The sequence below is a fragment of the Lutra lutra genome, chromosome 5 (genome assembly GCF_902655055.1).
Source record: "Lutra lutra chromosome 5, mLutLut1.2, whole genome shotgun sequence".
Lineage (NCBI taxonomy): Eukaryota > Metazoa > Chordata > Mammalia > Carnivora > Mustelidae > Lutra > Lutra lutra.
The window spans coordinates 151,457,348-151,725,624 of NC_062282.1; the positions used below are offsets into that span (position 1 = coordinate 151,457,348).

The 268,277-nt window shown below is 46.4% G+C and overlaps 2 protein-coding genes across 5 annotated transcripts; both read right to left on the reverse strand.

The window, feature by feature from the left end:
- Positions 1 to 1,290: 1,290 nt before the first annotated feature.
- Positions 1,291 to 143,456, reverse strand: RNF130 (ring finger protein 130). Of its 4 annotated transcripts, none has more exons than XR_007127346.1 (9): positions 142,743 to 143,456; positions 107,776 to 107,970; positions 81,910 to 82,160; positions 58,033 to 58,104; positions 56,167 to 56,249; positions 49,500 to 49,596; positions 47,267 to 47,471; positions 5,057 to 7,121; positions 1,291 to 1,353 (listed from the first exon to the last, which is right to left on the reverse strand). XR_007127346.1 is itself a non-coding variant. In XM_047729213.1 (9 exons), the coding sequence occupies exons 1-9, from the start codon at positions 143,194 to 143,196 to the stop codon at positions 37,385 to 37,387; spliced, it is 1,467 nt and encodes a 488-aa protein (XP_047585169.1). In that variant the 5' UTR covers positions 143,197 to 143,454; the 3' UTR covers positions 37,206 to 37,384. The 4 variants fall into 4 exon arrangements, 3 of the variants coding, with proteins under 3 accessions (XP_047585170.1, XP_047585169.1, XP_047585171.1); XM_047729213.1 differs by lacking the exons at positions 1,291 to 1,353; positions 5,057 to 7,121 and adding exons at positions 37,206 to 37,400; positions 44,038 to 44,131 and having other exon boundaries at positions 142,743 to 143,454; XM_047729214.1 differs by lacking the exon at positions 1,291 to 1,353 and having other exon boundaries at positions 4,478 to 7,121.
- A 39,465-nt stretch (positions 143,457 to 182,921) lies between these two features.
- RASGEF1C (RasGEF domain family member 1C) lies at positions 182,922 to 259,159 on the reverse strand. The gene is given in 17 exon segments (XM_047731582.1): positions 182,922 to 183,535; positions 184,013 to 184,085; positions 188,937 to 189,060; positions 190,814 to 190,909; positions 195,444 to 195,539; positions 195,623 to 195,702; positions 196,182 to 196,284; positions 197,884 to 197,973; positions 205,489 to 205,563; positions 206,581 to 206,781; positions 213,261 to 213,398; positions 214,598 to 214,638; positions 214,641 to 214,719; positions 214,878 to 214,930; positions 214,933 to 214,992; positions 214,995 to 215,054; positions 259,117 to 259,159. Coding segments are annotated over 17 exon segments (1,431 nt in total). The 5' UTR covers positions 259,154 to 259,159; the 3' UTR covers positions 182,922 to 183,510.
- Between the last annotated feature and the right edge of the window lie 9,118 nt (positions 259,160 to 268,277).

The following is a 268,277-nucleotide window of genomic DNA, read 5'->3' on the forward strand; positions in this document are numbered from 1 at the left end:
ACTCCTGCTCTTGTACAGGAACAGGACTGTTCTAGTAGGTGAGGGCTGTTCCTACCCCAAATAGCATTTCCTAGCTTGGGGTCTTTTTCCTGTTTCTGTGATTGCACCGGCCAGGTTTCCTTAGACAGATTCATGGCCACCTGGGAGTGGACCTTGCTTCTCATTCTCAGTTTCAGACTTAGCTTTCCATTCTGACCCCAACACCAGCCAAGGGTGCCCCTCCTCCAGCTGGGTCAGCTGACCATGGAGACAAAGGACACAGCGCCCTTTCCAGGACGGTATGTGTCATTACAGGTGGGGCACCCAGTAAAAGTGCTAGGACCCTGACACTGGCCACAGCTAGTGACTTGGTCCACACAGCATGCTGGCAGTCAGTAGGCAGTCAATTTGCTTAGGGACAGCGTACTTGAGTGAAGGGAAAGAAATGGCCTGGGTGTTAGGAGTCTACCTATCCCCCATCCCCACCTTTTGTTTTTACAAACACCTCGCTCAGTACCTACCGGTCACTAGAATAGTCCTTTAATATCTCACAGTGTGAATCCCCATGGATTTAATTGTGGATGAAGGATAAGTCTGAAAACAAATTAGAATTCACTTTGCGTTGGGTTAAATTTGTAAAAATATAGCTCAGAACAATCATCTATAGCTTTCGACAGTTGCCAGTAGGTCTAAAGAGAGCTGGAGAGAGAGAGGGTGACAGTCCGCCTAGGGGATAGGTTGCTGATGAAGGCCAGCTGGGCTTGTCAGATGACCGACCGACATGACATGCGTCTTCCCTGCATGCCTGCTCACCCAAGTGGATGACGGTGGACTGGTGGGAAATGAGCCTGGTTTTGGGCCAGCATTCCACTGGGTGGGGGCCCCTTGAAGTTGTGTCGCAGGGGATTAAGGATCCACTGCAGCTGAGAAAAGGTCAATGACATGCTTCAGCTCTTGGCTTTTCTACCCAAGGACAATGAGTGTGGTTTATAAAGACGCTTACCCTGATTTTGATGACCACCCTTGCCTTGTGCACCAGGGTCTCTGGAAGCTGCCAGCTGCCCTTGGCCCACCAGCAACACTCCCCAGGCCTGCCGTTCCAGAGAAAGTCATTCCTTTCAGGATGCCAAGCCGGGTTAGTGCCACCTCGAACCTCTGTTTTTTGTGGTATATGCATGTAGAAAATTCAAAGGGAGGGACTATGAAAGCCCAGGACGGAGGCCTGCATGATTCCAGCAGCACTGAATCCTTCTGAAAGTTTAATACTCAAATATGCATGAAATTCCAAATAAAAAAATTCTTTGTTTTTTGTTTGTCCTGAAGTATCTTCCTTCTTCCCCAAGTCAGAGTGAAGAAAACAGCAAATGGCTTCGGCTAGAGTGAACGGCAAGAGGGAAAACCCCAGATAAGTCCCAGGTCATGGACTGGGGGCCCCCACAGGGTCTCATTAGACCACAAGAGACCAAGAGAGTCAAGTCTTGGGGAGATACATATCATCCTTTGGGCAGCTGAGGTCCCCACTACCCCCTTCCCCTCCACAGTCACAGGAGGCCAGTGGGATGTCGCTCTGGGGAATGCAGGTGACTGCTTTCCATGTCTGCTGGGGGCCCACCAGACTCTCTTCTTCAAGGCTCAGTTTGTTGAGATCTTTCAGGACACCCCTAAGAAAGACCACACACTCCTTGACCCGACTGGCACCCCAGAGGAGCCCCAGGGCCACAAGGGGGCTGGGAGCCCCAGAGTGGGGTAAAGGGGCTCAGCAGCTAGGGGAGAAAACTTTCTCCTTCTGCTATGCCAGGCTCTTCCTGCTGTTTTGCTGGACAGTAAGAAAAGCGCAGGTCCATGCACCCAATACAGGCACCTTTCCTCTGGAAGGGAAGTTTTCCAGTCCTGCTAAAATATCCATGGATGTTATGTGAACATATACACTCATTTTCTCCTTTTCCCAGTGGGCTTTGGAATGATTTACTGACAAGGTCACAAGAAAGGGCACAACTGCTCTTAGCAGGGAGGACACTTCTTTTAAGCTGAGGGTGTCACAGTGGTCCTCCTATGGTAATGATCCCTTACTCGGGTGTGGAGTTGGGAGTGAATGCTCTGTTGAATCACTCCAAACTCTGATTCTGGGAGTGAGTGAAGGCCAGTCCCTCTGCCTGTGGCAATGTGGTCAGGCCAACACCTCCTTTCTTGAAGAGGGAAGTGACACTCAGTGGTTTTTCTAAATTGGTCGCTGTCAGGAGCTTGTTCTATTCATACCTTAAATGTCAGGGTCCCCAGGGCATTTTCCCAAGCCTGGCTCTCATGGCACCGGGCAATATTAGCCCCACACTGGCCTCCACCATCACCGGAAATTAAGGTAACACCAGGCCCAGCTGGACACCCACTCTGGGGGGTTCTAACTTCTGTGAGCAAGTGTGTGTGTGTGTGTGTGTGTGTGTGTGTGTGTGTGTGCATGTGTGTGCATGTGCCTTGTGTACACATCTGTGTGTGTATGTGGGGAGAAAGGGGTAAGGGGGGAGGAGAGGGGGAGAGGGAGGGGAGAAGAGGGTGGGAGGGAGGGAAGAAGAGGGGAGACAGGGAGGGGAGATGGGGAAGACGGGGGTGGGGGTGGCGAGGGGGGAGAGGGGAGGGGAGAAGGGGAGAAACAGAGAAGGCAGGGGGGAGACTGGGGAGTGGGAGAGACAGAGAGGGAAGGGGGAGGCAGAGAGGGGAGAAGAGGGTGGGAGGGAGGGGAGAAGGGGGGAGACAGGGAGGAAGGGGGAAGAAAGGAGAAGGTTTAGGGCATCCCTGGGATTGGGGCCTATTTTGGTAGGTGCAGGTGACAAGTTCATTTAAAATACAGCTCCCAGGGATTCCGATGTGGAGGGGCCCCACCTTGACCCCCTTTTCTCTACCAAAACTCTGCCTGAGCCCGAGAGCTGGTTCTCCAGGCTTCCCTCTAGAGGCCCTGCCAGCCTGAGACGGAAAGTGTCCCCACCAGGGTGCTCTCTGGGTCCCACCGACAGCCCCCGTGTCACCGAGACTGCCAACCTGGGCTTCTGCTTCAGCCTCCTGGCACCCTCCTTTCCCGCTCTCAGTGGGACCTGGGGTCAGCCTAACTGACCAGGCCCTTGGAGGGGGCAACCTGTCTGGTCCACACCCACCCTGGCAAGTGAGATGCCCCCTCCCACCACCCTTGCCGGTCTCAGGGCCCTGAGACCAGTCACACCTCTGCATGGCTGCCCTGTGCACCTCCTTCTGCACCCAGGAAACCTCCCTCTTCCTGACTTGCCCCCCAAGGTGCCTGGCCTCCCACCGCAGCTGGCTGTTAAAGTACCAGTTTCTCTCACAGCCTGTCTTCACAGTCACTGGGGTGGCCTGAGCTCTGAGTGTGTGCATTTAGCACGAGGTGGGCACTTAATCACGGGCTCTTGGAGAGAGCGACCTCATAATCCTGCCTTTTCCCTTTCAAATTCTACTTCCTGGACATCAGTGTTTGTGTCTGATGACGTTTAGGTGCCGTGACCGCTTCACAAGGGGACGTGACGCGAGCACCACCTCCTCGCTTCCCCAGAGCAAAAACTGGGTCTAAGCGATCAAGGCCAACAGCAAGAGGACACTTTGGATTTGCCCTCAGTTAAAACCAGTTTCACTGGGGCGCCTGGGTGGCTCAGTGGGTTAAGCCGCTGCCTTCGGCTCAGGTCATGATCCCAGGTCCTGGGTTCGAGCCCCGCATCGGGCTTTCTGCTCAGCGGGGAGCCTGCTTCCTCCTCTCTCTCTGCCTGCCTCTCTGCCTACTTGTGATTTCTCTCTGTCAAATAAATAAATAAAATCTTTAAAAAAAAAAAAAACCAGTTTCACTGAACATGGAGATGGTGGGAAGAAGTGGGTGTGGGCAGTGAATAACAAACAAGGAGAGTTCATGAAGCCTGCAGGAATGCTCAGTTCCGCAGGAGCTATCAGATCCGTCAGATTCAGTCATCCTGTCTTGTCTAAACCCTTGGAGCCCACCGTGTTTTGGAAGCTGGGCTGTTGGGGGCCTTGGGGGGAGCTGGCGGTATAGGCCTGGCCCCCAAGTGCAGAGGGTGGGGGAGTTTCTCTGAGCTGGGCCTGAGGAGGAGCTGGGGGATGGAGCCTTCCTTCCTGAGCAGGGCTCCCCAGACTTGCTGAGGGGTCTGTCACCAGCGGGGAGTAGAGCCTGTCTTCCCTTGCAGTGGGGGGGTGGGGTGGGGCAGAGGCAGGCAGCCCTGGATGGACTCGCTGCCCATTGCACCCACCAACCAGCTGACTCCAGGCCTGGCCTTCTTAAGGGGAAGATGGGGGGAGGGGGATGTAGGGGGGAGGCAGAGGGGGAAGGAGGAAATGGAGGGGGAAGGGAGAGGTAGAGGGGGAGGGGGGAGGCAGAGGGGGAAGGGGGAAGGGGGAAGCAGAGGCTGGAAGCCAGGTCCAGCTCAGAGCAGACTGCCAGAGGGACAAGGGTTTGTGGTAGAAGCAGCTAGTTCCTCTGTCCCTTCTGTTCTTCAAATAGTAACCCCCACCCACCAAAAAAAAAAAACCAACAAAACCTGATCAGAAGTTATTTACACATCCTCACTGTGACTCTAAGTCTTGCTGTGGCTGAGAAGCTCATAGGTCAGGGGAGGAGTGTCTCTCCATAACCCCCACCCTGCCTGTATGGTCGATGAGCTGCTCCCCAAACCTCGAACTTCTCCAAGGCAGGAGTGCTAAGAAGGTTGTCCTCCCCAAGTGTCCCTGCCGCCCAGGGTCCCTGGAGTGGCTCCCTAGAGGGGTCTCCAGCCCCCACGCCATCAGAGAGGCTGTTATTTGGGAGGAACATTGCTGTTCCCCGGGGGGGATGTGACCTCCACGCAGAAGTTACCGTCTGTCCTGACAAAGGCAGGACATTCTGTAGCTGAGCAGGGAAGTGGCCTCGATTTTTAGGGAAAAGGTGTCGAGCTGGGACCTGGGGCACTATTCTGAGTGAATTCCCCTGTAAGAAATGCCTCCTTGGCTCTTTGACAGTGAAGGCGTGCCCTAGATATGCCAGAAACTCAACTATTGTTTAACAGGTAGATTTCTGAGGGGCTCGAATCTCTACCTCCTTCTTGTGCGATTTCATTCCTTTCCCGGAAAAGTCATGTCTCGAGTGCAATGTGACGCATATGCTTTTTCCAGACGGTACAAATCAGGAGAGAATGCTCGGAGAGGGTCTCAGCTCCGGAGCAGGAGATCAAGGTCATGGCGAGGACAGCATGGCCAGAAGTGAGCCATCTTCCCAGTCACAGGAGCCAAGCCAAACAAAGCTCGGGTGTGTGTCCCAGAGAGTCTGGCACACGGAGTTCTCATCTCCTCCAGGTCCAGTCCCTCGCTGCAAAGCCGCGGGCGCAAAGCTTGTCTTTCTGGACAGTGCCCTCTTGAAACTGTTTATTAAAAATATGTTTATAGTACAAAGACCATAAAAAGGAGGGGGGGAACCTCAAACAGAAGCCCTTGGTGGATGGTAAAAAAAGAAAAAGCTGTTGAGACCTTACAAATTCCATGCTGTTCCAGCCTCGCAAGATTAGAAACACGACGCTGCTGGTCACCGGGAGGCGACGCTCCTGATGGCTCTCTCCACCGTGGTTCTCTGAGGGGTTGTGATTGGGGGGGCACGACCGTGTTTGTGGCGTCTTACAGGGATGATGAGAACAGACACGTGAGGAAGAGAAGCCAGCGTTTGCCTTAAACTCGTGTTTCACGGAGTTGATAAAAATCGACAGGTGTATGTGTTTGTGGGGGTGGGGGTGGGGGTCCCAGGTCCACGCGGTTTGCTGCCAGATCTAAGTCCAGAATGTGGAGGCTGGAGTTTCTGTTCTCATGCCGGGGATCTGAGGACTTGGATGCATTTACATGTCTACGTGGCTCCTGTGGGTAGGAGAAATGGCCTGAACTGTGGTTGTGTCCTTGGGCAAGAAGGATGCCTCCATCTGTTTCCTAAACGTGCTCATTGTGGTTCTGGGTCAGGACTGCTCTCTGGAGACATGTTTCCCGTGACGTTAACGCCATGTCCCAGGTGTGTGGGAGGAGCATGTGTGTCCTTGAATGTCTGCCATGCCGGCCACCGTGTCCTTTTCTGGAAACTCCTGTGCCTTCTTGGTGCCAATGCTGAGGCTGGTGGGAAGGACTGGGTTGGATCGGGAAGGAGGAAGAGGGGTGCTCGTCTGGTCTCTAACAGCAAGGATGTGGTTCGAACTTCTCAAGAAAGCACTCAGAGTCATTCTGATTTTGACGTCTACTGGCCATCACGCCCAGAGGAAACTGCCAGGCCGGCCTCCGGGGGACCACCTCTGTACACACCTCAGCAGATGCCAAGCAGATGGGTCCGCAGGCCTCAGGGTCAAGGTGGTCACATAAGCACTCGGCTCTAAGTCCTGTGAAGGAGGCTGGACGACCCCCTGTACTGCGTAGCCGGCGGGTCCCCCCATCCCTGTGCTGCTCTGGGTGGCCAGTCTCAGAGGAGGGACGAAAGGCAAGACTTCCTCTCAGGAACCTTTAGGAAGAGGCTCTTTAACAGAAAGTAGAATAAGAGACAAGAAAATACGGAGCGGGCCAAGGAGCAGCAACTCGGGCCCCATGTCCGTAAGCAGCAGCGCCTGCAAGCTTTAGTACGCGTTGTGAGTGGGGAGCACAAAAGGTATTAAAAAAGAAAAAACACCCAGCTGTCACCCTGACACAGAAAAGCATGTGATTATTCAGAGACATGTTTGCTACGCAACCCTCATCTTCCCCACCGGCCCCTGCTCTTCTCTGGGAACAGCCAAGCTTGTTGGGGCCCACTTTCTCCTGCTGGCTTGGGGCGGGTTTTCAGTCCTGCGAGGCCACCTGGGCGATAACGCTGTCCTCAAAGCCTCCCCTTGGGGGGGACCTTGCAATTTAACCCTGAGCCCCAACCTGCACTCGGAAAGCCCTGCCATTCTTCCAAAAATGGACATTGACAGAAAGATACAAAATAAGAAAGGTGATTGTAAATTAAATCACAAAAGAGGTGACCCCCCGGAGCCCATTTAGAAAAAATCAGGTTTTGTTCTCGTCATACATGTCCAAGGAAGGTTCGATTGTGGAGAATTCACTTTCGTACACGAGGCTCCGAGGAGACAAGGAGTTTCGGTGGAAGAAGTGACCACCTGGAAAAGGGACAAGAAGAAACAGACTTAATCCGGGCGTCAGGCCTCCCCTTCCCGCACAGCTTGGAGGAAGCACATGGATTTCTCTTCAAAGCGGCACATTTTCTCAGATAGCTCCATTTTGGGCTCTTATCATGAGACAAATGGAAAGAATTCAGGCATTCCCTCAACTTAGGCACAATATAAACACGTAAATCCCAATGTTCAGATCCCCAAGAGATTAACACCTGGAGCTTTTCTTTTTTAAAGATTTCATTTATTTGTTTGAGAGAGAGCACAAGCAGGGGGAGCAGCAGGCAGAGGGAGAAGCAGGCTCCCCACTGAGCAGAAAGCTCGATGTGGGACTCGATCCCAGGACCCTGAGATCATGACTTGAGCCAAAGGCAGATGCCCAACCGACTGAGCCACCCAGGTGCCCCTAATTTTTTTCTCCAGTGTTAGATTCCATCTGCTGAGGCAACGCTACAGAAGATGAAGATTTCCCCCTCTCTTCCTCTACCCCTACTTTCTACTCCCCAATATAATGATATTTTGATACAAATTTCAGCATCTACATTATTTGACTATTTCTGCTAGTCAGAGTGAAGCCGTGCTCACATTTCCTTTTCCGAACAACTGATTCGTTTGCACAGGTTTCCTGACATATAACTGACATACAACAAAATGCACGTATTTCAAACCAAGACCAGATTCAAGATGGTGGACATCTCCGTCCCCCCTCAAAAGTTTCCTGGAGCCTTTGGTAATTCTTCTCTTTTTCCTGCCCTACTTCCACCCTCAGATAAACACAGATGAGGCTACGTCTTTCTAGAATTTTTTAAACGTGGATTCGTAGTTATTTATTGGCTCTTACAAATAAATTTGCTATGAACACCTGTGTCCAAGTCTGAGTGAGGATGGGGCTTTCCTTTCTCTCGGATAGATACCTAGGACCAGAGTATCTGTGTGGGTGTATGTTGACTTTTCTAAAATGCATGACCGTTCCCCAAGCAGTGTATGGGAGTCCCAGTTCCTCCACACCCTCACAAGCACTAAGATGGCCAATCTTTGATGCTCTGGCCCTTCAAGTACGAGCATAGGAATATCTCGTTGTACTTCTAATTTGTATTTCCCTGAACTTGGGGCATCCACCCATGTGCCTATTAGCCAACTGTATATCTGCTTTTGTGAAGCGTTTTGGTAAAAATCTCTTGTTCATTTAAAAAAACTGGGCTGTCTTCCTATTATTGAGCAGTAAGAGTTTTTATATATTTTATTCATTTATATATTTATATATAATTAGTAAAAATTATAATATTTATTAATTATTATATAAAAATATATTTTCTAGAAACAAGTCTTCTGTCACACATGGTTTGCAAATACTTTCGCCCAGTTGGAGGCTTGCCTTTTTACTTTCAGAACAATGTCGTTTGAAGACCAAAAGTTTAAAATTTTGATAAAAATCTAGTTTACGGATTTTCCTTTTCATAGTTTGCGCATTTTGTGTCAGAATAAAGAAATCTTTGCCAAACCCAAGGTCAGTCAGATCTCCTCCTATGCGTTTAGCCAGAAGTTTTACAGTGTTAGTGCTTACATTTAGATGTAATCTGTTCTGGTCAGAGAAAGACATGATGTTGGCTTTGTCAAGGAAGGAGAGCATGTTTTTCGATGCCTGAAAACACACCCTACTTACTGATCAAATGATGAGGACTGTTTTCGTTATTAAGCACATAATGTTATTATGTAAACTCTTAGTTGAGGCATAACCTATATAAGGTATGTGTACAAATCGTAAGTACATACAGGTAAATTTGAATGTGCACATAGAGAACACACCCCTGAAATCATCACTCAATCAAGAACTAGGCCCCGTGGCTCCGCATGAGTCCCTCTATCAACCCCAATCACCAGACCCTCCCGAAGGAAACCACAATCCAGATTTCTCACACCATGGTTTGGTTGTGTCTGTCTTTCCCGGAAACAGTGTTCTTTTGTGTCTTGATTCTTTCAGACAATCTTATGTGGTGATATTTATCCATGTCATGAAATATATCAGGAATTGGTTTGTTTTCACAGTGGTGTGACATTCTGTTGTGTGACTACCTCACCATTTACATACATCCGCTCTTCTCCTGATGCACATTGGAATGGTTTCCATTTTGGAGCTCCTATGAAATGTTGCTGTGAGAAACAGTCTTGTGTGTATCTTTTGCACATATGCACATGGAATTCTCTTGGAATTGTGGGATCTTGGGGTCTGTATATGTCCAACTGTAGCACATGCTGGCTCTATTCCAAAGTGGGTGGACCAATTTCTACCTCCACCACTAGACGAGAATTCTAATTGCTTTGTATCTGCACCAATACTTGCTATTTTCTGTATGTTTTCATTCTAGCACTTTTGGGGGGGTATATAATGGTATTTCACAATGGTTTTAATTTTCATTCCACTGATGCCAAAAAAGGATGAACTCCTTTTCACATGTTTTTAGGGTATTTGTACATCCTGTTCATCCCGAAACACCTGTATATTTCCTTCTTTTTTTTACAAGTTGTGGTATAACTGACATATAACATTATATTAGTTTTAGGTGTGCAATGTAATGGTTCGATATTTTTGTATATTGCAACATGATCACAAGAAGTCCGATGAACATTTAGTTACAAAATTCCTTTCCTTATGATGAGAACTTTTAACGTCTGTTCTCTTAGCTACTTTCAAATATACAATACAGTATTATTAATTGCAGCAACCACGTTTCACATCACATCCCTGTGACTTATTCTTTTATTTTTTGTTTTGTTTTGGTTTTATGACTTCTTTGTTTTATAACTGGACATCAGTACCTTTTGATCCCTTTTACCCATATCACCCACACCTAACCACCCCACCTCTGGCAACCACCAATCTTCTCTGTGTCTGTGAACTTGGTATTAGTTTTTGTTTTTAAATTCCACTTGTAATTGAGATCATAAGGTGTTTGTCTTTTTCTGACTTATTTCACTTTGTGTGATGCCCTCAAGGTCCATCCACATTGTTGCAAATAGCAAGATTTCCTTCTTTTTTTTATGGCTGAATAGGACACATGCACATGTGTGTACACACACACACACACACACACACACACACACACATTTTCTTCATCCATTCATCCATCGACGGACCCTTAGGTTGTTTCTTTATCTTGGCTATTGTAAATAATGTGTGACGAACATTAGGGTACATGTGTCTTTTAGAGTTCGTGTTTTGTTTTTCTCACTTAAATACCCAGGAGTGGAATTGCTAGGTCTTATGGTAGCTCTTGTTTTAACATTTTGATGCTCCATACTGTTTTCCACAGTGGTTGCACCAGTTTGCATTCCCACCAACAGTGTAAGAAGGTTCCCCTTTCAGGATGCCTGGGTGGCTCAGTTGGTTAAGCATCTGCCTTTGGCTCAGGTCATGATCTCAAGGTCCTAGGATCACCCTTGTTGGGTCCCCTGCTCAGTGGGGAGTCTGCTTCTCCCCCTCCTTCTGCCCCTCCCCCCACTTATACTCTGTCAAATAAATAAAATCTTTTTTTTTTTTTAAAGTCTTCTCTTTCTCCACATCCTCCCCAAGACCTGTTGTTTCTTGTGTTGTTAATTTTAGCCATTCTGACTGGTGTGAGGTGGTATCTCACTGTGGCTTTCATTTGCATTTCCCTCACGCCGAGTGACACTGAGCATTTTTTCATGTGTCTTTTGGCCATCTGGATGTCTTCTTTGGGAGAATGTTTTTCCACATCCTCTGCCCATTTTAAATTGGATTGTTTTCTTGATATTGAGTTGTATAAGCTATTGGTATATTTTGACTATTAACTACTTACCAGATATATGATTTACAACTATCTTCTCCCATTCAGGAGGTTGCCTTTTTGTTTTGTTGATGGTTTCCTTCACTGTGCAAAAGCTTTTCAGTTTGGTGTAGTCCCAATTGTTTATTTTTGCCTTTATTTCCCTTGCCTGGGGAGACATATTTGGAAAACTATTGCTAAAGATAAAGTCTAAGAGATTACTATGTGTTCTTTATTTTTATCGTGTCAGGTCTTAGGTTTAGGTCTTTAATCTGTTTTATTTTTGTGTATGTGTAATAAATTGGTCCAGTTTTCCCAGACCTATTTATTGAAGAGACCTTCTCTTCCCCATTGTATATTTGCCTCTTTTGTCATAAATGAATTGCCCATATAAGCATGGATTTACTTCTGGGCTCTATTCTGTTCCATTGATCTGTGTCTATTTTTATGCCAGGACCATACTGTTTTGATTAGTATATCTTTGCAGTATGTCATTTAGGCTCCACATATTTGTGTTTCTTCCAGTGTGTGTGTGCGTGTGTGTGTGTTTTGTACTTGATTTCCCATTTCACACATTTCATTCTTGATATGATTTCAATATTTTTTTTAAAAGATTTTATTTATTTATTTGACAGAGAGATCACAAGTAGGCAGAGAGGCAGGCTGAGAGAGGGGGGAAGCAGGCTCCCCACAGAGCAGAGAGCCTGATGCGGGGCGCGATCCCAGGACCCTGAGATAATGACCTGAGCCAAAGGCAGAGGCTTAAACCACTGAGCCACCCAGGCACCGCTCAATCTTTTTTTTTTTTTTTTAGGTAAATTTATTTATTCATTTGAGAGAAAGAGCAAGAGCGTGGGCAGGGGGGAAGGGCAGAGGGAAAAGGAGTAGCAGACTCCCCACAGAGCAGGGAGCCTGATGTGGAGCTTGATCTCAGAACCCTGGGATCATGGCCTGAGCTGAGGGCAGACACTTAACTGATTGGGCCACCCAGACACCCCGTGATTTCAATCTTTTAAAATTTATTGAGACTGTTTTTTGGCCTAATATGTGATCAGTTCTGGAGAATATTCCATGTGCACTTGAAAAGAATGCGTTTTCTGCTATTTTTGGATGGAATGCTCTGTACGTATCCATTTGGCACATCTGGTCTAATGTGTCCTTCAAAGCCACTGTTTCCTTATTGATTTTCTGCCTGAATGATCTATCCATTGGTGTAATTATATGTCTCTTTAGATCTAAAGTGAGTCTCTTATAGGTAGCATATAGATGAGTCTTGTTTTTTATCCATTGAGTCACCCCACATCTTTCGATTGGAGCATTTAGTCCACTTACATTTAAAGCAATTACTGATAGGTATGGACTTATTGCCATTTTGTTCATTGTTTTCTGGTTGTTTTTATAATTCTTCTCTTTTCCTTTCTTCTTCTCTGACTTTCTTCCTTTGTGAATTGATGTCTTCCCTTAATGTTATGCCAGGATTGCTTTTTCTATTTTTTGTGTATTTATTACAAGTTTTCATAATAAATTTCGTGATTATCATGGAGTTCTTATATAATATTGTATTTATATAATGGTCTTTATTGACAGTCACTTATGTTAGAACAGATTCTAGAGCCACATTTTTACCCCCAACTCCACATTTGACATACATGACATCACATTTTACATCTTTCTATTCTGTTACCTCCTTTTTTTTTTTTTTTAAGATTTTATTTATTTATTTAAGAGAGAGAAAGCACAAGTAGGGGGAGGACAGAGGGAGAAGCAGACTCCCTGCTGAGCAGGGAGCCTGATGCAGGACTTGATTCTAGGACCCTGGGAATACCACCTGAGCAGAAGGCAGATGCTTAACTAAGTCACCCAGGTGCCCCTATTCTGTGTATCTCTTAACTAATTTTTGTAGATATAATTGATTTTATTGGTTTTTATCTTTTGACTTATATACTAGCATTATAATTGATTGACCTACTTTTACTATTTTTGCTTTTTATCGGTGAATTTTTTTCCATTCATAATTGTCTTATTTCTAATTATGGCCTTTTCTTCTTAAAAAAAAAAATCCCTTTAACATTTCTTGTAAGGCTAACATAGTGGTGATAAACTCCTTTAACTTTTGTTTGTTTGGGAAACTCTATATCTCCTCCAAGTCTGAATGATAACTTTGTCAGGTACAGTATTCTTGGTTGTGGGTTTTTTTCCTTTCAGAACTTTGAATACATCATGCTGCAGGCTTCTGGCCTGCAAGGTTTCTGTTGAAAAATCAGCTGAGACCCTGACGGGTTTCTCTTGTACATAACTTCTGCTTTTCTCTTGCTGCTTTAAAAATGCTCTCTTTGAGATTTTAATTATTATGTGTCTTGCTTGGTGTGGACCTCTATTGTCTCAGCTTGTTTGGGGCTCTCTGATTTCTGGACCTGGATGTCTGTTTCTGATTTTCATAGCCAGATGTTATGGGGGCTTGTCTTCCCAGTGTAGGTCCCCAGACCCAGCAGTGTCAGATGTGGGGCTTGGTCCCCTCCCTCTTCAGGGAAACACTGTGTCTGTTATATCCCTTCTGCTTGTGGTTTGCTGTGCTGGGGGTTTGGCTCCCTACCCAGTTTCTGTCCCTCCTACACTTCTCAGTGTGATCTCTTTATGTCTTTATCTGTAAAAGAGCTGTTCTACCAGTGTCTGGATGTGTCTGTGGGAGGAGGTGAGCTTAGGACCCTCCTTTTCCACCATCTTCCTGAGATCTCTAGTAGGTAGCCTTTTCATTACGTTGATGGTTTCCTTTGTTGTGCAGAATGCCAGTTTATTTTGCTCGTTTCCACATCAGTCAGTCTTTTTCTTCTTTATTCTGAATAGAAGTCCTTTGTCAGATAAAAGCATTGCAGGTAACGTCTTCCAAATAGTGTATTCCGATTAACAGAATTTCTTAATTTTATTGTGGACCAGTTTATCTCTTATTTTATGGCTTTTTGAGTCCTATTTAAGAAAACTTTGCCTATCCCAAGGTTTTGAAGATAATTCTATTTTATCTTTTAGGAGCCTCTTTGTTTTACCTTTCACATTTGGGTATATACTCCATTTCAAATTAACTTTTGAGTGAGGTGTGAAGTAGGAATGAAGATTCATTTTTTTTCTTTATAGATATTTAGTTGACCCACACCCTTTATTGAAAAGACCATTCTTATTTCTACTACTATATAGTGCTACCTTTGACAAGAATCAAGTGTCCATAAATGCATGGTTGTTTGGGATTATATTATGTTCTACTAAGCTATTTGTCCATCCTTGTATCAATAACTCATTCTTATTTTTTTTTAATATACAGCTATAGTGTTGTTGTTTTAAGATTTAATTTATTTATTTGACAAAGAGAGAGAGAGATCACAAGCAGGCAGAGAAAGAAGGGGAAGCAGGCTCCCCACCAAGCAGAAAGCCCAATGTGGGGCTTGATCCCAGGACCCTGAGATGATGACTTGAGCTGAAGGCAGAGGCTTAACCCATTGAGCCACCCAGGTGCCCCTCAATAACTCATTCATAATTACTATACTTTTATAAAAACTTTTAATACAGTTCTAGAAATCCTCCCACTTTATCATTTTTTAAGATTGTCTTGTTATTGTTGTCTCTTTTCATTTCCACATGAATTTTATAAATCAGGTTATCAAAACACACACACACACACACACACACACACACACACACACACACACACACACACACACCCCACTACTGGGATCTCATTAAAATTGCAGTTAATCTATAGATCAATTTGGGGAGAATTAACACTGTTACAATATTGAGTCTTACAAACTATGTACCTGGTATATCCATTTATTGAGGTCATCTTTAATTTCTCTCTCTAATGTTTAATAGTTTTCTGTGTAGAAGACCTGTGTATTTACTCATCAGTACTTGATGTTTATTTGATGCCTTTGCAAATGGTATCTTTTTGAAAATTTCATTTTAGTTGCTTATTATAGAGGTACAGAAGCATAATTAACCCTGTAAATTTACTTATTTATTTTAAGAGCTTATTTGTAGGTTCTTTTGGATTTTCTATATATACCACTATGTTGTATGTAAGTAATGACAGTTTTATTTCTTCCTTTCCAATTTTTAAATCTTTTATTTCTTTTTCTTTCCTTATCACAATGGCTAAGACTGTCAATACAATGTTGAAAGACACAGTCACGACAGGTATCCTGATTTCTAATCTTAGGGAAAGTTTTTAATATTTTATCATTAAGTATGATATTTGCTGTAGTTTTGAAAATATCCATTATTAGATTAAGGAAGTGTTCTTCTTTTTTTAGTTTGCTGAATGTTCTTTCTTTCTTTCTTTTTTTAAAAAACGTTTTATATTAAGTAATCTCTACACCAAATGTGGGGCTTGAACTCACAACCCTGAGATCAAGAGTCACATGCTTTTCTGACTGAGCCTGCCAGGTGCCTCCATTTTTTTTTTTTTTTTAATCAGGAACGGATGTTGAATTTTAACAAGTGTTTATTCTGTACCTGTTAAACATGATTTTCCACTTTTATTCTGTTAATATGTTGAATCACACTGATTTTTCAACCTTGCAGTTTTTAATAAATCCAAGTGGTTGGAATTTTTTTCTATTTATATATTGTCAGATTCATTGAGCTAGTTATCTTATTTATTGTATTTGTATCTGTAATCATAAAAGAAATTAACCGCAATTTTTTTTTCTTTTTTTGGTAATACCCTTGTTGTAATGCCAAATGTAAAGTCTCATTCAAAGACTTGGGAAGTTTTCCTCTTTCTATTCTCTGAATAAATTTGTGTAAGATTGGTGTCATTTCTTCCTTAAATGTTAGATTTCACCAATGAAACCATTTAAGCCGAGAACTTTTCTCTGAGGGAAGATTTTATTTTATTTTTTTATTTTTAAAAAAGATTTACTTATTTTAGAGTGAGAGTGGGTGAGAGAGCACATGCAAGTGGGGGGAGGGGCAGAGGGAGAGAATCTTTAAGCAGACTCCCCACTGAACCCTGAGAGAAGATTTTAAGCTGTTGATTTAATTTATTGCTTAGATGTAGAATTCAGCTTTCCTATTTCTTCTTTTGTCAATTTTGATACTTTGCATTTTCCGAGGATTTGTCTATTCATTTAAATATCAGAATTTACTAACATAAATTTGTCATAATATCCTTTTATAATTTATTTTTATTGTTGTAAAAAACACAGAACATGAAATTTGCCATCTTTTTTTTTTTTTTTTAATTTTAAAAAACATATATTTTTATCCCCAGGGGTACAGGTCTGCGAATCGCCAGGTTTACACACTTCACAGCACTCACCATAGCACATACCCTCCCCAATATCCATAACCCCACCCCCCCAACCCCCCTCCCCCCATCAACACTCAGTTTGTTTTGTGAGATTAAGAGTCACTTATGGTTTGTCTCCCTCCCAATCCCATCTTGTTTCATTTACTCTTCTCCTACCCCCTCAACCCCCCATGTTGCATCTCCTCTCCCTCATATCAGGGAGATCATATGATAGTTGTCTTTCTCCGATTGACTTATTTCGCTAAGCATGATACCCTCTAGTTCCATCCACGTCGTCGCAAATGGCAAGATTTCATTTCTTTTGATGGCTGCATAGTATTCCATTGTGTATATATACCACATCTTCTTTATCCATTCGTCTGTAGATGGACATCTAGGTTCTTTCCATAGTTTGGCTATTGTAGACATTGCTGCTATAAACATTCGGGTGCACGTGCCCCTTCGGATCACTACGTTTGTATCTTTAGGGTAAATACCCAGCAGTGCAATTGCTGGGTCATAGGGTAGTTCTATTTTCAACATTTTGAGGAACCTCCATGCTGTTTTCCAGAGTGGTTGCACCAGCTTGCATTCCCACCAACAGTGTAGGAGGGTTCCCCTTTCTTCGCATCCTCGCCAGCATCTGTCATTTCCTGACTTGTTAATTTTAGCCATTCTGACTGGTGTGAGGTGATATCTCATGGTGGTTTTGATTTGTATTTCCCTGATGCCGAGTGATGTGGAGCACTTTTTCCTGTGTCTGTTGGCCATCTGGATGTCTTCTTTGCAGAAATGTCTCTTCATGTCCTCTGCCCATTTCTTGATTGGATTATTTGTTCTTTGGGTGTTGAGTTTGCTAAGTTCTTTATAGATTTTGGACACTAGCCCTTTATCTGATATGTCATTTGCAAATATCTTCTCCCATTCTGTCAGTTGTCTTTTGGTTTTGTTAACTGTTTCCTTTGCTGTGCAAAAGCTCTTGATCTTGATAAAGTCCCAATAGTTCATTTTTGCCCTTGCTTCCCTTGCCTTTGGCGATGTTCCTAGGAAGACGTTGCTGCGGCTGAGGTCGAAGAGGTTGCTGCCTGTGTTCTCCTCAAGGATTTTGATGGATTCCTTTCTCACATTGAGGTCCTTCATCCATTTTGAGTCTATTTTCATGTGTGGTGTAAGGAAATGATCCAATTTCCTTTTTCTGCATGTGGCTGTCCAATTTTCCCAACACCATTTATTGAAGAGGCTGTCTTTTTTCCATTGGACATTCTTTCCTGCTTTGTCGAAGATTAGTTGACCATAGAGTTGAGGGTCTATTTCTGGGCTCTCTATTCTGTTCCATTGATCTATGTGCCTGTTTTTGTGCCAGTACCATGCTGTCTTGATGATGACAGCTTTGTAATAGAGCTTGAAGTGCGGAATTGTGATGCCACCAACTTTGGCTTTCTTTTTCAATATTCCTTTGGCTATTCGAGGTCTTTTCTGGTTCCATATAAATTTTAGGATTATTTGTTCCATTTCTTTGAAAAAAAAAAATGGATGGTACTTTGATAGGAATTGCATTAAATGTGTAGACTGCTTTAGGTAGCATAGACATTTTCACAATATTTATTCTTCCAATCCAGGAGCATGGAACATTTTTCCATTTCTTTGTGTCTTCCTCAATTTCTTTCATGAGTACTTTATAGTTTTCTGTGTATAGATTCTTAGTTTCTTTGGTTAGGTTTATTCCTAGGTATCTTATAGTTTTGGGTGCAATTGTAAATGGGATGGACTCCTTAATTTCTCTTTCTTCTGTCTTGTTGTTGGTGTAGAGAAATGCAACTGATTTCTGTGCATTGATTTTATTTTTTTATTTTTTTTAAAGATTTTATTTATTTATTTGACAGAGAGAAATCACAAGTAAGCAAAAAAGGCAGGCAGAGAGAGAGGAGGAAACAGGCTCCCCGCTGAGCAGAGAGCCCAATGTGGGGCTCGAACCCAGGACCTGGGATCATGACCTGAGCTGAAGGCAGCGGCTTAACCCACTGAGCCACCCAGGCGCCCCTGTGCATTGATTTTATATCCTGACACTTTACTGAATTCCTGTACAAGTTCTAGCAGTTTTGGAGTGGAGTCTTTTGGGTTTTCCACATATAGTATCATATCATCTGCAAAGAGTGATAGTTTGACTTCTTCTTTGCCGATTTGGATGCCTTTAATTTCCTTTTGTTGTCTGATTGCTGAGGCTAGTACTTCTAGTACTATGTTGAATAGCAGTGGTGATAACGGACATCCCCGCCGTTCCTGACCTTAGCGGAAAAGCTTTCACAAGCCTTTCTCAAGAAACAAGAAAGGTCTCAGGTACACAACCTAACCCTACACCTAAAAGAGCTGGAGAAAGAAAAGAAAGAAAGCCTAAAACCAGCAGGAGAAGAGAAATCATAATGATCAGAACAGAAATCAATGAAATAGAAACCAAAAAAACAACAGAACAAATCAACGAAACTAGGAGCTGGTTCTTTGAAAGAATTAATAAGATCGATAAACCCCTGGCCAGACTTATCAAAAAGAAAAGAGAAAGGACCCAAATAAATAAAATCATGAATGAAAGAGAAGAGATCACAATGAACACAAAAGAAATACAGACAATTATAAGAACATACTATGAGCAACTCTACGCCAACAAATTTGACAATCTGGAAGAAATGGATGCATCCCTAGAGACATATAAACTACCACAACTGAACCAGGAAGAAATAGAAAGCCTGAACAGACCCATAACCAGTAAGGAGATTGAAACAGTCATCAAAAATCTCCAAACAAACAAAAGCCCAGGGCCAGATGGCTTCCCAGGGGAATTCTACCAAACATTTAAAGAAGAAATAATTCCTATTCTCCTGAAACTGTTCCAAAAAATAGAAATGGAAGGAAAACTTCCAAACTAATTTTATGACGCCAGCATCACCTTGATCCCAAAACCAGACAAGGATCCCATCAAAAAAGAGAACTACAGACCAATATCCTTGATGAACACAGATGCAAAAATTCTCCCCAAAATACTAGCCAATAGGATTCAACAGTACATTAAAAGGATTATTCACCACGACCAAGTGGGATTTATTCCAGGGCTGCAAGGTTGGTTCAACATCCGCAAATCAATCAGTGTGATACAACACATTAATAAAAGAAAGAACAAGAACCATATGATCCTCTCCATAGATGCTGAAAAAGCATTTGACAAAGTACAGCATCCCTTCCTGATCAAAACTCTTCAAAGTGTAGGGATTGAGGGTACATACCTCAATATTATCAAAGCCATCTATGAAAAACCCACTGCAAATATCATTCTCAATGGAGAAAAACTGAAAGTCTTTTTTATTTTTTTAAGATTTTATTTATTTATTTGACAGAGAAAGAGAGATCTCAGGTAGGCAGAGAGGCAGGCAGAAGAAGATGGGGAAGCAGTCTCCCTGCTGGCAGAGAACCTGATGCAGGGCTCGATCCCAGGACCCTGAGATCATGACCTGAGCCAAAGGCAGGGGCTCAACCCACTGAGCCATGGAGGCGCTCCAATAGTCTTTTTCAAGAAACAATTTTGTGCTTGGCTGTTTTTTTTTCCCTCTTATATATTTGGTTCCCAACTGAATTCATTTATGATCTTTATTATTTCCTTTATTTGACAGGAATGCTTAGAACACTGACTTCTAGCCATTTTTTCTGTTCTAATATATGCATTTAAGGTCACAGACTTTCCTCTAAATGGCTTTAGCTGCATCAGACAAGTTTTGATAATTTCCACTGCAATTTCTTCTCAAGCTTTCTTTTATCTTTTTTAATTAAGTAGGCTCCATGCCCAGTGTGGGGCTTGAATTCACAGCCCTGAGATCAAGAGTCAGAAGCTCTACCAACTGAACCACCCAGACGCCCCTGACTTATAAGCTTTTTAGAAATATATTACCAGAGGGGTGCCTGGCTGACTCAGTTGGAGGCACATATGACTGTTGATCTTGGAGCTGAGGGTTCAAGACCCAAGTTGTAGAGATTACTTAAGAAAAATAAAATCTTAAAACAAAAAAGAGGTATATTACTTGATTTCAAATATTTATGGATCATTTTAATTACCTTTTCACTACTGATTTCTAAATTAATTCCACTGGTCAGAAAACACACTCTGTATGACTTCAATCCTTATAAATTTGTTGAAATTTCACCCAGTATATGGTCTATTTCAGTAAATGCACTTGAAAATAATATATAATCTATAGTTGATGAGTGCTACATATATGTCAATTAGATCTTTGCTAATTGTGTTGTTCAAATCTAGATCCTTGATGAGTATTTGTGTGCTTGTTAAAAAGAGGTGTGTTTAGGGGTGCCTGGGTGGCTCAGTGGGTTAAAGCCTCTGCCTTCAGCTCAGGTCATGATCCCAGGGTCCTGGGATCGAGCCCCACATCGGGCCCTCTGCTCCGCACGGAGCCTTCTTCCCCCCTCTCTCTCTGCTTTCCTCTCTGCCTACCTGTGATCTCTGTCAAATAAATGAAATAAAAAACCTTAAAAAAAAAAAGAGGTGTGTTTAAATTTCCCACTGTGATGCTGAAATTACTGGTCCTTTGAGATCTGTCCTTTTTTGCTCCAGATGTTTTGAGGATATATTAGGTACACATAACTTAGAATTATTTTCTTCATGACGGATTAACTTTTTCATCATTATGAAGTGTCCTCTTTGTCTTAAAGCATATTTTGTCTGATATTTATATAAAAAATGATTTTCTTTTGGTTAGTGTTTACATGGTATATATTCTTCTATCATTTTACTTTCAACACTCCTGTCTTCTTATATTAAAGAAGTACCACAAATATGTAGACATATGTGTATATGTGTGTGTTTATAAATTTTAAATAGTCTATCTTTATATTTGAATATTTAATCATCATTTTATATTCATTACTGACATACTGGGATACAACTTTACGATATTAATCCTTTCTATTTGTCCCTTCTGTTCCATGTTCTTTTGTGCTTTAAAAAAAATGTTTCTTCTTCCTTTGGATAATTTTATTATTCTATTTTTTCCTCTATAAGTTTATTATATATTATTTTCCTATTCTTTTAGTGGCAATGCTAGCCTAGAGACTATTTTACTACTTTGTTAGTCATTACCCTAATTACAACATGTATCTGATTTTTTAAATTAATGTATTTTAAAAATATTTATTTATTTGAGAGAGATGTGAGCATGCACATGAGCTGGGGAGAGGGGCAGAGGGAGAGTGAGAAGCAGACTCCCCACTGAATGGGGAGCCCTATGTAGGGCTCTCTTTATCCCAGGACTCTGAGGTCATGACCTGAACCAAAGACAGATGCTTAACTGACTGAGCCACCGAGGCATCCCTATAATTTTTTTTAAAGGAAAATAGGAAGTATTGGTGAGGATGTAGAAAAACTGTAACCCATGTACACTACTGGCATGAATGTAAAATTGTTCAGCCACTGTGGGAAACATTTTGGAAGTTTCTCCAAAACTTAAACACAGAATTACCATAGGACCCAGCAATTTCACACATAGGTATGTACTTACATGAAAAGAGAGATGCAAACAGATTCTTGTACAGCAATTCCTAGCAGCATTATTCACAATAGCCAAAGTTGGAAGCAGCTCAAATGTCCATCAGCAGACGAATGGATGAACAAGCTGTGGTATACAAACACACACACATACACACACATACCTACACACACACATTGGACTATTAGCCGTAAAATGGCATGAAGTACTGATCCATGCTACGATGTGGATTATGCCTGAAAACATTATCCTAAGTGAAAGAAGACAGACCAGAAGATCACATAATTTGTATGATTCCATTTATATGAGCTATCTAGACTAGGTACAGCCACAGACAGAACACAGATAGGTATTTTCTAAAGGCTGACAGGAGGGTGGAATGAAGAACAACTACTTTATGCGTAGGGGTTTGCTTTTTGGGGCGATAAAAACTTCTTAAAACTGGATAAAGGTGATGGTCATACAACTGTGTGAATATACTAAATGCCATTTGCCACTTTAAAGTGGTTAATTTTATGTTATGTGAATTTATTCTCAATTAAAAAGATGCATCTTTTTTCTCTAACCTTTTTTTTTAAGATTTTATTTATTTGACAGACAGAGATCACAAGTAGGCAGAGAGGCAGGCAGAGAGAGAGGAGGAAGCAGGCTCCCCGCTGAGCAGAGAGCCCGACACGGGGCTCAATCCCAGGACCCTGGGATCACGACCTGAGCCGAAAGCAGAGGCTTTAACCTACTGAACCACCCAGGCATCCCTTCTCTAACTGTTTTCAAGTTTTTCTTTTCCTTTTTTTTTTTTTTTAGTTTTACTATGATGTATCTTGGTATTTTTTTTTTTTCTCAAATCTGTGGTTTGATGTCTTTTGTCAGTTTTGGAAAATTCTCAGCCATTTTCTCTTCAAATATTGCTTCTGCTTCAATCTTCTTTCCTTCTATGACCTGAACCGAATTTGCAGGTGTGTTGGGTTTTTTTCATCATGGTCTAAATTCTCTTGTGTGACCCCTCACCACCACCTTTTTGTATTTTCCTTCCCTTTTTCCTTTTGTGCTTTGGTTGAATATTATCTCCTGACCTGTATTCCAGTTCACATATCCTTTCTTTGGCAATGTTTAAGTTGATGTTAAAGGTTCTATGAGGTTCTTACTGTCAGTCCTCACATTCCATTTACTTTTTTTGGTGGGGGTGCTGTTTCTATTTATTTCTGAAATTATCCATCTTGTCTTCAGTTTCCTGAGCATACTTAGAGTTATTTTTAAAGTCTATGTTTGATATTTCTGATATTTGTATTTCTGTGGCTCTATTTCTATTCTTTGTTTTTTCTCCTTTTTGGTTGTTTTGTCTTCTAGTATGCCTGGTATTTTTTATTTATTTATTTATTTTGGACTGTACATATGAAAATTGTAGAGATCTGAGGCTGTTGGTGGTAGTATCTTCCTCTGGAGGATTTCCACATATCACCTGAGGCTATGGGCATATCCTTCCTTCCAATTAGAAATTAAGCAGATTCAAATTTAGGCTTCAGTCTTTGAAAAGGTTAGTTAAATTCTGGTTCAACCTCTACCTAGTTCAATGGTACAGCCCTTGGGGAACCCCAGTGGAAAGTCTAGGGTGTTTATCAGAGCTCATTGCTCTTTGTGGGCTCTGAACTCCAGGTTATGTCTCACAAGCCCAGTAAGACTGCCTGAGCTCTCCTCATCAGTCATTCAGCCCCCACATTCTGGTTACTTCTCAGCCATTGTTCATGAATTGGCAAATGCCTCAAAAAGAAAAGCAGTGTTGAACATCAGGTCCATATTGCTGCACTTCCCTTTCCTCTGGGCTTTTGACTTCTCAAGTCCTCACCACATTGATAGGTCTTCAATGCTTTAAAGTAGAACACTAAAAAAATGTTTTTTCCATATTCTCTGGTTGTGCTTGGTATGATGTATGAACTACAACAAGTTAGTATGACATTACCAGAAGCAGAAATGTGATCAACTTATTATCAATGGCTTAGAGCTCCCCTTCATGTGGGTTAAAGTTTTTCTAGACTTTAGAATCTTAAAACTGATTAAAGCAATTAAAAAATAAAATAGAGAAGATTTTGTAATTCTCTGAAAAATATAAGTACTTGATTATGTGTGCTGTTCTATTTGCTGTTTTCTTTCTTCCACAGTTACACCATCAATTTATGGGTACAACTCAGATATATTTTATCTTTCTCTTTTCACATTATGCCAGTAAACATTCCATAGAATTGAATTGATTAGCATGAAAACTATCCCAATCACATCACTAATTTGTATCCAGATGGTTTTCTTTTTAATATTTTATTAGTTGCACTACTTCACTAGAGGCAACACTACTGACTGAGAGAGAGAGAGAGAGAGAGAGACAGAGAGCACACAGGTAGGCAGAGTGGCAGGCAGAGGGAGAGGGAAAAGTAGGCTCCCCACTGAACAGAGAGCCCTATGTGGGGCTTGATCCCAGAACCCTGGGATCATAATCTGAGCTGAAAGCAGATGCTTAACTGACTAAGCCACCCAAGCACCCCTGTATCCAGGAATAACTTGGAATTCCCTTACCAGGAAATAAAGAGGGTTTTTGCATGAAGAAACAGACAAGAGGGGTGCCTGGCTGGCTTGGTTGGAAGAGCGTGTGACTTTTGATCTCAACTCATGAGTTTGAGCCCTACTTTGGATATATAGAGATTACAAAAAAAAAAAAAAAAAAAAAAAAAGAATAACCTTAAAATAAAGACACAGACAAGAAGCTAGAAATTAACCATCACTTGCTACTTCTGTGTATATCACTGGTTTTGGTAGTTATATAGCCTTTGTAAGGATTATAAAATGTTTAAGGCAACTGAAATGTCCATCAACTAAGAACTGATTCACTATACAATGCATTTATCAATCTTAAAGAGAATGAGGCAGACAGATCCATATGCACCGATGGGGAATAATTGCCAAATACTGGGCAGGAAGAGAATGATGGTCCACATATTCTGTTTTGGCAAACCCACTGCTTCCTATATTCTTGGTCTCAAATTGTGTTAAGTACTTATTTTCTGATTGAGTTCTAGCAAAGGTCAAATGGAAGTCTGTCTATGCTTTGAAAGTGCAAGCTTTTGTGAGAAGACATTTGAGATAAAATTAAGGGACTTTCTCATGTAGATGCAAAGAGGGACCAGAACTCTGTAGAGCAGAGCCACTTAAGGAGAAACTTGTAAGGTTAAGGTGAAGACAGGAAGGATTCACAAAAGTACAAGTTCTAACTTCTTACAAAGGTAACCATTAGAGCATCTTGTGACCGTATTTGTGAACTCCCTTCCTGAGGTTTCTGCACTTAAATGGTATAAAGTTTTCTTCACTGATGTTACATTTATTCTTAAAATACCCTGTTCTAATTTGTTGCTATGGTTAATCAGATTCCCAAGTCACCTGTGGCCCTCCTCTGTGGATATAAGGTATGGGTTCTTTTATTTGGCAGAAAGCCTGAAAAGTGTCTTTGTTTATTTGTTTTAAACTTTTGAGCTAAAGGAAATTTAATAGATTGGTGACCGATCAATACCTTGTTCTAAAACTATGTGCAGAAGAGATTTTTGGTTGGGAGAACAACGTGTATATCATGTTAACAATTATAAAAGTACATTTGAGAGAGTATGTTCATAGATGCACAAAACCTCCCTGTAAGGGCACACATGACACCAAGGCAATAGAAATTGCTGGAAGAAGCCCAGGGTCGGCACCATGGTGGGAGGGAGATATAGTACATTTTTGAACTTTTTTTTTTTTTTACTATTAGCATGTTATTCAGGAAAATAATTTTAGATGATTTCTGAGTGCAAGGAACAAGGGCTGAAAAGGAAGAAACTTATAATTTCTATATAATTTCACAACAGCCCTTCAAGATAGATGTGTTATTACAGAGAGACGAAATAACTGGCCCCAAATCATCAAGCTAGAAGTAGGATCCAGCTAAAGCTGAATTCAAAGCAAAGGTATCTTTCAGTTTTATACTCTTAACAAGCAAGTACCTTGGATTGCAGTTATGATCAAGGAGCAAAAAAATTTAACATAAGTTTAATTGATATGATTCATTTATACAATTTAATTTAAACTCCCCAGATCCAATACTATGGACTGATTTTTTAAAAAGATTTTGTCTATTTGATGGGCAGAGATCACAAGTAGGGAGAGAGGCAGGCAGAGAGAGAGAGAGAGAGAGAGAGAGAGGAGGAAGCAGGCTCCCCGCTGAGCAGAGCCCGATGCAGGGCTCGATCCCAGAACCCCAGGATCATGACCCAAGGAGAAGGCAGAGATTTTAACCCACTGAGCCACCCAGGAGCCCCACTATTGACTGATTTAAGAGTTTTTTTTATGCTGTATAATGAACGGCTATGGTAAATGAGAAGGCATACTTTTTCTAAGGTAATCAAAGTTCAATTAAAATTCAGAGACTTTCCAGGGTGCCTGGGTGACTTAGATGATTAAGCATTTAACTCCTGATTTCGACTCAGGTCATGATCTCAGGATAGTGAAATCGAGCGCTCCATTGGGCTCCATGCTGGGCGTGGAGCATGCTTGAGATTCTCTCCCTCTGTCCCTTCCTCTCTTAAAAAAAAAAAAAAAAATTCCAAGGGCTTTCTGAAGGTGTTGGTAACAATTCTGATTTTATTTTTTATAAATATTTTATTTATTTATTTGACAGAAAGAGACACAGCGAGAGAGGGAACACAAGCAGGGGGAGTGGAAGAGGGAGAAACAGGCCTCCTGCCAAACAGGGAGCCTGAATCGGGCCTCCACTGGAGGACACTGTGATCATGACCTGAGCCAAAGGCAGATGCTAAACAACTGAGCCACCCAGGAGCCCCTACAGCTCTGATTTTCATATAATCACAATGTTCCTACTGCTTTTCTTCCTTTCCCAGAAATTTAAAAAAGATTATGTAAGTGAAGACAGGTCTTCAATGCTCAGTGCTATTCTATGACCAAGAGATCCAATTAGATAACTGAAGGACCTGGCAAATTATGAGGACTACTCTCGCTATGGAAACCTCCCTGTGTTCCTATAATTAATGTAAACAGTATGATCTATAAATCTGCATCTCGTGCTTTCTTCAAGAAATTAGACAATGCTCACACCTGCTTTATCCTGAGGCAGCAAGGATTTCCTTCAGCTGAGGCTGAGGAGGAGGGGCAGTGCCTGGCTGTGGGTAGAGGCTCCAACCCCCTCCTGAGAGGCCTTTTCTCCTATTTCGCCATATAATTCCTAGCCTCACTGCAGGCTCTATCTCCAGAATCAGGCCCCTGTATGTGCTCACAAGTGGCAAAGCTTTCTTTTATCACTACGCCTTGGGCCTCGTGGTGGGGGCACCTGTTGAAAGTGATAAATGACTAGAATTTTCAAGTCAAGCTTCCCTCTTAGAAAACAGGAAATGGTGCTTGAGGCCAGATAGCCTTTCCAAGAGTCCTTTCAAAGGGCTTGAGTTCTCACCTGGAAGGGAGGTCTGCTGGAGGAGCATGGGGGAAAGGCAGTGGTGCTCAATGGACCCATACGTTGAGCAGGAGACGAGCTGCAAAACCTCAGTGGGGTGGGGACCTTCTTGGGCTGGGGGTTGCTGGGGCAAGGCTTTCCCATCATCCCCATCGGGATAGACTTTTAGGGGTCAATTCTTTTTTCTTTCTTTGTTAAAGATTTAATTTATTCATTTAAGAGAGAGAGAGAGAGAGGGCACACAAGCAGGAGGAGAAGCAGGAGAGGGAGTAGCAGACTCCCTGCTGGGCCAGCCAGGAGGCCCAAGGGGGGCTCGATCCCAGGACCTGGAGATCATGACCTGAGCCGAAGGCAGCGCTTAACCACCTGACCCACCCAGGTGCCTCCCAAGGGGAGCAACAAGTACTATGGGTCAACACCTCTCACCAGGTGGATTCACAGATGCTACTGGGACTCTTACTCCGAGGGGGAGACGCTGACGCTGGGAGAGGCTACGAGACCGACCCGGCTGGGAAGGGGCGAGCCTAGGTTCACGGCCTAGCAGCCGGACCACACATCTCAACGCGCAGCGCACAGCAATCTAAACACCGGGCAGCGGCTGCTTGGTGCATTTCAGTTCATTTAGCAGGGCCGCAGGGTAGGTCAAGTACTCAGAGGGGGTGCAAATGCAATTTGTTTTGCCCCAAGCTTAGTGGGGCCGGGACTCCGCAAGAATTCTGTGTGTGCTGTGGTTGCGAACCTCCTCATCCGCCCGGGGCTGTTCACCTGACTTCCAACTGCGGAGGACAAGGGCGGGAAGCCCAGCTCAGCCTGGGAGCCCGAGTCTCAGCGGGCACGTATACCCGCTCTGCAGTAAATGCCATTCATTCATGCGTGCATTCATTCATTTTAAGATCTTTTTTAATTTTTTAAAATTTATTTGACAGAGAGACAGTGAGAGAAGGAACACAAGCAAGGAGAACAGGAGAGGGAGAAGCAGGCTTCCTGCCGAGCAAGGAGCTGGATGTGGGGCTCGATCCCAAGACTCTGGGATCATGACCTGAGCTCAAAGCAGACACTTAACCATTGAGCCACCCAGGCACCCCAACAAATGCCATTTAAATAGTGTGGGTGACTCTGCCTGTGGCTCCGAGGCAGGAGCGCCTGCCCTGCGGTGATGGGGACACAGGCCTCTCACGTCCCCTGCGACAAGCGGCGGTCCCTGGCCCAATGAGTCGGAGCCATGTTTCAAATGTCATTTGGATTCCGCTTGGGATTTTGCCCTTTATAAACCTTCCCAACCCCTAAGATGCCCCAGCTCTCTACTGTAGTTGGGATCAAGCAGGGGAAATGCCCCTCTCAGGATCTGAACCGAAGGAAACTGTTTGTGCCTTGTGAGTTCTGCATAGCCTTCCTGGTCCAACGGTCTCGGCTGCTCGTTTCAGCCGCAGGTGGTGTGTGGTGTATGGTGTGTAGGGGTCACGGGGAAAGAAGGTTCCTGGAGGGAGGGGTCAGTCAGGCCCAACTGCAGCTGAACGCCCCACTTCTGCCTGTGCCTTGAGCTTAGGGCCCGCCTCTGGGGGGAAAGAGTGCCGTCTTGAGGCAGAGTGCAGCGACCCCTTTCCCCTTGGTTAAGCGAGACCAACCTTGTATTTTCCTCAGCTTCATGAGAAGCTTTGAGAAAAAGAAAACAAGAGTAAGGGGACTGGATAGGTTTAACGGATTTACTAAATTTCTCCTGTTTCCTGGAGCCCCATCAGTGACTGGCCTGGCTGCTGCCACCACCTGTGCACACCCAGCCTGGGCCTCTTTTCCTCACCTGGGTTTGCCTTTACCCTCCCTTAGCCTCAGTCTGAACTCGGGTTCAGTGGCCGCCCTAGCTCTTATGATTTCTGCCTGCCTTTTCGACTCCTCAGTGCTTCCCCCGTCTCTCTCTGTCTGCCCAGTGGGTCTAAATGCACTGAGGCAGCTCTCTTGTGCAGATGCTCTCCCGGGCTGGGTGAACGCCCCCTGGAGATCTCCTTGTCCAGGGGTTTCTAGAATCTTCTCATTGGCCCCATTGTTTCCGTCCTATTTCTTGCCTGCTGCCTACTGAAGGCACCTTCTCAGCTGGGATGTTCTCGAAGTCAGCACCTCTACCTACTTTCTTTAGTAAACCCATTATTTTAATTTCAGGAGACAGTCTGCACCTAATTCACACCTTCCAAAATGCACCTTGAGGCTCCCCACTGGAAAAGCCACCCATCTTGTGATAGCCCCAGGACACCTTTCTTTCCGACCCTGCTTTGTGTCCTAAACACAAGGCCATCACACTTCTCAGCCTTTCCTACCACCAAGCTTTGTGCACACGGGGCCTGTGGCCAGGACATCCTATGATCACTTTTCTATTTGGTGAGATTCTTCTCTAAGGCAAAACAGAATGGCGTTTAGAACACAGTGCTGGCAAGTTACTGGATTTCTCTAAACTTGTTTCCTTTTCTGTAAAATGGGGGTTAATAGTAGGGTGTTGTGAGGATTAAATGAGTTAACGTGTGAAATGCTTAAAAGTGTGCCTACCACATAGTAAGCTATTATTATGATAATTCCCTTTAAAGATACATATAAACACGCGTACAGAAAGAGAACGTGCATCCATACGCGAGCTCAGCCCTCAAACAGTTCCCTGCATTCATCGTCCTGGTTTTTCCCTGAACCCGTGAATTCCTTAAGGGCAAGATCCATACACACCACAGCAAATGCTGGCCCAACAGTCTCAGGGCTGAAGGGTGGCTGGGGGTCAGGGACATGGCTCCTGGGCTGCCTTGGTTTCCTTCTCACTTTGCCACTTAATAGGTGAGCGAGCTTTGCCCAGTTTCTGGACATTCTCAAAACCTTGTTTCTTCATTTGTAAAAGAGGAAAGTAACTCTCTCTTCTCTGATTTGGATATCGCCAAGATAAAAATTATAATGGATGTAAACCACTCAGCACGGTGCCTGTCACATCCCATGTGCTAGCTTCTGGCTGTCTCCTGTTCAACCTCACTGAGGAGATCTAGAATAGCAGTTTCTAGTTCCGCTGAAATCTTTGTTTTGTTTGTTGCTATCAGGTTCTATTCTTAAGTTGTCTTGATAAGGAATTTACTATTACCAAATATTTTCCTAGATAAAAAGTCAAAGAACCTCCAGGATCTTTCTCCTCAACTATTGAAAAAGTCTACAGTTACAACCCAGCCGGCCGAAGAGAAGTTAGATTTCATTCCACCAGGCTTCAGTGGCTATAAATGCCTAAAGACTGAGTATCAGGGAGGACCCACGGGCAGCTTTCCTGTGGAAGCTCTTTGAACTACACACCACTGTATTCCTACACACCACTGGTCCCTTGTAAGCACTGAGGCTGCCTTGAAATAAAACTCTTGAAAAACACTTTTTTGGGGAGGGTATGTGTTAAAACCAAAAACACAAAAACAACCCATGTCTTAAGGATTACAAAGTTTTTCCAAGAAGGGCTTAAAACTGAACTATCAATCTACTCCAGACTAACTTCTAGTCATTTTCTAATTTTTAACATCATAAACAAGAAATTACTCAATCTCTACATCGTTTCTATTCATGAAGCTTTTTAGCTGGTAGCACTGTGATTATGAAGAAATTAACAACTGGGTTTTGATGAAAATTCAAATTCTGGTTCTAAGGAACCAAAAAGCCCACTCAAAGGATAACATGTGTGCAGATACATGACACACCACTTTCATAGTTACAGAGACCATGACTAATTGAAACATAAAAATTTAATGAAGTCAATTAAATCCCAAAGCCACAAAACGGCAGATTCAAATGTCAGTGGTTGATATATCTTCCCGAAGATTGATGGAAAGCTCCATTCTCTTAATTCACTCATTTTCATTTCTTAGCTCTTGTAAAAATTCTATATTTGGCCCTGAATAGCACCTACTATTTAAAAAAATCTTACTCTCTGCTAGGGCTTGATATAATGTGAAAAGGGTGAAAGTACACTAATAGAGACGATGGCATGGTCATTAAACAGTCCTACATCTCCTGACTGCTGATGAAGGAAAATAAGAATTCACCATAAATGGGAAGGAGAGAGCAAAGACAACAAACCAAATTAATTTTCACTGGGATAAAGTGAGGTGGGGAGGAATTATCTTACTAGTTTATGAAAATCTGCTTGAAGAAAAAAAAAAATTGTAGGTATTAAGGAAGAAGTCAGCCTCAACGCTGCCCAGTCAAGAGAATAAGGTCTGAACTCTCTAGCACAGAGTTGGCTGGAAATATCATGAGAGCAACTGAACCAGTCAATCTCAAGGGATTAAGATGTACTGAATAACCTCTGTAGCTTCTAGAAATCCTTTAACCCCATATGCACCTAACAACAGAGCCCCAGAATACATAAAGCAAAACCTAATACAACTAAAGGGAGAAACATAAAATTCAGTAATAATCACTGGAGCCTTCAATATCTCATTTCTTTCTTTTCTTTTTCTCTCTCTTTCTCTTTCTTTCTTTCAGATTTATTTATTTATTTGACAGAGAATGAGAGAGGGAGAGACAGGGAGCACAAGCAGGGGGAGCTGCAGGCAGAAGGAGAGGGAAAGCAGGCTCCTTGCCAAGCAAGGAGCTCAATAAGGGGCTTGATCCCAGGACCCTGGGCTCATGACCTGAGCTAAAGGCATATGCTTAACCAACTGAACCACCCAGGCACCCCCCCCCATTTTCAATAATAGGTAGAACAAGATAGCAGACAAAAGAGGAACAAAAAGGTTTGAATAACACTATTAACCAAATAGTACTAACAGATGTTACAGAGCACTTTATTCAGTAGAATATATATTTTTTCTCAGGGTTCACATGGAATATTATCCAGGACAGACTATATGTCAGGCCATAAAACAAGCCTAAATGTATTTAAAATGATCAAAATCATACAAAGCATATTCTCCAACCATAAGGTAATGAAATTAGAAACCTGTATGAAAAGGAAGTTTTGGAAATTCATGTATTTTTTTAAGTTTTTTTTTTTTTAAAGATTTAATTTATTTGAGAGAGAGTGAGAGAGCAAGCACAAGTGGAGGGAGAATCACAGGGAGAGGGATACTAAGACTCTGCACTCAGTGTAGAGCCCAATGAGGGCCGGATCCCACAACCTCAAGATCATGACCTGAGCTGAAATATAGTTGGACACTTAACCAACTGAGCTACCCAGGCACTCACTCCAACATGTGGGGTTTAAACAACATATTTCTAAATAACCAATGAATCAAAAGAGAAATCACAGGGGAAAGTAGAAAATACTCTAGGATAAATGATACAAAAAGCACAATATACCAAAACTTATGGATGGGCAAAACTGCTTAGACGAAAATTTATAGTTGTAAACGCTTGTAAGAAAGACCCGAAATTAATAACCTAATTTTCTACTTTAAGAAAAAAGAACAAACAAAACTAGACCCAAAGCAAGCAGAGGAAGAAAATAACAAAGATCTGAGCAAAAATTAATGAAACAGAGAATAGAAAAATAGGCAAATCAATGAAACCAAAAGTTAGTTCTTTGAAAAGGTCAAAATTTACAAACCTTTAGCTAGATTGACTAGGCAAAAAAGGACTCAAGTTACTAAAATCAGGAATGAAAGAGGGGACATTACTACCAACATTGCAGGAATTTTAAAAGGTCATAAGGGAATCTTACAGGCAATTGTATCCCAATGAGTGAGACAACCTTGATGAAAGAGACCTATTACTACAGAGATAAAACTATAGAAACTGACTTAATTAGTAATAGAAAATATGAATAGATATATAAAAGGTAAAGAGAGGGAGAGTCAGTAATCAAAAAACTTCCCACAAGGAAAAGTCCACAGCCAAATGGCTTTACTATTGAATTTTACCAAATAATTATACAGAATTAACACCAATCCTTCTCAAACTTTTCAAAAAACAGCAGAGGAGGAATTACTTAATTCATTATATGCGGCCAGCACTACACTGATACTAAAGCCAGAGAAAGACATCACAAGAAAATTATAGGCCAATACCTTTTATGAATATAGATGCATATTCCTCAACATATACCAGCAACCTGAAATCTGCAACATATAAAAACATAGTCCCATTGTGACCAACTGGGATTTATCCCAGGAATGCAAGGTTGATTCAACACTATGAAAATTGATCAATATAATATATTATTATGATAAGGGACAAAACACATAATCATTATAATAGGCATAGAAAAAGCATTTAACAAAATCCAAAAGTCATGATAAAAACACTCAATAAGCTAGAACTAGAAGGGAACTTTTTTCAATCTGAAAAAGGGCATCTATGAAAATCCCACAGCTAACATCATACTCAATGGTGATAGTCTGAAATCTTTCTCCCTGAGATCAGAAACAACACATGGATATCTGTTTGCTCCACTTCTGTTCAACATTCTACTAATGGAAGGTCTAGCCAGGGTCAATTAAGCAAGAATATAAAATAAAAGCCATCCAGATTGGAAAGAAAGAAGTTAAAACTATATTTGCCAAAGAGATGACTTTTTATATAGAAAATTTTAAGGCATCCACTAAAAGACCATTAGTCCTAGTAAATGAGTTCAGCAAGAATGCAAGATCAATGTACAAAAATCAATCATATTTCTATAGAAATTAAATAAATGGAGAAAGATATCCTTTGTTCATGGATTGAAAGACCATTTTAAATTTTACTGTTTTTTAAAAGATTTTATTTATTTGAGAGACAGACAGAGGCAGAGAAAGAATGAATGGGGAAAGGGGCAGAGGGAGAGGTAGCAGCAGACTCCCTGCTGAGCAGGTAGCCTGAAGCAGGGTTCGATCTCATGATCCTGAGATCATGACCTGAGCTGAAGTCAGATGCATAACTGACTGAGGCACCCAGGTGCCCCAATATATATATATATATATTTAATTAAAAAAAATTTTTGGGGGGGCTCCTGGGTGGCTCAATGGATTAAAGCCTCTGTCTTGGGCTCAGGGCATGATCTCAGGGTCCTGGGATCAAGCCCCGCATTGGGCTCTCTGCTCAGCATCCCTGCTTCCTCCCACCCCCTCTGCCTGCCTCTCTGCCTACTTGTGATTCTATCAAATAAATAAACAAAATCTTTTAAAAAGAAAAAAGAAATTTTAAGTAGGTTCCATGCCCAGCATAGACTTGAATTTACAATCTTGAGATCAAGACCTGAGATGAGATCAAGAGAAGGATGCTTAACTTTATTGAGCCACCTAGGCACCTCAAAAGACTTAATATTGTTAAGATGACACTACTACCTAAAACAAAGCAGATTCAGCATAATCCCTATCAACATGCCAGGTGGCATTTTTGCAGAGACTGAAAAACTGATCTTAATTTATATGGAAATGCAATGGATCCTGGATAGCCAGAACAATCTTGAAGAAGAACAAGGTTGGGAGAAGTCACACTTCCCAATTTAAAAACTTACTACAGGGGCGCCTGGGTGGCTCAGTGGGTTAAAGCCTCTGCCTTCGGCTCAGGTCATGATCTCAGGGTCCTGGGATCGAGCCCCGCATCGGGCTCTCTGCTCAGTGGAGAGCCTGCTTCCTCCTCTCTCTCTCTCTCTATCTGCCTGCCTCTCTGCCTACATGTGATCTCTGTCTGTCAAATAAATAAATAAAATCTTAAAAAAAACAAACAAAAAAAAACTTACTACAAACAGGGCGCCTGAGTGGCTCAGTGGGTTAAAGCCTCTGCCTTCAGCTCAGGTCATGATCTCGGGGTCCTGGGATCGAGCCCCGCATTGGGCTCTCTGCTCAGTAGGGAGCCTGCTTCCCTTCCTCTCTCTCTACCTACTTCTCTGCCTACTTGTGGTCTCCGTCTGTCAAATAAATAAATAAAATCTTAAAAAAAAATAATAAAAAAAAACTTACTACAAAGCAACAGTAATCAATATCATATGATAATGACACAAGGACAGAAAGAGAGACCAGTGGAATAGAATTGAGAATCCAGAAATAAACTCATATATTATGGTTAACTGACTTTTGACAAGGGTACCAAGACCACTCCAAGGGGGGAAAGAATAATTTGTCCAGCAAATGGTACTGGGATAAATGGATAGCCACATGCAAGGAATGAATGTGGATCCCTACCTCACACCATATACATGTATTAACTCAAAATGGGTCAAAGACCCAAATACAAGAAAACTAAACGATAGAACTGTTGGTTTTGTCACCTTGAATTAGGCAATGGTTTCTTAGACATGATCCCTAAAACACAAACCAAAGAAAAAAAACAGAAAAAAACCCAGATAAACTGGGCTTCATCAAAATTAAAAATTTGTATCTTGAAAGATACTATCAAGAAAGCAAACAACTTAAGGAATAAGATAAAGTATTTATAAACCATATATCTGGTAAGGGCTTAGTAATCTAGAACATATAAAGAACGCAACAACAAAATACCACCCAATCAAAAAAAAAAATGGGCAAAGGATTCGAAACTGACTTTTTCTAAAGACATTCAGGGGGCCACAAGCACAGGAAAAGCTGCCCAACATCATTAGTCATTAGGGAAATGCAAATCAAAACTGTAACGAGATGGTTTTAAAAAGGAAAATAGTAAGTGCTAGTGAAGATGTGGAGACACGAACTTTTGTACACTGCTGGCGGGAACATGCAACTACAGCTGTTCTGGAGAACATTTTGACATGACCCAGCAATTCCACTCCTAGGGACAGACTTGAGAGAACTGAAAAGATAATATTCACAGAAACTTTGTCCACTGATGTTCACGGCAATATGATTCATGGTAGCCAAAAGAGGGAAACAACGAATGTCCATCACTGGAAGAGTGGATGAACAGAATGTGGAATGCGTCCATATGACGAAATATTACTCAGCCACAAAAAAGAACCAGCAGGATTCAAGCTGCAATGGGAAAACTTGAAGATGTTATCCTATGTGAAAGAAGCCAGATGAAAAGGACTACATACTATATGATTCCATTTCTATGAAAAGTCCAGAACGGGTAGATTCAGAGAGACAGACAGCAGATTTGTGGTTTCCAGGCTGGCAGGGGGACGGGAGGGCTGAGAGGTTACTGCTCTTGGGTATAGGGCTTCTTCTTTTGGGGGTGATGCAAATGTTCTGGAATTAGATAGATGGTTGCACTACCTTGTGAATATACTAAAAACCACTGAAATGGCTTATCCTTTGCAAGGGTTAATTTTTATGGTGTGTTAATCGAAAGATAAAAACCTTCACCCCCTACTGGCTGGAGAATGACTGGGGTTAGTTACCAGTGGGAGTAAGTTCTCATCTCTCAGAGATCCTGAAGTAAAAGGTGGAGAATTCATTGCTCAAAATGTTCACACATACCGATAGCCCCTCAAGCACAGAATGCAACAGAACGTAAAATATTTCAACATTTTCCTCAATAACACAGCAAAAATATTTCATTTACGCTTGTAAAATTGCTCTTTTCCAGCTTCTTAGAATTTGCTGTTTTTTTTTTTTGTTTAGTTTTGTTTTTTTAAAGAATACTGTACAAACCAAGTGGAAACCCATCTTGGACAGATGTAATTTATTATTAATCAGTGTGTGTTCTGGAAAATTTTCCTTAGGCTCATTCCTTCATCCCACCAATATTTATTGAGCACTTACTATGTGCAAAAGCACTCTACCAGGCACAAGGGATGCGGTGGCGTGCATCATGGCTGAATGTCTCTGCTGCTGTGGGGCTGATGAAGTAGTAAGAGTCTCAGAGATGACGCTGACTCTGAAGAAAGGGAGACGGAGGAACCCCACCGAGGGTCCAGGCAGGCATTACTGCGAAGGATGTGCCTATGCTCCAATCTCACTGGGGCGTGGTCAGTACCATGTGAAAATGCCAACAGTGTCACCGTTCCTTCTGCGGGGACTCGTGAACACATTCTCTCTCTGGAACACATGCACACGAAATCCGGTGTATGTGATCTCCAGGTCGGCCTTCGGGACATGAGTGGGTCAATAACACTCGACAGCATGGTCTTTTTTTATTTTATTATTTATTTATTTTAATACAAAGCTTTGGCATTAGCAATTTTATGAAAAAATAAAATGTACTAAAAATAAACGCTTGTGTGGCATGATTGGTAAATGATGCACAAAAATAGGTTCTTTTTTCCTTCAAGGCAATCAGTCAGAAAGCAGTTTTTTTTTTCTTCTTCAAAACCACTCTACCCTGTGGAATGAAAGGAAAAAAAAAAGAGGTCAAGAATTAGTTAAAGGAGAGTTGCCAATATTTTAAAATAACAGAGAAAGTGATCTTCACTGAAGGGTGGCCTTGGGCTGTCCCCAACGCCTTCCCAGCCCCGCTGGATAAAGCCAGTCAGCTCCTGGCACTTTCCTGAACTCAGCAGCTTCAGATTTGTGGTCAAGTGGCTCAGTCACCTTACACGTGTGTGTGTACTCCCAGCGGGACTGCGGGGAAAAGCCCAGGCTAACAGCATCTTGTTTAGCAATAAGGAGACAGTTACTGCATCATTTACAACTTTTCCTGGTTTGATGCATGTTCTCAGGGCTGTGTGTCCTGAAATCTAGGTCTGTGTCTTTGCAACAGGATCCCCCATTTACGCCTCAAACAAGAATGTCAGTCTTTACTGTGATACGAATTCTGCAGAGGACAGGCTTCCAGTGGGGAGGGCCCTCTTGGTGGACTTGCCCAGACTGCGTGTGCGCACGTCCCTCAGTGGGGAGCCTGACGGAATCCGTGGTCTTGGGCTAACGCTGCTCCCCTCAGCCTGGCTCTGTGGGACTGCCCTAGCTCCCCGAAGCCTTGCACAGCTGGTTCACTTCCTTGGTTCCCAATTCATGTCTTTAGCGGTGCTTTCTCTCCTCTCCTCTCTGTCCGGTTCTACATCTGCGTTCCTGACCTCTTCATCTCTGGTCATCGCTCCCTCTTGATTTCCTCTCCTCCTCATGACTTCCTCCTTCAGCTCAGTATTTCACCTCACCCATCTTCCTGCTTCCAGTCTCTACAAGCCAGAGCGACTTCTCAGCCACAGAGATCCTCTTTTTGCTGAAAACAAAGGCCTGACACACTGCCTGCTATTTACAAGAACCCAGTCCAAATTCTGCAGTTGGCCTACCAACACCACTGCTTCCAGCAGACACATCAAACCCACAACTCCCTGACTCTGCTCTACTTTTTCCTCTTTGTGCCCTAATTATGCCCAGCCTGGTTCCTGAGTCACCTCCTCCAGGAAGCCCTTGACGACTCCCCTGGGCCACACTGGCAGTTCTGTTGCCTCTACGTCCCCGAGTGGCTGGGCCCCGGCTGTAGGCTCTCCCGTCCCTTCAGTGGGCACCGTAAGCCTGAGCCCCGTGCAGGACAGCCCCTGCCCCACAGCGCCCCTGCAGGGTGAGGCCTGGTGCCTGGGGGTGCTGGGGACACTGAATGAGCCGCAGAAAGGCCACTCACCACTCCTCATAGAGCTCCGGACCTGACTGTTCACTGCAGCTCTGCTGAAGATCATGCACTGATTTTATAAAACTTCCTCAGAGAAATCAGGTATTAGAGGTCAGAACTTTGAATGGGTGAACCAAGATTTTTATACCTAATTTATTTGGCTGTTCTTCTAAGGAACTATAAACTAATGCAGCCACAAGATAAAAGGTACTTGTGAAAACTAGAAATGACCACTATGGAGACAGAGCAGAAGTCCCATCAAAGTTCACACTTCCAGAAAGCCAGCTATCTCCTTCCACCATGTGACACAGAGCCCTTAAATGTCTCTCTGGAGCGTTCACAGATAAGCAGCGTAAAGAGGTGGGCCCAGAAACACAGGCTTGAACCACAAGCCCTTCTTCCTGGGGTGTTTCTCAGGGGATCCCCCAGCCCCTCTGGCCCCCAGGTTATTTTGTGTATATGTCTTATGCTCCGAGTGACCAAAAGGAAAAGTCAGTACTAACAGAAAGAAGAGGATATGGGGGCAAGTTCAAAGCTTCGCTGGCATTGCTACATGAAGGCTGCCTTGGAAAAAATAAATAATCCGCCATGGGTGCCGGTGGAAGCCAGAGGTACTCGGTTGAGAACCAGAAATTCAGGTTTTAGGTCTGTTTCTCAAACCGCAACCTGCCGCCTGTTACTGGACCATGAGAGCAACGTGGGGTCCCGAGCAGCCTTAACAACCAGGTGCAGAGAAAAGATCAGTGGACACTGCACATGCTGAGGAAAACGTCCGTGAAACCTGTCCAGTTACACACATGCGGATACGGGTCCCACAATGTAAAATGCGGTTCTTATAGCAGCAGGTGGTAAGGAAAAAAAAAAGAGTTTTAAAGTCACTGATCCTGATACTTCAGGTTCTAAAAGAGGCAGCCAGCCATTAGGGCACGTGACCCCTCCCGTCGGGCGCGGATCCATCCAAGGAAAGGACCCTTCAGGACAGACAACTGAAGAAGGGCTCTCAGAACTGGAAGGAGACTCTTACCCCCCACAGGCTGTGGGGTCTGCCTCCGAACAGGGCCAGCCTGCAGCTCGTTTCTGTCTGCATTAGGTCCTAGCAACTTCCTAGCTTTCAGGGCACCCCAGTCGCGGATGGGCCCTGCCAACTGGCATGAAGCTCTTCTTAGTCTTTGGCGGCGCTCTACTTTCCTGCGGGTGCCCCAGAGCTCCCGAACCCCACGTAAACCCACCCTCTGCCTGCACTGGTTGGTCCCCACGGGACTCTGCTGGGTGTCGCCCAGGGCCCCGCATGGGAGGGAGTTGGTGGGAGGTGTTCAGTGAACAGGAGCTGTTCTTGTCATCTTTGGGGGCCCTTCAAATACTTGGAGACATCCCTCACATGATCCTCAATTCCTCTCTTCTAACCCAAGCATCCCCAAGACATCAAAATGATTCCATTTTCAGATCCTTTTATACTGAAACACGCCAGTGTTCTTAAGAGTGTGAGCACCTGGGGTGACTCAGCTGGTTGAGCGTCTGACTCTTGGTTTCGGCTCAGGTCATGATCTCAGGGTTGTGAGACTGAGCCCTGCGTCAGGGTGTCTGTTTGAAATTCTCTCCCTTCCTCTCCTTCTGCCCCTCGTCTGCTCACTCTCTCCAAGATAAATAAATCTTAAAAAAAAAAAAAAAAAGAGTGTGAACAGAACAATTCAGAAATACTGAACAGAGAGTAAAATAGACACACCCATTCCTCTGATCGGGCTCATGTCTCTATTGCTCTGCCTTGGGGGAGCTGGCTCACCAGGCATACTGGTGGGGATGGCTCTGACCTGGGGCAGAGCTAGGGCTCCCGGCCTCGGGTTATGCTGCGGGATTTTATGTTTGTTCCAGTTACTGTACGTGAACCACATCAAGTTCATTTCCTCCTGCTGAGATGGTTTTGGATCTTGAATGTCTGGGTTACACTCCTGGGCAGATCCTCGGGCATGAGTTCTAGGAATCAGAACCTAGGAACTGAGAAAGGACACGGTGGAGGATACCCATCCGATCCTCCCAGTCAGCTCAAAATCCTACGTCCTCTTCCTTGTCTCACAACTTGTGCCTCAAATAACAACAATGAAAACATACACTTTTCTTACGTTGAGGGGAAAATCGACTGATATGACTGGAAGATGATAAACGCTGGGACTTAATGAGATTTTCTGAATAATGAGGTAGAGCAACAAACCCCCTTTGGGAACTGAAGTTCGCTAACACTGCCTACTGAGGTACTAAGAAACGGGGTATGAGAAGACAATAAATAAATTAACCTTGCGTATATCTGCTTCTTTGACTACTTTTCTATTTATATTTGCAAAGCCTCAACATTCACTAGAGTTGTTTGCCATGTTAAAAAATTAAAGCACAATTAGTCATGGTGAGTATTTTAATAGTATTTTGACACACTGGGAGGGGAGTGACTTCCCATCAGGCACCAGTGTCAGGTCAAGCCCTGGGTAACGGCGCGGGTGCGGAGTGTGGTGAGGGAGGCAGCCGAGCCTCTATCCCGTGGCGGGGCAGCAGCACCCACACCGAAGCCAGGCCGGCTCGCCTGGCCTCCGCACGTCTGCCTTCACACAGGGCCCACACTGCTGCCTCCTGCCCACTGGCTTTCACCAGGGACTGGAGTGGGTCAAGGTCCTGCTGCAGTCACAATACACAAGTTCAGGGTATTGCTGACAGAAGAGTAAACCAGGATGGGAGGTAATGTGGGGAGGTGAATTTTGCTATCAACTTCCAGGATAAATCGCTCACATGGGAAAAGATGGACTCTACTCATATAGAAGACTATCTCACTCATGGATGAGGTCACCTAGAAAATCAAACAGCAATTCAACTGAAAAGACAATCTCATTTTGGCTGTTAGTTTTTGGTAAAGACAAAAAAGGGAAGTGAGATAGATTTCAAAGAATTCATTAATGAAGATTAATTATAAATTTACTTGCTTATATAAACATTTCTGTGGAATTAAAATGACCTAGGAATTTTTCATCAACATTCTTGGGAAGGAGACACTGAGTAAGAGTGACTACTGTCTTTCTTTGATCCTCCACAATTAAGAGGCCCTTTAAAATATTAAGTAATTCATCTTACATAAAAAAGCCAACCCATAAAAGCACAATAGGAGAGAAAAACATCACCCCAAATCTTACTAAATTTAGATAATCACCATTCATATCTTGGTGACCGTTCTTTCATGCATCCATGTGTGTCCACACACACACACACACACACACACACACTCACACTCACTCACTCTCTTTCTCGCTCTCTCTCCATGGGATCATGAAAATCATCCTTCAGAGTTGTTCTGACTGAAGGCACAGAAACAGTATTTGGATGGACAACTTCGGTATCAACCCTCTGCGAAGGCTACTGGGAGAAGGGCTGGCTTCAGAAACGGATCTAGGATGGATGCTGAGACTGAGTCAGACAGCCATTTATGCGTGGAGCTCAACTATCATGGCCCAGGGACTTTGATTTCTACAAGGTAACACGTCTACTGAGCCTTCTCTAAACCATCTGACTGATGTGTGACTCGAGCCTCTGGCAGGTCCTGGGTGGCAGCAAGGCAACTGTGAGGTCCCTTAATAGTTCTCTACAAGTGCCTGGAGTGCCTCTATCCGCTGTGACTGGTTTTTGCTCATCTGCGAAAGTCTTAAGGAGGGGGCTTACACCATCAGCTAGCTGATGGGGTCACTGTGAGAGGAAGCGAAAGAGGTGACTGCAGGCAAAATCAGTATTTCCTTCCAAACGGAGGGCTGAATCACAGGACTCATGGAGATCCTGTGATTCAATATTATTTCCTGGAAGAAAATTAAATTCATTTGCCGAATGATAAAGGCAGGGAGACGGTCATCTCGTTCCCAGGACCCTGGAAGATTCTCAGTGGAACTGCTAAGCTAACATTTACTGAGCACTTACTATGTACCAGGCACTGTGCTAAGCACTTTATATGCTACTTCGTAACACCTAATGATGTCGTCCTGTTGTTATTTTCTGCAGGACTAAAATGAGCTTCCTGAGAAATACAGCTGCCCAGGCCTCCCAAGCAGACAATGGAAGAGCAGGGATTCAAACCCAGGTTACGTCTAACTCTAGGGTCTGAGCAGTGAACACTGTGCTAAGCTGAAGTCAGCCTGTGTCAGGTGGGCTGACCTGTTGGGAGGAGCAGCTGAGCACACACCTGCAGGCTGAAGGATGGCGACCGACCATGGCATCCTCCCAGTGTGAGCTAGGGGCAGGGATGCCTAAGGGCACGTCTTACAAGTATCTAGTCAACAGGTCAGGTTAGAGATAATAAAATCATGTCACTGTAAGTGGGGGTTACTTGCCCATTTATTTCCACAGCTGGGCAATGAGCATTCAATTAAATCAATTACAAGGGCTTGGCTGGTTATTACTAATCTGTCAAAATGCCAGGACATAAGTGCGTGTGGCGAGCACATGAATTCCAGTGGTGCTAATTCAGGTCTGTATCTGGGCTGTGTTCCAGGGACACTTTTACCTCTGATGAGTTTTCACAAATACTGGTAGAAGAAAGAACTCAATAAAACCTTACGGTAAATGACCTAAATTAAAAACAAAACAAACAAAACCAAAAACCTTTCCTGCATCTTACCCCCTTGGAAAGCAGCTCCTAGAATACTGCTGGATCAAAATGGACCTCGACAGTCAGCTAGCCCAGTTTAGCCTCAAAACCTCTGACCTCCAGCAGCCCTGATAGGTAACACGTCTCGTCCTGAGCACTCCCCATGGCAAACTGTCTCTTGGTGCGGGGGCCTGGCTGACAGGTGGGTCTTCCTTTCCCTGAGATGAAATCCACCTTCCTGTCCCCTGCCCTCTGGTCCTCATTTTGCCCCACCGAAATATAGTTGACACTTATTTTGTTCTCCCCCTGACAGTCTTCCCAATATTTGGAAACAGCGGATCTTGCTGATTGCTTCTTTCTTGCAGGCTACACATCCACGTCACTGTCCCTCGACCCCAGGTCAGGGTGCCAGTGTTCCGTCAAAAGCTACGTATGTAAGAATCCAGGTAAAGTCTGCTGGGCCTATTCCTGCCAATGATCAGGACATGGACCTTCTTGATATCCCGTGACTGTACGGGCGCCCTTGGTCGTCTGCATCACACAGCTGCTGTCCTCTATGCTGTGGCTAGCGAAAGCCCCTAGATCTTTCCTCCCGGGAGCTCGTGTTGCTGAGCAAGGTGACCTCCCGATCTGCATCCTGACTACAAGTACATAGTCACGAAATACCTTACTCTGCTAGGTATGATATCATCAGGATCACTATGCAACTGGTGGGAGCCAATTTTCACCAGCTTTATGAAAATTACAAGTTTTCTTGGGGTCATCTGGCACATGCAATCCAAAAAATAATTTGTTACTTACTCATTAGCATTCAAGCTAGCTGTGGCTCTGATGATCATGTAGCAGAGTGTGAGAGCACTGAGGAGGCCAAAACTGGCAATAATAAACCATTCTTCTGTTGACAAAGGAAAGGGAGGAAATCACTCTGGGGAGAAGGCTTAAGTCAAATCGATGTCAACATTTCCCTCAAATGCAACGAAGCAGACGTCAACGGAGGTGTAAGCCAAGACTGGCCCAAGGAAGTGAAGCAGGAGGAGGTTTGCCAGAGAGCTACTAACTGGAGAAGGTTAGTGGAGGTAGTGGTGAGAGCTGCAAGGGAGAAAGGAAAGCATGGCCCGGACAGTTCTTCCAGTTAAGGTCCTGACGTCTGTGAGGAGTGTGGCCACCGAAAAGCGTGCAGGAGAAACAGGTCTATCAGATCGCACGTGGACAGAGATTTTTAAATTGCTGCTTTACACGACAGCACGGTAGACTTAGCCACACTTCTATAACCTTTCCTTCTTCGTTCTGTTACTTCTGCGTGGTTGTGTCACTCATTCTTAGCGGAAGGCTTATAAATACGGAGTAGGGGTCCCAGAAGTCTTGGGGGCACTCCATGCAGTCCGCAGGCTGGTCTTCTGGTCTTTCTTTTCTCCTGGGCTTGGGCTTACTTACAGCCTTTATGTAAGAAGGACACCATACTGGTGTCTCCTGGAAAGGACTGCCTTTCCCACCCTCACCGGCAAAGTGGCTCTGGCTGTGTCAAGCAGGTGACTCACCAGAAAGCTGGCCCATCAGAGGGTTGAAAATCTCTGGTACGCAGAACTCTAGAGTTTTCAGCTAGCCTCCTTCTAGATCCAGGAAGTCAGTTAATGTTTTCCCTTCTCTTGAAAGCCCATGCTATCAAGATAATGTTCCACAAACATTCTTTAACTGAAAACCTCCAAAATAACTTGTGAACCAATCCTGACTTCCTAGTGAGTGTTCACTACAAAACATTTCCTAGAGTCTATGCTACCCGGGGCAGGTTTAACAAAGTGGCTCACAGCGAAGCCCCTCTGTATCGGCAGTGGGGCAGCTGGAAGACACTCGGCCTTGGAATGCCCAAAGTTTACACGCGGAAGCAGAGCGTGTAACACGCATGTTCTCAATCTGGTGTCCACCAGTCCCACAGATATGCAAAGCTATGAGTTCCTAGGAATTTTTCTAGAAAAAGGTTCTTATATTTTCATTGGATTTTAAAGGTGGTGATCTTCAAAAGGTTAAGAATTGCCCTTCAGGGCTCCAGGATGATGAGTTTGTTCTATGAGCATCAGCCATCTTGTTTTATACTATTAAAATGCTTAGCAAACTGTTTCTTTTTTGGTAGTAGTGCTGCCACTGCTTCCTGGATTATAAATTCCTCATGAGTACAGTGAATTTATAAGGTTTTAAGTAAAAAAATGAACATTTAAGAACCGATACCAAATTGGCCATCTTTACCTGCGTGGATTTTAAGTTAGGAAAAATGGACACTGGCATTTGAAAAAAATTAAGAGATGACTGGTCATCAGGATCAAGACGCTTCACTTGGTGTTCTTTCTTTATTTTTTCTTCTCAGAGACCTTTATACATGATAAGTAGACTGCGTTTTAGAGCTGCAAGTTCCATGTTTCTGCATTCGGAACAGACCATCCACAGACCCATGGCATTTAGGTTATAAAAACTAGTAACCAAAAAGAAGCAGGTGCAACCACAATGATCCCCTGTGGGCCCAGGGACATTCTGGCAGCAGCCGGGCCCCTGGTCAGCCCTGCCCACCCCACTGGGTACTTAGCACAGTGCCTTGCACAGTGGATGCTGGGACACTACAGAACTTTGAGGGAAAGGTGAGGTTGCTTTGGGTTAATTTAACCACATGAATTGATTAACAAGTGTCAATTCCACTAAAGGTGATTCATTTGATACACGAAGTAACATTTTTTTTTTTTCGAAGTAACATTTTTTTAATCATCAAAATGTAAGATTTTGAAAGGGCATTTCGGCATAAAATATAATGGGATAAGAACTTAATGTAGTAGTAGGTGCTCAATAAATGTCAATCAGTGAGGAGCCTACAAAAACTCATTGATAAACAACCTGTTTCCTTTATTGCTATTGGGTCAGTTTTTAAAAATCTACCCCCTAAAACCTGAAAACATGAAAAGCTGTTAAAACAAATTGCTGGGACGTGGTAGGAAATGAGTCAAACTGCATAGAAGAATACTTTTCCTTGTTTTATAACTGAATGAAGTCTCCTTGAGTTTAGACAAATGATAGCACAAAAGCTGGGACACTGTTCATGACTACTAATCTCTGGTCAGTGGGAAACATGTGCACTGCAATTGAGCAGCCCACACATGCCTTACTACATGGAGGAAAAATCCTTTGTGACGGCTTACTCCGTGCCGCGGCCTCGCGGGGCTTAGGGCTGGAAGCGACAGCAAGCGACAGCACGCACTGGGAAGGCAGCACCACAGTGGTGACAAGGAGCGCGGAGAGAGGCGGTTAGATGGAGAGACCACATAGAGGATGGAACTGAAGGGGACAGCTGGCTTGTTACAGGGTGAACGCCCACAGGGCCCCCACACACACACACGCCGGCCGGCCCACGCACACTGTCCTTCAGTCTTGGCCATCAACATACTCGGAGCGCCACGTCTCTCCTCGGCAACACTTCACCCCGCAAGACATTCCAGCCTAGTGAGAGCGTTTTTAAAAGCACATCCCCGTTTGGCTTTTTCCCGCCCCAGATACAGTGACCCCAAAGAGGGAAGTGCCAAGACACCAGACTTCATAAAGTGAAGTGAGCAGCAACAGGACGTCTCAACTTCCCCGGAGCTGTTCACCTCTGTGTTCAGATTCTGCCCTGGCTTTACACAAAGTCGCCTGCAGCCTGGTGCTTGAGGCTGGTGACACCACACGTGACACCCCGTGTCGCATCCCAGTGTGACCGCTTCCAACACCCGTGGGCAAGGCAGTCATCAAAGCAGGTGTCTGTACAGCTACCGAGACAACTTGTCAGACGGCAGCTGTTCTGACTTAGTACACACAAATCCACATGCTCCTTATTACAAGGAAAGGTCTGTCTTCCCAAATACCCGTTTCAACAGCAGTATCTGTCACTTCCTCCGTTACAGATTAACTCCCTGGCCTGGGTGACTGCCTCCTTCCTCTGCAGTCTGGAGCAGTCAACACACACCAAGCCGCAGCAGCAAACCTGCCCTGCGCCTGGGTATAGGGCCCCACTTACTTGTTACTGCAATGTTGATCTCTCCCGTTCTGGGAGTGAGCTCCCCGTCCTGAGGAAGAGGCGAGATCCCCGAAGTTCGAAGTGGCTCAAGGCCTAGGGAGTTGTCGCTGGCGAGGTCGCCTAGGGCTGATCTTCGGTTAACGGCCTGGGTTCTGGTGAGCCTTTCCATGTCAAACGCTACGTTATCAGTACATGGCAAATTTGGCTGCAAAACATTCCCAGATTAAGAGTATTTAGAAGCATAGCAAATCTCTGACAAAATTCTAAATGTCTGACACCCCGCTGAAAGACTTTAAGGTTTTTTTTCCATGTGACTTCCTCTCATTTCTTTCCCCATTTACCCTTTCTCACCCAAGAATTTTCCTTTAAAAGAAACAGATGATTTCCCCCCAAACATGATACAAAGGAAACCAAAATCCACTGCAGAGCTGAGAAAACTGGACACTTGAGACTCACGAAGAGATGACAAGCTCTGGGGGACACAGCTAAATGACAAACAGGAAAACGCCTCACTCTGGGTCTTCCAGTAATGCTAAGGGAGGGCAGAGAAAATCAAATACTGCTTTCCTCCTACTAACTTCTCTGAAATGCCCTGCTCTGAAAAAGTTTTAAAATATCTTCTACCTTTAGACACAAGGAAAGCACACGACCAAGAGTAGATCAACGGTGAAAAGACCTTTGAGTTGTGGGTAAACCATTGGTTTCAAAATCGAAGCATCTGGCCCTGAAGGAGAGGTAGAGAGCTGCCCTGAGCCAAAGCCTACCCACTAAAAAATGGGTGCGGAAGTCTCCTAAGGTAGCAAGATGGCTATCTGGTTTCCCCAGCAGCCTTCAGTTCCGGCAGACGGCACTGGAAGCAGAGTGGGGAAGGATGGTGGAGAGGAGCTCAAGAATGGAGAAGTGACAGCCAACGAGACCCACAGCAATGGCTTCCTGGGTAGAAGAACTGCTCTAGATTGCCCCACAGCCAGAGGAAAAGGCTTAGAATGATACCCAGTCAGAAGAGGTTTACTATGGCTTTTAGATTTAAAATTATGATAGCTTGTAATAGACTCCAGAAGGATGTTCTTTAAAAACACAAGGGAGATGTGTCTGTACTTCAAAGAACAGGACTGAAGGCAAACCAACCACAGCAACCAAAAGAGGCGAAGTTAATACTTCTGGAAACATCTGCCACACATCAGATATCAGGGCGGATGCTCTATGCTAAACACTTCCCACGGGGGGTGACTGTTCCCCATGTCTGGAGACATTTGGACTGTGTGACTGGTGAGTGACTGTGACTACTAGCCTTTGGGAGCTGCCAAGGATGTGGGGGACACTCTACAGGTCCCATCCCACCCTGATGGAATTATCTGGTCCAGTGTCAGCAGTTCTGAGGAAGAGTAACCCTATGTTCAACTATGTCAGTGATGTGGTCTCTGGAGCTGGGAGGAGCCACACTGCCCACCTGGACCACTCGGGTGTTGACCGATGGCATATTTCACGTGGGACTTCTCAGATGAGCTTTGGGTTGCAAAGCTAAAATGAGCAACTCATCTGCTGGACACACTAAACTTCTGGTTCCACAAGGAAATCATTCATCCACTCTTTCTTGAGACCGGCAAGTATTTTATTTTCCTCTAAGGGGCATTAATTTTGGACAGATATGTCCTCCAGGGCGACCTGGAGGAAGTCTCCCAAGGTCCTTGGTGGGTCAGTGCTGACCCGCCTGGCCAGAGCTGAATGAAGTACTGTGTGGCCTTGGACCAAAGGCCTTGCCAGGCACTCACCGCCCACCTTCACGGCCTGTGGCTGACCAACGCCCCAGGGAGCGAAGCCAGATTCAAGAGAACGAAACTTAAGTGATGACATAGTTTTATAAGATGCTGAATGAGGAAAAAATTTACTACAGGACCAAAGTCAAAAGTCTCTATATCTAGCCCTTAATAACAAAACAAAACAAACAACCCCCCCCCCAAAAAACCCAGTAATGAAAGCAAACCCCACCCCTCTCTCTGTTGCCATTCTTCCCTGTATTTCTACCACCCAGTGGCTTCCGAGTGGACTAGTTCAGGTCTTATCTTCTCTTCTGGGAGTTCCCCAAGACGGGTTGGACTCTAAGAATGTGGAAGAACGGCCGTGTGGCAGAGAAAGCCTGTGTTCTCTCGCGGGACTTAACCGCCCACCTGTCCCAAGCTGGCTCATATGCAGACACCACCACACAAAAGGAGTGACGAAACAGGGAACATACCACAATTCCCAGGGCCTTCAAAATATTAAGTTTGCACATTGGACAGGTACAATGTTCACTAAGCCAGGGATCCACGCAGGACTTGTGGAAAACATGCCTATAAAAACAAAACACAAAAAATGGAGAGTTGTATCATGGATTATATACTGAACAACTATTAGACCCAGAAATGGAATTTTTAGTTAGTCTGTTTCTCCCTCCTTTTGGAAATATTGGCAAGTCCTAAGAGAAAAATATTGGGGATGTATTAAAATACAGCTGGTAGAAAACCTCCTGACCCCAATCTGTATGCTGAAAACTGGCAAGTGGTATTTGGCAGTTCAGTCTTTTTATTCTAGCATTTGAAGAAGCAGGATTTTCTTAAGAATGGAACAAACTATACCTTATCAATCAGTTATGCTTTATACAACAGCCAGAGTAGAAGGGAAACTGAAGAAGGTACGAACCAAGGGTTGAATGAAAAGTTTTTTGCACAACCATGAATTATTCATGGAACTTGGTTTCCATGTCATTTATAACATTATTTAAGAAGACTTCTAGGCAATGTTTTAAATGTGAAAGTTATGAGGTGATTAGGAGTGTTTTAGAGATGAAGGGTGCCTAGGAATACGGTGACACTGAGCCAACAGTTTTCAGTGGAAATGTGAAGGGGAGAGAGAGAGGATGGGTGATTTTTTTTTTTTTCTTCCTCACTCAGGAGAGTGGAAAGTCACTTCCTTGTGATGGAAAAGCAGTCACAGAGTCTTGCATTCTTAGAAAAGGGACCTGTGCCTTGTGGAAGGGAGAGACTTTGAGGGAGCTGTGGCAATCACTTCTCAAGTTCAAGGACTCCCCATGGCAGTTGGTAGAAGCTAAAATGAGGCCCCAGAGTCCTGGCCAGAGAGGGAGAGAGGCGGGTACCAGGACACACAGCCTGGGCACCTCAGAGAAACTATATTTGGAGTCTCAAGATAAGATAAAAGAAATTTCAAGAAAGATATCAGATGGAAACATGGTACGCTTTTACAACTTTGTGAATCTGTAATTTATATGTGGCTTATAATTATATGTAGCTGCTTAAAAATGCAGTTTTCATCAAATAAAGGAAGGGGTCTAAACATCTTGCTGCTTTACTTGGGATTTGGAAGAAACATGCATGCTTACAGCTTCAACCTCAACACTGGATCCGCACCACCTACTGATACTTGGTAACTTTGCCCTCACTTCTTCGGGTAAGAATAAAGATCTCGAAGACTGAATTTATCAGTGCAGTGAACCAGAACTTCCTTGTCCCGGTAGGCTTTTATTTAACTTGCAGGTTTTTACTCAAGGGGCAAAAGTCATCACACCATAGGTGAGCCCGAAATTCATTTAGTACACACAAAGCACATCCACTTCTTGTTCCGGTATCCTCGTAGAAGAGTGCTCGGGGTCGGGGGGAGGGGTTGAGGGAGTGGGGGGAAGGGCTCCTGCCTGCAGGGCCCCATACCCCAGCAGCTGTCAACTGTGCCAGAGGTCACTGTAGTCTGGTAAAGACTAGCATAAGGCTTCTAATCTTTCTGGGGATACAGACCCCTTTAGGTCAACTAAGTAAGGATCCTCCGCCTCACAAGGGTGCATCTGCCTAACCTCTGACCTATAGACCTCTGAAGGTCTGGTTAGTGCCGGGTTGGTTAGTGGGACAGGCGATGGAGGCCAGCTTCATGTGGGGTGGATGATGGACTTTGGGTGGTTGGCAGGTGACAGGAGAGAAGAGGCTGCATGACCTGTGATGGGGCCACTGGCAGCAGCTGTTTGCAGAGAGAGACCCTGGTTTCAGCAAGTAGCCACAGCCTGGGGGCAAATGGTGGTTTGCTCTCCAGGCTCTCCATTATCAGTGTTTTCACTTTTCTTTTTTTCTTAGCCTACTGCCTTTCATTTCTATTACTGGTTGTTCAGAAAAAGATAGTATAATCCCATATTTAATTTTTAAAGCTGCATGAGCTGAGTGTTCTTTGTTTATCTGTTCTTTAACTTCAGTTATACATGGGTTTTCCCTATGTCGGGGTTTTAAACTGTTCCCTTTGAGGTTTGTCGATGTAAAGGACTGTCCCTCCACCCCCCCTTGCAGTACAGTAATGGACAACTACAACTAACTGGGTCTCCAGGGAGAAACTCAGAATGTCTCCCTTCCCTAGCTGGCCCCAAATCTGAAGAAATTAAGCTTTTTTCCTTAAACTAAAAAAATCTTTTCTTTGTGACTGTGTGTGTACCCTGTGTTTCTCCTGTTGACCACCCCAACCCCAGTCGGCCACCTACCCACTCCCTCCTTCGACAGAGTCCCCGAGAGCCCGGTTCCTGTACCTCGCCTTGGGGGGAGATGCGGAGGTTGTCAGCCTGGCTCCCACGCATGCCCCTCTCGTCTGAAAATGGCCTGGCAGCTTCCCTGTCCACCCACGGGCCCTCTGATGCAGACCCCCGCCTCCTCGGGGCCACTGCTGCTATCTTGGTGGGTAAGTGCCCTGTGCTCCTTCTTGCCCTCCTCACCCATCCCCTTCCCCTCTTGCGTTACCGCTGCACGAAGCTCGGCAGTGGCCCCCCCATTCCTCCCAGACAAACTTCTGCCGCTGCAGTCTGAGTCTGCCTCCTGGCTGTGTCAGGGTGGAGCTGCCAGGCCTAGAGGCGAAGGCACGCGCTGTTTGGAGCGGCAAGTGACGAGCTGTCGTAGAATACTTAGAAAACCCCCAGCGGCGTGCAAATGCAAGGTACCATTAAACACGCGCTCAGCTGAAGTCATGCTAACGTTTCCCACACTAGCCCAACAAGTGGTCAGAATGTGTGCGCAGGCCTCTGGTACCAGCACGCCCAGCACCAGCGATGTCTGACTAGCTCACAGGTGTACCCCGGGCCCCCACGGTCACCTCAGTGGGTGGCTTCTGGAGCCAGCCAGAGAAGCCCTTCCCACTGTGATAAAAGATTCGAGCAGTCAGAGTACATGTGAAAGCAGGCGATGCGTCGAGGACCAGTGAAATGTGGAAAGAACAAGCAGATCAGATCTTCGGGGAAAAAGCTCTTTATTCCTGCAAGAAATGCTCTGGGGTACAGAACGCAGAGTGCAACCAGTAGTAGGGCGCCCTCCCCTTTCTTACTTCCTGCACACCTCACAAACTGGAGAGGGCAGAGCGATGGCCGGAGGTGGGGAGAGGAGGGTGCACTAGAGCTGAGTCGTTTTCCCAGCTCCTCTTGGTGCCGTGCAAGAGCCTGGCAAATATAGAGGGATCCAGAATTATGAAAGGTCAGAGATGAGAACTCTTCCCCCTTGCTGGGCTGGCAGCAGACAGTGCTGGAACAGGCTCTCCCTCAAGGTGGGGATACGCCCGTGATGCCTGACGCAGCGGTCAGAGGATGGACCCCTTTTAGGCTCCCTATGTAGCATCCTGGACACATGGTGATCCGAGCGATGGCCCTCGACTTCTGAAATGTATTTTTAACTACTAAAAGAATGTTGTGGCTGACCTTTAAATAAGAGGTCTAAATAAGGTGGCAGTTTCTAAGACGTGCTGGCTAACTTCCAAGGATGATCAGCTGTAATCAACGGACACAAGCAGGAGGCCCCCAAATGAGGCCAAGAGCCATCTGTCCACAGTAAATTAATGTGACGGAAGAGGAAAAAGAAAGGTCATGCAGCAAAAAGGCAGCAATCCATGAGCTCTGCTTTCTCTACATAGAAAGTCTAAGTTCAGTCTGTAGAGAAGCTTGTTAAAAATTAAGGATGGACAGAAACAAAGGCACCTGGGCTTTCCTTGGTTCCTCACTCAAGTGAAGAAGGGGACAGTGAGCACAGCTCCTTCCCGAAGTCTGGCGGTGAAGAGAGGAGCCGCAGGACGGTGTTTAGCAATGGCTTATGACAATGGCATAGGACGGGCTTGAATGTGATGAAATGTCGGCGTACAGACCGAAAGAACAAAAACTGGCGGGGCAGAGAGTCAGCAGAGTAAGGTCCCCTGGGCACGGGGAGGCTGAGGCGGAAAGAGTGTGTCAGAACAAAAGGAGCCTGCCGCCATCCTGATGGGAAGGGACACTGCAAGGCTAGGTGGGGAGGCAGGTGCACTGAAAGCTTGAGGCCGGGAAGTAGAGGGAATTTTGGGGTCAAACAACCATAACTTTGTCCGTGAAGCTGCAGGGGAAGCTATCTGGCCAGAGTGAGGAACAAAGGGATGAGCCACGGTGTTTAAAGGAGAATGAACAAGGAGAGCCAACCTGGGAAAGAGATGGGTGCTCTGCGCAGCACTCCAGGCCCAGCTGGTGGGGGCCAGAGAGAGTCCCATGGGAGGCAGGGAGGCGCCAGCACTGCTGGGCATGAGAGCTCAAGGGAGAGGTAGCAGAGTCACCCTTCTGCTCTGTTCCAAAGCCCTACAGACAAAAGAGGAAGGGCAGGATGTTCCAGGCAGAGGGAAGAAAGGAGGTAGCAACCCACAGCCCAAATTCATTTGTAAGTATCCTAGAGGGGGTCCCCCAGAAACCAGAGGTGTGGGGAAGATGTGAAGTAAAGATGGAGATCTGGCCAAGGCCACCCTCTATGTGAGTGGTTGCCTCGACTGTGTGTAGGGGCTGCTGTGGGCCTCTCGGGGTGGGGGGGGTGGCGGCCAGGGACACCGCTAAAGATCCTGTGATGCACAGGCCAGCCGCCCCACCCCCACCCCAAAGGATCCCAAAGGATCATGTGGTCCCAAAGGTCAACAGTACCAAGGCTCAGAAACCTTGCTCTGGGTGGGAAGCTGTCGATTCCGGTCCCACAGAACGTTGCTCGACGTGCAAGGTTAATTTTTCCTATACCTGAGAATCTTGCTGTCGGTACCATTTCAGTGAGGTAAACAGCTGTGCTGAGCAGAGAAGGCTACCACTTGCTGAGGCTTTAGGAGTACGTGTAATGGAGAGCACCCAGCCCCAGAGCAGAAGGGGGACTCGGGGAGAGCGACAGACAAGGACGCAGCAACGGAACACAACCCACCGAGGACGCAGTGCCCTGACAGCAGGCACAGAGAAATGTCATTAAGTTTGCCAGAATTCTAACATCCAAAAGCAGACTGCAGTCACAGGCGCAGCCACAGAAGGGCAAGGCCCGGGACGGAGGGGCATACTGTGGAATGCTGCTCAGGGGCCTATTACGAGCCACAGGCCCAGGCTCTGGGATGTGTTCTTCTGAACACTCCCCATGGATTCTGACACACCGTCTGGTTTGGAAAGCACTGGATTAAGTTAAGAAAAAGGAGAACGAAGAATGAAACTTTGGAACAGCCAGTGCTCAGTAGGCGGGGAAGAGGGTGAGCAAGCTTCCAGAGTAGTCTATTTTTGGCGGAGGCCCCCCTGAGGAAGACACTCTCGAGCTAGTAACAACCATGATTGGCTTCAGAGGCCTTTGTTCTTCAGTCCAGATGGTCCCTCTCGGGGGGTGAGAGGGACCCTGGCCTGAAATAGGAAGACAGAATTTGGAAAGACTTGGCCTCTTCCTGGTGATTCTGGTGTCAGAGATCTGTGCATGTGAAAACAGGTTTAAAACCAGCCAAGAGTGGGTAATGCTTTATACTGTACCTACTGATCTTCCTGGTTTGTATTTGGATGTGTATTTCCTCCAGACTCATGTTTTAAACCATACCTGATGGCGGCTGAAGGAAATATGCTAATTATGCAATTTAATTTTCTACAGGAAATGTACCGTTAGTTTTGTAGATTTTCCTTTATAAGTAAACTAGATTGACTTGAATTCTAGAAGCTGGTTTTGTTTCAGCATATGGAATTATTAAGTTCTATGATTAAGGAAAAAAACAAAACCCCTCACGGATCTTTCTAGGTTTAAAATCGGTAACTTTGGGAAGAAAACGGTACCAGTAGCCTCATGGAGACAACCACTGACAATTATTTCATTTGTTCACATGTTCTGTGTTATTAAGTGGTCAGCGTGATTATGTTTTAAGGGAGCAGAAAAAGAGTTACTGAGCCTTCTCAGTAGGCGACTTTGTATTTTTTCCATTCGACATGCTTCTAAAGAACATTTGCTCTATTTAGAGCCCCACACACGAGTGAATGTGGCCCGATATACGGAGCAGTAAAGGCAGACCTTTACTTTAACTCCCCCGTTTCTGGACCATGAGACCCCGGCACCTGCCAGGAGAGTCCCTGTCCCTCAGGTACAGCGGGGAGAAAAGCACGGACCCTGGCACAGGACAGTAACCTCAAGCGCACCCAGCAGAGGGCCTGGCCTAGCAGCCAGTCTGAGTAACCCAGGTTCAGAAGGATTGGTCCAAGTCCTAGAGTTTTGGTTCCTGGAGACAAGTGAACACCACAGAGCCTTCACGGGAGGGCCTAGTGATGCGCTGGGATTTAACAGGAAGAGGAGCAAGGGGCTCCTTTTGAAACCCATGAGAGTCCCAGAATTGAACATTCTTGACTCTTACGGTCTTAGGCTATGATGTGGCCAAAGGTTCTCCCTGTGTTTCTCACCAGCAGCGGAGGCCTGCTGTCGGTGCACGCCGAGGCACACAGCTCCTGCCGACTGCTACCCCTATCCCAGGTAACGTGGTGCCCTGCCCCCGCCTGCCACCAGAGCTTGGCAAGCAGGTGCCGAGAGCCAGTGGGACCCTCGCCCTGAGAGGGGGGCGTGCGTGCCCCACAAGCAGCACTCTGTTTTAAACAAAGGACATGGACATACTTGCAGGGGAGAATCCGCACCACATCGTTCTGCTTGTAGCTCTCGATACAGACTGCGCAGTGATCGAAGTCGGGGTCTGTTTCCTGCGAGGAGAAGCACAGGCATGAGCGTCACAGGCAAGAGTGGAAGCCATACAGAAGCGGGTAGACAATCCAGCAAAGCATCTTCCCGTGGCACCCACGGTGAGCAAACCATCAGGAAGTGAACAGCTACCGACGCTTCTCACGTTTTCAGTTGCTTAACTGCACTGACCCAAGTGATACCAAAACCCCTCTACCTCGTTTTGAAACTATGTTGTAATAGTTACTGCTAATTCTATTTGTGAAGGGTCTTAGAAGGTAGAATTTTTACTTGTGTTTCAAGATTCAAACCCACCATCACCGTGGACACCCTCCTCTCGCCCCACCACGGCGGCATCATGGCTCTGGGTCAGTGGGTTTCCCACACACCCTCCACAGTGTGGGTCGTCCTCTGACTACGTATCAGAGTGTGGGCAGGAAAGATGGTGAGCCCCCAAAAGACCAAGCCCCAAGGATGGGAGCTGGTCCCAGGTCTAGGGTAGAGAACAATCATGGCCTGACCCGATCCTGGGTCTTTGTGGACACTCAGGAGGACGGCCACCCAGGTTAACTGGCTTCCTTCCTTACCCATGCCAGGAAGGGACTCCCCTGAGTTGTTGTAAGTGGAGCACTACCAGAACGTAAGCCGGGAAAGGGGAGACAACCTGCTGTGTCACAGCCACTGGGACTGAAACTCAGTGGGACAACTCTGGGTAGGTCTAGGAGATGCAAACTTGGCAGAGGTGTTGGTGTGAATAAGGAAAGACTGTTTGGTGTTAGCCTGAAGGACAACATAAGATGGGTAGGTTAGACCAGCTCTGGGGAATTTCAGTTGATGTGGCAGCTGAAGGCCGCCAGGCCAAAAGGGTGACTATTCCCTCTGGGATTAGACAGCTGCTGTCCTGATGTTGCTTTTACTTTCTGCCGATGTTTTTACCTGTTTCTTCCCTTAGTGTTCACTGAAAAGGTCTCCACCCTCCAGAGCCGTGTCAAGGGGGTGGGAATAAAAATGGGTGAAGTCAAGAAAGTGGAGAAACCACGGAGGATGGAGAATTGTCTGAAATTACCCTCCCAGGGCTGTTCATCACAATGTGAGAGCCGGGTGCGCTGCAGAAAACAACTTCGGGCTTATGCCTGTAGAGGCGCAACTTTTCCCTCTAGATAACCAAATGCATGGCGTACAGGCTCTAACCCCAAGCTGCTGTTTCGTCCTCATGCAGCAGAAGCGGGCTCCACGTGACACGAGGCCCAACCGGGCAGCTCTGGTAAGCCGTCTCAGCCACGGCCTCAGTCAGTGGCTTTCTCACTCCGTCTCCCCACGCCAAGGGCCCAACCCTGACACACTGGGCACTTCCTTCCAACTGTCTGGCCCACTGGGCAGCACCTTGTGAATGACACTCCTGGGTGATGTGGGGCTCCAGCTCTCTGGTGAACTGGTGAGGGACTAAAACACAAAGGAAGCAAAGGGAAGAGGAGGTATACTCCTGGCCACCGAGGGCACCAAATGACCCATGAGGGCTCTGCCTGAAGGCATCCTTGGCTGCGGTGTGACACCATGGCTAGGGGAAGGAGACCAGTGCAACTGGTAATGGAGGAGCACTGCAAGTCCAGGAAAGTCAGAAACTCTAGGGATGGCCTCCAAATGAGGCATGCTAAGGGTAAGAGTTCAAAGGGAGGCTAGTCTAAAATGAAGCACTAGGCCATATACCCGGAGAGACACAAATGATTAGGGTGTGTTCTCTCCCACCAAATCGAAGGTGAAACTACTTTATTGTTTTTATAATGTCAAGTTATTTCGCTACCATACCTTGTCACCCTTTTTTACTGTTCTGGTGGTCAATTTGCTGATGGCTTTCTTGGCAGCATCTCCAAGACGACGCTATGACAATTACAAAGAAAAACGGACATTAATGTGCGATCTCTAGATGACGTCCTTCACTTTAAAGTCGTTAAATGTATAAAGCCTCTGTTAGCCCATAACATTCTCTAGGTCACGTCACAGGAAAGGATTCTAACAAAGCAATTAAAAAATGAGAAAAACTGGCAGTTTTCCCATAGATTCAGCTTTCTGAATTGAATTACTGAATTATCCTGAATACTGAATGAACCTTGAATAGTTCAAAAGTATATATAGTGGGAAAAAAACACCAGGGTCATAACCACTGCTGCATCCCTGTGTTTAATAAACCTCTGAAATACTACAGTGTTACTGAGATCTACTTCTTGCACCTGTCAGAGCTGCAAGCACGGCCCTCATGGCTCCGGGAAAATCAGAAGGAGGAGTTCGAGACGCCAATGCCCCCACGGTGGTGCAGCACGGTGCCCAGCGAGGCAGGAGAGAGGCAGTCACGAGCTCTCCTTCCGTCTCCACCACCACAATGCTCCGTGAGCTTTGCAAGGTGCATTTACCTTCCGAGGGGTGAGCTGTCTGAAAGGGCTAAGTCACAGAATCTCAGAGACTGGGAGGATCCCACATTTGGGCAGACATTGCTAGATACCAAGGACACACAGGGGGAAAGTGCTCCCAAATCTCGAAATGCCAGGTGAATCGGGGGACAGACCAGGAGATACTGTGACTGAGTCCTGCACAGCAGAGGATGCCTGGGTGGTGTGCGGCGCAGAGGGGCAGCCTAACACGGTGGGGGTGGGGGGCGGGGGCAGAGGAGGGACATCAGGGAAGGCTTGAGGAAAGGAGCCCTGAGCAGAGATATGGAACACTAGTGGGAAGGAATCCGACCAGGAAAAGCACAGGGGACAGGAGGGGCCTTCTGGACAAAGGAAACCTAAGAAAAATAAATAGGCGTGAAGCACAGGACTATGAAGGAAATTATTCGATATCGCTAGGATGAGCATATACCTGACTGTGCAAAACAGAACGTTCTGGGAGTCAGAGGGCCCTATCAGTAATTACACGGGACAGTGGGTGCAAACAGGCACGCTGAGACAGGTGGTCACTCTGCACACAAGCAGATCTTGAACGGTGAGAAGAGGCAGACGCTGAGCCTGAGGGGGGTTGGTGGGGGCTAAGAGAAGGGGAGACCTTGGATTTTATATCCTGAGGATGAAAAAAAATCATAGAAACATAAACATTTTAGGGAAATTTAAAAATACACAAAAGAAAATAAGTTAATGAACTTCTATGTATCTACCCATCATCCAGCTTCAATGATCAATGTTTTACCAATATTTTCCATCCTTCCATCCATCCCCTCCTCTTTACTGTGCTAGAGGATTTCAAAGCATATCACACATAAAACTGTCACTATGTCTTATAGATAGGGACTTTCATTTGCTACCACTGTCTCATCTCACAAAATTAACAATAATTTATCAACATTATCAAATGCTCAGACTATACTATAATTTCCCCAGCTCTCTTAAAAACATCTATTTTTATTTTTTCTTAAATGTTTAATTTATTTATTTGAGATACAGAGAGCATGAGAGGGGAGGTCAGAAGGAGAAGCAGACTCCCCATGGAGCTGGGATCCCGATGCGAGACATGATCCCGGGACTCCAGGATCACGAGCTGAGCTGAAGGCAGTTGGTTAACCAACTGAGCCACCCAGGCACCCCAAAAGTCTATTTTTTAAAAAAGATTTATCTGACAGAGAGACCACGCAAGGTCACACATATGTGGGTGGGGGGAGGGGAGGGGCAGAGGGAGTGAAAGACTCTCCCCACCCCTACCATGGCTGAGAGTAGAGCCCAACCTGATCTCATGATCCTGAAATCATGACCTGAGCCGGAATCGAGAGTTGGCCATTCACCCAATTGGCCAGCCAGGTGCACCCCCAACATATCTTTTTATATAGTTGGCTTGACTCAGGGTACAAAGTCCAAACATTGCATTTGGTTGCTGTTCCCCTCAATTTTCTCTTAGGCTGTGAGAGTCTCCTCTACCATATATGTATCTTTTTAGCCTGTGGAAACAGAATTGACTTAAGCTGCATATATTGGAAGTGTACAATTAGATACATATTTCTAAGCTTTTATTTATTTATTTAGGGAGCGAGAAAGAGAAAGAGAGCACAAGCAGGTAGAGCAGCAGGCAGAGGAAGAAGCAGACTCCCCACCGAGCAGAGAACCCCATGTGGGACTCAATCCCAACACCCTGGGATCATGACCTGAGCTGAAGGCAGAGGCTTCATCCACTGAGCCACCCGGGTGCCCCTACAATTTGATATTTTGACATGGCCCTCAAAACCATGACTACCATTAAGACACCGTATCTATCATTCCCCAATTTCCTTGCGCCTCTTCCTAATCCCTTCTTCCCATCACAGCTTCTGTCCACCGCCTACTTTATGCTACTGTACTTTCTATTTTTCAGAGTTTTACATAAATACGATACACTAGGGGCGCCTGGGTGGCTCAGTGGTTAAAGCCTCTGCCTTCGGCTCAGGTCATGATCTCAGGGTTCTGGGATCGAGTCCCGCATCGGGCTCTCTGCTCAGCAGGGAGCCTGCCTCCTCCTCCTGTCTCTCTCTGCCTGCCTCTCTGCTTGCTTGTGATCTGTCAAATAAATTAAAAAAAATCTTAAAAAAAAATACGATACACTACGTACTATTTTGTATATGGTTTCTTTCATTCAGCATAATTACCTTAAGATTAATCCATGTTGCTGCAAGTGTCAACCGTTCATTGCTTTCTTACTCTACGTAGTATCCCACTGTACAGATACACCGCAATTTATCTTTTTACCCTATTGATGGAACTTTTGTATTGTTTGCCAGGTTTGGGCTGCAATGAACAAAGCTGAAAACCATCTTACTGACTTGTACAAGTCTTCGTGAGGACATGCGCTTTCTGTCCTCTGGGGTAAATATTTTACACAGTAGGGAAGACTGGCAATAGGGTAGTGTGTTTGACCTTTTTTTTTTTTTTTTAAAGATTTTATTTATTTGACAGAGAGAGATCACAGTAAGTGATCTCTGACTTACTTACTTAAGTAAGCAAGCAGAGAGGCAGGCAGAGAGAGAGAGGAGGAAGCAGGCTCCCCACTGAGCAGAGAACCCGATGTGGGGCTCAATCCCAGGACCCTGAGATCATGACCTGAGCCGAAGGCAGATGCTTTAACCCACTGAGCAACACAGGCGCCCCTGTGTTTGACTTTTTAAGAGACCGCCAAAGTGTCTTCCAATGTGAGTGGGCCATTTTTATGTTTCCACAAGCTGTGTATGAAAATCCCACTTCCTCCACATCCTCACCAACACTTGGGTGGTCAGTCTTTTCCATCTGATTGTAATCACTAAGAGGTATGTAGTGGTATCTCACTGTAGTTCAAATTTGCATTTCCCTAATGACTAACGACAGTGAGCATCTTCTCATGTACTTATTTGCCATCTGCATATTTTCTCTGGTGAAGTGTCTGTCCGAATCTTTTGCCTGTTTTTCTATGCAGTTGTATGTTCTCTTATTATTGATTTGACAGTATAGTACATATATTTTTTAAAGATTTATTTATTTATTTTGGGGGGGAGGAACACAGAGAGAGGAGTGAGAGTGAATCTCAAGCAGACTCCCTACTGAGTGGGGAGCCTGATATGGGGCTCAATCTCATGACCCCAAGAGCATGACCTGAGCTGAAATCAAGTGCTGGAGGCTCGACCAGAGTCAGCCACCCACAGACTGAGCCACACAGGTGCCCCTATATTACATATTCTAGATCCCATTCTTTTTGCATACATTTCCTCTCACTTTGTGGCAAAAGTTCTTAATTTTGATGGTCAGTTTATCAATTTTTCACTTGTGGACTGTACTCTGGTGTCATATCTAAGTAATTTTTGCCTATCCCAAGATTACAAGACTTTCCCCTATATTCCAGAAGGTTTATCATTTTAGGTTTTGTATGTAGGCCTCTGATCCATCCTGAGTTAATTTTGTATATGGTGTGAGGTCCTGAGCATAGGTTTTTGGCATATGATACACAATTGTTCCAGCATCATAAACTCATCTTTCTCCACTGAACTGCCTTTGTACATTTGGCAAAAACCATTTGCCCATAAATGTGTGGGTCTGTGTCTGAACACTATTTTGTAGCATGTATCTATTACTAAGCAAATATCACACTCATTAATTTCTTATAGTTATTAATTTCTTGTAGTGCTTTGTAAAAACAAATTTGAAATCAGTGTTACACCTCCAACTTTTTTTTCCCCTTCTTTCCAACATCCTTTTGGTCGTTCTTTTTTTTTTTTTTTTTTTTAAAGATTTTATTTATTTATTTGAGAGAGAGACAGTGAGAGAGAGCATGAGCTAGGAGAAGGTCAGAGGGAGAAGCAGACTCCCCATGGAGCTGAGAGCCTGATGTGGGAATCGATCCCGGGATTCCGGGATCATGACCTGAGCCGAAGGCAGTCGTCCAACCAACTGAGCCACCCAGGCGTCCCCTTTTGGTCGTTCTTGATCCAGTCTGTTCCCATAAGAATTTTAGGTTAAGCTTGTCAATTTCTATCAAAAAAGTTATCTGGGATTTACATTAGGACTGATTGCACCAAATGCATAGATCAATTTGGGGAGAAGTGACATCAAACTAGCACTGAGTCTTCCCCTGAACACTGTATATCTCTCCATCTGATTAGTTCTTATTTAATTTCTCTCAGCAATATTTTATAGTTTACACTGTATAGGTTTTATACATCTTTTGTCAGATCTCTAACAATTTCCTGTTTATTTTGTTTGATGCTAATGGAATTGGTACTTAAAAAAATTCAATTTTCATCCAGTGCTCGTATGGAAATAAAATTGATTTTTGTATTATATCTCTCAACCTTGCTAAGCCCATTTATTAGTTCTGGCAGCCTTTTTATAGACACCACCAAATTTTCTAAATAGATGCTAATGTCCTTTGTGAATGAAAACTGCTTTATTCATTTCTTTTTTTTAAAGAGAGAGAGCAAATGAGAGTGAGCAGAGGAGGGAGAGAGGGTGAGGGGGAGAGAGAATCTCAAGGAGGTTCTGTGCCCAGTGTGGAGCCCGACGTGGGACTCGATCTCACAACCCTGAGGATCATGATATGAGCTGAAATCAAGAGTGGGATTCTTAACTGATTGAGCCACCCAGAGGCCCCTACGTACTCATTTCTGATATGGGTACCTTTATTTATTTTTTAAAGATTTTATTTATTTCTCAGAGAGAGTGAGCAAGCGCACAGGCAGTGGAAGTGGCAGGCAGAGGGAGAAGCAGACTCCCCAATGAGCAGGAAGCCAGATGCAGGACCTGATCCCAGGACCCCGAGATTGAGATCATGACCTGAGCAGAAGGCAGACGCTTAATCAACTGAGCCACCCAGGGGTCCCTCATTATGTTCTTTATTCCTTGTTGTGCTGGTTAGAACTTGTAGCACAATGTGGAAATAAAAGTCATCGAAGCACAAATCATTGTTCCTAATCTTAAAAAGAAGCATCTGATCTCTCACCATTTCATATGATGGTAGAGCTGCTAGTTTTCCATTGATGCCTCTTGTCAGTTTAAGGAAGTTACCTTTTATGCCTAGTTTATAAAAAAGTTTTAAAGTCAGGAAGAAATGTTGGATTTTCGCAAGTGTTTTCTCCCCCATCTACTGAGACATATGGTTTTCTTTTCTTTTTTGGGGGGTCTGTTAATATAGTAAATTATATCAATTAATTTCTTAGTGTTTAAGTAGCCTTGCATTCCTGGGATCAACACAACCTAGTCATGATGAATTAGCCTTCTTATATATTGTTGGGTATCATTTGCTAAAATTTTCTTTAGAATTTTTCCATTTTTGTTCAAGAGGGATTCTGGTTTACAGTTTTCTGTTTTGTAATGTTTTCGTCTAGTTCTGGTATCAGGATGTTGCTGGCTTTACAGGATGAAATGGGAGGTATTCCTGCCTTTTCAATTTTCTGGAGTTTGTACATTTCTTCCTTAAATGTTTGATAGAACTCAACAGAAACCATCTGCCTGGAGTTCGTTTGTTCTTTCTTTTTAAGTTTTACACTACAAATGCAGTTTTCCTGGTAGATACAGAGCTAGTTATCTTTTCTTCTTGAATGTGTTTTGGTCATTAGGGTTTTTCATGGAGTTTGTCCATTTTGTATTAATTGCCATAGAACTGTTCAAAATATTCACTTATTATCCCTATAATCTGTAGTGATGTCATTGTTCTCATTTTTGATATTGCTAATTTGTGCCTTCTCTCTTTTCCTCCTGAACATTGTGGCCACAGGCTTATCAATTTTATTGATTTTTTTCTTAGCACCACTGTTTTTCTGTTTTCTAGTTCACTGAGTGCTGCTATGATCTTTTATTGTTTCTTTTCTTCTGTTTACTCTGGATTTAATTTGCTCTTCTTCCCGAGTTTCTTAAGGCATAAGTTGACAGTATTCGGAACGTTCACCTTTTCTAATATAGGCACTGCTTTAGCGGAATCTTGAAAATTATGATATTCTGTGTCTTCATTTTCATTCCATTCAAACGATTCTCCCATTTCCCTTTATCCCATGACTTATTTAAAAGTTAGTTTCTAAATATTTGAGTTTTCTGAAGACTTCTGTTGTTAGTTTCTGATTTTTTAAAAAAGATTTATTTATTTGAGAGATAAAAAAAGAGAGAGCCCACACGAGCATGAGTGGGGGGCAGGGGCAGAGGCAGAGGGAGAAGCAGACTCCCCATTGAGCAGGGAGCCCACCATGGGGCTTGATTCCAGGACCCCAGGATCACGACCTAACCCAAAGGCAGATGCTTAACCAGCTGAGCCACCCAGACAGCCTTGATTTCTGATTTAATTCCAAGTGGTCAGAGAACATATTCTGCAGGACTCAAATACCATTAAATCCACTGAGACCTGTTCTATGGCTCAGAGTACACTTGAAAAGGCTGGATGGAGTGTTCTTTAAATGTCAATCAGGTGAAGTTAATCAATGATGTCTTTAAATCTTTTTTGCATGCTCACTGATTTTGTCCACTTCCTCTTTCAATAGCTGAGAAAGGGGTAGAGGTCTTGGACTCTTAACTGCAGGGCTATGTCTCTTGCAGCATCCCCTTAGTTTTCACTTCACATCATTTTGGAGCTTTCTAATTTGTCAGGAGCATAAATGTTTAGGTGCCAGGTCTTCTCACCAATCGAATAATTTCTGATCAAGAAGTGACGCTCACCGACTGAGAAGTCCCTTGAGAACAAGAACCGTTCTCCCTTCTGGCTTTACAATTTTGACTACACCAAGAATCTCATGTTAGTAGAGTCCTACCGTATTTGTCTTTCTGTGACTGGTTTATTTCACTCGGCAAATGTCTTCAAAGTTCACCAGTGTTGTAGTGTATTGCAGAGCCGTCTTTCTTTGTAAGGGGAATGATACTGTTGTATGCACACACATTCTGCTTATCCACGCATCTGTCGGTGGGCACCTGGGTTGCTCCCGTTTCAGCTACTGTGAACAATGCTGGGTTCTCTACTCTATTCCACTGGTCTGTCTTTATGCCCCCATCATGCTGCTTTGATTACTGTAGCTTTGTAGTAAGTTACTAAATCAGGCAATGTGAGACTTGCAACTTAGTTCTTACTCAAGATTGTTTTGGCTGTGCAGCTCAGAGAGTCAAATCACCATTTCACAACAGGGGGAAGATGAAGGGAGAGCAGGGCTGGGAGAGTGCACGTTGGGATGTATGATGTCCAAGGCCAAGCATTACGCGTACTGAGACCTGGCTACTGGAGACAGCAAACATGGGTCATGGTGGCCTTGACCTATGTCACAAAGTGGAAAGACAGAAAGAAAATCCTGAGTGGAGAAGCATTTAACAGGGACAAGGTGGTGGAAGCAGGGTAATGTTTAAATCTTACTGAATTTCCTGAGGAAAGGGCGCAGACTGACTTTAATGAAGGTAGGTGGAAGGGTCTCCCACAGACCCGAGAGGACTAGTAATCGGGGTCAAACCACCAACTGTAGTGTTATTCTAAAAGGATATAGACTCGGCAGCTGTGCTAAAGGGAAGAGAAAAGGGGTTCTGACAGTCCCAAGAGCCAGGGAACCCAGAAACCAGCATAAAATACCTCCCCACACTCCTGAGAGAGAGACTGCTCACTGAACAGAAGCCTTGGCAGGTGACTCTGAGATACAACCAGGGACGGGGACATTTCTCAGGCTCCACTTCACAGATAAACAAAACATAACGAGGGAGGAAAGATCAGATAATCCAGGGCAGCCCACTCCCCTGAGTATCTGAAACACCCACCACAACCCCCTCAAAAAGAAAGGGCCCTCCCTTCCTGAGGAAAACAAGACCTGGACTGAGCAGAACAGGAACGGGGTGGGGGGGGGGGCGGTTGGCGGAGGAAGGAAGAGAAGCTTCCAACACTAGAGGAAACTCTTAAAACTTGAAGCTCATCTTTTCTGTTTGCTACTTCTCAGGCATCCCTGATCTTTGCTGTCGTCTGTTTTCTTGACAATATGATTTCATATGTTTTTGCTGTTGTCTCTTAACTGTTTCAGGCAGAAGGGTAAACCAAGTTCATGATCTGATTCTATTTTGGCCCCAAACAGAAGTCTCCATAATACTTTTTTAAAAGGCCATTTTAAAATGATAAAACTGGGTTATTTGTCTAACAGAGTGTCCCATATTCTAAATTTGGCTGCTTGTTTCCTCCTGGTGTCATTGTACTTGGTCTATTTCTTATGAAACAGCAGTTAGATTTAGGCTCGCCTGCTCTGGTGAGTATACGTCCTAGAAGGTGCTGTGTGCTTCCTCACAGCTCCCAGCGCCAGGACGCGGTGTTCGCCTTCCCTGCCCTCATGGACATCAAGACAATCAATAGATTCAGGCGTTGTCAGCTCCATCCATCCACTATCTAGCTCCCTACATCCTCCGGCTGATCTTAGCAGCCATTGATGATCACTGCCTAAGGCTGGCAGTTCATGAACGGTTACAAAATGGTGGTTCTGTAATTCATCGATGAGCTGAAATTCTTTTACAAGAACTTCCCCTCACCAACTAGTTGGTTATGATGCAATAATACAATGTGTACAGAAGACTCAAGAGGAATCATTTTTAAGGGTCATTTTTTTTTTTTTTTTAAGTAGGCTCTATACCCATTGTGGAGCCCGACTTGGGGCTTGAACACACGACCTTGAGTTGGGACAGAGATTCATTATTTTATTAAGGATGTAAAATGGTAATTTTGCCATTCCTTCTGCATTTAGTAGCTGGAATTATTCCATGAACAGGGGTGTTCTTTGTTACTGGGTTGTCATTACCATGGACAGAGGAGCTCTGTATTCTTTTAGAAAAAGGAAAAGAAACCAGGATTTCACACTGTTTCCAATTCAAAAATTAGATCACAATGTTATTACTTAATGTCTTTAATTTTTTTTTAATTTTTAATATTTTTTCTTATAGTGAAAAACTTGGTTTCTAAGATCATTACCACAATTACTTATTTGCTTTATCTTGCAATACACATACAACAGTTTCAAATAACAATACCACTAACAGTAAGATAATTCAATGCAGCTTTTTAATTTTTATTTTTTAATCCTTAGACTATATCCTGGTAGAAATGTACTGTCCAAAAAAAGTGCCCTAAAATAATTCCTTCCTCCGTGTGTGTATGCCACCATCTTGAAATATATTTAGGTTCATTTGTTTCCATTTATTTTCAATTTTGATGATTCCTTCTTCTTCTTCTTTAAATTATCTCAACAGTCACACAGTTCCAGAGTCAAAACTGTAAAACCAGGTACAATGAAGTCCACTTTCATCCCTAGTTTCTCCACCCTGTTCTCTTTCCCCTCAAGCAAGAACTCTTTTTTAAGAGAATTCTGCTCTATCCTTATACTGTTGCCTTCTGGAAATAAAAGCTTACACCTGTAGTAGTGTGTGTATATGTGCTCTATACCTCCATTTACATGGGTGTATTTTCACAGTCCCCTTCTTTCTTACAATAAACTAGTACATAAAACTGTTCTGAACAAGGGTGCCTAGGGCTTCAGCTGGTTGCTACTTTGTTTCAGCAGGTCATGATCTCACCTCTGTGAGATGGAGCCCCATGTGGGCTCAGTGTAGAGTCTGCTTTAGATTTTCTCTTCTGTTCCCGCTCCCTCCAGCTCACACGCTTGCTCGCTCTTTCAAATCAATAAATATTAAAAAAAAATTATTATTAAAAAAAAAAATCTTAAAAACAAAACCAAATCCTGCAGACAGCAGACAGAGCTTTAGACTGTCCTTCTGTTCTACAGCTCCAGTGCATTCGGAGTCTTTCATGGTGGAGAGTGCTAGTTTACACCAGCAGACTCCTACTGATGGATGTTTGGGTGGTTCAAGTCTTTACATTATAAAGAATATCAAGATGAACAGTACTGTATTTATATGTCTTTTTTCACTTTTTAAGGCTATGATGCTACAGGCAAGGTTACTCAGGGATAAGCACATATGAGCTTTTGCTAGCTGTTACAGATTCCAGTCACTCCCCCACCCCATGAACTGTACCATTCTGCATTCTTTTCATCGGTGTATGAGAATTCTTGTTTTCCTACCACTTGGTCAAGAGGGAACACTGTCAAACTTTAGAATTTTCCTTTTTGATCAATAAGAAATGATATCTCAGTATATATATATATTTTTTCTCAGTATAGTTTTTAAGTCACATTTACCTTATCAGTGTGGTTGAACATCTTTTACTATTTTAAGTACCACTTGGCATTTTTCTAAGTGAGTTATCTTTTTTTTTTGGCCTATTTTTCCCTATCAGGTTTTTAGTCTTCTTTATATTCAAGGATACTAGCCCTTTGTGTGCAATATAAGTAAACATTGTAAGTATTGTAAATATCTTTTTCTAGTTTGTCATTGATTCATGTTTGGTTTTCCTTTAAAAAATTAAAATATGGAGTCAAATTTATCAGTCATTTTTTATTCTACTCTATTTTGAGCCATAATTCAAAGTTTTCCAAGTTCTGTCATAAAGGAAAATTTAGTCCATGTTTTCTTCTAATATTTGTAGTCTGTTTATAAATAGATCTCTGATTCATCTGAAATTTATACTGTTGTGCAATGTAAGGAATAGTTCTAATTTTGTCTTTTTTTCAGTTGTCCCACAACCACTTATTAAAAAGTTCAACTTTCTCCACTGATTTGAGATGATGTTTTTTATTATATACTGTACTTATATTTCTACATGCAGTAGTTTATTTTTGGATTTTGCATTTTTGTTCTATGGGTCTGCTTACTCATGGGCTAACTTTTAACATTCTTTTAAACAATAGGCTTTATTATGTATTATTAAACTTTGTGTGGCCAGCCACCCATCACTGCTCCTCAATTTTTTTTTTAAGATTTTATTTATTTATTTGACAAAGATCACAAGTAGGCAGAGAAGCAGGCAGAAAGAGAGCGGGGGTGGGGGGTGGGAAGCAGGCTCCCTGCTGATCAGAGAGCCCAATGTGGGTCTTGATCCCAGGACCCTGGGATCATGACCCGAGCTGAAGGCAGAGGCTTTAACCCATTGAGCCACCCAGGTGCCCTGCTCCTCAAATTTTTAAGTTTTTTTTTTTTTATTACTCTGTACTAGTTGTTCTTCCATATGATTTTTATAATTACCTTATCTAACCCTCAGAAAAAGGAAGGCAATTTTATTGCATTTGTATTGAGTTGTATTTTATTGTATTTGTATTTTATTGTATTTGTATTGAGTTAAATTTATGAATAAACTTTGGGAGAACTGACATCTTCATTATACTGAATGTTTATATTCAACAGGAACAAGGTATGTAAGGAGCGTTTTGTAGTTTTCCTCATGTAGGTTTTACACAGTGTTTGAGAAGTTCATAGAAAGATTGAGCCACCCACCCATTCAGTTGTAAATGTTGCCTTCCATCCCATTATATCTATTGATTTTCTTCTGTATGTTAATTTTTAAAAAAAGATTTTATTTATTTGACAGAGAGTGAGAGTGCAAGCAGGGGGAGCAGCAGAGGGAGAGGGGGAAGCAGGCTCCCTACAGAGCTGGAAGCCTGATGTGGGGCTTGGTCCCATGACCCTGAGATCACGACCTGAGCCGAAGGCAGACGCTTAACCACCTGAGCCACACAGGTGCCCCTCTATACGTTAATTCTATATCCTGTTGCTTTACTAAGTCATCTCCCTGTTTTGTATGGTTCCATTGACCTTTTTGGGATTTTCAGATTGATGCTCCTTTCAACTGAAAATTGAGATACTTCTCCAAGCACCCTGCGGCCTGGTGTCATCAAAGATGTCTGAGGACTTTTCCTTTTGTTATCCTACCTGCTCTCTGTGTTGTTTTAAAGGCATTTAGGGAAATTTAAAACACAAACAAACAAAAAAACCCCCTACTGCTCCCATCTTGTTCAGCTCAGGATTCTTTTTTTTTTTTTTTAAAGATTATTTATTTATTTGACAGAGAGAGATCACAAGTAGGCAGAGAGGCAGGCAGAGAGAGAGGAAGGGAAGCAGGCTCCCTGCTGAGCAGAGAGCCTGATGCAGGGCTCGATCCCAGGACCCCGGGATCATGACCCGAGCCGAAGGCAGAGGCCTAACCCACTGAGCCACCCAGGCGCCCCTCAGCTCAGGATTCTGCTAAAGAATTGTAAGCAGGAGATCCCTGATGAGATGGGAGTTTTGGAGAATTGAGGCCTGGACTCCTGAGAAAATGCTATGTGGACACAGGGAAGCGTGGGGGCAGTGAAGACCCAGTAGGGTTGAGGGCTTTGGTGACTAAGGGTCCAAATCAGGCACGTGGGGGCAGGGAAAGGGGAGAGAGCAAAAATCCAGGGAGATTTAGGGGGTAAAATGGGCAGAACCTAATGGCGAACAGCCATGGGGGCATGACAACAGTGGGGAGTCAAGAGTGTCAGCTCCCGAGCTAGGTGCCTGGCTCTGTGGGAGTGGCACCACGTGAGGGTGTTTCAGAAAGAGAAGAGCAGGTGCTGGCGGGAGAGGGGCTCAGCGTCAGCAAGCTGCTACCAATGCACACAGGGTATCACATTAGACAATGCTCCCAAGTATCTGGATCCATTCCCCCTTATATTTCTGAACTTCCAACATCTCCTGTGGTAAAAGGGAAAAAATTCATCTTTCCTCTGTATTTGACGAATGTCACACATCTTCGTTGTAGTATCTTTCACTAGACTTGGCTTCTGTTACTGCTTCTTGCCGACCCTGTCCCCAATGTTCCCAATCACTCTGTGACACGTACACCTCAGTCAGCCACGGTTCTGGTCTTTTACTTGAATCTGTCTAAAAGCCACTGCTTTTCCCCCTCTTCCTCTTCATACTATTTGTGTTCTGCTGACTCTCAAAAGCTAAGATGAAGCACAAATTTGCTTTGTGAGGATCATTTTTTAATAAGTCCCTTATCTATATCTGACGACCAAGCCATTAAGTCACTGTTTTTCAAGGTGTGGCCCATGGGGCTTAATAATAATATGAAATAATGATATTTGGAGTAACTAAGATGTATTCAATACACACCATGTGCAAGGTACTGTTCTATACCTTTCTGAGGACTGACTTGTGTATCCCCATATTCATTTTATAAGAAAGAACTACATTGTACACATTTTACAGAAAAGGAAATTGAAGCACAGAAAGATTAAGTAAATTGCCCAAATCCAAAGCTGGTAAGCAGGTCCTATCTAGACTGCCTGAATCAGCCAGGAGGGGGGAAATGTCTTGGGAATTTGCACTTTTAAAGAGCCCCCCACCAAAAAATAAAGGGGGGGGGTCTCCACATGATTCCTCTGCATACTGAAGTTTGAGACCCACAGAACTACGTATACTCTACTGACCCTGGTTTCCAAAGCCTTTCCCCTAACACTCCGCACACTCACTCATATTCTTTGTACTTCTGACTGTGCTCCATTCACTACGTAGTAAAATTACCCAAGTCTCCACCGTGGGACCCACAGAGCATTAGAATGGAGCAAAACCACAGGAACGCATCACTCTGCGAAGGAAGAAACCCAAATCAGACACAGGTTAGATGTGCGTCAAGTGAATAACAAGTGCTGGGACCAGAGCCTCCCTCCTCCATTCTAAACACTGCAGAGACTTTCTGTATTATAAAATACAAAGGGATTCTGATCGCCAGGGGCCACCTGATCTTACTTCACTCTGTTAAAGGCACGGATAGCGCCAATGTGGACACAGTTCTAGACGTGGACGCAGGGCACCCAGGTTTTAAACTGGTAGAAAACAACTCTGGCTTCACTGAACAGGAATAATTTGCTCAAAGCCAGCTGGTTCACAGCATGTTGAAGACAGGTCACTGTAATGTAACTTAGCTCAGGTTCCTCTTTTCAGTCACCGAATCTCTCCCACAGATATGGAGCAGGGTTCTCTTCCAAACACTGGTGAAATCCAGGTGGTGGGAAGGTCATTTTCCCGGAGACCTCCTTCTCGTCTGCACCTGCCTCCACACTCTCATCACGACGATGACTTGTCCCTTTCGTCTAAAAGAAGTACCCCCGACGCCTTTCCAAAGTACCACGTGCCCTGACCCCAGCCCTCCACATGACCTTGTTCTGTTAATGACTTTCCTTGGCTCTTCAGTATTTCCGTAAGAGCTCCCTCCCCCAAGTCTCACCCTCAGAAAAATATCTCCTATTGCTCCAGTGCTAAAAGCCATCATTTCACAGCTCCTTCCTGCTTAGAGAATAAAGTCTCAATGCTTCGGCGTGCGACTCAAGCCTTCTTCTCACGTCAACACACGCGTGCCCAGGACAGCTCGCAGGCTCTGGTCTCCTCCCCACGATTCCTGATTCCTGTCACTCCCTTCATCCCTCCACAGCTCTGTGGAAAATGATCACTTTGCCTGACTTTTGTCCTAGTCCCTGTTGGATGAATGGTTATCCATCCTTTAAAATTCAGCTCAAGTGTCACCACCTCTGCTGTGAAGTCCCTAACTCACCCCAGGTAATATCGCTCTGCCCCTGGAAGAGTAATGCACACCACACAGTATTTTGATTACACCTGTCTGCCTTCCTCATAAAATGTAAGCTCAAGCTTTGATCCATGGAAGCATTCACTGAGTCAGTGTGATGTGCCAGGCCGCACGCTAAACCTTGGGGAGGCAGAAACGAATGTCTCAGAAACACCTTCATTTCAACAGCACATTTTGTGCTAGAAAAAAAATCCCAAGCTCCTGATGTATGTATAACTTTTAGAAGCCAGGTACTTCCCATATACACGGTGGTGTTTATGTAAACTGATCATATACTAGCAGGACATGAAAAAGAAGGTAACACTATCTGGGGTACATAAGAAAAATGATAAAGTAATATGTATATACTCAGCTCAGACACCTATTTTCTTTTCTCAGGTTTTCTGGAATTGTTAATCCCTGATAAACATAATAGGCAAAACTCAATGTGCAATCTGACAATGACAAGAGAAGCCTGTTTCTTTGAACTACATCATCTTTTCCTAGGGAAAAAATCTTTTTCTTTTTTAAAAAAGATTCTATATATTTATTTGTTAGAGAGCAAGCAAGCACAAGCAGGGAGAGCAGGCAGAGGAAGAAGCAGGCTCCCCACTAAGCAGAAAGCCCCATGCAGCGCTGGATCCCAGGACCCTGAGCTGAAGGCAGACACTGAACGCACAGGGCCACCCAGGCATCCCCCTAGGGGAAAAGTCTTTACAATATGGACAATACTCCCACCCGCCAGTCTGGAAGGAAGACACCGAGCCCACCATATTTCAAAGAGGCACCGTGTATGAGGTAAGTATTAGTCCTCCTCTGAAGGACATTCCTATTCTTTCTCACACTCACATGACAAGTGTGCTCTCTTACCAGTGACGTTGCAGGAGAATGGGCAATAAAAGCCTACTTCTAAGAATAACGTATACATATTTTGGCAAGGAGCTTTGACAGTTTTGTTTTGTTTTTTTTTTTTTAAGATTATTTATTTATTTTGCCAGAGAGAGTGAGAGCACAAGCAAGGGGAGCAGCAGAGGGAGAGAGAGTAGGCTCCCCGCTGAGCAGAGAACCCAATGCTGGGCTCGACCTCAGGATGCTAGGATCATGACCTTAGCCGAAGGCAGACGCTTAACGACTGAGCCGCCCAGGCGCCCCAATAAGTGTTAAATACCTTAGAAACTATGCATTTTTATGGGGAGTTTTCATAAAAAGACACACCGCAAACTCAGGGTTAGCTCGTGGCCCTTCTCTACATCTGCCATCTTCTTCCTCAACAGTAACAGAAAAGGCTACTGCTCCGTTTTGGGAATCAAACCTGACTGCTTGAGGGTCACAGGGGCAAGAGGAATCATTAGTTGTGAAAGTTCCACGGGAGGCTGCCTTCCGACGCACACACAGTGAACACACGCCCGCCCACCTGCCCACGGGAGGGACCACCGCCTTTCCCGGTCGCCCTCCCAGCCGCCCGCTGCCGTCCCGCCCCTCCCCCACCCCGCACACACGCGGGGTCTCCAGGCGCTCGCACCCGCTCGCGGGAAGAGCAGCCGCAGACCATAAGCACCCGCGAGCCTCCGCGTGAGGTTGGTGGCGCGCGCGCGCGCGGGAAGGCTGCCCACTGCGGACGCCGCGCCGGGCCCCCAGAGCTCCTCACTATGCGCGCCTTCTCTCGTAGCGCTCCTGTGCCCAGCGCTGCCTGCCGAGGGCTTCGGGAGGACCGCTTGTGGGGAAAATGAGCCTCTCTTGAAACTCACCGGTTCTCCTGCCAGTACTTCTGGTTTAAAATAGCCAAAGGTTTCAGCCAGGGGAGCGGCTGCCACCTTCTTATGAAACTTTAATAAGCTAGGCTTTTTACGCCACATAAAAATTTCATCAAGCGTTTCTCTACCTTTGGGAAAAAACGGAAGGAGGGAAAAAGGTCAGACCTTCACTTTCTCCTCTGGCGGCTGCTGGAGAAGGCTCTGGAAAGAGCCCGGCGGAGAGGTGGGGGCCGCGCCAGATGGCGGGGCCGCTGCCACCTTCCACACACACGCATGCGCACACTAGCACGGGCCCACGCCGCCGAGCTCCTGGGGCCGGGTGCCCTCTTCCCCAGAAGTCGTGGGGGATGCGCTACATTCCCCCCAAAGCGTGGGTCTTCCCGGCGAGAACACCAGTTCAGAGCAACGCTCGACCATTTCACTCGTGGTGTTCCATAAGGGCAACATGTTTAACACATGTCTTTATTTAAAAAAAAAAAAAGCAATATAGCCTGCTCCATGTCCGTACGGAGTTAGTAACAGAAGGAAGAGATAAAAGTTGAGAGAGGTCACTCGTCTCTGGGAAACAGGAATTAGGAAAAGACTGGGCGACGAACCAAGCCTTGTGGCGCTATTTATTTTTAAGAATCATGTGTTCCATTGGTGAAGTATTTAAATTTAAAAATGTAAGCTACATCAGCGAAGAAAGTGGGCTGTTAAAAACCACTCTGGGGCTGTGCTACTGTCCCTCCAGAAGCTCGAAAACTTGGGCTGATGTCTATTCTCCTCCAGCCTCATCAGACAGGACTTCAGTGATAAATACACAAAGGCTGTCATTTTGTTAGTGCTGGGGTGACTCTAGTCCTCATTTCATCAAAACTGGTTTTTGCATCTATTCGTTTAGCAAAAACCTCATAAAACGGGTGTCTTCTACTTGAAGGCTGTAAATGTGATTTCGCACGTTATGTCTGATAATCTCTTCTAGGACAGGCATATTTTAGATCAGTTAACACTTTCACCTAATAGTCCTTTATCGCCTTCATCACCCATATCTGCGTCCAAGAGTGGGAGATGCTCTGGGGACTGTCAGTTCTGACAATGCAGGAGCCCCTCCTGCTCCCCCGCCCCCGCCCAGGTCTTCTGAAAAGTGGAAAAACAAGGCAGGCTGCTCAGGGACCTCCAAACTGGAGGAACACAGGGTGGAATGCCTGCACCTGTCCCACTCTAGCCAAATGCATAGGGAAAAACCGCACCCCTCTTTCCATGATGGTTTCAGTGGGGCCCAGTGGGAAGGTGATCCTTCCACCCCATCTCCTCGCAAAAGCAAACTGTGTGCACTGATCTAATTGACATCCATGGAATACTCCACCCAACAGCTGAATACACATTTTTTCCCCAACCACCCACAGAATATTCACCAGGACAGACTATATGCTAGCTAATAAAACAAATCTTAACACATCTAAAAGAATTGAAATCATACAGAGTATTTCTCTGATGATAATGAAACCAAAATAGAAATCAGCAACACTAAGATTACTGCAGAATCTCGTAACTACTGGAAAGTGAACAACACAGGGGTCAAAGAAGTCTCAAAAGAAAAAATTACATAAAACTGAACAAAAATGGAAATATAGGACTATCAAAGTATAGAACACAGTTAAAGTAGTCCTAAGAAGTTTATAACACAAAATGCTTACGTTAGAAAGATAAAAGTTTTCAAATAAATAAATCTAAGTTGCCATCTTTAAAAATGAAATTAAATTAAAAAATAAGCTGGTTCTTTGAAAAATATCAGTAAAATTGAGAAGTTTCTAGCAAGACTGGCCAAAATAAAAAGAGAGGATAAAAATCCTTCGGATCAGACACAGAGGGAGTATCACCATGGACACTGTAGCCATTAAAACAACTTTATGTTCATAGATTTGACATCTAAAAAAATGGGTCAATTCCTCAAAAAACCACAAATTACCAAAATTCAATAAAGATGATACAAACTGAACACTCTTTTAACCATTAAAGAAATTATAATTTTACACCCCCCCCAAAAAAAAACTATAGCCTGGTATCTCTCACAAACTTAGACACAAAGATCCTCAACAAAATTAAGCAGCTGAACTCAGCAATGCATAAAAAATTACACACCACAATGAAGTGGGATTTATTACACACATTAGAAAATCAATGAATGCCTAAACAGAAAACTTATTTTCCCAGAACTGTTATTCCTTTCCCCACTGATTTGTATCCCTTGTAGATAATAAAATTGTATATAAACTTGGGGGGAAAAAATCCATGAATGCAACCTACCATGTCAACAGGATGAAGAAAAAAAACAAAAAAAAATCACGACCACATCAACTGACACAAAAAACGTGTGACAAAACTGAACTAGTTGTGATTAAAGCACTCAGCAAACTAGAAACACAGAGGAGCTTTGTGAGGTTGGTAGTAAACAACTACAAAACCTGAGAACTAAAACATACTTAGCGATGAAAGACTGAATCCTTTCCTCTAAGACAGGGTACAGGCAAGGATGCCCCCATTCTCGCAAACACTGTTATTCAACATAGCACTGAAGACTGTAGCCGCCGTAATTAAGGCAAAACAAACAAACAAACAAAGCAAAAACAAGGGCAAGAGAGACCAGAAAGGAAGAAGTAAAACAATCCCTATTTGCAGATATCCCAAGCAACCTACAATGAGTTTACCAAGACTGCAGAGTAAAAAGTCAACACACACAACTGGATCACGTTCTGATCTTCTAACAATGAATATATGGAACTTGAAGAAGTTAAAAACACATCTGCAGTCCATTTACCATTATATTATTGTTTATTGTTACTCCAAACAAAATGATATACTTAGGTATAAACTCAAAACATGTACGGGATCTATGCTAAAAAACACAAAATGCTGATGAAAGGAATAAAAAGGACCTGAATAAGTGGAAAAACATTACAGGTTCATGGACCGGAAGATTCAACATAGTAAATATATCAGTTCTCCCCCAACTGATTGTTTAATGTGTTCATATAGAGATTCCAGGAAGGTTCTGTGTTTTTTTTTTTTTTTTCCTTTTCCTTTTTTTGTAGAGACACAGACAAGCTTATTCTAAAATTTATACGGAAAGACTCTAGGACCTAGAATAGCCTTGAAAAATAAGAATAAAGTGGGAGGAATCACTCTACCCAATATTGAGGCTAGAGTCATCAAGGCAGTGTGGGATGGGCAGAGGGATAAACACATAGTTCAGTGGAATAGAACCAGAAACCCAGACACAGATCCATATAAATCTGCCCAACTGAGCTTCGACAAAGTTGTAATATCAAATGTAAAATGAGGGAAAACAAACAAATAAACAAAACCCCAAAACAAAACAAAATCTTAACCCAAATCTCTTTATACAAAATCAATTCAAAATGGATCAAGGACTTCAATGTAAAAGGTAGACCTATAAAACTTCAAGGAAAAAAAGAGAAGCTCTCCAGAATCTAGGACCAGGCAAAAAAGTTTTTAGACTTGAAGTAACAGCAAAATTGATAAATTAAACCTCATCAAAATTAAAGATGTTTGCTCTTCAAAAGACCTGTTAAGAGGTTGTAAGGACAAGATACAAACTGGGAGAACATATATGCAGACCACAATTCTGACAAAGGCTTGTATATGGAATGTAGCAACTCTCAAAAATCAATGGTAAAAAAAAAAAACCTTAAACAACCCAGGTAGGAAATGGGCAAAAGCCATGAAGGGACATTTCACCGAAGAGGACACACAGGTGGCAAATAAACACATGAAAAGATGTTCCACATCAGCAGCCACGAGAGGAATGCAAATGAAAACCACAGGGGAGAGGGGACCACAGACCTAAAATACAAAACAGTGACAACAACACACACGCCATCCAGGAGTCAGGGGAACCAGGTCAGGGATCCGTACCTAGTGCGAATGAGTGACACTGTGGTCACCTGGAGAAAGGGTATGGCAGTTTCTTACAGAATTATGGATGTGCTTACCAGAATAACCCAGATACTTCACTCTTGAACATTTACCCAAGGCAAATGCAAACTCATGTTAACACAAAATCTGTCACAAATGTTCACAGCCACTCTAAAATAGCCCAAACCTTGAAAAAATCTGGTTCACCACACTGTGGTATGCCCAAGTGACAGAATTCTACTCAGCAACAAAAACGAGTAAGCTATCGACACACACAACAACTTGGAAGGCTCTCAAGGAGTCATGGTAGGTGAAGACACACAAACTCTAAAGGGGAAGGACTGGAGGATTCCATTTAGACAGCATTCTCGAACTGATGGGAACCATAGAGTGGTGGACAGGTCAGTGATGTCAGGGGCTGGGCGGGGGGAGGCGGGGCGGGGGCTGGGACGGAAGAACAACAGCACAAGGGATCCTGGTGCGGGACTGTTCTATGTCTTGACCATGGTGGTGGTGAACTGACACTGTGGAGAGACACATACACACGAGTACAGGCTGGACTGGAGAAATTGGGAGTCAGCTCAGTGGATGGTATCCATGTAAGGATCCTGGTTGAACTATTTACTATAGTTATGCAAGATTTTACCCCAGGTGCAGGGGAATGCATGAGGGTACCTGGGATCTCCCTGTATCATTTCTTACAAATGCAGGTGAATCTACAGCTACCTCAAAATAAAAAGTTTAACAAATGTAAAGGACTGGTGTTCCTAAAAAAATGCACATAACCTGGATCTGATGATCCAGGAACACAGGGTATCAGGCAAACTCAAAGACAAAACAAATGGGTTGGACTCCTCAAAAATGTCAATGCCGGGGCGCCTGGGTGGCTCAGTGGGTTAAGCCTCTGCCTTCGGCTCTGATCATGATCCCAGGGTCCTGGGATCGAGCCCCGTATCAGGCTCTCTGCTCGCTGGGGAGCCTGCTTTCTCCTCTCTCTCTGCCTGCCTCTCTGCCTACTTGTGATCTCTGTCAGATGAATAAATAAAATCTTAAAAAAAAAATGTTAATGCCAGGAGACAGATTAAGAGAGACCTAACAGGGGCAACTGGCTGGCTCAGTTGGTAGAGCGCATGACTCTTAATCTTGAGGTTTGAGTTTAAGCCACATGTGGGGTACAGAGCTTACTTAAAAAGAAAATGGCAACTGAATGCAAAGTACAATCTGGATCAATCCAGGGTTTGCTTTGCATTACAGGCATTAAGACAATTTTTTAAAAATTAAGTAGGCTCCATACTCAGTGTGGGGCCTGAACTCATGACCCTGACAGCAAGAGTCCCATGCTTTACCAACTGAGCCAGCCAGGTGCCCCTATTAATTAAGACAGTTTTACAAAACTTAAAAAAGGTCTGTAGATCTGGTATTGTATCAACATTAACTTTTGATTTTCATAATTATACTGTGATTATATAGGAAATATTCTTGTTTTTAAAAATACACACTGAGGTATTTAAAGGGTAAAGGGGCATCATATCTCAAATTTATTCTCAAACGGTTAAAAAAAGTATATATGCATAGAAAAGGAACTAGGGCAAAATGCTAACAGTTTAAGAGTCTGGGGAAGAGAATACTTCATACTATTTTTACAGCTTCTCCAAGTATGAAATTATAAATAAAAAGTATTAGAATAAAAAACTTTAAAGGTATAAAGGATACTGCACAGAGTTTGGCACATAAGTGTGCAATAAATGACAGTTTTCAGATATTCTGTACCTATTTTCAGATGAAGAAACAAACTGAGAAATAAAATAAATGGTCTACGAAAAGACCATGGCAAACTGGTGATGAGGTCGGAATTTGAACTCAGATCTGTTCCGTAGCAGCCTCTGTGCTTTCACTAAATGAGGAAGGCTGAAAACTTCAGCTCTCCCACAGGGGTCTGGATGTCCTCTGTTTATAAGGAAAGGATGGCATTCCACGAAGACTGGCTTCAAACCACTCTGCAAACAGCTTGTTTGCTGGTTTCCTAGCAGAGAAGACTCGGACTGGGGCTGGGACCTCACACCTCCATCTGGGCCCCCTGGGTGCACGTTTTATCTAGAGGGCATCCAACCAGCTAACAAACGGACCAGGTCACTGCCTGCAGGTTCTCCACTACAGGACGGCAGGCCCTCCTGTCCTTTCTGGGTCTTTATTCACTGATCTGAAACCCACTGAACACTCAGTCTGTGCTCACTGAGGGAGGAAGGGAAGTTCTAGGATGACCGGATATATCTCTTCTATGCGGCCTTCTCCACCTCACTGTCAACCCACAGGCAAGCTTAAACAGGGTAATTTTTTTTTTTTTTAAAGATTTTATTTATTTATTTGACAGACAGAGATCACAAGTAGGCAGAGAGGCAGGCAGAGAGAGAGGTGGAGGCAGGCTCCCTGCGAAGCAGAGAGCCCAATGCGGGGCTCAATCCCAGGACCCTGGGATCATGACCTGAGCTGAAAGCAGAGGCTTAACCCACTGAGCCACCCAGGCGCCCCGTAAACAGGGTAATTTTTAACTGACTTATTTTTCTGAATAGATAATACACATGGAACTAAAGTACGTGAAGGCTCCCTCCCCCACCTCCCAGCTCACTTCGCCCCTGACAACCAATGCTTCCAGCTCAGAAATGCAACTCTGTGAGAGCTCTCCAAATGACCAGAGTCAGCTAAATCATATCATGATACTAAGCTAGCCTTCTACCCAGGATAATCCAAGTGATCACTATAAATGTAGACTCCCCATTTAGGCATTTAAAAAAGATCCTGAAAGGGGCACCTGGGTGGCTCAGTGGATTAAAGATCTGCCTTTGGCTCAGGTCATGATCCCGGAGCCTGCTTCCCTTCACCCACTGTGCCTGCCTCTCTGCCTACTTGTAATCTCTGTCTGTCAAATAAATAAATAAAATCTTAAAAAAAAAAAAAAAGATCCTGAAAATAACGTATGTAAATATGTTTTCAACACATGGACATAACTGAAGGTCACGACTTTCTTCTTAAGTGAAGAACTCTGTGCTGTGAATGACCACGATAGACGTCTCCGAATTACGGTTGTAAGATGGATAGTTAGAGAGTGCCAGGAGCTCACCTGGTTCCTGTCGCGTGCATTCGTATACCTGATCTTCTGAATGAAGTAGAATATGAGCCATGCTGAAGAAATAATCATCAGAACAATAAAGGATATTGACACGAAGACTAGAGAGCCACGGCTGAAGTTCTTTGGCGGCATTCGCGTTCCAACAGCTATTGTCATTTGTACAGAGATGTTTTTCTCCAGATAACTCAAAATATCCTTACCCCTCAATTCTGTAATCATGACAGCAATGATATCTCCAGTGCCTGTAATGTAAAATAAATATAGACGCTCAAATGACCTTTAAAATTTACAGGAACATCACACATATGAAAATGCTATTTAGAGAAACAACTATGATTTCTGCTACTGGGAGGGGTGTGCAGATTCAGCTTCTCAAGTGGAACGAATCTGCAGCTGGGTACGCTGGCTCCAAGTGGGAACAAGAATCCGTGTGGAGTGCTTAAGACTCAGAGCGTGGAAGGACTGTAGTGCTAAGAGCCACATTAACTTGTCTTATAACTATAGTTAAAAAACAGGTTAAATCAGCCAAATGTGAAGACACAGTATAAAACACATGATACAACATAATGTGATAAAATCACCACAGGTCTTTACTGTAGAACCTTTTCCATTAAAACCCTCCTGAGAAAGTCCCACCTCCTTAAGAAAAGGAAAACAGTGCTAGTACTTATAGTACAAAAAGCACTAGGATTTATCATGCAAAAAATTGGTATTTTTGCACTACTCACTCTTAGAAATATTTATGGAGCATCTATTGTGTGCAGAACTGCTATAAGGAATAGAAAGAAGTACAGCATCTGCAGCTTTATAATATCACCAACATGACACAAATCCGCCAACAGAGCTGAAAAAGCCAAATGGCCTGGTGGTAAAGTTTCATGAGGAACAGCAGAGACTCCCCTTGGTCTTGTGTCTAGACCTGATGAGAGGAAGGTTCCTTTCTTCTTTACCCCAGAACCCTTCCAGAAATTAACACCCCCCTCAAGACACGCCCAAGCTTCAACAGCCTGGACTAGCTGGGCACAGAAACCCTTCCGGCTTCTAACAGCGGTCCAGAGGTTCTGCCACAGCAACAAGCCATTGAAGGCAAACACCAGGATGCGAGGTTCTCTTCAAGCCGTCCACCTCTTTCACTTATGTAATCTCCAGGAGGAGTAACACCATCAAGGCAAGTTATTCTCTCTCCTGTGGAGCGTGAAATTACTTTTCCTTTCCTCCTCCACAAAGGGAGGTCATTTCCCACTTCCTTTCCAGGAAATAGGGCTGCCGAGCTACACCAGTTGAGCTGCTGATGAGCCTCCTTCCTAAGCCGGGGCTGGTGGCAATGTGCAACTTCCAGCACACTTCAAAGCAAGGACTAGGACTCTGGGGGTCGCAGGAAGGAGAACAAACATTTCTATTTCAGGAAAGAGAAAATTATAACTATTTATCCAAGTCTGAATAAGGTCTGCACGTAAATATAAACCACCAAAGCCAAATGAACAAACACCCCAGAACTTGCCCTTTCAAAGACTTCATCAATGAATTCTGCTAAGTGTTTGGTTTATGTGTTTACCATCTTTAGCTAAAAGAATTACCCTCGTTATCCCAGGCAGTCAAAAGGCCACAGGCAACTGAAAAGAAAGTCAATAATTAAAAGCTTCATGAAGAATTTAACCTGGTGGCACACAGACCTTTTGTATTACCTTATTCAAAACTGTGCCAGCCATGTTAACAGAATACTAATTAAAAAAAAATTCAAAAAACAAAAAGAAAACTGCAGAAGTAAAGAAAGCAACAAAGTTAACATCTAAGAGTTCTGATCAATGAGTTAGAGAGAAATCATCAAGTAATGCTAAACCATTTAAATTTTCCATTTAGAAACCTTAGGTCTGTGCTTTTAAACTGCTGTTCGGCAGGGAACGGTGTGCGGTGTCGGGTACCAGGCCCGGCTATAAAGTAACTGAGACGGATCCCACAACCGACACATGACAATCAGTCTCATTGCTTTATAATCGCACCAGGCACAAAGGGTTTTAGAAACCAGTTCTGAGGCTTCCTCTTGAAGACTCAAGCTGGGAGAGGAGCAGGGAAAGCTGCACAGGTAGCCGGGGAAACCGATCCACACAATTTCTCTTGTTCAAAGAACACTAAGTGAACACCACCTAATTTCAATGGGAAAGCTGTTTGGAAAAAGAAGCCGTTAATTATTTCAACCATCCACTCAATGATATTTATTGAGCACATACTATGATCAAGGTTCCCTAATGTTTACTTTTTTTTTTTTTTAAGATTTTATTTATTTGAGAGAGAGAGAGAAGGTCAGAGGGAGAAGCAGACTCCCTGAAGAGCTGGGACTTAATCCTGGGACTCTGGGATCATGACCTGAGCCGAAGGCAGTTGCTTAACCAACTGAGTCACCCAGGCGCCCTACCTTTTTTTGTTTTTAAAGATTTTATTTTGAAGTGATCTCTACACCCAATGTGGGGCTCAAACTTACAACACCAAGATCAAGAGTCGCATGCTCTACCAACTGAGCCAGCCAGGTGCTCCCCATCCTAACGTCTGCTTTTTGAAGACAGAAAATTTACGGGCCGTGAAGTAAGAGAAAACAGATATATTGGTCTCCCCAGGTTCCTGGCACAGAGCTACTAAAACCCTTGGCAATTTCCTAAGTGATAAGAGCATGAGGACCATCTTTTGTTCTGATATCTGGTCTTGGATCCTGACATGGTGATCTTAAGTCCCTTGAAACTTCCTGGGTGACAGGAGTCTTTTGTTCTAATGAGATGACTCTCAGTGGGCCATGAAGAGAAGCTTGGAACTTTCAGTCCATCCCCTCCATCCTCTGGGGAGGGGAGAGGAGAAAGACACTGAGTTAATGACTGATCATGCTGATGTGATGAATTCTCCATAAAAACTCCCACATTGTGCTGTCTGGAGAACTTCTGGGTTGGTGAGCATGTGCGGGAGCTGGGAGGGCAGCGAACCAGAGGCCCCTTCCCACAAACCTTGCCCTGAACATCTTCAGCTGGCCATTCATCTGTATCTTTTCCTATACCCTTCATAATCAACCAGTAAATGTGTTTCCTTGAGTTCTGTGAGCCATTCTAAAAAAGTTTTGGACACTATGAGGGGGTTGTGGGAAAATGATTTATAGCTAGCTGGTGAAGTACAGGCGATGGCCTAGGACTTTTGGTTGGGGCAGGAAGGGGGCAGCCTTGTGGGTTTGAGCTCTTAACCCGTGGAATATGACCCGAACTCCAGGCAGACAGGGTCAGAATCCAACTGAATTCTTGGACACCCAGTTGGTATGGCTGAGAATTGCTTCATATAGGCGAAAGCCCCACACAATAGGCAACTGGAAGTGTCACAGAAGCATATGTGTGACTAGCACAGGAGACACACACACAAGAGGATTTTTTCCTTTATACCTGTTCTTGATTATGTGAAAACTGTACTTACTCTCAAAGAGCAAAGGAGAATCCAATTGCAATTTAATTAAAAAAAAAAAAAAAAGGTTAAACAAAGTAATGGATAAATAAAAGGTACACCTATTTATGGGGCGCCTGGGTGGCTCAGTGGGTTAAGCCGCTGCCTTCGGCTCAGGTCATGATCTCAGAGTCCTGGGATCGAGCCCCGCATCGGGCTCTCTGCTCGGCGGGGAGCCTGCTTCCTCCTCTCTCTCTGCCTGCTTGTGATCTGTCAAATAAATAAATAAAATCTTAAAAAAAAAAAAAAAAAGGTACACCTATTTAAAAAAAAAAAAGAGCAAAGGAGAATCTTTTTTTTTTTTTTTTTTTTTTTAAAGTAGGCTCCATACTGGGCCTGTGGGGCTTGAACTCACAACCTCCCAAGATCATGACCTGAGCCGAGACCAAGAGTTGAACGCTTAACGGACTGAGCCAGCCAGGCGCCCAGAGCAAAGAAAAATCTTAAAGGGGTTGGAGAGAGAAGCCCAAGCAGGCAGTCTTATAGGCTAGCAGAGAGGGGGAGATTGCTAGCAGGACAGGCAAGGGGGCTAAGCCACTGCTCCTCAAGCAAAATGAAGAAAAATGACAGCAGGTTGTGAGAATACTAGTCAAGCCACTCGGTTCTTAACCCTTTCTGCCTGTAACTCACTTAAAGTATCTGATGACAGGAGACCCTCCTAACAAGAAAAGCCCCATTCTGCTGATTTCATTCATCTCCTCACTTCCCACCCCTAAACCTGATCTGGGCTCAAAGACCCTGAATGAAGGATGCCTTGGACACCTGACTTTTAAAGATCTGAGAAGCCTTGGCCCAGCTTCCAGTGGGAAGAGTAAGGCCAGAGAGGGTATAAGCTTCAGGATAAAGGTCACATTAGGTCAAGTGGTGACTGTTAAGAGTTAAAGACTTATCAGACTAAAATGATATAAACACTCAAGGAGAGATGACAAATATTTGGAACATCTACCACCACTAACCCTAATTCTAACCTTTAGCCAACACTGCTAATAAATCACGGATATGGCCTCAGAATCCCAGGCATTTCAACTCACCCAGCACCCAGGATTAATTTACCAGAGATGACAAATCAGTAAAAATCTAAGTGCAATCCCTGCTTTTACCTATTTTCTTGAAACTTTCTCCTCATCTGTTCTTTAATGTGAATCTGTGTTTCCACTGTTTGAATTTGGCTACTTTATGAAAACAATTCTATTCTTTCTCTCCCACCCTTGCCTTTAAAAAAAAAAATTCCTTCTCCTTTGGAGAATTTGCAAACCCCAGAACAGTTTCAAATTATGACATTTCCTCCCTGAATACTTCGTCTCCTTAATTCATTTATCACCTCCTTAATTCATTTATCACCTTCAAGAAACTGAGCTCTGATACAGAACTGTTCCAACCGAATTCTGGAACTCTCTCTCATTCATTCCTCCCGACCACCCCGGGAAGCACGAACCTGCTGGCCAACACTATCCCCAAGGCTTTCACAGGGATCTGAGCTTCAGCTCCGGGAGTCCTTCCAGATGGGAAGTACCAGAAGCCCAGCCCTGACCCACACATAGCTGTTCTTCCCTCTCCTGGAACAGAATCTCAGGGCAAGCCCAGTCCAGCAGGGTGGCTGATCGTTTCACCTTAGAAAGGCAGATCCAGGAAGGAAACAAATGAGCTGTCTGAGGCATCAGGCCAAGCGGAGAGAGGTGCTTTTACTGTAAGCTGCTTTACTTTTTTTACTATAAGCTTACCCAATTTATTTTAAAAAAGAAAACAACCTCCCTGTACAAAACCCCACTTAGTAGAGGTTTTATCTCTTAACGGATGGAGATGTTTGTTAAGTTCAAATCACCTGCCAAAGTTTTAGGGAATTTTCAAACTCTTAGGTGATTTTGGTAAATTTCCCATAAAAAGGTTCACGGAGGTGCGGTATTCCCTAAGCATCTGCAGTGAAACCAGTATAACTTCTGGTAGGTTACGGTCAGTGGCATCAGACTTCTTCCTACAGAATTCAGTGACCTATGTTTACATATAAAACAGAACACTAACACTTTAGGTGAGAGAATTAAATTTGCTTTCCGGTTCCAGCCTGGCTGCTGCTGAGGGAAAGGGGGGCCTAACCCAGGGACTTTCTGTAGCTCTCCCCGTCAGGCTGCACAGATAGCAGCACCCGCCATCCTGTGCCTCAGGGAGTCTGCTCACAAGTGGTCTGAGGCCCTCTCTTCACTCTGCCTTCCACAGACTTCAGTCCTTCTCAAACATTTATCTGTAACACTCTGGCTTCTTCAAACCCAGTACTCATTCTTCTCTCCTTTGACCCCCTTTAGGAACTCAAGGGGGAGAGAGAGAGAAAAAAAAAGATATGCTAATTCCTTTAGGAAATGAATACAGCTTTAATTCTGACAGATGTAGATGGCACGTTGTATCACTTATAGACATCCTGCTGAGATCTGCCAGCATTTTTCTAACGCCTAATTTGTCATATCACTCTGTTCAAAGCCTCTGACATCTGCAACAACACGGAGGGACCCAGAGGGCAGTATGCAAAGCAAAAAAAGTCAGGCTGAGAAAGACAAATGCCGTTATGATTTAACTATATGGAAACTAAAAAAATGAAACAAATTAGCAAACCAACAAAAACCAGACTCTTAAATATAGAGGGGCCGGGGGTGGGGGATGGATGAGATAGACGAAGGGGACTGAGAGGTACAAGCCCGCCGTGATAAGTAAGTCACAGAGATGGGAAGTGCGGCATAGGGAATATAGCCGGGAATACAGTACTGACTCCGCATGGTGACAGGATGTGACCCTGTGGTGAGCATGGACTCATGCACAGAATCGTCAGATCCCTACGTTGTAAACCCAAAACTCAGATAACACTGGGTGTCAGCCATGCTTCAACAAAAATTAAAGAAAGAACAAAACCAAAGAAAAGTCTTTACCCCTTCTGTCAGCTGAATAAAGTTCAAACTTCTTAACTTGACATTCAAAGCATTTTGGGAGCCAAATGGGCCTAAAGGTAACAGACAGTCACGTGACAGTAGACACTCTATTGCCCAAATGAAGCTGTTTGTCACAGTGACTGAAACAGTGGCTCATACAGTCCAAGCAGAATGGAGGCATCATGCCCAGGGGAGGAGAACTGCAAGAAAATGGACCCGGAAGCTTCAGCAAAACAGAAGGTAAGGAGGAGAGGAGAGAAAGGGAAGAAGCAATGGTCAGAGAACAGGACACTGGACTCGAGACCAGAGATATTAACGATTCTGGGAGATACCGAGGATGGGTTTCAGGCCAGGTGTCACTTTCCCTGTGGACTGGGAGGCTGGGTGGGATGACGGCAGGGCTGTGCACAGGTAAGTCAGCCAGGAGTCAAGGCCTCTGAGGAGCGTGGGGATGTGAGTGTGTGGAGCACAGCAATGAAGGGTGAAGCTGTGTCACTGGGAAAGCAGCTGCACTGCATCTAGAAAACACTGGCCCCATGGCATCCGGGTGGTGCCCCAATTGCACAGTGCTGACTGGCTTGGACCTGACTCTCCTGACAAGGCTGACATCAGGGGCTCCATGGGTGTGCCACAAGGGGGACTCCAAAGTCACTCGATTAATTCCTGACAATACTCGGCTGCAGTCCATCCTCAGCAAGAGCTAGGGTCTACTAAACCCTTGTCCCTTCAGTCTCAGCCCAAGGAGAGCAAAGGCTCAATGCCCAGTGTTCAAAAGGTGGTTTCTGTTCTTATACCATCTCCTGACCGTATGCACCCATCACATAATCTATCTTTTCCTCCTCAAAAAGGACAGTAGGAGCCAAGACCCGCATGGAAGAGAAAGTCACTTTCTCTTCCTTCATTTAGGGGCAGAAATGAGCAGAAGGGGTAACTGGGGAGACAATCACCAGTCAGCAGAGGTCAGATAATCTTTGAGTTAAGAGCGTTCTTAGGGGTCTTCTTCAACACAATACAAATAACTTCCTGACCGGTTCAGGTAGCTAGCTTGAGCCACAGGTAGTTCTAAGTGTTGGAAAGGTCTTCCCTATAATTAAAATCTTGATTCCTAAATGCCCATTCATGGCTCCTGGTTCTCTTCAGTTGAGAAGCACCACCAAACAAATACACTATATTTCACTATCGATGGTGTAAAACACCATCAATGGTTACGAAGGAAAAATCTTCCAGTAAACCATAAGATGCTGCCGGATATAAGAAACACCCCAAATTCATGCTGTAAGTCCCAGAATGGAGGAAAATTCTTCTTCCACGCAGCAGCCCTTCATTCAGATAGTCAAAGACCGCTTCTCTGGTACTCCACCTCGGGCTTTCCTCCACCTAGCTCCTCCTAGAGCCCCAGATTATTCATTTACAAACATTTTTAAAGGACCCAAAACAGAAAAGCTGGAGGTATGGTCTAAAAACCTCTTTTCCCCCAAACCATTCATGAGTAAGTTACTGGCGAAACATGTCATCCCCTCCAAACATTTAGTGTGTCTTCTCCTACAAACAAAACCCATTTAAAGAGTACAACCATCGAACTGGGAAGTGAACACTGATGCATAACTACGGCCTCATCTCAGAGCCCATTCAAGAGTCCTGTTTCCCAACCACATCCTAGAGCAGAAAGGGATCAGGGCTGTATGTGCTGCCCTCAGCCGTCTCATCCTATGGCTGTCAGTCTGGACCAGTTTCTCAGACACTCCCTGATGCCCACAACCTTGACACTTAGGAAGATGACAGACAGCCCCTTAGTCTGGATGGATCCGGTGTCTCCGTGGGGCTGGATTCAGGTCACACATTTCTGGCAGCAGCCCCAAAAGAAGTGAGGCTGTGCTCTGTTCGGTGTATCCTAGCAGGTGGTGCCGTCAGGACACAGCCCGACAATGCGGAAGTTCCTTCTGATCACGTGCTTTGCCAAAGGGACGTTCTCCATCCATTTCCACTGTGAAGCCACTCTTTCCCCTCTTTGTAATTCATAAGTATTCTGGGGGGAGGTACTTTGAGATTTGGTAACTACTCCATTCCTCATCAAGATTTCAATATACTCCTTTACTTTTTAGATTAGTATGACCTCAGCGTGCCTGGGTGCCTCAGGTGGTTAAGCGTATGCCTTCCGCTTAGGTCATGATCCCAGGGTCCTGGAATTGAGCCTGAAATCAGGGTCTCTGCTCAGCAGGGAGTCTGCTTCTTCTTCTCCCTCTGCCCCTCACCCCACTCGTGTGCTCGTTCTCTGTCTCTCTTAAATAAATAAAATAAAAAAAAAGATTAGTATGAACTCATGTTCCTATATTATTTAATGGGCTAATAAAATCATTACTGTCATTCATTTTCATGCTCAAATTCCAAATGGTAAATTACTATTTACAGATCTTTTCCAACCTGTTCATTTGTGGACATCCGTTTTTCAATGTCTTTATTAAGTTGTATTCATTTTTAGCATTTTATTTATTAAATAAATGAATTTATTTATTAAAATAAAATGCTAAAAATGAATACAACGCATCCAATATTAAGAGCAGCACGGGGCTAACCTCTCCCTACCTCTGAATATTATGTTCCCAAGGATACAGCCCAAGCTTCCAATGTACTTTTTGGCAACCAGGACATATGTTAGCGCATGCAGGGATTACAGGATACAAGGTTCCCAGGGATCCTCTGCTCGAGCTATTACTTAACCCAAGTCTCCATAGACTCTTGCTCCTAATTTTTTGAGCCCGTTTGCAGGTTAACTTAACGAATGAATACCTTCTTTTCATTGTTTCGTGTGTTCCAAGATCCACCTCGTTTCATGTCATTTTCAAGTTAAGATACCTACCTTTATATTTTCTTACAGATTTTTGATAGAAGCATTTTGAATGGGAGGAGAGAGAAAGGTTACGTACTGAGTGATGCATTCTACCCAGAGAAGATATGCACTGAGCACCAACACTGTGACAGCCTGCAGACCTGTTATTTATGTTTAAGGATCTCTAAGTCTGCGGGCACTCAGTGAACTCAACAGGAAAGCGGATGGTGGGTGGTGGGAGCCAGGTTTCTTGCGGCTGCAGTGGGAGTTTACAGGCAGGCAAGCGGGGGAGGCTAGAATGATGCATGTGGTCATGGGTTAGAGCTGGAGACCTGGAGACAAGCTAAGACCTCATTCTTAGCTTGACAAAGACACACAGGGTTACGTACGGAAGTATCTGTGGATATGTGTACAGGAAAGGGTTGGTATATATACACATATTCCCTTGCTCTGTCAGCACAGAGGACCCAGAAGCAACAAAACCACAATGGTAACAAGCACACCTAACGCCCACAGCTTGGTTTCTAATGTCATTCTCCAGTCAGAGGAACCAGGGCTCCTGGTTGAAAACAGCCGATTCTCCAATTGGGACAGGAAGTGCATATAAGATAAGCCTGGAGCACCTCAGAGCACCAGAAAGGAAGAAAGTCCTCAAAAATAAAACAAAACAAAAAACAAAAAACAAAAACCCAATACCCACGGTAATGAGTGCACGTCTAAGGACCCAGAGCCAAGTGAAAGTGCTCCCGAGGGCCAACGACAGAAGAGTCTGGGCAACAAAAACAAGCAAAGTAGCACTGTATTCTAACACAAAGTATCAAATAACCATCCACAAGTCCACACTGGTATCAATACATGAATAAATTAAGAAGCAGAGAAGAAACAAATCATTCACGCAGAGTCATCCCCCAAAAGTCATATTCCTTACGTGTGGCTGTGTTCCGTGGCCTCCTTCTGGAATATAGCGTACAGAAGAGAGAAACAAGGAGCTTCCCGGGGAGGAACCCTGACAAACAGCCAACAAACAGCCAGGTGATGGTGGTCATTCATGTTGACAGTGTGTACCCTGTGATCGTCCTCTCAAAGCCCCAGATCCTCAGTCTGATGAAGAGAATGACATCGAACACATCCCAGTTGAAGGCCGTGCTACAGGATCCCTGAGCAGGAGTCCTCAAAACCATCAGAAATAAAGGAAGTCTATGAATGGTCACAGCCAGAGACAAAGGAGACACAGGACACCCACCTCCTGGACGGGGTCCTGGCACAGAAAACGGACATTAGTAACAACTAAGGAGATGTGAATAAAATACAGACGTTTGTTAATGACCGTGTACCGTGCTGACTGGGTCACTAGATATCACACATGTACTATACTAATGTAGAAGTTAACGGGAAACTGGGTGCATTCTTTATACTGTCTTTGCAATTGCCTGTAATGCTGTTCTAAAAAAAAGAATTTATTAAAAAAAAAGACATTACATAAAAGAGAACATTCTTTCATCAGGAAGAATGGAGGCTGGAAAACAAAGTAAACACTTTTTTTTTTAAAGTGCTGAAAGCATCGTCAGCTCAGAATTCTATGTCAACGTCCTTGAAAAACAATGGCAGAAAAAAGACATCTTCACAGATGAGTGATGCAAGAACTCACACCCAGCAGATCTGCACTGGGAGAAACAATGAAAAAGTCGGCCTAGGTTGACAGGGAATGTGGAACTAGCGGGAGTTACAAACCACACAGGAAGTGCTACTCTGCAGGCTGATCTATAAGCCCATGGCCTTCCTGTCATCACTTTGCCATTCCCGTGACCTTCCCCTCCCCGTCCTGCTGCCATATACAAGGGACCCCTCCGCATTCCTCCTCTACGGGTACCCCGGACCTGGAAGGGGACAGTGGGGATCAGTGGGGCAGAAAAGGCCTCTCAGGGTGAGTCTATCTGCAGACTCTGGGGAAGGGCTGTACGTGGCTGTGCACGTGGAGAATCTGTCACTGGGCTTTGTAAGCACAGGCCTGGGAGGCCAGGTGTCATACAATGCAGAGGACAGTCCTGCAGGACAAGCAATGTCTTGTCTCCCCAGGGCCTCACACTCTGACAAACCACAAGTGCGGGGTGCTGTGAGGCCTTCCCACCAGGTCTTCTGTGCCGCCTTCCCTAGCAGCCCTGCCCATCAACACGCCGACAGCTACCAAGTAAAACGCGTCTTCCATCCTGTCAACTATGGACCTGCTTCTGAAGCCAGTATTCTAAACTTCTGCTGATCCTTTACATATTTTGGCTTCTTCCACCCTCTGCTGCTGGTGAGGGAAAGATAAGCACAAGGAAGATAAAAAGGCAAACCAAGTGGGGAGTTCAAGCAACCCACTCAGGAGACAGAGCACGCAAGGTCAGAGTTAGACAGGAAGGCGAGTGGACAGACTGTCTCAAGTCTCTGGCAGATGGACGGGCTCTTCGCTTCCACTTCAATTAAGATTCAGAGACACAAAGGAAAACGTCAGAGCTTCTGGGAAGGTTTTTGAACAGAACCATCAGCAGTTATTTTTTATAAGCAATTTTTAGTTTTAAAAAGCTATGGCTTAAGTGTTTCCGTTTTATTTTTTTGAAGTTTTTAATTCCAGTAAACATACAGTGTTATATTAGTTTCAGGTGTACAAAACAGTACTTCAAGAATTCCACACAACACCCAGTGCTCACCATAAATGCCCTCTTTAATCCCCATCACCCATTTCCCCCATTCTCCCACCCCTGCCCCTCTGGTGACTATCAGCTTGTTCTCTACAGTTAACAGTCTGTGTCTTGGTTTGTCTCTTTTCTCCCCCCTTTGCTTGTTTGTTTCTTAAATTCCACATTTGTCTTTCTCTGACTCATTTTGCTTAGCGGTATACTCTAGTTTCATCTATGTTGTCGACAATGGCAAGATTTCATCCTTTCTGATGGCTACGTAATATTCCATTGTAAACACACACACACACACACACACACACACACACACACACACACACACACCCATCTTCTTTATCCGTTCATCAGTCAGTGGACACTTGGGTTGCTTCCCTATCTTGGCTATCAGAAATAATCCTGCTATAAACATAGGGGTGCCTGTATCCCTTAGAATTAGTGTTCTTGTATTCTTTGGTAAGTACCCAGTAGTGCGATTGCTGGGGCATAAGGTCGGTCTATTTTTTTTTTTTTTTAAAGATTTTATTTATTTATTTGTCATAGAGAAGCGAGAGTGAGCACAGGCAGACAGAGTGGCAGGCAGAGGCAGAGGGAGAAGCAGGCTCGCTGCCAAGCAAGGAGCCCGATGTGGGACTCGATCCCAGGACGCTGGGATCATGACCTGAGCCGAAGGCAGCTGCTTAACCAACTGAGCCACCCAGGCGTCCCAAGGTAGGTCTATTTTTAAGTTTTTGAGGAGACCTCATACTGTTTTCCACAGTGGCTGCACCAGCTTGCATTCCTACAAACAGTGCACGAGTTTCCTCTCTTTCCCCATCCTCACCAACACTTGTTTTTTGTGTTCCTGATTTTAGCCATTCTGAGAGGTGTGAGGTGATATCACTGTGGTTTTGAATTTCATTTCCCTGATGATGGTTGATGATGAACATCTTTTCATGTGTCTGTTGGCCATCTGGATGTATTCTTCAGAGAGATGGCTGTTCATGGCTTCTGCCCATTTTTTAATTGGATTGTTTTACAGGTGTGGAGTTTGATAAGTTCTTTATAGTATTTTGGATACTAGTTCTTTATCAGATATGTGGTTTGTAAATATCTTCTCCCATTCCGTAGGCTACCTTTTAGTTTTGTTGATTATTTCCCTCTCTGTGCATAAGATTTTTACTCTAATGAAGACTGAATCCTTTATTTTTGTTTTTGCTGCCCTTGCCTCAGGAGAAAATATCTAGAAAGAAGATGCCACAGCCAATGTCAAAGACGTTACTGCCTGTATCACCTTCTAGGATTTTTATGGTTTTAGGTCTCATGTTTAGGTCTTCTGATTCTTTTTTGAATTTATGTTTGTCTGTAGTATAGGAAAGTGGTCCACTTTCTCTTCTGCATGTGGCTGTACAGTTTTCCCAACGCTGTTTGTTGAAGAGATGGTCTTTTTCCCATTGGATATTCTTCTCTGCTTTGTCAAATATTAATTGACCATACAGTTGTGGGTTTATTTCTGAGTTTTCTCCTCTATCCCATTGTTTTCAGTTTTTGATTTTTTTTTTTTATAATTCCACATTTTCTAAAAAGTGGATCGCATGGAAGATAAAAGAGAAATATCTGCAACTCAGGCAAAGAGATACATACAATTCAAACTCTTCTTTCCTATCACAGCAGTACATTTAAACTGTAGGCTCCATCTTTTCTGAGGTAATTAAATCCATATTCAATTAGAACAAAAAAAACTTTAAGCACTAAAACAACAGTGTGACTCTATTTTTGTGATGGTTTTTTTTAGGATAAAGATACTAGACTTACACTAAGGGGCCCAAATTACTGATATTTAAAGATATTTTACAATATGTTTATGATTTATCTTTACTTGCTTTCATAAAATGATTTTTTATATTCACAAAGTAAATTTTCTATACTGTACAAAGTGATATTTTCCTATTTATTGCTCGATAATAAATATAGAGCTATAGAAGTGTTTTTTTTCTTTAAGAAGTATGATGGGAAAAAGAAGGTAAAGGGCCATTTAAGTAATTCTGTGCAAGCAGCCAAAGGAACAGTAAGAAGCACCTGATAATGCTGGCTGATACCAAGACTGAAAAGCAACATTATTATTTGGTTGCATCTTTATCTAAATTACATTTTTCTACTAACAATGGAAAGACTGTCCACAGATAAAACCGTAAGAGATTTCCAACTTGACAATGGTTTGACATAATGGAAGACTGATAAACAGTAACAGTAAAGCCTATATAAATTTTTAAAGTCCAAGAAAATAAATCCTTAACTTTCAGACAAATGTACATTTTAAACTATCCAAGAGCCTGTAACTTCCCTTTTATACTACCACAGATCCGCTAGCTACATTACAAAGAACTCATTCTCTAACTAGAGGTAACGAATAAAACCACAAATTGAGCTGTCCTTCCTGTCAATGATGTCACGGACACTGCACTGGGAAAGATGTCCTTCAGGCACCCGATGAAGGGCATTCAGTAAAACAAACATAGGCAAGCTCTTGGAACATCGTTGACAAAGCAAGAAAACAAAATATTTATATTTAACAATGTGTAATTTTTAGGTCAGTTATAAACTCTGTCCTTAAGTGGAAGGAAAGCTCAATAAAACTAAGTATCTTCATGAAATCATTTCAGTGCAGTGCACACTTATTTTGCTCACAGCATTCTGCTGACCGCTGCAGAGAACAGCAAGATACATGCTTTCACATAAAGAAGGCTGCAGTCCTTTTTCCCTTCTGCCCGTCAAGTGTGCAAGTACCAAGATAACAGGAGAACACCATCAGGGAGGTTCAACAAGGCGCTCTGGAGACCGCAGAGACCCAGGATGGTACATGCACTGAGGGGGTACCCAGGTCTCCTGGGGTTGTTTTTTTGGACTCTTATGAACTCATGGTAGTTCCCATTGCAGTGCACAGAGAGGTACTGATCTAAGGTTTCTTGACTGAATGGAGGGTGGGCTGAACTGACAGGCCAGCCCGGGAAGACTGAGACACGTACCTTCGGGTCCACTCCTTGAGATTATGAGTTATAGGCTGTTACTCGGAGGCAAGTGTCCTTGCACCTTACGTGGACAATAGGGACAGAAGGGGCTCTGTGGAGGGATGGGGCAGCAGCAGCACACGAATGTGGCAGGCCAGCAAGCGTGTTTCAGTGCAGAAGGACTCTCTCTGGAGCACAAGCACAGCCAGAAGAGCAGAGACTTATGGCATGTTGAGGACTGCTCTGCTGGAAAGAGGGGGGGCCAGAAGAGGGTTGAGACCCTGTGTGTGCTGGGCCGGTGCTAAGCTCACCCCATCCCCAGAGGCTACTAGGCCTCCATCTAGTGTCACTTGGCTCAGCTGAAACAGCATCTCCCTGACCCCGATCATGGAGAGTGTCCCAGGGCCCCCCTCCTCCCAGGCTCTTCACCTGGGGAGGGGAGAGGGGAGCCCACACTGTGTGGGGTCTGCTTGGCCACTGCTAGTTCCCTGCATACCCCCACCCAATGCTTCCTGCTGGGTCTCCCAAGCCCACACTGGGAGGGCAGAGAAGCCAGGAAAAACCTCCCAGCTGCTTAAGAGCAGCAGCCGGCTACAGAGCAGAGCGGCTCGGCAGCCCAGTGTGTTGGCTGAGGCAGGCATGCGACCCTGCACGCTGAGCCCCAGCGCAGCGCCATGACCGAGGCGGCCACTGAGTCTCACCAAGGACTACGCCTCCCACGGCTTGCAAATCCTAAATCCTAAATCCTAATGACTAGTCCCTGCCTTGGCACACAGCTGCTGTGAGGAAGAGGCCTTGAAGTTGAATTTACTATGCCCCGTCCACCCCCTCACCCAACCTTCCCCCCGGTATCTAAAATGGCTTTCACGTTGCTTTTTCCCACCTCTGAGCTTCTCCTCTGAGGGTTCTCCTGCCTAGAAGACTGTTCTCAACTTGTGAATTCCCGTTCAAACATCGCCTCCTCAGGACAGCCCTCTCTGACTCTGCAGAACTAGGTTGGCCTCTTAACGATGTCTTGTAATTATCCTCTCTGATTCAATGTTTATCTTCTCTGCCTGATCATAACTCCACGAAAGCAGCAGCTCTCACGTGGGTCTTGTACACCTGGAGACCTGACAGGAGCTCAAAAAATATCTGTTCATGAATTAGCATATGGAAGCCAAATCCCTCCGCTTGCTGTTACCCACCCAGCCTAATACTCCGCCCTCACCCTCAGACGCCTGCCCCTCCAGGCAGGTCTCTGACTCACGCGGTTCCCCCACGGTGGGGTCTTCTCTGGTCCAATCCCAACAACCAAGCAGGGCCTAGCACAATGAAAGGCTCCTCTCTAAAGTCCTCTGATTGGTTCCTGCCAGCCTTCAGAGTCAGGAACTCGTTCTTGGTAATACTGAGGCCTGTCCTCCTAAGTCAGCACTCAGTGGTCCCAAATATTGCACGCATGTCTGTCTCCCTATTGGAGTAAATGTTCCTTAAGGACCCGCACTCGCATACACTTACTTCTTCTGTAGAGCCCTAAAGGGTCGCTCATAGAACGCTTGGCAAGAGCAAATGTAATTTAGTATCTGTGGATGAACTATTTTACACCAAATGTGCTTGAAACAATTATGTCACAGGGAAGAAAGGCCAGAAGAACAAAGAAAAAGTAGACTTGGGAATTTAAAAAAATAAGTACTAGTCTTAAAGTTAGAGAAATAAGTACACTGATTCCATAATTATAAATGAGGTAGTGCTCATTCAAGACACATGAAGAATAAATAACAACTGCAAACTTTAACAAATTCATTAGCTCAATAAAGTCACAATCATCCTATTAGGTGATTAGGCAGAAGCCCTCGCTGTTGTACAAAGGAGGACGATGGTTCAAAGACTCCTTCACCCAAAGTCCTAAGACTAGTCATCACTGGGTCTGGGATTCCAGTTCCAGCCTTGTGACTGTCAATGCCAAACTCTTTGCTATTTTAGAGGTGCCCTATGATCTGACAGAGTTTTAATTTTGCTTTTGTAACTAAAAAGATGATGCAGAATCCTGTGGCGAATTACAGGTCAGTTATAGACCCTTAAATATAATTCTGAAAGGTGAAGAAAGTAGAAGAGAGTGGGACTGCTTTGGAAGCACAGATCTGTGAGCCAGAAAAAATATTCCATGACACTTTTCTGGGGTGAGGAATATGTTAACAGGTGCACCGCCGTGGAGAACGGACTGACACCAAGACAGAATTCTACTTGGAAAACAGCACGTGATGAACAATAGCTCAGGGGTTCAAAGAAGAAAGGGCAAAAGTTCTCCTATCAAGAAACAACCAAGACCCTTTCACACCCTAAAATGAGCCTATTTAAGCAAAATCCACAAATTCCCAAACAAAATGGCATTTTAATTTTTCTCTAATTAAAAGTAAAAATTAAAGGTAAAAGTGTATTTCATTGCTGGAGGGGAGGGGCATGGGAGGGATGGGGTAGTTGGGTGGTGGACATGGGGGAGGGTATGTGCTATCGTGAGTGCTGTGAAGTGTGTAAGACTGATGAATCACAGACCTGCCTCCCTGAAACAAATAATACATTATATGTTAATAAAAAATAAAGTGTACTTCAGAAATCTTTTCAATGAATGGATTTATTTCCACTGCTTTTGTTAACAATACATCCATGCTTTCATTTAAATAATCTGTGTAACTTTTCAGGTTAAATAAAATAAACTGCATCATCCTAGAGCAGCTTGGTTCAGACAGAGAATTCATAACTCTGAAATATTTAACCTCTGTGTTTAGGTCACGACTTGAGAGGTAATCTTCCGGTTTCACACACACAGACACTTAGTATGTCTCTACTCCTTGTAAAGCAAAGTGGTTGTCTTCATTTTTACATTTTTTTGGCTCACATTTTATTTTTTTTAAAGATTTTTATTTATTTATTTGACAAATAGAGAGATAGAGATCATAAGTAGGCAGAGAGAGAGGGGAAGCAGGCTCCCTGCCGAGCAGGGAGCCTATTGTGGAACTTGATCCCAGGACTCTGAGATCATGACCTGAGCCGAAGGCAGAGGCCCAACCCACTGAGTCACCCAGGTGCCCTTGTCTCACATTTTAACATCATTCTATCCTTATCTGGCCTGTAACATTCCACCCTGAACACTGAAAATGAGAACCAAAGTCACCAGAGATCACCTCATGAGCACCTGCTATGAGTCTCTCAAAGTAAGAATACTTACAGGCGTACAACTCAAACGAAGCTTCCAGTTTAAGAATTTTTGTGTTGCTTTTGACCTTTAGCCTGTACCACATTAAAAAAAAGTCATCTCTACACCCAACATGGGGCTCAAATTCATGACCCTAAGATCGAGAGTCACATGCTGCACCGACTGAGCCAGTTGGATGTCCCAGATCCCACTTTTGAACAAGTTTAAAGAAGTGTTACTTTACATGCCATAACTTTCTAGAAATGTAAATTCAATGATTTGGGTAAATTCACAGGGGGTGTGCAACCACCACCAGACAGTTCTAGAATGTTTTCATTACCCCCTAAAGTTCTGTTGTGCCTGCAAGTGGGTGGTCTGCACACCCAGCCCCCAGCCCGTACACGCACTAACCTGCCTCGTGTCTCTACAAGTGGGACTCCCCTAGAGTCTAGAAATTATGCCATTCGCAGATGTTTCTAACTCTGGGCTTCCCCCGAGCATAAGGCTTTCAGAGGTCTATCTGCATTGCTGCAGGTGTTAGTGGTCAACTCCGTGTAACTGCTGAACTGTGTTCCGTCCTGCAGCTACGCCGTGTTGTTTTTCCACTGGCTGGCTGATGGACACCACTCGTGCTGTTTCCACCATTTAGACTTCTGTAAATAATGCAATGAGTACTCATGCACAAGTCTGCATGTGGACAACTCATTGTTTTCATTTCTCTTAGGTAGATTCCCGGAAGCAGGAAATATGATAAATTTGTGCATCACTTAAAAAAACCCTGCCTGTTTTCCAAACTGGTTGTATTATTTCACATTCCTACCAACAATGCACAAGGGTTTCAGTTTACTCACATCCTCAACAAAACACGGTCATATCTGACTTTTTTTATTGTAGTCATTCTAGTGAGTGTGAAATAATATCTCATTGTTTCAACTGTTTTCTAATAATTGATGAAATGCTAAATCATTACATCCTCTGCCCATTGTAAAATTGTCTTATTACTGCCAATTTCTTCTTTTTTTTTTTAAGATTTTATTTATTTATTTATTTGACAGAGATCACAAGTAGGCAGAGAGGCAGGCAGAGAGATAGAGGAGGAAGAAGGCTTTCCGCGGAGCAGAGAGCCCGATGTAGGGCTTGATCCTAGGACCCTGGGATCATGACCTGAGCCGAAGGCAGAGGCTTTAACCCACTCAGCCACCCAGGCGCCCCATTATTACTGCCAATTTCTAAGAATTCTTCATATACCAGCCATATATCATCAGATCTATAAGCTGGAAATAATTTCTCCCAGTTTGTGGGTTTGTCTTTTCATTTTCTTCATGGTATCTTCTGAATAACAACTTCTGAAGACTAACACTATTCTTGTCTTTTATGGATAGTGTTTTGGAGTAAGAACTTTCTGTCCTAAATGCCAAAGACTTTCTCCTATGATTTCTTCTAGAAATTTATGTGGTTTTACTTCTTACATTTTGTCTATTATCTATTGGGAAGTCATTCTCATAAACTGGAAGGTAAGGGTCTTCATCCTTTTTTGTCTTTTGCATCTGGAGGACAACCCTTCTGGGACTACTTGTTGAAAAGACTATCTTTTCCCCACAGAAAGGTCACTGCGCCTTTGCTGAAAATCAACTGAGCATTAAAGGATTTATTTGTAGACTCTCAGTTCTGACCCATCAGTCTACGGGCCCATCCTTATGCCAATGCCACACACCCTGATTACTGAAGTCTTCCGACATGGTTGTACTTTCTCAAAATTCTTTGGGCTATCCTAGGTACTTTGATTTTTAGGATTACCTTATTAATTTCTACAAAGCATATTATTTGGAAAGTTGTCAGCTATTATTTCTTGGAATAGTTTTTCTGCCACTCTGGGTCCTCTGGAATGTGACAGTGTCCCACAGGCCTCAGAGGCTCTGTTCATTTTCTTCAGGTTTTTTTTTTTTTTTTTCTAACTTGTTCTACTGAGTGATAATTTCTATTGCTCTACCTCCAAGCTCACAGATTCTTCTGTTGTTTTGAATCCGCTATTCAAGTCCTCAAATGATGTTTTTCATTCCCAATATTGTACTCTTCAACTCCATGATTTCCATGTGGCTCTTTTCCATAATTTTGCTATCCTTTATTGAGAATCTCTAAGTGTTGGCTTCTGGGGCCATTCACTATTGTCATATTTTTCTTTTTAATTCTTTAAATATCATTTCTTTCAGTTCTCCAAATGTACGTTAATTCCTTTGAATTCTTTCTTTGCTAAATTCAGCATCTGAGAATATTCAGAAGCAGCTTCTGCTGACTTTTTCTTTTATTTATTTTCTAAATAGGCTCCGTGCCTGGTGCAGAGCCCAATGAGGGGTTCGAACTCACGACCCTGAGATCAAGACCTGAGCTGAGATCAAGAATCAGATGCTTAATCAACTGAGCCACCCAGGTGCCCCTGCAGATTCTGAGTATGAGTCACACTTTCATATTTCTTTGCTTAGCTTGTCATCTTTTGTTAAAAACCAGACCTTTTGGACAATAAAATGTCTCAACTCTGCATTCTGATCTTTTTTTTCCCCTTAAGGTTGCTGCTGTTGCCTTGTCTGTTTGCCTGCTTTTTGTTCAGTAGCATAGCTGGGTTAGACCTGTGAAGTCTGCTTCCTCTGTGGTGTCTCTTCCACTGATGTCTCTGCTCAGTTTCTTATTTATTTAATATTCTTCCAAGACTAGCTGTCAGCCAGTTACTGGACACGGGTGCTCAAACATCTCAAATCGGTAAGGCTGATATCATCTGCTAATGGATCTGGGTGTAGGGAGAGAAGAGTGTTCAAAGCCGTGGCCACTTCCAGTCCCGCCTGGTTTACTCTTGCCAGTCCTGTCTCCTACCTGCAGGCACAGAGTCTCAAGGTCGTCCGGGAATGTAAACAGCTTCAGCTCCAAAATCACGGAGCATGTGGTCTCAGACAAGAACATACTTGAGATAGACACTGACGTTCCTCCACCTGCCAGTCCCCAAGACGTCACTTCCAGAGACAACAGTGTCGGGCATGGTGTCACCCACCCTTCTGTCACTGCTGGGCTAGCCCTCTGTCCTTGCCACCCGCCCTGCCCCAGCAGAAACCCCCAGCAACATAGCTTGGGGAGTGTGGGAAGCAGCCCCGGGCCAAACACCACAGCTTCCCATTGTTCCCACCCAAAGTCTGGCAGCTGTTCAAAACATCAATGAGCCTCAGATTGTTATATGCCTCTGGTTGATTTCCAGAACACTGAAGGGGCTGCTTTGTCAGTTTTGTCCAGTTTTAGAGTCGTTTTCTTCTGAAAAGAAAATCCGGTGATCTCCTTACTTGGTCACAGCCAGAAAGGCCACTTCTGCTTACTTTTAATCCTTTACAGTTTTTCTTACGATTTTTACTTTGAAATATTTCAAAGCCCAAGAATAAGAGAGAATATAATGAACATCTACGTACTCAACCCTCAGCTTAAGAAGTGACACATGATTGGCTCGTCCGAACCTCCTCACATACTTCCCCCTGATCCTAAATTCGCCGCCCCTCAAAAAATCTCCTTTCCAGAAAGACCCATTATCCCAAAACTTGATATTTGTTCATCTAATTTGTACTCCTGCTATTTTATTCATATCTATCTATACATGGCAGCTACAGTTGTGCATTTTTAAATGCACATTCATTTTTATGTTATTTGTACATATTCTTCTACAACTTACTCTTTTATGCTCATTATTATGTTTTTGGGATTTAGTCATATAAATACGTGTGGCTTTAACTCACTGACAGTTAACCACTCTATAAATACGCCACAATCCCTCCATTCTCCCGTGATGGACATCTGGGTGTTCCCAATAAATGCTGTTACATAACGCTGCCACGAACACTCTCGTGTGCTTCTCATGCACACAGGCAAGAGTAACAAAGGTCTGGAGGATGACAGGGAGGGGTCCCCGATGCTTGTGTAAATACACGAAATCTCCCCACTGGCTCCCACACGGTCGGAGGCAGAAAGTGGGAGAGCTCATAAGAAGGCAAACGATTGTCCTCCATGACGGGGATTCAAGGCCTTCCACAGAACCTGGGTTTAGAGTCACGAGAGGCCTTCCCAGGCAGGAGGCAACTTGTCCTATGTCCCCCAGCAAGTCAGTGGAAAAGCTAGGACTAAAACCTAGGTTTCCTGTCTTCCTTGTTCTCAAAGCAAGAGCTGTGGACCAGAGGCATTAGCATCGGCTAGGAATTTGTTAAAAATACAGAATCTCAGGCTGTACCCCAGATATGCTGAATCAGAGTCTGCATTTTAACAAAATGCCCAGGTAACCTGTATGCACAGTAAAGTCTGGAAAGTACTCTGGAGGAGGTATACAGGCAAGGAATTCCCAGATCACAATGTAGCAGTTCTTTAGCGATATCACACAATGCCAAATTTCTCTCCAAAGTACTGTACCAATTTAGTTTCCCAGATTACTTTGATTTTTTCTGTGTGTAATTACAGCATAAAGCCATTTCTCATTGCTCTCACGTCTGCTTTGATTCCGTTTGCCTTACCACGTCCCACTTCGTAACACTAGACCCTCAAACCTGAAGTTCCTTCCTCGTACTGCTCCACACTAACCTGTGACGAAAGGGGTACATGGTCAAATCGATTTGGGAAACCACAGGTTAATCTACGTAGGACAAGTTCTTAACCCGAAGACTCTCAGAGATCTTAGCATGTCTCTCAGGAACCCGTGAGAGCGGACTACATTTCAAGCATTTTCCTAAGCTTATTTCACCACTTGCCTTTTTTCAGTCCTGGGTCATCTCTGAAAACACTGGAATAAACTAACATTTTAAGGAACACACATGAGGGGAGATCTGTGATTATTTATAGAGGCTTCCAACCTTTTTAAAACAAAAATCATTAATAAAATCAATTTCTGGGGCGCCTGGGTGGCTCAGTGGGTTAAGCCTCTGCCTTCAGCTCAGGTCATGATCTCAGGGTCCTGGATTGAGCCCCAGGTCGGGCTCTCTGCTCAGCAGGGAGCCTGCTTCCCCCCAACCCCTCCCTGCCTGCCTCTCTGCCTACTTGTGATCTCTCTCTGTCAAATAAATAAATAAAATCTTTAAAAAAAATCAATTTCCTCTCTTATAATCTCCAGATCTTCTCATATTTAGAAGACTCATTCTAGCTACTTCTTTGCAGCTTTATGTCTGTAAACTACCACCACCAGGAAAGAAAAATACATTTTGCTCAAATGAATTTCTCTCTCTCCAGGTTTCTTCATGCTTTCAGTAAAAGAAATCAGTATGGAATGATCAGGTCCAAAATTTCAAATAGTTTTTCTTTGCTCTAAAACAGCCGAGGAGAACAAATTAGCAGCTGCTCTGAGACCTAGAGCAGAAAAGCCCCATGTCTCTAATTCAGTGTTCCCACACAGATGGCCTGCTGAAACAGGCTGTCCCTTTATCTCCCTGTGGTTTCCCTGAAGAAATTAAAAGCTACAGGACTCCAGTGATCTCTGGATAGTGAAGATCACTCACTCTCTTTTATTCTTTGTGTTTTACTATTGTTTCAGCTTTTCTACAATGAGCATGTGTTACTACTTTTGCAACTAGAAAAAATACAGTTTCATTCTAAAAGGCTTAATTTGAAAGGAAGAAAACAAGTCACAGAACAATAAAATTGAAATCCATCTCATTACTCTTACCAAAGTAGACACAAAAGGTGACCCTCAATTGGGGTGCAGATGCCTCTGCAAGATTACTGTCTAAAACTGATTATGTCTAACATTATTTAAATACGACATTAAACTTTAAAACCTTTATGAACACAGACTCAGCTTTATCTAGGTTTCAACTCTGGGAGATGACAGACCACTGGCGAACCCACGGGTCTGACTCTTGCTGCGCTCTCCTAGTTCTAGAAGATGGGAGTGCCTACACCATGTACAGCTACGGCGAGGATGATGAAAACATGGATTAAAAAGCGCCACATCGAAGAGATTATGCTGAGTGAAATAAGTCAAGCAGAGAGAGTCAATTATCATATGGTTTCACTTATTTGTGGATCATAACAAATAGCATGGAGGACAAGGGGAGATGGAGAGGAGAAGGGAGTTGAGGGAAATTGGAAGGGGAGGTGAACCATGAGAGACTATGGACTCTGAAAAACGATCTGAGAATTTTGAAGGGGTGGGGGGTGGGAGGTTGGGGGCACCAGGTGGTGGGTATTGTAGAGGGCACGGATTGCATGGAGCACTGGGTGTGGTGCAAAAATAATGAATACTGTTATGCTGAAAAAAATAAAAAAATTTAAAAAAAAAAAAAAAAAAAAAATATGGAAGCAAGTAGTTACAAAGGAAAAAAAAAAAAAAAAAAAAAAAAAAAAAAAAAGCGCCACATCATGTCAGCAGGGAAACACAAATTAAAACAACTCATTAGAATGGCCACAATCCAGAACACAGACAGCAGCAAAGCTTGCGATGATGTGGAACAAGAGAAGCTCTCATTTATTGCTGGTGGACCTGCAAAACGGTACAGCCGCTGGGGAGGACGGTCTGGCAGTTTATAAAATGAAACGCGCGCTTACCACGCAACTCAGCAATCACGCACCCAAAGGATCTGAAAACTAACATCTAGACAAAAACCTGCACACGAATGTTTACAGCAGCTTAATCCATAATTGCCAAAACTCGGAAGTAAGCAAGATGTCCTTCAGTAGGTGACAGATAAATTGCGGTACATCTGGAAAATGGAGCACTGTTCAGCATTCACAAGAAATGCACTATCAAGCCATGAAAAGACAGGGAGGAAACCTAAATGTATACTACAAACTGAAAGAAGCCGGTATGCACAGGCTAGATGCTGTTATGATTCCAACAACAGGACATTCTGGAAAAGGCAAAACTATGGAAATAGTAAAAAAATTTATCAGTGGTTGCCAAGGGGTGAAGAAATGGGAGGGATGGGGGAAGGGATGGATAGGCAGAGTGCCGAGGATGTTTAGGGCAGTGAACATAGTCGGTATGATATCGTCACAGTGGGTACAAATCTGTCCAAACCCATAGAATGTTCCATAGCAGTAGTGACCCTCCAAGTAAACTATGGACCGTGGGTGATTAGAGGTCATCGCTGTAGGTTCACCACCTGTAACGCATTCACAGCTCCAGATGGGGGAGGCCGATAGTGAGGGAGGCCCTGCCTGTGTGGGGCTGTAGGGGAAATCTCCGTACTTTCCACTCAGCTATGCTGGGAACATAAAACTGCTCTGAAGAATAAAGTCTATTAAAAAAACAACCCCCCCCAAAACCCCTTGTAGTCCAGTGTCTGGCATATATATAGTAAGTGCTCAATAAATTGCAACTCTTGTTACTAAAGCAGTTAAATTAGAGATAACCTCAAATGCTCCCACAAGAAATGAGGACAGTTACTACTGAGTCCGTTTAGACATTTATCCTGATAAGATAAAAAGCATCCTCCTTGAAGAGGTAATCCTTCAGAGTCCATAACCTAGATGAATGATTCTCAATGGAACATGTCATTTTGCAAAGTTATTAAGTGAAATGTAGAAATGCAAAATGACTAAGGATTCCATCACAGCCAGTTATTTAGTAAGTGCAAGTTTTACAGACTCTCAAAATCATTATTTAAGAAACAAATTCAACTAAAGGAAAAAGAAATGCATCTCAAGAAACGAATGGTAATACCAAAAATGAATATTAAAAAATGAATATAATCATAGAATTATGTTGTAAATGATATGGTTCTGTGGTGGTAAAATGCTTACCTACAAAGCACTAATTTCTAGAAGGAACAACAAAATTTACAGCCCCCCTTGTTCTGTTTACCTGGATGAGTCATGGTGACGGGCTCCTCTTTGGATTTATTATTGTAGATGACTACGGCAACTGCATTGTGGAAAGCAGCCCGTGATATTTTCTCTTTAAATGTGCAATTTCCCCTCTGCAGCAAGGCAATCCACTGTTTGATGTTAGGAGGGACAAAGAACCGTGTCTGAGGATCACAGCCCAGATGATCAGCAACTAAACAGAAAAGAAAAAAACAACATTAATTTTTCTCAACATAAATAAAATCAATCAAATCTTTATCAAAGTGCTCAACTGTTCCCCAAATACTGGGTGTATCCAAAGCACTTTGAGCAGCTCCCTGCCAGCAGAACTATGAATATACCCATGAACCTGAACCCTCATCTGTACAGGGAGAGAGAGGCTCCATTAACATGTTACCTGTGATGCAAATGAAAACCGTGAAAAATCCTATTTAACGTCATAGGCTGACAAAGGAAAAACAGACTGACAATGCCCAGAGTAGGCTAGTGAAGAGAGGGGGACAAAAGGGCAAACAGAGACACCCTCATCCCCCAACACCCAGGTGACTGAGTGATCTACCCCTGACTTCTGCTCATTCGTTGGCACTTACTCTTCTCTCCACACCCCTACCCTACCCCCACCCTCTTCTCACCCCGCCTCACCCCACCCCCACGCTGCAGAGAGAGACTGATTTTGCTTGAGGTAAACGAGGCAGCCAAACTAACCTTTGCTTCAGTTACCAAGTGGCTTGTTGAAATTCAAGCATGTTTGAACAAATTTCTTCATAAGTGTCTAAGGAAATTACAAAGGTAAGTTCTGGCTTGTATTGGAAGTTCAAATAGTTAAAATAACATGAAACTAGAAACTAGATTATTCTTGTAATTTACATTTATTGGTAAAAATTACAATTCCACATTAAGATATATATATATTAACTTTACTATATCCACTTTTCTAACAAGATGCATGCAGACCCCAGGACACTCCCTTGGGGACCCTGATTGCACGGCTATTGCTGTGGATCTGGGCGTGGGGGGGGGGGGGAGTCTGTTCCAGACACCGGTTGAGTACACAGCAGCTTGTAAGGCCAGGCTCCTCTCTTCGAGGCAGCACAGATGGTCACAACAGCCCTGCCCAGCCCTGCCCTGGCTGCTCCTTCCTCTCCCCCTCTCCTCATGTTTCCAACAGGTGAACTTGAACCGGCAGGGTGGTCCAGAAGGTGAGGGGGGAAGAATCGCAATGGAGAAGGCTGCAGACCGCCATCCACAATGCCAGAAGACGGCCCTAGGCTCTGCACTGGCTGGGGTGGGGGTGGGGGCAGGGAGGGCAAGAGAGTAACAGTAAAAGCAAATAAATATAAAAATACGAAATCAGTATTAATAATCGACTATATGAAAAGTTGACATCAGTGGGGAAATACATCTTTCCACGTCCTGGAAGCACACTACTTAGCCAGAGAAATGAAACGTTCATGCCACTTAAACCACACAGTGTAGAGATGCCAACTAACGGGAGAAATGGTACATCTATCATTCCCACTTACACTGTATTTCACCCCGAATTCTCTTATTATCGTGGTGAGGGATCATGAGAGTGTATTTGCTATCAGAGGTCTCCTGACACAACTGAGACATAAATAATTTCACAATGTCATGATTTACATTGTTGACAAATATCACCCCTTTCCTTAAACAATTTCTGCACTCTGAAACTTTAGTCCTTTCTCAGTCAAAGTAAATGGATGGGAAAAAAAGCCTATATCACAATTTTAGCAATTATTTTTGTTTATTTTTATTTTTTTAAACATATTTTACATTAAAAAATATTTTATTTATTTGAGAGACAGACAGTGAGAGAGAGCATGAGCGAGGAGGAGATCAGAGGGAGAAGCAGACTCCCCATGGAGTTGGGAGCCCGATGCAGGACTCGATCCCAGGACTCCAGGATCATGACCTGAGCTGAAGGCAGTCGCTTAACCAACTGAGGCATCCAGGCACCCTTATTTTGTTTATTTTTAAAGATTTTATTTATTTGAGAGGGAGAGAGAGAACGTGTGTGCATGCACACGCAAGTTGGGGGAGGGGCAGAAGGAGAGGGAGAAGCAGGCCCAATCCCCTCTCAGGGCTAGATCCCAGGATCCTGGGATCATGACCTGAGCCCAAGGCAGGTGCCCCAGTAGTCAACTATTTACTGAAAGACACACTGAAGGCATTGTGAAACTCTGAAATCCTGAAACAGACTGTTCACTTGCAGTGGAATCTGTTTCCCAGATAATTATGCTGCTTTAGAATAGAAGCATTTAGGATATGTGTTAGATAACCTGTCTTGGAAAAACCTCCAATACCATACATAGAGAGCAAGCAAAGAGCTGGTTTAAGTGTTTCGTTTGTTATTTTTCATAACACACTGCTGCACAAACCCTGGAAGAACATTCAGAATCAAGAATACCCAAAAGGATGTATATACTTCAGAAAAATGGTCATTTTTCTATAACTTATCCTGTGCTCCCTATGATTTCACACATATTCCCAGGGCCATAAGGAGGAAACAACAAGACGGTCACGGAATCAGCAAGACGCGGGGCTCACATTCTAGATCAATTATTCACTAGCTGAACAACCGCCTGGGCTCAATGATGTCATCTTCAACTTTTACTAACAAAGACTGAGTTAAAATTCTTAGCTCATGAGAGTTATATATGTGAAAAAGGCTATAATAATTCCTCTACTCTTAAGTGCTTTAAAAAAATTAACTCTCTTGGGGGCACCTGGGTGGCTCAGTTGGAGCGTGTGGCTCTTAATTTTGGCTCAGGTCATGGTTTCAGGGCCGCGGTGTTGAGCCCTGTGCTCAGCGGGGCGTCTGCTTGAAATTCTCTCTCCCTCTCCTTCTGCCCCTTCCCCGAATGCTTACTCGCATGCATTCAATACATACATCCATACATACATATATACATACACACTTATAATTTAAAAAAAAAATCAACTGCCTTTCCTTTAGTTTTATGGGTTTCATCTTATCTGGTCCTAGTGTTCTAGTTTGGTGCCGTGGGGATTTTCTGCATCGATGTGTGTGAAATCCACCCACAGCTCAGAGCACATGTCCGCCCCACATCCCCAGCTCCTAACACCTACTGCTCCTGTCTCATTCCCTCTCCCTGTGGTGCTGACAGTGTCATCGTCCTCTTAGAAGATAACAGTCATAATTTCCAAGACCGAAAAGACACAGGAAAGGATGCAACCATGGAGCAAAATCTACCAAACATACTGAAGGAGAACTTGAAAATTCTCTTAAGGAATCCCCACCCACTAAGAACAGATTCTACCCACAACTGCAGGACCCAAACAAATTCCAACAACAGACTATATGAGCGGAAGAATATCCTTGTTCCCAAAATTCACCCAAGTCATAGTCCATAAAAGGACTTTGTGAACATTTATATCAGCAAGAATATGAAATAATAAGGGAGAATACGATATTCAAGTTCCTGTTCAAGGAAGGAGTTTTCATTATTCGGAAAAAGAAAGTAAGAGGTTTTCATAACCACTTAATACTGTCGTGTGTTTATTTTATCTATTCATCCCTTCCTGTAATTAAAAAATAACTTGAACAGTGAAAATGTGAACAGCTCTAACACAACTTCCCAAGAGGACTGAAGACGAATAGGTTCAGTGGTCCTACTTCGCAATGTAATACCAGTTGCTTACACTTGAAGCAATTTATTAAGTGAGGACGCAGTATGGCATCAAATATCTACGCAATTAAGAACCATTAAAATTTATCAATAGCAATTTTGCTCAAATTCAAAATCATTTTACTTCCTTTTTTTTTTTTTTTTAAACCTGCCAAATCTAGAGGAGAACTTAACTTCTGACTTCTTTGCATTTATTAGTTATCATGTGAGGAAACACTTTGGGGAAGTTATCGTGAAAACATGAAATTACAGATGATATAAAATACTGCATTACAAAAATAAAATTAAAAAAAAAACTGCATTACAATATCTTACAATTTTGTGAATTATACTTCGATAAACCTGAAAAAATGTTGTATTGCAGAGAGACCAAACTTCTGTTTTTTCTGTACGGCCTTTCCTGCTGAATCCAGAAACAGTAATGAGAATCTCATTCCTTGATAAGAATCAAACAACTACTGACAGGAACAATTACGGAACCCTCACCTCAACAAACACAGATGCTTAGCAACAACCCAACACCTTGGTCTTGAGTCTCAATGAACCTCTAGGTGTACTGAGAAAGCAACGCCGGACACAGAAATGAAATCTCAGCAAACGGGTTAGTAGTACAACGTGAAGGATGCTTAGAGACCCAGGAAAAGAGCCACACAACGGTAAAGGTCTCCTGGGGGCTGGAACTCAGATGGAACACTGGAAAACCGCTAGGCAGTGAGCAGGGGGTGCAGAAGGGACCAGCACCAGAACAGAGGACAAAGACGAAGCCCTTCTCCTGAACTCTCCTGACAATCAAGTAAGATGACACATAACCCCCATTACAACACTATATCAATGTAAGAGAATCAAGTTCTGAAAAGACGACCCCATCTGCGGTGGGAATAGAGGAAGAATAACCTGGCACAAAGAGCATGTAAATATTTCAAGGGTTCTGTGAGTAACGATGTCAGTCAATAAATAAACTCTGTCTTACCCAAGCAGCCCCAAACTCCCACTTTGGTTCACCTGACTTAGACTTCGTTGTGGGAAAATGCAAGCGCCCCACCGCATTACTGTGTGGGTCCTGTCTCCTTCCGCACCCGAGAACCACCAGTCCACTGCCATAGGAAAGAGTCCTGCTGGGCTGGGGCACAGCCAGCTCCCCCGGGGCACCTCCCACTCTCAGAGCCTGGGCATCTTGGTTCCTCCCTCTGAAAGTCCACACCCCCTGCTTCCTTGCTGACGTCCTCCCAAACCTCAGGATTCTGCTAAAATCTCCCCTCCCGATCACCCTCCTGGCCTCCTGAGCCTGAGCTGGGTGCTCTGTTTCCATGGCACCCTGAGATGACACACACCTTAGCATTCATCTTACCGTCCTAGCAACTGGCTGTTTGCTCAGAGTCTCTCCTCGAGCGCGAGACCCAGCATCTCCTCCAGTACGTGTGGCACAGAGGAGGCAATGGACCTCTAGGCGAAGGGAGAAATGGGAGAACGACAGACGGAGACTGAACAAAAACGGACACAAATAAAGAGTCTGTGCCAAAGACCACTGTTTCCTGTGGTAGTGTTCTGACCAGCCTGATGTTCTGCCAGCTGCTTCCTATGAAAGACGTAAAAATAAAGATAAGCCTAACTAGTTACCCTGAGTCTAGATGTTTCCCTGGTCAAGTACGTTCTGGCTCTTTGCTCCCTAGTTCTACATGAGATTAGAATCTCATCTTTAGGTTTCCTGCTTCTTCTCCTGAATTTCCTTATTTTCCCTCTGTTAAATTCTAATTTTATGATTCAAAGGACAAAAGAGAATTCCTTATTTGCGTTTCCAGTTTCTTAATTTTTAATGTTCAGCAATTGGATTTAAATGTCTTTCATCCCTTCATCCACATCCACAGATAACTTACTTACAATTTCTACATTTTCACTTTTTAAAAAAGATTTTATTTATTTATTTGAGAGAGAGAGAGAGAGAGCATGAGAGGGGAGAGGTCAGCTGGAGAAGCAGACTCCCTCCCAAGCAGGCAGCCCAATGTAGGACTCGATCCTGGGACTCCAGGATCATGACTTGAGTTGAAGGCAGTTGCTTAACCAACTGAGCCACTAAGGCCCCTACATTTTCACTTTAATCTACCATCTTTTCATTACTTATCTTCAGTGTTTGTTTAGTCTTGTTGAAATGCTCTGCTTTCCTTTTGTCTTAATTTCTCATTAACTCATTTGTAAGTTCCATTTTTCTCTTAACCTCCTATCTACTTCGTTCCTCTAATTTTCTTATCCTTTCCCCCAACCCCCTTCCACTTCTGTTCATGTTTTTCTTTTCTGGTAGGAGTTGTTATCATAATGGCCAGGAAAAATGATCTGGACGCTGTAAGGGCCTGCCCCTCCCAGAGGAACTGGCTTGTGGACCCCGGATGCAGGGGCGGGGCAGGTGGGGTGGAGACGTCCAATCGGTGCGGTGCACATATATCCACTGGGGTGAATTGGGATTCAATTGGCTGCCTGTGTAGGGGCGGGGCTCAACCACCCCCATAAAGGTCTTCGAGGCTGTCGGGAGGAGGAGAGCTGTCAAAGGAAGAAAAAGGAAGAAGGAGAGTCGGCGGGAACAGAAGAAGGAGAGTCGTCGAAGGAGAGTCGTCGGAGAGAGAAGAGCTGTAGGAGCTGTAACAGCTCTTGTAAAAGCTGTAGGAGCTGTAACAGCTCTTGTAAGAGCTGTGAGAGTTGTAACAACTCTTGTCAGAGCTATAAGAGCCGCCAGCGGTCCCGAGCCGCCAGCAGCCTCGCCACCACCAAGACACCAGCAGCCCAGATGCCAGCGGCCCCGCCCACACACCGCAACCCTCGGCAGCGGCGCTACAGGGGTCTGCCTAGATGCCAGCAACCTCGCCTCGAACCCTGAGCCGCTGCCTCGCCGGATCTGCGTCATTCCGGGGAGCGGCTTCGTCTGGGAAGAGGCCTCCTCGGTGAGCGGCCCTGCGGGAGCAGCATCATCAGGGAAGAGGCTTCCTCCAGAGCAGCCTCGCCGGAGCAGCCTTGTCCGGGGAGCGGCCTCGCCGGAGCAGCCCCTGTCCCGGGAGCGGCTTTGCCGGAGCAGCCCCTGTCCAGGGAGCAGCCTTGTCCGGGGAGCAGCCTCGCCAGAGCAGCCCTGTCTGGGGAGCAGCCCTGTCCAGGGAGCGACCTCATTAGCAGCGGCCTCGTCCAGAGCAGTGGCCTTCTCTCTGGAGCAGCCTTGTTAGAGTGGCGTCATGGGGAGCAGAGTCTGTGTCATCGGTGTTGTCCTCCTTGTCATCGTCGCTGTCGTCATCGCCTCTTCGTTGTTGGGAGCGGCCTCGTCCTAGGAGCGGCTTCCTCCAGAGTGGCCTCTTCTTGGGAGCAGCCCTGTCTGGGGAGTGGCCTCATCAGCAGCGGCCTTCTTGGGAGTGGCCTCTTCTTGGGAGCGGCTCCGACTGGGGAGCCGCCTCATGTGTGGAGCAGCCTCGTCCAGAGCGGCTTTCTTGGGAGGGACCTTGTCAGGATCATCGTCGTTGTCTTTTCGTAAGAGACAGCCCTGACCGGTCAGTTTGATTCTTGATGCTTGGCGCGAAATAAAGCTTTGCTTGACCTTCACTTTGTATCAGTCTCGTTCCTTTGATCACAGACCCTACAGACGCTACCCTTTCTTGATTTTTGGGGAACCTTATATTAGTGATCATTCCCTCTTTATCTTTTTCCTCTCAATTAAAACTGCTGGTCCCTTCCTTCTTAAGAAAAGAAAGCAGATTTCTCAAAAGGCTTCCAATTTTACAGATTTCTCACTGTTGTCAAGAGCTGCCCATTCCTACCTCCTCAGTGTCCACTCATTCCTCATCACATTTTCATCTCTGCACTCATCTGCTCCATCAAAGTGCTCTGGCTAACAGGCACCAATAACCTCAGCATTGCTAAGTCCTGGGACACTGTGTCCTCCTCCTCACGGACTCTCAGTAAGATTCACCTTAGCTGAGCACTCTCTCCTCTTGGCTCTCAGGACCCTCATCCTCCTGGTGCTCTTCCTCCTCCCTCCCTCCCTCCTCCTTCACAGCCCTCCTTCCTAGTCTCCTTTCCTGACGCATCTCCCTGCACCTGAACCTTCAGTGTTGACGTTACTAAGGACTGGGACCACCCGGATGTAGGTCGAGGACTCTCCAGGGCTAGAATTTCTCCACACTGATGGTATACTTTTTTCTTACTAGAACAAGAAGGTTTACTAACATCTTGTGCCAATCGGCCCTTTCCTGAGAAATTACTTCTCTTTTTTACTTCTATAAATCCAGTTTCCAGTATATATAACTAAAGCAGGTAAACAGCAAGCTAAGAAGCAGGAGAGAAATATGGAAAATTATACACAGGAAAGGGTCCATTCTCTCCCATTCCAAACAGAAACTGCACTTGACCCTGATGAGCTAACAGGTGTAATGGAATGTCTTTACTGGTTCACAAGGAGGCAGGCAGGTGGGCACACGGTCACTCTGTCTGGTTTGTTTGTTCCCAGGTTACTTTGCCCCGCTTCCAGGCAGGACCAAGGGATCACCCTAGGGTCTGAAGCAGATTCTGTTAGTTGTCCCAAAAAACAAAAACAAAACCAAAAACCTTATTTAATTTGGGCATCTACGGATCACCTGTACCCTGCCATATGCTTTTAGTGACACCAATCTGAGCTCCAGCTCCAGGGGCAGGCAAGTAGACATAACAGTCCAAGATGAGCCACAGGGAAGTGAATAAGGAAACATGTGGCTACAGATGTTGCTGGCAGCCATTGTGCGATAAAGAGTGAACCATCCTGGGATTAAGTTAAAGCTAGGATGGCAAAGGGGAGAGATCAAAAGGAACAAGATCCCTAGTAACCCTGCTAAGTGTTGAATCCCTGAACCCTAAAAGTGGCCCTAGCTTTGAGCTTCCAGTTCTGACACAGACCACTGCAAGCAATCTAAGTAGGGATTTGTCACTTGGAGCAGTCCGGCTTCTTGTATGAGTCAAGCAGCAATGGTTGAGATGGGGGCTTTATGCCTGCTGAGGGGCTTTCTTAGCCCTCCAGGATCCATGCTTGGCTATGAAAGCCCACCAAGAAGATGACAAAACCTGAGGAGAAAGCGTCCTTGGGAAAGTTCTTTGACACAGGGCGGTAGCCAGGACACCCATCCTCTGGCTCCTTCCCTCACTCAAAGGACGTGGCAGCTCTCTGGGAGAGGAGCAAGCTGTTGGAAGACTAACATCTTTAGCAAGGACTCTCGAGAAGGATCTGCGTAGGCAGAACTCAAAAGCTGGTGGAATCTGAATGAGGGAAAACCATCTTCATTTTCATCACATAAATGAAATCTCACGCTTTCTTCACATCTGAAGGTAGACAACAAAACATCTGTAACTCTGTAACTAAGAGCAATTACATTAGCCACTGCAGATTCTGCAAAAACATGAAAACATCCCAGCAATTAAGCTTCGCAGACCCAACACCGGTAATCAAGATGATCAGACCCACTGCTAGATCTTGTTACTTAATGTGATCAGAAGGAAGCACAGTTATTTTAAATACTGATGCTGCCGTTTCAGGAGACTCGGCTCCCTTTAATCCTATTTACTTTTGCACAGATCACCACTCTGAGAAGCAGCCTGGGGGTCTCTCTTTCATTAGACTGCAAACGGAGCTTCAGCCGCCAGGGTTAGTGAATGCATACTGCTTACAAGATAGACTTGGATCCGTTTCTGTTACTTTACTTTGTCCTCCTGTATCCTGTGATTCCTAAGTTCTTTATACTTTCCTCCATCTGTCCCTACTTCTGAAAGCACTGATCACATTTTCTCTATTCCCCTCTTTTCCTCCATTTATATATTCAAGCCCTATTTTTTAGAGGTTACTCTTAAAATGTTAACATGCATACCTGATAAAGAGTTTACATTTCATCAATGTCTCTAGTTCCTTCCTGAAGAATACAGGCTCTTAAAATATATATTGGTTTCACAGGGCTACCCCCCAAAAAACCACTACACATCTGGTGGCTTAAACAACAGAAATGTATTCTCTCTCAGTCGTGAGGGACAGATGTCTGCAGTCAGGGTGCTGGCAGGCTCACGTGCCCTCCAAAGGCTTCAGGGGAGAGACCCTTGCTTGACTCTCCCAGCTTCGGCTGGCCCCCCGCGACCTTTGGCTTCTGGCTGCATTGTTCCAACCTCTGCCTCTGTCTGCATGTGGCCTTCTCCACTGTGCCCATGCCTTCACTTCTGTCTCTAAGAACACTTACTGTTGGATTTAAGGCCCATTTGGTAAATGCAAGGTGCTCTCATTTCAAGATCTTCATCTAATTACTTCTTCAGTGTAATTTTTTCCAACTAAGGTTTCCACATTCCTAGGTTCTGGGGATTAGGTCACAGACACATCTTCGGGGAGGCCACCATTCAACCTATTGCCAGATGCAGTTCCAATCACCCCCTTTTATCTTACCTACACTTACCCTTACTCAGATCTACCTTGCTCTAATTATCCCATCCCTAATATTTATAGTTTCATATGGTCAATGCCTGTTCAATGTTACCTACAGATATTGGTCAGTCCTTACGTTAGTCTAGGATCTCCAGAGAAACAGACCAGTAAGATACATGTGTGTATAAAGAGACGGTGTGTAAGGAATTAGCTCATGGGGCTGTGGAGGCTGACGAGCCCCAAGATCTGCAGGCTAAGTCAGCAAACTGGAGAGATAATGGTGTGGCTCTAGTCAGAAGCCTAGCAGCTTGAGACCCAGGAAGAGCTAATGTTTCAGTTTGAGTCTGCAGGCAGGGAAAGGCCAATCTCCCAATGCAAAACCAGTCAGGCAAGAGGAATTCTCTCTTACTGGAAGGAAAATCAGCTCTTTTGTTTTATGCAGGCCTTCAACTGATTAGATGAGGCCCACGCACATCAGGGATAGCAATCTCCTTTGACCCACTTTATTCAGTCTACCAACTTAAATGTTAATCTCATCTAAAAATACCCTCAGAGAGACACCCAGAATATCTGACCAAATCACCTAGATATCCTCTGGCCCAGTAAAAGTGATACTTAAAATTAACCACGACAGGGGCTCCTGAGTGGCATAGTAGGTGAAGCCTCTGACTCTTGGTTTCAGCTCAGGTCACGATCTCAGGGTTGTGAGATCAAGCCCCCATCAGGCTCTGTGCTCAGCAGGGAGTTTGTGTAAAGATTCTCTCCCTCCGCCCCTCCCCACAACTCACGTGGGGAGTGGAATTTAAAAAAAAAAAAAATCTTTTTTTTTTAAAGATTTTATGTATTCGTTTAACAGAGAGAGAAAGGGAGGGCAACCACACAAGCAGGGGAAGCAGTAGGCAAAGGGAGAGGGAGAAGTAGGCTCCCTTGCTGAGCAGGGAGCCTGACCCAGGGGTCAATCCCAGAACTCCAGGATCACGACCTGAGCCCAAGGCAGATGCCTAACCAACTGAGCCACCCAGGTGCCTCTCTAATAAATAAATCTTTAAAAAAATTAATCATTGCTATCCTCTTCATATCTCACTTTTTCCTTCTGTCTTTCATTTCCTCCTTCCTTATAAGAATAGTAAGAACATCCCTTTGATGTTCCTTCAAATAAGGATCTGTTCAGGATAAAGTCAGGTTTCGAGTAAACTTGTCTTTTTATATCTGAAAACATCTTTCATATGATCCCATTCTTGAATGACAGCTTAATTAGGTAAAAAATTCTGGATACTTTTCTCAGCACTCTGAAGATATTATTCCATTGTCTTCTGCTTCTTATTATGAGAAGAAGCTGAAGAAAACATTTTAATTGTAAAGGTTCTCAAATGTTATTTTATCTACTTTGCAGCTTTGAGTCTAGTATATTTAAAAAGTAAAATAAATGTGTCCCTTATTCTTCTCCGAGTTGGCAAGTTTTGTTTCTTTGCTTATACTTATTGTAAAGAAACAAATTTTTACAAGTCATTGCCTTTTTGTATGGAATTTTTAACAAGAAGGCAACAATAGAGTATCTTCTGTACACCTAGAGTGCTGGATATATCAGTCAACATTGCAAGAAGGGTCATACAGAGCTGACCTGTCAGCAAGTTTAATTGTCAATAGCTATCCATTATCATTTGTCTTCTATACTTAGTTACTGCATATCTCAAATGGATTTTGATTATTTTTCACATCCTTACAACTTAAATATATCTGCTGGATGTTCTCCATGACATAATAAAAAGCATCTTAAGATAATTTTAAATGATGACTAATACAAATCACTTCACCTGAAAAGTTATGTTCAAAAATAATTTCTATTACAACTGATACAACAAATACTTCATGCAAGAGAGATGAAGCAAATAAAAATAACTAAAAATCATGCTCAGTCCTTGGACAAGTGTACCACAGTGCAATGGAAGTGTGTGTTAATTACCTAATCCACATCACTCCCCATTCCACAAAAGCATTACACATTGAGTACAAGTTTTTCTGGAGCTCTCTTTTCTGTTGACTTCTGTTCACCACACTTTCCTCTCGCTTCTCTGCCTACTCTTTCTCATTTTCCCGTTGCTAGCCTCTTAGCTGGAGGGCTTTCACCAAGCATCTGCCCTGGGCCCTCTCTTCTCAGTGGGCAATCTTACCCACTCCCACGGCTTCAACCATCACCTGTATGCATGTAATGTCTAAATCTCTCTCTTGTGTTTTATTCTGCAATTTTCAACTGTCTTCTATATATTTCTCCACGAATACTGAGTATCTCCAACTCATTATTTTCCCCCATCAAATGTGATGTTCCCACTACGGAATTTCTGACTGAGAGCATCATCACTCACCTAAACACACAAGACTGAAATCCCTGTTGAGAAACAAGGAAGTGACGATTAAGAGAGAGGACTAAATAGAGTGTTCCATTTTCTTGGCTACCACCAAAAACCCACAATGGCCAAGCAAAGCCACTCTACACCTCAACATTGCTGATGCACAGAAGGGTATAAGGACACCACTGGGCAGGAGAGTCTTGGAAGGCATTATTCCCCTCCCCTCCCCCAGCTTTACTGAGGTATAATTAATAAACAAATACTACATATATTTAAAGTGCACAATGTGATTTGATACGTACTGTGAAATGATCACCACAGTCAAGTGAATTCATACATTCATCGCCTCATTTAGTTACTTTTATTATTTTTTTTAATTTGGTGAAAACACCTGAGATCTAGTCTCTCAGCAAATATCAAGTACACACTACGGTATAGTCACCCACTGTATGTGTATCACCAGAACTTATAACTGAAAGCTGGCAACATGGGAAGGCATTATTAACTCTTGGGCAGAAGAGGAAAGAATATGGAAGCATTCCTGTTTTATCTATCACCTCTTCTAGTACTTCTAGTACAAATGAGTCAGACACAGAGACAATATTAACAAAGACTGGGCCATCTGGAACATAACTTCAAACACAAGAATGATGGATTCAATTGTACATTTAAAGGATCACACACCGTATCACATAGGATTTGTTCCAGGGATGCAATGATGGTTCAACCTCCACAACAATGTGGTACCCTACATTAACAAATGCCTCCATTTTGGACCACACGATCATTTCAAAAGATGCAGGGAAAGCATTTGACAAAATTCAACTCTATTTATGATAAAAATTCTCAACAATGGGTATAAAGGGAATGTACTTCAACATAATGAAGGTCCTATAAGACAAGCCCACAACTAACATCATACTCCACGGTGAGAAACTAAAACCTTTTCCTCTAAGATCAGGAACAAGACAAGGATGTCCACTCTCATTACCTTTATTTAACATACAGCACTGGAAGTCCTAGCCAGAGCAATTAGGCAAGAAAAAAATATAAGAGGCATCCATATCTGAAAGGAAGAAGTAAAACTGTCTCTATTTGTAAATGACATGACATTACATATAGAAAACCCTAAAAATTCCACCAAAAAGCTGTTACAGCTAATAAATTCAGTAAAGCTACAGTATACAAAAAAACGCACATAAATCTGTTGCCTATCTAGACACTACTCATGAATTACTAGAAAGAAAAGAAAACAATCCCATTCACAACTGCATCAAAAAGAATGAAATACCTAGGAACAAATTCAACCAAGGAGGTAAAAGAGCTGTATACTGAAAATTATGAGACATCGATGTAAGAAACTAAGGGGGAAACAGAAAGATATTTTGATTGGAAGAATCAATACTGTTAAAATGCCCATATTACCCAGAGCAATCTACTCTATTGAATAGGGATTCAATGCAATCCCTATCAAAATTCCAATGGTATTTTTCACAGAAATAGGACAAATAATCCTAAAATTTGCATGGAACCACAAAAGGGCCTGAATAGCCAAAGTAATTCTGAGAAAGACAAATAAAGCTAGAGATATCATGCTTCCTTATTTTGAACTATATTATGAAACTGTACTAATCAAGTGTATAGTACTGGCATAAAACAAGACACCCAGGGGTGCCTGAAAGGCTCAGCTGGTTAAGCACCCGACTCCTGATTTCAGCTTAGGTCATGATCTCAGGGTTGTGGGACTGAACCCTGTGTCAGGTTCTGCGCTGAATGTGGAGTTTGCTAAGATTCTCTCTCACTCTGCCCCTCTCCCCTGCATCCCCTTTAAAAAAAAAAAAAAAAAAAAAGACACAGATCAATGGAACAGAATAGAGAGCCCAAAAATCCACACAAGTGTGTCCAATTAATTTACAACAAAGGAGTCAATAATATACAACAGGGAAGGGATGTTCTCTTCAATAAATGGTGTTCTGGGAAAGACAGCAACATTCGAAAGAATGAAACAGGACCACTATCTTATACTGTACACAAAAACCAACTCAAAATGGATCAAAGACTTGAACATAAGACCCGGAACCACAAAATTCCTAAAACAAAACAGGGGCAGTAATTTCCTCGATTTGGTGGTGATTTTTTGGATTCGAGTAAAAAGTAAAGGCACCAAAAGCAAAAATGCACAAGTGGGACTTCACCAAACTAAGAAGCTGCTGCACAGCTAAGGAAACCCATCAACAAAGTGAAGAGGAAACCTATCAAATGGGAGAAAATATCTGTAATTCAGGTATCTGATAAGGAGCTAATATGCAAAATATATAGAGAATTCATATAGCAAGAAATTTCTTCGTCTTAGGGTCCTTGCTTTATGCAAATCTCTATCACACAGTTCTCCACCATTCCTTACATTTGACAGGTGCTAGCTCAGTGTCTGATGCTGTTGTTAACCTTCGAATAAATAATATGGGAGTTAAAAGAAATGACTCATCCTTACAGAAAAAAAAAAAAAAAGGAAAAATGATGGGCTAGGAATAGCTAACTGCTGAGGAAGGAGGTAGGAGAACATGAAAAAAAAAATCATGAAGTCAGTCCCTGTGGAGGACAGTTAGAGGGAAAAAAAAAAAAAAACTTGAGGGACTACTCAAATGAACACTGAGAAAAGGAATTTTTTTTTTTTTTTGAGAACAGGAGATTTAAAGTTTTCATAATCCGAGATATCTCTAAACAAATATAAGTAGTAAGAAAACCCTTTAGTTTCTTTTAAACAACAATTAATCAACGGAACTTGTTGAAGTGGGTCTCGAGATGATGGGAAAAGTGTACCTAAGGAACTAGAGGGAAAAAAGAAGCAGATATTTTGTATCAAGATAACAGACCTCTTTTAGGGAAATCCAAGAGAACAGAACTCAAGAACCTAAGACACAGAAATGAAACTGTGATGGGGCAATATACCTATGCCAACCAGCCAAACAGAGTAAATATGAAAGTTCTTAACAGGTCACTGAGGTAGGATCTACAGAACTGGGGAGATGTTGTTCAGCTAAAAGCAGGGCGTCTAACAAGTTCGTGATCTACTCTACCATTCGCTTTCTCTCCAACAAGCTAATGCCTATGCATAACCAGGGGAAACTGGAACCCAGAACCCAACACACACCCAGAATGCAGAGTGACTAGTAACTTGCAAGAAAGCAACCCATCATTACAGAGTTTGCAAAACCCAGGGCAACGATAGCTGGTAGTTACAAATCATCCTGATGAGAAAGATAATGAACAGAACAGCAAGAAAGCCATAAAGGCAAATGCAGGATGACAGTGCAGACTTAGAATTTTTTTTTTTCAAAAATTAAAAAGCCCAGGAAGAGTTAAAGATTGCAAATAATGACAGGAGCAAGCAAAGTGGCTTTTCTCACCCCGTTCCCAAAAGATTTCTTCAAAAGTTTTTTTTCAGAGCAAGACAAGTAGGAAAGTAATAGGTCTACTGTGGGGTCAACAAAAACAGTGGGTGACAACATTTCCCAAAACCATTTTTTGCTTTTTTTTCCTCTATCAAGGAGAAGAACCTGAGAAGGGTGACCGTCAGAGGGAGACTAAGGGACACTGCAACTGGGCACAGAGATAGTTAGAAAGCCAATCCACAGATCCTTGGGGTACGTTTCTCTGTGACACACTCTCATCTCAGTAAAAGTGCTGTTTGCATCTGGTGCACTCATGCTGGTTTCTTCAAGAAATCTCTCATTCCCTTAAGATGATCTGGAATAATCCATAGCTTTCTTTGCCCTGGGGTTGGCCAACTTAGAAAACAATATAGTTGCTTCCTTCTAAATTTCCAGTCACCGTGCTTCTACCTCACCAAGTGTAGAGGAAATCTTCCAGCCCTCGGCAGACACCCTCCTCAGCATGTCCATGGGGGGAGAACCACTTTGAGACAGTGCACATTTCTCTGGCCTCCTCTCTCTCACTCAGTCCTCCTGGCTCTCCAAGTCTTCCCAGCACGCTCTGTTGAAAAGACTGTTGTTTTCCCCACTGAGTTGTCTTGGCATCTTGGTCAACAATCAATTGATCATAAATGTAAGCTTTTTTGGATCCCACTTCTATTTCATTGATCTGTAGGTCTGTGCCAGTACCACACTGTCTTGTAGTAAGTTCTGAAATCGGGAAATGTGAGCCCTTTGATTGTGCTGTTCTTGTTCAAGACTGTTTTGACTATTCAGGGTCCACGTGAATTAAAATCAGCTTGCCAATCTCTCCAAAAATCCAGCTGGTATTTTCCTAGGATCATTTTGAACCTGTAGGTCAACCGGCCATATTAACAATATGGTAAGTCTCTGGATCTTTGAATATGGGATGTCTTTCCGCTTCTTCAGATCTTTCATTTCTTATGACAGTGTTCTGTAGTTTTTGATGCCAATGCCATTTTAAATGGTATTTTTAAAAATTTATTGTCTAATTGCTTGTTCCTGGCATACAGAAGTACAATTAGCTTCTTTTTTGTATTTGTATTGATCTTATATCCACTGACTTTTCTAAGTTAACTTGAGTTATAAAAGGAAAATCATTCTGTTATAGGTAGTAAGAAATGAAGCTTTACTGATGTTTCATTATGGATTAACACTGGCTGTTTTTCTCAATCCGTGATCCGCTGTTGTGTGTCTCCTATGGTATCTGAGGCGTCCTGAGTGGGATCCCACAAATGTAAAGGGAACAGCAGTGACTCCCTCACACATGTATGTGTTTTCCCCTTATTGTAACATAGCCGAGTTAACTGGATTTACAGACGAGACCATCTACTTTTAATTAAACTGTCCCATATTTATGAGACAAACATCTTAAAAAAAAAAAAAGGCCTGCAAAATAAAGTTAAAAAAAATTGGCAGAACTCACATTTCTACTGCTGTACAAGCTCTTTTTAACAAACAAACAAAAAAACCCTGAACAAAAAAGCCCCCCCAAAACACAAAAGCTAACTAATTGGATTGGGAAACTAAAGCAAAACAGAAATTAACATAAAGACTATTAGAAATACAAACTTATTAGATGCTGTATCAGAGAACACCGAGAGGACGGCGTACCATTCCTAAATACATTACTGGGAATACGTGTGTGTGCACAACCAGGAGTGTCTGTGTCCCCCGCACTGCAGGGACACGTCAGAGTGGGTAACAGTGGACACAAGGAAGCCTGTCAGGAGGCCACAGAGCCGAGAGAGGAGATCAGAGTAGTCTGCAGTGGATGTGGGGAGAAGTGGACACACTGTAGAGACACTTAGGAATCTGGACCAACAAGGCTGCGTGAGTAACTAGATACAGGGGCTGGAGGCCTGCAGAAAGTGTCTCAGTTTCTGGCCTAACAGCCTGGGTAGAAGGTGGTACTGCTGACTGAAACAGCACCCTCAGAGGAGGAACAGAGCTCCGGAGGAACGACAACGAGCTGTCTCGGGCATAGCGGGCCTGAAAGAAAACGGAGGGAGACAACAGTCCCCTCCCGAGCACACAGCCCAGAAAACGCTCTGTGTGCATACACAGTGTGCACGACAGCATGCGAAGCCATGAAAGCCACGTAACAGGCAGCCCATGTGCCCGTCCACAGAGGCACGGCTAAGCTGTGACCAGCTCACGCTCGGACCCACCGACAAAACCACAAACGGTAACAGGAGCTGACCTCACACACTAGCGATGGGAGCAGAAGAGACTTGGCCCAAGAACACAAAGGCACACATACCGAGGCCTACGTGTATCAGGTGAAAACAGGCACAATCTGCGGTCTTCAGTCTGGGGGGGCTGGGGGGTGTCGTGATGGAAAGGGGGCTTCTGGGGATGCTCACGTTCCTGACCAGGCTTGGGGTTATATCAGCGTGCGGGCTACGATAACTCCCCAAGCTGCACTTAGGGCTGCGTGTTTTTCTGTGTGGGTTACAGCCAGCTCAGCCCTCAGGTTAAAGCCCTTCTACGGCACTGATGAACGCCACGACATGGACAGACGCGGAGGACATCAGGCTAAGTGAAAATAAGTCGGTCGCTGGGCACCTGGGTAGCTTCAGTGGGTTAAAGCCTCTGCCTTTGGCTCAGGTCATGATCTCAGGGTCCTGGGATCGAGTTCCGTGTCGGGCTCTCTGCTCAGTGGGGAGCCTGCTTCCCTCCCTCTCTCTATGCCTGCCTCTCTGCCTACTTGTGATCTCTGTCAAATAAACAAAAATAAAATCTTTAAAAAAAAAGAAAAGAAAAGAAGTCAGTCGCAAAATGACATGGTATTCTGTGGGATTCTACCAACAGGACGACGTTCTAGAGCAGACAGATTTTGAGACACAAAGTAGAAGGGCACTTGCCGGGGGCTGGTGGAGGGGGAAAAGGGGAGTTTCTGTTTGGCAAGATGAAGAGTTCTAGAGATCGCCTGCACAACAATGTAGGTACACGCAATACTACCGAACGCTGCATTTAAAGAAGGGTTAAGATGGTAAGTTTCGTATTCTCTGTATTTTACCATAACTAAACATTTAACAAACAAACCAGCGAACCCTTCAGAAATTTTCTATTCTTCTTGAGACAAGGACAAAACTCCTGACACAGCCTAGAAAATACTGACCCACCCTTTCGCCTCTGCTGTATACCACTTTCGCTTAGTCTCTCCATTACTCCTTTCCTTTCCTCCGGTACACCAAAGGTGTTTTGCACCTTCTGGTCTTCATGGAGGATCCCCGGCCCCGAAACCGTCTTCCTCTTCGCGCCCCTCCTAGTTTAGTATCTGCTCATGCGTTAGTCTCAGCATTAACGCTTCTTCAGAGGAACTTTCCCTGACCACCCTGGACTGAGTTGCCGCTCTCATCTACGCCCTCTCGGCATCCTGGTCCTCCCGCCAGGCATCAGTGATAAAGTTACCTGTGTTATCATCTGTTCAATGTCTGTTTTCACCACCAGACCATCCCCGGGCGCTGACTCACTTTGCCTCCCCGCCCAGAAGCCTGCCGGACTGTCTTGTCCTGCCTGCCACACAGTAGGCACTGAATGAGCCTCTGCTGAAAGAGCGTTGGAAGCGACTGCCCCACGAGTTCAGGATTATTGATCCAGATGAGTCACCGTCTGGTGAACCCCAGAAGAGCGACATTACAAAAGTAGCCTGTGTAAACAGCACTCCAGTGTTTACAAGTGATGAAGGTGGATGGTGCAAATTGCGGACGTGCTCAGGAATTGCGGCTCCTTGGCAAAATTTTAAAAGGTATAATTGAAAGAGTAACTGCAGACCCTGAGAAGAGAAGGCTGTCATCACAGGGTGCTAGCACAAGTCCATGCTGTCTGGACGGCAGAATAATGCTGTCCCCCTCCCCTACATGTCCCCACCCTAATCCCTGGGACCTGTAAATATGTTAGGTTATGCTGCATGAGGAAATTAAAAGTTGCTCTTCAGGAGACTTTAAAATAAAGAGATTAGGGGCACCTGGGTGGCTCAGCCGTTAAGCGTCTGCCATCAGTTCAGGTCATGATCCCAGGGTTTTGGGATCAAGCCCCGTATTGGGCTCCATCCTAGGTGGGAAGCCTGCTTCCCCCTCTCCCACTCCCCTTGCTGTGTCCTCCCTCCAGCCCCCCATCAAATAAGTAAATAAAATCTTTTAAAATAAATAAATAAATAGATTACCCTGGACTGCGTGGGTGGGCATAAGGTAATCCCAGGGTCTCTGAAATGTGCAGGAGAGAGGCAGGAGGTCAGATGGAGGAGAGAGCCTGCAGATGCCTCCCTACAGCTTCTGAAGACAGCGGAGGGGCCACAAGCCAAGGAATACAGGCAGCCTCCAAGCTAGAAAAGGGAAAAGAATGGATTCTCCCTCAGAGCCTCTGGGAAGAGTGCAGGATTGCCAGTGCCTTGATTTCAGCCTAGTGAGACCTGATTCTGGGCTTCTCACTTCCTGAACTGCAACAATAAATCTATATTATTTTAAGCCAGCTGGTTTGCAGTGGCAACAGGAAACTAAGCTACTGTGGCTGAGCCATGAAAGATCCACTTCCTCTCCTTCCTTGCCCCAGCTCCTGACCTAGCAAATCCAGAACAGTCAATAAATACCTTGGGGCGCTTGGGTGGCTCAGTGGGTTAAGCCTCTGCCTTCAGCTCAGGTCATGATCTCAGGGTCCTGGGACTGAGCCCCGCATCAGGCTGTCTGCTCGCTGGGGAGCCTGCTTCCCTTCCTCTCTCTCTGCCTGCCTCTCTGCCTACTTGTGATCTGTCAAATAAATAAATAAAAACCTTTGTTCTTTCCCTCAAAACACCTGATTATGTCTTTTATGATATCCTAAGACTGAGAAACAGGCACCCAATGCAAAGTCAATGAAAACTCTGTGATGTGCCCGTGCCCCAGAAGTGCTGATAAATGGAACAAGGTCAACCACCTTGGAAGGTTTTGACCAACACACTATGAGGGTCTGGTCATTCCCATGTTTCAATACCGTATTATGTAGAGCAGGGACCCTTAACTTCGGGTTCCTGGACCCCTTGGGGCTTCAAGAGGTATCTGAACCTTCTAAACCTTACTGAAAATTTTCTGTATTTTCTACATCAATACAAAATTTTTTGGCCAAAAGCTCCATGGCTTTCATTACAGTCTTAAAGGGGCTCCATAAGCCCAGAAGGTTAAGACCTGACTTAGATCCTGAAAGTAGGCTCATCACATTCACTACAGACACAAGGCCACTGGGAAGAGGAAAGACTGTGGGTGAGAATTCAGGACTCAGAGAGTATCTGGAAAGGCTGAGAGAACAGGCTGCGTCTGGTGAAGATAAAATCACATAGCTCAGGGCAGCCACTGACAAAGACTTAGAAGGTTTAATCAACGGTAAGCTCAGTATGAGTCAGTGATTAACGCTACCAAAATAACTTATAGGATTCTAGGCAGGTGTCCAGCACGATGGGAAAAAGCAGCTCTGCTTTCTTCTGCTTTGGTGAAACCAAATGCACGACTATGTCCAGCTGGGTTTTTTCTGTATTCATTCCCTGGGGCTGCCATAACAAATGTCCACATACCTGGTGGCTTCAAATAAGAAATGGATTGTGTGGCAGTTCTGGAGGCCAGAAGTTGAAATCAAAGAGTCAGCAGGGTTGGCTTCTTCTGGAGGCTCAAGGGAGGAAACAGTCGCAAGTCTCTCTCCCAGTTTCTGGGGCTCAACAGCAACCCTTGGCGTGTGCTGGCCGTGGCAGAGTAACTGTGACCTCTGCTTCCCTCTCTCTTCCTGTGGCCTTTTTCCCTCTGTGCCTCTCTGAATCCTCTCCTTTCCTTAAAAGGACACCCACATTGGATTTAGGGCCCACCCTAAGCTACTGTGATCTTATCTCCATCCTTAACTACTTAAATTTGACAAGATCCTATTTCCAAATAAGGTCACACTCTGAGATTCCAGGTGGATATGAACTTTGATGGGACACTATTCAGCCTACTGGAGTGGAGTGCCCATAGACAAGCGCAAACGTTTGCCCATAGACAAACAAACGTTTACGGCACCATATACTTAAGAATGGCTCAAAGAAACAGGGATAGAAAGCCCAAGGGTTAGAGGGCTTGAGTCAAACATGGGAATCAACTACTGCCTACAAATATTTGAACCAATTTTTTTCCCCCAGGTGAAAAACTTCCTCATACTGTTTTCCAGAGCTGAATTGCACGCGGGAGCTGTACAATCACCAGACAGGAATGCTGAGGCTTCGGAGGGGTGGCTAGACTTGAGAATCACTGACAGCCACTGAGCTCGGACATTCGGTAATTCTTCTCCCGTGTCTCTGTCTGCCCCTTTAATTGGCCTTATACAGAACCAAAGAACTGGAAAGCTCCACTGTATGGTGGAGGCAACCACCTTATGGGGGAGGAGGAAGTGGAGGTGGGTGGGACAGCAGCCAGGAGGTAACACATCGTGAAGACATCTCTGGAGCACCAGGAAGTAAAGACGACCAGAGCGGCTTTGGCATGGGGAGCAGCAGCGAGCGGAGCGGTGGGAGCGAGGGAGTCCCCCGCAGCAAGGGGTCCACACTGCCATTCTAAGGACGATGAGAAGACGCTGAAGGGGGTTAAGCAGGGAGTGTTACGATTTCATGTGGAGGCTTCAGGATGATTCTGGCTGCTGTAGGGAGAAAACATTGATGGAAGTTCAGAGAAGAGGCAGAGAGACCAGGAAAGGGCAAGGGGGTAGAGCTGCCTACACTGAGGTGGCAGGAGGGAGAATGGCAAGCTACAGAGAGAGATGCATATTCTGCAGTCCTGCCAGTGGCCTGTGGAGGAAAGATCGGAGGTGGCATGCGAGGGAAGGCAGCAAGGATGACTCCTAGATTCGTTTAAATATTAAGAGCGGACAGTGATGTCATTTACAGAGATGGGGGAGACTGAGGAGCAGGGGGAGCAGACAGGAAGCCAAAAAAAAAAAGTGTCAAAAACTCCCATCTGAGGCTCTTCAATCCGGAGAGGTCCTTGAGACATTTAAGTTGAAGATGCCAAGCAGGCGGAGTTGAATGTGTGACTCAAGGGCTCAGAAGAGATGACCAGGCTGAAGATAAAGGGGAAGAGACGACAGCAGGTCTTGGAGAGAGAGAACCTTGTTGCCTCAGAGAGCTGTCTCACTTCTTTAGAAGAAAATATTTTGGGGGGCGCCTGGCTGGCTTGGAAGAGTGTGTGACTCTTGATCTTGGGGTCGTGAGTTTGAGCCCACAGTGGGTGTAGAGATTGAATAAGTAAAAAAACATAAAAAAGAAAATGTTTTTGGATTACTGAACATTGTGTGCCCATTTGTTTTTGCTTAAATTTGATGTTCTCAACCTTGGTCAGCTGGGCTGTTCAGATTTTCTCCAGCAACGTCCAGCTGCATGGCAACAGGAAGTGCAAAGATGAATGATACGTGGCTCACCCAGGATGGTGATTTTGCCACATGAGTGTGACACAGAATAGAGGAAAAAGGGGCGATTATCATGAAGAATCACAGAATCGACATCAAGTAAGGAGAGAAGTGAGAAGCCCGGAGAGGGCTGAAATAGCTCCAGAGGGGGCCAAGGGACAGGGTCATCCTATGCTCAGTCAAGGCTGAGGCCTTATCACTACTGACTGAGGAGGAAGGGAGCTGCCAGGGAAAAGGGAAACCAACGTAGTAGCTACTCCAATAGCTTCCTCTAGGGTCTATAGACGCAGTGCTGCTTATGAAATAAAATCAGGTAAGTCGATGGGAGCGTTTCCTGATTTCAGAGTCTGTGGTGCCAACTAAGCAGGAACACTCTGGAGACAGTGCTTAGTTTCTGCAGAACCCTACATTCTCCATCAGGGCCCTGGAGCTGCAGAAGGCCGAGGATGCCGGGAAAGCAGGGAGCTTCAACAAGAGGAAAAGGGTTGGGAGCAGAATTCACTTCAAGTGTGGAAAGGGGAAAGAGCAGGATCTCAGTGTCCACACGCAGCCAAGGCAAATTCTCCCAGTGACATACAGGGAAGGGCCCCTGCCCCATTCACTCCAGCGCCCCAAGTCCCAAAAGGCATCCACTTTTAACTTCCATCTGTAGTTCTTCTGGTGGATACCCTCCACAGTTCCAAAAAGGCTTACGGCCATTATTTCACCATTAGACACTGTGGATTTAAGAGGTCACAAATCAAGATTCTGCTCACTGAGATGTCACCATCTTTCCTCTCTCCTGATTCTGTTAGTTCCTGATTCTCCTCTGTGGTTAAACCCTCCCAGCGGCTGCAGCTACAGATGCCCTCCGGAAGGCTCACCTTGTGTGGAGAGACGAAGACACTGGCCCTCAACCGTTCCTGACATGTCTTTTCTCTTCCATTTCTCTACCTTCATCATCTGTTTATAGTGGTATATATATATATATATATATATATATTTTTTTTTTTTTTTTAAAGATTCTCTTTATTTGACAGAAAGAGTACACAAGTAGGCAGAGCATCAGGCAGAGGGAGAAGGAGAAGCAGGCTCCCCACTGAGCAGGGAGCCTGATGTGGGGCTCGATCCCAGAACCCTGGGATCATGACCCAAGCTGAAGGCAGACACTTAACGACTGAGCCATCCAGGCGCACCTATAGTGGTATATTCTTAAGGTTAGTAATGTTTACTTTCTGTTCTACAAGTCACAGACCCTTCTATGCTTTAACTGCAGACTGATTAAACAGTGAAAACCAACAAAACCACTGAAGTATTAATATTGTCATTACAGAAGTGTTACAGAACAGCTGGGCCCTGTGCTAAGATTCCACTTCTCTTTCTAGGATCTGCTAATCGCTCGAAATCATGCCACATTTTACTCGTTTCCCATTTGGACCAAGTACTCTTGGTGTTGGAGTTCCTTTTTTCTTACTAGGGAAAAACATGCCCTTTTCAATAGACAGCTGGTATCTCCTAGTTTCCTACTCTTTCTGAATGTGCTTTGGAATTCATTCCATTCTCCTTGAAGCTAAGGAATAAACAAACAAAACCAACCTGTTGACATGGACTTGTCCCCTTGGGAACTAGGACTTTTCCCTTATGAAGCTTTTGTACTGAAAATTAACAATTTCAAAAGAGAGAGAGAGAGAAAAGAAAATGAGAAATGTCACCCACAATCCAATCAATATAACACAACCAGTTTTATTTTTGCACATTACTTTGAGTCTTTGTCCACTGTAAACAAATTTAACACAGTCACAGCTCAATCATTGTACATTTATTTTTGTAGGATATACGCAACTTTCACGATCCCCTTTAATGGCTGTGTAACATTCCACTGAGTGGATAGATCATAATTTATTAAACCCACTTGGGAAGCAGTACAAAAAAGTGGTTGGAGTGTAGATGCAGCGGCCAGACAGACCCACATCACATCCCAGCTCTGCTGAGCCCCTACGGCCACACGGCTGGCGGGCTCCCTCACCGGCTTCAACCCTTCCAGTGCTCATGACCCAACGCCAACAGCCTACTACGTGCCAGGTCCCACACTAAGCACCGAAAAGACAAGAGTGGACACATGAAGTGCACTCCTGCCCGCAGAAACCAACCAACCAGATGCATCATTTCCCATCACGGAGAGTGCGCTGAATATAAAAGACACCAAGCGAGAGACTGAAGAACCCTAATTCCCCAAACCCGTAACCACCTAGGGCTGTTATTAAAGGCCAGTCCGCATACAGTTCTGGCACAGCTCAGTCCAGTGTGGGACACGCTGTGTGTTAACTGCACGTCTCTGCCCGGGATACACGGATGGCACCAGAGCACAACCCTCGCTCAGCAGCAGCGCACTCACTGCTCTCCTTTCTATCAGTGGAAACCCTCCACTTGGTCAAGTTTGGGTTCGTGACTAGAGGTCTGACGTGGGTCTGGTCTGCATCCGTTTCTTTCCTCATCGTGTTCTTACTTTCTTTTCCCTCCTTGAACAAATGTAGATCTGTAATAGCAGCTCTAACATCCTCATCTGCAACTCTACCATTTGTTCCATTTCTGGGCCTGTTGCTATGGATTGTTTTATCTGTTTCTTAGCATATCTGGTCATTTCTGACTGGATAGTGGTCTTGGATATTTTTATGTTTTTGGGACCCAGATGGCGTTGCATCCCTTTAACTACTGTCAGGCTTTGTTCTGGACCAGTTACTGGGAATCAGTCTGACCCTTTCAAAGTGTGCTTGTAAGCTGTGTTAGGCTTTTATTTAGGGTTAACGTGGCCTTGCTCCATGCCCTGTGCATTAGAGGGTCTCCCTACATTGACTGACGAGAATATGAACTATTCCCAGCCTCGTGAGAACTCCGAGAGTTCTTCTGTCTGCTAATTTCTGACGGCTCTTCATAAAATGTACAGATAAGTACTCAACCAAAGACCTGAGAGGACCCACTGTGGCTCTCCAGAGCTCACTCTGTGCTGCTCCCTCCTCTCTTGTGCTTTCCCTCCTTGCACACCCAAGCCCATTCCAACCCCGTGGCCTCCCTGAGCTCTGAACTCTGTCTCAGCAACTCAAGGAGCCCACCAGGTTCCTTCTGGATTCCCCTTGCTTGCACTGCAACATGGAAACTCTCCAGGTTGAAGGCTGGAGCAGCAAACGGCTCCATTGTTTATTTCCTTTCTCTCAGGGATCACTGTCTTGTGCTCTTTGTTGACCTATTTCTAAAACTGCTGTTTCATAACTTTGTCCGACTTTCTAATCATTTTAGGTAGGGAAGTAAACCCAGTCCCTTTTACCAGCTGGAAAGAGAACTGATCAAGGTTGACTTCAAATTCCACATTTTCAACGAAACCTTTCCAGACTACACGTCCAAACCATTTTCTGTTTCTCTGGTCTTCATGCCATTTACACTGTAGCACACTAACAGAGGCCCTACGGTATACCCTGTCCATCACCCCCCAGCCCCACCTTCCTACAGAGCCTGCCATCAATTTCACTACCAGACCAAACAGCACAAGACAAAATGCAATCCTATAATCCAGTGGCTTGCTAGTGCCAGGCACAGTCCTAGGTGCTGGGCTGAAACAAAGATGCCATTGTCTCTAACTGCCAGGAGTCATAGTCTGGGGCAATTTAGGAATCAAGCCCTCATCCATAAATCCATAACATAGTTTTTCACAGGAAAAACTAAGGTATAAACGAACTTTTAGAAAACAGATTGTCAAACATTTTCTTAAAAGGGGCAGGGACTAAGCTCTTTAGGCTTCCAAGCCACAGACACTCCTGTCACAACCACCCAGTTCAAAAGCCACCCCACACACGTGACCAAAGGGCCACAGCCATCTTCCATAATCTGTTCACAGGAACAGGTGGCTGTCGTCTGCCGACCCCTGCTTCTGAAAAACATCCATGGGGGAAGACAGCCCGCTCCACCTTCCACAATGGCAGGTGCTGGTGGTGTCGCCCAGACAAAGCTGGTCTCAACATGAATGCTGAGCTCCCCCAGGCAGGAAGTGCACACCGTGCCTTCTGCACATACTGTAGGATGCGTGGGACACAAGCACAGAGTAGGTGCTTCTTTTTAAAAAAAATTTTGATTTGAGAGAGATGGCGACAGAGATAACAACAGAGTGCACACAAGCAGGGAAGAGAGGAGGAAGCGGACTCCCCACTGCGCAAGGAGCCTGATGTGGGACTCGATCCCAGGACCCTGGGATCATGACCTGAGCCAAAGGCAGATGCCTAACCCACTGAGCCACCCAGGCGCCCCAGAGCAGGTACTTGAGTACTTTTGTATTTATGCCATTTTGCTTTCAACGAGTTCCCTTTGTCTTATTCAAAACTGCTCCCAACAATGGATACCGCCTTTCACCAGTTAGAATGGTCAAAATTAACAAGACAGTGAACAACAAGTGCTGGAGAGGATGTGGAGAAAGGGAACCCTCTTACACTGTTGGTGGGAATGCAAGTTAGTGCAGCCACTTTGGAAAACAGTGTGGAGGTTCCTTAAGAAATTAAAAATAGAGCTTCCCTATGACCCTGCAATTGCACTACTGGGTATTTACCCCAAAGACACAGATGTAGTGAAAAGAAGGGCTATCTGTACCCCAATGTTCAAAGCAGGAATGGCCACAGCCGCCAAACTGTGGAAAGAGCCAAGATGCCCTTCAACAGATGAATGGATAAGGAAGATGTGGTCTATATATACAATGGAATATTACGCAGCCATCAGAAAAGATGAATACCCAACTTTTGTATCAACATGGACGGGACTGGAAGAGATTACGCTGAGTGAAATAAGTCAAGCAGAGAGAGTCAATTATATGGTTTCACTTATTTGTGGAGCATAAGGAATAACACGGAGGACATTGGGAGATGGAGAGAAGAAGGGTGTTGGGGGACACTGGAGAGGGAGACGAACCCTGAGAGACTGTGGACTCTGAGAAACAAACTGAGGGTTTTGGAGAAGAAGTGGGTGAGGGACTGGGAGGGCCTGGTGGTGGGTATTAAGGAGGGCATGTATTGTATGGAGCACTGGGTGCGATGCATAAACAATGAATCTTGGAATACTGAAAAAATAAAATTAAAACAACAACAACAACAACAACAACAACAAACTGCTCCCAACAGTAAAAAACAAAAAAGCTACAGTTTATAGAAAATAATGTCTCCTGTGTAAGATATTCTAATGATGAAAAAAATACAAACGTTGATGGTCTTGAAAAGCAGTTTCATTTTGTAAACAAGTCAAGACTGTTAAATACTCAAAAGAATCAGCTCTGAGGATTACCCATTCATCCCCCAGATGCCAGGATGTGGCCTCAATCACACTGGACTTTCTCTCTGGAGAATTATCTAAAGAGAGAGTTCACAAGACGAGCACATTAAAAAAGAACTGCCTCAACTCTCTGCTCAGCAGGGAGCCTGCTTCCTCCTCTCTCTCTGCCTGCCTCTCTGCCTGCTTGTGATCTCTCTCTGTCAACTAAATAAATAGAATCTTAAAAAAAAAAAAAAAAAAGAACTGCCTCAAAATAACTTTCAATTGTCAAAATTCAAATCTATCTACAAAAGACATAGATTTGTTACCCTGCACATCTTTTTGTTAGTTGTTCAGTCGAAAAGATAACCTTACAAGACAAATTCTAGAAGTGTTTCAATATCTGTTTTTATTGCTAAATAGGACGTGTGTGGATATGTGTACACACACGAGGCCGTGTGACTGGTTTGAGAAGAACCACGCTCCTTTATAGGTGTATGCTGGCAGGTTCTTCAAGAAGAGTTGCAGTCACACTTTGATAAAGGTGGGGACTCTGAGAAGTCATTTCATCTGTCCTTCCTTCAAAGGAAGGATTTTTCTTTCATAACGTTCAAAACAATTCTGTGTTCTGTCCATCTTTTAAAACTCATATGTAGAACTAAACATAAATGAGAGGTGGGCCTGGCCTCTATGAAGCGGGACCAGTGCTGGCCAGGATCCAGATGCTCAGATACACGGAGACTAGAGACGGCCCCTCCTAGGAAAGGCAACTAAGCCTTATCTCCCTTCAACACCCTTCGATGCGGCTGATTTTTTTTTTTTTAACTAAAATTCAGGACTATTTATTCATGCCCATTAACTTTTTTCTTAGTTTCAGTTCATTTAGTTTCAAACTATTCCACACAGTGAGATCCTCAGGATTCTGAAGACCAATAATATATCATTTAAATATGCCACGTCTTTATCAGAATCACTGTCACAGCATCAAAGATCTTCACAATATGAACAGCAGGAGGAAAAACTGAAGGCAGCAAATATGAACAACACTGATGAAAAGCTTTGCCATTAAGAGAAACAGAGAAATGGAATGGTAGCAGGATGGATATTTGGTGGGAAGGACAAATGTTTTTTTAAAAATATTCAAATACTGGGGCGCCTGGGTGGCTCCGTGGGTTAAAGCCTCTGCCTTCGGCTCAGGGCACGATCCCAGAGTCCTGGGATTGAGCCCCACATCATCCTGGGATCAAGCCCCACATCGGGCTCTCTGCTCAGCAGGGAGCCTGCTTCCTCCTCTCTCTATGCCTGCCTCTCTGCCTACTTGTGATCTCTGTCAAATAAATAAATAAAATCTTAAAAAAAAATTCAAATATTATATGACAACGGATCATCCAAAAGTGAAGGGAAAATACAGTATGTAAAACCATTTTCTAGATTGTAAAATTCAAGATAGAGGCACCTGAGTGGATCAGTCAGTTAAGCATCTGCCTTCAGCTCATGTCATGATCCCGGGGTCCTGGGATCGAGCCCCAGATCAGGCTCCCTGCTTGTAGAGAGTCTGCCTCCCCTCACCCATGCTCTCTCTCAAATACATCTTTAAAAAATTATAAAATTCAATATAAATATAATTTATTGTATATAGCTCCTTTATCTGCTTGCTTGGTTATTTACATTAAAGTCTGGTTTTTAGAACTTCCAGCTCCTTTTGAATTCTCTTTCCTTTCAGAGTCCCTGCTCCCAGGATCATACCCATTTTTCCTCTGAATATTTTGAAACCTCTATCTCCAGCAGCCCCTGCCTTTGCCATTATGAATGAATTCCAACATTACATGACCGCTTTCGTCCAAGGCCTTATTTCCACATCAATCTCCTTCACTCTTCATCAGAATTTTAAAAGCCATGTTCAGGTTTAATGGATTCATCGCACAGAATCACTTTCTTAAACCTAAGTATTTTTAAAAAAATGTTATTGTATCTGTACAGTCAGCAAGACCCCCTTCCCCCAACAAGCTGAACATTTGTTAAGACTGTTCTCTCAGGCTTTAACAACCAATCCTCAAATTTTCTACGCAAAGCAAAAAGTGGCTGACACCAGATTCTTCCCACCAGCACATCTGCAGACACAATGACATCATCAACGCAGGGCCTTCTCCTTCCCAACCCCCCACCCCAGGCTCAGACAAAAAGTTAGTGTGCGCGCACACAGAGCACAGTTACAAGGTCTGCCCCACCGCAGGCACGAGCGAGAGGCTTTACACTTGCTTCCAGCTCTAAGCTCACCCTTTTGAGTAAATTAGTAATAAGAAAGCAAATGGAATCTGCAAATACAAGACAGGTCCTTTCAAAAGCCCATTTCTTTTTTTTTTTTTTTTTTAAGATTTTATTTATTTGTCAGAGAGAGAGGGAGAGAGAGCGAGCACAGGCAGACAGAAAGGCAGGCAGAGGGAGAAGCAGGCTCCCCGCCGAGCAAGGAGCCCGATGTGGGACTTGATCCCAGGACGCTAGGATCATGACCTGAGCCGAAGGCAGCTGCTCAACCAACTGAGCCACCCAGGCATCCCAAGCCCATTTCTAAAAATGAATTCCGTCTCAGTTACAATGTGAAATTCGTTAGCACCAGACAAATGAAATCTCCATTTACAAATGCATTCTATGTAATGACAAAGAATAGATTTTCAAAGTGGAACACTTACTGTTTTATAAACTGTAACCTTCCCAAAATGTACTTTGAAAATACCAAAGCACCGAGAAAGAAAAAGCTGCCTACTTATCCTTTAAGGACATAGTGCAAATAAATTTTGATCAGGAATTCATACATGCCTAATTGATAATAGCACTATGAAATAAGACAGGTTTCTAGTATTTCACCAATCAAGTCATAGATTTAAAATGAGTCACAATGTTAAGCTCTAGGAAAATGTGAAGTTATTTTGTCTTTATGTTCCTTACTACCAAACACTTATCCTCAAAATGCATTTTCATTAATTTCACATCTAGGGATTCCTGGCTGGCTTAGGGGGCAGAGCATATGACTCCTATCTCGGGGTAGTGAATTCAAGCCCCATGTTTGGTACAGAGCCGAAGGAGGGGAAGAAAAGAGAAGGAAAGGGAAAGGAAATGAAAAGAAGAGAAGGGAAGGAAGGAAGGGAAGGGAGATTGATTCACATCTATTGCCCACAGCTGCTTTTGCCAGGAATTCTGTCTCATAACTTTTTCGATTGTGTGATTTGAATATCACTTTACTGTCAATACACGGTAAGTCCTCAACAAACATGCTAAGAATTCTCTTCAATTCAAAATAATAAGAGCATAAATACCACGAGAATTGCATTATTTTTTCTTAAAATACAAAATTTTGAAACCGACTAAATCAAGAATAACGACTTTCTCTTTTTCCTGAGATATAATTGATGTAAGCTATTTCTTTTTTTTTTTTAAAGATTTTATTTATTTATTTGACAGATAGAGATCACAAGTAGGCAGAGAGGCAGGCAGAGAGAGAGAGAGGAGGAGGCAGGTTCCCTGCTGAGCAGAGAGCCCAATGTGGGGTCCGATGTGGGGCTCGATGTGGGGCTCAATGTGGGGCTCGATGTGGGGCTCCATGTGGGGCTCGATCCTAGGACACTGGGACCATGACCTGAGCCGAAGGCAGAGGCTTTAACCCACTGAGCCACCCAGGCGCCCCTAAGCTATTTCTTAAACATGGGTAATTTTAACAGGTTTATACCACCATTGTTGTTTTTAAGACAGACTCCTAAGTCCCTGTTGCAAAAGCAGGAAAATGTCTTGGACTTCATGATTTACAGGTAAACTGATTTATAAAAGGCCCTTACTAGTGCTTCAGGAATAAGAGAGATTTTTATCTGTTTTGTTCACTGCTGTTGCCCCTCTGTCTCCCCAGTGGTACAAAGATTTCAATTAGTATTTGCTGGACTGAAAGCGCATAAGTGCGCAGATCCTTAGTAGGAAGTCAGATCCAAACCACCTGTAGGATCTCACCATGCACACCATGAGAACGTAGAGCAACCTCACGTACAAAAAGATGAGCTCCTAGAGGATGGAGAAGGGGAAGGGAAGACAGACACCTAAGGAAACTGACCCCAGACTCAGCCTTTACACACTGCCCCCAATGTGTTCACTTCGATGGGGCGTCTAAAACCTCACCAATTTAGACATCCATTAGATTAACAGTTTGCTCTTTTTAATAATGGAGGAACCATGGGCACCTGGGTGGCTCAGTCAGTTAAAATCATTCAACTCTTGGGGAGCCTGGGTGGCTCAGTGGGTTAAAGCCTCTGCCTTCGGCTCGGGTCATGATCCCAGGATCCTGGGATCGAGTCCCGAATCGGAGACTCTGCTCAGCAGGGAGCCTGCTTCCTCCTCTCTCTCTGCCTGCTTCTCTGCCTACTTGTGATCTCCGTCTGTCAAATAAATAAATAAAATCTTAAAAAAAAAATCATCCAACTCTTGATCTCAACTCAAGCCTTGATCTAAGGGTCGTAAGTTCAAGCCCAGTGTCCAGCTCCATGCTGGGCGTGGAGCCTACTTTAAAAAAAAAAACACAGGAACCATTTACACCTCTCAACAACCTTACTGAGACAAGTATGTCATCACTCCATTTTGCTGAAATGAAAAAACTAAGGTCATGCAGCCGATTTACTTTCCTATGTTACAAAGTATGTATATGTACAGCCAGGCTCAAAACCTTGAATCCCACAGTGATGCTACCTCCCCAGGGACAAGGGAATGGGGCTAAACCTTCACTCACACATCCGCTGCATGTGAGCTCCCAACACCCTTGTACTCCAACACCTAAAACAAGCTTTCTCAAAGAGAGGGCTTTTGTTTGGGGTGACAAGGAAGCAACAAGTAGTTTTAAAACGTGGAACCCTCTGGAGGAAAGAGTCTAAACCTGAGGATAGTGGATTTAGGGTGCCAGAGGGAACCAAGCCCCAAAGGAAAACCACAGATTTCAAAACACAGCCCAGGGCCTGCTCTTGCTCCAGAACAGCTTGCCTCTCTCTCTCTCTTCCTCTTCCTCCCCTTCCACGTGACCCTCACGGTTCTCAGCACCAGAAAATAGGCTGCCATTGTTAGTGCCACAGTTTGGCAACACTGTGTGATCCAACTACAGTGACTGGCACAGATCAGGGACACAAATATTTACTAAATGAACCAAAGACCAAAGTTGTTTCTGAGGGCACGCAGGGACCCTAACTGCCATTTTTAAGGAAGGGAAGATGAGAACGTACTTGAGGCACCTGACTGTTGGGTGTTACAAGGGAAGTTTTAAAGGGCAGGTCCACACGAGCGGGAGGCGGGCAAGCTACTGCCAAAGCCCCGCAAGATTCTCTGTCCTCGGCCAGTATGCGAACATCTTGGCACACAAACACAGATCTCGTTAGAGGCATGATGTTTTAATATTTAAACTATAAGAACAAACACCATTACCTTATTTAGGCTGCCTTGTTTAGGTCATCTTAACATGAATGGCAGTTTAAAAAAAAAAAATCCCCTCTCAGCATTCTCAGGATGAGTGAGGGGGAGAAGATAGCAGACATTTTCCAAAAAGTTGGCAGTGGGGAGGAAAAAAAAAAACACAAAAAACCACCCACAGAAAATATCAGAAGGAAGAAAGTTCCCTTTAAAACATAGCCAGTGATGTATACAAACATTTGTTTCGTACCAAATAATCAGAGCCTGCTGTGCTTTTAGGAAGACACGAGAGTAAGCCAAATGGCTTCAAAAACAATTCTTGAAAATTTTATCTATTTGCCCTGCGGTCAGCACCCGTGCCCTGAAGACCTGGCTACCAGTCCTAATCGGTATCAGATTTTCCCTAATGTGAGGTTTCCAGGCGTCGAATTACAGTCAAACTCCTGGGGCACAGCAGGAGCCAGAAGCAACAGGGAAGATACGGGTTTTCCTTCTCCAACACCCCCCCCCCACTTGCCACTTGAGAAAAACGGCACGTTTCCACGTGAGAAAGGGGCCTGGTCCTCCGAGGGCCAGCGCCGCGCTAAGTCTGGGATTTCGGGCGCAAACCTGCGGGTTCAGAACCGGCGGGGGAACACCTCCTCCGCCAGGAATCAGTGGTGCGCTCCTCCCCCGCCGCCTTTGTCTCAACTGTCCCCGCAAACTCGCAGGCCGATGCCCTCCCGTAAACAGGCCCCCTCCACGTAAAGGACGGTTTTCCGAGTCCTCCGAGGAGAGGAGGCGAGCCCCCAGCCGCCGCGGGAGCCCCACCGCCAGCCGCCGAGCAGGCCGGGCTGCACCACGACCGAAGCCGCGGCCCCGAGGCCGCCGGCCGAGCGGAGCGGCGAGCCCGGCCGGGGTGGGGGCGCCGCGTCCGCCGCCCCCGCGCCTCAGCTCCCCCGTCGCCCGCCCCCGCGCCCCCCGCTCCCGGCCTCCGCTCTCCGCCGCCCGGCACTCACCGCCGTGGATGGGCAGCGGCGCCAGCACCTGGCCGCGGACCTCGGCCTTGGGCGAGTCGAGCCCGTAGCGCCCGCGGTCGATGCGGAACGTGAGCGGGGCGCCGCGGCCGGGCTCCTGCACCGTCACGTTGATGAGCGCCGTGTAGTACTCCTGGCTCGCGTTGTCCGCCCGCGCCGGCCACAGGCTGCAGGTCAGCAGAGCGAGCGCGGCGAGCCGGGCCGGGCCCGCCCGCGCCGCGCCGCTCATCGTCCCTCCGGCCGCCGCCGCCGCCGCCGCTCGCGGACCGGGCTCCGGGGCCGGCGCCGAGAGGCGGGGCGGGCGCGGCCAGCGCTGTGGCGGGAGCGCGCGCGCGCGGCCTGAGCGCGGCCGGGCACCAGCACGGCCCTCCTCGTCGCCGCGGCCCCGCCGCTCGCCGCCCTCACGTCCGCGGCGCGCCCGCGGGGACGCGCCCATGGGTCCCCGGGCGAGGACGGCGGCTCAGGCCGCGCGCGGTTCTCTCCTCGGGGCCCCTCTGGGGCCGTGGGGACGGGCCCACTCCATTTCCCCGGGGATGGTCCCGCCGAGTCTGGGGCGCCTTGCCTGAAAGCGGCGGGAGGTTTGGGGGGGCGGCTCCGGGACGATGTGCCCGAAGGAGGGTCTGTGGAGCACAAAGTCCCGCTAGCCCCGCGGACGCGTCCGGCGCGCGCTCGCCGCCGCTCCGCCCAGCCCCTCTCCCCCGCGGCCTAGCGGCAACGCGCAGGCCTGAGGCGCAGCTCCGCCCCCGCGCGCATGCGTGCGAGGCTCTGCCCGCTCCCGCCCGCCCGCACGAGGGTGCGAGCTGCGCCGAGCGCTGTCCGTGTGGCTGGCATGATGGGCGCGGGGCCTGGAGCCTGGGAGCTTTCCAAAGGCTGCGGAAAAGTTTGCAACGAGAATGCCAAAGAAAAGCAGTTCGAACTTTACAATTAATTAAAAAAAGTAGATGTCTAAGAGATTCCACCTTTCAGCCGGTCCGCTGCAAGCCATATAATGGACATCCCGGCGCGCAGGGGAGTGGATGTGGTTTGCAAAGGGTCATGGGGGGCCCACAACACCCAGAACTGTAAGGGCACCTGTGTGGTTGAGAAAGCTCTCTACAGACGAGACCAAACCTCTGGAGTCCCTGGACAAGGAGCAGATCGTGCGGAGACCTGCCCAGCCCCCAGCACAAACACCTTGTCACTTAGGCTGTGCACCCTTCTAAAGCATAGACGAAAAGGAGGGGTGCGTCTTGTGTCAGCTGTGGCTGAATCCAGGAGCTTATAGAGTACCGGGCAGTGTCGTTATTATGGTTCCGAGGTGAGGAGGAAGGATAGCATCTCCTGACCAGCCAGGCCTGGATCCTCTGAATCCTGTAGTGGGAAGGGATAGAGTCAACCTCGCCCAACCAAATATACGGAATATCCCAGAAAGAGGCAGCTTCCCAAAGGAAAACCGAGGTACTGTTTCCAGGAAAAGGGTCTGGATGCAGTGCTTGCTAAAATATCAGATGTCCGCAGGTGACTTATAGCAAGAGCCTTCACAATTTCTCTATATCTTTCCCTTCCGTCCTCACTGGGCATCATCTGTCTATGCCCTGGCCGTGTTGAGGCTGGATTGTATTTATTTACTTGTCTCCAGGAAGTACAGGCCCTAGGCCAAAGTAACCAGGCCCTCTCCCTGGGTCTAGCGTTTAAAGATGGATCTACTCTGGCCCTCCTACAGCGGATCCCCCCCTCACAGAGCAAGAAGTTCTTGGAACTGAAGTAGCCCTTGTTCAGGCACCTGAGAAATGGAATTCCCTGCCCAGACAGCCCTGGGCCTAGTGGGGGTCTGTCTGTCTGTTCTGCTTTTCTTACTGGGCATTCCCTGGCCTGCCTGTGCCTGACGTTCTCATGCCCCTTTCTCCTTTGTCTTTGCATCGGTGTTTCAAAGCATGGGGTATGGAATAGGGTGAGGTCTCCATGCATAGACTCAGCAGATGCCACCATCTGGGCAACATCAACACTGCCTTATTTTGGAGTGTAATTGTTTTAATTTTATGGACACCTTTCCTTTAGGGCAAGAGTTTTCTCATGTATAGCATGATATAAAGCTACCTTGTAAAAATTGTCATGAAACACACAAAACAAAATTGACATCTTGACCTTTTTCAAGCGTTTAGTGGCATTTGGTATATTCACTTCATTGTGCAACCATCACCACCATCCGTCTCTGGAACTCTTTTCATCTTGTAAAGCTGAATTTCTGTACCCGTTACATAGTAACTTCTCCTGGCCCCCTCCCCCAGCCCATGATCACCACCACTCTACTTTCCATTTCAATGAATTTGAGTATACACAGGCAGACATTTACATACATGCATATGTGGAGTCACACAGTATTTGACCTTTTGGGGTTTTTTGGTTTGGTTTGGTTTTTAGTGTTTGACGTTTTGTGACTGGATTATTTTACTTTGCATTATATCCTCTAGGTCCATCCACCTTGTAGTGTGTGTCAGTATTTCTTTCCTTTTTAAGGATGAATAGTATTCCATTGTATGTATATACTTTTGTTAATCTACCTGTTGAAGGACACTGGAATTGCTTCTACCTTTTGGCTAGGCTATAGTATGGGTGTATAAATATCTCTTCAAGATCCTGATTTCAGTTTTTTTGCATAAATACCCAGAAGTGACTTTGCTGGATCATAAGGTAGGTCTATGTTTAATGTTTTGAGTAGCCGTCATACCATTTTCCACAGTGGCTGCAACATTTACCTTCCCTCCAGCAGGGCACCAGGGGTCCCATTTCTCCATATCCACATCACACCTTGGATAAACCTTCTAAAACATTAAGGTAAAAAAAAAATTTTTTTTTATTAAAAGTATTAGTAAAAGCACAGGTGGTACTTGGCTACAGCAGGTCTCATGACAGACGTGTTTTGAGGGCCACCTGAGGCTCACGCTGGTCTGGGAATGAGATGCCCACCAGCTTCCAGGTCCCTCCTCTGTGGGCTATTTCTCTGACTTCCCAACACATGACTCTCTCTTATCCCTGCTCTCATCTTCCACCTCCTGAGAAATCCCAGGTCACCTGTGAGCCCCATCTGAAATGCCCCTTCTCCTCAGAGAACATCACTCCCAGGTCCACGAACAGGAACAGCCTGTGTATAAAGCACGCTGCATGGCATGGGGGTGGGGGGAGCTCCAGGCATTAGAGCCCAAGCTGGATTCCTTGGGGAGTGTTGGAAACCTCAAAGGATTGTCAAAAATTTAATGTCTTGATAGCGGAAGAACAGGGCAGAAAATATGAAGGCATCTTCCTTTAAAAAACTGCAGAAGTTTTATATAGACCCATATAAACTGCTACCACTGCAGAGGTTTTTACCTCGACCTCCAGGTGAGAAGGGCCCTCCAAGAGGTGGTGGCAGGGGAGGTCGAGGAGGAGGAAGAGGCGGAGGTGGCAGAGGTGGCAGAGGTGGTTTCAGAGGTGGAAGAGGAGGTGGAGGCTTCAGAGGAGGAAGGGGGGGGGTGGTGGTTTCAGAGGGAGAGGACATTAAGTATAACAGTTGGCAGAGAAACTTTCTACATGAACTACTTCTATGGATCAGAAACTTGTTTCTTGAGCAAGTCTTGAAGAACTGGTCATTTTCTGACAGTGGAACTAAAATGTCAATGCCATGCAAAAATGAATGCAACAGAATAGGTGATTTTGCACTAAAAGAGTATGAAAAAACATTTTAATGTTTTGTACAATGCTTGGAACTCTGTGGGTGCTTAATAAATGGGCAGTTTCCATTTGAAGCATACTTGGAATTTTTAAAATAAAATGTTTTATTTCTTTAAGTTGTAAAAAAAAAAAAAATTTAATGTCTTTTCCTCTCCTCCCCCTTCTCCTCTTCTTCTTCCTTTTCTTTATGAAATGGCCCAGGATCCCTCTGGTCCTAGTGAGACCCTGATCTTATTTTATTTTTTTATGGTTTCCCTTTTATCCCTACCCCTCTCTCCCATTCCCTCCCCACAGGCAACCTTATGAATGCACTCAATGTATATCTTTTCAGTTCTCCCAAAACGTGAGGTATCCTATCTGCACAGTGCTTCTTTATTTTTCAACAGTGTTGGTTATAGATGTCATTCTGGTTCTTACTCTCTTCATCTACCACTGTGCTGGTATTTTGTACACCTTTTTCTTATATTTATTTATTATATTGTATGTTGAAACATAACACACCTGTACTAAAGTGCAAAAAAAAATATTCCCTATACAACTCAACAGATGTTTAGTAAGTGAACACAGCTTTGTAACCGCCATTGAGATCAAGGTGGAAAACCTTACCAGCACCCCTGAAGCTTTCCTGGGCTTCTCAGTCATTAGCACCCCCGTATTCTGACTTCTGTTGCCTGTTTTTGGACTTTATAGAAATAGAACCACAAACACATACTCCTTGGGGTCCGGTTTCTTTTTCTTGACATTATGTCTGTGAGATTCTTTCCTTCCTTGCATGTAGTGGTAGTAGTAGTGGTTGCTCTTTTTCTTTGCTGTATAGTATTCCACACCAGATTTGCCCATTTTTCTGTTGATAGGTATGTGGATTGGTTTCCATTTGGAGCTATTTGGGGCAGAACTGTTGCAAAGATTCTGTGTGTATTTTGGTGGACATGTGCAAGCCTCTCTGAGATTATGTGTTCTGGAATGGAATGGCAGCTTTGCTGGGTAGGCACGCATTTAGCTTTGGTGGAAACTAGCCCTGTACTAGTTGGCCTCTGTAGAAACCTCTGTTTTTATTTCCTCCCTGGGGCTCTGTCCCTTGGAGGTCTTGGTCCATACCGGCCGCACTGCCACTGCTGCTCTTGATCAACACCCTGTACCTCCCTCCCGCCAAACTGTGGCCGGGGGTGAAATGATTATGGAAACCCAGTCCAATCCTCATGGGGCAGGCCATCCTAGAGGAGCTGCTCACAGTGTGTTCCTCACGGATCCTGAGGTCCTAGGACAGGCTACAGGTGAAGAGCCTTGTGGGGACATCAAGCCTGTACAAGACACATGTCTGAACACTGGCTGAGCATTTTCATGTTCATAACAAATTTGCTGTCTCCTCCTTTTGAAGGACCCAGTGGCATGCCATAGGCCTTTCACATGATGGCTGTTACGGAAGGCGGCAGAAGGATGGGCCCCAGGTCCCTGGAGTGCAGCCTCTGGGTTCCCCCGGCCAGCACATGGAAAGGGCATTTTAGGAAGTACAAAGAATTTTTTACTTTAATAATTAAATTTTCATTTTAATATTACCTTATTCTTTATAGCAAGTGATTTTCAGTGATAGTAATGTCAACCATCTTTAAAAAGTAAGGTGTTGCAGGATGCCTGGGTGGCTCAGTCAGTTAAGCATCTGCCTTCGGCTCAGGCCATGATTCCAGGGTCCTGAGACTGGGCCCTGCATTGGGCTTCCTGCTCAGGAGGGATCCTGCTTCTCCCTTTCCTTTTGCTCCCTACCCTTGCTTGTGCTCATTCTCTCTCTTTCTCGCAAATAAATACATTTTTTTTTTTAAGTGAGTTGTCTTGGGAAAAATATGTAATAATAGCCAGGTGGAACACCGGTGTAGCAAAACTGGTGATGATGGTACAAGTGGTGATAAGATGAACAAAGTGTAGCAAATGCTGGCAGAGAAGATGGTGGGGACTTCTGAGATTGACGCCCAGGACCGGGTTCAAATCCATGGTGCTGACTGTTAAGTACTGAGGGATTTTGTAAGTCATTTGTAAAGCCACTGATCCCTTTAAATTGACTGTGGTGGTAAGTAATAGTTCTACCTCCCTTCCCCTCCATCTGCCTCTGTCTCCTTTTCTTATTTTTCAGAAGGTGATTTACCAGAATGTCTCTGCCTTGACACAGGTCAAGTGGGTGAGCTCTCCAAGCTCCAGTCCCCTCTGGGGTCAGTTTACCTCTGTGAAGTGGACCTAATGACCTTTCCCTCTCTGGCTCTGCCATGCAAATTCGATGAGGCGTGCCCAGAAGCTGTAGCTACCACCGTCACTCCTGCTTTCCCTAAGACTTGTCATTGGAGGCACAGGGACCTGTGAAGTGTTTGAGTGGGGGCCTGAGTGAGAACGGGCAGTGCTCCTCCCATCCCAACCAGACATGACCCAGGGCAGGCCATCCTGGATGGGTGGATGCCAAGGCTGGCCAGCATCCTGCACCCTCAGGCACCAGCAGGTGCCCCACGGACAGCAGGGACACGACATCATAGCATCTTGTTTAGAAAAATGTACAAAACATTTGAATCGGCAGTTCCAACCTTTTCTTCCCTTTCCTTTTCTTCTTTTCTTCTTTCCTTCTTCCTTCCTTTTTCTCTCCCTCCCTTCCTTCCTTTTAGAAGATTTTATTTATTTATTTGACACAAAGGGAGAGCACAAGGAGGGGGAGCAGCAGAAGGAGAGGGAGAAGCAGGCTCCCTGCTGAGCAGGGAGCCCAATGAGGGGCTCAATCCCAGAACTCTGGGATCATGACCTGAGCCGAAGGCAGATGCTTAACTGACGGAGCCACCCAGGGGCTCCCCTTTTCATCTTGCTTAATGAAAATCGTCAAATATAAGAAAAAGTATAAAGAATGGCACTATGAAGCACTTGTATCCCACCATCTGGGTTCAGTCGTGGTCCACATTTGGTCATAAATCCATTACCTGTCTATTGCTTTTATTTTTAGAATTTTTTTTCTGAACCATTTTATGACTGGTAAAATCAGTCATCAAATAGGCTGTTCTCTTGTATTCCCATGAACAAGACAACCCACTGTAATTCTGTAAAATGATCCCATATTTTCCCCTATTCATATGTTCCCAAACATCGAAAAATGTCCCCGCACCACTGATTTTTTTTTTTTTAATTTTTAATGGGATCCAGTGAAGGTTCTGTCTTGGATTTGGTGATGTTTTTTTCCTCAAAACTCAAGACTTTGAGGGTGCAGCCCCAAATCCTGCAGATTACAAGAAGAAGATGGCTGTCTGGTACTGCTGAGTTTGTGTCCCTCACAGACAGCACCCCTAGTTGTTTACCCAAAAATGTACTGAGTTCTGCCATTATCTTGTCCATCTGGCACATACATGGTCTCATACTTTTTTGGTGTAGACACCAAAGTTGCTGCAACTTACTTTCTTTTTAAACTACAGGGAAGCTCAAAATTGAAAGCAGCCCAGGTTCCTCTCCACTCTGGGCCCACTAGAGAAAGGAAGCAGATGCCCTTCCCGCTTTTCCTGGTGGTATGGCATTAGGGAAGTCGTGGCAGGGGCACAGGGAGTGTGGGCCCACGGTGTTGGCAATCCTCCCAGCCTGGGGCCCACCGAGGGAGAGCAGGCTTGGGGGCCCGCTGGGTGTCCCTGTACAAACCCCTGTCGACAGAGGCACGAGGAGAAAATGGGCTCGGATTTGGAACCTGTCGTGGTCCAGGCGCTAGGATGTGACTCTCCCCGAGGACCAACCCCCAGGCATAGGGATTGTTGCACCCATTTTGCAGATGAGGAAACTGAAGTTTGGGAGTGAACGCTTTGCCCAGTGAACTTGCTCCAGCCAATGAGGAGTGAGCAGGGAAGCTAACCCTGTCCCCACGCACTCCAGGCTTATCTCTCTCTTGCCGCTTGGCGCCAGGTTCAAGATTCTGACGACGTCTCACTTTCCTGGTACTTAGCCAGCCTGGGAAGCCAAAGGCTCTGTCCAGGAATTCGGGTGGGGCTTGAGCCCGACGCTGAGTGGGCACGGGCTGCTGGGATGGCTGCCTTTTAGCAGGATCGAAGGCATCACTTTGTCCTTTGTCAGTTTTTGTTTGGTCAGAGTGATGAATTGCTGAGCCAGAGAGCCCAGAGAAGAGACGCCGGCGGGGCTGAGCTGGCCAGGGCAGGCTGGCCCATGGGTCTGACCGCTGACCTTCAGGCTGACCTGCAGTAGTGGTCCCTGAGGTCGCCAGGACCCCTCTGCCAGGGGGCCTGGCTGTATCTGGGAGGGCTCTCTGTTCACAGGCAGAGAGACACGTTCAGAAAGAGACTCTATTGGAAGGCTGCAAGTGAAGGCAAGGTGACCGGGCTGGGCTCAGAAAGGACAAGTACCCAGCAGGTTCTGGGGATCTGGGCAGCTGGAACAGAATGACTTCATCAGGACCCAGCTGTTGGGCTGAATCAGTGTCACTTTCCTCCGGAAAGAAAGCAGCTGACCTGTCTAGTTTGAATCAGGTGCCCACACCTTGATCCTAGAAACAAAGGCACCTTGACTGTCAGCCTGTCCAGGGAGCATCTGAGGGAGGAGGAGAGCATCTGAGAGCTGACATAGCCCAGCGAGCATGGGAGGCAAGGACAGCTCTGTCTGCTCCAGGGAACCCTTACAGGCTGCCTGGTCCCCATTCCTGCTAGGGGAACCCTGCTTGTTTGTTCCACAAGCAGGGGTGGGATTCCAAACCGATCTCTGCAGACATGTCACTGAGCAGGGGGCCATGGCCATGCTGCTTTCTGTTTATTTGTGGCCAGCGAAGAGTCTGACAGCGGAGGCTCAGTGGCTTCCTTCTGGCCAGTAGCCTCAGGATTCGGGTGGAGCCAAGCCACGCAAGCCACCAGCCCAGAGCTGACAGCGGCCTTCGTGCAGCTTTTCAACCAACACTCCACCCAAGAACAAGACAAGCAATGTGCCCAAGGATGTTTACTGCAGCCTTAGCTACAGAGGCAAAAAGTTGGAAGGAAACTCATTTATTTGTTAAGCAAATTATGGCACAACAAATTTGAGGATGATTATGCAGCTATTAATATATCAAACAGGCTGTGGCAATGGGAAGAACACTTATGATGTACTGTTGAGTGCAGACGCAGAACAGAAAATAAATCTCTGGCTGTCACTCTGTAAACTGAGTCCACATATGTGAACAAGGCCAAGAATGGAACTAGCGAGGTGAAAGAGTTTGGTTCATTTGGGAGGAATATGAGGGACTGTTTTTTTTTTTTTTTTTAAGATTTTATTTATTTATTTGACAGACAGAGATCACAAGTAGGCAGAGAGGTAGGCAGAGAGAGAGAGGAGGAAGCAAGGTCCCTGCAGAGCAGACAGCCCGATGCGGGGCTCGATCCCAGGACCCTGGGATCATGACCTGAGCCGAAGGCAGAGGCTTTAACCCACTGAGCCACCCAGGCGCCCTGAGTGACTGTTTTTACTTTCTTTTTTTTTTTTTCACCCAAAAATGCAGTGTTCTTTTTGCAAATATAACAAAGCTCTCTCTGATCCCCATCAGGAGATCACCGAAGAACCTATTTGAGGTAGTAGGACTGTGGGGTGCAGCCAAGGGTGGGGAGATTGAGCATTATGGGGGGTCAGTCTGGAAGAATTGAAGGGGTGGCTCCTGGTGGTCCTCAGACAAACTATCCTTTATAGCCCTAATACTCCGTATACATTTAATGATTCTATCCCCATCCCTTGGGGGAAAAATAGACATAAATTTGGCCTATTGACTATAGGCACCGTTGCTAGAAAGAAATCTCACATTATTGCAACAGATGGGATATGAATGATGGCGATGTTCCTATAAGAAGTCTTTGTTCAGGGGCGCCTGGGTGGCTCAGTTGGTTAGGCAACTGCCTTCAGCTCAGGTCATGATTCTGGAGTCCCGGGATCGAGTCCCACATTGGGCTCCCTGCTCAGCAGGGAGTCTGCTTCTCCCACTGACCTCTCTCCTCTCGTGCTCTCTCTCATGCTCTCTCTTATGCTCTCTCTCTCAAATAATTAAATAAAATCTTTAAAAAAAAAAGAAGTCTTTGTTCAAAAGTTATGCCAACTTGTTGTTACTGAAAGCAGAGGGGGCCAGTCCATTACCCTCACTGGAGTCACAGCTGGATCTCATTCCTGTCATCAATTTTGTCCCAGGAGAGGTTACAAAAAGTGGGGAATACATCTCCCTGGTGAAGCATATGTCTCATGGTGGGTAAGTATCTCCTAAGAAAGATTGGGGTGGGGGTAGCCAGATATGATCAGATATATGAAAAAAGAATTTTTTAAAAAGATTTTATTTATTTGACAGAGATCACAAGTAGGCAGAGAGGCAGGCAGAGAGAGGAGTGGGGGAGAAGCAGGGAGAAGCTCCCTGCTGAGCAGAGAGCCTGATGCAGGGCTCGATCCCAGGACCCGGGGATCATGACCTGAGCCAAAGGCAGAGGCTTTAACCCACTGAGCCACCCAGGCACCCCTGAAAAAAGAATTCTTACAAGAGATCTTATCTGTGGAGGAGGAAGTCTCATGAAGAATGCCAAGATAGTGTATGCCAGTGTGGGGGATGGGGAGCAGATGATGTGAGGGATCACCAGTGGCATTCCAGTCCCTTCTCCCTTGCCTGATTCCATGCAGGGGCTATAAGGAGATAAAAACTCAATTTTCCCTTGAGGGCATCCATCCGTCCATCCACCATTCTATCCACCCATCCACTCATCCATTCATCCATCCATCCAGCCAGCCACCCAACGATCCACCCATCTACCCACCCATCCACTCACCTATCCATCCATCCAACCATCCACCCAACCATCCACCCATCCTTCCATTCATCCATCCACCCACCCATTTGCCCAACCATCCAGCCATTCATCCATCCACCCAACCATCCACCTATCCACCCACCCATCCATCTACCCATCCACTCATCCATCCATTCATCCATCCCCCATCTCCCCACCCATTCCCCTGTCCACCCATCCATCCACCCAACCACCCACACTTCCACCCATTCATCCATCCACCCATCCATCCATCCATCCATCCATCCATTCACTCATTCTTTCTGGATGTTTATTGGGCATCAGTTCTAGGCACTTGGAATACCTAAGCAAACAATCAAAGATCCCCACCCTCAGGAAACATTCTAGCCAAGATGCCTTTCTTGCCAGTATGCTGGGATGGAAGGTCACTGTTGCCACATTTTCCCCTTTCTCCTGCCCACAGCGGATCATAAGCATGGAAACCAAGGGTGGTGGAGGAAAAAAAGGTGAGGGAGTGTGGGTCTGAGCCCTCTTCCTTCTTCTGCATTTCTTTGTTTAAACCGCTGTGTGAAAGATTTCCCCTTATTTGCATCTGAATGAAGCCCTAACTGATAGAGAAAGAGAGAGAAGAGAGGCCAGGGAAAAATTTTGTTCCTAGGCTCTGGGTGTCTTGGCATCCTGAAATATCCCCCATAGAGTTCATTTTAAAAGATTCCCAAATTAAGCCCAGCCTAGAGAAGGGAGCTCCTTTCAATGGAGGAGACGCAACTCTAAGAATGAAGAAGGATTTGGGATTTGGGGTATGAGTGAGGAGGGAAGTTTGAGGAGGGCCCTGTAGCAAGTGGTGGATGGTATATACTGATCGGGGCCACTTTAGTGGCAAGTATCAGAAATCCAACTCAATGTGGAGGAGAATTTTTTATATGGTCACTTATAAAAAGTTAGAGGTTTGCTCAGGCACAAGTGAATCTAGTCCAGGTTGGGATTCCTCTGACCACCTCTCAACATTGCTCTCCTTCATTAGTTCTCAGGTGGGCTCTCCCCATATGGATGCAAGATAAATCCCAGTAGATTCAGGAGTACATTCTGTTCTGTTCTTTCAGAATCCCAAAAAGACACAGCAGGAGAGAAAGTCCTTTTCTTTCTCAGTGGCCTTTCCATTCCATATTCTGAGTCTCATTTGTCCACTTCATGTCATGAATTCAACACTAAGCAAACCACTGTGACCAAGAAGATAAAATTCTCTGACTGGCCAGACCTTCCCATATGCTTACCCCTGGAGGCAGATGGAGTCTCTTTCACCCAACACTGTGGGTCAAAGAAGAAGACGTGGCATAATAAAAAAACAAATATTTGGTCTTTGCCCCTGGTTCCTGGCACACAAACTCCTAAAACCATTGGTATCTGTAGAGTGGTAAAATGTCTTTTTTAAAAAAAGATTTATTTATTTATGCATTTAGTTTTAACGATTTTATTTATTTGAGAGAGAAAGAAAGTGAGAGTCAGAGTACAAGCGGCGGTGGGGGGGGGGGGGGGGGGGGGGGGGGGAGGGTGGGTTGAGGGAGGGGCAAAGGGAAAGGGAGAAGCAGACTCCCTGCTGAGCCAGGTGCCAGTCATGGGGCTTGATCCCAGGACCCTGGGATCATGACCTGAGCTGAAGGCAGACACTTAACCAACGTAGCCACCCAGGCACCCCTACTTATTTATTTTAGAGAGAGAAAGAGAAAGAGAAAAGTAGAAGGGGTAAAGGGAGGCAGAGGGAGAGAGAGAATCTCAAGCAGCCTCCCCACCAAGCATGGTGCCCTGCACAGTGTTCTATCCTACCACCCTGAGATCACAACCTGAGCCGAAATCAAGAGTCAGCCATTTGACTGAGCTACAAAGGTGTCCCTAGTAGAGTGTCTTCTGTATGCTAAGGAGATGAGATGGTGGGTGGCCCCTGGACAGCTTCGGGATGGGGGCTGGTTGACAGAAAGACCAAGGTATATTTAGAGGGTTGAAACTCTCAGCCCCACCCCCTGATCTCCAGGGAGGATATTGAGTTGATCATCAATGGCCAATAATTCTATCAGTCATGCTTACAGAATTGGAACCTCCATTAAACTCCTAAATGACAGAGTTTGGAGTGCTCCTAGGTGAGTGAGCACACAGAGGTGTTAGAAGGGTAATGTCCCTGGACAGGGCATGGACACTCTGTGCAGGTCCCCATATCTTGTTCTATGCACTTTTTCCATTTGGCTGTTCCTGAGTTACAACCTTTCTAATAAACTGGTAATGGTATATTCCCAGTCCTATGACTCATTCTAGCAAAATATTAAACCTGAATAGAGGTGTTGTGGGAACCCTTGACTTTGTAGCCAAGTGAGACCAAAGTGCAGGTGACCTGGGGGTCTGATACTTCTGACTGGCATCTGAAGTGGGGACAGTCTTGTGTGACTGAGCCTTGGACTTGTGGAGTTAATAGTTAGTGTCAGCATTGAATTGGACTATAGGACACCCAGTTGGTGTCAGAGTTGGTTGGTGTCCAGAGAGTTGAAGCATTGGCTCATTGGTATGGAAACAAACAAACAGACAGACAGACAAACGAACACAGAGGGGTTTCCCAAAGATGCGCTTACAAATATACAGGACATGGGTCTGGACAGGGACAAGAATAGATGCACGTGGATCCCTCACCTGTGACCAGAGGTAGGCTTGCTCTTATCCTAGGCACAGAGGCTGTTCTCCAGCACCAACCTAGGGATGGGTGGCTCCTGCCACACATCCAAGAGGAGCTCAGCCTGGGAGGGGTCAACTAAGATGCTTTGGGCTGTAAGTAAGGAAAGACTTGACTTAAACTGACTCACTAGCGCAGGAAATCTAGAGGAAGAGGAGGCCCCAGGCATCCTGTCCTGCATGGGCTTTGTCCCCAGTCTGTCTTCTCTCCTAGCTGTAGATAGATGCCTGTGGTAACTGGAACAATGTATTTCCTTGTTCCTCTTGGGTGGGGAGACAGAAAACATTCCCTCGAATGCAGAATAAAAATCCTCATCTTTGGGACGCCTGGGTGGCTCATTTGGTTGGACGACTGCCTTCGGCTCAGGTCATAATCCTGGAGTCCCGGGATCGAGTCCCGCATTGTGCTCCCAGCTCCATGGGGAGTCGGCTTCTCCCTCTGACCTTCTCCTCCCTCATGCTCTCTCTCACTGCCTCCCTCTCAAATAAATAAATAAAATCTTTAAAAAAAATCCTCATCTTTGGCCAATTGTGGTGACCTGACAGTTGCTCCTGGACAAACAAGGAATTTGTTTGGAATGCCAATGCTTAGTGGGTTAAACCTGGGTCCTGAGGGCAAAGGGAGATAGGGTTACATCATTGCTTTGACTGGCAGTTTGCTTGCACTAACTTCATGGAGTTAATGAACTTCACAGAGCACTAACCCTTCAGGGAGGGCTGCCTGGAAGCAGGGGCCGGCGAGTTCTGGGTAGGTACGCTCAGTGCAGAACTGCTGTTGATTAATACTGTTCTGACTTGCGGAAGAGACCTCCATGCCTTCCCTACTCTCTCCTTCTTCTCAGTCTCCTCTTCTGTTTCTCTTCCATTTCAGCCTCTCCTTCCCCACAGCTCTATTCTTCCACTTCCTGCTTCCTTTTTTGCCTTCTCCTGTTTTCCAACTCTGGTCCATGTGTCTGCTCCATGACGTAATTTTAATCATGTATATATTTCACCTTACCATTGGCTACATTGGGTTGGGGAGGTAACTTTTAAGCCTCAAATTTTTTATCTTTAAAGTAAAGGAATTAATATTGATCTCACATGGTACTTGGGAATTGAAAGTTGTATTGTTGGGCTCTCTGAGGCTGATCAAGATGAAGTAAGACCACTACAATCCATCCATCCCATGGATTACAACCAAGAACTCTCAACAAAGTAACCAAGTAACCAGCTGAGATTCTGAACCTGTTACCAATGGCAGGCGGGTTGGGGAGAAGAACCAAAACCCGAAGAATGACCTGTCGCGAGGATGAAAGTCCCAGTTTCTCTTTTTCTCTCTGGTTTCCCAGTTTTAAATAGAGGTCAGCTCTAGGGTAGGATGTGCAGAGAAACCATCTCTCTAGCCAGAGAACTGGGATAGGGGCCTCTGCAAGATGAAGTATGTGGGGGGAAATCCTTGAGTTCATTTCATTTTATCTTTTTTCCCCCTCCCTTACCCCTGCCCTGAGCACAGCCCCAGCTACAGAGCTACACCATGGGAGCAGCAGCACTAACACTGCACCTCTGAGAGGAAACCCATGTGAGCCAGAGAATGTGAGGTGAATCCTAGAGAGAAGAGGATCGGAAGAGGGAGTCCTAATTCTGTGGGTGAGTGGACACAAAATCCTAGGTGAGCCTAGATCCAAAACAGTATGGCAAAGTTTTTTTTTTAAGTTTTTATTTTGAAATAATTATCAATTCACAGGAGTGTACCCTTCACCAGCTCCCCCAATGATGCATCTTAAGTAATTGTAGTGCAATATCAAAACTAGGAAATTGACAGCGGTACAATATTATTAACCATACTATAGATCTTCTACAGATTTCACCAGCCTTCACGTGCACTCTGTGTTTGTGTGTGTGTGAGTGTGTGTGTATATAGTTCTACACAATTTCATCCCATGTATAGATTTGTGTAACCAACACTACAACTGAGACACAGAATGGCTCCATTGCTGCAAATAGACCTCCTCCTGCTGCCCCTTTACTGTTGTACCCACCCCCATCCCCTTCCCTGTCCTCTGAAAATCACTAACCTTGTCTCCGTTTCTGTAGTTCCGTCCTTTTGAGACTGTGATATAAATGGAATCATAAAGTACCTAATTTTTCTTTTATTTATTTGATGGAGAGAGAGATCACAAGTAGGCAGAGAGGCAGGCGTGGAGGGGGGGAAGCAGGCTCCCCGCTGAGCAGAGAGCCTGACACGGGGCTCAATCCCAGCACCCTGAGACCATGATCTGAGCTGAAGGCAGAGGCTTAACCCACTGAGCCACCCAGCTGCCCAAGTACATAATCTTCTAAGATTGGCTTTTTCCACTAAATGTAATTCCTATGACATCCATCCAGGTTGTGTCATGTATCAATAGCCTGTTCCTTTTTTTTTTTTTTAAGATTTTATTTATTCACTTGACAGATATCACAAGTAGGCAGAGAGGCAGGCAGAGAGAGGGGGGGGGGAGCGGGCTCCCTGCTGAGCAGAGAGCCTGATGCTGGGCTCGATCCCTGGGATCACGACCTGAGCCGAAGGCAGAGGCTTTCACCCACTGAGCCACCCAGGTGCCCAACCTGTTCCTTTTTATCAATGAGTAATAGTCTATCGAATGGTTGTGTGAGAGTTCATTCAACAATTTAACCGAGGGAAGGCATTTGGGTTGTTTCTAGTTTGGGGCCATTCTAAATAAAGCTGCTGTGAACATTCATGTACAGGTTTTTGTGTGAACATAAGTTTTCAATTCCCTGAGATAAATGCCCAAGAATATAATTGCTGGTAAGTGCCTACTTAGTTTTATAAAAAACTGGTAAGCTATTTTCTGGAGCAGCTGTACCATTTCATACTCCCACCAAGGAAAACCTTTGAAAACTAAGATACCATTGAATCTAGATGATGATCTACGGAAGATGAGACAAAATTTGTGGTCTGAACCTAACCAGGATTGATTGATTCCTAAAACCACCATAACAAAATTCATCCTCCAAGAAATTTTTATACTACCTGGCGTATCACAACATGATATTCAAAATGTCCAAGACACCATCCAAAATTTGTTCAAGTGTCAATACAAAGAAAATGTGACCAATTCACAACCAACAAAAGATCCCAACCCCAAGATAACCCAGATGTTCAAGCAGCTATTAGAACTATGCTCTAGGAGGTAAAAGCAAACACTCCTGGAAAAAAATGGAAAGATAGATATTCTCAGCAGAAAAAATGGAAACAGCCAAATAGAGATTTTAGAACCAAAAAATTACAGTTTCTGACTTAAAAATTCACTGAATGGATATGTGGCAAAGGAAATAGTGAATTTCATAGCAGAGTATTAGAAATGATCCAGTTTGAACAATACAGAGAAACAGAACATGCAAAACTAAAGAATCCTGAGGGATCATGGGATGATATTAAAAGGTCCATGATTCAGGGGCGCCTGGGTGGCTCAGTGGGTTAAACCTCTGCTTTCAGCTCAGGTCATGATCTCAGGGTCCTGGGATCGAGCCCCACATTGGGCTCTCTGCTTGGCAGGGAGCCTGCTTCCCCCTCTCTCTCTGCCTACCTTTCTGCCTATTTGTGATCTCTCTCTGTCAAATAAATAAATAAATAAATAATTTTTAAAAGGTTCATGATTCATATTACCGGAGTCTCAGAAGGAGGAAGTGAGTGGTACAGAAAAATAACTAAAGAACTCATGGCTGATATTTCCCCAAATTTGATGAAAGATAACATTTACAGATTCAAGAAGCTCAGCAAATATCAACAGGAAAATCTCAAAGGAAACTGTACTCAAACACATCATAATCAAGCCGATGAAAACTAAAAATAAGGAGTAAATCTTGTACACTGTGTTAATGGATTGAAAGAACTAGTATTGTTAAAATGTTCATTCTATCCAAGGCCATCCATAGATTCAATGCTTTCGCTATCAAAATTCCAATGGCATTTTTCACAGAAGCAGAAAAGCAATCTGAAAATTTGTGTAGACCCACAAAAGACCCTGAATAACCAAAGCAATTCTGAGGAAGAACAAAGCCATAGGCATCACACTTCCTGATTTCAAACTATATTATAAAGCTAGAGTAATCAAAACAATATGGTAGTGGCATAAAAACAGACACATAGACCAATGGTACAGAATCAAGAATCCAGAACCAAACTCCCTCATACATGGTCAACTAATATTTGATAAGGGAGCCAAGAATATCCAATGGGGAAAGATAGTCTCTTCAATGAATGGGTTTGGCAAATTGGCTATTCATTTGCAAAAGAATGAAACTGGACTCTTGTGCTATACAACTTACAAAAATTAACTTGAAATGGATTAAAGACCCAAATATAAGAACTGAAACTGAACAAAGAAAACAGAGGAAAAGCTTCTTGACATGGGCCTTTGCAACAGTTTCTTGGATATGACATCAGAAGTATAAGCAACAAAAGCAAAAATAAGTAACTGGGACTACAGCAAATAATAAGCTTCTGCAGAGCCAAAGAACAGTCAACAAATGAAAATGCATCCTATGGAATGGGAGAAGATATTTGCAAACCATACATTTGATAAGGAGTTAAAATATAGAAGGAGCTCATACAACTCAATAGCAAAACAAAAACAAAACAAAAGAACCCCAAATACTCAAATTTTAAAAATGGGGAGAGGACCCGAACAGACATTTCCCCAAAGACATACAAATGGCCAACAGGCACATGAAAAGGTGCTCAACATTACAATCATCAGGTAAATGCCAATCTAGAACACAAAAGGATCTTACCTAACACCTATTAAAATGGCTGTTTTTAAAAAAGGCAAGAGTTAAGTGTGGGTGAGGATATGGAGCCCTTTCGGTGGGACTGTGGCTTGGTGCAACTACCATGGAAAACTGTATGGAGGTTCTTCAAAAAATTCAATTAAATCCCAAAAGAGAGCTACCATATAATCCAGAAATCCCATTTCTGTATATATATCTGAAGGAAATGAAATCAGTATCTTGAAGAGATATCTGCATTACCTCCCACCATGTTCACTGAAACATTATTCACAATAATCAAGACATGGAAACAACCAAAATGTCCATCAAAGGATGAATGGATAAATAAAATGTGGTTTATAGAGAGAATAGAATATTATTCAGCCATAAAAAAGGAAATCTTGCCTTTATTGTTATTGTTGGTAAGTAGGGTCTACACCCAGTGTAGGGCTTAATATGTGGGGCTTGAACTCATGACCCTGAGATCAAGACTTGAGCTGAGATCAGAGTTGGACGCTTAACTGAATGAGCCACCGAGGTGCCCTGATCGTGCCTTTTTTTTTTTTTGACAAAATAGGTGGACCCTGAGGACATTGTGCTAAGAGAAATAAGTCATACAAGAGAGTAAAAAAACATATGATACACAAAAACCATGTGTGGAATCGAAAAAAGCTGAACTCATAGAAACAGCAGAATGGTGGTTACTGGGGGTGGAAGGAAATGAGAGGGATCAAAGGGTACAAACTTTCAGTTATAAGATGAATAAGTTTTAGAAACCCAATGTACAATATGATGATGATAGTTAACAATGCTGTATTATAGTCTAGACAGTTCCTAAGAGAGCAAATATTAAGTGTTCTCGCCACATACACATGCACAAACAGTAGTTATGTGAGGTAATGGATATGTTAAGTAATCTTAATGTGGTAATCACTTCAAAATAAGCATGCATATCAAATCATCATATTGTACATAATGCTATATGTCAATTGTATCTCAATAAAATTCGGGGGGAAATAAATGCATTCTGGAAAACTGCCAGAGAAAAGCAGCACATGGCATACAGAGGGACAGTAATTCAAATGATTGTGGATCGATCATCAGAAAACATGGAGGCCTGGAGGGAGGAGCAAGATGGTGGAGGAGTAGGAGACCTAAATATCATAGTGTCCCAAGAGTTCAGCTAGATAGTTATCAAACCATTCTGAACACCTGCAAACCCAACAGGAGATCAAAGAGAAGAGCAGCAACTCTAGGAACAGAAAAATGACCACTTTCTGGAAGGTAGGACATGTGGAGAAGTGAATCCAAGGTGACAGGAAGACAGACCGAGGGGGACCGGAAGGTGGGGAGGCTGGCTCCCAGCCAGCAGTGGAGCAGTGGAGCACAAATCAGAACTTTTAGAAGTCTGCTCCATTGAGGAACGTCACTCCAGAGGCTAAGTGTGGGTGGAGCCCTCATGGGGACAGTGTGATCTCAGGACCCACGGGGTTATAGAAAAATGGGGGGTGTCTGAGTGTGGCAGAGTTGCCGGGTATCAGACCAGGGAAGCCAGTGGCAAAGATGGAGCCAAGGGCGAGGGCTCTCAGCTTGGGGTAACCTTAAACCGTGATCTGAGACACAGTTGGGCCACTACTCTTTGAGGAGGGACCCCACAAGGGCAGATCCAAAAGACTCGCCTTCCTCCTGGGAGGAGTGGCGGAAGTGTGTAGCAGGAATCTGCTGGGTTTGGAGACTCCAAATGGGATCGTGTGCCAGAGACAGAAATGCCCAGTCACAGGCCGAGTGAGTTCAGAGCATGGCCAGAGACCAAGGAGACAGGAGGGATTGACTGCTTTTCTCTGAGGGTGCACTAAGGAGTGGGGCCCCGAGCTCGCCACTCCTCTAGCTAGAGACTAGGAGGCAGCAATCTTCATTTCCTTCCTCCAGAGCTCTACGGAAAGCAAAGCGATCAGGGAACAAAAGCTGCCAGAGTGAACCCATGCAGATTATTTAGCCCTGCCCCTGGCAAGGGCACACAATTCCGCCTCGGGCAAAGACACTTGAGAATCACAGCAACAGGCACCGCCCCCAGAAGATCAGCAAGAACATCCAGCCAAGACCAAGTTCACTGATCAATGAGAACAAAACTAAAAAGCTACGGGCATACAGCACATAGAATTCATGGCTTTACCCTCAAGATTCTTTAGTCTTTCAAAGGTAAGTTTTTAAAATTTTATTCTTTTCTTTTTCTATTTTTAAATTTTCCCTCTTTCCTATTTTAATGTTTTTTTAACTATTTTATCTTATCAATATCTTTTTAGAAATCTTTTAAAATTTTCATTGTTATAGTCATATTCTATCCCTTCATTGTATTTAACCTTATTTTTTGTATACATATTGCTTTTTCTTTCTTTAAAATTTTGGAATGCAGTTTCTTCTGATAGATCAAAATACACCCTAAATCTAGTGCATGGCTTTGTTCTACTAGTCTCCAGCCTGATCACATTCTTTCCTCTTTTTTTTTTCTTTTTTCAACCAACTTCTTATCTTATCAATTCATTTTTTAGAATCATTTTTAAATATTTTTAAATTTTTAAAAAAGCTTTTATTTATTTATTTGATAGACAGAGATCACAAGTAGGCAGAGAAGCAGGCACAGAGAGAGGAGGAAGCTGGCTCCTTGCTGAGCAGAGACCCTGATGCAGGGTTTGATCCCAGGACCCTGGAATCATGACCTGAGCCGAAGGCAGTCTTTAACCCATTGAGCCACCCAGGTGCCCCTAGAATCATTTTAAATTTTCATCTTTACAGTCATATTCCATCCCTTCATCATGTTTACCTTATTTTTGTATATATATAAGTTTTTCTTTCTTTGAAATTTTGGGAGGTAGTATCTTCTAACAGACCAAAATACAACCAAAATCAAGTGTGTGGCTGTTCTATTCACCAGTCTAATATATATATGTGTGTGTATGTATATATATATATATATATATATATATATATATATATATAAAATGGGGGGGAAATATATATATATATATATATATATATATATATATATATATATCTCCCCCATTTTCTTCTACCTGCAGTTTTGGGTCTCTTCTGATTTGGTTAGTGTATATTTTTCTGGGGTCATTGCAACCGTTTTAGTATTTTGTTCTATCATTCATCTATTCTTATATGGATAAAATGACAAGGTGGAAAAACTCACCACAAAAATAAAAAAAAAATAAAATAAAAAAACAAGAGGCAGTACTGACAGCTAGGAACCTAATCAATACAGACATTAGTAATATGTCAGATCTAGTGTTCAGAATAATGATTATCAAGGTGATAGCTGGGCTTGAATAAGCATGGAAGATTCTAGAGAATCCCTTTCTGGAGAAAAAAAAATTCCTTTCTGGAAAAATAAAAGAACTAAAACCTAACCAAGCTGAAATTTTAAAAAGCTATTAATGAAGCACAATAAAAAATGGAGGTTCTTACTGCTAGGATAAATGAGGCAAAAGAGAGAATTAGTGATATAGAAGACCAAATGATGAAGAATAAAGAGGTGAGAAAAAGAGAGACAAACAACTACTGGGCCATGAGGGGAGAATTTGAGAGATAAGCGATACCATAAGATGAAACAATATTAGAATAATTGGCATCCCAGAAGAAGAAGAAAGAGAGGGAGGGGCAGAAGGGATTTTGGAGCAAATTATAGCTGAGAATTTCCCTAATTTGGCAAAGGGAACAAGCATCAAAATCCAGGAGGCACAGGGAACTGCCCTCATAATCAATAAAAATTGGTCCACAACCCGTCATCTAATAGTAAAACTTACAAGTCTCAGTGACCAAGAGAAAATCCTGAAAGCAGCTCAGCACAAGAGTCTGTAACATACAATGGTAGAAATATTAGACTGGCAACAGACCTATCCACAGAGACCTGGCAAGCCAGAAAGAACTGGCATGATATATTCAAAGCACTAAACGAGAAAAATATGCAGCCAAGAATACTATATCCAGCTAAGCTGTCATTGAAAATAGAAGGAGAGATAAAAAGCTTCCAGGACAAACAAAAACTAAAAAAATTTGCAAACACCAAACCAGCGTTACAGGAAATATTGAAAGGGGTCCTCTAAGCAAAGAGAGAGCCTAAAAGTAACAGACCAGAAAGGAACAGAGACAATAAACAGCACCAGTCGCCTCATAGGCAATATAATGGCACAAAATTCATATTTCTCAATAGTTACCCTGAATGTAAATGGGCTAAATGCCCCAATCAAAAGACACAGCATATCAGAATGGATAATAAAAACAAGACCCTAAGGAGAGGAGTCAAGATGGCAGAGGAATAGAAAACAGAGATGACATCAGATCGCAGGAGTTCAGTTAGATACTTATCAAACCATTCCAAACACTTAAAAATCTAACAGGAGATCAAAGAAAAGAAGAACAGCAATTCTAGAAACAGAAAATCAACCACTTTCTTAAAGGTAGGATGTGTAGAGAAGTGAATCCGAAGCGATGGGAAGATAGACCACGGGGGGAAGGGCTGGCTCCTGGCAAGTGGCGGAGCAACGGAGCACAAAGTCAGAACTTTCAGAATTCTGCTCCACTGAGGGACGTTGCTCCAGAGGCTAAGCAGGGGTGGAGCCCTTGAGGGAACAGTGTCATCTCAGGTCCTGTGGAGTCACTGGAAGATCGGGGGTGTCTGAGTGTGGCAGAGCTGGCAGATATTAGAGCGGAGAAGGTGGCTACAGAGATGGAGTTGAGGAGTGAGCACTCAGCTTGGGGTTACCTTAAACTGTGATCCATGGTACAGTCAGACCACTGCTCTTTGAGCAGGGACCCCAAAAGCAGCAGATCTGGGGAGACTCACCTTCCTCCTGGGAGAAGCAGTGAAAGCATGCGGCAGGACTCTGCTGGGTTTGGAGACTCCAAATGGGGCCGAGCATCAGAGACAGAAACAGTCAGAAGCCAGGTGAGCTCAGAGCATGGCCAGAGACCAGGGAGATGAGAGGGAGTAATTGCTTTTCTCTGAGGGTGCACTGAGGAACAGGGACCCAAGCTCTCATCTCCTCCTGGCAGGAGACTGGGAAGCCACCATTTTCATTCCTGTCCTCCAGAGCTCTACGGAAAGTGAAAGTGTTCAGGGAACAAAAGCTCCCAAGAGTGAACTGTACAGATTACTTAGCCCTGCCCCTGGCAAGGGCAGTCCAATTCCGCCTCAGGCAAGACATTGAGAATCACAGCAACAGCCCCCTCCCCCAGAAGATCAGCAAGAACATCCAGCCAAGACCAAGCTCACTGATCAAGGAGAACAGCGGAATTCCAGAGAAGGGGAAAGAAAAGTATGGAATTCATGGCTTTCTCCCCATGATACTTTAGTCTTGCAAAGTTTATTAAATTTTAAATTTTTTTTTTCTTATTCCAATCTTTTTAATTTTTACTCTTTCCTCTTTTAATGTTTTTTAACTAGTTTATCTTAACAATACCTTTCTTAAAAAAAGTCTTTTTAAACCTTCATTATTATAGTCACATTTTATTCTTCATTGTATCTAACTTTATTTTTTGTATACATATAGGGTTTTTCTTCTAAAAAAATTTGGGATACAATTTCTTCTAATAGATCAAAATATGCCCTAAATCTAGCATAGGGCTTTGTTCTAGTCCCCAGCCTGAGCAAATTATGTCCATTTTTTTTTTCCCAACCAACTTATCTTATCAACTCCTTTTTTAGAATTTTTTAAAAAAATTATCTTTACAGTCATATTCCATCCTTTCATCATGTTTACCCTTTTTTTTGTGTGTGTATATATATATATATATAATTTTAAAGTAAGAAAAACTTATATAAATATATAAGTTTTTCTTACTTTAAAATTTTGGAAGGTAGTTTCTTCTAAGAGGCCAGAATACACCCAACATCAAGTGGGTGCTCTGTTCTATTCACCAGTCAAATACACACACACACACACACACACACACACACACGCATATATATTTAATTAAACAATTTTTAAATTTTAATTAATTAAAAATTTTTAATTAATCTCCCCCTGATTTGGAGTCTCTTCTGATTTGGTTAACACACATTTTTCTGGGGTATATGCCACATGTTTAGTATTTTATTCTCTCATTCATATATTCTTATCTGAATAAAATGACAAGGCAGAAAATTTCACCACAAAATAAAGAACAAGAGGCAGTACCAAAAGCTAGGGACCTAATCAATACAGACATGGGTAATATGTCAGATCTAGAGTTCAGAATGATGATTCTCAAGGTGCTAGCTGGGCTTGAAAAAGGCATGGAAGATATTAGAGAAACCCTGTCTGGAGAAATAAAAGCCCTTCCTGGAGAAATAAAAGAACTAAAATCTAACCAAGCTAAAATAAAAAAAGCTATTAATGAGGTGCAATAAAAAATGGAGGCTCTTACTGCTAGGATAAATGAGGCAGAAGAGAGAATTAGTGATATAGAAGACCAAATGATGGAAAATAAAGAAGCTGACCAAAAGAGAGACAAACAACTACTGGACCATGAGGGGAGAATTTGAGAGATAAGTGATACCATAAAATGAAACAATGCTGGATAATTGGGATTCTAGAAGAAGAAGTGGGGGCAGAAGGTATATTGGAGCAAATTATTGTAGAGAATTTCCCTAATATGGCAAAGGGAACAAGCATCAAAAATCCAGGAGTCACAGAGAACTCCCCTCAAAATCAATAAAAATAGGTCCACACCATGTCATCTAACAGTAAAACTTACAAGTCTTAGTGGCAAAGAGAAAATCCTGAAAGCAGCCCAGGACAAGAAATCTGTAACATGTAATGTTATTTTTACAAATATTAGACTGGCAGCAGACTTATCCACAGAGACCTGGCAGGCCAGAAAGAATGGACATGATATATTTAGAGCACTAAATGAGAAAACATGCAGCCAAGAATACTATATCCAGCTAGACTATCATTGAAAATAGAAGGAGAGATAAAAAGCTTTCAGGACAAACAAAAACTAAAAGAATTTGTAAACACCAAACCAGCTCTACAGGAAATATTGAAAGGGGTCCTCTAAGCAAAGAGAGAGCCTAAAAGTAACAGACCAGAAAGGAATAGAGACAATAAACAGCAATACAATGGCACTAAATTCGTATCTTTCAATAGTTACCATGAATGTAAATGGGCTAAATGATCCAATCAAAAGACACAGGGTATCAGAATGGATTAAAAAAAAAACCATCAATATGCTGTCTACAAGAAACTCATTTTAGACCCAAAGACACCTCCAGATTTAATGTGAGGGGGTGGAAAACAATTTACCATGCTAATGGACATCAAAAGAAAGCTGGGGTGGCAATAATTATATCAGATAAATTAGATTTTAAGTCAAAGACTATACTAAGAGATGAGGAAGGACATTATATCATAGTCAAAGGGTCTGTCCAACAAGAAGATCTAACAATTTTAAATATCTATGCCCCTAACATGGAAGCAGCCAACTATATAAACCAATTAATAACAAAATCAAAGAAACACATCAACAATAATACAATAACAGTAGGGGACATTAACACTCCCCTCACTGAAATGGACAGATCATCTAAGCAAAAGATCAACAAGGAAATAGAGGCTTTTAATGACATAATGGACCAGATGGACATCACAGATATATTCAGAACATTCCATCCCAAAGCAACAGAATGCACATTCTTCTCTAGTGCACATAAAGCATTGTCCAGAATAGATCACATCCGGGTCACAAATCAGGTCTCAACTGGTACCAAAAGATTGGGATCATTCCCTGCATATTTTCAGACCATACTGCTCTGAAGCTAGAACTCAATCATAGGAGGAAATTTGGAAAGAACCCAAATACATGGAGGCTAAAGAGCATCCTACTAAAGAATGAATGGGTCAACCAGGAAATTAAAGAAGAATTTAAAAAATTGATGGAAACAGTGAAAGTTAAAACACAACTGTTAAAAATCTTTGGGACAGAGCAAAGGCAGTCCTGAAGGAAAGTATATAACAATACAAGCCTTTCTTAAGAAACAAGAAAGGTCTCAAGTACACAACCTAACCCTGCACCTAAAGGAGCTGGAGAAAGAACAGCAAAGAAAGCCTGAACCCAGCAGGAGAAGAGAAATAATAAAGATCAGAGCAGAAATCAATGAAATAGAAACCAAATGAACAGTAGAAAAAAAAATCAACGAAACTAGGAGATTGTTCCTTGAAAGAATTAATAAGATTGATAAACTCCTAGCCAGACTTATCAAAAAGAAAAGAGAGGGGCGCCTGGGTGGCTCAGTGGGTTAAGCCTCTGCCTTCAGCTCAGGTCATGATCTCAGGGTCCTGGGATCAAGCCCCATATCGGGCTCTCTGCTCTGCAAGCAAGGAAACTGCTTCTCCATCTCTCTCTGCCTGCCTCTCTGCCTACTGATCTTTCTCTATCGAATAAATAATAAAATCTTAAAAAAAAAAGAGAAAGGACCCAAATTAATAAAATCATGAATGAAAGAGGAGAGATCACAACAAACAGCAAAGAAATACAATTATAAGAACATATTATGAACGACTATACACCAGCAAGTTTGACAATCTGGAAGAAATGGATGCATTCCTAGAGACATATCAACTACCAAAAACTGAACCAGGAAGAAATAGAAAACCCGAACAGACCCATAACCAGTAAGGAGATTGAAGCAGTCAGCAAACATCTCCCAACAAACAAGAGCCCAGGGCCAGACAGCTTCCCAGGGGAATGCTACCAGACATTTAAAGAATTAATACCTATTCTCCTGAAACTGTTCAAAAAAATAGAAATGGAAGGAAAACTTCCAAACTCATTTTATGAGGCCAGCATTACCTTGAACCCAAAATCAAAGACCCCATCAAAAAAGAGAATTACAGACCAATATCCTTGATGAACACAGATGCAAAAATTCTCGCCAAAATACTAGCCAATAGGATCCAACAGTACATTAAATGGATTATTCACCACGACCAAGTGGGATTTATTCCTGGGCTGCAAGCTTGGTTCAACATCTGCAAATCAATCAATGTGATACAATACATTAATAAAAGAAAGAACAAGAACCATATGATACTCTCAATAGATGCTGAAAAAGCATTTGACAAAGTACAGCACCCTTTCTTGATCAAAACTCTTCAAAGTGTAGGGATAGAAGTTACATACCTCAATATCATCAAAGCCATCTATGAAAAACCCACAGCGAATATCATTCTCAATGGGGAAAACCTGAGAACTTTTTGCCTAAGGTCTGGAACATGGCAAGGCTGTCCACTATCACCACTACCATTCAAAATAGTACTAGATGTCCTAGTCTCAGCAATCAAACAACAATAAAAACAACAACAGCAACAAAATAAATAAAAGGCATCCAAATTGGCAAAGAAGTAGTCAAACTATCACTCGTTGCAGATGATAGGATACGTTACATGGAAAACCCAAAAGACTCCCCTCCAAAACTGCCAGAACTCATACAGAAATTTGGTAAAGTGTCAGGATATCAAGTCAATGCACAGAAATCAGTTCCATTTCTATATACCAATAGTGAGACAGAAGAAAGAGAAATTAAGGAGTCAATCCCATTTACACTTGCACCCAAAACCATAAGATACCTAGGAATAAACCTAACCAAAGAGGCAAAGAATCTGTGCTCAGAAAACTACAAAGTACTCATGAAAGAAATTGAGGAAGACCCAAAGAAATGGGAAAACGTTCCATGCTCATGGATTAGAAGAATAAATATTGTGAAAATGTCTATGCTACCTAAAGCAATCTACATGTTTAATGCAATCCCTATCAAAATACCATCGATTCTTTCAAAGAAATGGAACAGATAGTCTTAAAATTTATATGGAATCAGGAAAGACCCCGAATAGCCAAAGAATGTTGAAAAAGAAAGCCAAAGTTGGTGGCATCACAATTCCAGACTTCAGACTCGATTACAAAGCTGTCATCAAGACAGTATGGTACTGTCACAAAAACAGACACACTGATCAATGGAACAGAATAGAGAGCCCAGAAATGGGCAACTCTATGGCCAACTAATCTTTGACAAAGCAGGAAAGAATGTCCAATGGAAAAAAAGAGAGTGTCTTCAACAAATGGTGTTGAGAATATTGGACAACCACATGCAGAAAAATGAAACCGGACCATTTCCTTACACCACACACAAAAATAGACTCAAAATGGATCAAAGACCTAAATATGAGACAGGAATACATCAAAATTCTTGAGGAGAACACAAGCAGCAACCTCTTCGATCTCAGCCACAGCAAATGCTTCCTAGAAATATCACCAAAGGCAAGGGAAGCAAGAGCAAAAATGAACTATTAGGACTTCATCAAGATCAAAAGCTTTTGCACAGCAAAGGAAACAGTCAATAAAACCAAAAGACAACCGACAGAATGGGAGAAGATATTTGCAAATGACATATAGGTAAAGGGTTAGTATCCAAAATCTATAAAGAACTTATCAAACTCAATCCCCAAAGAACAAATAATCCAATCAAGAAACGGGCAGAGGTGGGGTGCCTGGGTGGCTCAGTGAGTTAAAGCTTCTGCCTTCAGCCCAGGTCATGATCCCAGAGTCCTGGGATCGAGCCCCGCATCTGGCTCTCTGCTCCTCGGGGAGCCTCCTTCCTCCTCTCTCTCTGCCTGCCTCTCTGCCTACTTGTGATCTCTGTCAAATAAATAAATAAAATCTTTAAAAAATATATAGAAATGGGCAGAGGACATGAACAGACATTTCTGCAAAGAAGACATCCAGATGGCCAACAGACACATGAAAAAGTGCTCCACATCACTTGGCATCAGGGAAATACAAATAAAAAACCACATTGATATACCACCTCACACCAGTCAGAATGGCTGAAATTAACTGGTCAGGAAATGGCAGATGTTGGCGAGGATGTGGAGAAAGGGGAACCCTCCTACACTGTTAGTGGGAATGCAATCTGGTGCAGTCACTCTGGAAAACAGCATGGAGGTTCCTCAAAAAGTTAAAAAATAGAGCTACCCTATGACCCAGCAATCGCACTACTGGGTATTTACCCTAAAGATACAAATGTAGTGATCCAAAGGGGCACGTGCACCTGAATGTTTATAACAGCAGTGTCCACAATAGCCAAACTATGGAAAGAACCTAGATGTCCATCAACAGATGAATGGATAAAGAAGAGGTGGTATATATATATATATATATATATATATATATATAATGGAATACTATGCAGCCATCAAAAACCTAAAATCTTGATACTTGGCAAGATATGGATGGAACTAGAGGGTATTATACTAAGCGAAATAAGTCAATCAGAGAAAGTCAATTATCATATGATCTCCCTAATATGAAGAATTTGAGGAGCAATGTGGGGGGTTTGGGGAGTTAGGAAGGAAAAAGTGAAACAAGATGGGATCAGGAGGGAGAAACCATAAGAGACTCTTAATCTCACAAAACAAACTGAGGGTTACTGGGGGGAGGAGGGGAGGGACAGGGTGGTGGGGTTATGGATATTGGGGAGGGTATGTGCTATGGCCAGTGCTGTGAATATGTAATCCTGACGATTCACAGACCTGTACACCTGGGGCAAATAATACATTATATGTTAATAAAAAAAAAAAAAAGAAAGAAAGAAACCGCAGAGGCCAGAAGACAGTAGGGCAACCTCTTTATAAAGTGCTGAAGCAAAGGGGCACCTGGGTGGCTCAGTAGGTTAAGTATCTGACTCTTGATCTCAACTCAGGTCTTGATATCAGGGTCAGGAGTTCAAGCCCTGTGTTGGGCTCCCAGCATGGAGCTTACTTTAAAAAGCGGCAGCGGGGGGGGGGGGGGCGGGGAATGGCACTGAAGGGAGATAACTGTCAATCTGGAATTCGATATCCAGTGAAAACATCCATTAGGCATGATGCTGAAATTCAAGATGTGTCTCAGGAAACTGAGATTTGTCACCAGCAAAACCATAATCAAAGAAATGTTAGCAGAAGTTCTTGAGGTAGAAGAGAAAGGATACCAGAGGGAGACATGGGACTTCGGGAGTGAGGAAAGAGACAGCTGTCCAACAAAGATGTCTGTGAGCACATAGCAAGATGGCTGGTATCTGCCTGCAAGCTAACAATAGAATCTTACCAGAAACAAAAATCAACCGGCACCTTGGTTTTTAGATTCCTAGCCTCCAGAACTGTAAGAAAACAAATTTCACTGTTTAAACCACTCAGTCTATGTTGTTCTGTTATGGCAGCCTGAGGAGGCTAATATGAGTGCCTATTTCCCCACAATCTTGACAAGTTGTTAAGAGTGCGTTGCCAGTATTATGGGTGAAAAATATGTTGTTGTGACTTTAATTTGCAGTTCTCTTATCATGAATGAGAATGTGTACTGTTTTGTATATTTAAGGGCCTCTCATTCCTCCCTTTTGTGTATGAATTGTTCATTCTTTGTCCATTTTTCTCTTGGAATGTTTGGTCTTATTCTTTTCTATTTCTAGAAATGCTTTATTGGGATGATTCTTAAGAGCAAAATCTAAAAAGGCACTTGTCTAAGGGTTGGGCAGGGGGATTTCTCTTACTTTCTTGCAAACTTATGGATGTATTTATCAACTATTGAGAGGGGTATATTAAAATCTTCTTTTAATACTTTTGGAATTTCCCCTCTTTGTTCTTTCAAGTTTGGCTTTTTATATTTTGAAGCTATGTTATTGGATTCATACAGATTTTGTATTATGATATTTTGATATTGAACTGAGTTCTTTATCATTATCTTTATCTTTATACTCTATAGTTTTAATATTTATGTTCCCTCAAAATTCACATGTTGAAATCCTAACCCCAAAGATGATGGTGTTAAGCGGTGGGGCATTTGAGTGGTGCTTAGGTCGTGAAGGTGGAACCCTCATGAATAGGAGGCTCCGAGGGGATTCCTTGCCCCTTCTACCATGTGGGGACATGGTGAGAAGTCACCATCTATGAACCCAGAAGGGGGCTTTCACCAGAAGATAACCATGCTGGTGCCTTGTTCTTGGACTTCCCAGGCATAAATTTCTGATTGTTTGTAATCTACCCAGTTAGTGATTTTTTTTATAGCAGGCTGAATGGATTTAGACATTATATAATGTCTCCTTTTATCTTTACTAATGTTTTTTGTCTTAAATTCTCCTAAGTCTGAGATTAGTATAGCTAGGCCAAATTGCTTTTGGTGAATATTTGCCTAGTACATCTTCGTCTATCATTTTATTTCAAACCTTTTAGTCTCCTTATGTTTAAGGTTTACTTATTTAAAACAGTATAAGGTTAATTTTTAAAGATTTTATTTATTTATTTGACAGACAGAGATCACAAGTAGGCAGAGAGAGAGAGGAGGAAGCAGGCTCTCTGCAGAGCAGAGAGCCCAATATGGGGCTCAATCCCAGGACCCTGGGATCATGACCTGAGCCGAAGGCAGAGGCTTAACCCACTGAGCCACCCAGGTGCCCCTAAAACAGTATAAGGTTAATTTTTAAAAATCAAGTCTGACAATTGTGATCTGGGTTTAGATCACACCCGAGCAACAGAATGCGGTAGAAGTAATATTCTGGGACTTTTGAGACTAGGTCATAAGAAATCAGGCACCTTCTCACTGTGGAGCAATCCAGCCACCATGTAAAAAGCCTGATTACCCTAGGATTAACATGCTCATTGTTTTGAGCTAATCATTCATAAAGGACAACCATAGGGGCTTCTGTTAACAGTCTCCTCTGAGCTCAACCTTCCTGTCATTCCCCCCACCAATGTGTTAGTCATATGAGTGAGTTTGAGATGACAGAAAATAGATATTGTTCTCTACTTCTGGTTCCTGGCACAGAGTTCTGGAAACCTTTGTAATTTCCTCAGTGATAAGAATACCAGGAATATCTCTTGTTTTAATATTTGACCTTTGACCCCAACCCCGACACAGAGCTTTTAAGGCCCTTGCAAATTCTTAAGCAATAAGAACTCTAGGAGCATCTGTTGTTCTAATTAGGTGACTTTGTGTGGGCTTCTGGATTGCTCCAGGTTGGGGGCTGGTCACCAGAAAGACCAAGCCCTTATAGGAATTTTCAGCACTCCCCACACTTGCCATTCTCAGAAGAGAGAAGGGGAGCTGGAAATGGATTTAATAATTGAGAATGCCTACATGAAGAAGATTCCATTGAATTCCAATAGGAGGGGGCTCAGAGGGCTTCCAGGTTGGTGAGTACATCTGTATCCCAAAGTGGGCACTCCCTGGGCACAGAAGGTCCCATGCTTAGGAACCCTGCAGACTCACCCTATGTATCTCTTCATCTGGCTGTTTTTCTGTATGCTTTATTATATCCTTTAATAAACTGGTAAATACAAGTATTTCTCTGAACTCTGTGAACTGCTCTAGCAAATTAATAGAACCCAAAGAAGGGGGCACTGGAATCTTTAATCTATAGTTGATTGGCCAGACACACAGGTAACAGACTGGTCTTACAATTTGGCTCCCTAAGTGTTGGTGGTGGGTACAGTCTTGTGGGACCAAGCCCTTATCCTGTGCCATCTGACACTATCTCCTGCTAGAGATTAACAACTCAGAATTGAGTTATTTTGTAGGATGCCCAGCTGGTGTCACAGAGAACTTCTTGTTGTTGGGGGAAAACCTGCATACATTTGGTGACCAGAAATGTCAGAAGTCAAGTGTTCTGTGTGAGTTAGTGAAGGAGACTCACATGGAAGAAACTCATGGTAGGGAAGAACTGGGTTTTTCCCTACACAGGAAGAAAAAAATCTGGGTTTTTCTTTTATGGTGAGATTCTCTTAGACCAACCCATTGATTAGTTGAATACCACCAAGTGACCTCTATTGGTGTTGCATGGAATGGGAGACTTTTCAACGGAGCCCCTGAATTTCCCACCAACCAAATCGTGAGATAAAATAAAGTGATTGTTTTTAGGAAGCACCTAATTTTGGGGTGATTTCTTATGCAGCAATAGCTAACTGCAACGATTGTCAGTTTGTGGGGAGTGGGGCATAGTCTCAATGGAAGCCTGGAACGTGTGACTTCGGCTTTGGGAGTGGTTGGTGGCCTTGACGATATATGGTCATGAGCACCCAAAGGACAGTGAGGTCCTTCCTACTATTGGAGGCTGGGGAAAAGAAGACTGGGTTCCTCATGGGTCCTTTTCCATGGCTAGTCTCTGGTAAGCTAGATGATTTATGGCTTAGATTGTTCTCAAGAACCCACTAGTCTCTTACTGATTGCTTACCTCCAAAATTTATTGTTTTTGAGATACTCTTCAGTTGGAGCTCCCCTATACTCTGTTTCAAGTAAAGTCATTTTCTTTGGGTAGAGCTTGGGAGTTCTCTGTTCTTACAGCTTGCCTCTCCCTACAAAACCTGTGAGCCACCACTCCATAGCAGAGCACTGGTATAGCCTCTGGTGTTCTTGGCTTGCCTCTCTCAATGTAGAACGTCCTACAAGTCAGCTGTGGTGAGGGTGATCAGGGCTCCAGTATTCCCTGACTGAAGCACCTGGGCTAGAGTTTCTACTCTACAGATGGGGAGTATGTGGAGGGAGAGGGCCCTCAACCACTCAGCTGCCCTCACTCAAGGCTTACCTTTTGCAACATGTAGCTGGAAGGCGGTTGGCTCCTCTTGAGGAGACATGGTAACCCCTGACTTTGACTGGGGGTAGGGTGGGGAGAGGGAGCCCTCTGTTTTTGATCATATGCACCTGGAACAGAGCATCTGTCTGGCCGCCTCTCCCCGTCTTCTGTTTGCAGGTGTTCCTCCTGGTAGCCCTGTGTGTTTGGGATATCCTATTATTCTGGAAGGAGAAAACCTTTGAGAGATTTATCTGTCTTTTTCTGTCCGTGTACTTCCCCATGGCCCTGCTCATTGCCCTGGGAGCAGACCTCCCTTGCAAGGTCACACACCCTCAGATTCGGAAACCCGACCCTACCTACCCACAGTGAATTACTGTAATTCTTTGTTTGAAAATGCTTGAATGGAGTTTTATGATTTGGCACTAGGCATTATTTTTAAAATTAAAATTTAAAATCAAAGTCTGACTGAAAATAATTCACAGTGTTAAAGGCCCTGCTGACTCCAGTTGGTCCTGGGTATTTTCTGAACACTGCCCCTTTGTCTCCTAGAACTTCCCTTGTTCTCGCCCTGTGTTGGATCCTACAATGACTGACCCTCGTCATCTTTCTTGATTTATTTCTTCATTTTGGGGCACATATCTTGCTAAGTCTTGTCAAGGATTTGGGGACCCATGAATCATGGGAATGCACTGTGGTGCTTTCATTATGCTAGAAAGCAATGTTGTGCTATTCTGTGTAAGAGAATATACGGTTCCTGTCCGGTAATCCCACGTGCAGGGAAATCTCCCACAGCTAGACATGGGAAGGCTTCTTCCCTCAGATTCTCAGATATGTGCTCTCTCCCTGTATGTATTAAATTTTAAAATTAAATTTTAACTTCATTCTTGAATAGGTAACTTATTGTGTGGCACCAAGACCGAAAATCTTTCTCTGTTCACACAGTTACCCCTTATTTGTTAGGTTTCTGTGCATTTTTAAATGTTTATAGAGTTTTGAGGAGATTTTTAATGTAATATAAGCAAATGTAAATATATATTCCTTCCCGTCCCTCTTTATGCGAATGCCAACCTACCTTACGTGTTGCATTCTATCTGTACTTTCTCACGGGTAGCTTTTCACACCAGTGCACGAAGACCATCCTCTTCACGGCTGCATAGTGTTCTGTGCTCTGGCCATGCCGTGCTTGATTTCACCAGTTTCCTATTTATCGACATTTAGGTGTTCTCCAAGCTCTTGCTGTCATGCAGTGCTGCAACAAATAGCCTTATGCGGGCTTGTTCATTTGGCGGTGTGCGAGCTCAATGGGAAGAAAACTTTCCAGCACTGGGATTGCTGCATTCCACAGACTTGTAATTTGGGGGGAAATTGCCAAACTCACTTTTGTAGGGGGTTAGCAATTTATACCCCAAAGAGCAAGGTGGGAGGGCCCGTTTCTTCAGCTTTGCCCACACAATATTACGATGATGATGGTGATGATGATGATGACAATTTTGGTTGATCTAAGACTTAAAAATGGTGTACCCATGTGGTCTTCCTCAGAGGGAAGGGGAGAGCATTGCTTGGGGGAGGAGTTAAGAGGGCGGAGCAGTAGGGGGAACCCACAGGGCTTTCCTTGTCCCTGGAATGCAGCTGTACTGAGGTCAGATCACTTGGAACACCCAGGATATCGATCTGAGGGCTGGGAGAAGGATCTCCCTGGTTGGAGGGACACAGCAAGGTCAATGCAAAGGTGAGTATCGCTGGCACCCGTGAGCATCTTCTCACATGTCTGGGTCACTCACATCTCTTCCGTGAACTGTTTTCATCTCCTGCCCATTCTTCTGCAGGATACTCAAGCTTTCCATTTTCTTTGGCACCATCTTCCGTCGGATTTTCGCCCCTAACATTTCCCTGGAACTCCTCCCTGGGGGCCACCGCTCATTGCCCTGTGTTGACAACCCAGAGGCCAGCTCTTGGTCCTTGTCTTACACGGCTTCTCAGCAGCATTGGATGCAGCTGGCCACCCTTTCCTTCCTGGGTCTGTATCAGCTTCAGATTCTTCTTTGGTTTCCCTCTTGACCTCTAGAAACTCCTTGTCAACATCCTTTGAAGGCTCTGCCTTGTTTCTCAGCTTCTGAACATTCGAGAGGCCCAAGGATTGGGTATCTCCCTCTGTTCACCATTCCATTCATGTGTCATCTGGCTTTATAGGCAATCCACACACGGAAGCCTTCCAGGCGTGATCGCCCTCTGAACCCCAGCATCACCGTCCATCCTCATTCTCTTCCCTGGGCTGTGGAATGGACATCTCCAAGAGAACACGCTCCGTGTCAAATTCCTGACTTTCCTCTGCATTCCTGCTCCTCTCCCGGTCTTCCTGCATCTCAGGATATATGGCAAGGTCACTCTTTCATTGGCTGAGGCCAAAAAACCCCAGGGTTGGCTTTGACCTCTCCTTGGCTTTTGTGTTTGACTGGCATGTCCTCAGCAAATCCTGTTGTCTATACCTTCAAACTAGGCCCCGCATCTGGCCCTCCTTGGCCACCTCCGAGGCCACACCCCGGGCCAGCCCACCTTCTCTCAACCCCATCGTCTGCCAGCAGGTCTCCCGCCTAAGCACCGTGGCATGTGAGTTCCAACGATGAGCTCTCGAGGCAGACCTACCCGGAGAGGTTGTGTGCATTAGCATGAAGAGATCTTAATTGAAACCCAAACCAGGCTCCACATGGCCGTCTTCCAAAGAGGTAAATCATTATTGAAATAAAGAGGGTGTAACTGTCCATAAAGCCATGGGAGTAAATAAATCGATGGAAAAGTTTTCTGCGTTGCCAGGCTGCACTGAGGTCAGCGTAGCACTCAGCCCCTCACTGCCTGGCTCATCCCTTGTGCACGTGGAGGCCAGAGGCAGGCACCAGTGTCCCCCCGGGGAATCTCAGAAATGGTTCAGGTGTGGCTCCTCAGCAGGTAGGGGATGGTGGGAGGCTCTCCGGGCTCCCCGCTGGGCCGGGAGGTGGGGGGCAGGGAGCTAAATTCACCTGTTCTCTGCTAGTGGAACAGGAAAATGTAACCATTCGTTACTTTTCTGTTATGCACATACTAATCTTGATTTTTTTCCCCTTGGGATAGATTACAAAAGTAGAATTATTGAGTTAAAAGGTGTCGAAGAGATCTTTCCAAAGCTGGCCGTGCTCCGCCTGGTATTAGTCTGGGTTCTCCAGAGGAACCAAAGGAGAGATAGGTCATAGATGGAAAGATTTATTATAAGGAATTAGCTCACATAATTACGAAGGCTGAGAAGTCTCAAGATCTCCTGAGCACGAGATTATTGGAGAACCGATGGGGTAAATTCCAATCCAGATGCTGAAGAGAGGCAGAGAGAAAATTCTCCCTTCCTCCACCTTTTGTGCTCTTCCGGCCTCCAAACGACGGGATGAGGCCTACGCATGCTGGGGAGGGCGATCTACCTTACCCGGTCTACTGATTCAAATGGGAATCCGGAAACCCCCTCACACACACACTCGGAATCACGTTCACTCAAATATCTGGACACTCTACAGCCTTGTCAAATTGACAGATCGGATTAACCATGACATCCCTCCCTAAAATTCTTCAGTGCCTGCCCCCCGGCCTGCTAGCTCCCGGAGCTTGCAGTATAAACCTCGGTTTCCTTGGTCGGCCCTATGGGGTCATTCACCATCCGGCCTGCCATTGCTCTCCACCCCAGACATTCCGGATTTCAGCTCCCTCCTCTTCGCCGAATTGTTGCTCTCCTAGCTTGTCCCCTTGGTGAAGGTCCATGCATCTCCACTAAATCTTCCCACCTCTCTGGTCCTGCCTGGAGGCCCAGGGCGGGAAGCCAGAGGACGACAGTGGCAGGCATCCCGCTCGGCCATGGGCGAGGCCACAGTTTTGGCCAAGAGGTACGCTGTGCGTGGGTTTCCAGGTCTTCCTATTGGATCTGTCTCCTGGCCCAGGGCCCCAGGGCTCCTCCTTGAGTCCCGGGGGGTGGAAATCAGTGAAGATGTGAGGCAGATGGACGGGAACCTCATAACATGCATGACAGAGGGTGGCATGATGGCGCAGGTGAGGCCTGCTGTCTTCTGCTGCCAGGGACGAGGCATGGCTTCACCCCACAGGGCCCATGGAGGGTAGCTGGAGGCAGCAGGTTTCTTCTGGAGTATGTATGAGACACCACAGGGCACTCCCGAATGGCGGGCCACTGCGGGGGCACAGACCCTCCACAAAAGGCAGGGGCAGGAGTAGAGGAAAGCTATGTGTCACCGCATCTGTGTTTGCTGGAAGACCAGGAGGCCAGCTGCAGTTCCCTTGTCCCCTTGGCTTCTCCACACCCTCAGGAGGGAGCTCTGGGGGCTGGTGGATTCTGGAAGGTGCAGGCGGCATCCCTGTGAGCTGAGTGTCCAAGGGCAGTGGCTTTGCCTTCCTGAGTCTCTGTTTTGTCACTTGCCAAATGGGACGGTGACAGCATCTACCCCACGGGGTTTGTGAGGCTGCGTGTAAAGCTCCAGGCTTGGGGCTAGTCATGGGTGACCGAGTTTCAGGGGCAAACGGGGCTTCCAGCCGAGGCACTCCCTGACTCCAGCTCTGGGCTGAGCTTTTCAGCTTCTTGCTTCCTTGGTCCCTCAAATGGCTGTGTCAGCAGCTGAAAATTAGAGCCTGGGGCGTTGCTTGGGGGGTGCCCCTTCCTCGAGAATCTCCTATGAGGCCTATAGTGCTGGGGGTCCTACCCTGGAGGCTGCTAGGTGGGATGACCAGGCTTCTGCAGAGGCCCGGATGTGGGTAGGTTGCTGGGATAAATCTCAGGTCATGATGGAGATGCCCTCGCTTCAGGAACTGTGGGGGGCAGGGAATGGTGGGGTATATCTCCAGTGATACGCCATATGGGGTCAGGGGTCTCAGCAGACCCATGCATCACCCATGGGAGAATGAATTAATTCTGAATGCCAGCCAGGCCCACAAAACCCAGTCAGGGATGTCTTCTTGTCCCTCCTCTACTCCTCCACCCACTTTTCCCTCTCTGGAGGGTTTGGAGGAAAAGCACGAAAAGAGACCACAGCCAGGACCTCTCCTTGGCCTCCTGGGCACAGTGCGACCACTGGGTGCCCTGGGGCCCCAAGGCCCCGATGCCTGCCTCATGGCTGAGCTGGGCTGTATGTTGGGGGTCCGTGTCACCTGGGCCTGGGCCGAGCCTCCCGGACATCAGTCTTGGCACCACCTAGGCTGCTGACCCTCACCCTGGTGCAGCACCCCCCTCCCCAGCCCCCCCGGGTCATGGAATCCAGCTGTTAGGACTGAGGCCAGGTCAGCAGAAGGACAAAGCGGCCTCTGCCGGGAAGGGCCATGCATGCAGGGGTGTGACTGAGGAATTGCGTGGCCATCAGCAGGGCGCCATCCCTGTTGGGGCTCTGAGGCTGCACCTGGCAAAGGTACCAATCCTCACCTGGGGGGGCCAACAGGCAGGAGTCCGAGAGAAGGCCCTCCTCTTGGCTGCATTGGGGCGTCGACCCAACCACTGCTCAGATTAAGTGGAGAGCACGTTCAAGGGCCCCCGGGTGAACTTGAACACAAACACTCAGCCAGAGCGCCTTCGTGGGGGCTCATCAGGGGCTGCCTCCCCCTCACCTGTGCAGCAGGGGTTGGGGATCAGTCCTAGCCTCCCTGCCATCCTGTCTAGCCCCACTCTGCAGAGCCACTGAGGGGCTGGAGGGAGCAGGCTTGGAGACGGGGTTGGGGGTGCGTGTCAGGAGTCCCTCCCCGGAAACCGCCCTTCTGACTGGATTGACAAAGTGGGGAAAAGCATGCCAGGCAGTGGGAATAGCATGGACAAGGCCACAGAAGCAGGAAACAGAGAACGGTTTCCTCGGGGGCCCAGCAGGAGCTAGGTGTAGCCTAAGGCAGGGTGGGAGCCTGAGTCTGGCTGGAGTCCAGTCCCTACTCCCCCTCTCTGGGGTCTCAGATGCAAAGAGGGTGGGCTGGTCCTGCTCAACCAGAACGTTCTCCTGCCTTCTGGAGCCTTGCCGAGGTCCTGGGTGCACTGGGCACAATTCCCTGAGTCAGAAGAGGCACCAGAAGTGTTGGCTGCTCTGTCTTTGCCTGTCCCTCATATGGGTCCCAAGTCCATGCCACCAGGACAGCCATGTCCGGCACTGAGGGGGGCCCAGGCACTGGCCGGGGTGGGTCAGTGTACCCCAACATGCACACCCCCCTCTCCGCAGCAGGTCCTGACCAGGTGGGGGTGCACATCACACTCCCTGCCTTCCTGACCGGGGACCTGGTCCCCTGCTAGGTGCGGGCTCAGCAGCTGCATTGCCCGTCCCCTTCCTGGCACAGAAACCTGACTCAGGGTGCGATGGTGTGGGGGCAGGGGGAGCCCAAGGAGAGGAGCCCCATGGAGGGTTCCTCAGCACCACCCCACTCAACCCCAGTAAGAGAGGTGTCTGGCCACATGTAGGCCTGTGCGTGTCTGTTTCCCAGGCCCTGTCACCCAACTTGGGATCTATGGAGTGGAAATGGCCACCACGTCCCTCTGCTGACCCGAGGCTGCAGCATCCCCAGGCCTGAGCTGGGAGACCGTCCTGCATCCCAGCAGAAGCCAATCCCAGGCCCACAAGTGAGCGGCCGTGTGGACATGGATACGCAAGGTGGACGCACGTGTTTATACCAACTCTGAATTTTACAATGTACTGTACATGTTGTCATTTTTTTGACTCAGATTTGTCCCGTGACCAGTGTCACAGCCGTCACCAGAAAGCTGTCCCCTGATACCAGCATGATCCGGAAAGGGGGTGAATTGAGCTGCAGAGCCCATCTTGGGGGACAGGGTTGGGTCCATCAGCAGAATGACAGGGGTCACTGGCAGGGACAGACGGGGGGGTCAGCCTCCGTGGCACTCATCACCCAGGGAGAGTGACACCGCAGTCACCCACCATGCTGGGGCAGTGCCATGTCCTTGTCCTTGATGGACAGACTGGCCAGCAATGTGACCCCACCATCCCAAAGGCAGAGCCCCCCAGGCATGTGCTCCCCGCAGGTCAGGAGGCCCTGGGCCCTGCCCAGGGCTGAAGTTCCACGGAAGGTGGAGAAAGGTCTCCCATGCTGTGTGGTTGTCGGGGCGGGCGCCAGCCCACAAGGTCACGGTTTACAAAGCAGTGAGGTGCCAACACCTCTGTTTTCTGCCGGGCCAGCTGCCACAGGGCTTTGGAAGGCTTCTGCTGACTTCCTCCTCTCCTCCTCCTCTTCCTCCTCCTCCTGCTTCTCACGTTTTCCCCAAAATAGAAGACCTGCAGATTTAAATATGCCCAGGGTGAGGACTGTACTTTGCCGGCTAGGCAGGAGACTCCCGCCCCAGAGGGGCTCCGTACACCCCTCTTTTGGCTCAGTCACCAGAGCCCACAACCTCGGGTCCATGCCAGCCTCCACTCGGCTACATCTGCAGGCCGAACAAGCAGTAGGGGCTACCTCACGTTCTGCCCAAAGACAGGAGGTTCCTGGGCCTGGACACACGACCTGACACCCTCTAGGGACAGCCTCCAGCCATGGGCGTGGGGCATGTGTGGTCTGCAATCCCAGCCTCCCTCCCACTTACAGCACTTGAGTTCTGCCCCCACCCACCCCTAAGAGCCTGGCCTGACCTACCCCCCTCCCTGTGGACCTGGGGACCCACAAAGCCCCTGGGCCCTGGCCTGGCCCCAAGCACCCAACCTTCTCCTCCACACACCCCAGCCCGTCCCCACCACCGTCTTGGCTCACAGACTCACCTTAGAGATTTCCACCTCTCTTTTTCTGTTTGGTTCTCTGGGCTCTCACTTTCATAAGAGGCCAAATAAAGACCTAGTCAGGAAGTGAGGGGAAATTATACAGTTATGGTCGGTGATAAAATCCTGCTCTACACCCAAAGTCTGACCTGCTTTTGGTTCCTAAATTAAGCTAGCTGGGAGGGAATTTGTAGACTCCCATGCTGGCGTAGGAACCGATTACTACAGAGAGGTCAGTGTACCCTTCCCCTCATTTCTCCCCACGGGAACCACTTGCAAAATTATGGCACGGGACCACTTGTGGGATGATAACGTTGTCAATCCCTGGGGATATCTGCATGGGTCTATTCTTCGGTTCTCTATTCTATCCCATCGATCCATGAACCTCCATCTCACCAATACCACATGGCCTTGAGGACGTTAGCTGTATTATATCAGCTTCACTACTGGGCAGAGCGATCCCTTCCATTTTATTCTTCCTTTTCAAAAGTGTTGCAGCTTTTCTAGCACCTTTGTCTTTCCATATACATTTTAGATCAGTTGTGCCTTTATCCCCAGAAAAATCCTGTCAGGATTTTGATAAGAAACACGCCAAATCAATCCTTAAATTTGGGGAGGAGAATTAGTGTCTTTGCTATGTGAGCCTTCCCATTCGTGAACATCCTGTCTCTCCCTTTATAAATAATAATTAAAATAAATAAATAAATAAATAAATAAAAATAAATAAATAATAATCCCTTTGATTTCCGTCATCAACACTGGGCAGTTTTTGGCATACAAGCCTTGAACATATTTTGTTAGATTTACACCTGAGTATTTCTTGTTTTGGAGTGATTATATTGAGTGATGGGATTCTATTTTTAATTTCAGTGCCTACATATTCATTGTTCATATGTTACTGATATATGTTCATATATACATTTCATTGTTAGAATAGAAATACAATAGGTTTTTGCATCTTTATCTTGTATTCTTCAACTTGTGCTGGGGCACCTGGGTGGCTCAGTGGGTTAAAGCCTCTGCCTTTGGCTCAGGTCATGATCCCAGGGTCCTGGGATCAAGCCCTGCATCAGGCTCTCTGCTCAGCGGGAAGCCTGCTTCCCTTCCTCTCTCTCTGCCTGCCTCTCTGCCTACTTGTGATCTCTGCCTGTCAAATAAATAAATAAAAATCTTAAAAAAAATTAAACAACAAAAACAACAACAAAAAAACTCATGCTGAACCTGCTTAATTCTAGGAGTTTTGCAGATTCCTTTTTACATTTTCTGTAAATAGGGACAGTATTAATTCTTCCTTTCTGACCTGTATTTTCTTTTCTTGCCTTACTGCATGGATTAGATCTCCATTGCTTTCTTGAATAAAAGTGGTGAGAGTAGATATCTTGCCTTGTTACTGATCTTAATGAGAAAGCATTCAGTATTTCACCATTAAATATGTAAGGGGAATGTTTTTGTAGATGCAATGTATCAAGTTGATAAATTGCCCTCTACTCTTATTTTTCTGAGAGTTTTTCCCATACAGGGGTGTTAAATTTGTCAAATGCTTTTCCTATATCAATTGATATAATCAAGTGATTTTTCTCCTTTAGCCTGTTAATATGGTAGATCACACTGATTGATTTTTAAATATTGAACAGCTTTGTATCTCTGGAATAAACTCACTTGGTAATGGTATATAATTATGTTGTTTTGGTATTGCCAAATTCTATTTGCTAAATTTTGTTAAGAAATTTTTTGCATCTATATTCACAAGGGATCTTGGTCTTTACTTTCTTCCTTTTTTTACTGTTTTTGGTTTTGGTATCAGGGTAATACTGGCTTCATAAAATGAATTGGGAAGTCCCTTCCTCTTCTATTTTTTGAAAAAGATTGTGCAGAATCAGTATTAAGTCTTCCTTAAATGTTTAATAGAATTCTCTAGTTTAACCATCCAAAGTCAGAGATTTCATTATTGGGTTGTTTTAGAATTACAGATGCGAGTTCCTTAATGATCACAGGGCTATTCAAATGATCTACTTTGTATCGAGTTTGTTGTAGTTTGTGTTTTTTAAGGAATTGGTCCATTTCATCCAAATTGTCAAATTAATGTTTGTAGAGTTCATAATATTTCCTTATTAGCTTTTCAATATTGGCAGAGTTTGTAGTGATATTCTCCATTTCAGTCTTGATATTAGCAATGTCTGTCTTCTATTTTTAATTTGTCAAGAGGTTCTTTGCTGGAGGATAGCAATGTTACTAGTTCTTTTCAAAGGAGCAGCTTCCTGCAGGCTACCAGAACAGTTTTTAGAATTCCATATTGAATTATCTGAAGTAAATCCCCAAAGGATATTACCACTGGCTATGGAATTCTGGGTTGGCAGTTATTTTCTTGCAGCCCTTGAAAACTATGCCCCTGACTCTGGCCATTGTAGTTTCTGATGAGAAATCTAATGTCATCCAAATCGTTTTGCCCCATAGGTAGAGTGTCATTTTCCTCTCAGTGCTTTCAAAATTTCTTTTTCATTGGTTTTCAGAAATTTGACTATGATATGTATCCTGGTGTGGGTTTCTCTGTATTTATTCTCTTTGGGATTCATTAAGCTTCCTCAATCTGTAGGTTTATACGTTTTCCAAATCTGAGAACTTTCCAGCCATTACTTCTTGGATGTTTTTTTTTTTCAACCCTGCCTGTTTTGTCCCCTTCCTTCCCAGACTCTGATGACAAGAGTGTTAGATCTTTTGTTGTAATCCCACAGGTCCCTGAAGCTCTGTTGTTCAGAACATATAGTTTCTATTGTTCCATCTCATCAGTTCTTTCCTTTGTCCTCTCCATTCTGCTTTTGAGCCCACCCACTTAAGTCTTTTGTTCATTATTGTATTTTTCAGTTCTATAATTTCCACTTGGTTTTTCCTTATATCTTCAGGTTTTTTTGCTGATATTTTCTATATTATCATTTATTTCAAGGAGCCTCAAGGCTGACTGGATTGCTAGGTGGGTCCTGCCAGGGGGAGCCTGGAGCAGAGCGCAGGACAAGATTTCTGTCAGAGGCTGTGACTGACCTATTTGGGGCTCAACCCAGCTTAGGTCCCTTCTGTTGCTTTCTCCACTTTTTTCAGTGGGGGAGGGAGAGGAGGAAGAAAGTGTCACTGGAAGGTACTCCTTTCTAAAAACACTTCAGAAAGGCCAGGGTTTGTATGTCCATAGCCAAATCACTGCCTTGCACACAGCAGGCTCCCTAGAGATACTGTTGGCTAAAAGAGGGAATGAAATGCCCTTCTGTCACTCCTCACCCCACTCCTAATAGGTCTTTGACACATTTTATTGCCCAACTTCTATTGGCTAACAACAGCAATCATCCCAATGTTGTAGACTGCATAATAGTTCTCAGAGATATGGATCCTAATCCTTGGGACCTGTGAATATTTACTTCCCATGGCCAAAAGGGACTCTGCAGATGGGATTAATTTAAGGATCTGGAGGTGGAGGGATTATTCTGGATTATCCAGAAGGGCCCTAAATGCCACTGCAAGTGTCTAAGAGGGAGACAGAGGGAGACTTGACCACAGGAGGGCAGATGATGTCATGGTGGAAGCAGAGGTTGGAATGAGTTGCTTTGAAGGTGGAGGAGGGGGTGATGAACCAAGGAATATGGGCGGTCACTAGAAGTCCTAACAGGCCAGGAAACAACCCTCCCCTTAGAGCCTCCAGAAATAACCAGTTCTGCTGACACCCTGAGATCAGCCCAGAGGAACTGATTTTGGACTATAGCCTCCATAAGTGAAAGAGGATAAATGAGAATTATTCTAAGCTACCCTGTTTGTGGTGATTTGTTACAGGCCCAGTAGGAAACGAACACAACTAGTATCAACTGAGTGTTGTCCTATGAACTTTGCTTGTGCCAACTCAAGTAATTCTCACAGCAGCCTAGGAAGCAGGTCCTCTCATTACCCCACTTTGTAGATGCAGGTGAGGCTTAGAGAGGGTGAGGCATTTGCCCCAGGGTCACACAGCTTGCTGGGCTGGGAGCAGCTCAGGCTGCTGAGCTTCCAGTTATGGGTGAGACCCTTCTAAAAAGTTACTGGCTCTAAAACATACAAAATAAAATGGCAAATTCAAAAGTATTAACAATTAAAAGCAAGATCATTAAAGTAATCCTTTCCCTCAGTCTTTCTTTCTGGCAGAAAACGTCCTCCTGAGCACGAGTGTGGAATCCCTACATAAAACACTTGCTGTGAAGAGGAGCCAGGCCTCCTTTGTGCTGAGCAGGACCTCCCAGGGTGGGCTGATGGTCTTGGAGCCAGAAAGCAGCTAACCATGGGGCCACACTGCCTCCACTGGGATGATCAACTCAAGCCTGGTGACCACTTGCTTCCAGCACTTTCTCTTCCTGAAGGGGGGCGCTCCTGGAGTATGCTTGCTTAGCAAATTCATAAGCAAATTTGTCACATTTGATAACTGATCAGATGGGAATACGGATTTACTGGAGGGGACAGACATGAATGGCACTTTGGAGAAAAGATGCCTGATATTATTCTATGTGTGCGTACACACACACACACAGCTGTGGAAGGACCCACAGTGAGCTCGCCTTCTTTGTGTGAGCACTGGGAGGGGAGTTCTCATCATTGTGCCAACTTTACCCATGAGGAAAGTGTGTCAGACAGATGGTTTACATTTATGATGCCCAACAGCATCCATACCGTGTCCAAGGGGAAGCCTGGCCCTGGGGACCCTTGAGGTCCCAACCTGCAGCTCCTTGCACCCTGTCTTGTGCTCTGGGGGTGGCAACCATCCAGCCAGGGGATGCAGCCTTCTCTGCTCCCTCTCAAATCCAGAAAACACAGGTATGGTGCATTCTGCTCAGAGCAAGGGCTCCAAGTGGAGACATGGCAAAGAGACCACCCAAGAGTCCCAAAACTGGGGGTGACAGAGGCCATGGGACCACCTTACCATCCTCGCTGAAGATGGGAGCGGTATGCAGGTAGTGGGTGATGCTGGGGTCTTGCTCAAAAGGACACTCCACTTGTTTCCATGTGATGAACTCTCCAACCTGCTTGGCCAGCTCCAGAAATTTCTGCCAGGGTCACAGAGACACAGAATGGGAACCCCCTCCCCAGTGCCTGGAGGTCACCTGTGAGAGCGGGCCAGCCCCACTCATCTTTCCTAAGGAGGCCCACCTTTGGTAAGGGCAGGGCGAAGCATTCCCATTGGGAATGCTGAGTGTTTCCTAGGTCTCTTCATTCCCTCTGAGGAATATCGGGAGCGAGCATCTAGGACTCATCATCAGCAGGCAATGCATTCAGCTAGACCTGAATATTACTCTATTTTCCTTCTACTTATGTTTGTGACCATTCCTACAGGTTTGTTTATTTAGAGAATGATGCAAATAAATGTACTTAAATGTATTTAAAGAAGACTTAAGTAAACCCATTTAAGTAGGATTTTTATTTCAGTAAAATTTAAGTAAATTTATTTAAACTACAAAGAACTACTGTTAACTTAAAGTAGGATTTCAAATAAATAGCAGCAACAAGTCATGACTGGGTGGAAACCAACCTTGGGGGCATCCTTTGGTCAGTCCTGGCAGCTGACTCCAGCCCCCACAGCCCATGCCCCAAATCTGGGGCCACATGACCACCTATCCCTCAGCCTCGGTTCTGAGGACCAATTCAAGGAGGGCCCAATACCGGGCTTCTCACACCAAGTATGTGCAACCTCTTGGGGACAGTGCAATCCCAGGCCCCTGTAGTCTCCCTCAAGCCCAGCCCAGTGGAGTGTCACTCCATGTCACCTCCAGCCCGGACTGCCCCAGGGATGCAGCGCCTGGGCAGCCCTCATGGGGAACCAGGCCTGCATGCAGCATGGGAAGGTCTGCTGGCGGGTCTGTCTGTGTGAGGCCCCATAGCACATGCAGCTCCAGGCCAAAAGGCCCAGGCATTGGATGGGGCCACACTGGCAAAGGACAGTGGCAGGGCAGCTGGGATTGAAGCCCCACTTTATGGAGGGAGAGACTGAGGCCCAGAGAGACCAAGGGGCCAGCCCAGAACCTGATTGCCCCATGGTGTTGGGGGCTGGGTGCACCAGCCCTCCTGAGGGAGAAGAGTCTCAGCCTTCCTGCAGACTGGGGGGTGCCACTGTCACATGGCACGCTTCGTCTGACTCAGTGACCGCTTGCTATCGCTGCCCAGTGCTCTCAGGCTCCTGGGCTTTGGCCCCATCATGCCTAGCCCACCGGCCACTCCAAGACATGTGTGCCGGGTTGTCCCATGTGGGAGGTCAGCCTGACTTTGCTTGGACTTTGCTTGGGAGCTTTGCTAGGGGACTGTGAGGAATGCCTAGCCCACTGAGCACAGGTCACAGAGGCCTCCCTCTGTCTGGGTGGTCAAGGGGGGACTCTTGGAGGAGGGGACACTTGAGAACTTGAGCTGATGGCAGTTGAGTGCCTTCAGAGGGAATAGAAATCTTTCTTCCCCTCTGCCTGCTCTGCCTGACCACATCCTCTGGGGCTTAGGGCCCCTGCTTTGGGAGGTCTCCACTGACCCAAGCATGCCCTGTGTCCCATCCCAGCACCTTGCCCCATGTCACTGTGGGTCTCTGGGGCTTTCTCCTAGCCTGGTGCTCTTCAAGGGCTGAAAATGAGTCTGCCTCACCTGTGGGTGGGCAGTGGGGGATCAGTCAGCCTCGTCTCCTCCTATGGAAGGGGTGGGCCGGGGGACCCTGATAATTCCGCCCTGGTGTCTTATAAACTGCAGTACTCTGCCTCGAGTCCCCATTAGTCCAGCATTCCTGTCCTGGGGGCTTTGACCGTCCAGGCCCCCGGACCCTACCTCAAAGTTGACGTGTCCATTGGGGAGGCGGTTGGCGCAGCCCTCGTTCAGGAAGTAGATGTCTTTGATGAGCAGGCTGAAGAAGGGAATGACGATCTGGAAGGGGGAGGGTGCTGATCAGCCCTCAGTCAGCAGGGGCCGGACTGTTTCCTCCCAGGTCCCATCAGACTCCAGCGCTCATTGAGCGCCTACTGTATATGGTGCCATTCTCCCTGTGTTGGGGCTGGGTGAAAGACACACGGTCTCAATGCTCCTTGAACGTTTATTCCACTGTCTGCCGGGAGAGGCTGTGGCAGTTTGTCCCCACAATGCAGGGATCCACAGACCTAGGCCTCCTGGTTCAAGTGCTCTAGGAGGAACACAGGTGTGTGCTGAGCCCGCCATTAAGTACACATGGGATGGGAATCAGCCGTCGGACAATTCTGTGGCCTACTTTTCAAAATCTATATTTAATGATCTGTCATTTTATGCCTGATGCTGGAGATCCGATCCTGCCGTATTCCTGCTCCAGGGCCTGAGGGGACTGGCTTCTGTGCTCCACCGGAGAAGGGCAGGTGTCTCTGTGTGTCACTGTTGGATGCCTTGCTTCTCCCTCCCTGCTCTGCGTAAGCCCACAGCTGACCCTCAGAGAAGGGACGCTCACTGCCCACGGCTCAGACAGCCCTCGGGGAGCTGGCCAGGTGAACACTGCTGCTGCGGGTTGAACTGCAGCCCCCCAAAAAGATATATTCCAATCCTAAGCCCCAGTGCCTATGCACAGGACCTTATTTGGAGATGGTCTCTGCAGACGACATTGAGCTAAGATGAGGTCACACTGGGCGTGATGTGCTCTACTCTAGTGACTGAGGTCCTTGAGAAAAGAGGGCAATTTGGGCACACGCAGCAAAGAGAGCCATGTGAAGACAGGCAGAGGCAGGCGGGGGTGACCGGCCACTGGCAGAGGAATGCCTGGGGCCATCAGAAGCTGGAAGGGCAAGCAAACATCCACCCTTTGGCGGGAGCATGGCCCTCACAACTTTGATTTTGGCATCTGGCCTCCAGAATGGGGAGATAATACATTTCTGTTGTTCTAAGCCACCTAGTTGGTGTGCTTTGTATGTCGGCTCCACGGGACTAAAACACCTGCTCAGCCCTTGGGCTCCAGAGCTACTCACCACCTGCCAGGCCAGCCAGGAGCGGCCTCCAGCCCATCGCCCCTGGGACCAGGCACTGGGCCCTGACGTTTCTGGCTCTCCCTCCCCCAGCCATCCAAGTCAACAAGGCTTTGAGGTGAGGGCCTGGGCATGACCACATGGCACAGTACAGGAGCAGGGAGGACGGCTCAGTGGGGCAGAGGGGATGGGAAACTGAGACCCGCAGAGTGGCAAGGCCTAGCCCAAAGTCAGGGGCTGGGACTAGAGCCAGATTCAGTGGGGAGACCAGTTGCCTGGTTGGTCCAGGACTGAGGGGGTTCCTGAGGGCAGTTTCAGTGCTCAAACTGGAACAGTCCCAGGGAGACCAGGACACACTATTTGCCCTGCATGTATGTCAATGGCACAGACAGTAGCTCGGGTCTTCACTCTGCCAGGTGCTGGGGCTTGGGAAAGTGGGGAGTGTCAGACACATCCAGTACAGCGGGAGACAGTCCCAGGACCCACCTACAAAATGAGCCTCAGCAGGGAAGTCTTTGCCACCCACACCTGGGTGTAGTCCCCTTCTGTGCAGCTCAGGAGGCCTCCCCTCACGCCCTTGTCATGGGGCATTGGTGGTGGGCCTGAGGGCAGCACTGTGCCAAATATTACATGCACGGGGATCAGAGTTTCATTCCCAGGAAGTTCCGTGAAGCAGGGCTCTGTTAGTCCCCATTACGGACAAGAAGCCAATACCCAGAGAGGTTAAGCCACTCACATATGCTCACACAGCAGTAAGAAGCAGAGGACCCTGGTGGCTTGGTTCCACAGTCCCTGTCCTGTGGGCTTCCTCACCGTGCCCAGAGGGAGGGTGGTCTCTGTGCATCTCCCCCACCCCCACCACTGGCATTAAACCCCAAGCCCAGGGTTGGTACACGATGGCTGCATTGGCTTGGAAAGGGGACATGGGCCAGGACAGCGAACGGATTAAGGGCAGTGGGACCTGTGGACAGAGACAGCTCCTGGGGGACCCGGTGCAGGCTTCCTGCATGCCGTGCACTGGGGCTGGTCTTCAGGGGGGTAGTGTTTTCCATGTCTGAGAACCTTTAACCATTTTTGCCTGTCCACATAGGTCCAGGCTACCATCCTATCAGGCTCTAGCATCCTAGCTGGCAAGACTGTAGCTCACTGCCCTTGCTTTCTGGAGCTGTGCAGTTCCATCTAGGGGTCATCCAAGAAATCCTGTGTGGAGTGGGCCCCACCACAGAGATGGGGGGAGAGGAGCAGAAAGGAACCAGCCACAGGCAGGAAGAAAGCACAGAATGCCATGACCACTGGAGCCTCCTGGCCTCAAAATTTCAGCTGGGAGCTACAAGAACATCTGCAAGCATCCTTGCTCCCCCGGCCCTTTTTTCCTTTTTTCTTTCTTTCCTCCCTCCTTCCCTTCTTTCTCTCCACCCAGCCATCCATCCATCCTCCAATCCCCCACCCATTGGTGAACACCTTCTGTGGGCCCAGCCAATGGTCCATATCTCTTTGGAGGTTAGAGGAGAATGCAGCAAAATGAAATAAATGCACAGCTCCGTAAATCACCCACCTCTAGTCCCACACCTAAGCCACAGCATCCCCGCACTCCCGAGCCGGACAGAGGGATTCAGTGTGCAGGAATAGGACATCCCAGTCTGCCCCACAGCCACCTGGCCAGCACATATGGAAGAAAAGGCAGTGCCCCAGCTGACATCCCAGATCAAAGGCTGAAGCCAGCTCTGTACACCCCCACCTGCAGCCCAGCTCCTGGGCCACCTGCCAGCAGCTCTGTGACTGCCACATGGCCCCTGTGCTTCGGGAATGGGGGGCAGCCCAGAGGTGTGCCGGAAAGGCTAAGTCTGATTCCTGGCCCTGCTGCCTACTTGCTGTGTGACTGGACAAGCGAGAGCTCCTCTCCAAGTCTTCTAACCCAAGAAATGGCACTGCCAGACTCTATCAGTAGTCATCAGAATGAAGTGGGTGCGGGGACAGAGTCAAGGGGCCCCCAGGTGGTAGGTGCTCAATAAGGCAAGATCACTGTCCCTGCCACTCTGGCCTTCCAGCTTCCTGGCCCCTGGGGGGACAGGCTCGCCAGCCCTGGGGATTGAGGTCTGGCCTCACTAAAGGCTGCTCCCCAGCATCAGCCGTCCTCAGACCCAGAGCTGCCGAAGGGCTCACAGCCTGAGCAGGAAAGGCCAGCTGCCTAGCACGTGGCCACCAGTGTGGCCAGGGTCTGTGGGCAGCCCCCCTGCTGGGCGGGGGGTCCAAGAAGGCCTGTCTCAGCCTGCTCACCCAGCCTCACCAACCCCTGGTGCCCAACCGATCCAACTGCAGAGTGACTCTGAATTTCAAGAAAAGCAGCTTCTTCTGTTATCCCTCGGGCCGGACACAGGCCTGTGCAAACTACAGCACAAACCTAATTAAACTGACATTCCTGCCAAGAGACCAGGTGGACGAGGGACAGCAAGCCTAAGTGGTTCCTCCCCATGGAAACGACAACTCTAATAGTCAGGGTGGGAAGGGTTCTAAGTAAGAGGCTCACTGCCATCCCAAGGCACGGTTTCTGGGGCGGGAGGCCACCAGAGAATTTGGGAGACAAATAAAATTGACCAGGGTCAGTGAAGGCACCTCCCCCACTCCAAATGCAAATGTAGAACAACAGAGGCTATGAAAAGGCAGTTTTAGCAAGTGAGAGGCTCGGTTCACTAAGTGCCAAAAATGTGACTGTGATCTAAGGCTCCATTAGTGAAGGTCTTACATTTGGAGTAAGGAGGTGGAAGACACTATGCACTTGGAGACAATGTGATCTGAAACAGAAGGGACTCTGATAAATGAAACTGTTCAGGGACCAAAGAGATCCAAGTGGGGAGGGGGCTAGAGACCGGAGTACAGCAGAGGATCGGGGGCAGGCCTGGGCTATTGATTTTGAAGGCAGGAAGGGGTCTAGGGGTGCTGAAGGACAGGTGGGTAGAAGAGGGAAGAGGGGCCTGGGTGGCTCAGCTAGTAGCTGAGTGTCCGACTTGATTTCAACTCAGGTCATGATCTCAAGGTCATGAGATCGAGCCCCACATTGGGCTCCATGCTCAGCAACGAGTCTGCTTGAGATTCCCTCTCTCTCCCTCTGCCCCTCCCCCTGCCCGTGTGCTCTCTCTCTTAAAGAAAAGTTAAAAAAAAAAAAAAGGAAAAGAAAAAGAGGGAGCACCCTCACTCTGCATAGTGCTCCAGGGAGGACAACGCCAACTCGATAAAGAAGCACTTCCTATCAGTGAGAGCTGCGTGGGCATGGGCTGATCTGTTCTGTGTGGTGGTGAGTCCCCCATATTAGAGGCATGCAAGGAGCATAGCTGTCTATACAGATGCTGCAGAAGGGCGGAGGGGGGTGGTGGACCAGGTGACCTGGGAGTCGGCATCCAGGCTCTCTGATACAGCCCACCTGGGGCCGAGGTGGGGGGGTTAGGGAGAAGCTCTGAAGGCCGGGCAGGTCTCTGACTTACCTTTTCCCGGCTGCTGTGGGCAGTCAGGGAGCGGTGGGCTGCACCCCGCAGGGCTGTCCTGTAGTTGCAGAAATTCCCAGTTGGGTCCATCTGGTGCTAGAAGGGACACAAGGAGGCATTGGGGCAGCTGAGTCCCAGGGCTGGCCAGGGCCAGCCGGCAGCTCAGCAGCCTTGCTCACCTCGAGGATGAAGAACTTGGCCGTCTTCACTTTGGCCCAGGTCTTCTTCAGCCTGGAGACGGGGCTCATGTTCATGCCGGCTAGAAGAGGAAGGGTCGAGCTGGGGCAGGGGAGAATCTCCGAGCTGCACCGGTCTGCTTACTCCCTCAGGCAGGGGGTCTGGGGATGGCCCCAGCAGGCCAGCCCCTCTGGCTGCCCCTGACTGAGGCTAAGCCTGCTGCAAACAGCCACATGGGGGGTGGGTGGGTGTTGATGGACACTGTGTCCCGGAAAGCCTGGCTGCTGTGTGCACAGGCTCCTGTTCCCACACCATGACCAGGGTCTGCTTTGGGTCCCCGCTCTCCCTGGATCTGGGGATATATGGCCAAGTCCTCATAAAGTCCCCTGAGGAGGTCAAGCTTGCCTCAAAGTGGGGGCCCCTCTCTAGGACCTCTGGACCCAGCAGCACCTGCCCTGCTCTGAAGAGCACCCTGGCTCGCACCCTGACCACCCATGGGTGCCCGCTCCAGCCTCTCTGGGGGTGCTCCCAGCAAGGACCAGGGCCCACCGGCCTACTCACAGATGATGGCCATCAGAGAGTTGAAGTTGCCAATGTTGAAGCACTCACGGGCCACATCGATGAAGAACTCCACCACCTGGGCCCTCTGCTTCTTCTTGGCTGGCTGGGGACAGAGCAGCTGAGCCTCAGTGGGGACAGTCCCCAGCGCGTCATGGGACCAGTCCCTTGTCACCGTTCTCGCAGCCCTGTGCACGGCCGAGTCGCTTGATGCTGGGGCAGTCTGCAGCCCGAGGGCTCAGGGTCTCAGCACGCTCTGGGCAGGCCCAGCAGAGCCCACATGGGGCGGAGGAGCTGCCTACCATGCTTGAGACACCAATCTGCCCTCCCTCCAGGTCCGGTTCCAGCACTCTGTCCTTCCTGTCCCCCCGCAGCACCATGCTTGCTCTCCCCATCCTGGGGCCACACACAGACCCAGGCCCTGTCCCCAGAGCAGGCCCTCCCCTGTTTTCTGTTGAATGACTGCGTGATCTCACCCCCAGCTTATGGCCACGTGCTTGGGACTGTGACTGCTCCCACGGCCTCTAACAAACCATGCCGCCCGCTGGGCTGTCTTGTGCTGAGGCACTTCCCAACTCCCCGGAGGGTTCACTCCCGTTCAGTCCAGCTTGGCCCGAGCAAAGCCCCCTCTGGGCTGCCAGGCCAGAGATGGAAATGCAGGGAGGACCCTGGTGTTCTTGCTTGCTTACTGCTTACTTCTGTGCTGCACTGGTCTTTACCAAGAAGAGTGAAACACACTGCCCAAACCCCCTTGGAAAGCCTCCCCACCTGAGGTCCTTCTGTCCTTCCCTGGGAGTCTGCACAGTGACAGCGATGGCCAAGCAAGGAGGGGGGCCAGAGGCCAAGCACTCCAGCTGCTGGTGGCCCTCAGCAAGAAGCACTCCTGAGGCCAAGGCATCGCAGACCAGTTTCTTCTGAGTGGCCCTGCTTCTGCCCCTTTCTCTGTTACTCCAATTTCTATCTCAGCATTTGCTCCCAGAGAGCACCAGTTGGCACTTGTGTTGCCTCCAATCTTTGCTGGATACAAATGGCCCCAGGGCTTCACCCGATGCTGACAGGGGGCTTGGAGGTGGCTCCCTGCCCTCCAAGGAAGAGAAGAGGGCAGACAGGGTCTGGCCCTGAAGGATCATGCCTTGGTGACACGTGCCTCTGTCTCGGTACTGACAAGACATCCTGCTTTCTGGGAGAAGCTGGAGACCTGGGCTTTGCATGTGTAGTCTCCCAATTCTTACAGGTTGGTCCTGCAATGTTGGTCCATTTCTACTCTAAATCCTGAGAGCCAAGCTCAGCATGGCTGCAGGCCAGGCCCCCCAAGGCAGACAAGCACAGATGGAGGGAGCAGAGCCACCTGGCAGAGCAGTAAACCACTTCTCAAACCCTCAGCAAGTGGTCTCTGATGTCCCATGCTGGAGTCCAGTGGATCCGTGCCAGGCTCTGCCCAGAGGGAAAGGTCACTGCAGGCAAGCTGGGTGACACCGGCTATCCCAGAGAGGTGTCCAGCTTCATCCTGGCCTTGGGCACCAACAGGCTCAAGATACCCTTCTGATTCCCTCCCAGGTGGGTCCCCCCAACCCCTGTCACCTTGGGCTATGCTAGGTCATGTCCCCGGCCACCTTGGGCTACCCTGGCCACCTTGGACTATGCTAGGTCATGTCCCCTGCCACCCTGGGCTATGCTGGGTCATGCCCCCCAGCTTTCAACGCACCATGCAGATCTCAGTCGCCACGAGGTAGCACAGTCTGTTGAACCATTTCACGTAAGCCTCCAGATTGTTGGTCTTGTCACTGAAACAAGGCTGGGAAAGACACAAGGACCACACTCAGCCTTGCTGTCAATAACTTTTGGAACATTAAGTCAGTTCATTGATCATTCTCATAGATCATCAGGAAAATGCTGGGACCTCAAAACCATCCACAAATACCCATGATTTGATGTCTATCCTTCAGGTCTTTTTCCTATACATTCAAAGATGTAATTTCATATGATATATATATATATATATATATATATATATATATATATATATACACACACACCTCCCAACACAGCTGATTGTCACTATTCATGGATTCTGTATTTGTGAATCTGTCCGCTTCCTCAAAATACATTTGTAACCCCAAATCATTACTCATGTCTCTTTCACTGTCATTCATGGTGCAGAGTGGCGTGTCCCCCAGAGTCACCCAAAGTGCCTGTGTGTTCCCAGATGAGGCTGAGCTAAGTGACAACGTGCCTTCTTGTTTCAGCTCCTGTACCATGAACAACTGTCTTTTTTTGGTGGTCTATTCAGTGTGATGGTGGGTTCCCTGCTTAAAGGCTCCAAGCACAGTGCTGTAGTTCCTAAGCACACGACAGCTGTGATGGGCCCTGAGGAGAAAAATGTGTTAGATAAGCCGCACCTACACATGAGTCATGGTGCTGCTGGCTATGAGTTCAATGTCACTGGAAGAACAAGATATATTAAATAAGGTGTCTTTGAGCCAAAACACATACAGTGCAAGGCTATGTAAGGACTGAGATGCAAGTGTGGTTGGGAGGCTTACGAGGAACCTAAGTCTGTATTTCCGTATTCACATACGGAGCAGTGGTATTTGCTAATTCCATGTTCATGATGACGTCATGGGATATAATCAATTCCCATAAGTAATGACAGTCAACTGTATGTGTGTATCCTTCTATCTGAATATAACCATATATCAGGAACCGTTTCCTATGCCATAAAATAGCCTTTGGATATATAATTTTCCAATTGATGTAGATATTCAACCGCATAAATGCATGAGAGTTTAAAAGGTTAAACCTAACTTAAATATCTACATTGAAATTGCAAGTGTGACCTTCAATACGTAGAGGGGAAGATGGAATGGGGGATCCACTAATCTGAAAAAGTAAAGGAAGGAAGGAAGGGAAAGGACAGGGCAGGGGCAGGAAGACAAGCAAAGGCCCTGCACAGAAGGTGGTAAAACCTAATCCAGGTACGTTGGTGATTATAATTGCTGTAAATTTAAAACTCCAGCTACTTGCCATTTTCAAGTGGCTTGCCCCAAACCCAAAGATATATAGGTAAAAACACTGAAATATATATATGATGAATATATGAGTATATTCATAGCTGTACGAATATTAGACAAAATAGATTTTTAAGGGAAAAAAAAAGACTCTAAGGCAAAAGGCATCAGAGGAGATTCAAGGGGAACCACATAATGATAAAAGGTTTAATTAATCATGAATATGTCACAAATCTAACCTTGCTTGTGCCCAATAAAATAGCTTCAAAATATGGAGGCAAATAGTCAGAAAGGCTTAACTCCTTTAGAGGGAGAAATCAAATCTTATTGCCACAATGGAAGATTTTAACACAAGGTCAGCAATTCATAGATTATAGAGATTAAAAAAAACAGTATAAATATAAATTTGAGCAACACAACTTACAGAGTTGAATTAACAGACAACTACAGAAGCCTGCTTGCACTCAACCATATGAAAATGTGTATTCTTTACAAATAGTCAGAAATCTGAAAGCACATTTTAAAATAATCTATTGGTCAAAGATGAAGTCATCACGGAAGTTAAAATGAGAATGTTGAAAGCAATTATGAGGGTGCAAATAAAAAACATATTTAGAAAGAAATGAATAGTCTTTCATACTTTTATTAGGATGGAAGAAAAGATGAAAACAGGCTGTGCATCCAACTTAAAAAATTAGAAAAAGAATAACAAAGAAAGAATCCAAAGAAAGCAGATGGAAGGAAATAATGAAGATGAGAGAAAAAAAATGAAATTGTAAAGAAAGATGCAACATACAGAATCAACAAAGCCAGAAGCTCTTTATTTGAAAAGACTAATAAAGTTGATGAACCCTTAGCAAGACTGATGAAGAAATAGAGAGAAGTAAATACAAAGAATATTAGAGGTGAATATGAATGTGAAAAGAGTGAAAAGATAACTAGAGAGTATTGTGAATAACTTTGAGTCTACAAATGTGAAAACTTAAAGAGGACTGAGTCAAATTTCTGGAAAAATATAAATTAAAAAGTAGAGTAAAGAAGAAACAGAAAGCCTAAATAGTCCTATGATTACTAAAACAAGGAAAATCTTGAATGGGTACATAAAAGTCTTCCCAAAAAGGAAATGGCAGGCTCGGATGGTTCACTTGCAAATTCTCCCAAATGGTCCAGGAACAGGTAAGTCTTTCACAGAGAACAGCAAACAGGGAGAAAACAAAGACAAGACAAGAACAGGAACAGGAAGGAAAATTAAAAGTCAATCACATGATTCTAGTTGCAGAAATCCTAAACAAAACAAGAGCAGACAGCCTGAGGATATACATAAAGATAAGGATTGCAACCCAGTTTCGTTTATCCCAGAAATGCAAGGTTGGCTCAACACTGAAAAAGAAGAAAACAACTAATACAGTAGTTCCCCCCTTCTCCGTGGCTTGTTGTTCATGGTTTCAACTACCTACCGTCAACCACGGTCCGGAAGCAAGATGATCTAAGACTACATCACGGTGCCTATGTCATTCACCTCACTTCATCTCACCACATAGTCATCTTACCATCTCACTCACATCATCATAGGGAGAAGGGTGAGTACAGTGTAATAAGTTATTTTGAGAGAGAGAGAGAGGCCACATACACATAACTTTTATTAGAGTATACTGTTATAATTGTTCTATTTGATTATGAGTTGTTCTTATTAATTTCTTACCATGCCTGATTTATAAACCTTATCATAAGCATGTGTGTATAAGAAAAAGTGTAGTATGTACAGGGTTCATACCATCCATGATTTTGGGCATCCACTGGGGGGTTTGGAACATATACCCCACAGATAAGGAGGGGGACTACTGTATAAGTAATTACTTAACGGTTTAAAAGAAAAGAGAACATAAGGTTAATAGACCCAGAAAAAGTAGTCAATAAAATGCAACAACGATTCATGATAAGAACTCTCATCAAAGTAGGACCAGGGGACTTCCTTGAGCTGATAAGGACATCTAGGGGGAAAAAAATCTCATAGCAAACATCATACTCTGTTGTGACATGTGAAAAGCATTCTGTTTAAAATCAGAACAAAAGAAGAATGCCGGCTAGCAACACTTCCTTTTATCATTTTGCCAGAAGTACTAGTTAGCACAATAAGCAAGAAAAAGAAATCCTATTGGTCAGACTTAGCAGGGTTATTCTGTAATAACTAGTTATCCCAACATTTCAGAGATTTAAAAAATAGGGCCCATCTGTTATTCATGTCCACTCTTATCAGTGGAGGATTCTTTGTATGACTACCCTAGAAATAAAAAGAATAAGGATTGGAAAGGAAGGAAAAAACTGCCATTATTAACCCACTGAGCCACCCAGGCGGGTCGTGATCCCGGGGTCCTGGGATCGAGCCCCACATCGGGCTCTCTACTCGGCAGGGAGCCTGCTTCCTCCTCTCTCTCTCTCTCTGCCTGCTTCTCTGCTTACTTGTGATCTCTGTCAGATGAATAAGTAAAATCTTAAAAAAAAAAACTGCCATTATTCCCAGATGATGTAATTGTCTATGTGAAAAACACCAAGGAACACAGAAAAACTATTAGAATTAACAAGAATGCATAATATCATCAGATACACAGTTATATACAAAAGTCAGTGCCATTCCTTAAACTACATAAGCAGTTCAGAAATAAGTACAATAGAAGATGCCATAAGTAATAGCCAAAATATGCATAAGGAACCCAGTGGAGGAAAAAAAAAATCTAACGATCTGTTTAATATTTTTACGGAGAAAGTTATAAAACATTAGAAAGGTATTATCTAAGTAAATGGCGGGACACAACATTTGTATGGGTCAGGGGAACTCGGTATCACGAAGAGGAAAGTTCTTCCCAAATTGGTCTGTATTTCATATAGTCTAGCAAAATCCCCGTAGAGGATTTTTCACGGAATTTGGAAAAGGATATAAAATTTCGAATAGAGGGGCGCCTGGGTGGCTCAGTGGGTTAAGCCGCTGCCTTCCGCTCAGGTCATGATCTCAGGGTCCTGGGATCGAGTCCCGCATCGGGCTCTCTGCTCAGCAAGAAGCCTGCTTCCCTCTCTCTCTCTCTCTGCCTGCCTCTCCGTCTGTTTGTGATCTCTCTGTCAAATAAATAAATAAAATCTTAAAAAAAAAAATTTCGAATAGAAAAACAAAGGGCCAAGAATGGCCAAGCCACTGCAAATGAGGAGGGTTTGTTTCACCAAAGAGGGAGAAGAAAACCCAGCACACAACCGTGATCATGAAGACGATGTACACTGACACAGAGATAGAAAAACGGACGAGTGGACAGAACAGACATCTCCACGTGTAGATCAAACCTGACATACGACAGGACGGAACTGTCAGGGCAGACAGGCAGGCAAGACGATACATGAAAAAGTAGGGCAGGAACACTGGCTGTTTGTGTGGAAAACCAGGAACATGGATCTCGACCTCAAGCCATAGCCATAAAGTGAATTTCAGATTTTTTTTTTTTTCTGACAGAGAGAGAGGGATCTCAAGTAGGCAGAGAGGCAGGCTGAAGAGAGAGGGGGAAGCAGGCTCCCTGCTGAGCAGAGAGTCCCATGCGGGACTCCATCCCAGGACGTCGAGATCATGACCTGAGCTGAAGGCAGAGGCTTGACCCACTGGGCCACCCAGGTGCCCCCACAAAGTGAATTTCAAATTCAAGGCTTCAATGTGAAGGGCAACATGTTAAAACTTCTCGAAGAAAACACCACAGATTATCTTTATGATCTGGGTAGGGAGCAGGGAGGGATTTCCTAACTCCCCTCCCAAGCCCCACCCCCCAAAAATAAAGGGAAAGCTTAGTAAATTCGATTCGGTTAAAATTAAAAACACCTTCTCATCCAGACACAGAATAATGAGAATGAAAAGCGAAAGCAAAACAAAACAGGAAACAAAACAAACCCCCCTCCAGGACCCTGAGATCATGACCTGAACTGGAGGCAGACACTTCACCAATTAAGCCACCCAGGCGTCCTGGTTGGTTTTTTCTTGAAAATCAACCAAATGAACCTGTCACTTCAAGGAAGTAACTGATGGTATTTGTTGTCAGTGATAAAATTCAAAGTTTCAAGAGAGAATTGGGAACTTGTAAGACACGTATCCCTGTCTGTGACCTTGACACTTTCCCAATACCCACAGGCTCTTCTGGAAGGATGAGATCAGTAATGATATTAGTGGATATGATTTTAAAATATCGCATAATGAAATGTACCAATATTTGGAAGATCAGCCTGGTTCAGTGAATTCATATGTATTCATATGAGTGTCGTTTCCAAACAACCAACATGATGATGTTATTAAAATCATGCACGGGCAAAAGATCCATTCAAGATGGAAGATGGACCAATGGATTTTAATATAACAGAGGACTCAAAGCCCACTGATACATTTTCAGATTCCAAATTGCAACTTATCTTTAAAAAAACTACCACCTGCCAAGTTTTAGCATAGTATCAAAGAAAACTATTCACTAATCTTGAAATGCTGTAAAAATACTTTCCCCTTTTCCAACTACATATTTGTGAGACGTTGGATATTTCAACCCAGACAATATATGTCAAGAGATTGAATGCGAAGCAGATAAGAGACTCCAGTTCTCTTTTTGTTGTGTTGGTCATTAAAGAGATTTGTACAAATACTGTAAAACAGTCTCACTCTTCCCTGTAATTTTTTTTTTTTTACTTTGGTAAATTTATTTCCATAAAATATATTACTGAAGTGAACATGTGATAGGTTATTATTGCTATCTGGAATAAATCTTTTAAAAATTATCAGTTGCAATGGCTAATCTGATGAATATTGTTAGATGTGATCTACATAAACAAAAGTTCTTTGGGGCCCTTCGTAATTTTTAGGAGTATAAAGGGGTCCTAAGACCAAGTCATTTGAGAACTGATGCCCTAGAAAAATATGCACCGATGGGACAGGGAAACGTGTAAGAATGTTCACAGCAGCAGTACCTATAATAACAAGAGGCTGGAAACAACCACACACCTTCCTCTACCATAGAGTGGGCGAAGAGAGGTCACGGACAATCTCTGATGTACTTCACAATAAAAAAATAATTCTTAAGAGATGGCCAAAAACCAAACCCATAACCAAAAATGAACCTCAAAAACAGCCCGCTGGGAGCAGCCAAGCCTCCTTCCCACTCCAACCCCCGTGCTTGTGCGGGGCTCCCAAGAGTACCCAGTGATTGTGTACATGCATGTTTTGTACAAACAGGTATTACGCACCCTCCTTTTTTGGTTGTTACACAAATGGCCACATCCTCTTTGTCACTGCTCTTTGCTCTAGTTTTTTTCTCTCTGTGATGGATCTGGGAGATCATTCTCTACTTTTAGCCACTCTGATTCTTTGTAATAGATCCAGAGCATTCCGTGTGTGGACCTCCTGTAATTTGTAATCAAGCTCCTGTGGATGATAAGCTCGGTTGCTTCCAGCCTTTGGCCATGATTCCCACAGTACATCCCAGATACTTCTATGCATGCATCTTTGTGTACACGGGTGTGTATATCCACACAATAAATTACGAGGCGTTGAAAGTTGAGGTCAAGGGTGTACATCTCAAGCACTGATACTATTGTCGAAGTGCCCCCCACAAAGGGCAGGGCCAGTCCCCCCACCATCCATGTATGTGAATGTGTCCTTCCCTACACACCCGTGTTTTGTCCCCGCTTATCCAAGAGGTGAAAACGCATTCCTGAGTAGTTGCTCCTCTTTAATTACACCAGAAGGCAGAAGACAACGTTTCCAGTTCTGATTCGAAGTACACCCGGTTGATAAGCACCAGGCACCCTAATGGTTGGGTTCTGACAAGGAGGGGCAAACCCGAAATCCCGCTTCTGGGCGCTGTCCACAGTCCGCAGCCCCAGGGGCTCCTGCATCCCTTAGACCGAAGAGCTCGCTCGTATTTGCTGGGAAGAGCGCACGAGCGCGCACTACCCCGGGTGGCCGCTGGAGGGCACCAGCGCCCGCCGGAACGCGCCAGGAGAGCTTGGGGTGCGCTCCACTCTCCTCCCAACCTGGGCCCTTGGCTCCGCGCCCCAACCCCGCGCCCTCCGCCCTCGCTGGGTGGGTGACCAGCTGGCTTCCCCAGGACTCAGGGCTGCTGGGCTGGAGGGGCACAGGTGGAGTGGACGCAGCCCCTCAAAGCCCATTGGCTCTGCCCCGGGCCCCCCCCCCCTCCCCGGAAGCTCGCCCAGCTGACACTCATGGCGTTCCCCAGAGAGGCCAGTGGGTTGGGGTCACTGGTGGAACAGCCTGTCCAAGGGCCTTCTACCTTTGTGCTGGCCAAAGGGTCCTTGTTCACAAAAGCCTGGATAAACTCCTCAGGCCCGATGTGCCGTAGCCGTTCCTGCACCAGAAGGGAGAAGAGGAGTCGGGAAAGGGAGGAAGGTGTGGGGAGGGAGGTGTCCACCCAGGGCCTGGCATGGTACTTCTGCAGGCTCCCTGCCTCTCAGCCCAGCCAGGATGGTCTCTGGACAGCTTCCCTTCTCCCTAGGGCTCCACAACCCCATTCTGGGTTGTCACAGAGCTTGAAACCATCCCAAAGGAGGCACCCCTCTTTTCCCATGCCCAGGGGCTGCCGAAGCTCATGGGGGGCAGAAGGCAAGGTCCCCATAGGGCGTGTTTGGGAGTTGCGAGACCCAGGAAACCCAGCTCGAAACTGGGTAACTGAAACAACCTGCTCCCTCCAGGGGAGGTCTGAGTCAGACTCAAATCCTGGCTCTGTCCCTTCTACTGTGTGGCTTCAGGCAAGTCTCTTTACCTCTCTGGGCCTTAGTTTCCTCATTGGTGCAAAGGGAATAATGATAGCACCTCCCCAGTGCGGTGTGGGAAGACGAAATGAGATGGTGTGCATTCAGTTCTGAGTATAGTGCCGGAAGGCAGTCAGGGAGCCATAAATGGTAGAGGTTTAAAAGAGAAGACCTACGGCCCCACCTCCCCTCTCTCTGGGGCAGGCCCCTCGGCCTTTGCACCTTTAAGGAATCCAACATGTGGGAGGCCAGACTGGGGTCTGGACTCAGTATGTCTGCGAGTCCTACATGGGGAAAGTGAGGCCTTGGTAGGGAAGGCATTCATGAAGCAGGTGGTGGCAGAGCCAGTGTTTGAACCCAGTTCCTCTGTCCAGGGCCCAGACTCTCAGGCAGGCCCCGGGTCCAAGCTGGGCAGGCCCAGCATATCCAACCCTCCTGCTGGAATGGTGAGAGACCATCCCAGAGCCAGGGCACCCTGGAGGTGTCCGGCTGGCCCCGCTGTGACAGGCTCAAGCCCCGGGGTTACACGGACACAAGGTGGGAGGCCAGGGATGGCCGGTCCTCAGTTGTTCCTGGCTCTGGGTCTGGCTAGAGGAGGGCCCAGGCCTGCTCACCAACTCCACATGGGTGAGCTGTTGGGCCAGAGTGTAGGGGTCACTGCAGACGCCGAGGAGCTCCCGGTGGATGGAGGCGGGTGGCTTGGTCCTGTAGGAGATGGGCTTGTCGGCACCCAGCAGGCCTTCCGGGCCCTGGCCCTGGGCAGCCAGCTTCTGGTGCAGAGCCTGTAGAAGCTGCTGCATCCTCTTTCGGTATGCCTGGAGAGGAGGTGGAAAGAGAGGAGTTCAGGCCCAAACACCCATCTCCTCATGTCTAGCCTCTGAGGCTCTGGGCCAGCTGGGTTGTGAGCTATGGCTGGCTGTGCCCACCCCCGTGTCCGCCCTGAAGCAGGACCCAGCCCAGGGTGGCAGGGAAAGGTGGCAGGATGACCAGTGGGAGCTGAGAGGAGCACCTGTCAGGGAGGGCGACCAGGGTCAGGGGGCTGCCCCTGCTCTCTGGGCAGTGGGACAAGCTGGGGTGCACATTGCCAGGGAGACAGAGGCAGGGAGAAAGGAGGGAGACGTGGAATGGGCTCTGCCCCACCCCCACCCTGGGGACCCCCTCTACTCTCCCGACTCTGAGAGGCCTTCCTATCTGTGCCCCAGCAGTACTTGCCCAGGTCACCCGATGTGACTTCCCTATGGGGCCACTGTGGGAGATGACCCGGGCGGTTTACTGCCCCACTACAGCGACAGCTCGGCGGGGGCAGGGAAGCCTGCGTGGTCCCCTCTCTGTGGGCAGAGCAGGCTCTGGCTCTGGGCCCCTGGCGGGCCTTTACTAACCACTTCCGCGAACAAAAGTGTCTCACCATGCAGCTCAGACAGATATATGCTTGCTTTGGGCTGTCCTAGATGGAGTGCAGGGAAGAGAGGCTGTGCCCCACCCGCCCCCCGCCAGAGGGGCACCCGCCTTCCCACACCCAACAAGGAAATGGATTATTCCCCCGTCAGAAACCCCCATTTCTCGAGGAAGGCACCATCAGACTAGCTGTGTTTATGAAACTTGAGGCCCACCGTTCCCAAGGGCTGGTCACTAATCCACAAACAGAGCCCCCGAACTTGTCAGCTGGACCTCCCCCACCCAGAGGTTGATTCAGCTCCAACAAACTGAGGAACTGGCTTGGGAGCAGGGACGGGTATACCCGAACCCTAGCTCTTGCTCCCAGAGCCCCGGAGGTCAGGCCCACTGCTCAGCTGGATGGTAGGGGGGTAAACTGAGGTCCAAGTTCCATCCATCGCCTGCGGAAGGAGCAGCCCCTCTCAGCTGTGCAGGTCCAAGAGTGTGGTTAGCACGCTGCTGGTCAGGTCTTCACAGAAGTTGGGTCCATCTTGTGAACCCCGACACCCCGCACCACCTCCCTCCATCTCTCTCCTCACTCAGTCTGTCGGCAAAGCCTGGGGCCCTCTCTCAGGCTGCATCTGCCTCCGGTTCCTCCTGCCTCAGGCTGTTGGCAGGCTCGTCTGCACCATCCTTCCGTGCTGGAGATCCCCCCACTCTACCAGCATCTGGGACCCCTCCCCTGCCATCTGTCCCTTGGTCCTGGGTACACTGGGTCATGTCCAGAGCATCATTCAGCGTCTATGTGGACAACGTTCATCTCTCACGTGCAGCTTCTTCTCAGTTCTCCAGAGCCACATGGCCAAGGGGCCACCTCCACCCAATGGGTGTAAGGGCCATCTTGCTCCCCTTGCCCAGAGGTGCCTCCTCTGTCTGCATCACTGTTTCAGTGACTGGAGCAACTGAAGCACTCACATCCAGGGCTCAGGCGAGGGCCATCCTCAAGCACCATCTCCCACACAGCCCTCCTGCCCATCGCCGACCCTCCTGATTTTGCTTTCTGCAATCTGCATGCTTTGTCTCTGCTGCAGGTCCTTGGAGGGCCCCCTGATCCCTGCTGGGCTCCCTTCACTCCACTCCACGGCGTTTGTTGAAAACGCATGTCTAACCTCTGCGTCCCCCTTCCTTTAAATACCCCAGTGCCTTTGCAAAGACAGAAGTCCCATGGGGCTCAGGGGTCCTGAGGTCAGCTCTGGCCACACTCAATGGCCTCCACATGGCCTCTGTCCCCCTTCTCAGTGCTCCAGACCCAGGCCACTTCTCCATCCCTCTAGCCCCTTCCCCTGGCTCTCACCCCAAGGGGTAACCCCGGGAGGGCCTGTGCAGTCCTCTCTCTCTTCTATGTTCTTCTCATGGTTGCGACCTCAGAGCACTGGGCTTCCTTCCCACCCTTGGCCAAGCCTCAATCAAGTGATTGTCCATCTCCTCTCTCTGCTCTATCAGCCACATGCAGATTACACCAGGTCACCGTCTGCTCGTCCCCAGCATGAAGGACCTGGGAGGGGCTCACAGACACGATGTACCGACTGGATGAACGTGGCCTTTCCCTGGTTCTAGCTGGCCTGCCTCACCGGTGTAGACTGTGGAGCCCTCCTGAAGTCAAGGGCACAGCGTGTCTGTGCCTAGAGTCTGACAGAACCACGGACTTACCCTATATTAAAAATACGCAGATGATTTTGGAAGACTTGTTTCTTCTGAACCAATATATTCACTCCCAATGATGATCATTTTCTGCTTGAGAATTCCTTCAGAATTCACCCGGCAGTGTTGACCTCAAGCTCATCTGTTGGTTCTTTCCCGAATCTTCTGTACCCCATTCTGAATAGAGGGATGGTGTGTGCTGGTTCCTCTCTCATTTTCTCATGAGTCCCATGCCCTTGTGGATAGAGGCTGAGAGATCTAGGTACGTCTGAGCAGACCCAGAGACCGAGCTCTGAGGATGCTGAGGCTGTCCCTTGTCCCTGTCAGGAATGCATGCTCCAGAGCACGGGGGACGCCAAGCACAGCAGAGCTCTACCCCTCTTAGCCTGGCAACGCCATCCAATTCCAGAGCCACCTGCCAGGTACGCAGAGCTGGGTTTCAAGTACAGAGGTCATCCAAGGTGAAGACTGTGGCTCCCCAGGTGCCTCCTGGCCATTCATGGTTAGAACTCATTTCTGGCTGGACAGTCAAGGGCCTCTGTCCTTTGGAGTTCTTGAAAATCCCACCTGAGCCAGCCCAGGGTGCCCTGCAAAGGGCTTAGCCCAACCTGCACAGGCAGACACCACTTTGTTTTCTGTGTTAGCTTCCCAACCCCTGTGCCCTCAGGGGGCTGCATGGGGGCACCTTCGAGGGCAGCAGGGTCAGCCCAGCAGATAGTCATGGAAACAGGAAAGCAAGGCCATCCCCTGGGAGGGCCCATGGTATCAGCTTCTTCTGCAGCCGCCCTTTAGTGCAGCTGTGACCTTGGGGACTCCCCTAGCTTCCCCCCACTCAGCCTCAGCACTGGCCTCCGTGAGCCAACACTGCTGAGTCCAACCTATGGACAGCCCCTCCACAGCAGGTCCCCTGCCTAGCATGGGGTGGCCCTGAGCAGATGTCCTCAATGCAGTGGCCATGTTCAGTCATGGAGAAGGGCCTTCTCAGCTCCTCTCAGGCTTTTTGTTCCCAGATGCTGAGAGGTGGAGGGCCGTGCTGGGAGATCAAGAGGGTTCGGGACGGGGAGCAGCAGGTAAGAGGGCAGCGTCACCTTTCCCGGCCCTCTGATGGGGAAGCCCCCCTTGCCCCTAGCCCTGTGCTGTTTCCTCTCCTTCCCTGAGCCCCACTATTATCTCACAGCCCTTATCACCCTCCCTCTTTATACAAAGACAGTGAGGGCCCAAAGATGTACTCTGAAAACACTCGTGCTCATTTTGCTGATTTGGGCACGGCACTTTATATCATTCAATCCGGTCCCTGGGTGAGAAATCTTTTACAGGAAAATGCTGAAATATTCTTGGAGCCAGAGGTACAATGTTTAAAAGTAATCTGGAGGGAGGGGGAAGTGTGGGAAGGGAGAGAAGAAGTGAATCTGGCAAAATGTTAATTGTTGAGCCTGGGTGATGCATATGTGGGGGTTCAGGGTTGTTCTTCTCTGTGTTTGTGTATGCTTGAAACATCCCACAATAAGAAATCTGTACCCATTGAAGTAAAAGCCCTGTACACCTGAATTCTGGAAATAATTCGTTCCCCATCACAGCTCACACTGACCAAGTGCTGAGGTAAGAACACACGTGACTGCCGGGACTCTTTGCTACAAAGTTGTCTGATGGTGAGGATTAGCCTGTTTTGCTGAGGAGGAGACAGAAGCTCAGAGAGGGGAAGCGCCTTGCCCGAGGTCACACAGCTGTGGTTTCTGAGCCGGGGTCTGAGTGGGCTCAGGTGCTCTGACCTGGACCCCATGCTCTGAGTCCTACAGTGGCCCTGCCTGATCAGATTGGTCACCAGCTCCTTTCCAGGCTGAGCACTTGTGCTCTGTGCTGGGAGGGGAGCAGCCCATGGTCCACCTCTAGGTGGGGTGCACCCCACCTTCGGGGGGAAGGGAGGCAGCACCCAGAGGACATGCCCTTTGGAGTGGGTGCTTTCTGGGCAAGGACAACTTGGGGATCTCAAAGACACAAGGGAGCACCCTCATTTTGGCCCACACCGCTCAGCACACCTAACTGGATCCCAAGGTAAGGAATGAGAATGCCTCAGGTGAATTACATCTGCTCCAAAAGCCCACACCTGGGGGATGGCAGCTCTCAACAGTCATTCCTAGGCCTCACTCATTTCTCATCCATGGGGCAGTGAGAAAAGACTTCCCAGCACGGCCCTGGTGGTAGGCCTGACAGCTTCTCAGGAGGTTGGCGAGGAGGCTCGGTTCCCTCAGAAACCAGCCAGGACTTACACCATCCCCACCATTGCAGTTGGAAGGACAGGAAATGGTTTTGCCAATGGCAGAGGCAGGCCTGACAAGAGGGGATGATTCTGTCTTGTCAGTGGTTCGGATCTCATTCTGCTGGAGACCTCCTGGCGAGAAGGTGCTGAAGCAAGAGACTGGGCTCTCCTCCCCCTGAGAACCCAACTCCACTCCATCCAACCATCCATGCGTCCACCCCTCTGCTATTGCCCATCTCCCTTTTATACAGCCCCCCACCTTCAGATGCATCAATTCACATCATCTGTCCTTCCTTTTTCTTACTAATGTTTGCCACTCACTCATCCACCTACCTATCCATCCCTCACCCACCCATCTACCCATCCACCCACTCGTCCATCATCCACTCATCCATCCATCCATCCATCCATCCATCACCATCCATCCATCCATCTTCTATCTACTCATCGATCCATCCCTCCTTAGTCATCCCTCCATCCTTATTCACCCATCCTCTCACCACCCACCCATCCACCCACTTATCCATCCATCCATCCATCCATCCATCCTTCTATTCGTCTATCCATCCCTCCTTAGTCACTCATCCATCCTTATTCATCCATTCACCTATCCATCCACCTATCTATCCTTATTCACCCATCCTCTCAACCACCCACCCATCTACCCACTCATCTATCCACCCACTCACCCACCCATCCAACCATCCACATTCATCCATCCACCTACCCACCTTCTAATCCTCCCGTATGTCCATTTACCCACCGCCCCACCTACCCAACAATCTTTCCACAACCACTCACACCAAAAATCCATCTGCCTATCAGAATACTAAACATCTATTATCCCCCCTCCACCCTTCCATCAAGGTAGCCAACTCTCTATCTATCTGGTCAGCCAGCATCTCCCTCCCTGCTTCTACCCACCCCTCCTGATTCATGCAATCATAGAGCCTTCTCTGACCCCATTTCCTGGTGCATCCTAAGCCAAGAGTCAGGATCCCCAGGTGGATTAGGAGATGCAGAGGAGGAGGAAGAGGAGCAGGAAGAGATGACCCTCATCTCACCAAGCCCTCAGAGTGGCTAAGTCACTTGTCTGCATGTGACGTGGCCCACAGGCAAGGTCTCCCTCCCCGCTTTATGGATCCCTGTTGCCATCCGCCTCCACAGTTTTCCTTTGTTTCACAAGCACTGTCCAGCCATGTCCAGACCCACTTTGAGGCCCACAACTAGCTTACAGGTTGCCACATTCAGCCTCCTACCAGGGAAACTGATCTGCATTCCCCGTAATGCTCTCTCCTAGGGGAAGGAGCATCAGTGCTGGCCACAGAATCACCCTGGAGATTCCAATAAACCTGTCCCTTCTAAGTGTACCAGGAGACCTCCCTTCCCTTGTGGGGTCCTTCTCTGTATTCTGACCCTGGTCCTGAGAGGGTGGGGATCTGTTCTCCTTTACCTTGAAGCGCCTTCCCCAGAGTAATGCAGCGGGGAGAATGGGGCAGGGAGTGGGGTACCTGATGCCCAGCCCACTGGCTGCCTTCCAAGTCACAAGGGCTGCCTTTACTTTGCGATGTGGTTTTAGCCACAGTGGAGGATGGGAGAGAAGGGTATGAGGGGAGGGAGTGGCTGTTTCCTTTTCTGCCCTAACCAGGGCCCTCCAGCCAGCCCGAGGGGTCACTGACCAAGGGCCCTGTTGCAAGAGCCCGAGTGGATCCTTCCTTGGCCTGGCATCTGATGCCATGCATGAGCGCAGAGCAGGAGAGGGGTCAAGAGACCAGACCTGAGCCACAGGCTTGGTTTCCCTGCCTGCTTGGCAGGGCCTGACTTCCCGATGGGGCGGAAAGGCGCTGATCTCAGAGGGGCTGCGGGTACACACCAGGGCCCTGAGGTTGGCCCCAGGAACAGGCTCCGGTCCCGGGCGCAGGGGCGCAGACAGGGCGCACCCCTTGCACTAGGCTTGCCTACCTCGTCACAGGGGGCAATGCGGCCCATCACGTCCTTCAGGTGCCCGATGGTCGACTCCTCCTGGAAGTCCCGCGGGAACGTCTCCGTCCATTCGGCCAACAGCTGGAGCAGTTTGGGGCCGAACTTCCGGACCCGGGCCTGCAAGGGAAGCCACGGCGCGTCCACACCCGGTGAAGGGTGCCTAGAGGCGCCGCCCCATCAGCCCCTGCGTCAGCCACGCACTGCACACGCCCCGCTGGGGTCGGGCTATCCCGGCAGCGCCCCTGGTGGCCAAAGGTGGTATGCCTGGTGCCTTCTCTGTGTCAGGTCAAAGGGAGGCCACCCAGGGATGGGGGCTTGACCACAGGGGAACAAAGGGGAACAGACGCACATTTGGGGCAGGACCCTCTGTTGTTTTTGCCTGCTGGGCATCCCGTCTCCCTCTCTGTGGTGATAACATCTCAGTTTGCTTTGGGGGTTTCTGTCCCCCTCATTCCCAGCCCTTGGGGTTCAGGGGTCAGCTTACTGCGACTCAGCCCCCCTGGCAGGGGTCCAGATCAGTGCTGGCCAATAAGTACATGGTACACCCCCCATCTTGCACAGTGACTGGCTCACGGATGGGCATGTTGCCCAAGCTAAACCACTGAGCTCGGGACTTTCCTTGGGACCTATTTAGAACATGGCTTGCTGTTTCCACTGGAATTGGGAAGAGTAGATGGTGAGCCTGGAGTGGCAGAGGCCACCTGTCACTGGTTAGGGAGAACCTGCCGGAGTGAGGGTGAGGCTGGCCTCGAGGAAAACGGAGCAGAGGGCCGGAGGGAGAAAGACCCTATTTCCATGGGGGTTCGTTTGAGCCTCCGGAGCCAGTGGTACTTGGTGACTTCGCAGTTCTGTGAGCCAAGGAAAGTCCCTTTGTCTTAGGCCAGTTGTAGTTGGGGCTTCTATTTCTGTAACAATGGGGCCTGATGGACATACCTGTAAAGAGTCACAGCCTGTGGGATCTTGCCAGGACAGAGGAAGGCTAGGCTATCAGCGCACCTCACAGAGGAAGGGATGGTGGAATGGAGTTTGCTGAGAGCAGATGGCGCAGGGCCATCCCAGATGGCAAGGGTCCTACTGATGCGGCTCTGGGGTCCTGGGTGCCGTGAGCTCAGGGGCTCCCACAGAGCAGTGGAAATGGCACCTGGTTAGAGGTTCCAACTCCGTCCCTTCTAGCTCTGAGCCCCAGACAAGTCAGAAACCCCTGCGGGCTCCTGCCCAGGAGAATGGGGACCATTACCGCCACTCCAAGAGGTAGATGCATAAGGACGTGTCAGGGGAGTGTCTGTACACAAGAGAGCCCCTGTCCTGCCCCTCACCTTGTCCAGTACCGGCTGGTCCAGCTGCTGCTGCTCAATACCAGGTGGCAGACCCGGGCCAGGAGCTCCCGGGGCTCGATGAAGAGGCGGGAGCTTAGAAGGAAGGTGAAGATGTAGGCTTTCTGAAAGGGACACAGAGAAAGGCAACATGTGCTCACAAGGGCATGGCAGGGCCTGTGCCCTCTGGTCCAAGACCAGCCCCAGCCCTAGAGTCTCCCCCATGCGTGGTAGAAGGGAGCCCGTTCTGATGGCCCTCCTCCCCGCTGGATGGGTAACCCACCTCAGGGTAGTAGTCGGTTGTGGGCACCAGGTGCTGGATCAGGGTGTCTAGGAGGCTGACGAGGGAGCCCCATCCAGGAGGGGCTGCCCGGTCTGCTCACCATCTGTGAGCTCGGTGGGGGTGGGCCAAGGCTGCCAGGGGTGACCATGTCGGAGGCGTTCAGGGTCCGGGGCATGTCTGTCTGCAGTAAAAGGAGTAGTTAGGCACACCCGGACTGGGGCCCCGCTGGTCCTCTGGGCTCCTGGCTGGGTGGGTTCTGCCTCCTCCAGGAGCTTTGGTGCCCACCCAAGCCCAGTGACCAATCACTTCTGGGGGGTGGGGGCTGGGGGATTCCTACCCCCAGCAGGGCATCTTTCAGCAACCAACCCTCCTCCACTCTTGTCCAAGCCACTTAGGGACTGACTCTTTCCGCTCCTACCCCCAGGGAAAATTGTTTTGGGCATGGCTTAGACAATTCACAGATTGTCCCTGCCCGTGGCCACATAGACGATTAGTTCAAGGGTGGGCCTGGTCCAAGTTGGAGGGTCAGGCGTGATCCCAGAACATCCGCAGCACTCCGAAGCTCTCTCCCTCGCTGGGGTCCCTGAGCCCGGCTCACTCACTGCTGCACCCCAGAGTCCGGCCCCCGCCTGGAACATACAGAGTGGGTGCTCGGTCAAGGTGCGGGTGTTCAAGGGACTCAGCGGGGCAGGTGACAAGAGAGGAGCCCAAGATGACACCGCTGTAGGGCGATGGGGCCAAGGGGCAGGCCTTCCAGTGGGAAAAGCCCTGGGGGACTGGCCCCGCACACTCAACCCCTCATCTCAGCCCGTAGCCCCCCCATCCTTCAGATGAGGTAGAGGAGCCTCGCAGAGAAAGGCGGGTGCCCAGCTCGCGTGCTGAGTACCTGGCCGAGCTGGGTCTTGAGGACAGGTGTGTCTGCGGACAGGCCCCATTTGTGTTTGAGGACAGGCCCTGTTCCTGTCTACCAGCCCAGCTGGGCCCTAATGTTGGAGTCCCCAGAGCACAGGACTCCAGGGCACCTGGGCAGACTCCGGAAGTGTGACCAGCGGTGCCCATGGCCTGAGGAGAGAAGCATGTGCTGGCTGGCGATGGGGGTCAACTCGGCCCACGCCTGGGACAAGCCAGCCCTCCCACACATTGTGTTTGGCCCGTGGACACCATCCCCGGGTGCCGACTCTCCTTCCTAGCTCAGATCCTGGCTCCGGACCCCAAGCCCTCCCCCTGGTGCCTCCATCTGTTGGGTCTGCCTCCTGGCATCCATTTCCTTTCCTCGCAGCCAGAACACCAAGCTTTGCAGGTGTTCCCCAATAACCACGCCTTCGATGAATACTGACCACGGTGCTGGGAGGTCAGGAAGGCTCCGCCCACACCTGGCCAAGGGGTGGGCACTAGGCCAGGCCGGGCCAATCAGACACTGCCACCCTGAAATACGCAGCTGAAGGGGGCATGGCCTGAAGAGGCAGGCCTGGGAGGGCTTGGCTTCTGAGTCACAGCTGCCCCCCACCCCAGGCATAAGCTTCTGCCTCAGTTTCCCTGCTCACATCCCCTGCTCCCGCTGACCACCTCCACCCCTGAGGCGCACCCCTGAGTCTTCTTGCGTTTGGGTCTCCAGGCCCAGCATCTGGAAGGTCCTGGGGCTCCCGCCACAGTTAGCAGTACGAGGGGGCCAGTCTGCATCGCATCTGCGTTGGAGGCATGCGCCACCCCCACCCCCCGGGGGTGCCACCCTGCAGGTGGGCACCCTTCCTTCTGGGGATTCGTGCTGTCAGACCCCAGAGTCCACCTGCTGTCGGAGTCTAGTACTGGACAACTTCTTGGGACTATGTGGCCTAAGCCTAACTCCTGTATGGGACACAAGGGGAAATGTCTGCAGGGACAAGTGTCGGACCAGGTGGAATTACAGGAAGGTACAGACCCAGAGGATAACCTTTCTCTCATTCCCCAACGTTTGACAGAGAGGTGTGTACCCCAAATATCTAACTTTCCTCTTTACTGGACAACACAAAAACACCCGGCAGAGGCTGGCAAGGGCCCTGTGGTTCCCCCAGGATGAGGGTCCGTCAGAGAGAGGCCAGAGCTGTGGCCACAAAACAGCATAGCTCCACTGGACTCCTGGGGGTGCTGACCACATGCTCAGACCTTCCACATTTAAGGAATGCCAGGATTCCTGACTTGTATGCTTGGTATCTTGATTTTATTTATTTATTATTTTCTTTTTCTTAGAGCGGGGAGCAGAGGGAGAGGGAGAGAGAGAATCTCAAGCAGGCTCCACACGCAGGACCCCGATGTGGGGCTCAATCTCACAACCTGAGGTCGTGACCTGAGCCGAAATCAAGAGTCAGATGTTCAACTGACTGAGCCACCCAGGTGCCCCAAGGACCCTGATTTTATTTATTTATTTTAATATTTTATTATTTATTTATTTATTTGAGACAGAGAGAGAGATCACAAGTAGGCAGAGAGGCAGGCAGAGAGAGAGGCCTCCTGCTGAGCAGAAAAACCCGATGTGGTGCTTGATCCCAGGACCCTGAGACCAGGACCTGAGCCGAAGGCAGAGGCTTAACCCACTGAGCCACCCAGGCACCCCCTGATTTTAAAGATGGCAATTTAACTTAGTAAAAGAAAAAAAGCCACCATGGGGGCCACAGCATGGGACAAGAGCATATTTAGAAACAATATCTCTAGCTCCCAGGTGGCCAGTCTCCACCCCCGCGCTGCTGTCATAGTCCCCAGTAGTGCTGGTTGGCATTCTAAAAACCTGCAAAGAACAGAAAGCCATATAGAACCTATGGAAGAAAAGCACCTGGCTGGTCAGCAAAGCATGTCCTGGGTGCTGGAGAGGAGATGGGCTCCCGGGCATCCATGCCCAGCTGGGCGCTGGACCAGGCCTGGCCGAAGGGAGAGAGTCAGAGGATGACCCTTTGTTGTGTGAAGAGTCCTCCTGGGCTTTTCAAGTGCCTTCACATGCTGAGAATGGGAAGAAGAACCCCTCCTCTTCTGTTTCTGGAGAGAGCCCCGAGATTAAGTGCACAAAGCCACCCAGCACAGTGCCTGCCATGGAGAAGAAGGGGCCACCAAGACCACTGAGCCCTCCCCAAGGGCCTATACTACCAGCAGGGTCTGGAACCATGACACACATCATCATTCCAACTGCTAATGGTGCTCTGGGCCAAAAGACTTGTCCCCTGGGTCCCTCGATTTACCCTGGTTTGCAAGCTTGGCTGTGGCCTGACAGCCCTCTACTGTGAACTTCACGTCCCGGGGTGGGAGCTCCCGAGAGCAGCTATCACTGGGTGCCAATTTAGCCTTGCTAACATGTTAGCCTTAGGCTAACATAAGCCCACAACGCCAGGTCAGAGTCTTCCGCCCTCGCCTGAGCGGTAGCAGAATTTACACATTTATACATTTCTCATCCCATCACCCCTCCCCCATTACCTCCTTTTTAAAAATTCTGGGAATGATGCTTAATGTGAAATTTACCATTGTAACCATTTCAAGGGTATACTTTCAGTGGCACCAAGCACGCTCCCATGGTTGTGCAAATGTCACCACTCCCCATCTCCAGAAACTTTTCATCTTCTCCAACTCAAACCCCACATCCATTCAGCAATCACGTCTCGTCCTCCCCTCCCCTTCCCCTGGCAAGCCATTCCACTTCCTGTCTCTAGGATGTGACTGTTCTAGGCACCTGTATGAGCAGAACCAAAGGGTGTTTGTCCTTTTGTGACTGGCTTATTTCACTTCACATCATATCCTCAAGGTTCACACATGCTGTAGCGTGGGTCAGAATGTCCTTCCCCCCTTTTTTTTAAAAGACTGCATCATATAGCCCATATATACATATACATGTACATATATATATGGACAAACTCACATACCCCCATGTTTTCTCTATCCCTTCATCTGCCAGTGGGAATTTGAGTAGTTTCAGCCTTTGTCATACCCTTGTCCACACTAGCTGCGCTCTCACTACTTCTCACTCCTACTGGCAATGGAAAAGGGTTCCAATTGCTCTACACCCATGCCAACGCCGTTTTGTTTTTTGTTTTTCGTTTCTTTTTTTTTTTTTTTTTGTATTTTTGATAGCAGCCATCCATCAGGGTGTGAGGGGACATCTCATTGTGAACCTCGATTCTGATTTTGTATTTTGCTCGTGACTGGGGTTGGTGGGCATCTTCTCGTGCTCTTTGGCCACTTGTATATATAACCTTCAGAGAACTGTCTATGCAGACCCTAGGTTCACTGTTGAACTGACCGAGATCATGAAGCTTTGTTGTCCTCCAGAAATTTTATAGTGTGTGGCCTTACTTTTAGGTCTTTAATCTGTTTCAGTTGAATTTTTGTCTATGCAGTGTTAGGTAAGGGTCCAACTTCACTATCTTACCTGTGGATCTCCAGTTTTCCCAGCACCATTTGTTGAAAAGATCGTCCTTTTTCCACTGAATGGTCTTGGCACTCTTGTTGAAAAATCATTTGACTCAATAACAGGGATTTGTTTCTGGGCTCTCTATTCCATTCCATTGGCCCATATCCCTGTCTTTATGCCAGGACCACACTGTTTTGATTACCGTAGCTCTGTCGAAAACCAGGAAGTGCAGTCCCTCCAACTTTGTTCTTTTCCAAGATTGCTGTGGCTGTTCAGGGTCCTTTTGAAATGCCGTATGAATTTCAGGATGGATGCTTCTATTTCTGCAAAAACACCATCGGAATTTTGATAGAGATTGCATGAAATTTGTAGATTGCTTTGGATAATATTGACATCTTAACAATATCAAGCCTTCCAACCCATGAATGCAGGGTGTCTTTCCATTTATTTGCGTCTTTCCTCATTTCTCATTGCTCTCATTTCCATGTTTTATACTTTTCACCGTGTAAGACTTTCATTTCCTGGGCTGAGTTGATTCCTAACTACAGGCTCCTAAGTCTATTCTTTGTGATTCTTTTGTAAGGGGAATTGCTTTCTTAATTTCCTTTTTTGATTGTTCATTGTTAGTGTGCAGAAACACAACTGTTTTTTACGGTGTTGATTTTGTATCCTGCTATTTTGCTGAATGAATGTTAATTAGTTCAATAGGGATGTGTGTGTATGTGTGTGCATGTTTGTGTGTGACGGTGTTTGCATTTAGGGTTTTCTACATGTAAGATCATATCATGTGCAAAGAACTAATTTTACTCCCACCTTTATGATTTGAGTGGCTTTATTTATTTATTCTTGTGCTAGAACTTCTTGTACTTTGTTGCATAGCAGTAGCAAAAGTGGACATCCTTGTGTTGTTCCCGAGCTTAGTGGAAAAGCCTTCAGTCTTTCATCACCAAGGATGATGTTATTTGAGAATGTCTTAATTTCTCCCTCATTCTTGACGTACAGTTTTGCTGCATATAGGGTTCTTGGTTGACAATTTTTTACTTTTGACACTTTTGATTATATTAACCCATTGCCTTCTGGCCTCAAGGTTTCTGATAAGAAATCTGCTGATATTATTATTGAGGATTTCTTGCATGTGACAAGTCACTTTTCTCTTGCTGCTTTCAAGTTTCTGTTTTTCAACAGTTTGATTATAATATGTTTCAGTGTAGGTTTCTTTGAGTTTATCCTACTTGCAATTTGTTGACCTTTTTGTATGTTTATATTCATGTCTTTTATCAACTTTGAGAAGTTTTCAGCTATTATTTCTTCAAATAACCTCTCCGCCCCTTCTCTCTGTTCTCTTTCTGGGATTCTCACAACATGTATGTTGGTCTGCTTAATGGTGTCCCACACATCCCTTACATTCTGCTAATTTTTTTTTCAATAATTTTCCCCCGCCCCTCAGAATCAATCATTTCAATTGACTTATCTTCAAGTTCACTGATTTTTCTGTCTGCTCAAATTGGCTTTTGGAAACTTCTAGTGAATTTCTCATTTCAGGTATTATATTTTTCTGCTCTAAAAATTTCTTTTGGGTTATTTTTAAATGTTTTTTTTAATCTCTTTATTGATATTTCTATTTTGCTCATACTTAGTTTTCTTGACTATTCATCTTTAACTTCAGCTCCCTGAATGAGACAGTTGTCTTAAAGTCTTTGCCTAATCAGTTCATCATCTCCTCTTTCTTAGGGATGGCTTCTCTGATTAATTTTCCCCACCCCCTTTACAGTCCATTCCTTTCTCTTTCTTTGCAGGTCTTGTGATCTGTTGTTGCTTTTGTTGAAAATGGAATGTTTGAATCTTATAATGTGGTAACTCTAGAAATCAGATTTCTGCAGGTCTTTCTTTCTTTCTGTCTGTCTTTCTTTCTTTCTTTCCAATTGTTGTAGGGTGCTTCTATGCCAGGATCAGACTGAGGTCCTTTGAGTCTTCTCTGAGCCTATACCTTTCTCTGGGCATGTGTAGTAACTTTCTAACTTCCTTTGTATACGTGGTTGCTTTTGAATATCCTAATCCTTAAATGTCTTGCCCCCAAAAGAGGAAAAAGGGAAGAATGAAGGGGTGTGTGTGTGGGGGGAGTAGTAATAGGCTCTGACTTTTAAATCCCCCGAATCCTCTTCAGCCAGTATAGATTGCAACAATGGTGGCCTGCCTCTCTATCTGCACCTCTGTGACCAGAAACAGCAACAAGCAATAAGAACACACATTCCCCAGTATTTGTAGGACGAGGTGCTTATTGCCCGCCATGGCTCCCACAGCTGTGGGTAAGCTACTCCAGGAACACATGCAATGGCTGCTGCCTAGAGGCTTGGGTTGGAAGATGGGTAGCTGCTACTGTGTTAAGAGCTTAAACTGACCAAAATGAACTGAAACTTTCCAAGCCTTCCTTTGAAGCTGAAAGTCTTTGAATAGGCTCAGAATTCTAACATAGTTACATCAGGTGGACTCTGCCAGTTCAGCTGTCTAGCTGGTGATGGAGTCTTGGTGCTTCCTGCTTCACTGTCTTTGCCGATACCCTCCTCTTCCCATTGTATATTTAACTGGACACTGCTATTGGATTTTTAGATCTCATTAGTTCTGACAGTCTTGTTTTTCCAGAAGACAATTTAGTCTACAATTAATAGTGATTTAATCTCTTCCTTTCTGGTGGTTAAACCTCACACACTTTTCTTGTCATAATGCATTGGACAGACCTTTCCAGGACAACAAAGAGTATAATGCTGGTGAGAATAAGCATCTTACATTGTTTCATCTTTCTATCAGGGCCAGGTGTGCTGTGGGGGTTGAGCTGAGAGCCCTTCTAGGGTGATGTTTCTAGTCCCACTGCAGTGTTTTGGGAGGAGTTGGAGTCACACAGCTCCTAGGTCTGTGTGTGTGTGTCCTGAAACCCCAGGTCTTTTCCTTTCCCCGTTATGAGAATGAGTGCCTACTCCAGTCCTGCTGGTTCTCCTCAGAGCCCATGTTTCAGCCTTGTCCAGTTTTGCTTTTATCTGGGAAATCTGTGCAGAGCCTGCAGAAGCTCTGAGAAGAAGCCTGAATTATAGGTTTCCTTACAGGGTCTGCACCAGACTTGCTCCCCAGGTAGGGGGTGGGAGCGTCAGCCACATCGGGGCATCATTAAAAGAGCCAAATAGGCATCTTTGCTTGAGACTGCTTCTGCAGGAACAGGGACAGTTCCTATACCCTTGGGGGGTGGTGGGAGCTGAACTCAGGGAAAGGTCTTGGATGAAATGCCTGTGTCACCTGACCCAGGCAGTTTCCATGCCCCTGAGGTTTCAGCTCAAGAGCAAACATGTGTCTTGCTTTATGTGTCTTTTTGTTCTCACATGTCACTGAATCCTTAACACAACCATATTGGAATGATTGCCCACTCCACAAATGAGAAAGCCTGCACCCTAAAAGATAAAGTGATGTGTGCAAGTTCACAGCTGGTGATTAGTACCCCAGATCCTTGGGCTCCTGACACCAGGCCCAGCTCCTGGCCCTGGACTTGGCCCTGGCCCTGGGCCTGGGAGGGGAAACTGGCAAAGGCTGAGTGGGAGATAGATGTGGTCTGGAGATCCAGCCAGGGACCTGGGCTCAGGAACCAGGGGCTTGGGGAGGGCTACCTGAATACCAGGAACCCCGACATGGCCTGGCTTTCAGGAGGCAGGGAGCCCGCTGAGCAGCCCCTAATGCACTCAGCTGAAAAGGAGACCTTAGCCTATAGGCAAGGTCTTCTCAACTCTCCCAGGCCACGCTGGGTAGGGCCCTAGACCATGCCAACTTTTGTCCTGCTGCTCTGAGCAGTGACAGCACCTTGTCCAGGGCCCCAAAATGCTGTGGTCCTCCACTTCTCCCTCCTTGACAAAGCCTGGGGCTGAAACACTCCTCTCATTCCAATTCAGGTCCTGTGAAGGGCTCCTCTCTGTTCCCTAGTGTCTGAAAAGATGTTCCCAAGGCACTTGGGCCTCCTCCAGGCCTGAGCCCAGGGGTTCTGCTTGCCTGGGCTGGGAATACACCTGGCCTTTCCTTTAGGAGGCCACCTGACAGACTTGGCCTGACAGAGAGAGGAGAGGACTGGCTGGCCTGAGTTATTTTTATGCGCCATATGGCCCTCAGCTCTTGCTGACAGAGCCTGCTTCTTTTAGATCTCAGGAAGCTCCAGTTTCTGAGAGCTCAGGGCCCAGCTCACGCCAGTCTTCCAAGTGCAGTTGATGGCACAAGACCAAGCCCAGCCCAGTAACTGAAAATAGAGCTTTTCAAAGAGGGAAATATCGGGCTCCCTTCTGCTCCATAACCCTATGGTCCCTCACTCTTGGTCTCCACCCTTAATTATTCTCTGAGGAACGCTTCTCTAAGGAGAGGCATTGGGCTGATGGATGCCAGTCTTTTCAAGGAATCAAAATATATCACCCAGTTGCTCCCCTGACCACAGGGAAGGGGTTTTGTTTAGGCTCCCAACCATCATGCTTCCTAACTTCCTGGAACCCCTTCTCCCACTGCCTGGAACCCTGATTAGAGTGGGGGTGGGGGCTAACTGGGTCCTGGCCAGTGACAGTGCAGCACCCATCCTCCTGCCCCTGACCAGGGACCCAGGTTATCCAATCAGAGTAAATCCCGAACCTTGTTGGGAGATCACCCCAGAGAAACGTTCCCTTGATACTTTTTCCTCTCTACACTTTTAGAAGAATTAAACACAAAAGAGTCTATAAACACATCTGCAATTGAAATAATAATAACTTTTTATTATTATAACTAATGAGCATCTGTGAACTGTACCCAGGCTACATAAAAAAGTATTATCAGTACCCTAAAAGCACTCTCAGTACCTTATACACTTTCCCAAATCAAGCTGACTTCTCAACCCTCAGCTCTAGGTGGTGACCATCCTTTTGTGCTAGTTATCTCCTTGCTTTTCATTATAGTTCCACCTGTGTATCTATCCCAGATAATACACCACCCAGTCTTGAAAAACAGAGGGCAGACACACTGGACGGAGGTTCCAGGAGGAGGTAAGAAGTCGTCTCCCGGGTCAGGTCGTGGTCTGACTTCCCCTTCCCTGGGGAGGTGACAAGGACCCTTTGGGAGAAGTTGCAAGCAAGGTCATGAGTGAGGCCTGGGCAACACGGGGCTCTTCAACGCTGGGGCACTTAGCAAGACTGAGGTGTGGACCTGGCACTGGACATGCGGCAGAAGTACTGCCAGAGGGAAGGGGCTGCCTCTCACTCTCAGGGGAAAAGCTGAGAACTTCTGTGAGGGACAACGCATTGCGCTCAGCAGAGCATCAGGGAGAGATCCTCAGGAACATGTGATCAGACCAGCCAAGTCCTCATGAGAATCTGGGCCACTCCGTCCTGGGCATTCTGTCCTTGGTTTAAGAAGATGGCCCGATGGAAGTGGGGGGTCTTCGTGATGCCCGGCTGTCTCTGGGGTCACACCGCTGTGGGATGGCTCAGCTCTCCTCCACATCTGTTGAAGAGGTGCCATCCTGGGGAGCGCTCCCTCATCCTCCAAGGGATTCCCTCCTCATTTCCTGTGTTGGTCTGCTTCTTTCTGTACCTTGTCTCCTCATTTCACTTTGATGGAGCAGGTTTCCAATAGCTTCTTGAGAAGAGATGCTTAGGAAAATATTTTGAGACCTTACATGTTGGATGTGATCTCACTTTACTGTCACACTTGCTGATATGAGTGAAAGCTCAGCAGGGTATAGGATTCTAAATTAGAAATCACTTTCTCCAGATTTTTGAAGGCATTATCTTCTGGCTTCTCTGTGAGCTTTGTAGGGTTTTGTATTTGTTTTGATTTTTGTTTTTGGATCCTCATAGAGTGACCAGCCATTCGGCTTTCCCAGGACCATCCTCGTTGCAGCACTGAAAATTCATATCCTAAGAAACCTCTCAGCCCCAAGCAAACCAAGATGGTTGCTCACCCCAGTCCTAAGTGTCCTGAATGTTCACAATGATGCACCTTGCTATGGGTCATTTCCATCCCTTGTGTGGAGCACTTTGCATCATCTGCTGTGGAAACTCATGCCCTTCAATGCTGGGACATTTAATTAAGTGATTTCACTGAAGACTTCCTCTCTTTTCTTTTTTGGGGGCTCTTAGTACTCATGTTGGACCTCCTGAACTTGTCCTCCAATTTTTTACCCTTCTCTCCTGTTTCCCATGAAAAAAATTTCACTCTACACTCTCAGTTTTTCAGTATTGTATTCCAAACCTTCTATTGGTTATTTCAGTTGCTAATGTTTTAATTTCTGGAGGTATTTTTTCCTCTGAAGATTTCTTTTTTAAATGTATGAGTTCTGTTCTTTTATCATAGATGTAAAATCTTCTCTCACCTCTCTGAGGATAATCAGTGGCCTAGTTTATTAGAAATTTTCTTCTCTCCTGCACTGCCCTGGTTTTGCCCCAATTTGCCTTTCCTCCCCTCATCTGTCTTGGTCACACAACAGCCATGTTGGAAGGCTTCCTCAGGTGTCTGGGAATCCTTGGCTGTCAGATAGAGACTAAGAAGTGGGTTGGACACTCTGAGGAGAGGGTAGGGCTTGTGAAGTAACCCATAGGGTCCCTACCTCTTGGTCACTCCCATGGTGGGGGAAATCCAGGTGGGCTGCCTGGGGGAGGAACTCTAAATCTTGAGGCTGGGAAGAGGAGCTATAGCCCCAACCCCTTACTTAATCCGACTTCTCAGGATGCTCTATCACTGCTTACTCATCCAACCTGCTGTCCAGCTTCCTACAGTTTCTTGCTGTTGCTGCTAACCCTATTCTCTCTGTGTGGTGTGCATTAGCAAGGGTCCTATTACTGTATTTTAGTGGAGGTCTCAGTGTTCTTCCCATCAGGAAAGGAGATTGAACAGATGAAAGTCTGAGCGGCTGGGAAGACTCCTTCCTGCCCCTGCAAGTAAGCAGGGCCTGAGAGGGGGCAGGAGGAAAAGATTTGAGCACAATGTTTGAGATCCAGCTGAGCCCAAAGTTGGCCCCATAGGTAGGCTTTTTTGTATGTGAAACAGTAAATTCCACCCCCTCTCCTTTTTCTTCTTTCTTTCTTTTTTTTTTTTTTTTTTGTCAGTTGTCCTGAGCCTGTGTCACCAGAAGAGGAAAGTATCTTGATGCCCAAAGAAATCACTACAATGACACTCCTGCCTGCATGGCTCATGACTGCCCACCTGTGGTCTCCTTCACCCCATGGAAGGTGGCAGGGACATACCAGCGGACCTCTTTGCTAACTTGAAGGTGTCTCCTATAGGTTCCCCCGAGCTGCAGGTGGCTCCGTTCAGCACCCCTCTCAGGTCCTGCCTGCAAGAAGATGTTTGGCGCTGCCTGAGCCCGAGGAACAGAAGGGGGCGGTCAGTGAGGCTCCGGGGTCCAGTCAGGGCACCACGTCCTTCCATGTGGCTGGACAACACCTGCTTCCCACACACCTGGGCACGTTGTTCTGTGGACTGAGACCTCTTTCTCCAGGCTGTGCAAGGGTGGGCTCCATGCTGGGAAGGATGTCCTGTGTGTGGGTGACACATACTGGCCACCCCCGGGGTCCCTTCACCTGGCTCCTGGAGCAGAAACCTCCAGGGAAAGACCCTCCTGCTGATTCCCATCCTAATACAGTTCCAGCATCTCCCCCATCATCCAGCTCAGCCTGCCTCCCTACTGCAGATAAGCCATATACAAGATGCCTGTCACCCATGACACAGCGCTAGGAAAGCTTTTGAAAACACCTTTAAAGCTGACAAATAGAAACTTAACCTCTAGCTAGGAGCACAAAGGTGGAATATCTTTTTCAGAAAGGGCAGCAATAATCCCCCACAGCTTAAGGACCTGCCAGTTCGACCCCCCTCCCCTGGAAGTCGAGGATACTGAAAGGAGGAGGGGCATCACTTAAGAGAGTAACCGGTTTCCCCGACAGGGTCCCCTTCCCAGTCTGCACCCCCCCTCATCCCACCCCCACCCCCTCACCCTCCACCCCCCCACCCCTACCCGGTGAACTGAACCCCTGGAAGGAAGTGCAGAAGAGAGCAGAGAGGCAGAGAAAGGGGACTCTCCCAGGCTTAATGGGAGAGGGAGGGCTGCAAGTTGGGGGAGATGAGGGGCTGGAGGGAGGGGAGGGGTACAGCGAACCCGGGGGGGGGGTGGCGGGGGGGGGCGCTGAACTGTGAGATGCCAGCTCACAGGCATCTGAGAGGCTTCTGACACCAAGTGTCTGATCCTATCTTCCCACACTTCAGTGCCTTGGAGGCAGCCGGGAGGGCAGATGTCCGTACAGACCCAGGTCTAAGCTCCCCAGAGTGTGGGGGAATTGCCAGGATTCCAAAGAGCAGCGGGAGGGCAAGATTCCTCCAGCCTCCCCTCCAGCCTCCTCCATTTGGCTCAGCTCAGAACACAACCTGTCAGGAGCTCCCTTCCTTCACTTCACCTGGCTGACTCCCCATCATTTGGAGCTTACTGGGACACATCTCACGGAGAGGACCCTCCATGATAGGATCATTTCTAATAAGCAATATATTCGTCCCTGTTCTTGGCACAGTGTTCCTAAAACCATCTGAATGGGATGAGGGGTTGGGATACAGGTGTTGAGATAGTGATAAGAACCCCTTTCAACCACACCTGGTTATGTTAACGAGACGACTTTTGAAACCTGTGGAAGGAGGTAGGAGGGCTGTGTTCCCCGGGGCTGGGGATGGACAACCATGTGATTGGAGGGTTGGAACTTTCAGTCCCGCCGGCTGTTCTCTGGGGGAGGGGAGAGGGTCTGGAGGTTGAACCAACTGCCAGTGGCCAATGATTTAAAGAATCATCCCTACATAATGAAGCCCCCCCCCCCCCCCCCCAAGTCCAGAAGGACAGGGTTCCGAGAGCCTCCAGACTGGTGAACATGCAGAGGCTGGGAGAGTCAGGTACTTGGACAGAGCAAGGAAGCTGCCTGACTTTCCCCAGACCTTGCCCGTGTACCCTTCCATCTGGCTGCTCATTGGCATCCTTCCCATACTCTTATAATAAGGGGCAAATATAAATAAAATGTTTTTCTGAGTCCTGGCAGCCACTCTATCAAATTAATTGAACCCGGAGTAGGGTTCAGGGGAACCTGTGATGTACAGTCAGTCTACCAGAAGCACAGGAGACAAGCCAGACTTGTGACTAGCCACCGGGGTGGTGGGGGTTGGGGGAAGCCCTGAGGGATGGAGGGAGCCCCTAACCCATGGGTCTGACCCTGTCTCCAGGCGGACGACGTGAGCCCGGAATTACACTGTGGGTGCCCACCTGGCTGGGAAGTGACCCGTTCAGCTCACGTCATGCAGACTGTCCTTTGGCTGCCCCTCCGTATCATATCAGCAGGGAGGTCTTCTCACATCATTGCCCCTCCTGAGGTTCTCACATCTGTTAGCTTCCTTCATCCTTCTGTCTCCCCACGAGATCATATCCATCTGGACTGTGCTTGGTGGGCCCCCCAAAACACGTCTGAAACACATCCCAGTGGGCAAATGCGTGCATGACCATGAGTGCCTGTCACTGCTGTGTGACCCTGGACATCTCGCTTTCTCTCTCTGGCCTTGCAGGACTGAGGTGGGAAGACCCCACAGGGGGGCTGTCTGGCTCTGGTCTGCACAGGGGCACAGGGACTGTCCAAGTCTACCGCAGCCTGGCCTCCCGCTCTCCGCCTCTCCCCCCCTTTCTGAACTCTTGACAGTGTGTTTGCTGTAGCCACCTGGAGGCCCCCACTCAGAGGCTGGGGGCCCACCCCCGAGTCTTTCCAAGTGCCGGGTGAGGATTGGGTTGGGCCAGGAAGTGGAGAAACGGAGGCCCAGCGAGGAGATATTTGTGTTCCATGCCCAAACACTGGCCACCAGCCCCGAAGGTCCCCAGAGCCAGATGATGGAATCCTTGTCCTGACTAGGATCCCCTCTGTGCCACCCTGAGCACCAGAGCCAGACTGCCTCTCAGAAGTGACATTTGATCAGTGGTGCCCCTGTTACAGGCATGGATGGTCACAGCTGATTACGTTTATTGCTATTCCCATGTTGGTGTTTTAAGGTATTCTGAGTCCTCTGCCTTTCGGTATATGCTTCAGAATGACCTGTCTCTATCTACCAAAAACCCCTGCTGGGAACTTTGACCGGAACTGCAGTAACGTGTAGATGAATTTGGGGAGAGTTGATAGTTTTCCAACCCATGACCCCAATGTGTTTTAATGCCATTGATTTTGACATTTATCTTTATTACTTCCTTCCTTCCACCTGCTTTGGGTCGACTTTGCTCTTTTTTTCCCTAGCTTCTTAAGGTGAAATCTGTAATTATTCATTTAAGACCTTTCTCCCTTCCTAATACAAGAATTGGATGCTATCGTTTCTTCTAAGGACTGTTTTAGGCTCATGCCACAAATTCCTCACATTCACATGTAATGTTTTCATTCTCATTCTGTTCAAAATGTTTTCAAATTCGCCCTGAGACTTCCTCTTTTCTCTGTGGAGTATTTATTTAGACACGTGCTGTCTAATGTCTAAGTTTTTGGAGATTCTTCTGCTGCTGTTTGTATGCTTTGATTAAAAATTTATATGTTATATAAAATACAGTAATTATATAATTATATATTCTTGATTAAATATGTATTATGTATTCTTGTATATATGCTTGCCTTCTATGATTTTTTTTTTTTAAGATTTTACTTATTTATTTGACAGACAGAGATCACAAGTAGGCAGAGAGGCAGGCAGAGAGAGGGGGAAGCAGGCTCCCTGATCCCAGGACTCTGGGATTAGGACCTGAGCTGAAGGCAGATGCTTAACGACTGAGCCACCCAGCACCCCGCCTTCTATGATTTGAGGTCATAAACAACATCAGGCCCCTTGCTTTCCTGAGCACCCCCCCATAATACCGTAGCCTCTGTGGTATTTTTCAGTTTCCTGGGGCTCCTCTTTTGGGTCAGCCAGAAAGCTGGGCTTAATTCACTCTATTCTGCTGTGCACACCCCAATACTATGCCTACATCCAGGCGCAGGAGGACAGAGAGAGGAGAGAGAGAGAGAAGAGAGAAAAGCAGCAGGTTCCTTGTGCTTCCTGGGGACAACAGCTCCTCTGCTGGGAGAGGAAGTTCTCCCTCATTTAGGGGGGAGGCTCTTGTAGGGCCCAGTCAAGGCTCCCCTGGGCTGTCTGGGCTGGAGTCTGAAAAAAACGGGAGAAAATGCATATTTTAAAAATGCATATTTCCAGATTCTGTCTGAGTCGTAAGAGACCCCTTTCCTGCTCTTTGAACCAGAAGCAGAGGTTCTGCCCTGCAGCTCTCTCTCGTGGTGCAAAGGTCCCTCTGTGGTTTCTGGCAGGGGGATCTCCCGCAGAGGGAAAATGGTAAAACCCACTATCAATTTGGTGGTGCCTCAAATTCTGCTTCTCTTCCCCACGGCTGCCTGCAATGACTTAGCTTCCTAAGTCCCCAGAGAGCTGCTCTGTGCTTTCAGTCAGATTTAAGCTGTGCTCAGTGGGAGAGGTAGAGTGGAACTGACCTAGAACCGGGACACTGGGGCTTAAATTCTATTCTGTACTTTTATTCTTTTAAAATTATACTTGTTTTGTTACATGAATTTTAAAAAAGTCTTTTTAAGAGATTGTATTTATTTGAGAGAGAGAAAAGCCGTGCACAAGCCCATGGGATGGGGAGGGGCAGAGGGAGAAGGAGAAGGAGGGTCCCTGCCAAGCAGGGAGCCTGATGGTGGGACTTGATCCCAGGACTCCGGGTCATGACCTGAGCCGAAGGCAGATGCTTACCACTAAGCCACCCAGGCGCCCCTGTTACATGAATTTTTACAGTCACTTTCTATTTTTGGGAAGTGATGCTGGTGATTTAGGTAGGAGCATAAAATTAGATCCCCAAATATATTCATTTTAATAAATAAGTTGATTTTAAAAATATTTTAATAAATGAGTTGATTTAAAATAAATGAGTTGATTTCACACACACACAAAAAATTAACAAGATGACGCCAGACCCATCTGCTTGCTTGCCATGCCCCAGACATGCTATCGACACTGCTGCCTCGAAGTCAGGCTGTTCACTGTCTCCCCTGTTTCAGGACACACTTCTCCTGTCCCCTTGGAGGTCCAGCTGCAGGGTCCCCTCCTGGGAGGGACCTTCAGAGCGGCAGCAGACGGGGGCTGGGGCCAATGCACTGGGAGGGTGCAGAAAGGGTCCTCTGAGCCACGGGGGTCCTGGAAGGGGACATGTCTGAGGGCTGGTCTGCTGGGAGAGGAGGAAGCCGTGGCCAGTGGATGTGAGCGGCAAGAAAGTGTGCAGGGCCTCCCCGAGCCTCAGTTCCCCCCCATGCACAAGGTGGCTAACAACCCGGTCAGCTCCAGAGAGCCTGTGAGTGAATGTGCCCAGCACGGTGCTGGAACTTGGTGCCGTGACAGGTCTGGGCCTTTCCCTAAAGCCCACTTCGTGGTCCACGAAGTCCTAACCGACTGGGCTCCAAGACCACCCCTGTGACCTTGTCTGTAATTCTCCCTGCACTCCTTTCTTGCACAGTCTGTGTTCCCTGCACCCTGGGGCCTCATTTCCTGCCCTGCGCCATTATCCCGGTAGCGTAGCGACATTATCCTGGGTCTTTTAGCTACTTGTTGACCTGCTGTCCTCCCCACAGGGCCAGGAGCTGCTCTGGGGGCACAGCTTTGTCAGTCCTGCTCACTACTGACCCCAGCATCTGGAGCAGGGCTCAGTCGATCAAGGCTGGCTGGCTGCTAGGTGACTGGCAGTCCCTGGGAGCTGAAGGGGTACAGCAGCCCATGCAGGAAGGTGGAGAAAGTGCTCAGCTGTGTCTGGCCACCGGCCGAGGCTGAACCGTGGTGACCAGGCTGCTCGGTGGCCTGGCCAGCCAGGCGGCAGCTGCCAGGGAGAAACGTGGCCTGCCTTTGTGAAGGGGAACAAGTGTCTTATTACCACGGAGAATGACTATCATCAGACTGTGGGAGGAACACACTGGCCGCTGAGATGCATGAAGGGAGGACCAGGGATGAAAGCGCTAACTGTTCCTGGCTGAGACTCTGGCAGCGTCCCCAAGACCCTGCCTAGGCCACTGGTCCAGCCCTGCCGGCCTCCTCCTTGCAGGACCCCTGCCCTGGCCGGGGCTCACCAGCCTCCTATGAGCACCCAGGGTAAGCTATTCATAGTCTCCTCTCCTGCCAAAACTTCGGATGGCTCCTATGGTCTCAGGCCTCCTTTGGTGCTCTCCCTCCTCCCCATCCTGTGCTGGGCCCCTGGCCCTGCCTGCCCTGCCCTGCTTTGCCCTGGCCTGCAGGCCGCCTGCCTCTGACTTGGAGCCCCTCTCTGTGTGGCACCAGCTCACCAGGTCACGGTCCTCTCCTGTTCCCCCGGTCTTCACGGGCGAGTCTCCAACGTGCTGGCAGCTGTAGCATCTGTCCTCCGGTCCAGCCTCAATGTGCTTGTCTCCCTCCTGTAGACGGTAGTCTACAGGATGACTCCCCACCCGCTTTGGGGCCCTGGAGGGAAGGGGCTCTTGAAAGCACCACAGAAGCCTCTCCAATTGAGGCCCTGGAGTCCCAGAACGTGGGGGACAGCTTGGGTTAGAGGCCATGGCCCTGGTTCCAGGATGTGGGACCCTGCTCTGCTGAGACCCTGGCCATGACCCCTCCATTCTTGGCAGGCCCACCCCTTAACCTCTTCAGGGAGGGAGCAGCCCGGGGAACCCAGGGCAGAAGACCCCTTCTCATCTCCGGTTCTGTGGCCACTGGATTACGAGAGCCTGGGACTTGCAGGTTCCGCAGCTGTACCCACAAAAGCCAGGCTCAGGCACATCAGGAAGAGCGTGGGAGTCATCCTGGGGCACGCAGCCTGCAGTGGGTGGGGGAAAGGGGCTCGTGCTCAGACCGCAGCAGAATGGGGCAATGGGAAGGCGACCTGGATGACGGCCTGAAGCAGCATCACCCCCGGGAGGGCAGGGGACTCAGCAGGCAACAAGCACCCCCAGCGAACTTAGAGCCTACCTTTTGGGCCTGGGGACTTGTTTTCAGGACCCAGGTAGGGGGGCGGGGGGCTTGCCTACGAGCCAGGGCACACTGACTCTGCCACCCCGTCTCCCTCCCGCAGTGGGTCAGCCTGGGCCACCCGTGCACCCCATGGGGACACTGCCCACGGCCTGCCAGAGTCTGAGGCAAAAATAGCCGGTTCCATCTCTGAGCGCCTGCGTGAGTCACCCACACCTCCAGACAAACACCTCTCAGGCGATTCAGGAGGGGGAAACAGTTTGGGGCAAAAATAAACGCTTTGTTTTCTCCCCGTGGCTTCTGGAAGTTGTTTCAAAGAATGGTCTGGGGAGGCAGAGACTGGCTCTGTGGCTGGGGGTGGGTGGAGCCTCACTGGCTGAGCCTCAGTTTCCACATCTGTAAAGTGGGTTCATCATATCCCCGGTAGGTGAGGAGCAGGGTCAGTGTTGTGCCTGTGCGTCCTGCCCACCACACCCTTCCCTGCCCTGCTGCCCTGAGGGTAGGCCAAGGAGACTGGGAGCCACCTTCTCCATCACAGGGGACACAAGGGTCCCATCATACCCAGACAGCTGGGAGGTCACCCCAGCCTGATCCCTCCCCCCACCCCAGGCTGTCTTGCCCTTGGCCGCCACTTGTGTGTTTTTTCTGTCCTCTCTAAGAGCCTGGCCACACCTGGGGCTGTCCTGGTCAGGACCGTTGACCACAGGGTGGCTAAGGAAGGGGAACCCAGAGGTGCAGGGGTGTCAGCAGTCAGCACCGAGGGAAGGCTGCCCAGATATCATTCCCTGGATCCATGCATTTCCTTCTGGCTAGAAGGGTCTGGAAACCATTTCATTTCTGCCCTGAATCTGAAAATCTGAGGAAACAAGTTGAAAACTGCCCAGCTTTTTGTTCCCAGTGCCCGGTGACTGGGACACAGGTGCGGGGCCCAGACAAGGGGCAGGGGGTGGTCCCAGAGGGCCGGGGAGCTCGGGGACCAGGACAGGTGCTCCCCACTTTCCTCCCCATGGATGGCGGGAGCTGGAGAGCCACCGTGAGCCTGAGTGGGGCCACTTGTCTGAAAATAACTCCAAGAAGCAAGAAGCTGCTTTTAAATACTTCTCATTCTTGCTCTAAGAGGGGGCTCTCACAGCTGAACTTTAACAAATTCGTCATCGTCCTTTCTGGGAAGAAGAAGGGAAGATGAAGTCATCAGTGTTAGAATAAAACAAAGAAACATACTGTTTCTCTCTGGCTCCTCTCAGAAACATCCAGCAGACAGAGAAAAGGCTGTTGTCAGAAAGGCTGGGAAGATGTGTGCATGTGTGTGTCTGAACTGCACCCCCCCAAGCCTGGCAGCTCCCATCACCACTGTGGGTTCAGTCCCCATCCTGGGCTGCAGCCTCTGGGACACTGCGGCTGTCATTCCCTGGTCCGCACCCCGGTCGTGTGCGCACAGATGCACCATCGTGAATGGGCTTCCCTCAAGGCTTGGCCGAAGAGCAGTTTTGTCCTTATCTGCATTTCACAGAAGGGGAAACCAAGGCTCGGAGAGAGGACCTGACCTGTGCTAGGGTCACCCAGCTAACTGGAAAGTGAGGGGGGCACAGAACGGCCCCCAACGCTCCAGGGGCTCAAACTGATCACTAGGCTTTTACGATTCTCCTGCACATGGGTCCAGAACCACCCAAAGCAGGGACCGGTTCTCACTTGGGAAGGTCTCCGCATAGGCAGACCCCAGGCAGCTGGTGTAGGGAGGGGTCGCGGCTGGATGACAGGAAACTCGGACCACAGACCCTGGAGCCTTTCCCCCCTGCGCAGGGTCAACGCCAGGGACCCAGGCAGAACAGAGTCTCTGCAGCCACCATCCTGAAAGATGGGCAAGGAGGCCACGGTGCTAGGACCCGAGTCCTGCCTAGAAGGCCATGTGGCCACCGGAACCCCTCCTCGGAGGCTTGGTGCTAAGCTGGCTTAGCACCGGCCAGCTGTGGCACTGTGTGGCACTAGACATTCGCCCCTGCTCTCCGCCTCCAGCGGTGGGGGGGGGGGGGGTCCCAGATGCCCCAGCTCCTGGTCACTCCGCCACCCTCCCATGCTCAGGCCGGCAGGGACATTCATGCAGAGAAGTCTGTGATGTGAGGACCCATAGACCTGCTCTACCACCCGCACCCCTGCAGCCCCCGCAGAGCTTCCTGATCATGTGCTCACCAGTCTGCTGCCTCTCGTGGGTGGAAAGGGGAGGGGACAGGGGTGAACCAGCCACTCTGTCCCAGCAAGACTCCCAGTCCACACATGCTTAACACATCAACACGCGACTCACAGTGATGCCTCGGCCCACACGGGATGGCCGGTTCTCCCTCCCCCAGATTCAGCCGACCTTCCAGCAGGAGCAGTCATGGGGGGCAGGGGGTAATCGTGAGCCTCACCTCGTGTGGCCCCGGGCTTGGCTGTCCCCTGGACGGGCTCACTCCCTCCTTGCCCACCGGCACGTTGCTGCTCCCATGTCCCATTTCCCAGGTGAGAACCGTGGTGCCTCGCCCCTGCCGATGAGGGAGCCCAGCTCACCCTGGATCTTCCACGCTGGGCCGAGCCACCCCAGTCAGCATGTGGAACCCCCGAGGGGTGCTGGAGGAGCGAGGACACTCCCCAGGAGGAACAGCCTTCCCGGGACTGGGGACACCTGTATGCCAGGTACAGGTGGGTGATGCTCCTGTCCAGCGCCGCCACCTGGGTCCCTGCAAAGAGCCCAGCCTCAGGCTTGGGGCCTTTGAGAAAGGAAACCCTTCATGTCAGCGTCTGTCGAACGAGGCACTCCAGGGTCCCTTTCGGGATATTGCCAGGTCCCCTGTTCCCAGGGCAGCTCTTCAGCGAACCACGTCCCTCCTATCAATTCCCGTTTTAAGATTAGCATCGTCCTTACCAACAATATCTATGACCTCATGGGTCTCATGTGCTGGCCATATGCTTTTTAAAATGCATTAAAGTAAACACATCCACACGTAGCAATGACTGAGCAGTGAGTGAACACATGGCTGTGTTTAATTCTCAGTTCCCCCCCGCAAGAGAGAGCTCGGCTGGCTCCCCGAGGACACAGGGCTGGTGGCTGGCGGGTGGGGTAGATTTCAGGCCCTCCTACCCTGGGGTCTCTTAGGCAAACCAAGCTGGTTCCTCCACACGCCTCAGCCTGGCAGGAAGCCCGAGCTTCCCTCAGGCAGCACACGGCCCTCTCGAGGCCTACACATCCCCCTTCCCCCGCCCCTGCCCTCCCCCCTCTCTGCGTGCTCCTGCAGATGGAGGGTGGGGAGGGCACCAGATGACCCAGCCATGCTGAGTGCCTGCTTCCCTCTTGCAAAGACTCAGCTTGGGCGGCCGTCAGTCCTGTCCTCAGGGCTCAGCCCAGGCTGCAGGCCAGAATAGGTGTCCTGCACCAGGGAAGAATGGCTACTGGTGTGGACAGGGCCTGCGGCTCAGGGAACAGGGGGCCCTGGCTCTCTGGGGCTCACATTTGTCTTCAGAAAAGTTTCAACCACCCAGGTGCTGCAAAAACGTGACAGCTCTGGGAATGGGCACTCTCGGGGTTGGGCAGAAGCCGGTCCTGCCTGCATCTCTTCCCAGCGCACCTCAGTCCACCTGGCTTCCTCCAGGAGGGGGCTGCAAAAAAGAGGAGCTTCCGGGGATGGCAATTTTGCCTGCATGTGGGGGACCGGGGTGAGGGGTGGGGAGACTCTTGCAGTGAGAAGGAGGGGCCGGGTGAAAGGCAGGGATGGGGAGGATGGCCTTAGGGACACAGAGCGACTGGGGCTACTTTGGAAACATCCACCCAGGGGAAAGGATGTCTTTGGGTCTGCTGTATATCAGATCCTTGGCTCAGCAGCCCCAGTCCCTTCCCTCTTGGGGCCTGCCTCCCACCCTGCACGGGGCGCTGGTCTGCCTGAATCCCTTATTACTCAAGCTGAATTCACTGTGGCTCAGGCTCTGCTCACCTAGCAACTTCCCCAAGGAGTAAGCCGTTAATGGGCTCCACTGTTTACTCGTCTCAGCTCCAGCCGCCCCTGTGAAGGCCCTCAGGTGAGTGTCTGCCTGATACCTCCGCCCAAGCTGCAGCAGGGGGACTGAGCGAGTCCAGCGTGTGGTCGGCGCTGGCGTGCCACAGGGAGACCAGGTTTGCCCCTGGGCTTCACGCTAAGGTGGGCCCGCAGCAGCTGCCCAGGGTCACTGGCCTCTGCGGCTTCTTCCTGCCCAGCATCTGTCCCTCCTTCTTCTGTCAACAAAACTCATTTTGTCCTCCCTTTCTTGCCTGGGGTAGAAGGGCATATGGCCCTGGTAGCCAGCCATCCAGGGCAGGAATGCCTTGGCCTACAACAGTTTGAGAAGGGCAAGGGATCCAGGCCCGGCCACTCAATGCATCTCAACCCTCTTGCCTTTCAAGCAGATTCGTGGTAGACACGTTATCCAGACTCGGTTCTTGGAACATTATTGACATTTACTGTTAAAACGTGTCTTTCTCCTCAGGTCAAGGAAAGCTTAGGAACTACGTATCAAGCTGCTACAGCCTCACTGTAAAAAGAACCCACATGGAGAGAGCAGAGCCGAGAGGCAGAGAGACCGAGACCGTGTCCTGGATCTAGCCATGCCTGAAGTCCATCCCTGGGCTTTTGATTTACAGACACAAACATGTTCTCCCTTTGAGCTTAAATCTGATTGAGTGAGTTTCTGCACATGCAATACAAAGAACTGTAATGCCCCAGACTCTTGATGGGAGGACTATGCCATCAGCAGCAGACAGGGACTATGCTGAATTGGCAATGGGACCAGAGGGTGGATGTTAACTTAGTCCTTGTTGACTGGGACACCCCAAGGAGGTAAATTTCCCTCTCACATTCTTGTCTGTAAAATGGGTCTAATGAGCCCTGCTCCCAGGCTGATGTGTGGAGGTGACATCTGGCCCAACTCAGTGACAGGAAGAAGCAGCCATGGGAAGGACATCCTGGGATGTGTGACCCCATGGGAGATGCCCAAGGCTTTGAGGGCCTTCCCAAGAGCAGCTGGTGGCTGGCATGAAGGCAGAAGCCAGCCTGGATTGACGCTTTTGACCTTAGACCCAGCAATTACTCAGGACCCAATCAGGGGCCAGTCTACACATCAGAAGCACCTAGAAACAGGGCACTGGTCACTCTTCAAGGGAATACTACTGGCTGTCAGAGGAAAGCAAGAGATTCTAAATAGAACATCTGCCAGCTACGCAGGGAGAAAAGCCAGTTATAACTCGGGATTTGCATAGCATGAACAGATCTTCGCAAAAGGAAATGATACCTCCACGCGCCCAGAGAAAATGCCCTAGTATGTCTCAGGATGACAGGGATCCTCTTAATCATTTAACAGGTCAGTGAGCAGTTTTAATTTCTGCTTTACCCCTTTCTGCATTTCTGACTTTTTTTTTCCCCCTAAAAAGAAAGGAGAGAGCAAACTGAGGGTGGGTGTGAAGTGTGGTGCCTCGGGTGGGTGGGGGCGGGGGTCACTGTGTGACCCCCACCCCCTCAGGAGGAGGCCACTTGCTGGGCTGCACCTGTCTGCTACTGGGGGCAGGGGAGGGGAACCAGCCACTTCCACTGAAGGGCAATGCACATGGTCTCCTCTCTCTTTCCAGCCACTTGTCAGTAATAACAGATGGAAGCATGGAGGGCATGTTTGAGTTTAACACAAGGCAGGGATGATGGGTTCCAAGTCATCTGTCCAAGCAGAGGCCTGGCTGTGGCCTCCAGACACACCACAGCCACATGGCTGCCACCACTGCTCTGGGACATGAGTTCTACAACCCAAAGTCATCGGAAGACGACATGCCATTCGGGGGTTCAGAAATGCATGTGTGGGCACTTGACAGTTTGCAGAGGCCTTCCACAGATCTCATCATCCCTGGGTCCTGGAGCCCTGCCTACAGGCTCAGGGAGCTAAGCCCTGGCCCCGTACTGGCCCTGCGGTGGCCACCAGTGGACAGCCAAGTCCACCGGCACAAGCAGGACCCGTGAGGTCCTCAGCTTCTCTTTCAGTCTCCGTGAATGGCTTGTTTCTTTGTGTGGTTTTTTAAAGATGTATTTATTTATTTTAGAGAGAGAGAGTGGGAGTGTGTGTGCATGTGTGGGGGAGGGGCAGAGGCAGAGGAACAAGCAGACTCCCCGCTGAGTGCGGAGCCCAATGTGGAGCTTGATCCCAGGACCCCAGATCTTGACCTGAGCTGATATCAAGAGTTGGACGCTTAACCAACTGAGCCACCCAGGTGTCCCAGTTTGTTTGTTTGTTCTTTTTTATTTTATTTTTTTTTACTTTTTACTGAAATAAAACATACATCCTGAAATATGCACATATTTGAGGTGGATAGGCAGGTGAGTTCTCCCAAAGCAAACACACCTGTGCCACCAGCACCCAGATCGACAAACAGCACCTTCCATCTCCCCAGAAGTCCAATCTTGGGCCTCTTAATTTCACTAACCCTCAATTTCATCTGGAAAGACACAAAAAGGAAGAGGGAACACCATGTAGGGAAACGATCGCTGTTGAAAAACCCGAGGCCTGAGACAGGTCTCCCGCACAGGGACACTTGCAGTAAACACAGAAGAGAGATGAGCCAGGGGGCAGGGGGCGGGCAGGAGGTGGGCAGGGGGCTGCATGTTTGGCCCTGTGTGGCCACAGTGGGCTGCAGACAGGGCTCGGGCCTCTTTCTGCCCCTCCCATCACTGGAGGTCAGTAGGCAGGTGCCCACTCAGCCTCAGCCCCTACCAGATCTACACAAAGAACATGGGAACCACATGGGTAAATAGAAAGATTTTCTTTTCATTTAAATATCTTTAAAACATAACTGACTATTTAACACAAAAATAATGTAATGTGGGGTTGTAAATACGTGGGCAACAATACTTAACAACAATATAGCCCTGTTATGGGTTGAATTGTGTCCCCCCCCCACCCCCAGCTGAAATATGTTGAAGTCCTAACCCCCAGTATCTCAGAATGTGACGTTATTTGGAAGCAGGGTCTCTGCAGATGGCATTAGCTAAAATGAGCCCATCCTAGAGTAGGAAGGGCCCCTAATCCAATAGGACTGGGGTTCGCATCAGAAGATGGCCATCTAAAGACCCCAATACACCCAGAAAACATCAGGTGACATTGAAGGGACAGATAGGAGCTTCAAACTGGGGAAGGTCAAAGACTTCTGGAGGGGGCGAGGAAGCCTTGGCTTCAGAGGAAGCATGGCCCTCAGACACCTTGGCTTTGGACTTACAGCCTGTGAGAGAAGAAGTTTCTGCGGTTTTAAGCCATTCTTGTTTGTGGTGCATTGTTACACAGCCCTAGGAAACAAGCAGGTGCCCAGAGGTTGAGAGGGAGAATGGAAGCATACAGGCATGAGGCCCTCATTTACATGTGAAGTAGTATAGTATCACTAGTTGGTAGACTGTAGTAAGTTTAAAATGTTGTGGGGGCAAGAATTCTAAGATGCACATCCCTCCCCCAGATCCCCACCCCTGGTATATACACTCTCCTTGAGTGTGATCATGATTGATGGCACTTCTGTGATTTACGTTACACAGCAGAGGTGCTGGGAATTCTGCAGATTTAACTAGGCCTTTAATCAGTTGACTTTGAACAAATCAAGTTTATCCGTGGTGAGCCTGACCTAATCAGGTGAGCTCTTTAAAAGAAGGTGTTTTTACTACTGGGTATTTACCCTAAAGATATAAATGTAGTGATCCAAAGGGGCACGTGCACCCGAACGTTTATAGCAGCAACGTCCACAATAGCCAAACTATGGAAAGAGCCTAGATGTCCATCTGAGTATCCATCCTGTATCTGTTCTGAGGCTCTGCTCTCACTTGGGAGTCTGCTTGGGATTATCACTCTGCTCCTCCCCCACTCATTCTCTCTCTCTCTTAAATGGGTAAATAAAACTTGATAAATAAATAAATATCAAGGTGATTTAAATAAAATAATGTCAATGATCACATTAAATGTAAATGGTCTACATAACCTGATCAATAGCCAGAAAATTTCAGTTTGGATAGGACAGCAAGAAGCACATAGAGGCTGTCTACAAGAACCCCCCTTTAAATATAAAGACACAAATGGGTTAAAAGTAAAATGATGAGAAAAGGAAAGTTGGTATGTCTACATTATCATCAGACAAAACAGATTTCAGAGCAAAGAATATTATAACAGATAAAGAGTGTCATTCATAATGGCAACTGCAGTTGAGATTTTAACACCACTTACTCAATAATGGACAGAACAAGTAGACAGAAAATCAGGAAGAATATTTAACATTGCAACATTATCAAATAACCTAACCTGATTTAAACTTACAGAACCCTTCACATAGCAACAGCAGAACACACATGCATATTTAACAAGACAGACCATATTCCAGACCATAAAACAAATCTCAGTAAATTTAAAAGGAGTCAAGTCATAGGAAGTATGTTCTTTGGCCATAATGGAGTTAAATTAGATAGAATTAACAAACAAATTGAGACTTAAAAATATGCTTCTAAATAACTTGTTGGGGCCACAGAAAAATTAATAAAGGAATTAAAAATATTTTGATCTGAATGAAAAAGAAAACACAACCTGTCAAAATATGTGGGATGCAGCTAAAATGATACTTAGAGGAGTTACAGCAGTAAATTCTTATATTAGAAAAAAATAGATCTCAAATAATATACTCATATCAGTGACCTCAACCTCTACCTTAAGAAACTAGAACAAGAAGGGTAAATGAAACCCAAGTAAACAGAAGAAAGAAAATGATACTTTTTAGAGCACAAATCAATGTATATAACAGAAAAACAATAGAAAAAAACAATGAAGTAAAAAGCTAGTTTTCTGAGGAGATCAACAAATTTAATAAATATCTAGGCAGACTAATCAGGAAAAAAAGAGGGAATACACAAATTACCAATATCACAAATGGGAAAGGGATATTAATTCAAGTCCTAAAGATACCAAAAGAATAATAAGGAAATATCATGGACAATTTCATGCCAATCAGTTGACAATTTAGATGATATGGGAAATTTTCTTGAAAGATACAAACTATGTAATCCCAGGAATTAAGAAACAGATAACTGGAATAGCTCAATATCTATCAAAGAAATGGAAATTGTAGTTAAAACCTTCCCATCAAGAATAGGACAAGGATACCTGCTTTCATCACTATTATTCAACATTTTATTGGAAATTCTAGCCAAAGCAATTGGGCAAGAAGAAGAAATAAAGGTATTAATTAGTAAAACTATTCCTACTCACTGATGATATGACCTCATATAGACAAAATTCCAAAGAAACCATTAAAAAAACTACTAGAGCTAATAAACAAATTCAGTAAAGTGGCAGGGTACAAGATCAAAACACAAAAATCAGTTGTATTTCCATACACCAGCAATTAAAACACTGAAAATGAAATTAAGAAAACAGTACCATTTGCAATAGCATTCCAAAGAAGAAAATATCTGAGAATAAATTTAGCCAAGAAAGTAGAAGACTTATATCCTGTAAACTATAAAATATTATTGAAAAGAAATGAAAGAAAATGTGAATTAAAAAAAGACATTCCATGTTCATGGATTAGAAAACTTAAGATCCTAAGAATAATACTACTCAAAGCAATCTACATACACAATGCAATCTTTACCAAAATGCCAATGGCTTTAAAGAAAAAAAAAAAACCCAGAAATCCAAACCCATCCTAAAATTCATATGGAATTACAAGGGGTCCTGAAGAGACCAAAGAATCTCAAAATGAATAACAAAGTTGGACGACTCACATTCCCAATTTTAAAATTTACTGCAAAGCTACAGGATGAAGAAAAAGTGGAACTTCCATACATTACTAGTGTGAATATATAATGCTTCAACCACTTTGAAAAAGAATTTGGCAATTTCTTGTAAAGTTAAACATGAACTTACTATATTACTTAGCCATACCACTCCCAGATATTTACCCAAGAAAAATGAAAGCATATATCCCCACAAAGGCTTGCATATAAATGTTCATAGCAGCTTTATTTATAATAGTCCCAAAGCATAAACAACCCAAATGTCTATCCATAGGCGCAATGGGTACACATCTTAGTTTTTTATTGCTGTGTAACAAATATCACAAACTTAAATAAACATAAACTTACTATCTCTCAGTTTCTCTGGGTCAAGATTCTGGAATATTTTGGTTGAGTCCTCTGTTCAGGGACTCACCAGGCCAAAATCAGGGTGTCATAGGGGCTGTCATCTTATCTGAGCATTGGGATCCTCTTCCACCCTCAAGGAATTTGCACTTGTAGGACTGACACCCTCAGCTCTAAGATGTCACTTTCTGATCACCATGACAGTTTGCTTCTTCAAAGCCAAGAGAATAATCTTTCTCAGGCCACAAATCTGTCTGATTTCAGGAAGGACTCTGTTCCCCTTATAGGGTTCACCTGATTTGGTCAGACCCACCTAGAAGAATCTCCCTTTTCAGTAACTCAAAGTCAACTGACTAACCACCTCAAATCTCATCATATTCAAAGTTTCCCCCCCTACACTCAAGGGGTGGGGATTATCCAGTATATGTATACCTGGGGTGGAAATCCTGGGGACTATCTTAGAATGTTGCCCACCACAGAAACAAATTGTGGTATATCCATACAACAGGGATCTTGCTCAGCAAGGGGCAAAGCTTTCAATACACACAATAACATGGGCATATTTTGAAATAACTATGTTGGGCATCTGGGCAGCTCAGTCAATTAAGCATCTGCCTTCAGCTCAGGCCATGATCCCAGGGTCCTGGGATCCAGTCCGGGATCTGACTCTCTGCTCAGCATGGCACCTGCTTCTCCCTCTACCTCTGCCCCTCTCTCTCTGTCTTTCAAGAATAAATAAAAAAAATTTAAAATAAAAAAAATAACTAAGTCAAAGTGGCTGGATAGATACATTTCATATTTTGATTATGGTTATGGTTTCATGAGTGTTTACATATGTGACTCATGAGTGTTTATTGTATGTCAAATATTCAGATGTTTAAAAAATAAGTTTATAACCTCTGATATTTGATATAGCTCTCAGAAAACATTTAAGTATGTTTCTCTGCTTTTCAACTGTAATTTTTAAAAATTTTTAAATACAGGTCAGTTATTTCTGATGAAAACACTGAAACAGATTTGTGGTAAGCACAGAATGCTCATCTGATTTTGAAGACAGCATGAAAATGGATAGATCATGAAGAAGTTTCATATTGATTACTGGTTGGAATGATAACATTTTGGAGATACTGGGCTATATAAAATAGATTATTAATCTTAATTTTGCTTTTTTTTTTTTAAATGTGACCACAAGAAAATTAAAGATTACTCACAGGGCTCCACAATATTTCTACTGGGCCGTGCTGTTCTAGATCAGACTACCCACAAGTTCCACACTCCACAAGGAGACAAACAGCCAAATTCAGAATGAGGGCCACTCTGAGGGACCAATGTCCCCGTTTCTCTGGGAAACCAATGGATCGAAGGCCAAAACAAACAAACAAACAAAACCCAAAACAGAACAAAGGAAAGCAAGCAAGCAAACAACAAAGTGGAGAGGGGAGGAAAGGACTTTTCTAGAAGAAAGCTCAGTGTGTTGAGCTTGCTTCGATCCTGATTTGAGCAACCAAAGTGTGAAAAGATACCTTTGAAGTAATTGAGGCATCTGATTATGGACTGGCTGTTCAACAACATTAAGAAACTATTACCCATTTCAGATTAGATGTGTCAATGATATGATGCTTCTGTCAATACAAGCCGTCCGTATCAGAGTCCCAGCAGGGAAGTGACAGGGTTGGGGCACAGATGAGGAAGATGAGCCGTGAGCTTATAGCAGGGGAGCTGGGAGCTGGGGACATAGTGGTGGTTCGTTTGCCCTATTCTTTATACATTACTATTACTATTATTACTATAATTATTCTTTACATTGGCTCCCCACCCAACATCCAGTATGGAGCGCAGCACGGGGCTTGAACTCACAACCCCAAGATCAAGAGTCACAATGAGCCACCTAGGTGCCCCGCCCTATTCTCCATATGTTTAAGCGTTTGAAAATTTCTGTAAGAAAAAGTTAAAAAAAAAAAAAAGGAAAACAGAAAGTCTGTGACTTTCTCCCTGAAAGTCCCATGGGGGCACAGGTGCTGTGTGACTTTGGTCCGCCCTCTCTGACTGCCCGGGATAGGGGGTGAAGACGGCAGTGGGAGGGGACGCGGGCTTCCTCGTTAAGGCAAGTGGCAACAGCGCCCATCAGTTTATTACATGCACTGTGCATCTGTCAACGGCGCTGCTCCTGAAATCAGTTACAGCGCCATAACCTAATTTGTTCCCCCTCCTTATGCTCGCTGTTTGCAAAATATAAGGACTTTCTCCCCGGCAAACATTTCAGAACCGCAACATGCAGACACTTAAAGCCCTTTCATCATCCAAAGTGCTAATACAATTTGGCTGCGTTCATGCAGAAACATCTGTTTTCAATCCATGGGCCACTGGGGGCCTGCACTTCACGCCCAGGAGCAGCTGTCACCCGCTCTGCCATCTCAGGGTCTTTAACTGTTTCCATAATCCCCCTTGCACACATTCACACAAAACGCCGGGTGTGCAAGGTCTTATCCTGAAGGTGCTTGTCAGAACAGCCCTGGTGTCAGATCCACTGAGCTGTGACTGCCCCTTGTATGGTCTGGGCATGGCGCCCCTGGGGGACTCCACCACAGTTAAGCCTCAAAGGACTGGGGAGTTCAACCATTTTCCTGGGGATACATCACAAGTAGGTCTTGCCTCCCACCAGGGGCTCTGATGTGTGGTTAGCCTTCCCTGAAGATCAGAGCCAGCCACTTCCCCCAGGCACCTGCCCAGGGTGGGTCTGGGGCCTGCGTGTGACCAAGTCCAGAGCCCTGGCCCTCCCTCCCGGCCCCTCTGACTGCTTCTCTCGTGTTTGTGTCTGCTGGTTAAGAGAGTAAGAGGCCCAGAGCCCTCCCATATACCGGTCACCCCATGCTGCACTCCCAGCCTGTGGGCACTGTGGCTGTGAAAGTGGTCCAGTGCCTGTCCTCAAGCTGCTCAGAGCAAGATGCAGAGGGCACTGAGCTGCTGGGGTCTCTGATTGTGGGTGGAGGGGGTCTGGACCGTTGCTCCTTACTCCCTTCCTACCTGGCCACCCACATTCTGTCCAACTCCTGATTGACCTTCCCAAGCAGCTGGGGGGAGCATGGCCATTTCCAGGGAGCCTCCCTTGAGTTGACCACAGCTGCAGCTTTCCCTCACCCAAGTGTGAGCTCAGGGACACCCTGGGCCCCACACCAGGGCTTGCTACAAAGAGGTGCCCTGGTGACCCGTGGTTTGATGAACATAGTGGTCTTCCAAAGGGAAAGTGTGTCCCTTTCCCCTTGTGCAGACCAAAGAGTGTAGACCAACATGAAGGAATGTGGGAAGAAAATACAAGACCTGCTTTTTAACATTTTAGCATTCAGTGAAAGTGCTATCGTTATGTAATGTTTGCTACATGAAAAGGTTACCTGTAGAACATAAGTTATGAAGCATGATGACAAATTAGATGCCTGGAGCTCTCCATCCAATCAGGCAGTGAAAGAAACATTACCAATCCCTCCATTTCTTCCACCTGTGCCATCCCCCCTACTAACCCCACTTCTACCATTCCCTCTATCAGGAACTTCAAAAAATTCATTAAAAAGATTTTATCTAACTCATATAACTCAATAGTAAAAAAAATCAAACCCCCAAACAATCCAATTAAAATGGACTAATTATGATTAATTGTTAATGATTAATTATACTTCAACTTAAAAAAAAAAGGTTGAGGATCTGAATAGATGTTTTTTTTCCAAAAAAAATATATAGATGGCCAACAGGCACATGAAAAGATGTCAATGTCACCCATCATCAGGGAAATGCAAATCCAAACCACAATAAGATAGCACCTCACACCTGTCAAAATGACTAGTATCAAAAAGACAAGAAATGACAAGTGTTGGCAAGGATGTGGAGAGAAGGGAACACTTATCATCACTGTTGGTGGGAATGTAAATTGGTGCAGCCCTGTGAGAAACAGTATGGAGTTTCCTCAAGAAACTAAAAATAGACCCACCGTATGATCCAACAATTTCACTTTAAGTATTGATCCAAAGGAAACAAAAACACTAAGTTGAAAAGATATCTGCACCCCCATGTTCACTGTATCATTATTTATAATAGCCAAGATATGGAAACAGCCTAAGTGTCCACTGATGGATAAATGCATAAAGAAAATGTGGTATGCAGCTTACATCACCCTCAATGGTGAAAACCTGAGAGTTTTTCCCCTAAGGTCAGGAACAAGCAAGGATGTCCACTCTCACCACTGTTATTTAACATAGTACTGGGCAGCCCAGCCACAGCAATTAGACAAGAAAAAGAAATAGAAGGAAGGCATCCAAATTAGTGAGGAAGAAGAAAAATTCCACTATTTGCAGATGGCATGATATCGTAAAGAGAAAACCTAAAGACTCCACCAAAAACTACCAGAATTGATAAATGAATTCAGTAAGGTTGCAGGATAAAACCAATGTACAGAACTCTATTGCATTTCTATACAGTAATAATGAAGCAGCAGCAAGAGAAGTTAAGAAAATAATCTCATTTACAATTGCACCAAAAATAATAAGACACCTAGGAAAAAACTTAACCAAAGATGTGAAAGACCTGAAAAATATAAAACAGCGATGAAAGAAATTGAAGACAACACAAAGAAATGGAAAGACATTCCATGTTCATGGATTGGAAAAAGAAATGTTAAAATAGCTCTACTGCCCAAAGTGATCTACACTTTTAAATATTCCCATCCAAATACCAACAGCATTTTTCACAGAGCTAGAACAAATAATCCTAAAATCTGTATGGACTCATAAGAGACCCTAAATACCAAAGCAATCTTGAAAAAGAAAAACCAAATGGGAGGTATCACAATCCCAGACTTCAAGTAGTAATCAAAACAGTATGGTATGGGCACAAAAATAGACACATAGATCAATGGAACAGAATAGAAAGCCCAGAAATAAACCCATAATTCTTGGTCAATTATTCTCTGATGAATGAGAAAAGAGATACAAAAGGAAAAAGACATTCTCTTCAACAAATAGTGTTGGGGAATACTTGACAGCTACATGCAAAAGAAGGAAACTGGACCACTTTCTTATATCATACACAAAAATAAACTCAAAATGGATTAAGGACCTAAATGTGAAACCTGAAACCATAAAAATTCCAGAAGAGACCACAGGCAGAAACCTCTTTGACATTGGCCAAAGCAATTTCTTTCTAGAGAGATCTCTTGAGGCAACAGAAACAAAAGCAAAAATAATCCATTGGGACTCCATCAAAATAAAAAAACTTCTGCACAGCAAAGAAAACAATCAACAAAACTAAAAGGGAACCTACTGAATTAGAGAAGATATTTGCAAATGACACATGTGATAAAGGGTTAGTATCCAAAATATATAAAGAACTGATACAACTCAACACCCCCAAACAATCTAATTAAAAGTGGGCAGAAGACAAGAGCAGACATTTCTCTAAAAAAGACATCCAGATGGCCAACGGACACAAGAAAAGATGTTCAACATCACTCATCATCAGGGAAACGCAAATCACCATGAGATATCATCTCACACCTGTCAGAACGGCTAACCTCAAAAAGATAAGAACCACCAAGTGTTGGTGGTTCTACATATGTAGACAATGGTCTATATATGGTCTATAGATGTAGACAACGGAGTATTACTCGGCCATAAACATGACAAAATCTTGCCATTTGCAACATGGCTGGATCTAGAGAGTATTATGCTAAATGAATGAAATAAGCCAGCGAGAGAACACCTCTCTCTTATATGGGGAATTTGAGAAAACCAAACTCATAGATCCAGAGCATAGGTAGATGACAACCATAGGGGAGGTGGGGGTGGGCGAAACGGGGGAAGGGGGCCGAAAGGTAGAGACTTCCATTTATAACCTGGGGAGTGTCATGTACAGCATGGTAACTAGTCCATGTCACTGTACTATAGATTTGGACATGATTAAGAGAGTAGATCTTAAAGAAAAAAAAAATGATCTCAGAAGTAGATATCCCTAAGCAATCTGTTGTAGAGCTTGCTTGCCTCTAAGTTTTATAAAAATGGTATCATTCTGTCTATGGTCTATGGTATTCTAGGACTCGATTTTTCCACTTGACATGGGATTTCTAAGATGACATTTACCCGATGTTTCTAGGTGTCTGCTCTCCGATCATTGGTTACAATGAGTGTCCACGATTTCTTCTTCCATTTTCCTGCCACTGGAACTTGGTGGGTTCTGGTTGTCGCTCCTAAGAGCAGGGCTCAAGGAGCACATGGACACACGATTCTCTGCATGCACAAATTTGTACTCCCACACCTAGATTCGAAGGGTTTCTACGATCCACGTTTCCAGCATGCTTCTTAACGTGCATACTAACTTTTTAATTGAATGAGCATATATTGGTATTTCTTCCTTAAATATTTGATAGAATGCACTAGGCAAGCCACCTGGGCCTGACGGTTTCTTCCTGGGAAGGCTTTTTAATGATAAATTAAATTCCTTTAACAGAAACCACTGTGCTCAGATTTTCTATTTCTCCTTGTGTCCATTTTGGGAAGTTCTGTCTTTCAAGGCATGTGTCCCTTTTATCAAAGGTATGGGTATTGAAGTTCTCCACAAAAACCCCTTATTATCCCTTTAACATCTATAGGGTTTTGGTAACTGGTGTCTTCTCCTAGTCATTCTTTCTACAAGTTTATCAATTTTATTAATTCTTTCCAAGGTTTTTTTTCTTTATTGTTTTCTGTTTTACTTATTTTCCACTTCTTGTGAGATAATGTTTATCTCATTTCTCGTGAGATAATGTTTATAAATAAAGAGGCAATAAGTGCTCAGACAGGCAGGCCCTCCTGGTTGCTTAGCACATGTCCGTCCAGTGGTCAGCTGAATGGGCAGAGGGGTGGTTGAGCAGAGAGTCAGGCCCCATAAAGACAGAAGGAGCAGGCAGGTCACACTGCCTAAAGACAGTCCTAACCGTAAACATCTCAGACCATGAACAGCATCGACCAAGCTTGAAGCCCATCTGGGCTGGGTGATGCTGTGAGGTCCCCTTATGTCCATGAGCCTCTGTTTTCTCCTCTGGAAAGGAGACGGAAGTTTCTGGAAGAAGTTCCTGAGGCCGCACGTCCATACTCGCTGGCCCTGCGTGCAAGCGGTTCAACAATCAGAGAGCAGTGTTTGTTTTATTATTATTATTATTCGGCCAAACTCTGTTGCTTTCGGATGCTCTTTGGATTTAAAACAAACAAATGAACCCTTTGCTGCCCAGATAAATCAAGGAAATCTTTACGCTGCAGGAGCAATATTTTGCTGATTTTGAGAGGCTCGCTCCCGCCTTTGGGGAGATCTGGTGCATGTAAAGCAGGGATTCACCAATTACGATGGCCCCTGGGGCAGGACAGAAAGGCAATGCTGTGGTAGCTTTCTTTAGAACTAATACAACTGAGGCAGCCCCTGCCCCCAGTCCTGGGCCTTTCACAGAAGAGTCCTACGTAGGACTCTTCCTGGCTGAGTTTACGTGGCTTGGTGGTGTAGGGCGTCCTCGGTGGTGGTGGCCTGGGTAGTAAGGCCTTAAGGAAGTCATGGAAGCTGACGTGGCCTACATGAGAAGGCTCCCTTTTGTAGGCCCGAGTCCAGGAAGCTCTGCTGGGCAAGGGAGGGCCAGGCCTCCCTTGCTATGGCTACTGAAAGTGAGGGGTGTATGCTGGGTCCCCAAGAAGGGAAGGAAACGCACACAGAGTGGTTGCCTACTCTGTAGCCGACACTGGCATTATGGCCCCCATTTAGTGTCTGGAACCCAGAGGGATCCCCCAGTGAGGAAGCATGGGGTTCGACCCCTGGCCTTCTGCTACCTCTGGTTCCTTGAGGAATCTTTGGAGGGCTCTGCATGGAAGGGGGATGGTGGGCATGTTTGCTGAAAGAAGCAGCCCCCTGAGAGCAAGCCCGGTGCACAGGCCAGGCACCCCCTGGGAGAGCTCAGTGACAGGGACAGGAAGGGGACCAGGAGGGATGATTGGAGGGTGGGAGGGGAAACTGAAACAGGACACCCCAGGAAAATCTGCAGCCCCTGGGCCTGGCCTCTCCTACCTGCGGCCCCTCTCCACACCACAGCTGGCAGCTGCTCAGCCCCCAGGAGGGCACAGGATGGACCTGGTGGAAGGCGGACTTCTCTTCCTAGATATGCATCTCTGTCTGTAATTTGAAAACAACTTCAATCCAAAACACTGAACCTAAATCGAGTTTTGAGGAACGAGTCCAACAAATCCAGATTATGGGAGAAAACTGATGTGAAGCCTTCAGACCCGCGTCAGGAAAGACAAACAACATGGGGGGAGACAGTGGTGGGTGGAAAGACTCTCGTAAACACGACAAACACGGGGGACACCTGGTCACCGACTGGATCCCAGATGCAAAGATAAGACCCCGAAGGTCATTCCTGGTGACAGCTGACTATGGGCTGTATATGAGGAAGGTTCCTGTGTTAAGGTCGCTTCTTGGGCATGACCCCTGAACTGAGGTTCTGGAGAAGATCCTTGTTCGAAGGAGATGCTGCTCTTCTTGCTCTTACAAGGTTTGGCAGGTGTGGGGAGCTCTGAGATAAAGCAGCGCTACCGGGTGTTAATGAGGGATGGAGCTAGGTGGGGGGTATACCATTCTGTGTGAAGCCTTCGGGGTAAAAAGCTTGGGGACATCTCAGGTCCTTGTAGATAACTGCAGATCGACCAGGAGAGCAGACAAAACCAGCCATACTCGGCGGAGAGCTCAAAAGAGACAGAAAGTGTGCGGGACCAGAGCTGGCTGTCTTGGAAACACCCTGCTTCTAGAGGACGTGGCTCAGAGGTAGAGGCCCTTAGAGGACTGGTGGCAAATGGATAGGAGGGAAGTAGCATGGGGGAATTCAAGGGCCTACAGAAGCAAAAGTGAATGGTAAATTCCGCAGACAGCTAACCATCCTACCTCCCATCCCACTCCAAATAAGGGTGGTGCAGTTCCTGAAACCAACACAAGAGGGCGCTCCTGAACCAAGAAACCTGGTGTTCCTCAACTCCCCAATGCCAGCCTACATTTTTCTATTATTAGCAGTCCCTGCAAACATAAAGACATTTCTAAGTTAACAAAAGGTAACAGACAGTATCCATACAAAAGAAATATAAGGAGCTGACAATCATTCTCCCCACAAACCACCTTACAGGGGAACAATGTAACACAGCATCAAGCATCAGCATCTTAAGATTTAAGCAACCGTAAGAAGCATCCTGAGATGTGACAAAACACCTTAAGTATAAATTTGAGAACTCAAAACAGAGATGAACACACACAGAGAACAAAAGGTAAACATGAAACACAACATCATCTCAGAAATGAAGACTAAACCAGACGCTCTCTTAGGGAGACTAGATTTGGCTGGGATTTTAATAAATTTTAATAGACTTTAATAAACCTCATTGAGGAGAGGGATGAAAACAACCACAAAACCAGAATGAAATAAAGATAAAAGTAAGGAGCATAAGGAATAACACGGAAGACACTGGAAGATGGAGAGAAGTGAGTTGGGGGAAATCGGAGGGGGAGACGAACTATGAAAGACTGTGGACTCTGAGAAACAAACTGAGGGTTTTGGGGGGGGGGGTCGGGTTGGGTGATCCTGGTGGTGGGTATTAAGGAGGACACATTGTGCATGGAGCACTGGATGTGGTGCATAAGCAATGAATTCTGGAACACTGAAATAAAATAAAATAAAATTTTAAAAAAGAAGTTAAGAGGATTATATAGAAAGTGATAGGTATAGAAGATGGGCAAAAAAGATCTAGCATACAGACATAACATTGGAAGAAAAACAACATAATTAACACTATAATCATTTTCTTAGAAAACTTTCTGGAAATAAAAAAGAAGACTTAATTTGCATATTCGACTACTCCCCTGAAGGCACCACAGAATTGGTTCTGAATGGGCAACTCCAAGATATTTCTTCATGAAATGATTAAAATTAAAAAAATCCTTTGGGGCTCCAGGAGAAATGATGAAGTCACTTATAAAAGGAAGAAGAGTGTTTATATCAGATTTCTTGACAATAACAAATAAGCAACACAATCCAGAGCAACACTGTAACAAATTCAAGGAAAGCAAATGTGGGCCGGGATTTTATAACCAGCCAAACTATCCTTCAGCTACCAAGGGTACAGAAAGCCATTTCAATAGGAGAGAAACCAAGGAATATTGTACTGGTGAGTCCTTCTGGAAGAAGCCATCAGAAGTGATGCTATATCAGACTGAGGAATGACTAGGAAGACCATAGCGAAAATAAACATTAGCAAGTCAAATCCAACACCACTGTGCTGGACAGACTCTCAAGGGTCCACTCTCCCTATCTCCTGGCATTCATGCCCTCGAGTGTGGATAGAACCTTTCCTCTAACCAACAGAATATCACATAGACAAGGGGATGTCAATTCTGTGATTCTGTTATGTAAGACTCTGTCTTGCTAGATTTACTCTAAAGACTCTCTTTACTGGCCTGACGGCAGAAGAGGCCATGTTGAGGAAGCCCACGGGTGGGTCTAGTGGGTGGTCCCTAGTAACTGAGGGTGGCTTCCAGAAACCAAGGACAGATTCCAGCCAACCACCAGCAAAACACTTAAACTCTCATTCAGGCCACTGGAAAGAAGTGAATGCTTCTGGCAACCACATGAATAGAAAAGCAGATCCATTCCTTGTTGAGCCTCTAGATGAGGACCCAGTCTTAGCCAACACCAGCAAGAAGCCAGCAAAGCCATGCCAGGACTCCAGATCCACAGAAATGATGAGAAAATGGATGTGTGCCGTTTTAGCTACTGAGTTTATGGTAACTTATTACACAGCAAAGAGATGGCTCACATCACCATATTAAAACCTCATATATCATCCCCAAGTGAATTCCATTTCAGGAAGGCAAGGATGGCTTAATGTTCATAATTAACAAATTGTGTGTCTTATTGTTTGCCTTATCCTCTCATCCTGTACCTGAAATTAGGAAATCCATTAATATGACTCATCTTCTTGTACTCACTTTGACCTCACATGCACTGAAGCTGGAAAGATAAAGAGATCACCATGGCTCCTGTATAAGAAGGACATGGAAATTTGTGAAGGATTCCTTATTTTATTTTTGAAGCAGTCCATATTTTAAAAATATATATGATTCATCTTATTCATAGTGTTAGGAGAAATATTATATAATTATCTCTGTATATGTCTTCAATGAAAATCAATATTCATTCCTGATTTTAAGAAGCCACCCAATAAAATAGGAATTAAGGTATACTCCCACATATGTATACATCTATCTCCCCATCCCCTATCCTAAAGTTAGCATCTCTCCTAATGGGGGAAGACCAGAAGCCTTTTTACTAAGCTCTCGAAGAGGAAAGGAGGCTCCTTTATAGTCAATATTCAATATGGAATTTGAGGTATTTAGCTAATTTAATTAGAGAAAACAAGTAGATGCACAAAAATCAATAAAGAAGAAGCAAAACTATTTCAATTTTCAGATGGCAGTATACCTAAACTCTCTAAAAGAATTGATGAAACTAACAACAAATGGGGTAGAGAGGCACAAAACAACACACAAACAATGACCCATTCAAGATACGATGGAAGAAAAAAATTTATAATAGCAACAAACAGAGGCACCTGGGTGACTCAGTTGGTTAAAGGGCTGCCTTCGGCTCAGGTCATGATCCCAGGGTCCTGGGATCAAACCGTACATCGGGCTCTCCGCTCAGTGGCTAGTCTGCCTCTCCCTCTGCCTCTGTGATCCCTCTCCCTCTGTGACTGCTTCCACTCTCTCTAAAATAAATAAAATCTAAAAAAAAAAAAAGCAACAAACAAAGCCAAGCACCCATGAATAAACTTAACAACAACAACAACAACAACAACAACAAAAATGGGAGGGAAACTCCAAAATGCTCCCAGAGGTGGTCTTGAACAAATTAAAGACTGAGTCATCTTGAACACACATCCCTTGGTCTCGGATAAGATGGCTCAACTTGATAACGGTGTCGATTACCCAGAAGAGCATCTGTAAATGTGATTTGGTCCCAATAAAAATGAGCGTACGCACGCAGGCATAGCTAAAATACCTGGACACAAAGGCAGAGAGGGGGGACCACTAGCCTTATCAGATACTCCAACACAGTAATGGGAGTTGAGTTCAATCTCTCCCTCCTATTGCAATAATTGTGGATAAACCCTCCCTCGCTGTGCACATACAATAATTGTGGATAAACCCTCCCTCGCTGTGCACATACACGCAATGGCACCTTTGTAATTTCCCCCGTGGGGAACCAGCATATGAAGGCATAGAGCTCGTGAGACAGACCTGAAAGCCCAGACACAGGTCCAGTGCATTTTGGGGTTTATTATATGATACAGGTGCATTTCAGATCACTGGGAAAAAGATGACCTCTTCAATACATAGTGTTGGGACAGAAAGCGAGACATTTGGGAAAAAATTCAACTGGACCCATAAACCAAGTACAAAACCAAACTAGCACTGGAAAACACAGGTAGATTTTATAAAATTCGCTGTAAGAACAGCCTAACTAGGATTCAAAATCTAGATGCAATAAAAGATTAAATCAAACATGTTAAAAATAGAAAGCTTTTAATGGCAAAAACCCATCATAAACAAAATTTTAAAAATCTGGGAGAAACATATGCAATGATAATAAAGATAAAACATGAATTTCCCTAATATGTATTTAAACAAACTTTTAAATCTAGGGCGGGGGCAGGGGGAGAGAGAAAAATCCAATAGGGAGCACGCAAAACGGACAGGACAGAAAAATCAGTCAAATGACTCAAATACATATACACAGATGTCTAGTGGCACTTGTAATAGAAATGTAAATTAAAATGCACTGAAATCCTATTTCCCAGGACCCTGAGAGCCGCCAGGTTGCAGAGGAAACACACAGTACCATGGGTTGCTGGAAGGGAAGGGGAATTGGGGAGTAGCTAACAAATAGATACATAGTAACTCCTACTTCTAGGAACTGAAAATACACCTCCACCAATGCCAACAACGCACGTGCAAGGCTATCCTTCCCCCTATTGTTTGGAATAACAAAAGCCTGGAAAAAGGCCAATGTCCATCTGTAGAGCCCAAGCTGAGTTAAGTGCGATGTAGCCGCTCTGCGGAGTAGTAGGTAACTGTACAAAAGAATGAGGAGAGGCTCTATGGACAGGGAAGGAGGTATTTTAATCACAAAAGGCAAAGAGTATGTAAATGTTTTACACACTCAAAAAATAAAATTATAGGGGCGCCTGGGTGGCTTAGTTGTTAAGCGTCTGCCTTCCGCTCAGGTCATGATCCTAGGATCCTGGGACCCAGCCCTGCATCTGGCTCAGCCCTGCTTCTCCCTCTCCCACTGCCCCTGCTTCTGTTCCCTCTCTCACTGTGTCTCTTTCTGTGAAATAAATAAGTAAAATCTTAAAAAACAAACAAACAAACAACAAAACTCCGTGGGATGTATTCTAAGACGATGCAAATGATTACACATATTGACTTCTGGGGAGAACCAGGTTCTTAGTGTGGGAGGAAGACAAAAATACTAATTTTTAGTTTAAAAAAAAGATTTCTTGCCTTGGTGCATTGAGAAGGCCTAAAGACAATGACATCAAGGTGAGCACATCAAACTTGTTTCTAAAACCCACCCGCCCCCCCACTAAAAGGCATGAAGGCTTCTTGGAGAAGAGGCTGACTCTAGATCTGGGTCAAAATACAAGTGAGAGCTGGAACATTGCTCGAAGACTTATGGGGACATGTCAAAAGGGCACGGAGAGCAGCCTGCACACCCAGTCCAAACACCCAGCAGCGTCCCATCTCATCTGGGCAGACTCTGGGCAGGCACCCCTCCCCCGCTGGACACAGGGAGGCCGGTGGAGAGCAGCAGGGACCTACTCAGGAGTGGGGCAGTGAGTGCTGGAACCCAAAGCAGGCTCTTTTGTCCACCAGAGCAGATCACCCCACCACTCCTATAACATTCCACCCTCTTCACGCCTCCTGGCCCTGTGAGGAGGGAGTTAGCAGGTGGCTGCAGCCCCACAAGGATGGGGATGACTCTACATCAGGTAGATTGGCTCTTCCTTGAAGATCCCGGATGGACACCAGCAGCCTCCTCCGTGCGCCCTGAGTCCTCTCTACTCATCCCCGGGGAATCCTTCCCATTTGCAAACTCTGAGCACACCGCACCCAGAGGAAAATCCAGACTTCACGGCACTCCTAACTGGCTCTGTTCAGCTCCTCCCACCTACATCTGCATCTGCCTCAGGGGCCTCACATCTGCTGTTCCCTCAAACCTTTCCGGTGGGCTCTGCCCTTGGAAGTGAATCCCAGACAGTGGTCCTCCCTGACCCTCCCTGACCAGGCTAAGGCTAGACCCCCCACCCCAGTCTCTCTCTGCCCCAAACACCCTGTTTTTTTTTTCTTCCTAGTGGGCATCCTCTGCCAGGACCTAGATTTTTCCTTTGATTACTGTTCAGCTTCCCTAAGCACTTCCTGGAGCTGGGAGCAGATGGCACATGGCTGGGGCTCAGTGAATGTTCTGGGTGGGTGAGTGGACAACCTCCAGCCTCATCTGGGCACCTGGCACAATGGATTGTAGAGCCAGTCCTACCACAGCTGGAAACCCAGCTTTGTCACCTCCTAGTCCTGTGACCTTGAATAAGTCCTGTCGCCTCCCTAAGCCTCAGTTACTTCCACTGAAATAAGGAGACAGAGCTCCTGCCCACAGGTAAATCTTTCCAGGGCACTTCTGTGGGTACTGAGACTTGGCAGAACACTTTCCTGCGGGGACCTAGGAGGCAGGAGGGAAGGGACTGGGGTGAGCCCCTCCACCTCCCCAAGCTGCCATGTCTGCCCTTTCCATACTGCTCTCAGCCCCCACCTCGGCGCACAGCGTGGGGCAAGGTTGGGAGCCCCCCTCACCACCTCATCACCTCCCCTCCAGGCCTGCCCCATAGACAGGAGTGGACTAGGGTTCCCCTGACCCTGTCTGCAGCCACCGCCTGAGGCACACACTCGGTTCCCCAAGCTGACGCCACTGTTCCCTGCAGACTCTCTGATGGGGACACTGATTGTTTCCTCAATCCCATCCCAGCTTCAGAGACAACATCCTCTTCTCTGCCCCTCTTCACAAGCACCCGGCAAGCCAGCTGTGCCCATTTCATAGACCCGGAAACTAAGGTCCGGCGCGGGGCGGAGGCCCTGGGTCCAGGCTGGCTTTTCCTACCGCTCAAGTGGCTGCAGAAGCTGGCTGCTCCTCCCGAGTGGAGTGGCGGCGGGCGCGCAGCAGAGCCTGTCTCTGGCCCCGGCGGCCAGGAGAGGTGTGCCCTCCGCGGGTGGCCTTCCGCTACCTCCCGGGCGCACGCACCCGCAGTCCCCTCCAGCGGTCCCCCACGGCCGCCGTGCCGGCCCCACTCTCCCGCGCGCCGCGTCTCCCGGGCCCGCCAGCCGGCCGGCCACGCGCACTGTCCCCCGCGCGCGCACCTGTGCCCCGGGTCAGGCCCGCGCGTCCCCGCGCAGCGGCTCGGACGCCCGCCGTACCCCCCCAACCCCCGGTTCACCGTCCCGCACCTCCCGCCCCGGCACCCGCGCCCCGCCGCCGCCCGCAGCCCCTCCCCGGCGCCCGCAGCCCCGCGCCCTTGCCCGCAGCGCCCACGTTCCGCTCGGCCGCGCCCCCACTCACCGGCTCCCGGCGCACCCGGACCCCGGGCCCGGCCCATGGGCAGCGCCCGCCGCGCCCACCGCCAGCCGCGGCGCCTTGGACCCGGGGCGCTGCCCGCCTCCCGCTGTCCGCGCGGTCCCGGGCGCACCCGCCGTGCGCTGGCCGCCGGCCCCGGAGCAGCGCGGCGCGGGGCCCCCTGGCGGCCGCTCGGAGGAGCGCGGGGCGCGCGGGCCGCGGGGTGGGGCTGCGGGCGCCCTGGCCGCACGGCGCCCTGGCCGATCCTCTCTGGGCCTCCTGCTCCGCGGGCGACCCTGTCCACGAGCCTCTCCTCCCCTCCAGACCTCAGGGTCAAGGCCGAGCAGGGCCCTCCGCTTCGGCTCATCTCCCACCCCTGTGGCCGGGGCCGCTATGAGCTGCTGCCCGGAGTGGGGACCTCGAACTGCTCTCTCACCTGGCAAACCCCTAAGACCCCGGTTCTCCCCTTTCCTCAGTGTGGGACCCGGTCGCGCCTCTGGCCTCTCCTCCTGCGATGGCCACTCAGCTGGGGTTTGTCTGTGTCCCTGGGCACACAGGGGGCATCAAGGGGGTGGGGAAGGCTGCGCATACCTCCCCCACCCTGACTGCCTTCCGTGGGGGGAGGGATGGCAGCCCCAGGAACTGGCCCACAGGGAGGGTGGGTCACCCCCTGAGGGCGCTGGGCGCTACAAGGACAATGCTGTGCTCTTTCTCTTTTAGAATGGCGGAGGGAGCCGGAACAGGATCCCGTGCCCTTTCTCAACTGGCTCTACCTGGACTTTTAAAATTTCCTGGTTTATCCCAGCGTGGAGGTCAGGGCATGAGTCCTCTGCTTCAGTCAGAATCTGACCAGTGAGATGTGGCAGGAAACGCAACCCAAACAGCATATGCCAAAATCAATCACTCATTGACTCATGAAGCATTTAATTAAATAAATAAATAAAAATTAAAAAGCCAAGGCATTCTGCCTTCAGGAATAGCTAGATCCAGGTGCTGAAACAATATAAATGGGAATCCACCTCCCGCATCTCCCAGACCCGCTGTGGCAGAATGGCCCCCAGCAGCCTTGGGTTGACACCCTCAGAAAGGGCACACCTGCGCATAGCTCTGGCCAGACCCCAGAGCTGCCACCCACAGGCTCAGAGGAGCCTGACTCAGGTCATTTCCACAGACCTGGACAGTGAGGATTACAGGCCTGGGGGTTGCCTCCCCAGAGCTCGGATAAAGTTACCTCTTTGTCATCGCTGAGGATGGATAGAGTAGGGCTCTGCTCCAAGCATGCCCTGAGGGCTGTTTCCAGAATACTGGACAGGTGAAAACAACAGAGTCCAGCCTGTGGCTTGCATAGTGGGAGAAACTGAGGCCTGGGGGAGCAGGTGTCTGTCTGGGGCACACACACATATTAGGGCCAGTGTGATTTGGTTGGACTGGGCAGGGAGGCAACAGGGCCTTGGGATGGACCAGGCCAGAGGCCAACCCCAGTGAGGGTGATGCCCAAAACCAATGTTAAGGGTCAGGCTGGGGTGAAGAACCAAGGGCAAACAGAGGCAGGCAGGGAAAGAGGGCAGGTGCTGGGGCCAATCCTCAGGCTTGTGTACTTTCTTCAAGTCCCACCCCACACCCCTGGCCCTCATGTTAGGCCCAGTGCATCACCCAGGGGTATGCTGGGTTCTAGGGAGAGACAGTTGCAGGAGGGACCCTATAAGAGCTGGACTGCTCACCTGTGACATGAGGGGCCAGAGCAGCCACGTGGGGACACCCCCCCCCCCCGAATGTAGCTCAGAGAAGCAGAGCAGTTTCTCCCCACCCTGCTGCCTCTCTTCCAACAAAAGCCTGGGGGCCACTGAGGCCTGATTGTCGTGCTGAGTGAAGGCTTGGGAGCTGGGACTGGGGCAGTGCTTGGGGGAGCAGTGGAAACCCGAGGGCAAACTTGCCTGGGGACACAGTCCAGGTTCTAAGTGGGTGAGTCGGTGGGGCTGTGCCCTGTGACGGGAAGAGGTGGCCCTGTCCCCTGAGGTTTGCTGTGTCCTCGCCCACTGCATGGGAAGTCAGCACGGCCCAGCAGCCGTTTGAACCGAGTCCTGAGGCCAGCGTGGGGCTCTTCGCTGGGCCATCCCAGGAGAAGGGAAGGCTGGCTGCTGGTGCTGGGTCTGGGCCCTGGGGGAAGTCTGGCTGAGCGTCGGTACCAGTTTCTGTAGCCCCCTCCCTGACCCAGCCAAGAGCACACTGTCCAGCAAGGCCCCTCAGCCTGCCGCACCCCACCTCCCTTCCCACCCAGGAGGCACACCCACGGCCTCCCCCCCAGAAATGTGGGGGCCAGGATGGAGGGTGAGCCTCCTGGGAGCAGTCAGCTCAGCCTCCCCTGGCCCCTGCCCGAGCCCACCCCGAGATTTCTAGTGAGTACTCCCCAAAGGCCTGTGTGAGCTGGGAACCACACTGGGTGCTGACGGACCTGCCGGCAGGTTACAGGGTTCCTGTCCCCTCAGAGCCCATGGTTCAGAGAGGAGACACTGGAAACTAACCATACAAACAAAAGAATGATAAAAGAAACCTTTTCGGGGAGCGCTTAGGTGCCATAAATGATCTAATACAGGTGAGGTGGTTGGAGTGTGGCTGGGGCCACTTTGGACTGGAGGCCGGGGGAAAGCACCCCCCTTCCCTGGCACAGGTACGGTTTGGGTTGAGACCTGAGTGAGGAGACAGCAGCCCCAAAGGTCAGTGGAAAGAGCATCCTGGGCAGAGGGGATAGCAGAAGCAAAGGCCCTATGGACAGCATGTGCTTCACACCTTTGTGAGGAAGGAAGGAGGCCGGGCATCTGGAGAGGAGGAGAGGATGGTGGATAGAGCAGGAGCCCAGGTGGAAGGCGGCAGGGCTGGGCTGGGGCCTCCTGGGGTGTGAAAAGCTGGGACTCTGTCCTCAGGGTGGTGCTCCTGGCACTCATGAGCCCTTTTCCAGCACCCCTGGCCCAGTCCCCCTTGCCTGTGGCCCAGACCGTATCTGGCCCACACGAGCAAGTCCGAGGCCACATGAGTTTGCTCTAGCAACCCGGCACTGGGATGGCAGGACTGGGGTCCGTGTCCTTGCTTTCCTGAAGGTGGATGTGAGGGAGGGGGCGGTAGGTAGGGGAGGGCCCTGGGGCAGCCCCAAGGGTTATTGATGGGGGAGAAGCCACGGGGCGATGGAAAGATGAGACACGTGTGAGAAGAGCCTGGCTGGAGTGCACAGGGGACCTGTGGAGACTGTGGGCCAGGAGGATTATTTGGAGGATGCCTGAAGGTGGCTGGACTTCGGGCTGCTCGGTCGTCGGGGGCAAAGGAAGGAGACACTGGGGTTCCAGTTGCTGCCGACATTCAGCACTTTAGAGCCTGTGAGACCTGGCGGCACATCTGTCCCAGCTCTTGGTCCGGCCAGAGCAGGGAACTCAGGAAGGAACCTGACACCAAATGGTGACACCACGCAGTGTCACCAGTATCACCAGAGAATGGCGAGGACAGAGCTTTGGGCTCTGGCCAGTGCATTTAATTAGTGCAATTCATAGGTTATCTGTTCCTGAGTCTGGTGGAAACTCTGCATGCGTAACCATAAGGGCAAAGCTCCAGGAGACAGTCATCAGAGATCCAGCCACTAGTGGGGGGGGGGGGGTCACTGTTATGGACTGAATGTGTCCCCCCTCCCCCATTCACAGGTTGAAATCCTCAGCCCCAAGGTGATGGTATAAGGATATGGGCCGGAGCCCTGATCTTAGACCTCCAGTCTGCAGGACTGGGAAAGGTAAGTTTCTGAGGTTCAGGAGCTATAGTGGCTTGATTGGATGGAGACAGTCATGTTTGATTCCTGTTGATAGACTAGGACGCCCACCACCCCCTGGTGCCCGCTGGGTGAGGATCAGAGACAGAGTATTTGTGTACATATGTGTGCACTTCTGGTGTGCGCTCTGTGTATGTGCATGTGTGTGTGTGTCATGTGTGGTATGCACGTGCGAGGTGGTGAGTACGGATTTGATCCCCATCTGGGTCCCCCAGCCCACGGTTCCGAGCAGGGCTGGGCTGAGGACAGAGGCAGGCGTCACAGGGTCACAGGCAGAGTCCCCCAGAAGGAGAGCCTGAGTTGCTAGCGCAGGTGCTCTGTGTGGGTGGGAATCCCAGGGAGCCAGGGAGGACAGAGAGACTGACAGGGGGAATGGGGGACAGCCCACAAAGGCTGCGTTATCAGGATGGGTACCACCGTGGCCAACAGACGCTCAGACTTTGGGGAGCTGTGTGGGGAGTGTCTCAGCTTCTCTTGCTGGGCAGAGAGCTTATTTATGTCTCCCATCCTTCCAGGGGGTTCCCGCATGAAGGCTGAGCGGGCTTGGCAACTCAAGCAAAATTCCCGAGGTGGAAAAGCAGAGCGGGCGGTGGGCCACTCTTGGCACGTGCACGGAGCCCTCCACCCAGCTCTGAGGTGGGCGAGACTCCGCACAGGCTGCAAGGTGTGCCTGCAACGGTGCCCCCCCTTGGAGCGCTCAGATTCCCTCAGGTCCCACATTAAGTTCACAGGGCCGCCCCCGCAACCCGTGAGTCTCCTCATTCTCCTGAAGCACTTCTACCCGCTTAGGTGGCCACTGGGGCACCCGCTGTCCTCAAGGCATAGACTGAGGTTCAGAGGAGCCTGTACTGGGTCTTGGGGGGCAGTGCCCAGCACAGCCTAAATCTGCGGGCCTGGGAAGCCCCTCTGGAGGGTTCTCAGTCTCCAAGCTCGGGGCAGAGCTGCAATGTGCTGGGTCTGCTGGGTTCTTGGGGGGTACTGATGGCATGAACCTCCTGTCCCCTCTGAGCGCTCCCAGCACCTACCGCAGCGGAGACCTCACTTTTCCAGGCTATCCAATGTCACCGGGCATTAGGTGTCACCCGGAACCTGAGGACAGGCGGCACCCCAAGACCCCCATCGAGACCCTGGTTTGGGTGTCTGAGTGGTCCCCCAGTTCCCAGGTGATGCAGATGTGGGCAGGAGATGGGGCACATGCTCCCATTTGTGGGGGGCAGAATAACGGCTGCCCCCAAGATGTCCACATCCTGATCCCTGGAACCTGTGACTATGTGACCTTTCACAGCAGGAGTGGTCCAGTTAGGGCTTTGAGATGGGGACATTATCCTGGTTGATGTGGGTGAGACCCGTGTCATCACATGGGTGCTTAAAAGTGGGAGATGGGCAGAAGAGGAGTCAAGAGATGGGAGGACGGAAGCAGGATCAGAGAGATGCCCGCTGCTGGCTTTGACAAGGGGAGGAAAGGGGCCATGAGGCAAGGAATGAGACCAGCCTCTGGAAGTTGGGAAAGGCAAGGAACGAATCTCACCCAGACATCCCCTCGCCCACCGAGCCTCCAGCTGGAGCTGGCCCTGCAGACAGCTTGCTTGAAACCTTCTGAGACCCGTGTGGGACTTTTGACCTTCAGAACTGTAAGATCATACCCTTGTGTTGTTGTGAACCCATGAAGTTTGTGGTAATTTGAGACAGCTGCAACAGGAGATTAAGACACCAGTCCACAAAAGTGGCTCAGAGAGGGCAGGTGGCATATTTGGGTGGCACAGCGGACCTAGCACCCAAGCCCTCCTTGCTTTCCCCTGGCTGCTCTGCTTGCAGTGGGGGAAGCAATGTGGCCGAGACGGGGAGCAGGTGCGGTGGGGGGTGGGGCGGCGCGGGAGCATGCATGGCTGGGCAGAGTGGACCTGTGCTCGGCTTGCCCTGGGAGCTCATTCACCACACAGATGCCCGAGACCCTGCCGAGACCTGAGACTCAGAGGGTCAGGGTGGGACCAGGAATCTGTGTCTCGTCCCAACGGTACCATCGCCACACACCAACATGGTTTCCCGGCTTCAGCTGTTCACAGTGGACCAGCACGAAAAGCACACGATGTTGTTTTTGGACATCCGTCTGTCCTCACCGTGATGCTGGCAACCTTGATAATTTAATGTACACGATGTAGAGAGCAGCCTGGCGGTGGGAGGTCAAGTTTGAAAAATAGCCACGTGGTCAGCTGGGACCCGCAGAGGCCACCACAGAGGTGAGGCAGATACAGAGGTCTGGGGAGGTTTGCCCCGGGGTCGGGTGAAGGACAGGGGGTAGCTGGATAAGAGTGGCAGCTGGGAGACCCTCTGGCCACTATGGCTGCTGTCCCCGCATTTAAGGACTGGTTTGCTGTCGGGCAGTGGTGGAGATGGGGACAAGGGGGCAGAGCTGACCTGCTGTCTGGTGATAAAGGCAAGGGGCTCCAGCTTCCTTCCTCCAGGCGACTTCTCCCTGCCTGCAGTTGTCAGCTCACCTGCATTAAGGATTTGATTGCAGCCACCAAGGAGGAAAGTCTCCAGAGGCAGGGGCTGTGTGTCTGTCTGATTTATGGCCCGATTATTTATGAGCTGCTCGGCTACATTTGTTGGAGTGAATGAAGGCACGGCCTGTGGCTGGGTGAAGAGAAGAGGGGCCAGGAGCGGGCCTGGAAGGGCCGCTGGGGAAGCAGGGGGCCCTGGGGTGAGCAGTCTGGGGGTGGTCCTGAGGAAGGATGCATTTGGATTTGCAGGATTTCCCTGGGGATCCGTGGTCTCTGCCTCCAGCCGGGCGCGGGGTTTCTGGACCGCCATAGGGGAGTGGCAGGCTAACGGGACACAGGCATCGAGCTTCGGCAGGACTGGACCTGGTCTGTGTCCTCTCAGTGGGTGCTGCCACGGCCCCTTTCTCCTGGTCGGGTGCGGGCGGTCCCTCACTGGTGTACTGCACATTTCTGGTAGTCAGCTTGCACGCATGTGTGTGCGCATGCACGCGCGCGCGCACACACACACACACACACACACACGCGCGCGCGCGCATGCTCCAGTCCCCATTAGAAGGTGGCCTCAGGCTGTGGCTTCGGGATGGTTGACATTTTCTGTTTCCCCCTGCTCTTCCCTAAATAAGCCCCGCCACTACCCGAAGGAAGCTCTTTTCTATTCAGAGTTTTCTGAGCATTTCTTTTTAAAAACAAAAATAGGTTATTTATCAAAAGAGTGGTGTTGAGTCACCCTGCATGCATTCTGGAAACCATACAATGTTGGATTCCGTTCACATCTATGAAAAGGGCATGTGATCGTGATCTTTTTTCCAGTTTTGGAATCAAGATGGTACCAACCTTCCAGACGGAGTTGGTTGGTTTGAAAATCTTGGGTCAGAGCGGGTTTTTCTGTCAACAGAGTGTGGAAGTAAAAACAGACCCGTAAGACTGATTTGTCCTGGAGAGATTTGGGGGGTAAGGGGTGGCCTTTGGTTGCTGCTTCCCTTTCTCTGATGGCCGCTGGTCCAGTGGAGTTTTCCGGAGGCCGTGTAGAACACACAGTAGCACCGAGCCCGGGACGGGCACCAGCCTGCCCAGCCCCAGACCCCGTCTGCACACACAGTGAGTGGCTGGGGGAGCTCATGCTGTCTCCCTGCCCGTTCTTCCCACTTCACGATGGAGAGAACCATGCTGAGCTCACAGGACCTGCTGAGATCAAATAAATTCACATGTACAATGGACTCAGTGTCATCACTCTTGAGATCGTCTCAGTCCTTTTTATTTCTATTGAAAACAATCTGCTTCTCACAGATTATCATGAGCATTAGAACGTTGTAAATATCACATCTAGGTTTACTTCCCTTTTTCTCTTTGCTCTTGTGTATTCTTCTTTTACGGGCCCGGGATTGCCAGAGGTCTGTCTACCTTTTTGATATTTTGATTTCGCTGATTTTTTTTTCTCATTTTTATTTTCTAGTGTCTTGTTCTTGTCCTTGTCCTGATTTTTATTCTTCTTCGTTTTTGGGTTCTTTGGGCTTGCCCTGTTGCTCTTCTATCCACGTGTTGGATACTGAATTCAGTTTGAACAACTTGTCTTGTTTATGATAAATGTATTTCAGCCTTAGCTGGGAACTACCAGATTTTGTATGCCATGTTTTTTAGAGGCTGTGCACTTTTTAGGAGTTTCTCCATTTTTCCTTACAATTTCCTCTTTCATATAGGTTGCTTATCGTGTCCTGCTTAGTCCCCAGATGTGGAAGATCTAGGGATCTTAGTGTCCTGCTTGGTCCCCAGATGTGGAAGTCCCCAAAATAAATCTTTTCAGAAAAAATTTATTTTGAATTTTACTGCATTATCATAGAAAAACAGCTGTGTATTAGGGACTTTGGGATTTACTGAGGAGTCCTCTGTGGCATGGTACGCAGTCAGTTTTCCTTTCTCTGTGTGACAAAAGGGAATTTGCCTGTTGGGTGTAATATTCTGTATGAGCCCAAGTTACATAACTGTGGTATTCCAACCTTCCAGATCTTCGCTCATTTTTCACCTGCTTGGCCTGTCAGTTTCTGAGAGGAGCGCCTTCCAACTCTATTTTTTTATTTCTCTTTGTGGTGCTGTCAGGCACTTCATACACACCCACACTGATTCCTCAGTAGGTTTCTCTCAAGTCGTGTGGACCCATTTACCCCATGAACTCTCCTTATTATAAACACTATGAACACGTCTGCTTTTGATACACAGGAGTTCATGTGCATATGTGTCTAAGCGTCCTTGTGCCTTTGTCTACAGGGGATTCTGCATGAGTTTGCAGACATTAAAAAGTCTGGTTGCTTGTATTTAACAAGCAGGAGAGAGAGAGATCTGTGATTATGTGTATCAGCAGAAATGTATGTATGTACGGACACAGGCATGTCCTCTGCACGTATACAGATGGAGAAGGCTGATGTGCATATCGTAAAATGTTAATATCCGGGGAACCCGGGTGGAGAAAGTTACACAGGAATCCTTTGAACTATGTTTGCGACGTTTCTGTCACTCTGAAACTACTCAATTATTACGATTTTTTTTATTTTCAGTAGGCTCCAGCCCCAAAGTGGGTTTGAACTCACGACCCTGAGATCAAGGGTCGCACGCTCTACCAAGTGAGCCCGCCAGGAGTCCCCACTCTGAAACTACCTCAAAATAAAAAGTTAAAAAAGCTTAATGAGGTCAGAGGATTGGTGGGAATCAGAAATTGAGGATCTTCCCCAGCCACAACTTTAGTCTCAAAAAGAATGACAGGAATACTCAACGAGAAGAGAAAACAAACCCTCCTGTGAGACCACTCGGGGGGACGATTAAACCCACGTCCCACTCTGAGAACTGGTGGCTGAAGAGAAGGAAGA

What these genes read in the sequence shown, in the direction of transcription:
- RNF130 (XM_047729214.1), bottom strand. Translation starts at nt 143,196, where the DNA reads ATGGGCGCGTCCCCGCGGGCGCGCCGCGGACGTGAGGGCGGCGAGCGG. An exon ending in CAGTAAAAAAGGGTGACAAG is followed by an intron (nt 56,250 to 58,032) that starts GTATGGTAGCGA and finishes TTCTCCTCGCAG; the next exon opens with GAAACAGACCCCGACTTCGA. An exon ending in GTGCGGATTCTCCCCTGCAA is followed by an intron (nt 49,597 to 56,166) that starts GTATGTCCATGT and finishes TTGTTTTTATAG; the next exon opens with GCATGTTTTCCACAAGTCCT.